Source organism: Epinephelus fuscoguttatus, linkage group LG1 (assembly GCF_011397635.1).
Source record: "Epinephelus fuscoguttatus linkage group LG1, E.fuscoguttatus.final_Chr_v1".
NCBI classification, from domain to species: domain Eukaryota; kingdom Metazoa; phylum Chordata; class Actinopteri; order Perciformes; family Serranidae; genus Epinephelus; species Epinephelus fuscoguttatus.
In genome coordinates, this window is record NC_064752.1 from 37,712,831 (window position 1) to 37,920,097 (window position 207,267).

At 39.9% G+C, this 207,267-nt stretch overlaps 13 protein-coding genes across 20 annotated transcripts; 5 read left to right on the forward strand and 8 right to left on the reverse strand.

Moving 5' to 3' along the window:
* The first annotated feature begins 1,697 nt into the window (after positions 1 to 1,697).
* Positions 1,698 to 11,527, forward strand: stx16 (syntaxin 16). Of its 3 annotated transcripts, none has more exons than XM_049579764.1 (8): positions 1,698 to 2,169; positions 5,424 to 5,531; positions 5,687 to 5,827; positions 6,080 to 6,242; positions 6,408 to 6,496; positions 7,226 to 7,369; positions 9,291 to 9,371; positions 9,736 to 11,527. In XM_049579764.1, the coding sequence occupies exons 1-8, from the start codon at positions 2,044 to 2,046 to the stop codon at positions 9,835 to 9,837; spliced, it is 954 nt and encodes a 317-aa protein (XP_049435721.1). In that variant the 5' UTR covers positions 1,698 to 2,043; the 3' UTR covers positions 9,838 to 11,527. The 3 variants fall into 3 exon arrangements, with proteins under 3 accessions (XP_049435721.1, XP_049435729.1, XP_049435736.1); XM_049579772.1 differs by having other exon boundaries at positions 1,698 to 2,124; XM_049579779.1 differs by lacking the exon at positions 1,698 to 2,169 and adding an exon at positions 2,187 to 5,299.
* Positions 11,528 to 11,641: 114 nt separating this feature from the next.
* LOC125890896 (EEF1A lysine methyltransferase 3-like) lies at positions 11,642 to 15,424 on the forward strand. Its single transcript, XM_049579791.1, has 3 exons — positions 11,642 to 12,886; positions 12,972 to 13,083; positions 13,530 to 15,424. Exons 1-3 carry the CDS (start codon positions 12,725 to 12,727, stop codon positions 13,925 to 13,927), a joined length of 672 nt encoding a protein of 223 aa, XP_049435748.1. The 5' UTR covers positions 11,642 to 12,724; the 3' UTR covers positions 13,928 to 15,424.
* Positions 15,425 to 22,696: 7,272 nt separating this feature from the next.
* On the reverse strand, positions 22,697 to 25,991 carry cnpy2 (canopy FGF signaling regulator 2). The gene is made up of 6 exons (XM_049576326.1): positions 25,852 to 25,991; positions 25,562 to 25,668; positions 25,328 to 25,443; positions 24,532 to 24,729; positions 24,313 to 24,409; positions 22,697 to 24,154 (listed from the first exon to the last, which is right to left on the reverse strand). The coding sequence occupies exons 2-6, from the start codon at positions 25,659 to 25,661 to the stop codon at positions 24,111 to 24,113; spliced, it is 555 nt and encodes a 184-aa protein (XP_049432283.1). The 5' UTR covers positions 25,662 to 25,668; positions 25,852 to 25,991; the 3' UTR covers positions 22,697 to 24,110.
* A 2,181-nt stretch (positions 25,992 to 28,172) lies between these two features.
* LOC125888688 (natural resistance-associated macrophage protein 2-like) lies at positions 28,173 to 53,520 on the reverse strand. 3 transcript variants are annotated; one of them, XR_007449358.1, is made up of 18 exons: positions 53,360 to 53,520; positions 47,115 to 47,199; positions 43,095 to 43,231; positions 42,709 to 42,828; positions 42,044 to 42,163; positions 41,778 to 41,884; positions 41,600 to 41,670; positions 41,448 to 41,515; positions 41,188 to 41,343; positions 40,897 to 41,055; positions 40,642 to 40,728; positions 38,502 to 38,621; positions 38,267 to 38,416; positions 38,014 to 38,087; positions 37,391 to 37,544; positions 35,965 to 36,018; positions 30,774 to 30,908; positions 28,173 to 28,840 (listed from the first exon to the last, which is right to left on the reverse strand). XR_007449358.1 is itself a non-coding variant. In XM_049576202.1 (17 exons), exons 2-17 carry the CDS (start codon positions 47,146 to 47,148, stop codon positions 30,837 to 30,839), a joined length of 1,683 nt encoding a protein of 560 aa, XP_049432159.1. In that variant the 5' UTR covers positions 47,149 to 47,199; positions 53,360 to 53,520; the 3' UTR covers positions 28,173 to 30,836. The 3 variants fall into 3 exon arrangements, 2 of the variants coding, with proteins under 2 accessions (XP_049432159.1, XP_049432167.1); XM_049576202.1 differs by having other exon boundaries at positions 28,173 to 30,908; XM_049576210.1 differs by lacking the exons at positions 47,115 to 47,199; positions 53,360 to 53,520 and adding an exon at positions 45,998 to 46,073 and having other exon boundaries at positions 28,173 to 30,908.
* Positions 53,521 to 54,606: 1,086 nt separating this feature from the next.
* LOC125888654 (serine/threonine-protein phosphatase 6 regulatory ankyrin repeat subunit C-like) lies at positions 54,607 to 72,473 on the forward strand. The gene is made up of 28 exons (XM_049576158.1): positions 54,607 to 54,749; positions 55,556 to 55,639; positions 56,015 to 56,093; positions 56,273 to 56,343; positions 56,450 to 56,650; positions 57,006 to 57,093; positions 57,401 to 57,543; positions 58,625 to 58,837; positions 58,928 to 59,006; positions 59,110 to 59,224; positions 60,469 to 60,551; positions 60,680 to 60,782; positions 61,242 to 61,313; positions 61,402 to 61,542; positions 61,680 to 61,733; positions 62,764 to 62,875; positions 62,974 to 63,045; positions 63,144 to 63,345; positions 63,531 to 63,618; positions 64,992 to 65,109; positions 65,255 to 65,474; positions 65,787 to 65,874; positions 65,985 to 66,068; positions 67,169 to 67,314; positions 67,687 to 67,769; positions 68,149 to 68,231; positions 68,774 to 68,865; positions 69,123 to 72,473. Exons 1-28 carry the CDS (start codon positions 54,723 to 54,725, stop codon positions 69,311 to 69,313), a joined length of 3,132 nt encoding a protein of 1,043 aa, XP_049432115.1. The 5' UTR covers positions 54,607 to 54,722; the 3' UTR covers positions 69,314 to 72,473.
* Positions 72,474 to 83,800: 11,327 nt separating this feature from the next.
* On the forward strand, positions 83,801 to 98,336 carry npepl1 (aminopeptidase like 1). Its single transcript, XM_049576224.1, has 12 exons — positions 83,801 to 84,051; positions 86,269 to 86,454; positions 86,700 to 86,870; positions 87,047 to 87,136; positions 87,232 to 87,313; positions 88,485 to 88,627; positions 89,468 to 89,545; positions 89,652 to 89,752; positions 89,929 to 90,052; positions 90,255 to 90,431; positions 93,225 to 93,335; positions 97,333 to 98,336. The coding sequence occupies exons 1-12, from the start codon at positions 83,902 to 83,904 to the stop codon at positions 97,489 to 97,491; spliced, it is 1,572 nt and encodes a 523-aa protein (XP_049432181.1). The 5' UTR covers positions 83,801 to 83,901; the 3' UTR covers positions 97,492 to 98,336.
* A 2,254-nt stretch (positions 98,337 to 100,590) lies between these two features.
* Positions 100,591 to 106,597, forward strand: ctsz (cathepsin Z). The gene is made up of 6 exons (XM_049576313.1): positions 100,591 to 100,858; positions 102,092 to 102,255; positions 102,480 to 102,659; positions 102,740 to 102,890; positions 104,697 to 104,859; positions 105,819 to 106,597. Exons 1-6 carry the CDS (start codon positions 100,734 to 100,736, stop codon positions 105,942 to 105,944), a joined length of 909 nt encoding a protein of 302 aa, XP_049432270.1. The 5' UTR covers positions 100,591 to 100,733; the 3' UTR covers positions 105,945 to 106,597.
* Positions 106,598 to 107,038: 441 nt separating this feature from the next.
* On the reverse strand, positions 107,039 to 114,223 carry nelfcd (negative elongation factor complex member C/D). Its single transcript, XM_049576189.1, has 15 exons — positions 113,997 to 114,223; positions 113,132 to 113,238; positions 112,823 to 112,932; positions 112,613 to 112,722; positions 112,372 to 112,479; positions 111,678 to 111,830; positions 110,955 to 111,085; positions 110,585 to 110,750; positions 110,367 to 110,501; positions 110,125 to 110,264; positions 108,828 to 108,942; positions 108,448 to 108,543; positions 108,205 to 108,345; positions 107,626 to 107,755; positions 107,039 to 107,379 (listed from the first exon to the last, which is right to left on the reverse strand). The coding sequence occupies exons 1-15, from the start codon at positions 114,054 to 114,056 to the stop codon at positions 107,345 to 107,347; spliced, it is 1,737 nt and encodes a 578-aa protein (XP_049432146.1). The 5' UTR covers positions 114,057 to 114,223; the 3' UTR covers positions 107,039 to 107,344.
* Positions 114,224 to 116,874: 2,651 nt separating this feature from the next.
* kdm5ba (lysine (K)-specific demethylase 5Ba) lies at positions 116,875 to 137,689 on the reverse strand. Its single transcript, XM_049576147.1, has 27 exons — positions 137,202 to 137,689; positions 132,152 to 132,229; positions 131,760 to 131,882; positions 131,441 to 131,611; positions 130,949 to 131,074; positions 130,347 to 130,440; positions 130,162 to 130,268; positions 129,827 to 129,985; positions 129,547 to 129,666; positions 127,781 to 127,939; positions 127,105 to 127,286; positions 126,753 to 126,915; positions 126,341 to 126,460; positions 125,752 to 125,946; positions 125,142 to 125,323; positions 124,666 to 124,790; positions 124,396 to 124,546; positions 123,857 to 123,977; positions 123,267 to 123,622; positions 121,973 to 122,111; positions 121,689 to 121,868; positions 121,437 to 121,595; positions 119,489 to 119,908; positions 119,228 to 119,318; positions 118,503 to 118,690; positions 118,126 to 118,389; positions 116,875 to 118,013 (listed from the first exon to the last, which is right to left on the reverse strand). Exons 1-27 carry the CDS (start codon positions 137,352 to 137,354, stop codon positions 117,876 to 117,878), a joined length of 4,464 nt encoding a protein of 1,487 aa, XP_049432104.1. The 5' UTR covers positions 137,355 to 137,689; the 3' UTR covers positions 116,875 to 117,875.
* Positions 137,690 to 142,488: 4,799 nt separating this feature from the next.
* Positions 142,489 to 145,301, reverse strand: rabif (RAB interacting factor). 3 transcript variants are annotated; one of them, XM_049576360.1, is made up of 3 exons: positions 145,146 to 145,268; positions 144,484 to 144,654; positions 142,489 to 143,082 (listed from the first exon to the last, which is right to left on the reverse strand). In XM_049576360.1, exons 2-3 carry the CDS (start codon positions 144,625 to 144,627, stop codon positions 142,834 to 142,836), a joined length of 393 nt encoding a protein of 130 aa, XP_049432317.1. In that variant the 5' UTR covers positions 144,628 to 144,654; positions 145,146 to 145,268; the 3' UTR covers positions 142,489 to 142,833. The 3 variants fall into 3 exon arrangements, with proteins under 3 accessions (XP_049432317.1, XP_049432308.1, XP_049432297.1); XM_049576340.1 differs by having other exon boundaries at positions 142,490 to 143,082; positions 144,484 to 144,635; positions 145,146 to 145,301; XM_049576351.1 differs by lacking the exon at positions 145,146 to 145,268 and having other exon boundaries at positions 144,484 to 145,132.
* A 2,082-nt stretch (positions 145,302 to 147,383) lies between these two features.
* adipor1a (adiponectin receptor 1a) lies at positions 147,384 to 156,833 on the reverse strand. The gene is made up of 8 exons (XM_049576265.1): positions 156,766 to 156,833; positions 154,883 to 155,098; positions 154,690 to 154,803; positions 152,399 to 152,570; positions 152,026 to 152,212; positions 151,307 to 151,494; positions 151,027 to 151,220; positions 147,384 to 150,293 (listed from the first exon to the last, which is right to left on the reverse strand). The coding sequence occupies exons 2-8, from the start codon at positions 155,027 to 155,029 to the stop codon at positions 150,165 to 150,167; spliced, it is 1,131 nt and encodes a 376-aa protein (XP_049432222.1). The 5' UTR covers positions 155,030 to 155,098; positions 156,766 to 156,833; the 3' UTR covers positions 147,384 to 150,164.
* Positions 156,834 to 158,234: 1,401 nt separating this feature from the next.
* Positions 158,235 to 179,858, reverse strand: inavab (innate immunity activator b). 2 transcript variants are annotated; one of them, XM_049576168.1, is made up of 10 exons: positions 179,585 to 179,858; positions 172,185 to 172,299; positions 166,761 to 166,894; positions 164,531 to 164,653; positions 164,181 to 164,412; positions 164,030 to 164,083; positions 163,366 to 163,672; positions 162,313 to 162,444; positions 161,404 to 162,103; positions 158,235 to 160,023 (listed from the first exon to the last, which is right to left on the reverse strand). In XM_049576168.1, the coding sequence occupies exons 2-10, from the start codon at positions 172,237 to 172,239 to the stop codon at positions 159,931 to 159,933; spliced, it is 1,830 nt and encodes a 609-aa protein (XP_049432125.1). In that variant the 5' UTR covers positions 172,240 to 172,299; positions 179,585 to 179,858; the 3' UTR covers positions 158,235 to 159,930. The 2 variants fall into 2 exon arrangements, with proteins under 2 accessions (XP_049432125.1, XP_049432134.1); XM_049576177.1 differs by lacking the exon at positions 179,585 to 179,858 and adding an exon at positions 174,996 to 175,122.
* Positions 179,859 to 185,930: 6,072 nt separating this feature from the next.
* Positions 185,931 to 187,695, reverse strand: gpr25 (G protein-coupled receptor 25). Its single transcript, XM_049576280.1, has one exon. The coding sequence runs from the start codon at positions 187,481 to 187,483 to the stop codon at positions 186,362 to 186,364; it is 1,122 nt and encodes a 373-aa protein (XP_049432237.1). The 5' UTR covers positions 187,484 to 187,695; the 3' UTR covers positions 185,931 to 186,361.
* Between the last annotated feature and the right edge of the window lie 19,572 nt (positions 187,696 to 207,267).

The window sequence follows — 207,267 nt, forward strand, 5'->3', positions numbered from 1 at the left end:
GTTCAAAATCCACATGTGAAATATGTAAAGTTATTACATATGAAATGCTGTTTGAACTACAATGTAACATGTGACATTAGTGTTTCCATGGCACGACATTTGACATGGGACACATGACACACACAAAGCAAACAAGAGAAACACACAGAGAAACTCTTCCCCTTCCTTCATCAGATGAATGTGAAAATATTCTTCTAGTATCAAACTGCACGGCATTCTGCACAGTGAGGCTTAAATATCACAGTGATGTAACACTAAGCAAAACGCAGTAGGACTTTAACTTTTACATGGACAAAAAGTCTCACAAGTGCTGTGGGTAAATTCAAGCTACAGAGCTCACAGGTCAACAGAACCATCTCCATGGCAACTGAACAAACCCATGTGCTGAAGAAGACAGGTTAAAATGGTTGAAAGCCCTAGGGAAAAAAAACAGTAAGTGGGCCTTGCACCGGAACGGTTTCAAACTGATATCGCAAAAGGTCAAGAATGAAGTTTCATGCCCAAACAAGTGATATTTCATTAAACAATCCTGTCAGTAATCACAGTACTTTATATTGGTCTGTACTGTAACCAGTGGCAGTGGTATAAGGTAGTTACCATGGGCCCCAGTGCACACTATTGTGATGGGCCCTAGTTCACACTGGTTACTAGTTATGAGATGCACACACGCACGCACGCACACACGCACGCACACACACACACACACACACACACACACACACACACACACACACACACACACACACACACACACACACACACACACACACTGCTGGCAGTTGTTTGTAAACAAAAAAAAGCCAAAGGAATCTAATTCAGGGAGCTTAGTTACTTTTCCTCTCCTTGTTTCTCTCTTGTCCTTTCTACTTCCAACTTTATGTTTGAAAGGCATGACTGCTCGCTGGAGTTGCAGATGTGCTCAGCTTGTCAGTCGTGACAGATTTTACACCTAAACTAGCTACTGTATCGTCTTGTCTTGTGACATGATCAAATAGAGACCTGACATTAGGCAGCATCAACATACATGTTACCAAACAATCATCATTGAATACCTGTATATGACAAAATATCAAAGAAATTATTCATTTATTTGAATAGTTTTATGTATATAGTTTATTAATGGTTTTTCTAGTTCATGTAGAATAATCATTGCTTTTGTTGTAGATTGCTACAATTTTACCAAAAGAAAAGAAATTAAAAAGAAGAGAAAAGAAAATCATTACAGATGTGGGTTTGCATTTTTGCGAGCATATAGCCTATAGCAAATGGCACCATTTTAAATTTAATGTGCGCTCTTTTCTGAACACAGTAGTTCTGAGGTGGCAATCTGAATTATTCGCAAGGGCCCCACCCCACCCCACGGGCCCCAGTGCAACTTCACTACCTACACTGTCTGTATTTATGCCCCTGACCAGTGGTGTAGCGGTAGTTGATGAAGTGGGTATACTACTAGGTAGATGTATGGATATATTATACTCTTCTATATATTCCAATGGATTTTTAGCTGATAGGTGGATATACTAGTCTATAAATGACCACAGAAAGATGTGGGGATACCCCGTATACCTGAGTATATCCTCTACTGCACCACTGACTTTAACAAACCGTATTGCTGTCTCTACGCCGAGACAGTGGGTGGCGGTATTGGCCCTCAGTCACACTTTAAAGCCGCAGTATATGAGCAGTAGAAGAAGAAGCGCTCTACGCAGGTGTTTACGTTTCCTCACTTCCGTAGCTGCATACAGCGGAATAACGTTTCTTATCTAACGTTAAATCCCCAAATTTGAGAAGAAACTATCGGTCATGTCTCTGATTTTTAACATAAGTGTTAGAGATGCCTGACAGATAATTATTATTAAGGTCTTCTGCTGTCCACAGTAGGCGCTGTATCGCGAGTTTTCCACATTTTTCATCGCAGGCAAAGCTAAAGCTAAAGCTAGCGGTGTGTTAGCTGCGGGTCAGCGGCAGTGGACCTAATTTAATAAAACGTCGCCTGATCCGCATTTTGTCCAGTGTTAATTTTAGATAGCAAACAAGGCAGTCATGGCCACTAGGCGTCTGACCGATGCCTTCTTGTTAATGCGGAACAATGCAATCCAAAACCGGCAGATATTGGCTGAGCAAGTGAGTACATACGACCCCCGTCTGAGTACACGTAGCAATGCTGCGGTGAGTGGTCTGCATCGTTTTGACATTTTACTGTGTGTGTTTGCATATAGCCAGTCACTGAACTGTGGTAGCTAGATACAGTTGTGTGTTAGTAGCTGCTAGACATTACTGAGGAGTATTTCTACGCCGGTAGCGTTTCACCTCAGGACTGATTGTTTAATGTGACTCAGTGGGGTGATGGAGGAGGATGAAGAGGGGCGTGCAGCCTCATTATTCAGCTCGTGTTAGCTTAATATCTAAAGTAAATGTAAACAATTGAGATAATTAGCTAAATATTAGTTAGCATTTCTTCATTTCTGAGATAAAATATACGTTTGTTGAATAAAATGTGTGGGGTTTTGTTAAAGTTAAAGCATGTTTCTAGTGTCCACATTGTGCTTTTCGCTAGTAAATGGTGTGCAGTGGCTCGTACATTGTAATTTGTTCTAGTCTAGATTAAATTGTGCCTGTAACCTGTAACTGATTGTTCCACTAGAATTTAGCTGGTGTTTTCCTGTACTATTAAATGTGTGACACAAACCAAGGCAAAGGGAATGGCTGTGTAAGATTCCTGAAGACGGCAGCTTATCATTCAAAAATGCTGATAATCATTTGGTTTATCTCCAGTGGAGACATGATGAAGACGACTTTTAGTGGCGTTGATAAATAAACTGTATTATAGTTATCAGTCACATCTGGCCAGATATCCAGTCTGCATGACTAGGTCAGTGTCAGGGCTGATACAGGTCCAGCTGATGGGATGACTGCATCACCCCCATACAAAACCCCCGTCATCATCTACCTGTGCACTGTCAGTTAAAATGTATTGCTGTTTCTATTGCTACACAGCACAAAGTAGTCCACTGTTTCCTCCTGTTCCCTGGCACATTTTAGATGCTTAAGCACAGTTTACAGCTCTCCTGTGTTTACACTGGAGTTCACCATACGTCTCCAGTAGAGGAGGCCAGGTGCAGGATACACATCACAGCAGGCAGGTGCAGGGTGCGTGCGACCAGTCACACTCCATTGTGAACATTTTAACCAGTCATCTGCTCGCTGAGGTAGATTTATTTCTGCCAGCAGCCTGGGCACCCAGAGGCAATGATGATGTACTGATATCCCATCAGCTGAAGATGCATTTCCCAAAATATGCTGCTCATCATTTCTTTCCTCTCATACTGTATTTTCCCTGCTGTTCCTGATGGCTTGGAGAGGCTTTCAATGACACAAATAAATCAGCACAGCCAAACCTACAGAGTGGAGACCTTTTAAATGGTTGCGGCTCCTGGCTGGACACTGCCTGATCGTGCATCACTGTGTATGACACAGTGTAGTGTGTTGGGGTTTACCTCAGCAAGTAGGCTAGGAAACCAATAGTGATGCTGTGGCCTGGTGCTCCAGGGCTGAAAACATTTTGTGAAAAATGATTCATGCCCTGTGTTCAGCAGATAAATTGCTCATACACAGTCTCCACTGAGAGCAAAAAACGTCACCCATTTGTCGCTCAGTCATTCACCTGCATGTTTACAAAGGCGCAATCAGTAAGTGATAGTGATCATGGACAAGTCCAGGAATTTGATTGTGGATAGCTAGACCTTCCTGGCTCATGGATTGTCTGTAAACCCATGGGAGTTGAGTGATAACGTTACAGGACTAGTAAAAAAGAAAAATGTCTCTGCCCCTGCTCTGTAATTTAGGTTTAGTCCCAATAATAAAGGTAAGCCAGCCAATACGGAGGAAGCTGAGTGCAGTCGCACATACTGTCTGTTTCCGACACAACAGCGAGTGTAATCAGATCTTCTAGCAAGAATTTGAGAAGAGCACTTACTTCTTATCTATTCATTGTTTTATGGGCCATAAGTGTTTCAATCCAGCAAGACTCAGAGGTTTATTGCATATTAAACACATGCACAGCATTGTAGGCTAGACAATGACATACATGATGCACACATACAGAAATACAGTCATATACCTCAGTGAAATGTCACAAAGGTATGAAAAATAGATACCGCCCAAGCCTAGTTCCAAGAATATTGTATTAACAGTTATATTCATCGTCTTATATCTCACTTGTCTTGCATGGTATATGTTAAGTGTATGTTTAGTCTCATTGTCCTTGTATCAGACTTCATCTATATATATTTAAAACTGTGTTGATTTAAATGTCTCTGCTCTGTCCATCAATGTCAAAAAGATGATGTTGGTACATTAATTGGTGGTAAAACTCTGTCAGAGTTGAAAAGTAATTACATCAACCACAGTCGAGCTACAGAAAGTAGCTAGACTGTTCTAGCTGTTCAATTATTTGCCTTTACCCACTCATCATAGCCACATTACTGATGTTAGTCAAATATCTCATTGTGTAAATATTTTGTGAAAGCTCCAAAAGTCAACCAATATCGAGGTATTTGGCCAAAAATGTTGTGATATTTGATTTGCAGTTATGATGTTCATATGTGTCCTCAGGCTGAAATATATTTGCACTGACTAGAAGGCAATGACTCAACTAAAGCTACTTTGTTTGCCTTTAGAAGATGCACATTCAGCTCACTGAAGCTGCTGCGCACTTGGGTTTTAAAATAACTGACTTTGCCAGAAGGCTGCAGGGCCTTTGTCAGTTCAAACAAGATAGACACATTCAAGACATAATTATCCAAAACAAGGCACAGTGACTTTTGAATTTTCTGTTACATATTAACTTTCTGCTCTTTAAAATGTCCTTTCTGTATAAATCAGCCTTTTTAGTTTATCTTGAGGCTTTTCTCTCTCTTTATTCTCACTGTTTCCTACATTTAATGATTTGTTTAAAGTTGAATTATTGTGCAGTTAGTGTACAGATAAGTATGATTTATTTTTTGCATTCACACTCTAGTTTTACACTTTTGAATATACACACAAAAACTCAGGACAAATGATCAGATTTCATCTCAGCAGCCAGACCTTTTGTTCGTCTGCTGTACAGTAATTATTATTCGCATTTCAAATTAATTACTCCTTCAGGCGAGTGGATGCTGAAACTTTTTTTTAGTATTCACTGCTGATTTTTTTTCGGGGCTCACTTTCTGTTACTTCTGTCTTTCTCTCCTTTTCCTTGTTCTTTATTGGATGGGACCAATCTGCTATCTGCCAATCACATTAGGAGCTTGATGAGGTATTGTTGTTTCCTTCATGGTAGAATTACCAAAGCTGCATTAAATGCAACACACATAAGCATGTTGAATTATTATATATAATGTTGTACTAGAATAATGTATTTTTTTGTGTGTGTTTTTAAGTTGGCTGATGATCGAATGGCCCTGGTGTCAGGAATTAGTCTGGATCCCGAAGCAGCCATTGGAGTCACCAAGAAACTTCCCCCCAAATGGATAGAGGGGGTTGATGAGGTGAGGCAAACACTTTTGTATTGTAACAAAAATGTAGAGACCTGTATGTAAAAGGCTGACCCAATCCTGAGATCCTAAACTGGTGAAATCTTCCGTATGAGCCCTATAATTTGTGTACAAAGTAACGCCTCGTGGCTTTTAACCATACCTTTCAGATCCAGTATGAAATCACACGTATTCGGCAGAAGATGAAGGATCTGGCCTTACTTCATGACAAGCATATGAATCGGCCCACACTTGATGACAGTAGTGAGGAGGAGCATGCCATAGAAATCACTACTCAAGAGATCACACAGGTACAGTCATTTACCAGTGTAGAAACAGAGATAACAAGTAAATGCTGTAACCTTTTTTTTCTATTAGTAACACTGTCTATTTCTAGTATGTTTTTACTGGAGCACAGAGTCATAAGAGTATTATATAGTATTGATTGTTTATCTTCATTTTGTTTAGGGTGTTGATATGAACACCTCTGACTTTATTACAGGTTAAATCATTTGAAAAGAGATTCCTCTCTGCTTTCCCCACTCATTTTGTGTTATTTGTAGATGTTTCATCGATGCCAGCGAGCTGTAACGGGTCTGCAGTCTCGTTGTGGCCACTGCACCGAGCAGGAGGAGAGGCTATTGAGAAACGTGGTCTCATCCCTGGCACAGAGCCTGCAGGAGCTGTCCACCAATTTCAGGCACACACAGTCCGGCTACCTAAAACGTAAGAACTGCATTAAAGCTGGAATTGGTCTTCCTGAATTTTCATTCCTCATTGTTTCCGCCTCTCACACATGGGCACCATTACCAAGGATACATCATTTCTTTCTTATATGTAGTGTTTGTTTTCCATCTCATCCAAGCATCACATCATTGGTTTATATTCCAGGGATGAAGAATCGTGAGGAGAGATCAAAGCACTTTTTTGACTCTGGACCCCTAATGGAAGAGGATGAAGATTTAGCTGTATATGACAAGGTGACCAGCTTTGTAAAATTTGTTAAAGGGAAACTTTGCCTGTTTTCAACCAGCTCTGTATCATTGCAGTGGGTGCAGATGAACAGTGGCTTGGCTTACAGCCATGCCGTAAGTGCCTGGAAATCCCGCAATGGATACCATACTGGACTCAGTGGATGGGTGGGGAGTTCTGGGTACTCATGGCATGGGGGTTAACCAAATGCCCTTCATCGGCTCACGTTTCCCAACAGTCCGATGATGCAGAGCTGGTTAAAAATCTGTTTCCCTTTTAAGTTATTTAAAAAACATCATTGACAGTTCCACTACCATTTTTCTTTGGCTTAGGTGTCCTGGATACAGGACAGTAACAGAGGAGATACTTCATATTGTTAGTATTAGGACAGATAAGATGAACAAACATGCACACTCATTTATTGATTCATTTAGGCCAAAACACACCGGCGGCGTCATTGACGCGAGTCAAGTGCCGTCTCCAACACACACAAAAAGCGTGGCGTTGCGGGGCGTCAACCAGATTTCTATTGCACACCCCAGTCTGCTAGGCTGGAAGTACAAAATAGCGCTTTTTCAAGGGCGGCAACGCTGGAAAAATAGGACAATAGCTTAAAGTGCCGCTATAATGACGGGCGTCTGTTTTGACGTGCGTCGTACGCCGCCGGTGTGTTTTGGCCTTTTGGAGAAATGATTGTACTATAAAATCACTTAATTTTTTATTTTTGTTTGTTTCAGGGGTTCACAGATGACCAGCTGATGTTGGTGGAACAGAACACAATTATGGTGGAAGAACGAGAGAGGGAGATCCGACAGATAGTGCAGTCCATCTCAGACCTGAATGAGATATTTCGGGACTTGGCTGGAATGGTGGTGGAACAGGTATTTGAAGCAGCCCTGACAAGCTTACACATAATTAATTAGGAGACTTAAAGGGATAATTAACATCTGTTGAAGTGGGGTTGTATGAGGTACTCACCCATACTCAAGTGTATTACCTACAGCTAGTGGCTGTCAGTATGCCCCCAGTTTGGAGAAACAAATAATAGTACCATTACGTAAGCTAAGCAATGTACCCATGTGGAGAGGGTTGTGAGAAAACATATTATTATATTAAGCCACCCAAAAAAATCTATTTCAGTTGAAGTATATGCCATCTGTAGAATATTTTCACCACTCTACCTTGATATTGGCCCTTTATGACGGGGAACTGGAACCGTTATCTATGCTCTCTTCAAGGCCACTAGACCCCAGTAATTTTACCTCACAGAACACAGGAGTTGCTAGTCTACCAACGCCTCGATCGTTCAGTTTGTGTTATTGTCTAACTATTGTGAATCCGAACTAACCCATTAAAAATCACAGGGGAGACACAATAACTCAAACAAACTAACAGATTGAGGCAGTGACAGAATAGCAACTCCCATGTTAAGATAAAATAAAATAACTGTTTCTGTCAGAGGAGTCTGTGGGCTCAGAAGTGAGTATAGGTAACAGCTACAGTTCATTGATGGAAAGGTCTTTCTGACAGCAAGGTAAAGCAATGAAAATATTCTTAATATAGCATACACTTTAACTCAAATTGATTTTTTTTTTGGTGGCTAAAACACATTTTGCCACTGCCCCCATCCACAGCAGTTCATTGCTTAGCTTCTGTGGTGGTACCTCTGTTTGTTTCTCCAAACTGGGGGTGTACCTTCTGCCATCTACTGTAGGTAATATTCTGACTATGGATAAGTACCTATCTCAGCCCAAATTTTAAAATATCCAAACTATCCCTTTTAATTAGTAATCATGGCACAAGTCCAGTGACACAGGTACCAAAGAAAAACATTCCTGTCCTCCATGTACATGTCTGGGGTTATCAGTGAGTTGTTTTAAAGACTTCCAAAAATAGTCGGGTTTCCATCCACCTATTTTTATTCGCATTTTCAACAATTGCGAAAAAAAAACTTGAATGGAAACACCAGAAATTCGAAAAAAGGCCGAAATATTGCAAAAAAGTTTTTAGGCTTGGAGGGGGTGGAAAAGTCAGCGTATCGATATTAGGAATATGCGACTTTTGGCAATGGAAACAGATTTTGCGAATAAACCATGACGTAGGCTACCGAATCCTACTTCTGCTTCACACACACACCTGCGTGAACTTAGAGAGAGGTAACTACTCCAGTGTCAGGTGAGTATATTTCACGACTTACCTGAATAGACTGGATGTGTTGAATACCACTGCATCATGTGCGCTGCCTGGTGTACCAACACAGACATCATGGCATTATGTAGGCTACGCTGACAACGCTGATATGAGTGTGATGAGAACTCTAGCAATAGCCAAGAAGTTCCCAGGGAATCTCTCCATCTCGTCGTAGTCATGGATGTGCCAGTAATTGTTTACATCAGTTGTGGACATGAGACGCTACGTCATCTCACAGCGCCCTCTTCTGCTACGAGTGTTGTTTTGCATTTTTATTTTTCATGAGAAGCGCCACCTTCTGCTCAACCTGTTGACTCCCAATACTCGCAAAACAATAATGAATGGAAACGTACATAAATTCCCATTTTCTTTTGCGCATTTTCACAAAATTCGCTTAAAATTTGCAATACATTTGGATGGAAACCCAGCTAATGTAAAGCATTGTGACATGCATTTTATATTTCATACTTGTATCAAGAGAGCTTGAATGAGAATTGTTTCCATCAGTGTAAGTACCACAACAAACTGTTAATAACACTGCCTTTGTTTAAAGTAAAGAATCAACAACTGAAATCATTTTCCTCTGATAACAAAATTCCCTTTTCCCTGCAGGGCACCGTTCTTGACAGAATTGACTTCAATGTGGAGCAATCTTGTGTGAAAACAGAAGATGGTCTGAAACAGTTACAAAAGGTAAAAGCAAAATACTCATGTCTTAATAAACATTGTGACTTTTTTGGTCAGGTGACCTTTTATTTTTAATAAGAAATTTACTGTTCAGATTGCTGTTAATTTTACATTTATTTCCTAATCAGTAATTTTGTTTGATAATTAATACTGTAGCTTTGAAACTAATGATGAATGTCAAGAACCACAAAGAAAACAAAAAGGAAACTCTTAGCAAAGACACAATTATGATATAATCTACCATATCTATTTCAAACAGGATCCACAAACTAAGTTTCTTGCATGATGATAAGACAGATTGTTGGTCTTGATTAATTAAATTAAAATCAAGTGAAATACAGTGTTTAACATTTGTTTATTTTCTGTGCAGGCGGAACAGTATCAGAAGAAAAACAGAAAGATGCTGGTCATTTTGATCCTCTTTGTGATAGTCATGGTTCTAATTATTATTCTTTTTGGAACAAAGTTTTAATTATGCATTCCTCTGGGTTTTTGTTTTCTGTGTGGGTGTTTGTTGTGCATCTGTGTGGACTTGGACATGGTCTCGGTTCTACTCAAAACAAAGCTGACTGCCTTTCATACCCGCCAGGAAACTTTAAGGAGAATTCCTCGTCCCTTTGCAGGTGCACTTTGGGCTGTCTGGAGATATTTTGTGGTTGATTTTAATGAAAGAAACAATCAACAATCTGTTTGAGTCGTGGCTATTCTATCAAGTCACTCGTACCCTTTGCCAAGACTGTGTGACGGAGGTTTGTCGAATCTGACTACGTTGACATACGATATGTGTCTTAACAAATGAGAACACTTTGTGGTGTATAAAAATGGACTACTAATATTTAAATGCTGAAGCAGAGTGTTCTCTTCTTCAACTCAAAGCACGAATTGTGATGTTTGTTGTGACAATGCATCATTTCTGTCCAGTTTCATAGCAAACATGTAGTTTCTGTGTGGAAGATGTGACAACAACGAATGTTTGTAAAAGAGAAACAAGCATTAGATCTCATTTCACTGCAAATTTATTTTCATTCCAACATTATATTTACGTCCCAGCTCAGTATTTTACCTTGAATGATGAAAAAAGAAAATTGTATAAGGACAGTACCAGATATGATTAGACTAGTCATTCATTACCAAAAATATTCCTTTGGTTTAAGGACCACCTGTTTTGTTTTGTATTTTTAATCCCTTCACCCCCAAATTTAACAATACTGAGACCTGTTGGCCTGAGGAAGACGTAGTCAGACGTGAGCTTCCTCCAACTCATCCTGTAATTTTGAAATCATCCCTGCGTCACACCTGCTGCACTTTTCATGAAGTGCTCATTTTAAAACAATTAACTGTTTATGTTTTCAATGGTCCTTGCTTAAAGTGCTACCTTTTTTAAACTCTTGCAGTTTGCACATACTGAGGCCTGAGGGGAAGGCCAACTTTTATTCCTAGGGTGGTATAGGCATGACCCACCCTACTCTCCCTCTGACTGGCTAGTACTCATTGCCCTCATGGGCTGGATTGCTTGGGTTTAGGAATGTGGAGTGAGATGGACTGGGATAACAACGTCAGTGTTAGCAAATCAAAGAGAGAGTAAGACAGAGTAGAGCAGGTTGTGCCTTTACCACCCTAGGAAAAGAAGAACTTGCGAGGGGGAGGGTGGTTGTGTTATGGATGTAATACTACTGTCATCTGTATGATGAAAAAAATATTTATTTTGTAATAATTTCAAATTATCAAGAGTTTCAGAGGTGTTCTGTCTCAGGCAGAATCACTGTATACCGAGTAAAGTGTATCTGTAGTCTAAACCCAACAGTTATTGTCCACTCCACTGAGAAGACTGTGATGTAGTCCAACACAAGCAGACATATGAAGACAGCATTATGATTTATTTTTTTCTTGTCAGATTGGATACATTAAATTTTAGTTGGCTGTGTTGGAACTTCTTTACGTGTTCTTGTGTTCTATAAAGACTGACAAGCGGAAATGATGAAGAGCTTTATTTAACATATCTGTACTCGGCTCTACACTTTATACACCTGTCGAATCATCTTTGTCATTGATGTGAAGTTATGTGTGAAAAATGGTTGTCTTAGTGGTACTCTACTTAAGTTTTGTTTCCCAGACAAAACAGTGAGGAGACAGCAACTTTTTTTAATAAACCTGGAACATGATGGTGTGCAGTGTGTTTTGAATTGCAGCACTGATGCATAGGTAGTGTCCAAACAACTGATTATAAATTATATCAACTATTTTGATAACTGAATAATAATGTAAACCACTTTTTAAGCAACAATGCCAAACATGTAAATTAAATATGCTTCAGTTTTCAACTGTTGGTTTGGACAAAATAAGCAATTTGAGGACCTGACATTTACACAGTTTCAATGTTTTATTCACCAAATGATTCATCAAGAGAACAATTAGCAGACTGATAAAGAAAATTAAAGGTATCTGCAGGTCTACTCATAAGTTACTATACATGAGATCATGCATTATTTTTGAAAGCAGACACTTGTCTCATTTAAAACTCTGTCTATGAATATAAAGAGAACATCTTGTTTGTTTTGCAATGCAAAATTTGAGGGGAGTAACTGCTGCTGTGATTGTCACTGTTATGAAGGTAGGAAGCACCTGACGTCATGGTAGTTTAATACCCAAATCCCACGGTTAATGGTAGGTTGTTTGTAGTTTTTGCCCTCAAACGACATCAGCGACATGGGATGTACAAAGTTTTAAGTATTAATGTAATTACAGGATTACATTACTCTACATATCGAAGTATTTTAGGTTACATAAGACTACACTGTTCCTCCTTTAGGAGATCATTACTGTTATTTGATAGGTCCCCTAACCCGGAAGTCAAGTGTGTTCTTGTGACATTTCAAATTAAAAGCCTAGTACAAACCTTAATTGAGATAGAGAAGCCTAAGTCAACAACACCCAGTCTCTGTCATTAAAGAAGTAACGTTAATACATTCTAATAAAATATATGGGCAATATAATTCACAGCTTCATTTCTTTCTCAGGCCAAATACTTAAAGTCGAAACAACCCCAGCTAACTCAGCTGTCAATGTTGTTGGCTAACGTTAGCTAGCTAACTCGAAGCAAAGAGTTTCGCTTACAGATACAGAAATAGCGTAAGAGCTAACCGCCTAATAACAGCGGCGAAAATAGCTTCTCAATCTCTACAAATTTCGTGACGACCTCGCAGAAGCTTTTGACATTTCTCATTTAACTTATGGCTACTTTTAGCTGATTGAGACAAGCTATCTTAGCTAATGCTACTTCACGGTCTGGCTGGTATTGGTGCTCGTGCTCGTTTGCGGACTTTATAACAAGTGAACCGCTTTTATTTACAGTCCTAACCATGACTTGTGCAGGACACGAAGACGACCCGTTCCCTGTTGACGACTGTCTGTTTGCGGACACATTTTCTCAAGATACCGTGTACACTTTAGTCGGCCAGGAGCTAAGGATACGACAGGTGTTCGGTGCCAACCTCGGCGTGGCTGCCCCGGTGTGGGAAGCTGTAAGAGCCTGCTTGGTTTATGTTGGAGTCATGAAAATATACCTGCTAAATCAGTGTGTCTAACGATAAGGGTGTGTGTTCACAGGCGTTAAACTTGTGTCGTTACTTGGAGGAGCAGTCGGTGGAGTTGAGAGGGAAGCGCATCATAGAGCTGGGAGCAGGGACTGGTGTGGTTGGTATCTTGGCAGCACGCCTCGGTATGTTGTTCCTGTCGTTGTCTGCACTGCGGAGGAATACATTCTCCTTAATGACTATGAGTGGCATTATACGCTCCTGAAACTCTCCTGGCTGGTTGCTTATGTAGAAAGTAATTTTCGTGTACCAGGCTCTCTACTTATCCATTGGAGAGTCCCTTCAGTAACTCCTAATAACCTCATGTCCAACCACACTTCAGTCTACAGATATGTAACTCACAGGTGCTCCCACCAGAGGCACTGCACACATCCTGCAGCTGCCACAGCAGCTCAGTGTCAGTGTCAGTTTCACTCATTCAGCGTTGTCAAACATCCGGAGTATTTTCTGTATGTATTGACAGCACCTGAATGTGTCCTATGTGGTGCATCATCCATAAATAAGATATAACTGCAGTGTGTAACGCATCTTGAGAGTTTTATTGACAGCACATTTGAATCCAATTTTCCAGGTGCAGGCGTGACCCTCACAGATCTTCCTTTGGCTCTCCCACAACTTCAGGCCAACGTCTCTGCGAACATGCCATCAGATGGTTGGCCTTCTACCCCTCCCGCCGTCCTCCCTCTGTCCTGGGGTGAGGACCACATGAACTTCCCCTCTGACTGGGATCTGGTTCTCTGTGCAGATATAATTTACCTCCCAGAGACTTACCCACTGCTAGTGGATACACTGGCTCATTTGTGCATGAACATAGCAGTGGTGTATCTCTCCTCCAAAATGCGAAAAGAGCACGAGACTCCAAGTTTCTATGAAGTATTTCTACCCAGCAGATTTAATGTGGAGCTTGTGCACCGTGATGACAATCAAAACATTAATATCTATAGGGCATCCCTGAGGAAAGACCAGTGACAGCAGGGGCAACCTGCTGGGACTTGGATTAGTTACTGTACTGGGACCAGTCATGACTCTGGTTTCTTGGGTGCCTTTTTAAAAGATTTAAACCAAACTAACTAAAAACAGTAAAAACATCACTGTGCAAAATGCACATCTGTCAGTGACAACAGCTCCTTGTTGTTTTCAGATAATCTAATGTTGATGTCAACCTTCTATCAAGTGGCTAATTCATCACTTAAAAGTACTGAGTTTTAACTGATTTTGGTTTTTTTTGTTTTTTTTTTACTTTAAGCTGCAATTTTGTGTCTTATAAAGCAATCACAACTTGTTACACTAATTTATATACCCTCATAAACACATTAGAGAGCTTGCTCCTAGTGGTTGGTACTTTTATTTAGATATTTATATGGCTATTATACTGACCATTTTCAGTCACTTAAAAACCTGTAATAGCTATTAATATTTACTTGTTACTTGTTACAAAATAATCATATTTTCTTGTCTTTTTCTTGGGGTTTTGGGCACCCTGTATCACCTCACACAACATATCCAAAATCAGAATTTTAATGGAACTGATTAAATATGGTAGCCTAAATATTTTTTCATTTTCTGTCACCAGCACTAAATTACAAGTTGTGAGCACACATTTTTATATAGTTTGCAACCAGTCATCAAAACATGTACAGGTTCTCTTTGTGGTTTTATAGAAATCAGCCTAAGGTTATGTTAATGACGTGAATGTCAGAGTGACTTGGTTCTCAGCCTCTCATGTCTTGTCATGACTTGTTGTCACTCCCACAGAGATCATCTCCGCCGGTACAGCTTCAGCCTGCGGTGCAGGTTTGCTTGTAATCACGTGACTGGAAAATTCAGGTTTTTTAATTTCTCGGTTTTGATTCCATGTCGTCACTGCCATGCACAGTGGCAATGACGACAATCTCAGGCAACTTCTGCCCTGCTTCTCAAAATTACATCTCACATTTCTTTTCCACATGACTGATCGCCCCCTCAATTAAAACACTTGACCATCTTAATGAGTTAATTTATCAGTACAGATGACACAACGGCCTCTTTGTGCATTCTCAGAGATCCCAGCAAGGATGTTGAGCATGTTTCAAAGAGAGTTGAGCTGCATTACCTTCAGATTACACTGAAAACAAGTCACATTGATCACAGCTGAAAACCAATTTTCTCATTAAACTGTTTACTATAAGTGACTGTGTCCTACATGAATACTCCACTTTGTGCTGAAGTTATAACAGTTTTATTCATTTTATGAGACGTGTGTATGAGTTTTTGTTTGTGGTCCTCTGAATAGTTTGAAGTAGGTGGGGCTCTGTTGGATCCTGCATGCACCAATCAGGGTTAAAGCCATATTTGGATTAAAATCGGATGACATCTTTGGGATCGTTTGCTTTTGTTGCTGTAGGCCACTGCCCATCAAGTGTGATCCAGCCACACCCACACTATCCTGATGAAGCAGATTAATTGAGTTTGAGTGTTAAACTTAAATAAATCATGCCCAAGGATGTTGTTGTTGCTCATTTGGTGCTAACTATTTTATCTCATGCTAAGGTACTTTTCAGTGGGTTTAAATCAAATTAACACCAGTCCTCCCTCCACACAAGGTGATGGAGTCACTTACTAAACATCTTCCTCGTGATTATATCTGGGTCAAAACCTTAATCTACGAGCAGCATCAAAGCACCCAAAGATGCAAAAACTGATCCTTTTTTGGTAATAATGCATACTTTAATGTTGTTGGTGTCATGCGTCTGTGTCTTCAGTGCAGTTTTACACCAGCTCTAGAAAGCTGGGTCCAATATATCAAAATATAATTCTCAAACTTTTGCCACATGGATTTTGTTCTCACCTGAAAATAAAGCAGGACTTAACTGAATATGGGGACATTTCCCTTTCAGTGAATAAGTTGTTCATACCCAAAACAATATTGTTTTTATTGAGACACATAAAATCCAAAACAGAGCTCATCCCATCCCCAACTATTCTGTCAACATCAACAGATTGCCTGCCTCCCTGCAGCCTGCTGTCTGACCGTACTTCATCCCCTCTCTCCTGCTCTCTGCTGATGTACAGACTTTCTGTTCAGAGAAGGAAAGCCTGTTTGTTACGCTGGGGAGTTTCAAAGAAAGGGAGACAACCCGTCCGCTGCCCGTCTCTCCCTCTGCTACAATTCAGCCGACAAAACAACAGATCCCTATCTACCATGCAGAGTCTGCTCGCCATCACGCCCAACACCTCCCACGCGAGTGTCATGCAAAGTGCACATCGCTGATTTTGTTGTCACTCACGATTATTTGGGCAAAGTTATGAAAACTGTGTATTGAGGATTTGGCAGTGTGGATCAGAGTGCCATTTGAGCTGATAGGAAACCATCCACTTAAAAAAACATAGTTAGTAGTTAAAACATACATTTTCCTCTTAAAAAGGATATTAGTGTTTAAAGTATAATCTTAATGATCAGTTTTTCTGTTAAGTAGTATGTGCAGCTGTGTGAGCAGTGACTTACTTGTAATTACGGTGTGAAATTTCATATTCTAATAATCCTAATAATCAGCCTGACAGCAAAATTACCATTAATCCCAATACAATGATGTCAAAGAGCCTTTTCCACCTGAAGCAAGTGTATGCCTAAAAGTCTGGTGGCAACCACGTGAGAGTTGTTTTTATCTAAAAACCTGATTAAAAAATTCCTCAGTGGTATTTGAACAGGGCATGTTGGCTGGATGAGAGGAGGATGGGCTACAGTGACAGGGGAGTGTGTGTGTGTGTTTGTGTGTGTGTGTGTGTGGAGTGGGAGGGGGACTGAAAACCACCGTCCTTTTAAAACAAGTTGGCCTGTTTGGACTTCATTAGACCTCATATCACTTCATGAGCAGCACGGACAATAATCTGATAACAACAATTAAAGGTACGTGTTGTATGTGTGAACTGACCTCTCCATATAACAGTATCTACATTGCAGATGAGACTTTATTTTTATGTTAGTTTTTTTTAATTTAGAAATCAAATGTATGCTCATAATAATGTTTTTAAACCTTCAGATTTTAGCCATTTTGAAATAGTTAAATATATATGATCCTTTTTTCCATATTTCAGATCCGTGTATTAGACCAAACCATGGAGTTCTGGCCTGAGAATCAGGGACAGACGCCTCTATACTCCAAATTTGGTACTGTCCCTGGGAGAAATTGTTCACATAAGTGAGTGCTATGATTGCTGTTTCAATCAGTGTAATCGTTGGGTGATAGTTTGTTGCCATTTTTCTGTTTGACAAACTTTAAACTTGATTTGTACTTAACTTGACTAACTTAAACACTGACTGCACAGTAGTCATGATATGTATAGATTTGCTGTGAAGTGATGATAACAGGTGCCACCTGTCATGGGAAATCTCTCTAAAATACACTTCAAGAAATTAAAAGTGATGTGAAAGATTGCTTTTGCTGAAATTATCTGAATTTACTAACATTTTCCACCATTTCTCCCACAGCTACCATGACAGACATCAGGTTCCCCATTATCCACTGTACTACGGTGAGCAGCAGGATCAAGGCAGGGAGTCCAGTTACTGGACTGTACCAGGATCAAGAACAGGAGGGGCTCCGCAGGAGTACACTAACTGGACGGACCATGAGCTGACCACCCCGTCATCTTCTCACTTCCCTTTTATTCTGGACCGTCACGCTCAGCAGCATCAGGACCTGGGAGACTATCAGCTGCATGAAGCCAGAGACAGAGAGTGGACAGCAGCTCAGCGAGCGGCGAGGGAATATGAGCGAGGACTTCTGAGGGAGGGATGGCAGAGGAGGTGGGAGCCATGTGGTCCTGTCCGCTACAACAGGGAAGTTTCTGCTAAGAGGAGCGACAGCAGCTATAGAGAGCTTGAGGCTTGGGCAGCTCGATACAGCCATTCCCTTCCAAGGAGGAGACGTATAGAGGCAGAGCTGAGGGGTGCCTCTCAGGGACTGTTGGAGAGCAGCAGGGCTCCAGAGAGGGACAGCAGGAGTGGGACAGATCCTCGAGTGGCAGCGCTGCAACAAGTCAGACAATCTGCAAGCATCAGAGAGTCAGGACTGTGGGATAGAGGGGGCAGACAGCAAGCTCCAACCTATTATCCATCACAAACTCCTGCCACTGACACAAGTCACATGCTGGACATAAAAGAAAAGACCGGCTACCAGCGGAGGGTGTTCAGCCAACCTCCTGGCTATATTGCTCCTCCTCCCTATGACAGCCCACATAAAGGTTCACCCATACTGCAACACTGTGACACCAGTTGGGAGCAAGAAGGTAAGAGACAAGCCCGCTGGTCACAGCCCGCACTCAGAAAGCAGGATACCTCTGTAGCTCTAAAGGATCACAGAAAAGAAGAGAAAGAGGAGTTTACAAAGCCAGATGTGAATCAAAAAATCTTCACAGAGCTTGAAGGACTAAAGCAGCGACGACAGGAAACAGATGCTTTATTGGCAAGCAGTCCTTTGAGTATCCAGGACACACATATACAGCATGAGGGTACACTGTCTCTGCAACAGCCACAAGTGTTACAAGCAGTTGAGAATACAAAGATAAATGAGGAACCACTCTCAAAAGTGATTGAAGGAAGGAAGTTCAGATTAAACAAAAAGGCAGGTGGGATGACCATATTCTGCTTGGTGTCTCGAATAGCAGGCACCACAGAAAGTCCATCCTTGCCAATTTGTATGCCGCAAACAAACATTCAAAACAAAGAATTAGGAGGCGTTTCTCAAGGTCTAAAAGACAGTAGTGGCATTAATCAAATACACAAACTTGCAGATGAGGTAGACTTCAGAGCGCCACCACTCACAGACCAGTCAAACACTGCTGATGTTAGAAACATCAAAGCCAAACAGGAGGAGACACCAACTTGTGTAGAAAGTGAGATGCTTGAGGATAATCTATCAAACAAAGCAGATGTTGTTTCCCCAGAAAAAGCAAATACAAACGATGCTGATTCTACATTTGGGAGACAAGTTGCTCAGTCAGTGCAGCCTGTGTCAGTCAAATATCCTTTGTGGAGGGAGCCTAGTATCACAAGCAGGGTTGAAGCTGAGAGTTCAGCCACATGTTTGAAGGAAAACAGCAAGGAAGGAGAATCAGATGTTCTGGACCCTAGTAAAGTTCATCCGACTGATGTTGAAGTTAGGAGACTGGACATCAAGACAGACACAGAATCTGAGGACAGTAAGGGTCTACTGGTTATTGACACAACCTGTGTTGTTGTTAAAATGGAGCTGATTCCATCACCCAAGAAAGAGCATGTTCACTATTTACACACTGAACACAGTCCACTTGATATTCAGTCGACTGACTCTCCAGAATTTGTCCAATCAAACAGTCAGATTAATCAGGATGTGGCAACTGACCATAACGCAGAAGCAAACCCCTTCCATGTGGAAGAAATGCCAGAGACCGAACTAGACTCAGATCTTACCGAGGAAAAGGCACCCGAGGAAGAAAGTGAAATCTCCTCCCTTTGCATGTCCTCATCTCCAGTTTCTGAAAGGGAAACATTGGAGGAGCGTGCTGAAAGGATCCTAGGAATCCCTCTACATGACTGCGTTACTAAGCAACAACCTGAAGACGCAACATCACTTACTGACTCATGTGTGGAGGACCAGGAGGTTGAACTGTCTCAAATTAAAGATAACGACATTGATGATGCAGATGAACAGATCCCAGAGGACACAAGAGAAGAGGGAGAGACACAGAATCAGTTTGAGGCTGGCCAATCTGATGAGTGTTTGCAAGAAAATGATGATGCCAGAGATCAGGCAGCAGATGGAGGCAGTGGGGATTTTGCAGGATTTCAGGATCGGGTGTCTGAAGAGCATTACACTGAGTCCCAACTCCAAATTGACGTCAAACCTTCCCTTGAAATTGAAACGACTGAGGATCCTCAGCTTAACCTTGCAAGTGAAGAGTGGACAACTGAGCAGGAAGAAAATGATATATCCTCTCACCATCCCTCTCAGTGTCACAGTCCAACCACCAACCTCTCAAATCCTTCTTTGCTTTTACCCGACTCAGACTGTGAAGAACCAAACCCTGCTCTTTCTCTCATGCTGTCATCCTCCGATCTTACACCTCTTATGCAAATCCCAGAATCAAACATAGAGGAAAGCCCTGATCCTGAGTTGATTGTCCTCAGTTGCACAGAAAACCTAGCTCCTCACCCTGAAACCTCATCTCTGCCTCACACTCCATCACCTCCTCCCCTTGAATTTACTGACTCCACTTTAATCACAGACGATTCCCCAAGTCCTTCTCCTCTTGGTTTAATTGATCAAACTGCAGAAACAGTGTCCGACATTGAGGACCAGGATGAAGAAGTTGAAACATCACAGCCAATCGACAATGAGATCAGTGCTCCCTTTGAGGAACTTGCCAAAGACATGACAGAGGAGCTGCTGTCAGAGCAACAATATGAAAGTGGCCAACCAGATGATGATGATGCTTGTGTGAAAGAGAACAATGTCACTGATGAGCAGCAAACCAAAGAAGTCGATAAGGATCCTACAGATCATATTACGGAACAGACCCTTAAGATACTCCAGGAGAATGCCATAGAGGTCGACATTTTGCAGCAACAACTTGAATGTGTCCAGGCAGAGGATGTTGCTTGTGTAATAAAGAGTTATATGACTGAAGAGCAGCTACTAAAAGAAGTCAGTGAGGATCCTACATGTCAAGAAAATGTGACTGACATTCAAACTCAAACAAAGGTCACTATTTTGCAGCAACAGTCTGATAACGGCCAAGAAGAGGATATTTGTCTAAAAGAAAGTTCTGTGACTGAGGAGCAATCACAAACAGAAGCTGATGCGGGTCCTACAGGTCTTGTGGAAAAGACACCATCCATAGAAAATGCTACAGACTCTCAAACTCAAATAGAGACCGAACTTTTGCAGGACATTGAACCACAGACTGCACCCTCTGACTCTTCTTCTTTCTTGCCTTTAGTCTGTGAGGTGTCTCAATCACCTTTCGATGTGATCGCACCCTCTGAGCTTTCTTCTCCACCACACGAATCAAATGAGCCAGACGCAGAGGTTGTTTCTCTTTTTGGAAAAGTCTGTCCCTCAGTTTTAAATCCTGATTCTGCTCCTGCTGCTGGCATCTCAGAAGCTGTCCCTCCTCCTCTTCATGTGGACTCTTGTGAATCCCTTCAGTTCTCATCTTCTTCCTGCACTGATTCACCCCCAGTCCTGCCCTCCAGCTCTTCGACTCCTCCTCTGCAAGAGGGAAGTGGAAGAATTGACCCCGACTCACCCCTCAATGAAGAGCCCCAGTACCCCAAGTCCCTGTGGGATGCGGTGAATCGCATTAGGAAACATACAGCACCTGACTCTGAGAATGAGGAGGAGGAAGTGAGTGAGATGTGGGATCCGGAGAGTGTAGGGGAGGACTTGGGTTGCCCAGATGTGGTAGTGGGCATGAATTCTGAGAGGATTGTCCCTGATAGAGCAGGGCAACAGGAGGTTTCAGCTGAAGGAAGTGTTGAGGATGTAGAGGTTGGCCAAATACAGCAGGATCTGTGTCATGAAGAGCCAAGTGGACATGCTGAAGAGGACACACTGTCCTGCAGCAGCACCAGCAGCCACAGCTCTGGGGACACCGTTATTGTAGCAGATGAGGACGAAGTGGAAGAAACGGCACATGATGCCGGAACTGAAAGTAAGACAGGGAATGAAGGGGAGTTTCAGACAGCTGAGGGAGAGCAATGCTGCTCTGCTGAAGTAAAAGTTGAGACTGCAGCTAAGGAGGACAGAGACAATGATGGAGATGAAAGCACCACAAATGAGTCTAGTCAAGGAGAGGAGGTCCCTGCTGAGGCAGCGAATATAACAATTGAGGATGTGGAAATGATGTAAATAGAGCTAACAAAATGAAGAGGTGGTTTTCATGTCCTTGGAGGTCTCAGATGAAGGGATGACATTTTGTACTTTTAATGTATTTTTAGTTTCAGTGTAATCTTAGAGCTTTTATTTTTGACGGATAGGTAATAGTGCATTTACTGTAGCTATAGAAATGTAGGAATTTGACAGTAAGGAAATGTAAAATATCTAAACTATCTCTGTTTGACAATCTATTTTTGTAAAGCAGATCTTCTTCTCAAAATCTATTTACCTGCTGTTTCTGGTAGATGGTAGATAGTTTAAGGTAAATATATAGCTGCGAAAATATAAAAGTGGATGTAATAAGAGATTTGATTATTTGGAGTGACTTCATGGTGTGCTGATATTTCTGGCCCAAATCAATTGTTCTGTATTGTCCGTAAATAAAAGGATTGAGTGCTGTGAAAAGTTCATCTCATATTGTGGTGATAGCGCTTTGTTTGCTTCTGTTTCCAAGGTCAAAAGTGAACTTTCATCATCAACATTTAGGCTAACATGGACACAAAGTCCTTAAGTGAAATGAACATTTAAGAATTAGCAATTTTTCGACAACTGAACAAAGATTGTGATCCAACTAAAAGCTCGAAAAACAGCAACAAAATGTGTCTTGTTGACCAAAAAGGAATCAAAATATGGCAGTTTGTCTTGTGATGATAACATGTTGAGAACATATTTTTTGCACCTCTTATATTTTAGTCCAGTATTTAATTTCCCTTTTAGTGCTCCTGCCTACAGTTTTGTCATCAGTTCATTTTTCTCAGTACAAATATTGTATGAGTGATAGTTGGAAGTTATAATTTAAAGTCGTGTCAAATGTGTTTCCGTCAATTAAAGACAAAACAGATGCAGACAACTTACAAAAAGTTTTATATAAAAAGGAAATGAGCTATGTTCACGAGACAGCAAGCTCATTTTTTCACACACTGAAAAATGAACAATAACAAAAATAGGTTTACATCGACAGTACAGCATGAAGACTTTGTAACTGAGAATGATTTGTAAAATTGGACTCAACGATCAGATTGTGGACTACAGCACACTCTAGTGGGGTTACACTGCACCTCAGTTTTACTAGACTGTACAAAAAACTTTTCTCTTAATGCACAGAACTAAAACTGCTTTAAATATCACATTTCAAGGAGCTATGAGCTGGTTGTTGTAGTGTTTAAAGAAAAGAAGAGGTGTCATTTACCTGAAGCTATAAACTATACTTAATTTGTCTGGTATAAATATATTTTTCTGCTCTGGATCAGAGGGGCAGCATGGAGGACAAGAAGACCACACACAACCACCGTTACTATTAACATGTTTTAACATCAACATTTCAGCCATTTTAAACAAAATATTTTGTTGTCAAACAAATGAAAGTCCTTGGTGTGTGTTTTAAAGTGTATAGAGACTGCAAAACACTATACATTTTAAAACCCTCTATGAGGAGTGTGACATTACATGGGAAAACATTTCTTCAGCAATAAAGGCACATTTTGTCATTTGAAGCAGCAAAACTAATTTCACTCAAATCCCAAATCGTTTCTGATGGAACATAATGTGCTTTGAACTTTTCACTTTATCTGATGGAAATATTCATCTGAAACAAGTTATTCCTGTGATCTTCCCAAAAAAAATCGGTGAGCATAACAATTTTAGTGGATATAAAATAGAATTTGTCATCAAATGATTCTTTGATTGGTGAGCACTGATGTCCATTCACTATGAATAATAAGCACCAATGGTTTCAATGCACTTCTTCCTGGCTTTGGGAGAGAGTTTATCAGAGCAAATGAATACAGACCACTTGACCAAATTTCAGCCTGCTCTCTGTGTACTTGTGTCCTAAATTAGACTGCTTACTGTATATACACAATTAATCCTGTAAGAAATCCTGTACACACCGGGAAGTATAACTTCATTTTTGCAGTTTCACAGTTTGTTTTTTCTGATGAGAACATCTGAAGGCTAGACAAGCCCTCACATGAAATACAGAATATTGAAAAGTATGATAACTTACAGTAAGAAAAGAAGTGACAAGATAGTCAAAAGAGATTCGGCTAAAAATGGAAAACTGGTCCTTAAATTGTCACAGATCACAGGAATAACACTGTAGTTTTCAGGTGGACTTCCTTATCTTACATATAGATTTGTACATGTCTTCCACTGCTGCCTTGGTGTAAACCGGTGATAGGAGACAACTGAAAATGTTACAGCACCTAATGTCTCCGTTTCAGCTGAGAAGAGATGGCAGCCATGGCTAGATGATATCAAAGTTCGTCGTGGGGCATTTTCAGAGCGTGGTCACAGAGATCTGCAGAGCACACAGGACAGGAAAACATTTTTTTTTTTTTTTTATTTAATGATGACATGATGATGATTTTTACTAGAATACAGTGGCTGCAGGGAAACAACACAAGGGTGGACAACTCAGCATTAAAGAAAGCCATATTAAGCGAGCCAAAAACATACCAGTCCTCTTGCTGCAGAGTTTGTCTTTGACATTATCTGTCTCATGAGAGAAGAATTCAATGACTTCATCTTCATGCTGCTCAACAATTGTTTCGCACTGGAGAAACAAGTTAAAAGAAACTGTTACAAACTGCACAATTCACAGTATATATATAATGCAAGTCCACTGAAACATATGATGGTGCATTTAATAATCATTCGGTGCAATTTTGTACTCACTGCAAATTTTAAACTGCTCGTAACTCTTGAATCCAGCGTGGCCTCTGAGAGGTCCATGGCCTCACCGTCCCGAGACTTTATCCTAACGTAGGACTTCCTGTTTGTGGAAGAATCTGTACTCTCCCCGTAGTCAGCCATCCTCTCACACACTATCTCCATCAGCTCAAGGAGGTTTCCCTCTGAGCGAGCCAGAGGAACCTGGTGGCATCAAAGGTCATGAAGGACACAATTTAGTCAGCACTTGAAGTATTGAGCGGCTATAGACAGCCCAAATTGTGGTCACCTTACTGTAAATTATTAGCAACAGTGCTACTACTGGAGATTATTTTCATTACTGATTAATCTGCAGATTATGTTCTCAATTATCGATTAAATGTTAAGTCTATAAAACATAAGAAACAGTGATGGCCATTAAAATGTCCTTGAGCACAGGGGGATGTTATCAGATGTCTTATGTTGTGTGGCCAATTGTCCAAAACCCTGTCAGACTCAGTTTACTATCATGGAGGACAAAGAAATCTGAGAAGCTGTGACCAGAGAATGGTTGACATATTTTCTCTTTTAAAAATCACTTTAACTATTAGTCCTGCATCAAAATAGTTGACCAATTAGTTAGTGGTTAGGTTTGTGGTAGCATCTTAATCCAATAAGAAACAGTTGATAAACCAGCCTCTACTGTAATAAATCACACATGTAGCACTACTCCACTGTGCACTACTAGTAGTGAAGTAGTGCAGCCTCCAGAGTGGGTTGGACACATTACTACGTGGCTGTGCTGCTGCTGCTGCAGTCTCACCTCTCTGATGGACTGGCTGCCGTCCGGGTTGATCCTGAAGGATCCCGTCTGGATCATTTTCTTGGGATCTATCTGAGATATGGCCCACTCCATCTCATCTACCAGAGCCCTGCAAGCTGCGGGGAGCATAGGGAGAGGACACGCAGGCATTACTCCACCTCTGTGTGTGTTGTGTCCTGAACAGAGTGAGGCTTGAGACAGAGAGAGGCTTGAGACAGAGACAGAGACACATACCTCCACATCTGATGTCCTGTCCTTGCCTGGCTGCCTGGCTGAAGCTCAGGAGGAGACACAGAAGCACACACGGTGTGAGCAGCGCGGCCGCTTCCCTCATCTTGCATCTAAACACAGATTACACCACAACACAGGCTGACACATCAACCGGCGAAAGAAACAGTGTAAGAAGGTAGCCGGTAAGCTCACAGCCACCGGCCGCTACAGTAACGTTTCCGTCCGACTAGCACGAACCGTAGACAGGTTGTGACACAAACACACACAGTTTGTCACCTTTTCATTCAACTTACAAGTTCCTGGCAGTGTTTCCTCAGACCACCTTTACGCTCTTACACGCTGTTCCATCGCATTCGGTGGAAATGTGGTGACGTAGCAACGGAGCTGCTGGACAGGATGGAGCCGCGCGCGAGACAGCGCCGTCGCGTGGCCGGGAAGATGCCAACGGCTTCCTGTAGGGTTACCAAGGCAACCTCCCTGCGCAGAGCGGGACTGCTTCATTAGAGGAATGTTGTTGGGTTTATAGCGGGAAAACCTGTTGTCGACTGATATTAACTGAAGACGAGCATGTGTTCAGGATAATAGGTACAGTACTACAGCACTGTAGCTCACGTGACATGAAATTATTTTAATAGTTAACATACTTTAGAAGAGGGCAGCCGCAGTCCAGCTACTACTAGCATACGACCTCTACACCAGGGGTGTCAAACTGAAGTTCATGGGCCTTATTCAGCCATATTTGATGTCAAGTGGGCCGGACCAGTAAAACCATTGTATAATAACCTCAAAATAATAACAACCTTCACATTTTCCTTTCATTTTAGTGTAAAGTACAAGTACATTTTAAAAACATTTATCTATTTAATAACAGATGATGAACAGCCTGAGGTATCTTAAGAAAAAAGTGCATTTTTTAACAATATGTCTCAGTTTTTCCACAATCAGTCTACAACCGAGTTTTGGCCGTACCTTAGCTGCAGGGTTGCACCAAAAGTGTTTTAAAATAGAAGTCTGATACAGATTGTTTTGTACTGAAGCTGCTGGTTGGCAATATTTTGCACAATGCTCAATATCTTTAAGTATGACTACGAGAAGAATTTATTGTTTTTTTTCAGAGAACTGTATTCAGGTCGGGGTGGAAGAGCCTCTGAAGCAGAATTTTACATGAAGTAGGATACTCATTTAACTTGCCCCTGAATGCTGCACCTCTTAGCCTTCACAATTGCTTCAATATTAGGTGTGCAGAGTCATCTAGTAGGCTGGACTGGTGAAAGTGAGTTTTGAAAGTCACCCGATCAAACCTCTGCTATGGACTAAAATGTGCACTGTATTGCTCTTCAGCATTGGAGCTGTCAAATCAGAGACTGATGTAGGTGAATTTCCCAGCACTCACAAAAGTAAAATATAAGGTGCATGGTACCAGGACATAGGCTAACTAAACAGAATTCAACTATTATAAATGTTACTATGTCTAACTTTTATGTTTTATGTCAAAATGTATTTTGTGGAGTGACCTAAATGCATGGCACCAGAATTAATAACCACTATACTGAGAAAACTGATGCTTAGAAGGCATTCAAATGGATCTTGGTTTGGTCCTTTTGAGACAGTGAACCACAAGTGCTGAAGACATAAAACATAAAACTGAAGAACTATAGTGTTTTCTAATTGAAAAATTACAAAAATATATATTTCTCTGTCTTAGAAGAGCAACATTGTGTTTGGTCATCAGAACGAATATTTTCTACATTCAGCAGACTGGACGTTAAGATGTAACCAATAACAACCTCTACAGTGAACTGGATGGTCATATTTTGACAATTAACAGTATGCTATCTAAACTAATTTCTACAAATGAATAAACAGCAACATGAAGATTCATTCAGTGGGAATACGGAGCAGCTGACTGTGATTAATTCCACAGTTTTTTCCCCCGATAAGATTTTTATGAATAAGACCCGAGATACACTCCAGGAATGACTTCCTGTCCTTTCTTTTCCACTAAAGAAGATATAATATAGATACAGAAACAAAGATTTTGTAAGGCACAATATGCAAAGGTACATTTTATTCAACAAGAAAAAATATTTTAACATATAACAAGAGATGGCAGATCATTTAAAACAGATGTGATGACAAAAACATATTTAGAAACCCCCCCTTTTTGTAGGGTCTTAATACTGTATCATACTGTGAAACTGAACCAAATCAGAAATAGCACATTTAATGTAATTTACAGTACAGTACCAATTTCCTGTCTGGTCATGGAAGCAGAAAATGGTCTCTGACAATCCCAACAGGTGTTCCCATATTCAGACACTTAAATACTTTACATTGCAACAAATAATGCCAATTAAAAAATATGGTATGACTGAGGGCATTATCATGTTTTGATAGATTTCATTAGAAGTTGGTTTTTCACACAGCCAGAGGGTCATCTGGAGATGTACGCCTGATTTACATTCTTCGACCAAATGCATATGTCCTGCAGTGAGATATGTCCAGTGAATGTTGAGTCCTACAAACTGCAAAGCATTAACTTTCTGCTGTGATCCCATCAGTGGTCTTCCAACATTTAACAATATTTTAAAGCTTTCAGTTACACCTTGGCCCATTTCATTTGTAATCAAGTGCTTTATTTTTTAAGGATGTTTTTTTATTTATTTATTTATTTTTTTTTTGCAGTGAGTGATATTACTAAAAAGGTCTTTCACACAAAAAGTTGGTGTGTATTTGGCATGACATCATTTCAGACTTGGAATAACAAGTCATATAAGCATCTAGAAATGAAAAAAATATGCATATACATTTCCTAAGAAAGATATCAGTCTTTCAGAAAGGATGGTGGCAAATACAGAACACAATGGCCAAAAGAAAACACTTCTGAAAATATATTAGACTTTCAAAATATCTCTGTCAGCCTCACTATACTTCAACCACACAACTTATATTCTTACAAACTTGTGTTCCACCTACAACAATGTGAGCTTCTTGAATTGGTTTGTAATTGTTTTTGACTGAATAGTGTGCTAGAAATCTTAGAAATGAGGCACAGTGGTGAATGCAGGAGGCACTGTGGTCGTCTGCACAGCTGTAATATAACACAGAGTGCAGCTCAGTATTTGGTCGAGGAAAGGTTATCGTTCATTTATCAGGTCAAACCAGCAGTGCACAATCATAACTGTAAAATGTTTTGCATTACAGATTCTATTGTTGTTTGGAGTTATTATTTCCTATCATTTTCTGTCTTCTCTTGTATCATCTCTGCACTCTTTTTATTTTCTGTAAAAAAAAAAAAAAAATTCTGAGTTTCACAAGAAGTATCTGCTTGTCACAGTTAGAGGCATTTGTCATATTATCATTCTGTTGCTAACCTAACACTTGTCTCCCAAATTTGATACAGTCAAACGTGTTCATGTTTTCTACAATGACAAACTACCATGAAACTCCTGGTACACTGGAGCAGAGGAACCAAAACTATCTTATGTCATGACATGAGCAGACCTGAGGAGGACACGAGGACACCACAGTGCCAATTTCTAACTTTTCCTTTCATTTTCCTTTAAGATATTAAATGCCCCATGTTTATGTAATATAATGCACTTTTGCACACATCACACCAGTGCACAAATTTGGCTTAAAAAAAGGCTTGCTGCTGCTTATAACTCCCAAAAAGCTGAAGCTGAACAAAATAATAACATATATACCAAACTAACCATCCGCTTAAAGTAACATTTATAAAAAATATAAACTACACATAAATGAACAAGTTAATTTTAACTGACAGTGACATTAAGGAGAACTTAGGAGAAAATTAAATAGAAATAATAGAAGATACCAAATTATTATATTCTTATGTACAAGAACTGATAAATGAGATGCCTGGGGACAGATTTCAGCAGATCAGACTCCAAGTACTGCATTCAATTCTAATCACTCATATTAAACTTTTACTCTAAATTTATGACCTTGAATTCCTAAATGAATTAAATGGGAATGTGTGCATGTGCTGAACACATCATGTGGCTTAAATGGACTGCCACGTCTTTTTAGATACAACCACCAAGGACCACTGAAAAAGAATTTTAAATCCTATACACGGTACCTATAATTTATTAATTTGCACTCTTTATTTCCTGTAAATATCATATGGAGATCCATGAGTATGGGATGGGGAAGAAAGGTCGCCACTAGGTTCTGCTTTGTCTTGTTTCGTTTCATGTTGTATTGTTGGTTTTACTGTGTTTTGTTTGTATATATCTGAAGCAAAATAACAAAAAAAAGAAACAATTGAATATTTTTTAACGAAAAAAAAATTACAATCAGCAGAATAATTTATGAACGGTCCTCAAAAGACTTGGAGATACAAAGGCTGTACAGACTTTTATCTCTGAGAGGGGTTAATCTCAGAAACTTAAATAAATGCATAACTGTGTATAAAATGACATAAAACTGTCATAACACAGGGAAAAGTGTGACTAATCACACAGACATGCCTTATATACTTCTCAAGTGTCATGTTCATATTCAATATATTAATTATAACAATGTATTTATTTAATATTAACATCTGGATGAATATTTTAAATCATGTAAGAGTTTAGCTTACATGTGAACATCATGCCACAGCTTTGGTTTTTCCTTTTTATGAATAAATTATCCAGCATTCACATTAGACTTTTTCCTGTTCTCACTCTACGAGGATGTGTGACAGCGGCCAAAATCACATTTTTTTAATATCATGTCAGTTAAACTATGAAGAGGCTAAATTAAATATACAGCATGGTGGCCATATTGAAGGCCCACAGCATCTTTAGTGCAGCAACGACTGAAAACACGGGCAACTGTGTCTCTGAACTCAAAACTCTGGCATCCTAGTGATGTGGAATAGTACGTCATTTACTGTGTGATTTCTGAATGGAAAACTAAATTTCCTAATGGTAGCATCTGGTTGGCAAAACATGACATATTGGACCTTAGAGTGTGATTATTTTGTCTGAAACTTGATGTTATTTACTGTGTCACACTCAAGGAAACTAAATCTTTCAGACATATTTAACCATTATTTATTTGCATAAACATTTTTTAGCTTAAGTTACTGAAACATTTGCGATGGGTAAAAAAATCCATCATTAGATCAGACATCTGTGGGTGTACCACACTGTGCTGTAAGGACACTTTAAAAAGGCACAGGGAGGTGAAGATGAACACATACTGGCCAAGCTGTGGTCCCACGCCTCTGTCCGGTCATCAGTTCATCATCCGTTCACAATGTGTCCTATCTCTCATCCACATTATCAGTGTCCATGTCCGTTAGTAAGTAAATGTCTGTGTGCCGCGACAGCTGCATCTGAAAGAGAGAGAGGAGATGGTTTTATCAGTGAGTGTTGTGTACTAATGGTGAACTCATCACATGAATCACGGCAACCTGAGTTATAAAAGATTAACGATTTTCATATGACTTTGTCATGATTTGTATTGTTCACAACAGATTTTTGAGTTTCCATAGAAAACTAAAGAAGTAAACTTTCAGCTAATAGCTGAGAAAATACTTTGACCCAACTCTACTTGCTTACCTGCTAGCTAAACATTGTGTTTATTATAACCTGTAAAGGCATCTGTGTCGCTACAGCTCATTTTACTCTACATGTGGCTTTTTTGAAGGGAATATAAACCTAGAGACTGCAGATACACACCGAAACAAGTGTCAGTTGTTCACTGTGTTTGTAGGACTTATACAGAATGAAACACATAATATTTAACCATACAAAGAAAAGAATCATGACCAATGCTGCATTTTGATCAGCAGTAAATAGGGTACAATCAGTTCAGAATTTGAATTTGGTTGTTTACAGATTAATTAAGGGTGCTCACCTTGGGTCAAAGTGATACCTTCCAAACTCAATTTTCCTCATTTAATCCTGGACAGTCCTGCAAAAAAGCATTTCTATTGCCTACCATGATGTTCTATCAACCCTGGCTATAAGGAGAAAAAAATGAAATCAATTTTTCCCTTTGACCCTTTAATCTGGGAAAGATAAATATACACATTTTTAATTTTAAACCATGAGTCCAACACATATTTAACATTATTACTGTGTAATTAGCAGGCTGTACAGTAAGCAATTTACTACATTAACATCTTGTCACAAAGCTACAACAAAGCAGATGAGGTTGAGGAAACAGATGAGGTTTGATTGGCTCTTAATATAATGTAATCAATATAATTAATTAATATGATACAATTCAGACAGTTTTTTAATAGACTTACAGTTAAAACATAAAGCATGAGTCCTTCTGTAGATACTGAGACAGAAAACGCCAACAAATGTCTGTATATTCATTACATGTCATTTATTTTGAACACGCTTTCTCCAGTAGTAAGGACAAACACTTGTTCAATCTCAAAGAGCAGAAATGAGTCTATAGCTTCAATCTTTTTCTGTAACAGTTCAGATGTGTGTTTGTCATGTTTTTTATTTATGCCAGTGAGGTATTTATATGACATTGTATGAAGTCACATTTGCCTGAAACCCTTGAGAAACTTTATCAAAGCTTTTGAGAACTCTGAACTGGAGAGCTGCTGCAACTGTGTCTGACCCACCACAGTAACCTGAACGTTAACACAGTAAATTCTGAAAGAACCTGAGATTTTTATCGTGATCACTGTATGAACTGTATGCTAGTTCATTTCTAAAATATTGGTTAAATTGTACGTATATCTGGGGCGTCGGTGGCTTAGTGGTAGAGCAGGCGCCCCATGTACAAGGCTGTTGCTGCAGCGGCCCGGGTTCGACTCCAGCCCGTGGCCCTTTGCTGCATGTCACTCCCTCTCTCTCTCCCCCTTTCACACTTGACTGTCCTATCAATTAAAGGCAAAAATGCCCTAAAAAATATCTTAAAAAAAAAAATTGTATGTATATCTTACTCGGATACTTGGATTGGACCAACAGGACTGCTGCTGTCCGCATCAAACTGCTGCTGTTGCTCAACTTGTGTTTAAACGGACTGATACAAAGCTGGGTGAAGGCAGATTGGGTGTTGACTTTAGTCTCAGATATAATCTAAGGGATCTAAGAGTGGGAATGATGGTACTTGGCTCATACTAAAATTTGAATGATTAGTTTTCCTAAACAAGTCTTAATTCTTTCTGCATTGGTTTATTAAACATGTCGATCATTGTAGTAAAGCAGGCTTTGTCTGGTCTGGATCTGCAGCCCACCAGAGCTGTGTTCAAAATCAAAAGTTAATTTCAATAGTAGTTTTTTTCTTATTAAAAAGAAACAAGACATACACTTAAAAATAAACTAACAATGTTGAAAAGGGAGAACAAACATTTCTGAAGCCAAACAAGAACAAAAACCTTTTCATTCCCATTAGGAAATTAAGAAATGAATCAGTGCAGAGTGCTGGACACACTGTAGCTTAATTAACAGATGCAGTGCACCAAAATTAGCAAAACATTTTTACTTCCTTTGAAGGAATCTTACTTGACTGCGTTTATTCTGAGCTGTGGTAGTTTCACAAAATGACTGCTCTCGAGGATCTAAAAATAGATTGCAGACTGTAAAACCCTCGGAGACAAACTTGTGATTTGGGGCTGTGTTAGTAATCACGACTTCCTCTGTGCTTGTTTTAACTTTTTATACTTTTGTTTCCAGTCGTCCTTTAAACACAGCTTTGTCATGAAAAATACGACAATTACGACTGCGACATTATATTTAAGCTACCGCAGAAGAAATTCTTTTCCTTCTTTGCATAGCAGTATAAATAAGTCACAAAGTTTTCTTTCAGAAATTATAACCACATGCATTGTAATATGACATATCTAAATTACAATACAGTTCTATGAAGCTTTGACCCACAGGAAAACAATACTAATAAAAATGTGGAGCAGAGTTTTGTGCTGGCTTCGCTGCAGAAAAGCAAGCTCACTCTAGTATGTTGATGGACCGGAGTCGCTGGCAGCCTGATTGTTTAGGCACTGAAAGAGGGCGAGGCTGCAGCCATATGATGCTTGTTGAATGGAGTCTGTGAAAGGTGCTGTATGTAACTCTGGGTCAATCCCCAGGTGGTCAAATACCAGCACTGTGGGTTGGCAGTTTGGTTTGTCTACCAACCCAAAGCATTGGTATTTGACGACATATAATGAGACTCAACAATCTAGAGTTACATACAGCACCTTTGACTGTCAACTACTATTTTCAGTTAAAAGTATAATCTGGAATTAATTTCATGAACCAGTTGGGTCTTGATCACATTAACACAAAAGCGTTCATCAGGCAGCACCACAACAGTTTGTAAATGAACAGGTAAACTCTCTAACAGTCCTCCATTCAAGCCAGTTTCGCGATCCAAGGCTCATGTTAATAACAAAAAAAAACAAAAGCAAATAAAAAATCCCTCATTCACAGACTTGGATGTATTGACCAGATGTCCATTGTGAGTTTGTGCGGAACAAAGAGACAACTGAGTATCATGTATTTTCTTGCCACTTTAGTGTCTTAGACACGTTAGAAACGTCAATACCATGTACCAAAACGTTATTCACACAATTAGGGCTGGATATCATTTGGTGATTTTTGGTACAGACTTTCCTCTGAATTATGTAACAATTATAATCTCTTAAAAAATATGAACTGATAATAAATTGTTAGATGCAAAAATCCAGTGAATCAAACTGCTACGGAGACGGTACACCAAAGTGAGATGATGGAGTATGTTGAGGTAGACGGAGTAGAAATCATAACAGAATGAGTGTCACTACCTTTCTCCAGGACACAGGGAGGTTATCAGTGTCAGAGGGCTTACGGAGAGCAGTGTGCATGTCACAGCTAGCAATAGTATGTCTTTGGTAACATGGGAAAGAATCTGGCAAAAAGATGAAAATGATTTCTACTCTGGGTAGACTGTTAGGTCAGTCCTTACTTTATGGAAACAGCTTAACCAGCTATGCTGATATTGGTTTGCTAGTTTGACAATAATCATTTTAACTGTGGTCATTTTTAGGTTATTTAAAGGTGGAGTCAGTGACTCTGGAGGAAGGTTGTTGATATTTGAACTTAACACCCAAACAAATACACCCCTCCCATCATGAGCCAGACTGAACTGTCCCTCTAGCTTCAACTGCCTTTCTCTTCATACATCCATGGCCTTTCCCCCGTCCTGTGCATGAGCATGAACGCTTGTTTGGCTAGAATAGCGTTGTGTGGCTTGGTCCCAGCCACTTTGTTTGTTTCCCATTTACAGAGCCAGGGCTGCGTATGAACCATTGGCTGTATAAAATAACAGAGGTTGCCAATATGTAGACTCTGATTTTGGAGCCTCAAGTTCGGCATTCAAAGCAGCAGTGAAATGTAAACAGGTGAGTTATACATATATCCATCTCCCATATAGTTGTCATGAGTGTTGAAATTAGCTACAGAGACCAAAACTGCTTTTCACACCAGGCTGTAAACATGTTTATTCCTGCTGTCAGGTGGGGCATTTTAACATGAGGGTCTATGGGGATTTACTGGCTTCTGGAACCACCTCAAGTGGGCATGGCTTCATTTTTCAGCTCCGGAGGCTGTAGCTTGGTGTAAACACCAGATTCTTTTTCAGCACACACACAGACCAGACAGCCAGCAGACCGTGAGGAGCTACTCACTGAGTTTGACAAAAAGTGCGTTGGATTAGAAGACTCCACCTTTAGTCCTGATAAAACTGGATTTTATTGCAGCTATGTTGCGTGTCTCCTCTGTGATCTTCTGCTTCTCACAGAGGCAGGAAAACATCAAGTTTGCGCAAACAAACGTGTGGTCTTAAATCTAAAATCTCTTGAGCTTCTGTGCAAAACCTAATTTTTGTTATCCTTTTGGAAACACAGAGACTGCTGGGAATGATTTGCCACAAAGCAATAATACAAGCTGAGCTGCTATCTTTTTAAAGTCTAGATAACATTAATAAAAAAAATAATATGGAAAATCTTGTTTAAAGATAGATAATTGTTAGTTACGTGTTATATAAACCACTCATGTCACACTATGTTGCTTTACAAGCAGAGGTGACTATAGTTGTTGCCTTTGAGAATTGTAACAATTATTGATTTGCCAAACAATGTATATTTATAGTCTTCTCAAGCATCAAACACTGGCCTTGAATTTTCTGTGCTGGTGTACTTTCATTTTGGCCCGGGGGTACCCAAATAGCACCAAATTCTGATACCCAGCCCTACACAAAATTAACATGTGACAGTAGCAGGAAGTGTGCCTTCGAGATCCTACATGATCTAGAAAAGTCTTGGTTGTGTACAGGGCTCAGTGTCTTCAAGAGGAAAGAGGAAATGCTGGTGGTTACTGTCCTGTTCGGCTCTAGGAGTCGTACTCAGACGGCTCCTCTATCAACACAGCAGGTCGATTGCTTACCCTGCTGCCAAAGTCCAGGCAGGAAACCCCCAAGGCAACCAAACAGTGCCATGCCTGCAGACAACAGAGGAGAGAAAAGTCAAGACACAACCAGGCTTCTGCACGCTTGTGCATGAAATGTTTTTTCACTAAAAACAACAAACTGACCAAAGCCTATTTTCAAAATTAAATTTTTTTAAATTACAACATCATCATGCAAACAAATAATATTCAATGGACATGAGTATAGGGAACTGACCAAAATTACAATTAATAAAAACAGCAACAACAACCTTTAACCTTGGATGACTGTTCTTGTTAAAAAAATAATTCATGCCCCAGATGATCATTTGTATCTCAAGTACGTGCCCCGTGTTACATTGAAAGAAAACTTTGTTTTATTCGCATGCATTCACAGTGAGCGAAAAATCCAAAAACTGTTTTGGTTTACAAACTCTCACACAAACTCATGCAGTATAATCCAAGTCTCATTTATCCAGTCGTATGCTCAGTACTTCCCAAACACACAGCCTTTTCCAAAGGGGAACTGGACTAGGTAAAACTTATATATGCTCTTTTCAAAACCAGACTCCATTGACAAGAGCAGTAATTTGATGTAGCTGAACTTGGGAGCTGCTGGTCTACCACTGCCTATATCAGTTTGTTTATTCATGTTATTGTGTGACTTTGGCGTTTTAAAGGGTTAGTTTTGATTCACCAAAATCACACAACAACACAAACAGACTAACTGACTGAAGCCAGCAGCTCCCATGTTCAGCAAAGTAAAATTACTGTTCTTGTCATTGGAGTCTGGCTTTAAGGAGAGCATAAGTAAGTTTCACTTTCCGTCATCTTCCCTGTTGGAAAGGGCTGTCTGTTTCGAAAGTACTGAGCATATGACCGGATAAATGAGACCTGGATTATACTGAATGAGTTGTGTGAGATTCTATAAATGGATGTTTTGATATAGTTTTGCTATTGTTAAATGTGGACCCCTATGACTTCAATTCATCAAGAATTTTCTGTTTTTGGATTCTTCGTTCACTGTGGAGGCATGTGAGAAAAACAGAAATTCAATGTAACACGGGCCAGTAATTGATACAAAATTTGGTCATTTGGAGGGTGAAGTATTCTTTTAAGCATGACCTTCAATTATGATTGACTTGAATTGCTTTTGTTGGTGCTCACACCTGTCTGCACCTCAGTTTTGTGTTTGTCCTCACAGTTACAAATTCACGTATGAATTTCGACATGAATTCATTAAAAAAAAAAAAAAACACTCCAACAAATAAGTTTGAAAACTCTGCTATTTAAAAGTACTTCAGTAGGTAGTATTCTACAAAAAATCTTTCACACTGTACTTTGTCTCAGAATCATTGCCCGCATTAAAAAAGAGGTTACAAAATGTCAAAGAAGGTGAGTGTAACTCTGCAGGAATCAGACTCACCAGGTAGCCTACAAAGCACAAATAGGCTATGGAGAGCAGAGCAGCGATAACGTAGAGCAGCACGCTGTTCAGCGCCGTCACATAAACCACCACAAAGTACATGTTGATTGCACAAACCACCAGGATGACGATGCCTCCAGAAATTTTCCACACCCTTAAAAAAAACAGGCAGTTTATGAAAACCATTGAGAAATAAAGTTTTTTCTCAAATAAACAGTTTACTGGAAATATCTTCCTCTAACAGTTAAACTACTGAGGAAATTCCTAGTTTGTGTAACTCAGTCTGGGCCTGTCTAAAAACAAACATAGAATTTCATAAACAGCATCAAACTAAATTATCGGTTTTTATGTTGTAAAAGTGGAACGTTCGGTAAACATTGTAGTTAGAACTAAACTTGTCTGGAATAGAGTTCCTCAGATGACCTCACACTAACAAGCTGCATTTGATTCGTCAATGAATAACTGAGGACAAACAAATTCACCACCTGGCTGTCAAACAGTAAGATCACACTTTTCACTTCCTCAGTTTTAAGATGAATTGACTTAAATCTTGATCTTAAAACACATTTTGAGAGTTCAGAGTCAGGAATTAATGATTAAAAGAAAGTATACATTACACTTACATTCCGTTTGCAAAGTCATTCATTATGGACGTCAGACTGGTGAAGGTCAGAATTGGGATCAAAGCAAATGGAAGCTGTTGAACAGAAAAAGAAGTCACAGTGAATATTTGTACAGTATTATGGACTACACAATATGAACACTAAAAGAAGAATATGTATAAAACATTGGGTAATTGTGTATGAGTGGTTTAATGTTTAAGGTTTTTTTTGACAGAATGAATTGTGAAGGCCTCTCTAAATGATTCGTCCTGACCTGCATGCTTTGAAGCACGTTGAGGAAGTCGTTCATCCCTGTCAGATGCTGTACGTCCTGAAAAATGGCCACCAGCAGCGTAGGCGTGATGGCAATGGAGCGGGTCAGCAGCACCCGGGCAAAACGTGACCACCGTAGGTTCAGGAAACCCTTCACAAACACAAAAGCAAAAACATGAGCACACACAGTTTTCCTTGTTTTATTTTGTTTTTTTATAACCAACAGGCACTCTTACCTCCATGACAAACTGCCCAGAGTAAGTGCCTGTCATGGTGGAACTCTGCCCAGCTGCCAGGATCCCTATCGCCCAGATGTAGAGGGCTGCAGGGCCAAAGAAACAACCCAGGACCACTCCCTGAACAAACAGACATAATCCACAGAAAAATAACTTATCTGTCATCCATATACAGTACAGGCCAAAAGTTTGGACACACCTTCTCATTCAATGCGTTTTCTTTATTTTCATGACTATTTACATTGTAGATTCTCACTGAAGGCATCAAAACTATGAATGAACACGTGTGGAGTTATGTACTTAACAAAAAAAGGTGAAATAACTGAAAACATGTTTTATATTCTAGTTTCTTCAAAATAGCCACCCTTTGCTCTGATTACTGCTTTGCACACTCTTGGCATTCTCTCCATGAGCTTCAAGAGGTAGTCACCTGAAATGGTTTCCACTTCACAGGTGTGCCTTATCAGGGTTAATTAGTGGAATTTCTTGCTTTATCAATGGGGTTGGGACCATCAGTTGTGTTGTGCAGAAGGCAGGTTAATACACAGCCGACAGCCCTATTGGACAACTGTTAAAATTCATATTATGGCAAGATCCAATCAGCTAACTAAAGAAAAACGAGTGGCCATCATTACTTTAAGAAATGAAGGTCAGTCAGTCCGGAAAATTGCAAAAACTTTAAATGTGTCCCCAAGTGGAGTCGCAAAAACCATCAAGCGCTACAACAAAACTGGCACACATGAGGACCGACCCAGGAAAGGAAGACCAAGAGTCACCTCTGCTTCTGAGGATAAGTTCATCCGAGTCACTAGCCTCAGAAATGGCAAGTTAACAGCAGCTCAGATCAGAGACCAGATGAATGCCACACAGAGTTCTAGCAGCAGACCCATCTCTAGAACAACTGTTAAGAGGAGACTGCGCCAATCAGGCCTTCATGGTCAAATAGCTGCTAGGAAACCACTGCTAAGGAGAGGCAACAAGCAGAAGAGATTTGTTTGGGCTAAGAAACACAAGGAATGGACATTAGACCAGTGGAAATCTGTGCTTTGGTCTGATGAGTCCAAATTTGAGATCTTTGGTTCCAACCGCCGTGTCTTTGTGAGACGCAGAAAAGGTGAACGGGTGGATTCCACATGCCTGGTTCCCACTGTGAAGCATGGAGGAGGAGGTGTGATGGTGTGGGGGTGTTTTGCTGGTGACACTGTTGGGGATTTATTCAAAATTGAAGGCACACTGAACCAGCATGGCTGCCACAGCATCCTGCAGCGACATGCCATCCCATCCGGTTTGCGTTTAGTTGGACGATCATTTATTTTTCAACAGGACAATGACCCCAAACACACCTCCAGGCTGTGTAAGGGCTATTTGACCAAGAAGGAGAGTGATGGAGTGCTGCGGCAGATGACCTGGCCTCCACAGTCACCGGACCTGAACCCAATCGAGATGGTTTGGGGTGAGCTGGACCGCAGAGTGAAGGCAAAGGGGCCAACAAGTGCTAAACACCTCTGGGAACTCCTTCAAGACTGTTGGAAAACCATTTCAGGTGACTACCTCTTGAAGCTCATGGAGAGAATGCCAAGAGTGTGCAAAGCAGTAATCAGAGCAAAGGGTGGCTATTTTGAAGAAACTAGAATATAAAACATGTTTTCAGTTATTTCACCTTTTTTTGTTAAGTACATAACTCCACACGTGTTCATTCATAGTTTTGATGCCTTCAGTGAGAATCTACAATGTAAATAGTCATGAAAATAAAGAAAACGCATTGAATGAGAAGGTGTGTCCAAACTTTTGGCCTGTACTGTATCTATCTCTTAAAACACACAGAGATGGTTATTTAATAATGTAGAGATGTTTGTATAAAATGGTTAAGCAAGTTGATTTATTGTATAATAACCACAAAAACAACAATATAGACATTAGTATATTACATATACAATTATTGGGACACAGCTCAAATGTCTGCCATGAAACAGTCATCAGGTATGTGTGCTGTGTCTCTTTCCCATACTACATAATAAAATTGTAAAAATAGTTTGGAATTTTAACTGTTGTACTAAAATAAATGTTCAGTTTTGTGCTGAAAGGAAGTGATGTCAATACAACTGTGATTTGTTGTTATAATAGTGATGACCAAACACACCCCTTTGTAGATGTCCACCTCCAGTGTGCCATTGTTGAGAGGGAAGAGATCTGTGTGAGGGCTGCCGGTTGCATTGCACTCTTGACTCTGAAACCAGGGACACAAACACACGATAAGGCACAACTTTAAGCTCTGGACATTTTGTGTCAGCAGCACTAACCAGAAGACAGTTAGTCCACTGTGTTACAATATGAACAACACATGTTTCAGCAGTACGCATTAAAGAGGGATTGATTCTTAACACTGTGTACTTACCACTTCCATGTTGGTTTTATTGTAGAAGGCCTGAGCGAAGACCGCTACGACAAACACGTTGATGAGGAAGGAGACGAAGAGAGCGATGGTTGACTCAATGAAGTAGTACTTGTTGGCTTCCTTTACTTCCTTCTTGTTTTTGCGATCAATATCCCGAGACTAAAGCATAAGGAAATAAGCACGATACCAATCAACGTTGATCAAACAGTCAAGATCTGCTTTAAAACGGATTTAACATAGAAATTATACTGCTGAGCTTATGGTATACAAAAAAACCAAAATGCTTCTGACCTTGACCAGCGCTGAGTGTAGATAGATATTGTGGGGCATGATGACAGCGCCTACTATTCCCACTGCCTGCTCCAGTTGCACAGGCCCACAGTCTGCACAGTAAGGTATGAACATCCCCTTCAGCACCTCCCCTTGGTCTGGTTTTACCAGCACATACTACAGACAGGCAAAAGAGAGTCAAACATGTCAAGGTGCCATGAATGTCTTTTCAGCTGTCAGCAAACACTTGGATTATACTGAAAATTAAAGGGGACTATTACCTCATAACCAAAGCTCAGAGCCATTACAGTGATGAGAAAGCCAAAGAAAGCTTCAAGTTTCCTCAGACCTACACAGAAATACAAACTGTATCAAATGGGCTGTGCAGCGTTTTTAGACACTGACTAATAAGTGAGTGATGGCATAACCATACCATATTTATCTAGAAAGAGGAACACAAATGTGTCTGTGATGGTGATGAGGACTCCTGCCCACAGTGGAATCCTGGATGAGACAGAGAAGAACTACTGTAACTCCTCACCACTACAGAAATACTGTCTTTGTAAACCCGTAAAAATGTCTGCGGTCACTTTTCACTGACAAGAAGTTACCTGCCCACAGAGAGAAGGTTGAGAGCTATGGCACAGCCGATGACCTCCTGCATGTCTGAGCCAATAATCGCCAGCTCCACCATCATCCAAAGGATGACCCGAGGAACCTGAGGGGAAAAAAAAAAAAAAATTAAACATATAATTGGAGAGTGGCAGAAATACATAAAATAAAAAATGGTGCACTCTTATGTTAAAAATACAGTCCCATGCATTAAAGTAGAACAAGAAAAGGGAAGTTAAAATGCATAAGAGAAGGGAATGCTCACTGTGGGATATTGGCGGTTGCAGACTTCAGCCAAGTGCATCCCAGTGACGACCCCGAGGCGTGCAGCTAACCTCTGCAACAGCAGCCCAATGATAGTTGCTCCAAGGAGCACCCATAGGAGCTGAGACAGAAAGAGTAAATCAGTATTTCCTGCTATTGTACTACTATCCTACCATGTACTACTTAATAAATGGGAGTTTTACTTAGGCAAAATAAAACAAAAGCTGCCTGTGTAAATTCTTGCTCATGTTAACATTCAAAACTGGTATTTCTTTTTCATAATGCAATGAAAATAATTATGGTGGAAATAACCATAAGCCCTTGTACCAATGACGCAGTAAATGCCTCTGCTTAGAGAAGTCTACTAATGCAGCTCACTACGTGTCACTACCAAAAAAGAGAACATGCTTCATTGAGCAAGAGAGACAAAACATGACCAGGAGTAAAAATATAAATAACGACACTTTAGGAAAAAAGAGAGAACATAAGTATCTGTGTGAAGAAAGCAACAAACGCCTGTGACATCACTTCCTCATATACTCAAGATGAAACTGTATCATGGGTGACATTTTTTCCTAAATCCACACCCCTAACCCAGCAAAGTAAACTGGCAGAACAGCCACATTTTGTTTGGATGTCTACACTGCCATGCTTTTAAAAAATCACCTTAAAGCCAGCTTTAGCTCCAGACTGCAGGTCTGACTCGATGTTCCCTGGATCCAGGTAAGCAATACTCATCAGAAACCCAGGTCCAGTGAAGGCCCAGAGTTTACGGAAACTGAACACCTGAATAGAGGGACAGCAAAATGTTGTCATTATTACTTATGCTGTAATTTAATTAATATTAAATTGTTTCAATTCAAAAATAATAAAGTGTTTCTGGTTCCCAAAATATAACAAATTCTAACAGACTCCAGCAAGGATAAAGCATTCTATCTTTCAATTTGCTAAATGCAGGTAATACGTTCAGTACATGATTAGATATGGAAAAACAATATCAAGTATCAGTTTTGCTGCTAATTTCACATGAAACAGCAGCTGTGAGACTTTACCTGGTTGACATTCTCAGGAATGGGCACCTTCTCTTCAAAGTATGTAGAGAAGGGTACATCCTGGGCCACTGGTGAGGCAGGAGGAGAGATGGAGCTGTACTGGTTTGTCTGGACTCCATTCTCCTGAGGGGAGTCCTCTAACAAAACCACGGAGAGGAAAAATTAGTGATGACAGAGGAGTAAGACTGACACAGACAAAGACAAAAAGTTATCCACTGGAACATTTATACGTCTCCCCATCAGTCGTTAGCATGCTTCCACACTTTCTGTATCTCAGCAACTCAGGTGCCATTACAGAAAATCTGTTGTTTTAAATTACCTGGAGCTCATTTTTGTAGTTCTGAACATTATTCTGATTTGTTATGATAACCTTTCACCAAGTGGCCGGCAATCTTCTGGGTTTAAAAATAAAGCCAATGCAGAGGAGCCAAAAACTGCAATTTCCATTAAAGCTATAGTTGGTAATCCTGTTCAGAAACACTTCTTGTTATACTGGGTGAAATGGTCCTTCCATCCTGAGAGTAGTCAATACATAATGTGTTCAGAAAAAGGAATGAAAAAAATCAGACCTCTGTGGCAACTGCAGGCCTGTAAAAACTCTGACCAATCCCTGCCATTCAGTGCGAATGGAAAGAACCAATGAGATGCCTTCATGTTTCGTCCTGCCCGAGCCCCCCTCCGTCCCTCCCTCCTCCCTGCGTGCACTCATCACGTGTCACCGCCGGAAATATTCAGCACACTCCTCAGCAGAAATACTGAGTTAGCAGGCGTTTGCTGAACAATGGAAGAGAAAATGCAGCCAAAAGTATCACTTCCAGCGTTACTTGTAACGGCTCGCCCCGCGAAACAGGCTGAGAAAGGAAAGTCAGAGAAAAGGCTGCGGCTGCGACGAAAAAGGCTTTGGATAAAGCGAGAGGACCATCCAGACATCAACATCAGTGCAGCTTTTGAACAGTGGAGACAACTGAGGGAGCTGAAGGGCCTGAAAAGTGATGCAGAGGTTTCTGTGTTTCTGTTAGACAGGTAATCATTTGTTTGCTTCAGGGGGATTTGTTATTTTACTCGGCTCTCCTCTGCCCTGCTGACTGCAGGATGCGCGTTCAAGCTTGTGTGGGGCCGTGGCTTTGGACGGAGCACTGATGGGAGGGGGGAAGGGGGCGGAGCTTAGAGGAGGTACCGCTTTCAAATCTTGCTAGCTCTCCAACATTACCAACTATAGCTTTAATGGTCACTTGAAGGTAGCTCCAAGTGACACATGATAAAGGGCATGGACGCTCTGAGTGACAGACTGTCTGTGAAGTGTCACCTAGGACTCCTAGTCTGATCCACTCCCCACTCCTCCACAGCTCCACCCTCTTGTCCAAATATGATCACTTCTGGCTCCAAAAAAAAACAAAAAAACAAACAAGATAGCGAGGGCCAAAATGGTGAACTCGAGCTCAAGTCCACAGACCAATGGGTGACGTCACAGTGACTACGCCCATTATTTGGGGATGAGACACAATCACTACAACAATCTGCAGCTGGCCGATGATATGACTGATCTTATTGTATATTATGGCACCTGCAAAAGTATTGACAGAGAAAACGGAGAGGATCTGAAGTTGCCCGATGCAGAGGCGTAAATATAGACAGTGCGGGCAGTGTGGTTGCACTGGGGCCTGTGGGGTGGAGGGGCCCGATTGCCACATGGAAATAAGATGGTGCTCAAAGAAGAACTCATGTTAAATCAAAAATGGTGCCATTTTCTACATCTGCCCCCAACAGGGCAAACCCATCTCCATCATGGTTTTCTGTTCTTGGAAAATAGTATCAATCTATAACAAAATTACATGTTTATTTTCATAAACTATAAAAAATATAAATTAACTTAAAAAACTATTTAGTTAAACTAGTAATTTCCTAATCCTATTTTCTTTTGTAGTTTTTATCATATACACATATGTAATGATAATTGCAGGGTAATATGTTTGTTGATGTTGTCCAATATCAAGTGTCCATTTATTCACTCAAGACGCACTTGGTAAAATATATATACACACCTAAAACTCTGTGTGTGTGTGTGTGTGTGTGTGTGTGTATAACTAGTAACTAAGGCACACTAGGGCCTGTCATAATAGCGTGCACTGGGGCCGATCTTAACTACCTTACACAGTGGCCTGATGCAAAAAAAAAAAAAAAAAAAAAAGAAATTCTTTGATTTTATGAAAACAAAGAATCATTTCTAGAGATCTGCTGTGCGACAAGACTGATAATTTTGCAACATTTACGCCACTTAATGCTTTTCAACACACTCATCACCAAACTCCACTTTGTATGCAACACAAAAATGTTCTTCCAAGCTAAATTCAAATTTTACAGCAATGTTCAAATTTACCTAAAAACAAAGTGAATGTGGGATCTAGCTAAACAGGCTTAACCAACCAGACATTTCCAGCTTACTTGATAACGTCACAGAGCACACACACAGATTAATCATTCTTTACGGTGGAAAATGTTAAAAAAAAAAAAGTATCTAAGACTTACCTGCAGAACAGGAGCTTTACTGCATACACTTAAAGATTAAGCCATTTGTGCCAGTTTAATGACCAGAAGCGACCATTGTGAAAACCTCACTGCTTACAAGCTAAATCTAATTCAAGATTTCAAAACTGCTACATAAGTGATTTAGTTTAAGACTTAAAGTTACATGTATTTACTTGGTCAGGAAAGACCTGAAATTAAGGCCACATTATTCAAATCTGAAACCAATGTCTCCATTAACATGCTTTATGAAAACACAAAAAGTACAAAAGACCAGTCAATATAAACAAATTAAAATCTCACACAAAAACTATTCTGACACTATTTAATTTATGTATATTTCTGACAAATTGTACTAGTACACAATATACACTACTCACTGAGTTTGGCTTTTTCATTCTTTCCTCCCTTCATCTCCAACTCACTGCTGATCACAAAGTCCACTCTACCCTAACAAGGACTCTGCTTTTATATGACTCAGCCTTTATCATCGCTTTTTTTTTTTCTCTTTGTCATAAGATATCACAACACCATTCTGACATCATGTTCCTTAAAATGACCCGCTAAGAGAGAGAAGTAAGAACGCACCACACTTGTGCACACTTGGTCTTGCAACCTCTAGTGCAAATAAAACACAGAGTGACATGCCCTTTACCCTTTAGTGAATCACACACACATATTCCAGAATCAGGTGTCTCATTTATAAACACTGCGTACGCACTGGCAGCATTATGGAAAGGATCCCTACAGAGACAGATGTTTTTGTTCAAGACTTAAGATCGTTTTTGTTGAACCAGAAACAGCCAAGAAGTGGCCATCACCAAATCCACCAAACTCCATTAAAATAAATTGTAATTTTAGCATGTATGGAGCCAGCATATTTTCACATCTAACTGGGTAAATTCAGGCAGCTCTTGTGAGTTTTGTTTTGTTTCTTTTGACTTTGAATTAAGTGTGTTTTACAGTGATAAAATAACTGTTTATTTAAATGGAGTCTGGTGAGATTGGGGGATGGCGTTTTTGGGGCTGTTTCTAGTTAAACAAAAATAATCTTACTCTTGACAGAAAGGTCTATCTCTGTAGGGATCCCTTCCAGAGATGGACAGACACTTAAAATGATAATCCAAGTCTGTCAGTGACAGAAACAAGCACTTTAGTGGGCATAAACTGATGGTGTGAATATGCCCCACGTGGTTACACTGAAGCCTGTTTCACTGCTGCCAGCTGCAGCCCTCCCTCTCACTTCTGGGCTATTTTCAAAAATTGTTCTCCCCATTGGTCACGAGGACACAAAAATGTGGGAAAACAGGGTCCAAGCTGCCAAATACTGAACTTACCCTTTAAATCACGGTGCTGTGGTTAAGTGCGTACAAAGAGACGCATTACTCGCATATGTGTATTGCAGCCTTAACAAAATGCCCAAAGTGTTTAAGTTGGAGCGCATGGCAGGTGTGTCTGTAATGTGGTGGTCATGTTTCTGTTTTGACAAGGAGTTACCTTCCAGGAGGTCTCCGTCTTGCTCGGCCTTCATCAGGGCAGGCTGAGGGATCCCTGGGAACTTGAGGGGTGAATATCAGCCTCCCTGGAATAAGAAAACAACAGTTACATAACCTGAAGGTGCATGAAAGACACGACTGTTGAGGGTAAAACAGTAATTATCATGTAAGAGACTCTTCGCTCTATAAAAACAAGCTAAAAAGACTGGGTTTTTGTTCCTTTGTTGGACTGCCAAAGACCTTAACCTCAGGCCTTTTAACAACAACAACAAACAACTTGAACACGAGACATGACTGTGCAACATCTTCTTCTCCTTTCCACCCTTTAATAAAAATAAGCATTAAAAAAATCACGAGTCATAAAAATGACTAAGCAACATTAACAGGATGTAAAAGGTCACTGCGTTAATGAGAACCATTACTGGGAAACTTGGGTTGAACACTGGCGCTGGAGTTTCACTTCCACCGCATGCATCCTTCCTCTTACATTCAGCTTCACAGTTAAAGTGGTATTTATTAACTTGGCACCCAAAAGATGAAATACAAAACCTCAGTCCAGGCAGAACTCTGTATTTTATAACACCTTGTTCTATGAGACAGAGAGTGTAGCTCCACTGAGAGCACATGACTGCGGGATCATATGAGGTATAAGACAAGCTGAAGCAGCAGACGGCGCAGCTTTCCCAACAGTCAAAGTTTCCATCAGAGTGCCACTTCCTTTGGTTCAAACAACTGAACATGTGCTCCCACTGACTGGCACTATCAAGGTGATAAGCTTCCTTGGTACTTTGCTCAGTAGCAACGAATATCTAACAGCATTAGAATTTGAGCAATAATATCAGTTACCTGCAAAATGTGAGCAGTTTCTTGTAGTACAACTACAAATACCTCAAAATCATCATGTCAAAATGAATCAACCTGCTCCTTTTCCCACAAGACAGAATGTTTACTGACCTGGAAAATGAATGGCCTTTAACACATAAAAGTAGATTGTTGTTCTCTCCTGTGATTTTTCCATCTATAAATTTAACTACATAACTGTCTTTGCTACTTTTTTAGGTAGAGACAGAAATGTTTTGGTCTCGGGTAAGACAGAATGTTATTTGTCAAAGCTAAAACTCTTGTGGTGAGAAGCTGTGGAGCTACAGCTTGCTTCTATTAAATTTTTACACACTTGACACTTTTTGCTCCAAATACCTCTGCCAAGGGGGTTATATTAGGTGCTCATTTGGATTTAGGTCAGGGGAACAAGAGGGCCAGTCAATGACATCAATGCCTTCGTCATCCAGGCCTACACACTCTGGCCACATAAGGCCGGGCATTGTCATTCACCAGGAGGAACCCAGGGCCCACTGCACCAGCGTAGTCTGTTGGATGATGTTACAGGCAGCACAACGTTCACCACGGCTTCTCCAGACTCTTTCACGCCTGTTACATGTGCTCAATGTGAACCTGCTCTCATCTTTCAAGAGAATGGGGTGCCAATGACCAACCTGCCAATTCTGGTGTTCTTTGGCCACCCTCATGGAGTCTGTTTCTGACAGTTTGGTCAGAAACATGTGCACCAGTAGCCTGCTGGAGGTCATTCTGTAGGGCTCTGGCAGTGCTCCTCCTGTTCCTCCTCACACAAAGGAGCAGATACTGATGCTGCTGCTGGGTTGATGCCCTTCTACAGCCCTGTCCAGCTCTCCTTATCTAACTACCAGTCTCCTGGTATCTCCGGCATGCTCTTGAGACTGTGCTGGGAAACACAGCAAACCTTATGGACATATGGATGTGCCACTCTGGAGGAGCTGGACTACCTGTGCAGCCTGATTGGGCTGCAGGTACCACCTTGTGCTACCAGTAGTGACAAGAACACTAGCAGAACACAAAACTAGAGAAGAATCAGTCAGGAAGGATAAGGAGAGAGCAACCGTCTGTGGCCACCACATGTAAAACCATTTCCTTTTTTGGGAGTTGTCTTGCTTTTGCCTCTACATTGCTCCTGTTGTCACTTTCATTTGAACCAAATCAGGTGAAATTGATTCACAATCACTTGAGCTTCCTGAATGGACAGATTGATATCCCTGAAGTTTAACTGACTTGGTGTTTTACTGTGACAATTAAGTGTTCCTTTCATTTTTCATTGAGCAGTGTTTAATGATCACTCCAGAAAAAAAGCAGATACTGTGGAAAAGTCAAAAGTCAAAAAAGAAATAAAAAAATCTAATAACAATAAAATCTAAAAATAATTCATTAAATAGATCTAACAGTAAATGTTATGCATGTGGGGGGCTTAGGAAATTGCCCAAGGGCTGGATCTGACCTCCAGAATGGCAGTTACATGTTACTTTGCCGCAGGATGCTTCAGTTTTCTGCATCTCTCAAGACGCTCTTATTTGTCATGTGACCTCATGTGGCTGCAGTCAGCGGACACAGCTAAACAAACTAAAAATAAAACGTGATGAGGTTTTAAACACTGTATTACTGTGTTTACCTCATAAAGACATGATCATTAACAAACCAGCTAAGATGCTAAACTAGTATTTTAAATTAGGACTGGGCAATATATCAATATTATATCAATTCTGTGATATGAGACTAGAGACCATTTCAGATTTTGGCTATTCTAATATCACAACTGTTGTCTTTTTAAGGTTTTAAAGGTTGCATTACAGTAAATTGATGTCTTTTTCTGAACTTGCCAGAGTCTTCTTGCTCTTCCATTATTTGCCTTTACACACTTAAAATAAATCCCCTTAGTCCTTATATCCACATTACTGATGATCATTTATCAAAATACCAATATGGTCAAAAATATTGTGATATTTGACATTTTTGCGTCAGTTTGCTCCAATCATTATTCCCAAACTCAATGAAGTCAAAACAACTCTCCTAAATCTCCAAACAACCATGTGTCTCACACACCACCATTACCTAAAGGACTGCCTAATCCCTGTTAAACACCACCCTCTAATTCAGCCAGCCTTGTTGCAGGTTTTACCATAAAGAAGTATTTAATCTTTCCCTGTGAGGCCAGTGGTTTACAGGTTTCCTCCCCCCTAAAATCTCATAACCAGACATGAAAGAAGAAGAACAACATCCTTTTGTGAACGGTGGAAGTGATTTCACTTTGATGTTGTTGGTCAAAAGTCATGTCTCCCACATCTCTCACAGTATGTCTGCCTGGTAAAAATCTGTGTAGCAAACAAAACACCTCACTAGTATTAACACCAATACAAATGTATCAACAGAGGAACAATCCCTTGGCTTTATTTATGTTTAGTTTACTATCATTTTTATCTGCACTACATCAGACATACTGGAACATTTCGTACTGGTCCTACTATGACACGGATTCCAGTCCTGGATTGTGTAACTACCTTTTAATGTGTCAGCACTAATCTTGTCAAACTCCCTGGGTAACCACCACGTGTATGTGGTGATAAAAGAGATTTATGCTCCCACAGTTCCCAATAACTAAGAATTTGGTCAAACTGAATCCACATGATAGTCTAAACTTCTTCAGTGACAGCACCAATATGAAGCTCAGGCACTTACAGTTGTTTCATCAACTTTGTGATTCATTTTGACTTTACCAAATGTTGTAATTTTGGGTTGGCCAAGCTTGTACATACAAATTAAAAAGTAAGAAACTACATCCTTAGTCATCCATTCATCTGACTTCCCCTAAAGGCCTTAGCCTCAATGAACAGCACAGAGGCCTATCTGCACAGAGCACCTTTTACTATCACTAAATCTATGACAACTCCCAAACGGACAAATGTTCCCTAATATTACACCCCTTGCAGGCCCCTTGTTATACCCCATGCAAAATCTAAATAAATACATCTCACTTCAGTAATGCCAAAATAAACATCAAACAAAAAGGATTCTAAAGACTCCTACGAGGCTTTCTTCCTAAATTACTAATGCGGCATCAAATCATTCTCGCTATTTTTAAATGAAGACGCAGTAGCACCAACAAACATCAGACCTTCACATCCAACACCAGCACAGCTCTGTTCAGCACAACAAACATTCAGCTCACACAATTGAGGTTAAAAGGAGATTCATCTCTAGTTCTCTCTAATCAGGAAATCAAATATTCAAATAATTGAATCTTGCTAAAAGTGGTCCAACAAGAACATGCACAGACTTCACACAAGGTACAACTGAATAATTAATTTGTGCCTGCGTTCATGTACAGCCATGAGTTTGATATGTTGCCCATCTTGACTGAAGTAACTGATTTCAAAGGTCCAACCACAAATAATATAAAACCATAATGAGGCTTAAAATCCAATATGTATTTCATGTTGTATCAATCAGGTCCTCGTGGTTAAGACCAACTTTCCTTCACTGATGTAAGTAACAAGAGGATTTTGTCAGTGACAATATTATCACAGCAGTTCTTTTATTTACAGCTGGCTTCACATTAAGAGCTGTGACTAGATATGATTAGAGAGTAAATATGTAGGTGCATTTAAGGTATTCAAGAGGTGGTTGCAAATAAACGTATAACACACAATTTTACATGTTAACTCTGTATGCTTTAGCTCTGAAGGTATATTGTTTTGTTCCCCTGTATACTGACTATTGTATGAGGAGAAAATTACAATAAATTCTACCCTAAATAAAAATAAGTTACGCTATACACTTTGCTAAAATATCACTGTAAAAGCTGACAATAATTTTCCCATGCATCACATTTACTGTATTAAGTTTTCCATGGGGTGTGAATTAATTTTTAGCAACAAACACCTTACACTTCATTGACAAAACGACAGAGGAGGAAATTCAGTTAATTTAGGCTATGCTTGTCAAATGTCCTACTATAGGACAGTGTAGGTTTCCAGCACAATATCATGAAGTAAAGAAAGCAATCTTAACGCGTCAAGTTTCGAGCAACGCTTGTACTATTAAAAGAGCATATTTTCCTTTATAATATAAGAACAACTTCGGGATGCTTTTCATTTCTCACACATTTTGCAAACAGGTAAGCTGGCTGTGGTGAATTTCCATTATTGGAATAATTATGAATATTGTGTTCAGCAGCACCCAAAGAGCCTGTTGGGCAACCAACAATTCAAGAGATTCTGCAAAAACAGGCTGAATATGCAACAATCTAAAAAAAAAAAAAAAAAAACACGCAGAAGAGCTTAAGCTTTGGCATATTTCATATTGACAGATATAATGCCATTACAAATGGTTGAAGCCTGTTTTTTATGTTTGTCTTTTTTGCAAAAATTATGATCACTATAAAAAAAGATGTGCGTACTATCTGTGAAGCAATAAAAATATCTGTTTCTTAACAAATGTAACGTAAAGTGATTCCAGATTGTTTTAGTGTCATTTTAAGGGTTTTAAGCATATTTTGATGATCTGGATAACATCATGAATCACACTTATTTTGGCCAGGATAATCGTGACATGAAATTTTCAAATCATCCCAGGCCTAACTGTGCCAGGAACCCTCACTCTACTTCTTCTCTTTTCTGAGACATACTCACCATGGAGGACCATTACCACTGTGATATGTGAGCCAACATAACTTATCAAGGTCTTATAAATTACAGTAAACCAATTGTTATCCTAAAATTGAAGTAACGTGTAATTTCTGTGATGTTGTACAGCTCAGTTTTTGATGAAGAGTATATAATCAACTATAATAATGATGATGACGTAACCGTCATAGTTAATGGATTGAAGTGTCACCTGATGACTTTATTTATTCAGGATGATGCTATGATTTCCTCCTCTGACATGTGACTCAACACCTTGATTTTACAGCTCACAATTACTAGAGAAAAGTCTGTTTAAGGCTGAATTTTGCAACACACCGGTGTACTGTCACAAAGCAGTTTGGCAGAAACCAAACCCTAGTACAAGTTACTCTTTTAAAGTTGACATAGTGTTGGTTTATTTAGCACACTCCCAGAGTAAACAGTAGTAGGGCAGCTAACCAGAACTTTAACGTCTGACCTCTAGTCCTGATATCTTAGCTGGCATTACATTGTAACGTTAATGTGGCTGCAGTTGAACAGATTACCGCTAAAGGAAACGAAGGCTGTCCGCCGATGAGCCCGGGAGATATGTAAACCAGAGCAACCTTCATCACAGACACCTTTCAACAAACCCTGGTGCGCTAACACTAGCACACTGTTACTGTGTGGGAACGAGCTAACAACTTCCCATAATACGTTAGCTGTCTGGTTGGACCTGCTAACGTTAACCTTATCAAAGTATTTAAAAAGGCCTTACCTGGTTATACTGTCCGGGAGGGAAAAATGTCAGACTATGTTTTGACGATTAAAGCGGCTTTTTAACTGAAATCATATCTGTAAAATTGAAGGTAGCTAAGTAGCACGTTATCAAGCTAAATTGTGGCAAAGTCGTATCTTTCCATGTCAACTGTAAGTTGAACAACCAATACGCATGTGCAGCAGTACCACTGTTCTGATTGGCCAATGGGTGAGCAGTTTGCGGAAGGTATGAGGCCCTGGGTTTAGCCTGTCAGGCGGTGCTGACGGTACTTTAGATTGGAGCCCTTTTAAACTATTCACATCTTTGAGGAGTTCAGTCTAGGCTATAGAAATGCTTCATATCATCATATGTGAGGCCTTTGTAAAAATTTTAATGTGTAAAGTAAGAAGTAGCTAAAGCTGTACAATAAATATATTGGAGTAAAAAGTACAGAATTTCCCTATGAATTAAATCAGAATCAGATATACATTTTTGATCCTCACAGGGAAATTATGGTTGCAAACTGGGTATGGCAGAGATAATTGTAGAAGTAGAAATAGGAAGTAGAAGTATGACATATGTATAACTATAGACATAAAATATGTGCAATGTGCTACAGTGTTAACATTAGCTTGTAAAATATTTAAAGATAAAGAATATGTCTAATGTGTATAATGTGCTAAGTATATAGTGTGTTAGAAATATAAAAAATGTGTGCCTCATGCTACAATACAATGTATAAAACTAGAAGTTGAAGTTAGAAATATAAAAAATGTGTATAATACTACAGTGTACAACACAATATATCTACGTGAGTAGGACTAAGAATAATAGATATATACAATATGTACAATAGGTGCAACATAAATATACATTCAGAGTCGCATACAATGGAAATAGCAAGGTTAAGTAAAATAAATCAAATGTACTGAAATACTGTACAGTATTTAAGAAATTTTATTTTATTTTATTTTATTTCATTTTTTGCCACGACCACAACTTTTCCAACCGAACATATTTTTATGAATTAATACACGACTTGTTGTCTCTGCTAAATTCCCTGTTAAGTTTCCAAGTTTACAGTAATATCTAGATTGATTTAATTAACATATTGCTTAAATAAAACAACGCAAACCCACACTGATACTCAGAAAAGAACACTAACACAATGGCACATATCTGACAAGTTTTTGGTTTTTACTTCTGACGTGCATAAGGAGACTCCAAATCACGTTTCTTCAACTTCTCTCGCGATATTTGGCAACTACACATCACATATCCCAGGAGCTAAGCTAAAGCTAGGCTAACTAGCTGCTACAAAGTGATATGTAGTCAACTTTACAGTCAGTCTCAATGAAGGAGCTTCCACAGTGATTGGGACATGGAGATAAGAAATATCAAGGACCAGGTAGTAAATAAAACTTAACGTTTGATAACTAACAGTGGCTTTCAGAAGCATTGGACACAGCTGGCTAGTCATGTTAGCGACATGTCGAGCAAAGTTTGCTACAAAGCTACTTTCAGTGTAATTAATAATTTGCTATGCAAAACTAGACTTTGTTTCAGTTTGATATCCGATGTCTGAGTTTTGTAATGTACCTAAACCTTATCATTTGGCCAGCTGAGCTCTCTGGTACACGAAGTCCAAACTCTACCAAACAAACATTTTAATCTTTAAATGGATCCAGATTTTCTTTTCTGCATACTCAAGTCTGTTTAATGTTATCTATGGAAGACAAATCTAGGTGAGTTATTCGTAATATGTGTAAATATTTGCTAAAATTAGTAGGAACTTTGCATGATTCAAACAAGTAAGTCCTCTTGTTCTTCAGACAGATTCGCCAAAGCAATAAAAATGTTTTTGAACTGTACGTGATGTCCTTAACGTCACCGAAGCAGATTGCATCATTCCATTTACAATATTTTATTTGTGACAATTTACATTTACAATTTACAACATTAACATTTTTCCTGGAAATGCACAGAAATTTGATTGTTACCAACTCTTTATTTAGACATGTTACAGTTCTATTGGCATCACCACAAAGTCATGGATCTATTTATGATCTCAGTGTGTTGAAACAAGTTTAAAAGAAACCACTTTCCTGTTTCTGGAAAAACCTCATGAACTGTGCCTAATTCTAATGCAGTTTCAACATTTGTTTTTTTTCCTTGGTGTCTTTCATGTGTTTGCATGTCGTATATGTCTTTCAGTCTCCACTGGTCCAGGCTATATTCAGCCGAAACACAGAAGAAGTGACATTTTTGTTAAACCACAATGAAGATGTCAATTCACTGGTAATATTATCTTACATTAACTCTGCTCTTATGTTGTTTTGCATGAATTATACTTTGTACAAACAATTCAGCTATAAATCTCTGGTGTAGGTTACTCACCGTTGATGTCTTGACTTACAACACAGCTTTTCTTTAATAGAAAATTCAGACTTGTGTATGTTTTTGGTTACAGACAGTTTGCTGAGTAGATTTTTGAGACACATTTAATGCGAAATGTCAGTATGCTAAAGTGTTATATGAACATGGAGGGGAACAATGTAAAAAAAAAGTTTAATGTGGACATTAACTGTTGAAACATTTGGAGTCAGAATATAACATGAATATTATATAATATGAGGATAATCTGATAAAATGTATTATATTTTTTTCTCTCAGGACCAAGAACAAAGCACACCACTTCATGCTGCTGCTTATTTGGGCGATGTCCACACTATGGACCTACTTATTACTTCAGGTAGAAAAGCTATTTATCTGTCTTTGAAGTATATCAAGAGTAAATGGAAAGCCTATCATCAACTCCATACACTTGTGTATATTTTTACAAATCACCCTTTATAGTTATTAATACAGTGAGTCAGTGAAGCACAGAAGAACTTAATTAATATCTAACTGCGCTGTTACTTTCTGTCACAGGTGCAAATGTCAACGCTAAGGACCAGGGTTTGCTGACTCCCTTACATCGAGCAGCTGCCTCTCGAAATCAAGTATGTTCCTGTTTCAAAACACAGGGAGACAAAGTTTTTTCTAAGGACTTGACCACCAGATTGTAACGTTTAACTCTGTCTTTGAAATTTTTGTTTTTTTCCTCAGAACTCTGTGGAGCTGCTCCTAAAGCACAGAGCAGAGGTCAACGCAAAGGACAAATACTGGCACACACCTTTACACATGGCAGCTGCAAAGTGGGCCACAGGCTGCGCTGAAGCTCTTTTACCACATGTGTGCAGCCTGGATGTTGCCGACAAGTCGGGAAGGACGCCGCTGCATCATGCAGCACACAGCGGCCATGAAGAGGTAAACTTTAAAGTTGATAGTATTAACCAAAGTCTTTCTCCTGATCTTTTTCCATGTCTAAGGTTAACTACCAGACCTGTATGTTTGATAGTTATCATTTCAATGCTGGAAAGTAGATTTTATCAAGGAAAGTGAATTTGCCTCATAATGTATTGAACTAGTTTTAAACAATATTTGTCTCTCTGTGTAGCCAAATAATAACCAGAGCCCTGTTAGAGCTTGTAACGCCAAGTGTTCAAGTGTTTCATAGACTGTTGTCAAAACAAAACAACACAATCCACTGGACGATAGTTATAGATAGAAATGAGATGAGCTGATAGACACATGGGTTGACCGACGTATTATGTTTCTGCAGATGGTGTACTTGCTCCTGAGCAAAGGTGCCAGTGTGAGTGCCAAAGACAAGAAGGAAAGGCAGGCAATCCACTGGGCCGCATACCTTGGTGAGCAGTGTCATTGATCGGTTAAAAGCTGTGAATTTTGTTATATTGTTAAAGAAAAGGATAAAGAACCTTTATCCTGACTTAAAAACATGAAGTAACACAGACAATTTTTTTAGCATACAGCTGTTGATTTATTGTAACAGCATATGGCTGCCCCGGCTTATCAACACAACCTAACTAAAAGTCTCTTAACAACGTCAATATCTGGGGAATATTTGATCAAACTGGCTTGAATCTTGAGATACGGGTGTGCTGTGATGTGCATGCCTGGCAGAGATGTGTAGTAAATGTTCAGCTCTTCCTTCAGGACATGTGGAGGTTGTGAAGCTGCTGGTGTCTCACAGTGCTGATGTGATGTGCAAGGACAAACGTGGTTACACTCCGCTCCATGCTGCAGCCGCCAGTGGACAGTTAGACGTGGTCAAATACCTGTTGAGACTGGCGGTGGAGGTAAAGTGGCTCAGTCAAAGCACACTTCAACTGAAATCATAATACATTGTTGCCGCTGTTGTGTTTTATGCATTGTATGTTCTGTAAAGAACGTTATTAATAAATGTGCTTAATCTTGTTTAATCGTGCTGTGGAGGGTTTCCAGAGTATTTGTAGAAATTTGTCTTTGCTTTAAAAGGTAGCTTAAAACTTAAGCATTAAGCATGGGTGAATTTAAGCAAAACTTAAATTCACCCAGTTTGATGTGAAAATATGCTGCTCCATACACAAAATTACTGTTGTTTTTTTTTTTAATGGATTCTGGTAGGTTTGCCGATTTTGGGTTATACATAAAGGTCTTTCTCACTAGGGACCTTTCCATCATGTTGTTAGACACTTCTCAATCTGAGCCTGTCAGTGGCAAAAACAAGCACTTGTAGTGGACATAAAGCGACGGTGCCTGGAGTGTTTAGATTGCATCTCTTAGCTGCCAACTGCAGCCCTCTCGCTCAATACTGGACCAATTTCAAAAATCATTGTTCCCCTTAGTCACTGAAACAAAAAAACATGGGAAAATACGTTTGAGGTCAAAAAAAAAATACAGACGTTACCCTTTAAACTAAGAATAAACATGTCAGAAAACATCCTGCTCAACTACTCTACCAGAACACAGCAGTCCATCATTACAAATGGTTTGATGTGAGATTAGGCATCAGTAACATGGCGTGCTGTAGAGCTCCAGGCTTGGTGTCAAGTTGATTCTGGTCTGTGACATTAATCATGTCACTACTTCATTAGTAATCTCTTTTTCAATGATGATACCATCAGGTCACATGATACATGTCTACATTCACAGCTGTAGCTAATATTAGTTTACAAATACATCACATACTTCCCTTTGAACAAGCCAGATCTTTCAAACCAGATTTCCTTTTCATTTAAAAATGCCTCCAGGCTGCATCGGCCGAGTCACTTGACTCTTACACTGATAATAAATTTAACTGTTTATCTGGCTGACAAAACAAGGCTGTCATGCTTTTAAATCACCAGACATGTTTCATTTTATACCATTCATCAATTGTTTTCCTCCTCTGTCTCTCAGGCTGATGAGCCTAACATTTGTGGGAACACAGCGCTCCACATGGCCTGTCACACAGGGCAAGACGCTGTGGCCACTGAGCTGGTGAACAGTGGTGCCAACATCAATCAGCCCAACCACCTTGGCAGCACGCCGCTTCACATGTCTGCCGCCTCCTCCAGCGGGGTGCTGTGTCTTGAGCTGCTAATTAACAATGGTGCTGACGTCAGCGTGCAGGTGAAGATCTTGTTTTTGAATGTACAGTGTACAGATTATAATGAATTATGCCTTTCTTTTAACCAAATGTTTTTTTTTCTGTGCTAACAGAATAAAGAAGGGAAGAGCCCTCTGCATATGGCTGCCATGCACGGCCGCTTCTCAGGCTCACAGATTCTGATCCAAAATGGTAACATACCCTCAGAATATACTCTGACTTCAAATATCCAAGCATGTCCTCAGCTGAAACAACATCATACTTACATCCTGTTTCCCTCTCTCTCTGTACACAGGTGGGGAGATTGACTCTGTCGATATATTTGGAAACACTCCTCTTCACATTGCTGCCAGATACGGTCAGGAGCTGCTGATCAGTACTCTGCTGACAAATGGTGCTGATAAGACCAGGTAAGTCTGTCCAAACCTGAGACCCTCTTTTCACTTTACGTTAAAGGTGTTTTTGGTGATTGGATCAGTCAGATAGTGCTTTACTACACGAATGACAAGTATAAAACCCAAAACATATCGAGGACATATTGTGATCTCCTCCAGAGGTGGTCAGAGACGCATTGTGATCATATCGAGCTCAAGTGTAAATGCAGATACGCTTACCATTCACCTACAACAACTGCGTGGGAAAAATCTAACTTGCACATGACTGTTCCAAACCAGAAAGGCAGCAGCGGCTCTCCCTTACCTGACACTGAAGCTGCCGTGCACACGGTGGTCTCTCTGTTAACTGATGCTAACATAACTGGGGTGTCTCCCTCATCTGCAATGTATTCTTCTGTCAGTCACTGTCTTTACAATCAGGAAGGCCTGTTTCATCCTCGTTGACCTCGCTGTTGGCTTCTAAATTTTGCTGACAGGCTCTGACATATATAACAAAGAAAACTATGGACCAGCAAAGATTATTTTTAATATTTGTTTTATTTTTATGCACATATTGTCTCTGAAAATACAGACAATATCATGATTTGCACCCTTTGTAATTGTAATTTATGAGAAATAAAAGCTTTTTTTCCATTCTTACCATAATAGCTGTTGACAGGCGGGTAGTTGCTGATGGACGGGGGCAGGGCCTTGTACTGCTTGAGCTGTAGAGGGGTATCCTTAACAGGCCAGAGTCAAGACCAAAGTGTCAGACGAAAGTATACAGGCAAAACTTGTCAATTCATATTGCAGCCAAGCCATTCATGAATGGCTAAATAAATGGTGGGGAAAAGCTACAACCACTCAGTTGTTTGAGCAGGACAGAGTGATCAGATCTCAGTGTGAACACTGGAGACACATATTAACACCAGGTGTCACTGTAATCAGGTTAAATCCTATCTAGATAGGTGTACATAAAATGAGATGCAGGTGTAAAGAGGGTCTGAGAGTGTTTGGTGTTTGTGTTATTGATTTATTCTTGTTCCAGTTAAGCTGTAAAATAAAAGCATCATTACACATACGTACAGACTTAATTATTGCAAATAATCTTGTAATATTCTGCTGCCTGACTAAGACGTTTATCTGCACACAAAACATTGAGCTGAAAACTGGCTTTCAATACTAAAACATTCAAATAAGCCAATTCCAATTTCATACAGAAAACCTCTTCCCATCTTAGCACAAACTAAAGTGAATAATCTTTGTTGTGATCTCTGCAGACAGGGGATTCATGGGATGCTTCCACTGCATTTTGCAGCGCTCTACGGATTTCCAGACTGTTGTCGAAAGTTAATATCTAATGGTGAGAATATGTTTGAGTAATTGAGTTGTACTCCTCAGTTTATCCACCAAGATTTAACATTTAAATACCGACACAACTGAATTTTTTTTCACTTAACAAAATGTTATTGTTGGCTGTGTATCGTTCAGGCCAGTTTTACGTGATGCCGTCTAAAACGCCGTCAACTGGGGCTGATATAAACACCTTAGATGATTACGGGAGGACCTGCCTGCACGCAGCTGCCTCTGGAGGGTGAGCTAACACACACACACATGCACATCATTAAAATTATTACTTTTTTTTTTAATATATATACATTCACGATACATACAAAGTTTAACTTACTGATAGAAATCTGCATGTTTGTTTCTCAGCTGATCATAGTTAAAGATATTGGACTGTTTTCCTTCTATTTTTATCTTCATATGATTTTTCATATCTAAAATATTGTAGATACATTAGGAGGATATTTTCTGCTTGTGAATATTACATTTCACCATTTTATTGTCAGATTTTGGCCATCATAAAATCCAGTGCTTAGTTTAAATCTTGTCTTGCTGTCAGTTGGTTTCTGAACTTGTTGATCATTGTAGCCAATTAACATAAAACATAAATGCAATTAAGAGCATGCAGCAATAAATAACACTATAGCTCTGCTCCAAGTGTGGTGTCATTTGTTGAACACTTCTGACCTTTTTCCTCTCGTGACAGAAATGTCGACTGCCTGAACTTGCTGTTGAATAGTGCTGCTGCTGATCTGGATGCAAAAGATCATTTGGGAAGGTAAGTGGTGCTGAATATCTGGAGCTAAGACTTCAGCTCTGCTATGGTGTTACCTGATATCACAGCTGTCCCCTGTTGCACCTCACAGATCTCCTTTGCACTATGCTGCCGCTAACGGGAACAGCCAGTGCACCATCGCCCTGGTGAGGGCAGGCGCTGAGGTCAACGAGCTAGATCTGACGGGCTGCAGCCCTCTGCACTACGCTGCTGCGTCTCACACCTTTAGTGGGTAAGTGAGCATTTACTGTTGTTTTAATGTTTTATTCGTTTTACTTAGTGCAGCGAGGACACCAATCTATGGACAGGTTGATAATCCCAACTTCATTCAGAACACTTAAAAAAGTGTCTGGTTTTTTTTTTCAACAGAGGGGAAATGAGCTCTGAGCCTGACAGTGAGGGAAAACAACATGAAGCCTCTCTGTAAGTGACGTATTTGTAATACATACTGCTAATTTTGTGTTTGTATTATTTTAAATTTTGTGTATTATTTTTTATGTTCAATAAACTGACCTAAGAAAATCATAAAGCAGATAAACGTTATATGTGCTCTGCTGTGCAGAATCCACAATAATTTTGTCTTTCAGTCAGTATATGTTTGTTGACTCGCTGTAACTGAGCCAACCGTCAGTTATTACATAAAGTGATTAATAACAAAATCAGAGATCAGAAAAAAAGTCAAAATCAAATCTGTGAGATCAAATAGAAAGACAAGGTGAAACCATACTTTTATTATTTTAGGTGATGAAAACATTTGTAAGACTTTGAACGCGATACAGACACAGGGTTTAATTCTGATATAAAAATGCATTAAAAATAATTTGTCTTGGGTGCACTTGATATTTAAAAACACATAAAAACCATGTTTCATTTAGTGGAACCTTTAATGCATTTCCCAAAGACACTGAGAAGTGAATGTTTGTGAAACACTTACAAAGTCTGTCTTTGATAACGTTTTGTTACTGGAAAAAGAATTGAACAGAGGGAAAGGGATGGTTCACAAAATACACATTTCTTACTGAAAGTGCTGTTTATTCACTGTATCAATTGTTTTGGTGTGAGTTGCTGAATGTTGAAGATATAGGCCATAGAGATGTCTGATTTCTCTTGAATATAATGGAACTAGACGGCACTTGGCTTGTGGTGCTCAAAGCGCCAAAAATAATACATTTGAAACACTCAACAGCAATGTCTCTTTCCACCACGCAGAAGGAAGCGAGACGTTGAAAGACATTGCTGTTGAGTTTTTCAGATATATTTTTTGGCACTTTGAGCACCAGAAGCTGAGTGCCATCTAGTTCCATTATACTGGAAAGAAGGCAGACAACTCTACAGACGGTATGTCCAACACTCGGCAACTCGCACCAAAACAATCAACACTGATAAATAGCACTACAGGTAAGAGAGATTTCGGGGTGAATTGTCCCTCTAATGTTGTGCTCTGTATGTTCAGGTGTTTAGACTTCCTGCTTGACAATGGGGCTGATCCAACTCTGAAGAACAGTAAGGGTTACAGTGCCGTCCACTATGCAGCAGCTTATGGGAACAAACAGCACCTGGAACTGGTCAGTGGTATCTTTGATTTAGAGGCACATTTTTTCTTGGTAAATAATTATCGACTCGACCTACAGTAGTTGACGTTTTTTGTTTTTTTTTCTTGTAGCTCCTGGAGATTTCTTTCAACTGTCTTGAAGAGGTTGAAAGTAATATTCCAGTCAGTCCGTTGCACTTAGCTGTAAGTAGCACATGATTACAATGATGCACTAGAACAGATGTGACTTACATGAAGACCACATGTTTACAATACTTTCATGATGCATTCTGCTGTTAAAGGCGTACTATGGTCACTGTGAGGCGCTGCGTTTGCTTTGTGAGACATTGGTGAGTCTGGATGTGCGGGACATTGACGGCAGAACTGCCCTCCACCTGGCTGCTCAGAGAGGTTTCGCCCCGTGTGTAGAGGTTCTGCTGAAACATCAAGCCTCTTACACACTGAAAGAGCACAAGCATAAGTGGACGGCTATCCATGCTGCAGGTTTGTGTGTGTGTGTTTGTGTGTGTTTGTGTGCGTGCGTGCTGGGTCATGGGATGTTAAAGGAAATCCCTTTAAGATAGGATATAATGTTTATATCCGTATATATCACATAAGTAGTTAATCTCTGTGAAACTGATATTTTTTTTCCTTAATCTTTTTTTCTTTTTACTCTTCCCCCTGTGCAGCCGCTGATGGCCAAATGGACTGTCTGCTTTTATTGGTCAACAGGGAACAAAGTGCCGACATCATCGACAGTCCAGATACACAGGGACAGTGAGTCACTTTGTTATCATTGGTTGATTCAGTAAATTCTGGACATGCACAGAGATTACATACATTACTGTTAATTCTAATCTTAATAGAATAATTTGTCTTATTATGACATGGCAGAGTGTAAAATATTGTATATATAACCTAATAATATAATATACTGGAAAAACTGTAGCTATAAAAGAATTAGTAAAATGTTTATCACCAGCTGTGACAGTGGGGCTGGTATTGTGAGTCTATGTGTGTCATTATGGCAGAATGTGGTCCAGGTGTACTGTAGCAGGAACTACCACAGAAATGTTTTAGAATATTTTGCCAGGTGTCTGTCTGTCTGTGGACAGATTTTGTCAATGCGGTGGCATCACAGTTCGAAGATGGCTGTGGTCTGAACAAGTCACCGTCATGGATCACAGTTTTGCGGCTAGTGTGATCTCATCAGAAGATGGTGTTTAGTATTTATATTGTATTTTAAAAGTATTATAAAACAATTACTATAGGTGTTACTGATACAGATATAGATGTGTTGGAGGTTTTTTTGAGCTAAATTATATGTCTGTACTGTGATGTTGATATTGACCTTTTCTTAACAAATTTATGAAAATTCCGGGTTGAAAACAGCTCAACATCTACTGTTTAAATCAGCCCTGAACCTTGCAAGGCCTGACACAGAGTCAGTCGGTTGTTGTTGTTGGTATGGTTGTTGTTGTCTTTGTCATAAAATATATTTAAAAAAAAAAAAAGAATGTTAGGCGACTATCAGGCTTAAAAAAAGTTAGTCGCAGAGAGACTGAGCAGAGGAACACTGTCCTGCCAGATGTGCTGCCTGTCATTAACTGACACGGATCAGATGACTGCGTTTTGAATATTTTATCGTAAGAAAAGATTGCATCCAAAACATTACTGTACACAGGCGTCCATAACAAAACAAAACAAAACAGTGATCAAAAGAAACTATCAAAACTTAACAAAGCATAAAGCGGTCAACAAAAATTAGGGCTGTGCCTGTCACCCCCTCTCGTTCCATTCATTCGCAAAACTGACTGACAGTAGTGATATACGTATTCCAATACTATGTGACCCAATTACCGGACGTTGCAAAATAAGGTGTACAAATAATAACAAGAAAGATCATAATCCAGCACCCACAATTCCCTCCTAGCAACTTCTGCCTCACACATTCACGCCCCTCATACCTTCCTTGCCCACTTTTTAGGATTTTTCAAAGTTATGCAGACTCAGAACAAGGGGTGAAGTTACTCTTTAAGGAGGGTGGGTTATTTTACTCATCAAAAATCCAAGGTGTTTTAGCTATTCTGACACAATCAGAGAATTATCCTCACAGCATACTACTTCTTCTGTTTGTTTGTTTTATGCAGGACGGCTCTCATGCTGGCGGCTCTGGGATGCCACACTGACTGTGTCCACATCTTGTTGGAGAAAGGAGCGAAGGCTGATGCTGCAGACAAAAATGGCTTCACTGCATTACACAGAGCTGTAAGCGTATTTGCTGTGTGTTTGTGTGTGTGCATGTCCTATCACTTAATTAAGGCCCTTAATGATGTAAATGTAGGATTTGTGCCTTTACAGAGTCCTGGATGTGCCAGATGTGTTGTTGATAGCTTATGTCCTCTCCTTGCAGGCCGCGTTGGGCAGTGAGGACTGTGTATCTGCTCTGTTGGAACATGGAGCCTCTGCTCTGTGTAGAGACTTTAAGGGAAGGACCCCGCTGCACCTTGTAGCGTCCCGCGGCCACACAGAGCTACTTCAAACTTTGCTAAAGGCTGCTATGAAAGCTGACCCTCTGGACTCCATATTGGACTACAGAGGCTACACGCCCACCCACTGGGCTGCCCACCAGGGTGAGACGTCAGGGCAAGAATTCATATCAGATGCACTTAAGTAATTCTAAAAAAACAAAAACAAAAACAAAAGAGTTTGGATCAGTGCAAATTTAAAAAAAGCTTGACAAACACATGCATGAATGGACATTTTGTGGAGCAGCGCCAGCACCTTCTCTCACCACCAGTTTCTATCTGCAGCATTGTTTTAGCCTTTGGATGATTCTCTCAGTTTTAACACTTGCCGGTCTTGTGAAAGACGTGTATGATGTGGCTTTGTATGACCATTATTTTACAAAGATTTGAATATCTACCTGTGTCCTGTGTCTGTAGGGCGTGAAGGATGTTTACACATTTTACTTGAAAACAAACTCTTTAGCAACCAGGAGGGAAACCAGTTCACTGCATTGCACTGTGCTCTGTGAGTACTGTAAATGTTCATCATACATTATCTTTATTAGATATTACCGGGAATAATATCTTTTTTAGTGTGATTCTTCACAGTGTAACAACTCCCTTCTTCCTACGCAGAGTTAATGGACATGATGTTGCTGCTGGACTATTAGTGAAGACTGTTGGCCCTCAAATTGTAAAAGTTTGCGATGCCAAAGGAAGGTGGGTTCTGCACTGAGCTGAGCTCTTCTAATAATAACCAATCTATTTCATGCAGCACTGCAGGTTGGGATCAGAAGTTTTAGGTTTATTTTCAGTTCAGGTATAAATCTACAATCTATAATGTGTGCAATTAAATCACTCTTATGACAACTCAACATGATTATTGTTGCTGATTTGGTTTTAATTGGTTTGATTTTAAGCAAGTATTAAGAAAAGGTTATGATACTGACTGGTAAAATATAGGTATTAAAACAGATTTTATTAAAATCTGTAAATGTGTTAATGATACGCTGATTTATAATTTTGTTTAAGGGGGCCTACTCTGCTCATTTTCAGATTCGTACTTGTATTTAAGGTTTCTATAAAGACATGTTTTCATGCTTTTTTGGCCAAAATACATTTTTATTCTTCTTACTGTCTGTGCTGGAACACCTATATTCACCCTCTGTCTGAGATGCTCCGTTTTAGTGCCTGTCTCTCTGAGCCCCCCTTCCAAAAAAGCCTAGTTAGCTCTGATTGGTCAGTGTTTCTGGGTCTTGTGCATCTCAGTGTTGTTGCACCTTCATTGCAGCCGCGGAATGACAGAATAGAGCAGAACTTTCTACTATGAAAAATGAAAGCTTCTAAACATAACCAGTCATGTTCCAGCAGAGTTAGGATCCAAAATCTGGGAGAAATTAACATCAGCAACCAAGATTACAAGTTTGCATGTGTAGTGTGTAGTGTGCATGAAGCAGATGACCATACTGTACAAAGACATCTGTCACAATCTGACAATATCTGGTCTCAAAAGTAGAAAAAACAGTTGGAAACACAGTATTAAGACAAAACACTTGAGGTTTTTGCTCACACAAATTACTTTTACATACATTTGCCTCATTATTTAAAACTTTGGCCAGATGTAATATGAACATCTGTCATTTTAACATCATATGACAGAAAGTAAGGAAATGCATAATAGGTCCACTTAAAACCTGCAATATTTTGTTATCCTAAAAGGTACAAGAAAGACCTTTTGTAGCTTTCAGAAAGATGCTAATTAAACAGTATTTTCGTGTTCAGAAGTGGTGAATTTTCATGTGTATGTTGTGTGTGTCCAGGACGCCACTGCATGCGGCTGCTTATTCAGGAAATGTTGCTGGGCTCCAGCTGGTCCTGGCCCAGGGAGCGGACATCAATGCTGTGGACCATTGTGGATGCTCTGCTGTGATGGTTGCTGCTGAATGTGGACAGACTATGGCTGTTGGTATGTGATTGACATTTCTGCTATCAGTGTCTTATAGTGTGTATGCCATTATCCTTATCAACTCCTTGGAAACCTCAAAACACATCAGCACTGTTTTCAGCTCAAGAAGAGCACAAAATACACAATCTCCATTTCCGCCTTTATTATTTATTTTCAAGCACTCAATTATACATGATAACTTAAGAAACATGTCTCCCTTTAGCACATGGGTACTGTTGTTTTGACCCACACAGCCCTCACTTATGGTTCCCTTTAATACACCACATAAATGTGTTTCCCTGTTGGACTGAGTGTAAGTTGCTAAATGTTGAAGTATCTGAATGTCTGAGGTCCGTATTCGTTGTGAAAGCTGTTTTATTTTCTGCATTTCAGAGTTCTTGCTGCACAAAGCGAAGCCCGACCTGACCCTGGTGGATGTCAATAATAACACTGCCCTTCACTTAGCCTGCAGCAAGGTCACATACACATACGCATGCATGTACTGTTTGCATGCATGTAGTGGCACAATAACAAGTTTTGCATGTGTGTAGCAGCAGTAATGTATCTGTCAGATCAGCTGATAACCTGCCAAAATATTATAAAACCCCAGTTTAAAATGAGATTGAAAATGTAATCAAACAAGCTTTCAAAGTTATTTTTATTTCATAGAGTTATGAATGTGAGAATGTGGTGCTATAGCAGTGCACGGTGTGTCATTTACTGAATAATGCAAATTAATTGAAAGCTTTGATTACATTCTCAGATATACTTATGATATTGACAACGATTTTCAGGCAGTTTGTTCAAAGTGATAATTTGTTTTAGCAGTATAGTTCAATGTGTTTTATTCCACAGGGTCATGAGATGTGTGCCCTGCTGATCCTTGGAGAGATCAGTGACTCCTCCCTCATAAATGCAACAAACAGCTCCCTCCAAATGTGAGTTGTATGCTGTTATATATATGTTACAAACTTATCAAAACATGTAAAACTGTGAAATGTTGACAATAATTATCTTGGAATTTATGTTTGGTATTATGACACATCATGCATTGTGTATTTAAAAGTCATATTTCAGTAAGACTGACTGTGTGTGTTGATAGATTATGCAGGTTAATAGTGCAGGGCATGATAATATCACAGTATTTCCACATTTTCTTATAAGATAATGAGTTTAGTTAGTTTTTTAAATAGTATGACTTTATTCTCATAAAATTGAAACTTTTTACTCGAAATCTCAGATTTTTTTCCCTCAGCGTGGCCGTAATACTCTGTCCTAACATTGTGATGTTGCTGGTTAATATTTCCTGTTTACTTTACTACAGTATTTTTCTATTTGATTTGAAGTTTCCGAAGAAAATTTTACAATATCTGCTCTCCTGCCATCAGACCCAGTAATACTGCATGTGAATTCTTTAATGTGGTTGCTTGCATTCCTCCTAAGTGCTCTGTAATCAGACCTGTCTTTCTTTCTCATGCAGGCCTCTTCACATCGCAGCAAGGAAAGGCCTGGCAACTGTAGTGCAGGTGTTATTGAGCAGAGGAGCAGCAGTCATGGCTGTAGATGAGGAAGGTACGCAGGAATAATTATGTTTCTTTGATAAAATACCACTGTGATTATCTGGCAAAATGTCCAGGATGTACTGCCCTTGCCTACTCTCAGCTGGGATAGGCTCTAGGCCCCCTGCAACCCTGTTCCAGGATATGAGTTACAGATGATGGATGGATGAATGAATAAATGATACAGCACCAAAGCAGTCCATGTTTTCAGCCCTAAATTGTTACTGAAGAACACTGTAGGATGATTGTTTGCCTGTTTGCCTTCTGCAGGCCACACGCCAGCTCTGGCCTGTGCCCCAAACAAGAACGTGGCAGACTGTCTGGCCCTGATCCTTTCCACCATGAAGCCTTTTCCTCCCCGAGACGCCGGCCCTGGAACAGCCTCCCACTTCAACCCAATCCTGAAGAACTGCGGCATTGCTACCACCTGTGGATCCAGCGGCAACCTGTGTCACGCCTAAGTCAAGGTGCTGCAGGAGGGCATTGTGGGCCTGGGTGAAATTTTTGTAGCCCAGTGTCGCCATGCACAGCCAAACACAAGGAACATGTGTTCATACATAGCTTCTTCTCTCTTGTGTCATGACATTTTTACATGTCTGCATGCACACTAAGTGCTCGTGCACCAGTAGCATCAATTGCTTCTCTCGAACTTAGTCTTACACAATACTAATAATAGCAGACCTCTTAGATTATCTACCTGTCACATGAGTTGAGTTTAGCACACATATTTGTTATTTTAATGAAGTATTAACCATTAAAAACGAATGGAGGTTTTAAAATGAGCACACTACACAAGCCTCTCCACTTGAATCCCGTCCACTGTCAGTATTGACGTAATTTCCCGTTAACCACCAGAGCCTGAAATCTCCACGTTTGTCTTCAGCTGATACAATTGCAAGACTAATCGGAAGGCTGTGTGTTTACGTGTGTGTGTGTGTGTGTGTGTGTGTGTGTGTGTGTGTGTGTGTGTGTGTGTCTACAAGTGCTACGTTAGACACTGCTTCTTAATATACTTGTTTTGAAATATCTAACAGGTGCTTTAAACCTTATATGCAATTAATAAGACTGTATTTTTCTAACCTGCCTGAAGTTCAGCTGACATTACACTGATATAAAATAACCTCATTAGTCGAATATTATCATGACTTGCATAAGTTACATTTCAGTTTAGTAAAGTCACAAGCATGTGTATAGTATTAGTTATATAGTTTACAGAGTCTAGTGTATATATAGTTATTGAAATGAAGTTAACCTTTTACTTTTATTATCTTGAAAATCCCAAATTATTGAGAATTAACCTCAGGTCGCTCTGTACTGTACTGTGGGTGCAATAAAAAGCACATTTTAAGCAGGATGTTGCGTAACAAACGTGTAACAGAAGTAACAGAATTTCAGTGAAATAAGCCAGAGAATAAAACAAACAAATGAAAGGGTAAAGAAATACGCTATGTGTTAATATTAAACATTTTAAAGCACTAGAAAAAAAGGAATCATCAGTGTCTAAGCATTAAAGTCTTCAACAAATGTGTCATTTCACTGTCTGCAACTAAAGATTCCGTTAATTGTTGATTGTTTTTTTTTTTAATTAATGATTACGTGCACATTATAAGTTGCGAGAGCCTAATGCGACATCTTTTAATTGTTTGTATTTTCTTATCAGCAGTCTAAAACCCAAAGATATTTTATTTACACAGATATCCGACTAAGAAAAAGAGCAAATCCCTCACATTTTAAAGGCTGTAACCAGAGAATAACTGACATCTTTTGCTATGCACTAAATGGTTAAAGGATTTTTTGTGGATCACCTTGTCCATCAATTGTGTCAGCGCCACATTTGACCTTTGTTATCGCTATAATGTGTGCAGTGAAATTAAATGTAAGAAACTGCTCACATTTAACGCCACTAACAATCTGCGAAACACTAGAAACTAAAATAATTGTTTTCTTTTATTTATTGTTTACTGGCCCAGTGGAAAAATCTTCCGTCGTAATTGTTGAGTAATCATTGACATTCAATAAATCTGTTTTTAAGAGATATGTCACATATTTTACAATTAAGAAAATTTGCAGTGCCCACAGAACTATTATTTTTTTTAAATGTTATTCACTTGTTAAAGGAGCTCTGTACGACTTTCAGAGCCCTGTAGCCCTTATTACACAGAGATCGCACTATAGGGTCACTACAAAGTCCCTTCTTTATGCTTCCTTTGTATTTTTACACAGAACCAAACAACAGCAGCATCATGCCGCTCTACTGTGTGATTTTAGATAGCATGCCGGCATCATGGAATCAGAAGAGGTGTGGCGACATGACGTTTAACACAACAGCATTGGCCTCTAGTGTGACACTCGACATACGTGTCTGCAGCGCTTTATAAAGCACAACAATGGCATTAACATGGCAATAACAATCACTTATTGTCCCTGTTTTGTGGCATCTGCTCGGAGGATAAGGAGCTCCCAGACCTCATTATTTTCTCATATTTGGCTGCTGTTCTTCTTCTTCAGTTAGCCAACTGCCATCAGCTACTTTTAAAATCTCCGGTGATGAGTCGCACACATAGCACGTCATCAAAACATCACACTGGGGTCCCCGTGATCCTGTCATGCCAGCTGTCCCATTGTTACTACCTCCGGCAAGACACCTCTGCACCCCATTCTGCAATTGTACCTTTTTATACAGAGCGGCGAGGTGGCACAACAGCATGAAATTCCCATCTTGTTGAAGAGGCCGTGTAAAAGGGGCTCATGATTCAGAGTGCTGTCCTAATATCACCATTAACCGACATATAAGCACAGTGCAGAGTGGCAGCAATTCGCTCGCCAGTGGGGCACACTCATAGGGACTCACATGCACGCGCAGCCGGACCGTCTACCATAACGTAGAACGGAGGAGCTTGGATTACAACACACAGAGCGTTAGCATGACTTCATTTTCTGTTTTACTCCTCTCTATCTTTGCATTGCAAATTAAGGTTTGCTGCCATATTAATGCTCTGAATATCGCGTACAGAACCTTAAAATATATTAGCACAACATACCTGTACTGGTACAAAGATGCCACTGCCTCTCTCTCTTTAAAGATCAAGTTTTATAAATGGAGTTTTTCATTAAATGTTTATCTTTTTTATATTTTGAAAAGCTGTATACACACACAGACTTTGATATTTCTCCTTTTCCTAATTGATGGCTTTTACCCAAGTAATACCCGCTGTGTTATCTTAAAAAGGCTTTAAACGATTTGCACTCTGACATGAAAGTTTACATTTTACAGTGAGGTGTCCTTCTTAGGTGTATGCAAGTATGATATGAAAAGGAAAGTGCATTTTACAAATTAAACTTAAAGATAACAGAAACTAATTCACTTTGAGCTTGTCCTTCCTTGTTTGATTAGAATGAAATTACAGGGACAAAATGGTTTGACATTTCTAAACACCAGTTGCAGTGAAATGTTTGTCTGTCTGTAGGAAGTGCTCTGTTAACAGCTTTTCATGTGAACAAACTGTCCTCTGTGCATTTTACCGAGATTTCAGGGCTTAACTCCCAACTTGAATACTCTGTGTGATTTAGTTGTGGATGGCATTCATATGAGAGATACATAATAAATTACTACCACGAGAATGGTCTCTGCAATGTTTTCTTTCCATTTCAATGTTGTTTAGCTCTGTGAGAATTTGTGCACGTCATTGACCTTAAGCAGCTCTGCACTCTGCCACCTGACATCTGAACAAGGCTGTCCTACACCTGTACAATCAAGATGCTTGAAAAACATTTTGCAGCTGTAAATTTTAACCAGGACAACTGAGTTTGTCTGATAAATGAGACAGATTCCAGTTTTGTTTTGAGTAACACTGTGCTGCAGGCTTAATGGTTTTGTAGCTCACACATATGTTAATCCATCACAGTAGTGATGGTTTAGAATATCTGACAAATTTTGCAATAGGTAGCAGTTTTAACCAAAGGGCATCGCTTATTAAATGAGCTCATAGGTAATGAAGAAGGGTTAGTGTTGATATCAGCAGCTGTTAATAGTATTGGTGTCTGAAAAGAAAAAGTTTACTAATTATCTCAGTATGTGTGGTACTGAAAGAACACACCTGTAGAAACTTTGTGTCAAGAAAGGAACACAAACCAGCTTGCAGGACATGTAAACACATTTTCAAGGTACAAATATGAACAACTGCAAAAAATGTATAACTAAAATCACTCGAGAAATGACCCCTTTCCTTTCTATCTTATGAAAAGTGCAAATACACATGAGATTATTTGCTTGAATTTATATGTCAGCCAATATTCTAAAAGTCTGCATCAGAAAGTTACATTCAAGGATCCCCAGCACCACCAAGTAAAAGCAGTCTTCAGTGCTTTGAGTTGAATATCAGGCCAACAGAAGAACATTTACTCAATTGTATTACATTTCTTTAGGGACTAGAATAGATTTGTGGCTTCTGGGGAAAAAAGATAAGGTCTGGAGCGCCAAACGCCCACTCCTGTTCTGCCCCTTCTTTACTGTGGCTCATAGGCACACTGGAATTAAAAGAAAAATAAGAGATAAAAACAAGTATGTGCATCAATATATCAACACACTGTAAAAATGCTTAGAAATCCAACATGAACAGAGAATATCCACTTGATTGTTTGGGACTCTTGGTTACACTCTGGCCTGTTACAAGCATCATAACAACCATGACCTGAGCATGATCTCATACAGTTGTATTCACTTTGAATCTATGGTCAGAAAGATGGATAGAACCAAACATGATCTAAGCTTTGACGTTTTAATGAAGTATTTTAATTTTTTCAGACACAGAAAATAAGAACAACAAATGTGTGTGTGGGTGATGGAAGGTGGAGAAGGTCAGGGTTAGGGGGGTGTAGGATGGTTTACTGCTGTCCAGCTTGATAAGCTGAACTCTCCACCACTTTATTGTCACTGTGGCTGCTCCTCTCCTTGCGAGCCAAGCTCCAGAAGCCCTGTCTCCTCTCCTTTGCCTCCTTCCCCTCCTCCTCCTGCCCAGCCTCAGCTGAACACACTGCGGCCTCCACCTCCTCCTCCACAATGCTGTGTCTTTGCTTCTTTTTGCTCCAGAAGCTCAGTTTCTTCTCCTCTTTCACCTTTTTCTCTTTTTCTTCAGCCTCAGCTGAACACACTGCAGCCTCCACCTCCTCCTCCACAATGCTGCTTCTCTGCTTCTTTCTGCCCAAGAAGCACTGCTTCTTCTTCGTGTTCTTTTTAAGGGCAAGCTCCTGAACAGAATAAGAACAGTACATATTAGATATAGATCCAGATACATAGACTCACTTCTTCAGGCTAATTCTGACAGAAGCTGTTAGAATCTGTAGGGACGTATTCTACAGAAAAAGCAACATACCTGATGTTGGATTATTTTCAATAATCACAAACTTCAGCTATTCCTCTGCTTTGGTCACATCCCTCATCGGGGCATCCTCTTTCTCCAGCCAAAGCTCCTCCATCTCCTTCTGTCTCCTCTCCCAGCTCTCCTCTCTTGCAGCCAGCTCTCTCTTGAACTTTGGTTCCAGATCATCACACTTCTATGTGCTCTGGTCCAGTTCAATCTGTTTGAGGCAGAGCTGGGATGAAACAATGAAATGCTCCTCTGTGCGAGCCTTAATTTCATCTCTGATGGCCCTGATGACTTTGTCTTTCTTGAAGTGACCACATTGGCACACTCCATCCACAGTCGTTTCACTGCCTTGTTGGCTTTTAACTGGCTGTAGAAGCCTAGGACTTTAAACCTGGGGTCCAGCAATGTTGCCAGCATTGTCACACTCATCGTCTCTAAACCTGCCAGATGTTCTCTGAGCCGACGTATTAGGCTTTCAGCCAACAGTTTGGCAGGGTCAGTATCTAAATGTGAGGCCTCACGCTGCACCGTATGGGGGAGCATCTTCATAAGGGGTATTGTTTTTGAGGCTGACACATGTTTCTCCTCAGACAGTTCCACTGTGGCCTGGTGGAAAGGGCCTAAAACTTTTATAGTTTCCCCAATTATGTCATACTCACGTGAAGTGAGTGGGCGAAGGTCTGTAGATAGAGAGGCCAGGGCTGCACCCACAGCTTCACGCTGTTCATAGAGGTGCTGTAACATGAACAGGGTGCTATTCCACCAGGTTTCTACTTCAATTTGTAATTTGTGTTTGGACCTGCCCATTGAGTCTTACATATGGCTTAAACGGTCTTTTGCTGTGGTGCTGGTACGGAGGTAGGTCATGATCTTTCTCGATTTTGCCCGTATGTTGTTAAGGATGGGGACCTGGTCAAATGACTTTTGCACGATTAAATTCAGAGAGTGGGCAACACAGATGCTGTGCCTGACCTGCAGTGCCCTTGCACAGGCTATCATGTTTGATGCAACATCTGTGACCAAGCACCTCACCTTACCCCTGATCCCCCACTCTTCCATTATGTTATTCTTCGCCACAGCCAAGTTGTCAGCAGTGTGGCTGTGGGGAAAATGTTCCATACCTAGCAAAATCGTGTTTAGGGTGTCTTCCTCTGTGATGAAGTGGCATGTTACGCAAAGGTATGCCTCCATGTTCATGGACGTCCACATGTCTGCTGTCAGACTCACAGCTGCAGCCTTCTGAATCTCTTCCTTTGCCTTCTCCTTTGCGGTTTTATACTTATCCTCCACCATAGCCTTTAGAGCCTAGAAAAGAAAACAAAGGTGCATTATAGTCTATAAAGTAGTAGAATAGCAATCCTAATGTAGCAGTAGTAGTATATTACTAAATATAATATATTACTATAATACTAAATTACTTTAATAGTAACACCAACACTAGCATCATAGATATTTAACACAAACCTGTCTCGTTGGGAGAGTGTAAGCTGGATCAAGGACATGGATGAGGTTCCTGAATCCCTCATCTTCCACCACCGTGAAAGGTTGTGAATCTTTCACTATCATATTGACAAGCGCTTCACATCATGTTTTCTGCTACCTACACAGAAGCAACATTATGTCAGCATAGTAAAGGCTGTTGTGTTTGAGCCACAATGAGGGGTAGTGCGTTTAAAAAGATGAGGGGTATATTACTTGGCCTGGGATGTGGCTGTTCTTCATTCTCATGGAATGCACAGTAGTGTCTCAGCATACAGGTTGTGTTGCTGCTGTAAACTAGCTCTCTCAGGCACAGCTGGCACTTCACCTTCAACAATAACATTGTTAGGAGAATGCACACACATATATAGCTACATATAGACACACACACACACACACACACACACACACACATACAGTGGTGGAAAAAAGTTTTCGGACACCCTTAAAATTTTACACAATCTCAAATATTATCATGAAATAATTGTGGAAAAATCTTTTTTGTGTTTCAAAAGGTGTGGCTGCATTAGACAGATACAAACAAATACAAATTATATTTTTTTGTTTATTGTTTACAAGAAAAACTAACAAAACTAATTTCAATATGTCAGTTCTCAACATTGTCGGTATCAAAGTCAACAAATAACAGAGAATGTGTTTAAAACTGAACAAAAAATAAATAAACCATCACATCATCAAATTAATATTTAGTAGTCCTGCCATTGGCACGTAGTAGAGCTCTAATCCTGGCTGGCATGTTCCCCACGAGCCTTTCACACTGTTGAGGGGTAATCTTGTCCCATTCTTCTTGAATTACTGCTTTTAATTCTTCTAAATTCTTTGGTTTATGCTTTGAAACAAACCTTTTGATAATCCACCACAGATTTTCAATGGGGCTCATGTCCGGGGATTGAGCTGGCCACTCTAAGACCTGGATACTGTGCTCCTGCAGCCAAGTTCTACTGGCCTTGGATGTGTGGCAAGGGGCATTATCTTGTTGAAACATCCAGTTTTTACCTCGACGGAACAGTGCACACACAGAAGGGAGCATGTGGGTTTGGAGAATGGTACAATACTTGGTAGAGTTCAATGTGCCATCACAGACAGTGAGATGACCAACACCAGCAGCACTCATGCATCCCCAAACCATGATACTGCCTCCACCATGCTTGACAGTAGGTACTGTACATGCTGGAGATAATGCTTCGCCTGGCCTTCTGCGTACCCTCACATTAGTAGGAGGAAGATAAAGCTGGAAACTGGACTCATCTGACCAGAAAATCTTCTTCCAGTTCCTGGCTGTCCAGTTCTTGTGTGCCTGGGCCCAACGACGCTGGCTAACCTCTGTCTCTCATTGATCAGGGCTTCTTGATATACTTTTAGGACCTTAAGAAATGAACTAAAAGTCGGACACTCACAGTGTGGGTTGAACAATGGACACAAGTTTTTTTTGACCACTGCTCCTGAAGCTCCTGTGATGTCTTTCGGCGGTTTTGCCTGCACATGCGGATCAGGATGCGGTCATTTCTTGCTGAAGAAACCCTTGACGCGCCCAGATCTTGGTTTGTCTTTCAAGCTGTTGGTTCGTCTGTATTTCTGCAGAGTGTATCCAACTGCTGAAGGACTGCATCTGCACTTCCTGGCTATCTGGCGGCAGCTGTACCCTTCCTGGCTGAGAATCTTTATCTTCAGGCGTGTTTCCTGCGTTAGGTTCCTTGTTTTAGCTATTTTTGTGTCCGAAGAACTTTTAAATGTGCTGGCTTTATGTAGACACGAAGCTTGGCAACAAAAATTGTGTCTTTTAGTAAAAAGAACGACCTTCATCACTGGTACCAAAATGACCCAATACTCAAAATTTCTTATGTATTTTGATGGAACCAATCAATTTTAAGTTTTTAATGTTTTTTTTAGGATTTATTTAGTATTTTAGCTGTGACTGTACTAAAAGAAATTGCACTTGAAGACCTAAGAGTGATTCTTAATACAATATTTCACAAATGCATGGGGTGTCCGAAAACTTTTTTCCACCACTGTATATATGACAACGCCTGAACGCAACACAAGCTCAGCACGAATGCCGTGCTGCGCTGCTGTGCGAGGCTGCGAGCAGCGTGTTTGTCTGTGCATAACAGCAGTCTGTTGATAGTTATTTAGACAGTGTCCATAACAATAACTTTGTCAGCTGACAAACTGCACCGAGCTCAGGGTCAGGTTTGGTCAGGAAAATGCGGCCCCAGCCACTCTAGCGTGCTCACCTGTGTGTGTGGCGGAACTCTGCCGTGCGCGATACAGAGAGCAGAGGAGAATTGTTAACGTGTGACCATGTACAGACAGAAATGACACGATGACATAACACCATAAATAGTATATTGTTATGTTATTATATGAAGCATCCGTCACGCAAAATATCATCAATGGGGGCTGTGGGCAGGACATTGTTACACAGCGTGTGCCTGTGACTTCAGGCAGAGAGACCGCTGCATCAGAGCAGAAGGAGCACGTTTTAAAAAGTTATTAACTTTTACTATTTTTAGCAACTTGCCTGATCGGGCAAGTGAGTTGTTAGTTTACATGCCCGACCTTGAGTTTTACTTGCCCTGGGCAATCGGGCAATCGTTATTGTTGAGCCCTGCACTGACTTTAAGATCAACACAGGAGCAGACGTAACATCTATACCAGAGTAAGTCTTCAAACCAGAGCAAGATGGTAAGCTGAAAAAAACACTCAAACGACTGTATGGACCAGGCCGCAATCTGCTCAATGTAAAAGGCTGCTTCAAGAGCAAAATGATGGCAAATGGGCATGCCACAGATCAACATGTGTATGTGGTAGTCGGACTGACACAACCACTGTTGGGCCTACCAACAATAGAGGCCATGGGACTGGTATACAGGTTGATGAAGCGACTGTGACACAGACCGAGGCAGACTTCAATGCAGCATACCCAGCAGTGTTCCAAGGGCTTGGCAAGCTGAAAGAGCCTTACCACATAATGCAGCAGTACAGAGAGAACGCCACATCCTACCAGCCGTTGACCAAACACTCGCAATGATGTCAGAGGCAAAAGTCTTCACAAAACTAGACGCTTGATGTGGCTTTTGGCAAATCCCATTAACACCAGAGTCACAACCCCTCACAACCTTCATCAGTCCGTTTGGGAGATACTTTTTCAACTGCCCACCTTTTGGTATTGCATCAGCTCCCAAACATTTTCAGAGAAGGATGTCGCAAATGTTTGAGAACTGAGGGTGTGTTGTGTCATGCAGACTATGTGCTCGTGTATGGATGGAACAGAAAGGAACACGACAAGAGACTACATTGTGTGCTGCAGAAAGTGCAGGAGAAAGGCCTCGCCAAGAAGTGCGAGTTTGCTCAGGAGCAGACAGTATTCATTGGTCACAAGGTCTCTGAAAAGGACATCGAGCCAGATCCAAATGAAGCAAAAGCGATCCTACAGATGCCAGAGCCAACATGCGTGGAGGATGTTCGTCGCCTTATAGGCATGGCAAACTATCTGGCAAAGTTTGTACCGCAGCTGGCTACCATCACCGTGCCACTAAAAGACTTACTGAGAGAGAAAAATGAGTGGGTCTGGGGAGAACCAAATGGACGGCTTTTGAAAAGCTGAGAGAAGAACTGAGAGCACCAAAGGCCCTCACTCAGTACTCCAACACAGCGGAGACGAGAGTAGCAGGTCCCAGGAAAAAACCTCATCACTGCAGACAAGTTGTCAAGAGCTCCACTGAGTGACGCACCGTCCTCTTGAGACCTACAACTAGAAAAGGAGGTTCAACTGTTTGTCGATAATGTGGTGTAATCTCTCCCTGCTACGGACACACGGTCGAAAGAAATCAAACAGGCACAGCAAACAGATGAAACATGCAAAACAGTGGCACACTACTGTCTAATAGAATGGCCAGAGAAACATGGATTGCGACCGGAGATCTCACCTTACCGGCAGGTCAGATCAGAGCTGCATCTGGCAGGAGACCTTCTCATGAAAGGGGTAAGAATTGTCATACCTCAGGCCCTCAGAGAGGACGTCATAAATAAACTTCATAAAGGTCATCAAGGAATCTCCATATGCCGTGCAGAGCCCAGGAATCAGTAGGGAGGCCTGGTCTCTTTGCTCAGATCAGAAGAACAGTAGACCAATGCAAAATATGCCAGAGAAACAGAATACAGTACAAAGAACCTCTGATCCAGAACACAGTCCCTGAGCGGCCGTGGCAAAAAGTAGGGATGGACTTATTTGAGTGGACAAAGAAGACATACTTGCTGATTGTGGACTACTTCTCAAGATACATTGAGGTAACAGAGCTCAAGGTGACATCAGCTGATGCAACGATTAGAGCTGTGAAGGAGGCTTTTGCTCATCATTGATATCCGGGGGCTGTAGTGTCTGACAATGGCCCACAGTTCTCATCAGAGGCATTCAAAACCTTTGCACAAGAGAGCAGTTTCACACACATCACGAGCAGTCCCTGGTACCCACAAGTAAATGGCTAGGCTGAACGTGCTGTCCAGACAGTCAAGAATCTGTGGAAGAAGGACACTGACCAAACCAGAGCACTACTGACATATAGAGCCACACCCCTGGCACATGGGTTCTTACCTGCACACTTACTGATGGCGAGAAACCTGCCAACATCACTACCCCAGTCTCAAAGAAAGCTTGATTCTACATGGCAGGCCTTGCAGGCTTTTCGCAGGAAGGATGAGGAAGAGAGGCGTAAGCAGGCTGCAAACTACAATCTCCGCCACCGATCCAGAACACTCCCAGAGCTCACCTCAGGACAGAAAGTGTGGATCACCACAGAGGAAGCTCCAGGAACTGTATTAGGAACAGCAAACACACCAAGGTCTTACTTGGTAGAGACTGAGAGGGGTGTACTAAGGAGAAACAGAATCCACCTTAGGGCCACAGGGAACTCTCCTAGACAGCCAGCCATCACTGCATCAGGCAGGGTTTCAAGGGCTTCAGAGAGACTTGATTTGAAGTGAAAAGTGAATGAGAATTAAGATGTTCCTGAGTGTTTAGATTATCTTGTGTTGTTCAGTGTTATAGAAAACATTCCACACAGAGTTGTTAAGCTGAGCTTTATTTTGCAATAGTAAGTTGCAGTGTTAAATGTATACCTTATTTTAAGAAGGACATTGTTCAGTTAAAAAGAGGAGGTGTAGTGGTGGACTACATTACCCATAATGCCATGTACTGCCTGGCACATTCATTCAGTAAACACACGTTCTACTATGTACCCATGGCGTCCCGTCTCCCTCATTCTACAGGTCTCAAAGGTGGCCTTCATCTTGTCGGATTCCTTCATCCAGAACTCTCTGACTTTCTATGTCTCCTCCTTCTATGCATGGAGACTTTCTTGAAGTGCAGAGATTTGAAGAGTCTCTTCTCTCTTCTTGCTCCAAGTCTTGATGTTTTGTTGAGCCACGTGCAGCTCTCTCCCCAACGTACTGTAGGCTGGCGACCTGATGCTTCAGGTTAGCGTTTTCTGAAGACAACTTTGACTTGACCTTTTCCAGTTCGGTTTCAAAGGTGGCCTTCATCTTGTTGGATTCTTTCATCCAGAACTCTCTGACTTTTTCAGTCTCCTCCTTCTGTGCATGGAGGCTTTCTTAGAGAGTCTCCTCTCTCTTCTTGCACTCATTTTGGTCTGACTTTGTGGCCTCTAAAGCCTTTTCCAAGTCGTCAATGTTTTGTTGGGCCACGTGCAGCTCTCTCCCGAATGTCCTCTGTAGAGTGGCAACCTGATGCCTCAGGTTAGTGTTTTTTGAAGACAGCTTCAGATTGTCTTCTTCAGCGGCCAGAAGAGCGTGTCTGAGCGAATGTATATTCAAGCTGGGACTGAGGTACTGCTGCTGCAGGTGGAGCATACTGCTGCTGTTGCCTGGGATACTGAGTAGGGTTGCGAGGCTACACCCTACCAGATGTCTGAAAGACATAAATACACATTTTAGCTAAAACGAGGTGCGTCCTCAGTGGTAAAAAAAGTACTCAGATCATCTAAAGTAAAGGTAGCAACACCTCAATGTAAGAATAACCTTTTGCAAGTGAATATCCTGCATTCACAATTAGACTTAAGTAAACGTATGGAATTATTATCAGCAAAATATCCTGTGCTATTATTATTATTGGCTCATTGGATTTTAATTATTAACTATTCATTATTCTTATTTACTTTATGTCCTAAGGGGATAGTCCATAACAAATATGTACAAAATGGAAATACAAGTACAAGTAGCTGACACTTTGGTAACACTTTATTTGGACAGTCCACTCACAGAACATGTATAGAGTATTTGTGACATCTCAACAGCTTATTAGTTGAAATTCAACAAGTTAACTGTTTCACTGTGACAATTCATGAACATAGCCACATAAATAATTTAGTGAAACTTGAACTATTCACTCAACCAACCTATGCAGTAGAGGTTGAGTCAAGAGAATATAATGAATTGTCACATACACTCTTTAGATAAACATCTACAGATATAGCAGATCAGTTAAGCTGTTGAAATGTTACAAATACTCTGTAAACTATCTGTGGGTAGACTATCCAAATTAAGTGTTGCACCGAAGTACAGTTCTTGAGTAAATGTACCTGGTTTACGTTCACCATTGTACAAGCGATAGCTGTTGCAATCGCTTGGTTAAACCTTAATGCACTGTATTCTAAATAAAATATATCTAACAGTATTTCTCTGTACAAGTCATAAGCTGTAGCATTTTGCTGTCAGGGTAAAATAAATGTATAAACAATGACATATTGACTCATCAAACTGTTTGAAAATTGAGCCACAAACCGATTGATTGTATTTGTTTAAATGCAATCAGACCTAATATAAAGAAATGAAAGAGCACGCCTCAGTTCTAGCTCAGTGCCAAATGAAATTTGCCCCCCAAAAAGTCTCTTGATTAAATGAGAAAATCTTACCCTTGATCTCAAGTTGTCTCTTCTCTCCATGGTGAATGGATAAAAGAGTTGTGTAGGAGATCAGGATTCAGTTGGTTAAAGAAAACTGTTGACAGATATTCACTTATCGTTCACTGACTGTAGCTCACCGTAGTTCACCGTAGTTGACTGTCTGAGTTGACGTACTGACACATACTTCCCTTGTGTGGTGGTTCTGATGAAAATGTTCTAGAATGTTGCACCAAAGAGATTCTTTGGACCAATCACTGTGTTAGTCTATAGTATGAATAGTGTCCCAGAGGGCCTTTTCACTTTTTTTTTTCCACATCTCAAAATCTCAAGAAAGTTCATCAATGCTTTGAAAATGGATTATCTAGTAATCAATGGGCAAGACATGTAACCTTGGTATAAAAAAAACCACATGAAGTGAAATGCAGTCCATTTTCAATGCTGAACCAAGGAGGTGCCATGACCTTACAATGAAAAAATAAAGTGTCAACACAAACAAGATCAATCAATTAACCTGTTGAAATGATATTGCTTAAAAAATAAATAAATAAAGGTAAATTCAAAATCCACTGAAAGATACTAAGTCTGCGTAAGTGGTAGATATTATTAGTAACTCCTCCTATGCATTTATGAGGTGACTTCACATTTGTTAATGTCTGTGTAAATATGCTTTGCCACATATTTACTGCAACACAACGTAATATATAGGAAAAAATAAATACAATGAACTGAACAAATGTAATTTAGCTTTGGTTGGGCTTTATCGTCCCTGATGTTGTCACAGTCCATAATTTTATTTCAGCATTTGAGAGGGACACATATGAAACGGGGTTTGGGGTCTTCCATTATACAAATCTGAGTATCTGAATTCTGGTAAAATTTTTATGCACCAATTTGTGCCTTTTCTGCATCAATTTAGGATACAAATGTCTCTTATTTTTGTTTTTATTGAGGGCTAAAAATGCACAAGTCCTAACTATAGAGGAGTACGTGTGGATACAGATGTACCAGTGTTGAGCTCAATGAAAATGAATAAATGAATGTACGAATAGCTTCATGTAACGTTAGTTTCTCCTGAGCGCCGGTAGAGGATGATAGAGATAACTTCACAGCCGCTATAAATTCAACCTTTTCGTCCTCTCCCGGCTGCCGTCGCCGGTCCGGGCTGCCCTAGTGAACCATAGATATATCTATGCTAGTGAACGACAGCAGTCCGTCCACTGTAACGTTACCGTCAGCTAGCTGTCTTTCTAGCTAGTCACAAACATGGCGAATGTGGTACTGGAGTTTAAGGCTTCAGCCGGTGACTCCGAGCCACAGAGTCGCCCTGTCCTGTTCATCGGACAGCTGCCCAACCTGCAGAAAGTCGGCTGGAGCCAAATTAAAGGAAAACTGCAGCCGGTCGTTAGCAAAGAGGTAATATTGTGAATGAAATGACAGCTACTGTTAGCGCTATGCTAACCCAAGAAAGCGCTAGCTAACACCGCTAGCTAAATTAATGTAATGTTAACGTTAACGATACTTGAACACCATTAGCTAGCGAGCTAACGTTATCTAGTCTCATAAATATAACACTTATTAATCAGTTTGTTAGGCTAATAAACTAGTATTGATGTAGCTGTAGAAATGAACAAGACGTTAACTGTCTTGTCACCGATAATTATTTTCTGTAAGTTGGTCAGTGGAGACGTGAATTTCAACGTCAGTCTTGTTAATTATAACAAATAATATAACTAGTGTCTAACTTAATTGCTTAATAAACATTAATGCAAGTTGTTGGATCTTAACTAGCACTTTACCAACACCACTTTATTTACTTTTTAATCAAAACATTTTACAATTGTTGAGTTGAGGTTGAATTTTCCATTTCCACGCTTTGAGATAAATTCATTTCCCAGATAATGGCAGCATTGTATGGCCATGAGAGTAATGTTCTTAAACTGGGGGACATTTTGTTCATGTAGTTTTTTCAGGGTGGCACTGAAAGGTCCAGTGATCAGACTCAGACAAAAATACCCTGCTGTCATGGTATCTAATGGAGCTCGAAGCAGACAGTCGTGCAAAGTCCTCACAGGTGCTTGTGCAAAGGTGAGAGCCAGTCTATAAAGAGAGACTTGAGAGAGGGAGTCTGTGAGGTCAAGGAAAGGTCTCCTGTCAGTCCCAGAGCCTCTCAGTATCCTCCGACAATGATTAACCAACATTATTTTCTAATTGTACTGCTCTAATTATTCCTGGGTGGTGAAAGGTCTTTGCCGTACTTGAGCTGGTAATTATGACACTGTTTGGCTGCACCTTCTCATTTTTAAAACGCCTCGTCACATTTTCCATTCACATATTGAATGATTTCCATTTGCTATCGGTCGGTTTAGATGCTGGGAAAAATTAAGCATTCAGCAATCTTTAAAGCGATCAAACTTCGCACACACGTATAGACACATGGATGAGTCTTACAGTCTTACATGGTTCGTGGCAAACAGTTAACAGTTGACTTTCTTGCCCTAAACAGTGATATATAGAAATATTGTCCTGGAAGGTAGTGTAGTGTAGCTGCAGACCAAGCTTTCTCATTTGCCTCATTAAACTTTAACCATGCAAATGACTGTAGAGTCTACATGGATTGTTTATTTCATTATAGATGAATGTGCCAATCATTTTAGATTAGCTGTTTAGCCCTGGAAATTGGTTAAAAAATGCCCCAAACAATTTTCCAAATCCCAAATATATTCAGTTTACAATCTCATACAACAAAGAAAAGCAGCAGTCCACACATTGAGAAGTTGTAACCAGGTAGGCTAATGTTAGAGAGCTTTGCTTGATAAATGATTTAAATGATTAACCAGTTATCAAAATGGTTGCAGATGATTTATCCAATATGATTGATTAAAGCTGCACCTGGTTACTTTTATAAAAAAAAATAACCTCTTGTCATATTTGCTGAAACTGTAACTATATTCACAAAGTAGTCCATGAGACACTTGCCTCCTCCTACTGCTTCTAATGGCAATTGCTAGAATCTACCATGACTGTTGGAAAAAAGAGCAAATTGACTACAACAACATCCAGGCAGCGCTGATCAAATTTGAATCAGGATTCTGTTTATGCATTGCCTATTTCTGGCCTCATATGTCTTCAGAAACATATTTTAGTGTGCTGTTTATCTTTTAAATGGAGAAGGTTTGTTCCATATGGTAGGTGGTGCTCTGTTTGTATTTTCAACATGGCGCCCAGGTCACAAACTTTATCATTTTACAGTCAAACAGTACACAAAAATATGTTTCTGAAACTGTTTTAGATGAGAAATAGGCAATGCAGTAACACAATCATGATTTATATTTGATCAAAGCTGCCTAGTTAGACCAATTGACCACAGTTAACGAGCAGTGACTAGCATGATTGGTTGTTTTCGTTCACGTGCTGTAATGCCATAAAAAGCACTACAAGAAAGCAGAATAGCGTGATTTTTTTTCCCCCACAGATTATCTGTCTCATTTAGTGCTGTGTGAATATAGTAGCAGTTTCAGTAAATATGACAGAAAGTTATTTTTATAAAAGTTACCAACCACAGCTTTAATCCACCAATTGTTTCTGCTCTACTGTTTCAATAGTAAATCTTAAATGTTCGTTTTGCCTCAGATCTGGCAGGCAGCTCTCGGCGCTTTGAACCCGAACCCCACGGACAGCTGCCCTCTGTACCTCAACCATGCTGCAGTGGCTGCCCTTCCTTCACGGGTCAGCAGGCACAACAGCCAGTCCTCTGCTCACTTTGTGTCCCGTCTGGTCCGTTCCTGCCTGCCTGGGGGGAACAACCGCTGCATTGTGGTCAGTGTCTCCAGAATTGTCTGTTGTCTGTTGCATAATAGTTAGTGAGTGTGAAGCGAATTTCTTTCTTTTTCTCACCTCCTTCAGGGAGCAACTTTAGCTACAGAGCAGATCTGCTGTTAATACAGGTTACCATCCTTCTATGACTCCCTCTGGGAGTCCTATGGCACTTAAATCTGGGTCACCCAGTAGAGGGATAGCTTATGTAGCCAAGTGACTGATATGAGTGTTTCTGTCCTCCTCAGATGGTGTGTGAGCGTCCAGATATGTTTGCGTCCGCCTGTGCCATCGCCAGGGCCTTCCCCCAGTTCTCTCGCCGCTCCTCGTCTTCACGCAGGGCAGAGAAGAAACATGTCGCTGTAGAGTTTTTGATTGTTGGGCAAGAGAGCAGTCCTTTGGATGTAGCAGAACTTGAGGTACTTCCTTGTTCTTTTTGGTTGGTTTGGTTTTGCTCTTTGTTTGCTCATCTTTTTCTTTTTTAACATGATCTTTCAGGACCAGTAAGATGCTGCGTAGAAATAATATATTTTTGAACCATTATGGTTTATGTTCACTGCAGTTTGTCATAACTTAAGGCTTTTCTTCTCTTCAGTGTCTCACCAACGCTGCTCACGGAGTGCGAATGGCAGCTCGGATTGTGGACACACCGTGCAATGAGATGAATACAGATCACTTCTTGGATGTAAGTAAAACTCCACCTTTTTGTTGATGTTGTTGACTCCACTACAGGAACATTTTGATGCAGCACCCTGTCACTGACATTCATTTCTGTTTCAGGAGATCAAGGCTGTGGGAACTGACCTTGGAATAACTCCAGTGATCGTTCGTGGAGAGGAGCTGAAACAAAGAGGATTTGGAGGTAACATGCCTGTATACGTCTCTTTATGTCTATGATTAGCTTTTATTTCAACAACTCACCTGCTTGAACAAGGGGTTAACTATATATGACCTTTTTCATTGAATATTTTTTGTTGTTGAAAATGGCAACAGTCACTTGAAACAAAGAATATGGATGCATTAAAGCTAATTTTGCTCTGTTGCTCAATTTTATTTATATATAAACTAGTCCATACCCGGGGATGTGTTATGTATAGAGGAATAAGAAATCAAAAACAGTGTATTAGAGGAGATGCAAAATCAGAGCACTGTAAATGCACTGTGTAATAAATATTAATGTAAGACAAACAATACAGTATTTAGAAACATGGTTTATGGCAAAATACGTGGAGCATAGTTTTGGCTGACGGCACGGAGGCACGTGCGTGCGTGGGGCCGTGCGCGGGTACACACGCAACACGGAGAAAGAATTAAAGAAACAGTGCAAAGTGCACAGCGCAATGTTTAGTTTGTAATGTTTGTAGGCTAATATCAGTAAAGTGAAAATATGTAATGGCTGGCTCGTGCACACAGACACAGACGCACGTTTGTTCAGTTAAATAATTACCTTAGTCTTCAGCAAGTGTTGGTGCTTGCAATTGCATGTCCCAGCCATAAACTGTGGTCCGAGCGCAGGTGTTCTCCGCGCATGCGCTGCTAATGGTGCTCACAGTATGAATGGGTAGTGGGAAAAAAAAAAACGCGAATATAAACAGTAGAAATGTGGGGAAAATGCAAAAACGGCATTGTGGCTGTCTGCACATGACCAAGATGAATATATAAATAAAATGTGGTATTTATTTACCATCTGCTATTTTAGAAATTATTATTCAGCAACTAACAAAAGTTCATTAATCATAAGATAAATTGCCTTTGCATTCATCCAGTCTGAAACTTAATTAACTTTAATTTTATTTTTACTTTGCCTCGACATTTTTATTAAATCCAGTAAAACAACTTCATCCTTCCCAATATATTAAACTCTTATTTGAAAAAGCTTAATTTCAGTATTGGGAAAACAACGTGCCTCTATAGAGCAAAAAGCACATACATCTGTCCTTATCTAAGACATGACAAATCCTCAGATTGATCATTGGTAGTTAGGATTATTTATTCGTCGTCTTTTTTTTTTTTTTTTTTTCTTACCGTGTCAGGCATTTATGGAGTTGGCAAGGCAGCAGAGCATCCTCCTGCATTAGCAGTCCTAAGCCACACACCAGAAGGTGCAACCCAAACCATCGCATGGGTGGGCAAGGGCATCGTGTATGACACTGGAGGACTCAGCATCAAGGGAAAGGTACCCCCATTTTTCCTCTGGAAATGTGTAACTATTTTGCATCATGAGCATCATTAGAATTGTTATGCTAATGCATGGGAACATCACTGCAGTAATTATATAGTGAAATGGTTCAAACCTGCATATTATTATGTTTTACCTCTCTGCATTTATGGTATACCATACAGGAATTTCCTAAAATACGATGTTAAGACTCTAGGGATGAGTCGACATAAAAAAATTTCAAACCAGTTTGAGAATAAGATAAACAGCTCACTGGACCGATACACCGCATTTTATCATGAGGTGTCTCGCTTGACTCAGCCATAGATTGTAAATTAAGATGGACAACATGTTCCTCTATGGGTATAAAACCCTAAATACACACTGCCACTGTATTTAGTGGGGTTTTTTTTAGTAAAATAAGGAGACATGTTGAAGATAATTCCTCATTTGATCATCATGAATCAGCTGTTCATGTTACCATCTTGATGCTTTAAAAGGGAATAACAGGAATAAAAACAAACAGGGTGTCTGACTGAAGTTTAGCTCAAAACAGTGCACTGCATCTCTCACGGACAGTAGGGACCCCTCCAAAATGTCACAGTGTTTTGGCCCATTCACTCAACACCTTTCAGACTGCTGTCTTGAAAAAACCGAACTCTGCAGTCGTCTTGGTGATCCTCGAACCTGCACGCTATGATCTGCTAAGCTTTAAGCCTATTCGCAGTAATCCGTTCACACGTAGTTGCTGTTGCATGCAGCAGTTTATGTAGTAGTGTCATATGCAAACATAAAATTAGAGTGCAGATAAGATCCCATTTCATCACATGTAAATATGTTTTTTGGGGGGTTTTTTAGACCACAATGCCAGGGATGAAGAGAGACTGTGGTGGAGCTGCTGCCATTTTGGGAGCTTTCAGAGCTACTGTCAAACAGGTGAGTTTGTGGATTATCCCTTAGCAGCTGTCACAGCTGTTCTAGCCTTCTCTGTCTCTCTGTAGCAGAGTTATTTTAATCAGACTCTCTCCTCTGTTTGCTCTAGGGCTTTAAAGATAACCTCCATGCAGTGTTCTGCCTGGCAGAGAATGCAGTTGGACCCACGGCCACACGTCCTGATGATATCCACACTCTCTACTCTGGAAAGTGAGACCATCTTTAATGATAATAATATTATAAAACTGCCTGATTTGATTTGTCTGTGCCCTCACAGTATGATTGCACATAAACTGGGCTGTGGTGTATAAAAAAATAATCTGTCATCTGTGTGTGTGTGTGTGTGTGTGTGTTTTTTTTTTGTTTGTTTGTTTTTTTCTCTCAAGGACAGTGGAGATCAATAACACTGATGCAGAGGGCAGGCTGGTGCTGGCAGATGGAGTAGTGTATGCCAGCAAAGACCTGTCAGCTGACATTATTCTGGACATGGCCACACTGACGGGGGCACAGGTGGGTGACTGTATTTCCAACCTCTATTACAAGTCAGTAAATATGGACATATGGACAAAACATTGGCAGCGTTTTATTCTATTTTTTTTAATCAACACAGTCCTCAAAGAGAGCAAAAGCAACAATGAATTTAGCCTCCTAACAACAAGTATTGTTTTTGTATCTAAAACTTCTTTGTGTGTCTTTTTTTTTTTTTCCCCAGGGGATCTCCACAGGGAAGTACCATGCAGCTGTGATGACTAACAGTGAGCAGTGGGAGGTTGCGTGTGTGCGCGCCGGCCGCAGCAGTGGAGATCTCGCTCATCCCCTTGTCTATTGCCCCGAGCTGCACTTCAGCGAGTTCACCTCTGCCATGGCGGACATGAAGAACTCTGTGGCAGTAAGTGACAAACTACTAATTCATCAAAACCAAATCCACAAAGGTCATGGAAATCTGATGTACCGTAAAACTTCAGTTAAACGCCGAGGTACTCGCCAGGTGTGGCTACACGTTTTGACAAATAAACCCAGGTCTCCATTACATGGCTAAAGTGCAACACACACCGCCGCCGTACGCCGCGTGTCAAAACGCCCGCCTCCATTATATTCTATGAACCAACCCACACTGGCGCTTTTCAACGCACAAAGCTCTGCTTCAGCCCACTGCTCTATTTCCAGCGAGGCCGGCGCTCATGGCGGCGCTGCGAGAAAAGCCTTTTATGTGCGTCTCGTCTCGTAGGATCAACTCCGGTTGTTTCAAATTTTTAATGAGACGACTTTGATAAGAAACTCACCCGTGAAATTCATGTTGTTGTTGCCATAGACATATATACATAGACGCCGCATGGAGCGCTGAGCCGTACGTCAACGTCGCCGCCATATTGGATGTGGCAAGGCTGCACTATAAACTAATAGAAGTGAATGGACTTAATTTCATAAAGTGCCTTTCTTCAAAGAAATTTACGTTAATGCCTCTCGTTTATTCATTCACACACACACACACACACACACACACACACACACACACACACACACACACTAATATACTTGGGAAACAGTTAGGCACCAAAAACAATGTATTGTGTATGTGTGAATGAATAAATGAGAGGCATTAACATAAATTTCTTTGTAGAAAGGCGCTTTATGAAATTAAGTCCATTCACTAGTATTAGTTTACAGCGCAGCCTTGCCACATCCAATATGGCGGCGACGTTGACGTATCGCAGCAGCGGGCAAACCCACTCGATGCGGCGTCTACGTATATATGTCTATGGTTGTTGCTTCAAAGTTTTTCCTCTTCTTTTTCCGTTACTAGCAGTTGGCAACCGTTGGCAACTAGTGGAAGTACAGCCACCTAGCGGGGTGGGGTGGGAAATACATGTTGACAGTGCCGCTGCGCGCTGCTGCCAGTGTGTGTTGAGGGCGGCCCTTGACGGCCACAGCGCCGCGCCGGCGGCGGTGTGTGTTGCACTTAACTGTTATATATTAATATTTAACCTCTTGTGAATATGGACATCCATCCCCACCACCATTAGCTTGATTACATTCTCCACAATTTAATCGACCAATTCATTTTACTGAAACCATGAGCACCAGAGTATTGTTGATTCAGATTTATGTGCATGGTAAAGGAGAGACCAAAAAAGTGGTGACTTCCTACCTTCGAAGCAGTCATAGAATCTGAATATGTGTCCATTCCTTAATTATTTTTATTCCTTCTGTCTGTAAGAGTCCACCGAACAAGAGGATCAAAATGTTAATTCATCTGAGTTGTGAATATGGTTTTAAGAGGATAAAGAGGTGTTATTGTGGGTATGCCGTAATACTCCGATGCCCGAAGACGAGTGTTTTAAAATCTGTCTCTGTCTCTGTCCATTTGTCCCAAATATACACAGGTTGAGTTCAGTTATTGAAACAAATGAATGCTCAGGCTATTTAGCAACGTTTTACAGTATCTGACAGTTTGGAGGACTACAAAATTAAATTGTGTACTTTAAAAATACACTAAAAGAAGTACACTAAATAGGCTTACTGGCACTTGTTTTTAGACATTGTCCAGTGTCATTGTAGCTCACTGTTCCTGCATCTCAGTTATCTTTTGCACATTGTGCTAGGGTCAGTACAGGTTTTCACTGCTTGGTTGGTCCAATTTAAAGCTCACAACAACCAAGGCACTTCTTTATGTTCACATCAGAGCCTTGTCGGAATATTTATTGGTGGAGACTCTACCTTGAAGGTGACAAAGTATCTGGAAACTCGAGTTAATCTTGCTCTTTTGACATGGATCGATGTAGATAAACAAGGTAGAGTAGCTGTGCTTGATCATATACAGGTGGTAGGTGATGCTGTGTGAATTGCTAAACATAAAATTTTGATTTTCAGTAAATCTGCATAAATGGTTGGCGTGTGCACCAAAGGCAGAATGTAATTTCAATGACAAGTATTACCTGGGAGGCAGCACTTGAAAACCAGTAACAAATGACTAATTTCCACCGCATGATTCTGCTTGATTTGACTCGCTTTTGGTATATTGGTATCCACTAGGTGTTTTTCTTTATTTCATTTTTCACTGCAGATCTCCTTCAGTGTAGGTGGAATTTTCAGCTGTTTGCTGTTGTGACACTCCTTTTAGTGTACTTCTTTTAGTGTATTTGTAAAGTAAACAATTATTTTTTGTCCTCCAAACTGTGACATCATTCTCAATGATCTGGATCCTTTCATCGGCAATCAAACAGAGGGACATCTGCTCTGCACTTCATCAGTGGTACTGCATAGTGTGTGTAGCTTACGGTGTAGTTTTGCAGGCTAAGTGAATAAAAAAATTATATCTGCTATTTATGATTTAAAAATGGTGGGTTTGTGCACGCAGTCCCATGTCACTCAAGTGATGATTCTCTGCGACCAGTCACTGGTCTGCAGTGTTTCAACTGATCTTCCAGTATCGGCTCAACTTGCTTTAAACCTCAACCAAGGTGGTACCAAAAAACATACCAGGCACTATTTATAACTTTTGACAATGGAAAACTAAAAAAGAACATGTCGAGTTGAATCGAGCCGTGCCGTACCATGCAATGGAAATGTGAAGTTAGTATAGAGATCACAAAGTATTTCAAGTAGGATATTTGTTTGATGACCGACGTTGTTATTTATTTTGAGGAGTTGCTGATGTTTATCATCCTTCTTGTTTTGACAGGACCGAGAGAATGCCCAAAGCTCCTGCGCCGGCCTCTTCATTGGTTCCCACTTGGGCTTTGATTGGCCTGGTGTCTGGGTCCATGTTGATATCGCCTCTCCTGTCCATGCTGTGAGTAACTGGGAGTTGGTGTCAAACAAATATTGTGCAATCAGTTAGTGCTCTGACTTTCACCCTGAAACAAATCAGGTGATAATCATAACTTAGTGAAGTGAAAGTTTTATTGGTTGCATGATATGTCATGGCTTCAGTTGATAAAGACAGATGTGTACATAGAGCTATACAGGATCACATAAATCCAACTTTTGATATCAAACCTCCAGCCAAGGACTAACTGAGCTTAATATTTTTTCACCACAGAGTAATGGAAATACATATTATAATGGTCCAAAGATATTTGTATCTGCGTATGAGTTAGTTTATGTCTTGATGCAATATCAGCTGTGGAAAATATTCTTGTCATTTTATTGACTCAGTAACCTGAAAGAAGAGAGTCAGCAGAATGTGTAAGGAAGTTGGCTGCTGTGACGCATCACATGTCCTCTTGGTTTGACTAAAACTCATGTTGATCATTAAAGAATAGGTCGACAGGTTTTCAGTCAGGTGCTAACATGAACCCTGAAACAGGTTTTTCCTGCTGTAGTCATTCCTCCTGTTCATACTGACAAGGCCTAGGTGCATTTAAGTGGCAGTTTTTTCCTTTATACCTTTCTGGCATTTCAAGTTTTACTGCTTATGACGGTATTTGTGTAATTAAACAACTGTCAGCGTTCATTCAAGCTGGGCAGAAAGAAAATTAAACTCTCTAAAATTGTCTCGGTTAGTCCTTCCACTGTTCCAACTATCACCAGTACTGGTTTGGTCGAAATAAACCATTAATTCAGAGTTAGGTGTGAAAATATGCTGGTTTTACATGCGACCTCCCTTTGGCATTGCTGGCTTTATTGCTGTAACATTATCCCCGCCACTCACAGTCACCAACCGTATTTCTCAGCTCAGCTGCCTGTTCCACCAGTAGAGAGACTGACCTCTGGTGGAGTGTGCTGTGCACTGCAATATATCACCTGAAAACAGGATCTCTACATGAGTTAAACAGAAAAACATGTTTCTGACTGTATTGAAAATCATACTTTTTGGGATTTTTTAATACCCTGATATACCATAATGTTGGGTTCACACTGGACCTGGAAATGCCACAAAATGCACTGACTTTCCATGAAACGCTGCCTACTACTTTTGCCACCCAAGTTTAGCCATTGGGCTGTTTACTGTAGATGTGCCGCAGTGCCAATCACCTTGCCTAGTGCAGTCTGCAGTGATAATTTCGGTGTCTGGTCTCACACACATACACACACACATACACACATAAATACGCAGACCTATGTGTGTTTAGAAAAATGCAGAAAAACACAATTGCTTGCTGAACAGCAAGGCAACTGGGCGCTTCCACTGCAAGTGTGACCAAGCCTGATACTGGCCATTAAAAGATCTGCTCCTAATGCACATTCATTTTATATAATGGGGGACAAAATCTACAGTGGTTGGTCTGTGCAAAAAAAAAAAAAAGTGTTCAAAAGTTTACTTGAAAATCAGTGAACCTGATTATCAGACTGTTTAACTATTGCAGTGACTGTTAAAAATGGGCCTGTTGGGAAAAGGCCGATTGCTTGTCCTCTGATATTGCTGCTTGTAGAGTTGTACCGATGCCAGTATCGGAAATGCCTCCGATGGCTGCACTTTAACCTGTGTCTTGATCTGTGTCAACACTGGATAATAATAATTAAAAAAAAAAGTTTTATGGCATTAACTCTACTAATATGTATTTATTTCTTAATATTTTACATAGAGTTTTAGGAGTCGAGACATACAACAATTCATATCCCATCCATTTTTATTTTACGCGCTGGTATCAGATCGGTACTTGGTATTGGCAGATACCTAAGGTTCAGGGATCGGAATCAGTATCGGGAAGGGAAAAAGTGGTATCGGTACATCTCTAGCTGCTTGCAGCGTTCTTGAGAATCGCTCATCCAAACAACTTCACACTTGACACTGGGCTTCCTTGGATCCTGAGCAATACACCTGCCATGACATAGTTGTAATGCTGAAGTATATGCATCATTTGCTGACAGCTAGCTGTTTGGGACCAAGCTATTTCCAAGAATAAAGGCATTCATTCAGAAGGTTACATTGCTGATGCTTGAAATGTTTGAGTTTGCTACAGTGTAACATCACCAGCCTCTCTTTCTTCTTCTGTTCTTGAATGTACTGTAGCGAGCGACAGAGAATGAGCTGTACCTAGCATGCCCTTCAGCAGTGTAACAGTTAATAGGGACCCTCTCTTTTACACTATACAGTGTGGACGTAATGCACAACTAATAAATATGTCCCACAGATCTCAACAGCTTGCACTCAACACATCACTTCCTCAGGCTCTCAGCAATACACCTGCCATGAATGAAGTCGATTGGATGAATGGTTTTTATGGAAAAAAGAACAGACAGACAGAGACTCCTTCCATTTTGGTTCGATATGGTTTTCATGTGGTACAGAAACTAGTTGCAACACCAACACCTGCAACACCAGCTTCCTCTGCGGATAGGCTGATTTCTGCTGCTCGGGCATTATGAAACTCATAATACAACACTTTTAAAGGAAGTAAAAGCAGCTGATCTCACTGATCGTGACTGGGGCTCTGTTATACCTACTCATTATGTCTTACTTTAATTCAAACATTCCTGCGAGTGTGTCAGGATTGTGCCAGCCTCTCATTTAAAAAAACAAAAACAAAACAAAACCCTGTTCTATCCTGGTCCTGTGATTCAGCTCATAACAATTCGTCTGATAATCACTTATGGCACGGTCACAATGAGCATATGCAGATGAGTGCCTATCACCTGCTGAGGTGATATTCATGTTGAATGTGGGAGGTGCCAGGTATGACGCACAGAAGTTAGTTAAGAGTAAAGTTAGCTTGCTAGTTAATGTAAGCTAGCTAATAACTGGGTTCACGGATTCTTAAAAAGCCTCAACGGCATTGAATTCATTTACCTAAAAATAAGGCCTTAATTAGTATTTAATGTCTTAAATCACTCTTTCAAAACTCTTCAAAAAGCTAAGACATAGGAAGTACGGTTTATAAATCGTTTTTTCTGACATTGCATTGGAAAATCTCAATAATTGGTAACCTACATATATATTTTCTTAAACAATTTACGGCATGTTTCTTGCATTAGCATCACACAGATCAGGATAGCAGAACCAGCAGCACTCATTTTACCCTGGACAACATGGGGAATTTTGAATTTCAATCAAAGATTTAGTGGCATGTCTGAAACCAATACAAGGCAATGCATACCAGGTTCAGTGTACTTTTTGCCAATTCTTTTTTTCAAAACTTATGGTTGGGTTCAAGGCAGTGGAATCCCACATGCAGAGTGAGGAACACAAAATTACCCAAAAACTTGCCAACAAACAGCAGGTATTTCCAAGTTCTGTTTACCCTCATCTCCACCCCGCAATGAAAAAGTCACATTTTATGTTACAGTAAACATTTGGGCAAAATGTTCTCTAACCCTACAGAACTGATCTCAGTTCATGTTTTTTTTTCCCTACTATTTTGCTCATTGTAAAATAGGTCTTAAATGTCATTCTGAGCAGCGTTTAAGTCTTAAAAACCTTGAAAATAATGCTGGGACTTGGCCGGTCGGAGTTCAATAAAGTTGAACTTGACATAATGTGAAGATGCAGACTTGCTTTGCCACCTAGGGGAAGGTTTATTCTTCCTCTGTGCACATTGAAAGGAAGTGGAGTTTACCAGTGTTAATTTTGCTCATGTGTGAGCGTACCTATATAACATACTGAATCCTGCAGTATATATTTATCCCTCACCAGTTCAGTCTTGCCTCAGAAATGATTTTACAACTTCACTGTAACATTTACAGAGAATCGCATTTTAGACCAAACAGTCTCATGTTTCAGTCACAACCACTCTGAATGAAAAAGAGAACTTTACTGGCAATGGAATAAAGATAACTGCAGGGTAAGTTTACGGTAACAGCGCTGGAATCTGACCTTTATTTTTTTGTCTTATGTTCGGTCTCTGCAGGGGGAGCGTGCCACAGGATTTGGTGTTGCTTTGCTAATGGCCCTGTTTGGCCAGGCATCCGATGACTCCATGCTGAACCAAGTGTCTCCTCTGGGTGCAGCCACCAACATGTCTGAAGACCAGATGGAGCGCGACTGCAAGAGACGAAGACTGGTGTAGGACACACGCCACGGTTTACTCCCCAAACCCTGACCGCTCCGCTGCCTCCACACACCGAAACCGTTGAAACAAGTGCTCATCCGGTTAGAATTAAAACATTTTAAACTGTGATCCTGTGTTTGATTAAATTTCACTGAATAAAACAGTTAATCAGAAGTAAATCAGGTGTGTTATACATGATGAAACACAGGCCTTCATTTGTCCTCATGACTTGGAACTTGCTGCACTGATCAACTCCGTAGCTTCTCCATCTTTCAGTTGCTCTTGAGGAAGATGCATTGATTATCATGAAATCTGAAAAAAGCAGGTGGTCTATCTTCATGTCAGATTCATTAACCAATCTTTATTTTGTCCAGCAATTATTCTTTATAAATGTTTATATTTTACGTTGTCAGTACACCTAATGTCAGTTCAAAGTTTTACCTCATAAAACCTTGTTTTTTTAAATATCCACCTCATCTGCAAGCATTGTTGTACGTTGATACTTTGATGCAAATCAAGGATTATTGCATACATGTCGTCTTTGTGAAAAATACTGCTTCAGGATCAGCAAAGCTAAAGTTTTCTGTTTTGGTAACCACTGCACTTTGTACTCACCCTGTGTATAGTTGGATTGTGTGATCTCTGGACCAAACTGAGGAGTGAGTGCGTACTGCGGTTTTTAACAGTTTCACAACGGTGTCAGATGAGTAACTGACAGGCAGTGCCACAATATGCTTTGTCAGCACAAAACACACAAGATGTTAAGTGTAACTTCAAGTATTAGACAAAATCCAGCGAAAGTATGATGTTTTTCCACCCTTGTGACAATCATGTTGTCCTTCAATAAAGGCGGTGCCATCTCACCTCTGTTTGGATGTGAAATAAAATACAGAACGCTGACAAAAATGTCTCATGTCAAAGTACATGTATCAGCTTTTTTGTTTTGGTGGGAGAAATGATCAGGAAAAAGCTGTCAAGTGGACATTGAGTTCAGATTTCTTCCTCAGGCAAGAATCAACTTGCACATTCACCACTTCAAAAGTTTTATCCCACCTAAAATTAACTTCAGTAATTGATAGTGTCACACATCACATGTTGTCTTGAGTTTCTGTTAAAAGGGTTTTTTGTTACACAGCTCTGCTGAAGCCTTACTCTAGACCACCAGTCAACATCAGTCTGTCATTATTTAAAGTTGTTCAGACACCAAAACAGCCAGTCAGCATCAAACTTAAAGGTCCAGTCTGTGGGATTTAGGGGGATACTGTATATTGGCAGAAATTGAAAATAAGTTTGTTTTCTTTAGTGTATAATCACCTGAAAATAAGAATTACTGTGTTTTCATTATCTAAGAATGAGCTGTTGATGTCTACATAGGGAGGTCCTTGTCCACAAAGATCGCATGTCGCATTACCATGTTTCTACAGTAGCCCAGATCGGACAAACCTAACTGGCTCTAGATAGGGGCATTCGAATTTTCACGTTGGCCACTGCAGTTAGAAGCCCATCCATGATGAGTGTCAGAAAAACACAGATTTTTTAAAAGTGAAAGTCCTTTATTCAGTGTTTTTACCAGTTTAAATCACTGGTCTGTTTGTTTTGGAGAGGAACAGAGCTCTGCAGATAATTCAGCTCCCGATAAAAACCTCCTGATTGTCTGGATCTTAAGTAATCAGAGAAAAAGGGTGAGCACACATTGGCAGTAAAGGAGAACTGCTTATTTGTAACATGAAACTACTTCATTCAGTCTTTTTTACCAGTTTTAATCACCTGATCCATTTGTTTTAGGGAGGAAAAGACATCTGAGAATAATTCAGCCCGCAACAATAAACATTTACGTGATTTTAACCGGGAGAAATTTCAGCTGGTTGCAATCTGCAATCCTCATCACTATACCACTAAAACTCCCTAAATCTTACACACTGGACACACACACTAGATAATATGGTTATTCTGAGCACACTGTTGCAGGCAGCCACATGATGATCATTATGGAGTTATAAGACAGTTCAATGTTCAACAGTCAGGAATAAAAACAGTCTTTATTATAGCTCATCACAAACTAAGGGTTTTCACTTAAGCGGATGTCACAGTGATAAGGACAGCAGTTCAGTATTATGACACTTTGGGTTAACAACTCAAGCTGCTGACACTTAGTGCAGTCTCTGGGTTTGTAATTTTTTATTTTTTTTTAATATACTTTATTAATCCCCCTGAGGGGAAATTCAGTTTTTTCACTTGCTGTCAATTACACACAGGTCTGAAAGACACACACATGCACAAACAGGACCTATACATGCACAAAGTAGAGAGATGTCAGAGTGAGGGGGCTGCCTTGGTCAGGCGCCCCGAGCGGTCGGGGGGTTCGGTGCCTTGCTCAGGGGCACCTCGGCAGTGCCTAGGAGGTGAACTAGCCGGTGGTCCGGACAGGGACTCAAACAAGCGACCCTCCAGTTCCCAACCCCAAGCTACTGCCGCCCCAAAAGTTAAAGTTCCACTGATTGAAATTTGTTCTCCACATTTGACCCATCCCCTGAGGGAGCGGTGAGCAGCAGCAGTGCTGCGCTTGGGAATCATGTAGTGCTCTAACCCCCTAATTCCAACCCCTGATGCTGAGTGTCAAGCAGGGAGGCAATGGGTCCCATTTTTATAGTCTGGGTATGACCCGGCAGGGGATCGAACCCACAATCTCCCAGTCTCAGGGTGGACACTCTACCACTAGGCCACAGGGCTGGTAGGAAATCATGAGAATGATGCCATATTTTGCATTACATGAGCTGTTATGTAGAGTTTTACCTTTTTAATTGTGTTAGGTTTTGGTTGTAAATGAGGTAATGGGTTAGGGTTAGGTTAAATTAGGGTTTGGCCTTTCTTAATGCAAAACACTTTATGGGAAAAAGAAACCTAGGGTAACTGTGGTGACATGAACTTGCATTAGTGGAATATATCCATTCTCATCATTTTGTAGTTTAACCCCATGTGTACGTTATTTAACTGCCTTTACAGGATTGTGTATCTGTGTCATGGCTGTATTATGTGTGTCCCGTTGACTTGTGACTTCCTTGTACAACATGTGGGTTGTGATGGTTGTGATTTACTGGTCACATGACAGCAGGCTCAGTACCGGTTTATCAGCGCTGAGCTCACACACTGACACAGCAGTGCTGTTTAGGCTGTAGTCACTGCTGAACACACCAGGCTCCAGGTCCTCCTCTGCTCCTCCCGGTAAGCGGTACTCAGTGTGAAACCCGCCGGTGTCAAACATGGCTCGGACCGTTTTAGTCGTCCTGTTTTCAGTCGTGTTGTCCTGTGTGAGCGCAGGAGTGTTTTACAGCCAGAAGGAGCCGTGTTATGTCCGCACACCCAGGAAAAACGACTTCGGACTGAGGTAAGTTTAACATATCTCTGTGGATTTAAAAGCAAATTTGCTAAAAGTAACGAAGAAGCTAAAAGTAGCCACCGCAAAAAGCTGTTTATCTGACGTTAGCTAGCTAGCTAACAGTAACGTTAGCTTCAGCTGCAGCCGTTGGGTTGTTTATCAGAAGTTCCACACGGCTCAGAGCTGAGATATCTTATCTTATTTTTTACACTCAAATGTGACCTGTATGTTTTAAATATGAAATTATAACCTACTGGGGTGTAGGGGAAACAAACAAAACAGTCAGTGGGTTACATTTACCGTTGTTTTTCTGAGTACTTGTGGTAAAAATGAAACTAAACAGAAAGATTTGATTTTGTCCTTTGCCATGACTTTACCCAAATCACGAGGTTTAGTGAACTCATCACAGGTTGAGGAAGTCAGCAGCTCTGTACACTCCCTTTACTTCATACACTGCAGGTATCAAACCTGAAAGACTCATTGTTTAAACAACTACTGGGGGGGGTTACAGTCATGGAAAACCTGGAGAAGTCATGGAATTTCATAAACTAATTTCCCAGGCCTGGGAAAGTCATGAAATTCTGTTTTTTTGTGATGAAATTGTTACAGTAATCTCCTGTGAATAACCTCCCATATAATGTAATATAACAGAGATTATATGTTCTGTAGCTATTGATGAAACATGTTTGAAAATAGTTTGTTGTGACCCACTACTACTTTCAAATTGTACTGTATTTTTGACACCAAGCAATATTAGTGTTTATACATGTTGAATGGACATGGACATTTTTTTATGGGCCCTGAAAAGTCATGGAAAAGTTTTGAATTTTTGTAATTGAAAATGTGTGGGAACCCTTTAAAACAAAAAGCACAACATTTCACATGTTTTAAAGCCTTCAGTAGTACACATATCATATGTAACATGGTGAAGAATATTATATTAAGTCCCTTTTATATCATTTAAAGTGTTCAAGATAAATATAAAATGTCAGAATTAGTCTTAAAAGCTACAGCTGACCAACATTGGATTGTAATGCCTGTATTTTAGAGTATAGTACAGTAATGTATAGTGTTTAAAATCTGTTCTGAAATGATTAATCTATTAGTGGATTGAAATCTGCATCTATTTTATAATTGATAGTGGAACTGATAGACATTTTTCTTGTGATGTAAATGATTAATCAATTATTGAGTGTGTTGCTGCTGCAGAGCTAATGTATCTAATCGCCTGTCCGTTCACAGGACCGCTCCTCGTCCTCATGAGTACATAAACATTTCTGATCTGCCCAAAGCCTGGGACTGGAGGAACATCAACGGCACCAACTATGTGAGCACGACCCGCAACCAGCACATTCCCCAATACTGTGGCTCCTGCTGGGCCCACGGCAGCACCAGCGCCATGGCAGGTATGACTAGATCTCGTTTCTCTGTTGGGGACTGAAACACACTGAATCATGTGGTTTGGCTGCAGTGTAGAGCAGCATGTCCTCACATGACTCTTCAGATGCATTTTTAAAAAGGGTGGGAGTTCCACTTCCACTTTACGCTGAAGTGATTAACAGGAACTGGTTGTGGTATTTTCTTAGTTGCCATTTATTTTTATAGAGCTCTGTGTTTGCTCTCTCATCAGATCGCATCAACATTAAGAGGAAAGGAGCTTGGCCATCTGCCTATCTCTCTGTCCAGCATGTGATTGACTGTGGTGATGCTGGCAGTTGCCATGGAGGAGATCACAGCGGAGTGTGGGAGTATGCTAACAAACACGGGATCCCAGATGAGACCTGCAACAACTACCAGGCTAAAGACCAGAGTAAGTGTCCTTCAGGGCCCAAAGTAACACTTACCCTGTCTGAGTCTGAGCTGTAACATGTTCTGTGTCCCTCTCTAAAGAGTGCAAACCCTTCAATGAGTGTGGCACCTGCACCACCTTCGGAGTGTGCAACATTGTGAAGAACTACACCCTGTGGAAAGTGGGAGATTTTGGAGATGTCAGTGGGAGGGAGAAGATGATGGCAGAGATCTACGCCAATGGACCAATCAGGTTTGCAGCTGTTCGCCTGTAGATTAGTGTTCACTCCACATGTAGATTTGTAGCACATTTGACTACACGTAAACTCACCTAAAAACTGTAAGGAACCCACATCCACCTTACAGACCAACAACATGCATAGACAAACACAGTAACAGATCAAAAGCCTGAGAAAAGAGAAACATTTTCAACAGGCTTTTTTCATGGAAGACATTTTAACTTGTCACAGAACAGGTGTAAATGATATAATCAATGATGACTGAAGTCCATTTAGCTGCTTCAGTTTCAGGGTCCTGGTACTGTGCATGCTGGCTCACTTCAACACCGTCATGGCTCACTGGGACACTTGAATAGAACGAAGCCATTGTTAGTGTTATTACTAACACCTGAGCTTTTTCTGCTATGACAAGTCACAATGTCTGCTGTGGAAATGACACAGTTGAGACAGGGTAAAGGGTAAAAACTCTTTCACAACCACGTCTTTGCACAAAGGTGCCCAATTTAAAAAAAAAAAAAAAAAAAAAAAAGAGGAATGAAAAGAATTCAGCTGATAATAGCTCTTAGACTGATTCTTGTCTCTCCTTTAAAGGGTTACTGAGATATTTATAACCTGGACGACTATTTTCCCATGTTTATGTGTCTAAGTGACTGATGAGAAAAACAAATTTTGAAACTGGTGCAGTGTGGAGCGAGAGCGCTGCAGCCAGTAGCTGCAAAACGGACTGCTCCAACCATGCGGTGCATGTTTGCACCATCAATTGTGTCCATTAAAAGTGCTTGTGTTCACCACTTACAGTCTTAGATTGGTAATGTGTCTGACAAAATTATGAAAAGGATCCCGCCAGAGACAAACCTTTTTGTGAAAGAGTAACATCCTTTTTGTTCCATCAGAAACAGCCCAGAGATTGCCATCGCAAAACCCACCAGACTCCCATTTAGATAAAAAATAATTTTATTATCATAAAACACACCTCACTCAAAGACAGCAGAACTAAATAAAACTCACAAAAGCTGTCTTGGTTTGTCTTTCCACTGTTCATCGATCCACAACTCTAGTTTGGTTGAAATAAACCCCCAATTCACCCAGTTAGATGTGAAAACATGCTGCTCTAAACACGCTAAAATTACTGTTTATTTAAAATGGAGTCTGGTGGGTTTGGTGATAGTGATTTAAGGGCTGTTTTTTTTATTGAACAAAAAGGATCTTGCTCTTTAACAACAAGGTCTTTCACTGTAGGGATCCTCTCCATAATGTTGTCAGACACTTAGAGTAACAGTCTGAGCCTGTCAGTGGCAAAAACAAGCACTTAAATGATGTAAACTGATGTTGCGAACATGCCTCGAGTGGTAACATTGCAGCCTTAGACACAAAAACTTGAGGAAAAAACGCTGTAAATTAAAAATAGGTGAGGTCACATGACATATCTGTGCAACAAAATTTCCCTGCTCTCATCCTCCAAAAAGGATGTGATGTCATGTTTCTGATTCAGGTAATACATTTTGATCGGAGCCATCACAAACTGAACAGTGTTTGAGTGTGATGATTATTGAGCTGCTTTTTTATTTTCTTTGTTAAATCCACGAACAGAATGTTGAGTGAAGCGTACTGGCCCAAATTAAATGATCTGCAACATCAAATGGCGTCAGTGTTCAGCTGCTCAGCCCCTCCATTGCACACTGTTACACATGGAACTTTGCATTATCATATATTCACATCTTCATTCCAGTGCAGCTCTACTCTGTTTCACATTTCAGCCATTGTTTCATTTGTATCTAAAGGAAGTAAGTAGTCTGTGTTATTTGCTTTTTTCTCTCCAGCTGCGGGATTATGGCCACAGACACGCTGGATGCCTACACAGGAGGTCTCTACTCTGAATATCAGGAGAGTCCTTTCATCAACCACATCGTGTCTGTGGTGGGCTGGGGAGTGGAGGATGGCGTTGAATACTGGGTCGTACGTAACTCCTGGGGAGAGCCATGGGTAAGTCTTCAGACAGAGTACTTGACACAGTGAAAGAAGGAATGATTGTCAGATATGTGGTCAAACTAAAGACCTTGCTGTCTGACAGAGCAGACTTGGAGTAGAATTGTTTTTTATGTGAGTTGTCATATGAGTCTTTTTTTATCTGTTTGCAAAAATGTGTCACTTAAAGCCCCCTGAAGAGGTCTGTTAAATTAAAGAAAACATGCTACGTATTACTTATTAAGAACTTCTTGCCTCATCATGATGGTGCAAATGTTAGGTTTAATCTGATTTGACTGACAGTGGCAACTCCCTGGCAACATCGGCAGTAGCTCAGTCCATAGGGACTTGGGTTGGGAACCGGAGGGTCGCCTGTTCGAGTCCCCGTCCAGAGCAAAACATGGAGCGTGGACTGGTGGCTGGAGAGGGGCCAGTTCACCTCCTGGGCACTGCCGAGGTGCCCTTGAGCAAGGCACCGAACCCCCCAACCGCTTGGGGCGCCTGACCAAAGGGCAGCCCCCTCACTCTGACATCTCTCTATTTTGTGCATGTATAGGTCCTGTTTGTGCATGTGTCTTTCGGACCTGTGTGTAATTGACAAGCAAGAGTGAAAACATTGAATTTCTCCTCAGGGGGATTAATAAAGGAAATAAACTTAAACTTAAACTTAAACATCAGCAACCAGTTCCCTGTCCTGGCATTCAAATATTGTTGAACTGTGTTTGGTCTGAAATATGTGGAAATTGTGATAGTGTCACCTTTGTTTTGTCATTTCCTAAGTTGAAGGTGATTTCTTAAAATGATTGTTCAATAAAGAGTCCAAAACCCGCAACTATCTATCTTGCTATCACTTGAAACAAAGAACACCAGCAAATCCTCACAACTGAGAAGTTGGAGCTCGGACACGTTTGGTATTTTGGCTCGAAAAATAATCAATCATCAAAATAGTTGCTGATTCATCTCCCCCCTCTCCTCAGGGTGAGAAGGGCTGGCTCAGGATCGTGACCAGCGCTTACAAGGGAGGAAGTGGAAGCACCTACAACCTGGCAGTGGAGGAGGACTGCATGTACGGAGATGTGATTGTCCCCAAGGCCTACCTGTAGGGGAGGGCAGCCCTATGGCGTCAAAGGTTGTCACTGCACTGCACTGCACGTCTTCCTATCTCGGGCAGAGGGAAACCTTTTATTTGTAAAATGCTGAAAAGGGAATGAGTTCAGATTTTTTTTAAGAGATCTATTTTTTACACTTCTAATCAGGGGGTCAAATTCCAGTGCCGAGGTCTTCCAGCTGGATGAGACCTGCTTCAATCACTGCTGATTTTTTGATTTGTACCACAGTAAGGTCTGAATTGAGTGGGAGGGTTGAAACACATCAGTACGACTAAAATCTGTAAACGTCATGCCCTGCATGCTGAATAGCCATAAGAGAAAGAAGAAATTGAGTTTACATCATCAAGAGGACGTTGACAGCTTTTTATAGATTATTCAATGCATACTGACTCAGCCAAAGAGCATGGTGTTTATTATTTGTCCTTCACTGCTGCGACACTGAATGTTTTCAGTGTGTGGTGTTAATGTATCGACAATATTGCACTACACCCTGATTAAAAAGGAAAAAAATCAACTTTAAAGTGTGCCTTAAATACACTGGCATTCAAGTATAGATTTATGTAATGTTTTTTTTTTGTTTTCACACTGAACAATCTACACGTCAGAAGTTTTGGAAAAAATGCTTTGTTTTGTTGCTTCAAACTGTGTCAATAAACACAACACTTAAAACAAAATTTGTCCTGTCAGTGTCAACCTCTTTCTATTTTTAGGCTGTAAAAAGCTTTCTATGATGACAATATACATTTTACAACATATGCACAGTTGATACAGTCATCTAATTATATGAATTGCAGATTCTAAGGTTTGCTGTGTGCGCTGTCGGCATTCAACCAGCTCTGTGCTATGCAGAAAATATATCTGATGCTGATCTGTAGATTGTGAGCTTTCAGATCTCTATAAATATTCACTGGTCAGATACCACAGAAAATATCAATAGACATTTGCCCCACAAATGTGTGAAGTCTTGATCCATAAAGGGGAACTACTTTTACTGCTGTTTTACTGTCTGTGTGTGTGTGTGTGTGCACGCGTGATTGCAGGACGCATGACACATTTTCTTACTACATTAAATTCAAAAATGCGAGAAATGACATTCATGTTTTTATTTTAAAAAGGCTTAAACAAACATAAAATATAGAAAATCAAATACACAGATGAAAGAAAACGTTTAGCTGCATCTTCAGAGGCTTCTCCTTCGACCAGTCTGTATTACTGTACTTTTCCATCAACTCGTTGACATTTGCCTGTTTGCTGACTCCAGAAACAAATAGTTCACTTGGTCAAACAGAACAATAAAGTCTCTATGTCTCTGTGTGCTGTGTTTGGGAAAACAGTCTCTGTGAGGTCTTCCTGGTACAGTCTCCAACAAGAACATTTTCATTGTCCTCTCCACATCAGTTTATCATGATGAAGTTTGACTTGCAATGAGCTGAAAAACAGGGAAATAATTACCTACATTTAACCGACTCAAGGAAATTTTAACATGTTATTTTACATTCTGGTTTTACGGTAAATGTTCACATGTGAAAACCATTTCCTTCTTTTTTCTTTTCTTTTTTGTACATGCAAAGCTCTTACTCGCTGTGCAAGGAAGCCCTGACTAAATTGGGATACTTTATTTTCTCTCTCAGTACAGTGTGAGCGTACAGACTTTAAATGTAAGCGTGTGACTTACCAATGAACTCTGCAACAGGGTCGTGTTCTCCCTCTGTGCGGATTGTTCCTGCAATGCTGTCATTCTCCAGGATGGGCAGGAAGAGCTGAACAAAGTCAGATGTGTAGGGAGGAGCAATAACATCCAGCACCTTTAAAGAGACATATTGGAGTATAATTAATTTGTTCACAGGTCTGTTTTATGCACAAACTATAAATGTTTATTTATGGGAGCAGTATTTGTAAATGACAGAACTTCAAGGCTGCATTTCCCAGTTTGGCCACTTGAGGGCAGCAGAAACAAGTTATGAAAATCATCCACAAATTTAAGGTGAATTTATCTCAAATTTATCAACTTAAAATTCATGGACAGGATGGACAATATTCTCTGAAATAAAAGCCTCTTCAATTTATTTAACTATAATCAACAGCCAATTTAGGATCCTGAGTGTATAAAGCATAGAGACGTTAAGGACCTGCTGACAGCCTGCAGCTTCTGTGATGGAGGAAAATACTCAGAGTTCAACATGTGAACCAGAGGTCACTTCCTTTCTCACATTTTATCTCTTTACCACTAATCGAGATCAGAATCAGCCATTACCTCAGTGACAAAATATCTAATGAGCGAGATGTCCGTGTTCAGTTTCTCCAGACACTTGCGAATGTAACCGACCACGGGCAGGACGTAGCCACGGCTCAACAGATGAACCATTCGGTCCAGCAGAGTCTTCTTCAACTCCAGCTAAAGGGGAAATAAAACTGTTAGCTGATGTGTAGTGATGTTACAACAAACCCACTTTTGTTGAAGACTAAAATAAGAAGCATCAGAGCAACACAAACTCACCTGCTCCATGACGTCCAGCTGAGAGTGCTCCGTCTCAAAGAGCTTGATGAGGAGCTGGAGTACCTGCGGGTGGAGCAGCTGGTGACACGTACAGATCTGTGTGGAGGAAACATTTAAATTCAGCTGCTGCCTTAAAGAATAAAAATTTGGGGGGCGCCAGTGGCTTGGTGGTAGAGCAGGCGCCCCATGTACAAGGCTGCTGCCGCAGCGGCCCGGGTTCAAATCCAGCCTGTGGCCCTTTGCTGCATGTCACTCCCCCTCTCTCTCCCCCTTTCACACTTGTCTGTCCTATCAATTAAAGGCTTAAAAATGCCCAAAAAATATCTAAAAAAAAAAAAAAGAATAAAAATTTGACATTTCATCTGATAGTACGGTCATACCTCGTCCAGCAAAGCTAAATGTACTGGAGTGTGGTCTGTCTGCAGCTGGAAGTACCGCGGCTCAGACACTGTCCAGTCCACCCATTTCAAAACCCCCATTGCAACTACTGGAAACCTGAAAACAGAAGTCAGCAGGGATCAGTCAGAAATGAAATCAGTCAATTATTTTGGAATACAACTGAAGTGTCCGTACCAACAATCTGTATTTTCTGATTAATTTTACACTTTCTAGTCACATTATGAATCATTTTTTTGTATTTTATCTAAGCAAAGTTCATGTTCTGATTGTTGCAGTTGCATTTTATTAAATAGAAATATGTTTACACACAGCAGATAATGAAATTGTGTTGTTATGTTGTTAGCCATAATGTCTGAATTACCCAGCCCCTAGTAATGAGTAACCAAAGTCAATGAAAAACATTTGAGTGATCACCACAAAAGTATTCATTCCCTCCCAGGAGTAGAAGTATCAAGTTAGATCAGTCTCTTATTTACAGCTCAGATTCAACTGGTTGTAGCTTGTTTTTTCATGGACTTCAATTTTATAATTCATTTACCACTGTACTGACATTCCCTTCTAACTGCATTAAAGGACGGATCCATCTGCATTCTTCTCTGGGTTATTTCAAATGGAAACATCCGTTCAGCTGTTTGCAAAAAGCAGTTATGTAAGTTCAAGCAGTGATCACCAATTATAAATAAATAAAAGAGATAGTTCGGATTTTTTTGAAGTGGGCTTAAATGAGGTACTTGATCATAGTCCGTGTAATATTTTCACAGCTTTACCTTGCCGTCTGACGGCCCTTTCTGACTGGGAACTGAAACCGTTATATCACTCTCTTTAAAGCCACCAGATTCATTTGACAAAACATTAATTTTCCCTCTCAGAACACAGGAGTTGCTGGTCTACTGCTGCCTTCATCAGCTAGTTTGTGTTAGTGTGTGAATTTGGGATTCCATCTAACATGGTGTCCACGGCAGTACATTGCAGGGAAGTCTTGGCTCAGTCACAAAGAGGCACATTAGGGAGGCTACAGGGTTTATGTCACAATGTCACCATGCAGAAATCTACGTCCGGTCATGTAGGAAAACCATTTTAGAAGGGCTTGGTAAAAAATAATGACATTTTGGCGCTAAAACATACACACTTGGACCAAAATTTGAATGTTTGGATTTGAATCAATGAGTAAACTACTGGTAGGCTACAGAATGATAGATAAACCTTCCAAACTAATGCACCCACCCTTTGAATTAATGTTTCGCCTTTTGAGGAATGAGATCTTCGTTGTCTACTCACCGGATGCACTGGTACAAAGTGCCAAGTTCAGCCACCAGCTCTGTGGCTCCTTTGTTCTCATTGCAGCACAGGTTGTGCACAGTCTCTATGGCCTTGGAGGTCGACTTCAACTCGTCTTTATTGATGTTGACGCGCTTGTTCTGAGGTTAAACAGCGAGAAAGGTGTAAAGCAGCCGAGAAGGTGAAATCAGTGGGATATAAAGGAAACATATGACCTTGGGAATTCTGTAAGTTCTCTCTACCTTTTTCCACGTCTCAACCACACTGGCAGCATACGCCAAGATATGGATGTATTTGTGTTTATGGTCCTGGTTGATCTTTGATCCAGGTTTAAACAGTGACTGCATGAAGAGGTCCAGAAAGGCAGGGACTCGGATCTAAAGATGAAAAAGGTAAATATTTCAGCACCTTAACAAATGTGCAGTGGATACAAACAGGGTCAAATACGCTCTGTCCTCACCAGCTCCACAGGAGGCGGGTCCATGCTGCTGAACATCTTGAACAGAACTGTGATATCTGCAGGATTCAGGGCTCCTTTAGACAACATGGCACCCAGCGCCTGGCAGGCTCGGGGGTAGGCTGCCGCTGTGCCGAGCGCAAGGGTTATCTGACTGGCATCGTGACCTCTGTGATACAATCCACAACCACAGAGTTAATATCATCTAGACAGGATTCCTGGTTGTATTCAGCAAAGTCATCAAACATAACTCAGACATCTTGCTCCTGTGATCATGCACAGTTAACCGAATCCACTTGATCAGTTTTACCCCATGGAACCATAGAAAGCAGCTCGCCATGGTGAGATTTTGCTGAAGAATAGAAAAAATTACCTCTCGTGTGCTGACTTCTGCACCTCCTGGCCGATCCTACGTACAGCTGAACCACCCTGCTCCTCCTGAGACAGGATGGACATCATCGCCTGTGCGAAGAGGTAGGTGTGCTCACCGTGACACACCATTTTCTACAGGAGAGAGGAAGGAACGACTCAGCAAAGAGCAACGCTAGCATTAAAATGAGGAACAGAAAATCACCACATGCACTGACTGACTATTACACAATGTGGTGTTCATATGAAACAGCTTGTTATTTTATTTAGGACCAAACTCTCTCTTCACAAGGCGAGGAGGTAAATAATCACAGGAAATAATAATCCTTTCATCTATAACAGGTCTCAAGAAGAGTGAAAACATCAGTTTCAAGATGATTTCATCTCCCTTGTTTTGTCTGAGTGACCAACAGTACAAAATTCAAAAGTATTACATTTACAATCATATAAAACAGAGAAATAGGAATAAATTAATGTTTGTCTGTTTAGAGATTAATCATTTGATTGTTTCAGGTTTTTGAAATATCAGTCATCTATTAAATAACTTTAAGGTGCTGAGATACAATTGAAATAACTTCATATTTGAAAATATTAGAGATTAAAATGTAACTTACTAAATCCTCGCTGTAAATTAACAGAAGTGCAACTCTAAAAAAATTCTATATGGAGACAGTGCTTATATTTCATTGCACCACGGTTAATGAAACAGAGAAGGTAACAGGCTCACAGCAAATTCTGGCAGGTTCTTCTCCAGGTTTTCTTCTCCTCCGTCCAGCAGCGTGGCCAAAGACGTCCTCAACACCCGGGAGAAAACCTCCAGCTGCTGACACGCTGTAGACACACTGGTGATCTCACCCTGATAACCTGCGTCTGAAATAAGCTAAACACACACACACACACACACAAAACATATGTAACATGACAAAGATGAACACATACAGACTCTTTTGAAAGACTACTCTTCATCTTTTCAGGCCTAAGAATATAAAAACTGAACAGTGCGACCAGCTGCACTGGCAGTTCTATGTATTGATCTGTTTTAGCATTGAACTATGAATTAATTTGATTTACTCTGCAGAATGTCAAACACAATGACCAGCACCTATCTAAACTTACCAGAATATAAATCTTCAAATTGCTATTGTTTTCTGTCAAAAAAGATATATTCATAGTGATATGAATATTAAATACGCGCAAATCGTCACATTCAATTAGTGAAATTCTAGTAGATTTAATTGAAATAATTATAATAAATGCTTCAGCACTACGCACTAACCTATTTTCCATTTATCTGAAGAGGAAATTAATTCTTTGTTGTTGTTTTTTTTGCTTCTAAACACTTAAATTGTCTCCCTTCACTCTAAAGTATGTTTACATATCCATAACATCTGGGTCAGGAACTGCTACCATTACTACTGTACCTTTACAGTGAAGTTGAGCATCAGACAGTCTGGGTGAGCCTCTGCCAGCTTATAGAAAAGATCTCTCCACGTAGTGTGTGCTATCATCTGCTCCAGCCAAGCAGGAGTCTGAAAACACAGGAGACCAGATTGGTTTGGTTATATGTAACCTTAAATAACTAAATCTTTTTGCACAACATGTTCAGGATTTGTGGTGATTTATTTTTTTGTCAAATTAAAGCCGAGTGTGCAGAAATCTCACCTCTCCCTCAACAGTGAAAATGGAATCAGCTTTTTGGGGGTCAAAGTGTTTTATCAGGAGACTCTTGAGGTGATTTTCTACTCGCTCTTGAACCTGAGCGGGCTCAACACCTGCAGTCAAAATAAAGAAATGACAAATTAATGAACAGCCATCAATGAGCAGTCGAAGGAGGAGGGGGAACACTGCAGGATTTTGTATTTTGATTCCTACCCATCTGGATGAGCCACTCTGCCAGCAGATTGACAGTCTGAGCCACAGCAGAGTAGTTTTCAGAGAGAAGCTGGATGACATGTTCTGGGGAGCCGCCTGATTGGAAATACCTGAGAAAAATATGGTTTCAATCATCAAATTCTCTGCAGGTCTTTAGGATTCATGTGTGCTTGCCAAAGCAGTCAACACACTCATCCTGTTCAGTTTTCAGTTATTTTATCATCTTGTTCTCATTTAGAAATGGTTTGTGTGTTTCTCAGTGGAATGAAAGCGATAAAATTATGTTTGCATGAGGAAACAGGTGCTTACGTTTTGAGGGTGTTGAAGATGGCAGGCTCCATGATGTAATCCCTGCTGGAGAATTTCTGCAGACAGTCTTCCTGGATTTTCCCATCATTTTCCCCTTCCACATAATCCTGCCCACAGCAACATCAGTACATGTGTTTATGCTTCTGTAAAGACTCTCCTGTCTTTATTATATTTCCATTCTCTTTATCTCTTTTGCATACAGTCAAATTAAGTAGTAACAACACAGCAGAGATGGCAGAGGGCTGACAAGTGCCACATAACAAACACCATAAACAACATTTTGATAACACTATCACAAGTATATTACTGATTGAGTATCATCAGACTCAAAGCAAACTAAACTGTAGATAACAGCTTTCCATAAGTCACAGTATGAAATCCTTCTTCCTGTCTTTTGTAGATGAATGCATGTGCAACAATAAACACAGCTATGTCTTATTAAGCCAGCACTCAGTCACTTGGCTTCTTCTACAGACCCACAAAGGCTTACCTGAAAAATATATTACTATCTCACGTCACGCACAGTCATTTAAAATGCGGGGACGGAGCTACATCTAACCAACTGGTTTAACTGTACATACAAGTGAGGTGAGTAACGGTTAAGGTGTAACTGTAACTGCCATGTCCACCAGCTGTAACGTTAGTTAGCCTGTAGCTGGCTAATGGAGCCGCTAAACTGTTGTTAGTTCAAACCATGCGAAACATTTTCTCAGTACAGCTGTGTGGACATATTTATCTCTGCACATCACCTCCGTGTTAGCTGTCAATGTAGAGACAGCAGACTTAGTGTAGCTGCAGGTAAGCTAACGCTGCTAAGCCAGCTAACTAACTGTGCACTCTGCACAGCAACAAGTCATCATCTCACCATGGGACCTTCCCCCGTGCCTTCCCAGTCTCCACCGCCGCTGTAATATTCCTCGTCCATGGTGACGGGAGAGAAGTAGCGCTGGGCCAGCTACAGTAGTTCAACTGTATGTTTTAAATCTTGACGTGACTTAGTTTTGCCGCTAAAGATGCTGGCAGCAGCTAGCCTGTTTAGCTAGCAGGCTAACAACAACAGGAGGAAAATGGCGAGTCGGCGGACAGCAGGCCACGCCCCCCCCCCACCTCAATTTGTTTAGCGCTGTTTACCCTGAGTTCAGTCTGTCAGGCTGGTAACTTCCGGGATCCCAAGAATTTATCATTAACTATATTTTAACTGTAAATGGTTACACTTCTAAATCAAGAATAAAACACAGCGAGCAGTTTAACCAAACACTGATTGTATAATAATGATAATGATAATGATAATTACTTAATAATAACTAGAAAAGCACTCAGAGAGTGCAGACCTCAGCCAAGTAGGTGATATTCCCTCTCCCTCTGCATCAGATTTCACAGCCTGCATCACAATTAGGTTATTTGCATCACTATCATTATTAGGTTATATATGCCTTCACCATGAAGACACTGTGGTGTATTTATTTCGTTTTTATTTTGTACCAACACAGAATATAATTTTTTTAAAATATATTTTTCACTTTCTTTTTTCCAACACAGAACATTAATTTCAACTTAAGAATTACAACAATATTTAGCAAGTAGAACAAGACGCGCTTTCCGGCCACCAGGTGGCGCTATTTTCACCGTCTTTAGAAATTGGAATTGCTGCTGAGGCTGTCGGACGATAGACTTTATTTATTTATAATTTCATCAAAATCCGTTCATAACTTTTTGAGTTGTTTTGCAGACAGACAAACAGACCAACACTGGCGAAAACATGGTAATAATAAATTGTGCCATTACTTACATCCTTCATGTGATTACCGAGAAACCTGAAAGTTGTGGTTCTAGTGCAAAATACTTGAGAAACAGTGGTTATTTTTATTTATTTATTTATTTATGAAAGTAAAAATACAATCAGTTGCCAGTTTATTAGAAACACCCAGGTGAAACTACACACAGGTTTCCTTTATTGAGCATACCTCACTGTTTTAAATGGGGTGGACAAAACACAAAAACATCTGTCAGTATAACATTTCATCAGCATTCAACACTTAATTCTGTAAAATATTCAATGAAAACCAAGCATAATAACCTTAAAGAAAGATGAATTTATCTCAGGGTTGATGTATTTGAATGTATTAGTTTTAGCTAGGTTTACCTAATAAACTGACAACTGAGTGTATGACCCGGTCCGTGCATGAAGTATAATTCATCTGCATTGTTCACCTTGTAGGGAGCAGTGAGACCATTAAAAAGTCTCAGGATTAATAAAAGGCCTGGCCACATTGAAATAAGCCATCAAATAAGGAAATAACACGCATAATAAGGAGATCCAGGTGCCATTTCTACTGAGAATGCACATAGAAAAATAGCTCTCTGGCTATATTGACTGCATAAACCTAAAATGAACATCAAAACTTGACAGCTGTACAAAAGCAGCAGGTGTTGAAGCTGCTCAGGATGTGAAATTACAACGTGTCGTTTGGTATTTACATATGTGATGCTGAGTTTTAAGTTGGGCATTTATGCAAAAAGAGTCTATTTGTGCACACATGAGCATTTTGTACCAACAACAAACCGTTAGCAGAAATATATTCAAAATTAGGAAGTAACCGCCATATGGGTGAATAAAGGATACTGGCATTCTGATAATGATTAAAATGTAAATATAACTATTTGTTTACAAGAAAACCTCACAGGGAGGCGCCCTGTAAAGCACGAGTTTACTGGTCCGATGGTCCTGAAAAGCTCAGTGTGAAGTGCTGATCTTTACTGTTCAGAAACTGCAATTATTAATACATTGATTAAAAAATGATCAAGACAGTATAACCTGTTCTCTCTAATCTTCACTAGATGGTAATGTGGCACCATTAAGTATTAATCAGGAGCCATGTTGTATGTATATGTTATTATTAATATCTACATAAGCTGATAGCATGTATTGTTTCCTATTTATTTATGAATTCTTCAACTTAAGAACCAGCTATGGTGCTTTAAAGGTCACAGAAACAAAAATACATCGTCAACATGTTTGCTTTATTTCAGTATTATTGTATCCAGAGTTAAAAGAAAGAAAAGGGTCTGGGGGGGGGTCAGTGGACTTAATGTATTATAAGATAGCTGGCTCACATCATAACGTTGGGTCAAATGTGAGCGGGGTTGGTTGATAAAGTAATAGTTGTTACTGTAACTGAATTCTGAGATTAAAACCTATTCAAAAGATTACACTATTTATATTGTTTGTTATTTTGAATCATCAGTGGCAAAAGTATCAGATATTCCCTCTAATGAACTGCTTAAAAATGTTTGGTTTTAAAACAGGCATATTTTATTAAATGCACATTATTTCTGGTTCCTATTTAAATTAAATTTTGAATATGTTTCTATTGGTTGCTCATTTTTTGTAGTAATAGCATTTTAACACTGTGCCAACCAACTCTGTGATGGGTCTGATTGGCCCAAATGAACAATGCGATTTAAATGACGATTCACCTTATTTCAGGGACCATTTGTGTACATTAAAACATATTCATTTATAGCTGAGACAACACCCCCCCCCCCCCCCCCCAACACCCCTTTCCTGTTGTTGTTCTGAATTCCTGAAATAGACAATTTGAGTAGAACCGTTCCCCTTTTACAGATACTGTAACGGTCAGAGAGGAGTTTGAAGTCAACCTGTCAAAATCCACCGACACAGCTAATGACACATTTTACTTGTATGTCATTCAGCACATAGAGGATTGATGAGTCCAGGCACATGGGAACAAACAGTTTTTATTTTATAATGCAAACTGCAACATATGAATTATATTATTTACCCAAAAGGAGCAGAAAAAGGTCATATACCCGTGGCAAATAAATCACACAGTCTGTGTTAAATCTAAGTCCAACACAATATTATCATCTAAACCATAAAGGGAAAATCCACCCTAAAACAAAATGTACATTCCTTTGATGTCGGACAGTTCATTCTCATTTTGTGAACATTAAAGTCTGACTCGATGCCAGGACTCACCTTTTTCCTCAGCAGACAGCGCAAAAGGGACCAGACTTCATAGCAAAGTCAGTGATTTGTTAAGGGATATGGGCGAATATCAGGTGAAAACCTTTGCACATATTGGATCAACAAGCTCGGACATACAGTCGTTGTTCTGTGGTTTCTGATTTGGGCTCTGTTCACAAATTTAAACTGAACTGTGTAAGATCATAGGACTCATAAAGTGAATTCTTCAGGGTTTTTGCTTCAAGAAGGCATCCTATCAAAGACTTTCTAAGCACAAATATAGCTCAGGTGAAAACTGAACCTCAATTAGTTGGTTCAGTTATTGCTTAGATAAATAATATTTACTCTACAAGAGAAAGATAAGTTTCACATTGTTCAGATGCATGTAAAAAAAAAAGCAGTTCTAAAATGTGGCGTCAAATTGACTCTTTTTTTTTTTTTGGTTGAAAAATCCCTGCGCTGTTGAAACAGTTTGCCATTTTGTACATCTGCATCAAGTCTTGGAAAGTTTCAGAAAAAGGATTAGTTGATTGGCTGAAAAACCAGCCATGTGACAAAAACAGTGACAGAAGTCTTTTGTAACTCTGGAGAGAGAGAAAAAAAACAAACAAAAAACAGTAAATAGCACCATGTTCACTAAGGGCAAGCCAGAAGGTAAAGTGGGAGAAGCCGCAGGAGCACACAGAGTTCAAATGTGCACTTAAGTGCTGCGGCTCGCAACGAAACTGCTGATCCTTCAAAGTCACTTTTTGGTCTTCATTCTCCTCTGTCGTAATCCGGCTGTGTGCAGCTTATGCAAATATAGTCCTCCCTCTCTGCTCGCTCTGCAGACAGTCCTACACAGATCTGGTGGAACCACTGATTGCAGCTGCCGTCACATTGGACCCAATTTACCTGAAAAGCAGCAAGATGAGAAAAGTTAACAAACATGAACATAAATCAGTTTAACTCCTGCCATGAAAACTTCATGTAGCATATTCATTAGGAAGCCTGATATAAAACACACCTCATCGCCCTCTGGCTCTCTGCACCATGGTGCAGCACACAGTGAGTAGTCCTCCTCTGAATCTGAAGCAGCAGGGTCAGACACTGTGTGTGTGGGAGAACAAGTTGGCTTGGCATCTTCGCTCCTCTCTTTGCTCTTCTTAGACTTCTTTTTGCGGCACTTCTTGGCCTTCTCGCTGTGCTGAGAGTCGGAGCTGTCCTTGCGTCGCTTGGTCCTCTTGCTCTGGCCGTTCACCGACTCCTTTTTGAGACTTGAAACTCCGTTCTGTGTTGAGACATAAATATTTCAATAAATAAACCAAAATGTTGTGATTATATATCTCAGTGTGACTGAGAATATGATCCACAAGCAACAGTCTTTGCTGTATTTGTAGTTACCTTGTTGTGGTGGGGGCTCCCTCTCTGAGACTGTTGGTCCTGTTCTGTGTCGTTCCCACAGGGGGAGCTATGTGAAGGCAGGGGGGCCAGTTTGTACAGAAGGTATCTGTACAGCTGCTCAGTTTCAGGCAGAGTGACCTGCAGCAGGAATCCCTCCACCATCAGCTCCTCCAGCTCAGGACCCAGACCTGTGACAAATATGGTGAGCAGTGGAAAATTCAGAGGTAAAATAACAAGCAAACAATGCAAAGTATGTGTAAATGAAAATTTCTTAAAGGAATACTTAATTCACAAAATGATCATTTGAATATCAGTTACTCACCCCGTGTTACACTGAATCAGGAAGAAAACTTTGTTTGTCTAGCATGCCTCCACGGTGAATGAAGAATTCAAAGACAGAAATAATCATTGATGAACTGAAGTCAGGGGGCTACGTTAAGCAACAGCACAACATCTGTTTATAATCTTTCACACAACTCATGCAGTATAATCCAAGTGTCTGGACAAATGAGACTTGAATTATTCTACAGGAGCTGTGTGAGTGTTTGTAAACATGTTTTGATATAGGTTTACTCCTGTTAAACGTCGACCCCTATGACTTCAGACTTTTCTCCGTTTTGTATTTTTTGATGACTGTCAAGGCATGCAAGGAAAACTGTTTTCTTCACTAACTCATTGTAACAGAGTGGGTAATTGATGTACACGTGATAATTTGAGACACTCACCCTGGAGTGGAACAGACTGGTGCTCTATATGAAAAAATGACCCGTTTATTTCCTGAGTCCGATGTGAAGATACTCCGAGTCCAACTCTCCCCTGAAACAATAAACAACCAGCATAAGTGTGCTTGCCAGTGATTGGTGCATCTTCAATGTCACTGATAAAGTAATCAGACCCTATGATGGTGAATTATATCAATAACAAGGTTCAAGACCAACATCTATTCAACTACATTTACGTAAGTGATAACTTGTGTTCCCACTGACCATCTTTGACACTTTCTCCAGCACTCCCTCTGTGCAGGCCTGCTGAACTCTGTGCTGCCATCGCACCGTCCTCTCTATGAGGAAGCGCAGAGCGTCCCCTTCTGGCAGTCGAACCCGAATCCTCTGCAGCGACGCCAACAGAGGCAGGACCTTGTCCAGAGGGGGTTTCCTCGACCGCTGGCAAATTGGGCAAAGCCAGGCTCGGCCGTACTCGAGGTCCGCGGCTGTTGTTACACAGCCGCAGTGGAACACTTCTCGACAGAGCTCGCACTGCACCATGGCACCCGAAGGGGCCTTTTGGCAAACGCAAACACTAAGTGCACAACAGTTTTCAGCAGGAACAAGCTTGGACTCATTTGAAGCGCGCAGAGCCAACAAGATTTCCATCTCCCTCTGGCGGACCTCAGCAAGTGTGGCCATCTGTCAGGGAAGAAAATTAAACTTAATAAATAAAATTAAAGACTCAGTCAACAGTCTGACACCGGATTAGGTCTCATGACCCAGTGTTGTAATTAGGGCTGTCACAGTAACATCACCACACTGTGCTGAAACAGTGTTAATGATTGATAAAAAATCCATTATGTTTCCCTGTTCACTTTACGAGGCATCCATCCGGTCTTTTGTTGCACTGGGGGTAGCAGAGTTTACCTGGGTACTTTAGTGCCCTGCAATAGGCCTGACAGGCAGCACATACTTTTCAGCTGTGAGCTCATTGGGCAGTATATGCTGTCTGAGGCAGCGCTTCTGCATTAAATAAAGGTATACATTTTTAAATACTTGCTCAGATAAAATGTCTAGTATATGCATTGTGTGTGTTTTGAGCCTTTCTATTAAGTCTGAAAGTCCCACTGAAATGTGGTAGGCATTTCAATAAGCAGCTTCAAGGTCACCTGGGCTTTATACAGTTAAAGGCTCTTCTTAGCTGCACTGGCAGGAAAAAAGGAAAACATTGAGTCTTAAAGAAAAAACTGCCACCTTTTTTGTGGATGTTTAAACAGTGTTTGTGTAAATGTAGTCGACTGTGAAATAAATTGTCAGCAAGTGCCATGCTGACAGAGTATGCTGAGTTCACAGCTTCAAAATCTGTTCTTCTTGCATCCAGCGCCGTCATTTGTCATTTGATGTGACAGAGACGTACTTGGAGGCAAGAAAAAACTACTGCCAATTTCAGCTTGGACCTAAAGTCTCTGCCTCTGAGTAGCCAGGGGTCATGCTGTAAATGCCGCTCAAAAACAGAACTTCCTTGTTCTCTTCGCTTGTTTTGCAAACTAGCTACATTTACAACAGGGAAAATGGCATCCCAAACAGAAGTAAGACAAATGTTGACTACAAACAGTACTCAACATCCGTCAAGAGTGCAGTACAAAGTGTACGGCCAAGGAAACACAGCAGAGAGAGGCCAGGGCTGCGGCTGCCGTGCAGAGGATACAGCCAACAGGAACCCTCCAGAACCTGATCTGCAGAGAGCAAACACCGGCTGGTGGTGCCTTTGTTCAAACTGCCCTCTGGTGCCAACAGAAACTGTATCATTCTGCTGCACTGATTTTCAGTGTGGGCAGTTTTTGTTAAATGCTGTCACAAATGCCAACCCTGAGAGAGCCCGTGTGTGTGTGTTACTATGTATGAAAGTTTAACGCCTCACTTAGTCAGAGATGTTTTGACACCTTCTTTGGGATCCCAAAGATAAACTAGAAAACACAACAAAGACTAGCAGGGTTAAGAGGGCAGATGACCACTAATTGAGTATTTCTGTCACCTAATTTTATTTTTTGAGCTCTCGTGCAATACATCCTGGTAGATGTGGGCACTGCCAGCACAGCTCCACAAGCAAGAGGACTCTTTCACAGTCAAAATAGCACACACATGTATTGCTTCATTTGACTACATTTCCTATTTCCCATACATTTGGTTGCTGTGAGAGAGAATAAAATCCAACAGTTACACTCACAGCAGAGGCTGAGTCCTTGCTCTCAGAGAGCGCTCTCTCCACGTCACACACAGACTCCAGTTTTGATGAAGATTTTTTACAGATCTGTGGAACCTCTTTTGCTTTTTTAGATCTTGACTTCTGATGTCCAGTCCCTACATCACACCTTGGGCAAAGCACCTGAAAACATAAAAGCAAACGCACATTATTTATTGGTCCTGACATATTTGGCAAACAGCTTTAAAATGAGCACATCTACTAATATTCTTTTACCTCAAGGAGAGAGAAAGGGGAGTTTTTCAGTAGGAATGTCTTCGCTGCGCTCTCCTTCCAGGTCTGAACATCACAGACGAGGGCCTCCAGTCGACTGAGCGGGTCGAGCCTCACTGGAAGACCCTCTGCTCGGAGAAGCAGCTCAGAGAGGCTGTCCAGCACCGGAATACGCCCCCCGAGCTGCAAGTGTACACACACAAGATTTATAACCAAACTCAATCATCTTTGGTGGAGCGCTAAGTGCTCAGAACATTAAGCATGACTTAAGTTTAAGTATATTTCACCTGAAGTGCTTCTGCTTCATGGAGCCATTTCTTGGCCTTGGTGATGACATCCTTCAGCTGCAGACAGTTGGGCAGATATGCAGGGATGTTTTCTACTTCTTGTAGAGCGGCGTCAAGTGTTTCTACGCTGTGACACGGCCTGTGAAGGGACATACGCTTTGGTAAATAGACTGTACATGTTCTGGTTTTATATAAAGTTGGATGTTGAAGTGGCACTTAATCTTTTGTCTGGTATGTTTCAGTATCAAATCTTAGTTAAAAAAAATGCCTTTTTAATGGACTTGGATCAGATCATATGGCTATGGCAGAGTCTGGTGTTTTATAGTGTGTAGGCTCTGTGGAGCCATCAGTGGGTTAAGCACTGTCACAACACCATGATCCTGTTTATCCACCATGATCCAGCTCTGCAGACTTGGCACATTTCACTCTGCACAGTCTGAAGTTAAAGCGGATTTCAGGTTTTCACTTCACATCTGTCCCCACTATTTATGAAAATTAAAAATGTACAAAACAAAGTTTGAATTCAGTTTAGAAAAACAGACTTTACTGTATTTCAGAAAAGTTACAGAAGAGAACTAGAATTACCACCTCGCAGCTGTATGCCTGTACCAACCAATCAGCACAGTTTCAAGGTGGGCAATACGATTAGTGTCAACAGTATCTTACCAAATGTCTCCCCTTCTGTTCCTGAGTTACTGCGTTGAATAATGGCCAGAAAAGTGTTTTTGCAGAGCATTATGATGTCACAGTGAGCTTTGAGCTTTGGCAACTAAAACTCTCATCAGTTCAACCTCAAGTCCAAGTGGACATTTGTGCCAAATTTGAAGGAATTCTCTCAAGGCATTCCTGAGATATCCCATTTACAAGAGGAGGGCGGACAGACAAACTGAAAACATAATGCCTGAGGCCACAGCTGTCGCCAGTACGGAGGCATGAAAAGCTTTTCAGAGCTTTCAGAGTTTGTCACTTATAACTAGTAGACAGTAAGTGGGGTAGTGTGTTTGTACATTTGTAATGATAGCTCTGTCATTGCTGAAGTTATGATTTATTATGTTTTTCATGGTTAACTGATACAAAAAAAAAAATTACCAAGCTTGACAGTTCTGTTTCTGAAGGCTCTTTTATATAAACAAGTAAAAAATTGTAAGAACAAAAATGAATAAACTTTGAGAGAAAAATAACTGTAGTATTTGAACCTGGTGAATGGATTATAATTACATCACTGACCACTCCTGACACAAAGCCAAAGCTTTTCAAATATGACCTAAGGCCCAGTGCAGCTTGGTGTCCTCACCTGGCATCCATGAGGCTGAGCACCCGCTCCTCCCACTGCTCCGACACCGTCAGCAGCTCCTGCAGACGAGCCATGGCTCTTTCCACAGAGCTGTGAGGAGCCAAGCCCACGCCCTGGTCTATCAGCCTCCTCATGGTGTCCAGACAGAGGCTTTCTGGCCGGCTGCTGGCTTGCTGCACGGCCTCCAGCCAGCGGGCCTGCTCCAGTCTCTCCCTTAGCAGGGGCAGCTGAGGTAGCTCCACGTCCAGGCCCAGGCTCACGTCCAGCAGGTCCTGCAGCTCCAGCGGGCTGGGTGACTCATCAGAGAGGAGACGCTCGCTGCGCTGCTGAAAGTCATCCACCCGAGTCAAAAGGTCCTGGAGGAAACATTCAACAGGCATTTAGGGAATGAAATGTACTACTGGCACAAGACTTCATTCATAAACTCAGCCAAATTCACTCACATAAACCAAACGTTGAGACACTGTTAGACTTAAATGTGAACGTGTGATTTAGTATGGGCTGATTTTTCAAAGTAACCACTTCAGTTTCACTTAAAGATTCAGGTAGACCTGAAAAAAAGTTGATGCATCTAATCCAAGCTTACTAACCTTTAGTAAAGGAGCCTGTCGGATGTTGCATGGCAGATTGTCTAACTGTCGGACAAAAGACCTCAGCTCTTCAACAGTCAACTCATTCTGGTTTTGGGACTTTCCTCCTCCAGAACGATACCTGAAATACAAAAAAAGAGATCTTAACAGATTTTGAAAACAGTTTTCAAAATGACAGAAACTAAAAGCAAAAAAAAAGAAAAGAAAAAAAGGCAATGTTAGCATCTAAAAAAGAAAGTGTATTCTGTCACCTTTGTCTGGCAAGTTGAAAAGAAAGTACTAGCAGTAAAATATCTCCTTTAAAATGATACAATGGAGTCAATAACAATAATAAAGATAACTACAGTCCAGCTCACATCACAGCACACTGGAGATGTGCAATTTCCAGAAAACACAAGACACCTATAAGTAATAACTTAACTGAGTCATCATTATACCAATGTTTAATTGTATAATGATGACTCAGTTCAGTTATTACTTATAGGTGCACACCTCGGGTGTGCTGCATAGGAGAGCAATTTCAAATCATTTTGTCGTACCTCGTCTGCCTCTTTCCATTGAGGAGCTGCTGTGCCATCACAGCAACTTTATCAGCCTCTGATGCAACTGTGCGTAGCTGATCAAGGAGGCTGATGTGTGGGAACGCCTTGGTTTCTGCCTGCTCCACCAGACTGTGAAGCTCTTCCAAACCTGAGCAGAAAGCAGTACAAACTCTTAGAAAGCATAAAATATATGAAGTAACAGAAAACAGAGTGACAAGTGAAAGGTAATATTAATAACTAAAATTTGTAGTACAGAATGTTTCTAACTTCTTTTCTTGTGTCCTTTGTTCTCCAGGATGTCCTGCACACTACAGAGCCAGTCTCTATAGGACTCGGCACGCAGCTTTACTGATGCCATCGTGGAATACAACTCATCCAGTGTAAACTTGTAACTGCAGGGAAAGACAAAACGAGGCAGTAGATTTACGATAATGATGGACGTTTGTCAAGGTTTAATAAAAGTAGTACTTCTTCTTCCTGATGCCAAATGTAAAATCACACTTTTGTCTAAATTTTTTTATCAAGTATTAGCTATGATTTTTTTTGAATGTGTTTTTCCTGAATGACTTTATTCCTAATTAATCCAAAAATACAAGCTCCATTTTAGGGTAAGTCTGATGCACGTAGCCTTTAGCATGCCCATAAGGTAGCTTAATTGATGTAGATGATTTACAATAGTGGTAAAAACACAAGTCAAATTCAGAAGCGAGTATGTTCAGTTGTCGTGGTTACTGAAGACTCACTGGAGTGTAAGGTTGCCATGAGGACAGGAGCAGAGGTCCTGGGTGTGGTACAGACAAACCATCTTGCCAGGACTGCAGGCACAGGTGATGCCAGACAGGTAGCAGGTGGTCCGACACTTGAAGCACTGCCGCTCCTCGTCTGGGAGCACCTCATAATCAACTTGTCGAGATTGCACCACACCCTGGGGAAAATCATTCACAGTCATTAGAGCTGCAGAGGGGTCAGAGGAGCTAAATGAGACAGCTGTGAAGAGAAAAATCGTCTCCTTCAAAAGTTCAAAGTTCTCTCCAATGTATTCTTAATGACATATCATTAATGGTGTACCAACTCTGAAATAACTGCCTCACAGGAGCTAATACAACAAACTGAAAAATATATGGGATTCAGACATTTAATTCCAACAATTTGCAGTGTTCAAATGTTTTGTTTCCATAGTGAAAATCAAGTCATTGTAATGACAATCACCTTTCTATAATACTCACCTTATTTCCTGGATGACTAGAGCATGTGCTGAAATAATAAAACCACATCCTGCCATCACTGAACTTCATTTACCTACTAGATTAATTAAAAAAAGGACAATATGTTCTTGAAACAAGATCTCCTCACCATCTTGCTAATCTTCTCCCTCAGTTCTTCTTCTTCTAGGACCATCGCAGCCACCTCCTTGTACACTGCTTCCGCCAACTCCACATCCATCGTGTCTGCTTTACAGGCCATGTTACAAATCATCTCGTCATGTGAGAAGACGCAGTACCTGCTCAGCTGGCGATAGTGTGCCACACAGTTACGGCCGATGGGCATCTGTCAGAGAATATATCAGTGGGTTTGATTTTAGGAGTGATGCACCAACAGGACCAAGAAAATGAATAATAGTAACAACAGAAAATCTGATTTCTCTACCATAAAATTTGTGTCGAGGGTCTAAAATTTGTTTTCAGTCCAGTTTTGTAAATCACTTTGGGCTGCATCTTGGCATGAAATGTGCTATACAAATAAAGTTGTAATTACGATACAATTTTTTATCACTTTCATTTTCCACAAATTATTAGGATACATTAATATTACTGCGAGTGAAGAATATTTCTCAGTAAAATCAGAGAGCATGAACAGAACTTCTACTGTATGAACACCACAATTATACAGCAAGATGACTACATCTGGTTTGTGTAAACAGACTGCAAACAGATTTTCATACCCAGTCTATGGTGCAAAAGTTGACAGCTTCAGCAAAGTTGAAGCCCTGGTTGAATCCACTGTGGTATGCTCTGGGGAAAGTGATGACAAACTCGCCTGCACATTGGTTGGTGCGATAGATCTAGTTATCAGCAAGAAAAGAAAAAACAGTATAAGATGTAAGTGTTTAATAGTCCATGTTTTTACATCTAGATTTTGATTTTTTTTCACAAAAAGTGCTAAGACACTGCAACATTTTAAAAGACGCATTACATCTGATCTATATTAACTGACCTGCTTTCTGTGCAACTCTGATGTGTGACCATTACATGTAAGGAATTTTGACATCACACTTTGTGGATAAAGATCTTACTTTGTTTCAGACATTCAAATGCGATGATTAATACATGAGTGAAACAGTGAGAGCAGGTTACCGGGACACCGTTGTTCATCAGCGTGTTGGGATTCATGATGGTGACCAGCTGGTGAAGGAGGTCTGGCTGGGCCTCAAACAGCTCAGGTGCCAGGTTCTTCATGACCGACTCAAGGTGCTCTGCAGCGTAACCAGGGGCCCCATACCACGTCTTCGGCTCCCCCCTGCAAACATGGTCAAAACTATTAGTGACACTTTGCAACAACACAAATTTCTTTGACAAATATAGATAGAATGTTTCTGAAATAAAAATCTAATCTGCAAAACATTTCTTTCTAAAGCACCAGCTGTTGCTTTTCTACATTAAAATGACTTTAATAGATTCACGATAGAGTTTAGAGAGAGCACTGTACCAGTGAAGGTAGTTTATGGAGTAGCTCCAGTGGTCCTCGATATGCCAGCAGAAGGAGGAGAAGCACATGCCCACATACAGCCAGGGTAACTTCATCCCACAGATGTCGGCTGTAATGTGAGTCAGTACGGAGGCGTCCAGCACCGGCATGTTGTTCAAGTTCCAGCCGCTGCTCAGGTAATGCTGCAGGTCAAACACAGGTCTCAATACTCAGCTTTACTTCTTAAGCAAGTATAGCCCTCTCCAGCTGGTATAATAGTAGTCATCGCTTGTAAAACTGATCATAACATTATATCAGTGTTGTTAATTTTCCAATAACCAACCAAAAATCAACACTGCTTCAGTAAATACTGAGGGTTGTTTTGAAAAACCCAACATCATCAACTCTTATTGGATTTGAAGATCAATATTTCTGACATACCGTGTGTGGGCATGTTTTTTAGCTATCATTGAAGGTTGTGGAGATAAACTATCATATAAATTCTCCCCTTTACAACCCCATAACAACTTTACTTTCCATGAGGTTTCAGAGACACAAAAGGTACACAAATTTTTTGTATTTCCACCATCATTCAAGTTCAATGAATTAAGTTAAATGCACCAATTTATGAAGACAAACTAATTCTGACTGCAGACAAATATAATACATCATCTCCATAATAGCAGACAGGTTGTACCTCATCCTCAGGAGGGACCTCAAAATGGCCATTACTCAAAGGAAAACCACTCCCAAACTCCTTGGAGGCGATGTCTGCTCCGTACTCCACAGTGACATCCTCCTCAATAGTGCTGACTAGACGCCAGAACTCCTTCTCTACTAGCTCAGTGGGAACCATCTGAAATACACAAAGAGATGGCATGGTGTCAGAATATGTTTGTTGGTACCAATGGCAAGAATGCCATCTTAATTTTCTGTCTCAACTCCTTGCTTATGAGGACTGCTTTTCCCTGCTCCTCAATAAAGCCCCTTTCACATATGCAGTCTATCCATTTCCTACACAGGGTCATGTGTGAATAGAAACAGTGATTGAGAATCAGGGAAATCTGTGGTGCTAATTTCCCACATCAGATGTAGTAAATTTCAGCGTAGTTTCATGGGATCAATTTCACGGGTAGTTATCAAATACAGTTCAACAACATTGGCATCACACAAAAACGGCTCCTTGCCCACCTTAAAATAATGAGACGTCTTTTGCTGCACACATGTACATCTGTCCCTTCCCATCTTCTTCTTCTTATTTTGAGTTTTACGGCGGCTGGCAAGCATAAGTGTTGCATTAACACCATCTGCTGGACTGTCCCTTACCCCATCTATGCCAGCACTGCCGTGGCATGTGTGAAAAGGTGCAAGACGCAAATGTTCCTGAATGTTGTGCATGTGTGAATAACGAGAATCACTAGCCTGAAGGGTCGTCCCAGTAATTCACCAGGAGCTATGTGTGAAAGAGGCTCCAGCCTCTTCACCTCTTTCACTCTCTCCTTGCAGTAAGAGTATGTTCACAGGATGTGAGAGTGTGTTAGAGGGGGGAACACAGAATCTGATAAGACCATCAGGACCCTCTCTCTGGAAGTGTGCTATCAAAGCTTCTCTTTGTAACAGACCAAAGTCATAAAATAGAAGTAACAGGACTGCTACCCTAACAGACCCCAAAAACTCGGCCTCGAGTCTCAGAAAACATCACAAGAATCCTTTTAAATTATTGAAATATTGAGTGCATGATCATTTTACAAGGGGTTTGGTGGAATGAATAAAAACATTTTATACATCAGTAGTGATGTCAACACAACTTCTGTTTCCACTGTGTCAAACATTTTCTGTTTTGTAGTTATTACAGCTTTGGGAAAGCTACTTTAAGAGTATTTGACATACAAAATATGTTCAAATTTAATTATAAAACAGCATCCAATAATAGAGGTGTAACCTAAGACTGCCTATGAATGGACCAGTCCTCCTGTAGTCAGTCTCCTCTGCATGTTACCATATGTACTGTCTATGAAACATATTACGTTAATGGGGATCTCTAAGATGTTAGTAAGAGAAGTAATATAACTCTCACTCCTGTAGGTGGTAGCAACCATGAACAATAAAAAGTTATTATTAGAGCTAGTATAATTAGGTTTTCCCCCCATTTTCAGTAATTGATAACAACCTTGAGCTCATTTAAATCGTCTGTCCTGGCTTAAAAAAGCAACATACCTATGTTAATTCCACTCTTTATTAATAGACATACTCATCCATGTCGACATCCCACGTTTTATCATGTATTCAAATATTCCGAAGCCATTGACCCTTTGACATCAGTAAACAGCGAGAAGTGAGAACAGAATGTAACCCATCGCACTTTACACTGTGATTTAGATACCATGTAATTACCAAGGAAACATGTTGACTAAGTAGAATGGAAACCACTTGGATGTCAATTAACAAGTGATGCAAACTCACATGAACTGGCATGTTGAAATAATCTGACTTGAAGGAATCGGCCATGTCTCCAAAAGCCTGGAGGGTGTAGCTCCTGCTCGCCTGCTCAAAGCCAAAGGCGACAGGAGGTTTGCCACATTCCTGTGAAAAAACAAAATTGGGAAAAAAAATAAAAAGCTGAAATATAAAAGATAAAAACTTGGAGTTGTATTATATTTGTGAATACCAGCCAGATGATCTACTCTTGTTCCTAATTATGGGTGTCTCTGCCAGGATTAAGCTCTCTGGGGGTGCAGCTCACCTGAGCCAGGCACTTGGGACATCTCCAGTCACCTTTGGGAACGTCTGGGAGGGGCGGGATCAGACAGAAGATGTGATAGCTGTCGTCACAGCCATCGCACAACAGCAGGCGGTCCTCCGCAGTCCCATTACCACAAACCAGGCACATGTACTGGTCCACCTAAGGAGACGGGACAACTGTGAGCGCTGCCTTTGTTCTGTGATGTGTAATTTTCTTAGATGTGTGTAATTTAGAGCAGCGTGCAACATTACAGCAAGGCAGATGTTATTTCACTGGTACAATATTGAAACTATAGTGATCTAAACCAACATTTTAACACAAAACAATATACTTACTTTACTTGAGGGAGGTCTGATCATCTTTTCTAATACAGTTTCTTCATATTCTGTTGGATTCTCCTGTTTAATGGGCTCCTGTTTCACCTCAGTGATTGCCATCCTCACTGAAAGACGCAGAGGAAGCTCAATGGAGGCTTTAAGATAATATCACTTATTTTATCTGACACTTGCTTTATTCTTACCAGGTTCTTGTTTGCCAACATAAGTTCCCATCCTCCTCCTGAGATTGGGACGATTCTGACAAATTTCCCCTGGTTCGGTTTTAATGCAGCCTCTCTGTTGGAGTCACAGCGAGAAACACAGACAGAATAAAAAACAGTTCTACATTTTACTGGGTCCTCAATAAGATATGAGGGAACAGTCTTTTAAACCAGACAAGTGGTGTGAAAAACACAAGGCCATATTCACAAAATAGATTAAGACTAAGATTAAGATTAAGTAATCTGCACAAGAATATAAACATTTAGTTAAACATCCATCCAACAAACATTAGCATATCATACACATAATGAATTAAACATGGCACAAGTGGATATGCCAGAGACAGAGACAGAGACAGAGACAGAGACAGAGAGACAGAGACAGAGAGAGAGAGAGAGAGAGAGAGAGAGAGAGAGAGAGAGAGAGAGACAGAGACAGAGAGACAGAGAGAGTGAGAAACAGAGAGAGAGAGAGAGAGAGACAGACAGACACAGACACACACACACAGACAGAGAGAGAGAGAGAGAGACAGACACAGACACACACACACAGACAGAGAGAGAGAGAGACAAATCAGACTCACTTCAGATCTCATGCGTTTCGCTCGGCGAGCAATGCTGCAGGTCTCCTGGGGCTGGACAGACTGCCGCTGCGGCAGGTCGTGAGGGGTGTACTCCTTATCTTTAGTGTCATTGGTCAAGGTGGCTTTCTGCAAAGAGAAGCAGGTGTGTGTGATTAAAGTGAACACTGAATTACCCTGACTAAAAAATGAAGTGAGACAAAACTCTTAAAAGCCTCTACTTTTATTTCTATTGAAGCCAAATGAACAAAATTTGGATTGTGGACAAAACAAGATATTTGAGGATGTCATCTTGGGCTTTGGGATCAACATTTTCCACTATTGTATAGATCAAACAACTGATCGATTAATCGTGAAAATGGTAATAATAAAATGTGTGGCATGAAAATGGCACTTAAATGAACAATGAATTCTTCCAATATCCATTCAATTTCTTACAATTCTATCCACCACTGCTCAGCTGGGAAAAAAATACATGAGGGATAGTGGACGTACAGGCAGATTGTCTCCAGTCTGGAACAGGTTATATGGGTAGAGGATCCTTTCATAGTGTGCCCGCAGATGAGAGCCAATAGCTTTGCCTGGAGCAAAGCCCATCTTGACGGATATCTTCGTCCAGCGGCGCTCCTTGCAGACGGCATCGAAGCCTCCCTCTTCATTCACCAGCTGGGAAAGAGAGAAATTACATATTCAGTCTGTTTGCTTGAAGAGTGGTTTTGCATTCGCATGTAAATAAACATTTTATTGGGAATTTCTTCACACAAATAAACCTTTACAAAGTCCAGATTTCATAACAGCCAGGATTTGTACACACCTTATTCAGCTGGTAAAGATCCAAAATCTTTCTTTCCACGTGAGGGATTTTCAGAGTGCACCCTTGCAGCTCCCAGAATTTTGCTATTTGATCAAGGAAGTTGAGCTTAACCCTGGTCTGAGCCTAAAGCACAGTGAAACCAAAGTCTCATTGTTTATTCTTCAACAATGACAACACAATAACTGAACATCTTATATCATCAGATATTTCGAACCTGTAAATTGTTTTAGAAAAATGGACAAAGACAGAAATATCAGCAATAACTTTAAATGTAGAATGCCAGAATATAATAATTAAAACGACAGGATTTTTTTTTTAATTTATTGAATAATCCACTTACACATATTGCATTTTATGCATCTTAAATAAATAAACATAGTAAGTTAATATACCTCCAACTCATTAAGCCTTTGTATCCGTGGTGTGAATTTCAGTCTGTCAACATCACAGGCAAATGGTGGCTGCCATTCCTGAGAGAATTAGAAAAACAAAACATTTTGTTAAGTAAACTGACACCTGGTTACACTGAAACACAAGCCAGTGAAACCAAATTTTGTTAATCATAAAGAGTTTATCATGTTAAACAAGGCCCTAAGTGAATACCACACAAAACAAGCCTCCTTTGGGGATAAGACTGGCATTACTGTAGATTTTTGGGGGGTTATTTTGCCAAGAAATCCCATGAAAACACCAAAACCTAAAATGTGTTTCTGGCCTCCTCGTCCTGTCTGTGGCTCTCAGCTCCAAATCATTAACTCCAATTGAAGACTTTAAAACAAGCCTCAAAAATATACTTTCAAATTTTTAAAAGGAATTTCCTAAACAAGGTGAGCACTGTGATTTTTACCAAACATTACTCTAATAGAGCAGACTTTGTTGAAGACTATTTCTAGCCACAGATTTGGTGCACTAGTGAGTATGTTCAGCTGCAGGACAGTGTAGGTGGGACGGGCCTTAAACTCTTTCCTTAAACAAATAAAAAAACATTCAGACCGCCAGAGTTTTCCTTGTAATAAAGTTAGGAATATAATCTTAAGGACTCTTTGACCCAAATGAAGGAAAAAAAGGGGAAGAGACCTCTGACTGTTGCTTCTTATCACTTCAGTGTGATATCTCAACATCTATCATTTGATTTTCTTTACAACCACACCAGTAGTCAATAGGGAGGAAAAAATAAAAACACATCCAGACTACACACCCAGTCTGCACATCCGACAGACTACAGTTATTCAAGTGAACCCAAAGACTGTCATTAAAAGCAGAGCTACAGGAAGTCGTAGCATGTCTGTGCAAACATGCACAGTTGCTGTGCACAGGAAAACAAGTTTGTCAATACTGGTGATCTAATAATGGCTCATTAAAAGATTGTTTTTTTCTGCAAACACAAAACTAGATGGGAAATAAGATTTAGGCTACATGATATGCATTCAGCTGCATGGCAATGTTAGGGGTGATCTCAACCTAAACATTAAATGTCATCAAATGTTTATCAGAGCCTTTGAATTGAACTGTCTTATTTATCAAATAACATGCAGTTGTCATCAGGATGTGATTCCACCGAACACACAAAAATATTACAGTGCTGCCTGTCACTATGTGAAGGACTGAATTACACCAACGTAACAGCACCATCTGTCCTACTGACAGACTAAACACTGACATGTCTGATATTAATGCACTTGCACACTGTATTAAAACAAACCTACTCCTGCTAGACCACACAACTTCCTGCCAGACTAGAGAACATGGTGTCAGTGATGGCTCAAGAGTCAGCAAGATAATCTCAGTTTTACATCATTAAATGTGTGATACCACACTCCTGCTGTCACGACTGAGAAGATTTACAAATGAGAGCAAAACAACTTGTGAAACTGTTTCCTTGAGTGTGACAGAAAAGATGCTATCCTGCCCCACGTGAAATTGATACATTGTTAAATTGTTACTTTGGTAGCTAAAGAGCCGTCATAAGTACTAAAAAAAACTCCAAACACGTAGAGTTAAATTGTCCAGCTATGTCTTCAAAGACTTCCAAGATCCCAGAGTCATTTTTGACTCCATGGAACAGACAGAAATGCTTATCTAAGAGACAAGTTTCAGGTTTCAGATTTGAGATTTGCCCTTCAAACAGTATGCAAGAAATGTTCTCAGGCAGCACATTAGCCAGTTTTTACACTGTTTTGATGTGTTCAGAAACAAAGAAATCAATAAACTCTAAATAAATCTATGCATTAAAAGTATGTATACACACACCGGCTCTGACACAACACTGAATGGACGGTTACTTTTTTCTTCAATGGCTCAGATTTTAGGCTCAACATTGTGTTTAGGCTTTAAGAAAAACCAGACCACATCATAAATACCAGTCTAAACTAGATTAACTGAACACGCTTGCAGGAGATTTACAAGCAAGGTACAGATTTGTTTCCAATAGTTTTTACCCCAAACTAAAAAGTAATAAGTACAACCTAAATCTACAATTTGGAAATTTGAGATATTTGCACAAAATTCACTCTTAGTACAGAGTCATTAGTGGAGATATCATATCTCAGCTACGACTTGTTATTACATAACCAAATGAAGCTATTCAATTTTGCTTTAAAAATTCCCAAGTTCACATCTCAGAGCCAAACTTTAACTTACACTAGATTTCGAAGGAAAGTGAAGGTGTTTCATTGGCATGCAAGATGTATAAACATGTGACTTGACTAGGCTAGGCCTGGAAATTTGGCTACAGCTCTGGATCTAATTCAAACTTTTGCTAACTCACAATATTTCTTAATGGGGATACACTAGCATGTTCTTTAGAAAAATACTCAGCATTTTCTTTACAACTGACCACCTGCTGTGTGCAATGTTTCTGTGAGGGTTAAGCACTAAAAAAAATTTTAAACTAGGATGGAAATGCTGGTCAGAGTAGGGACAACAATAGCTGCATTAACACGACCTTATCATCTGTAGACAAAGCTGGATTAGAACCACAAATGTCCTGGCACAAGAGAAAAACAATCACCGAGACATATGGACCTGCACTGGGAACTGTTTTCTTTTTTTAAACACAAATCTTACCACACAAGTTAAGATTACAAGTGCAATTTTGGTCTTAACATGACAGGCCTTCCGCCAAACACAAAATGACAAATACAAGTGGTGAGAAGTTAACCACAAACAGCCTCAGGATGAAAACCATTTGCATATGTGCTCCTAACATCTACAGTCAAAGTGTGACCTGTGCAAAACCTTGGAGGAAATACTGACCGCATACTGTGCACCCAGAATTCACTAATCAAAAACAGGTTTTGGTGCAATGTCTTCTTCTTCCCTTCTAAAAAAAAATCTCTTTTGTTTATACTGGAGAAAACTGAAACAAAGAAGAGGAGATCTTAGGCCAGATCATCATCTAAAAAAACACAGGTTGTTACATTTACACGGTGTGAACCTTTGCCATACAAGCCTCCAGGATACCCAAAGCCCTCTTTACACAAACGCACAAAACAAATACACTTAAAAAAATTCCCTTAGTAGAAATCCACTCTCATGAGCTCGGATCCACATTGCTGAAGGATTCAAGATTGTTTATTGGTTTGTTTGGCCCACACGCCACCCTGGAGCCAAATTTTGGTCTGAATGTTCAGTAGAAACTACTGGTGCATGACACAGAGCCGCAGACAATGGTGCTTACACAGTGTTGAACAAATGCTGGAGTTTGACCTTAAAAAGTGATTTTCGTCTCCTTTTGGTAAAATCAGTCTGTTGTATGTTTATTAGTGAGCAGGCATTGTATTTGAACTTTTTGGAAATACTGCTCCTTACCATATGGTATTTAGTTTAAAAAAATAAATGGCCTGCATTTTAAAGCCCCCCATAAAGATGCCACAGTAAATACAAATGACTTGCAGTAAAAAGAAGCGGTTCAGGCTAGGGTGTAGGCTACAGCTGTGTTTCTGACTATTTCTAAATGATAAAAATCTCTTTTTTCTATACACTGGTCAATCAACAATTCCTTGCTCAAGCTATGACTATCTACATCCAATCTTTGCCCAAAGCTTTTGCCACAGCCTTCTTTTGTTTACATGAGCTGTGCATAGTCAGCCATGCCTTCATATGTAGGTTTCTTTAAGGACGAGCAAATGCCAGGCAGTCCTCCATCCACCCTTTATTTGGTTATACTGGCTCATTCACTCCTACCCGTCCAGTTAAACCGTGCAAAATGGGCTTTAACAGCCTCCTTATTCCTACCAAAGATGAGCCCCATGTTATCTGACGGCATACAGATTGCATAATTTCCACACATGAGCTGAATGTTTTTTTTAACTGACACGTAGATAAATCCCAGAAATTATGTCATCAGTCATGGTAATGTAATTTATTCCAGTAGAATTTGCCTTTTATCTAATTTGCGTGGAGGCTTGGACACACCCTTTGAATAAGCTGTCGTCCCTCTGCCATCATCACAGTGTATCAGAAATAAGGTCAGTGTGAGATTAATTTGAATTCAGTCCATTTTGGGAGGAAATCCATAACTATGGCGTCTTCTTTATGCCCTGAAAATTTAATATTTGACGCATGCGACGTGTTAGGAAGGTGTGGATTAATGGCTGGACTCTCAAATCATAAAAATATATATGTTTAAAAAATATATAAATAGACTATAAAGTCGAAGAGTTGTTTTATAATGGGGACATAACGTTATTCTGCAAGTTAGCCAAGACATTAACGCTGGCGACCATGTGAAACAACCGTATTAAAGTATGTTTTAAAGATGATAAAGTCTGATAAAAACAGAAACACAGTGTCCGTTGGGCTCCGTGTCAAAGCGTCGCTTCTCTCCATAAACAGTTGGTCACCGAGCACGTACGTAACGCTAGCCAACGTTAGATGTCAGACAACTGCAGCTTTAAACGGGCCTTATTAACGTTAACGTTAGCTAGGTCACCTCATACTGGCTAAATACATCAAAATCCTGACGGGAAAGTTGTGTTCTACATTTAGCTAACTATTTAAAAACAGTGCTTAAATTATTAGTTTAAATCTTGGTGAGCTAATTTCCGTGCGCCCCGTCCAGGAAGCATTTCATACTGCGCTAACGTAAACACTTTCCATTATATTTGCATACAGGCAAACTTTAGCGTTTGAATTATTTTTTAAAAATTCTGCCCTTTAGGTTGACGGTTATAAGAAATACACACCCCTCTGTTTGGGGTTAAAAACTTGACCAGGACACACAGATTTATTAGTGTGAGAGAGCTTCACCATCGTTGTTGCAAACACAACACAGTCCAAGCTCTGGCTAGCTGACAATTCAACTCGGAGCCGCAATCCGCCATGTTGAAACCTGTCTAAAAACACAACTTTGCCTGCTAAATTACCAACAGCAGCTGAGGCCGACACGCAACGCCACAAACAAAACATCGCATAACTGTCAAAATGAAGAAGAATACTCACCGGCGGCGGTCGGACCTTGCAGATGCCAGTTTTCTCTGCAATGGGTCGTATTTTGTTGATGTACGCAAAAGGGTCGGCAAATTCCTCCCAGCTGGGCTCAAAAACAGGGCACTCCGGAGGGGGAATGAACTCATTCAGCTGTGGTTGAGTCATCGTTGCATCTTCGGTATGACTGCAGCTGAAATATTTTCTCAAAGAGGCTTCGTCACGCTCGAGGTGAAATTCTTGTCTTTCAGTTCATGTCCACTCTCCACTCATTGAACTCAAAGACGAATTATCTAGTTGGAAGCGAGAGGTGACAGTCAGAGATTGTGTGCCTCCGCTTCAAAAAGTAGGAACTCACACATTATTCATGCTACACTCATTTTTAAAGCCACTTTGCACTTATATTTCACACAGGCGTCCTATTTGACCAGTATTTCACACGCCAAGACTAACTGTGTGTATAACTGTTTTAACTACACTGATTCAGTCCTTACATATGTTTGAAGTAGTGCATGACTGTTAGATTAGAGTAAACGCCTCAACCGTTACTTCACACCATACTTTACTACAACCCTAAATAAAGTACGTAGGAGTCTCCTCGCGCGCAGTAAACAGTTTGTGAGCACCGTGCTCTTTAGTTAAGGATTATATAGTTTATTGGTTCCGTGGTTTCCTATCAGATGATTGCCCCCCTGTTGGATGAGTTTGATTCAAACACCGTGTTGTCACGCGGGTGTACACAGGCGAGCCGGTTGACAAATGAATGACTAGTTGCAACCGGCTCTTCCTCGGCCCGCCCGGCTCAGCCTTAATAATAGACGTATCAGACGGTACGTTGAGTTTTCTAATCGAACACACCCACTAGATCGCTGCGCGCTGACCGGCACTTCGTTTTTAAATGGTCTAGAGGAGCTCGTTGATTGGTAGAGACCACGGTCATATGTTGATACTTCAGCTGTTATGTTTTAATAATAAACATTTTAATTGAATAATTCATTCTTTACTGACCCCTGAACGCCTCTGGCTTAAAGTGCAGCCTTTATGACATAGTAAAATACTATATATATATATATATATATATATATATATATATATATATATATATATATATATATATATATATATATATATATATATATATATATATATATATATACATATATATATACATATATATATATAAAACTGTTAATGAATGATTCAACAAATATATATATATATATATATACATATATATATGTATATATATATATATATATATATTTGTTGAATCATTCATTAACAGTTTTTGCCTTGTGTATGAGGCCACTTGCTAATTAGTACCAATCATATACAGACACACATTTAGGGGGGTGATCATTTAACTGGAAAATGCTTATATAAGGGTCTGTGTTTAAACATACAAGATTTATAGCATTATTTATTTATTTACTATTTGGTGTCATGCACACAAACATGTACCCAACCCTCATGGGTTTACAAGACACCATTTTATCATTGCAGAGATCACTCCAAAGTACATTATTTGACTGCTCAGTCTCCAAACAAAATACTCTGCCTTCTATCCCACGTCCAGAAAATAAATTCTGCCACAAAATGGTTCCTCATTTAAAACATAGCTCAAATTATTCATGGTTATCCAACTAGAAGTAATCAACATAAATGGAGTGCAATGAAAAGTGCATCCCTTATGTCTCCCTATGCAGCTCAGTAAATAAAAAAATGAACCTATGTTACACATCAACAAAATGTGTCCTCCTCTGGAGTGGCACTAAACCTACCAATCTCTAGGTCTAATGGTAATGTTCCTGAGCGTAAATGTGCACATAGGGATCTTTGCCTTTTGTTTGAATTATACTTCGCTCTACACTGAAGCTATTCTTTATGAGACAGTAAACTGGTAATTTTGGCTAATAGTATAAAGAGACCATATTCTCTATACATAAGAAATATTTTACTCCTCATCCACTGTTGTGGAAAATGAATGAAAAGATGTCCCAATTAAATGTCTTTTCAGTGACTGTTCTTTACCTATGAGGGGGGAGGGGTGGTGCAAAAAGGGGGAGGCATGTCAAATAATCCTTTAAGCATGGAGAGGGACTTATGTTTTTTAATTAGGTTTAGGGGAGGGGTATACAAATTTAAGTGGTTGTATTTTGTATTTATCTTACCACTGAGTTTTAAAGACAACATTACTTAATTTCACCCTTTATTATAGCCACAAACATCAAAAACAGAAACTGTCAATTTTGAAATTTCCAAGGGTTTTTGGTCACATCATGTTCAATGAAGGCTTCTGTCAGAAAAAGAAGAAGGAAAAAAATCAAATCTGAACTTAAAATTGTGGTACTTCATCAAAACCACTTAATTCTATGTCTTATTTAAGATTTGGCTAAAAAGAAACTGCAAAGTGGCGTCGGTGACAAGAGTAAAAAACCAAGGCTTTTTTTCCACGCCAGGACATCCTCTTTGACTTTTAACTTGCAAACATCAAAGGGTCCCTTTTTTAATATGTAATCACTAATTTATGGTGGAGGGAGGGTCATGCATTTTCTGGCAGTCACTCAGGGAGGCTCACGGGAAAACAGCTGTAACTTCAAAAATGAAGTCACACCCCGGCCACCCCTCCTCTGATAAGTGAAGAACAGACCCTCAGTGAGTCTCCAACAGAACATCCTCACAAGTCTGCTCCAAAGCTGAAACCTTTGACATTTATGTCTGATGTTTATAGGTTCCCACCCCATATCTCCACTGATGACCAAAACTGAGGAAATAACAGCTGATTTTTTTTTTTTTTTATCTTTGTTCATGTCTGTTTGTTGACATTGGTTTTTGTCTATCTATTGAGTCTATTTTTTGTGTTGACATCTTTTTATTTTAACTCATAACTCTGTCTCAATAATATTGTTTGTAACTCTTACATCATTAATCTCACAATCTTAAACCACCTTTATAAATGAGCAGCAGTTGTATCATCTGCTGATAAAGTACTGCCCATCACTTCACTTGTTTCACTCTGTTCACAAGACTGATTTGAATGTCCCTGTTCTCTGTTTCGATCTTGGTGGATTTTGGACAGTAGACTATAACGGGTACACATGACAGGTGTCTTTCAAAATCAACAGTGGGCTACATATTTAAATTTAAAGGTGCTCAAGACCACGCTCACAAAAAACTTTTGTTAAATCTTAAAGGTCCAGTGTGCATGGTTCAGGGGCATCTATTGGCAAGACTGGTTTCTAATATTCATGACTATGTTTTCATTTGTTTATAATCATCTGAAAATAAGAATAGTTTACTTTTTGGTATCTTTCAATGAGCAGTTTATATCTACACACAGAGCAGGTCCTCTCTGATAGCAAGAGAGATACTAGAGACAAACCAAACACTGGTTCTAGATACAGCCATTTGCATTTTCATGTTGGTCACCGTAGTTCCTCTACATGTTTGGCACAAAGAAGAAGTATTAGTTCTGCAACCTTTCCACTAGGTTCCACTAAACTCTACACACTGGATGTTTAAGTATGTTGCAGAGGGTCATTTACATACATTTTTTTGATGCACAAACTGCTGCAATCCCACATATATTATTTGATGCCCCTTTTCATAATATTCTGAATATAATACTCTACATCTGTAATGGCACATTAATGTTTGAAAGTGCACAAAGGGAAGCAGACAGCTCCACCACCATCACTCACTGTGTAGCATGCTGACTACCACCACTACCACTGATTTGGCAGCTGACAGGGTGGGGGCAGAGCCTTTACTTGATAGGTGCATGGCACACACAAAATAACAATGACTACATCATATAGGAAATCCACTGGCTGCTGTGGAGTAATAAATGTCTTTGTCAAATAATGAAATCTCGACATCTAGTGGCGAAGAATAGACCTACACCTTAAAATAATGACTTTTCACCTTTCACCCAGGCTGTTAAGAGTTTCTGTAAGGGTTATTTCTTCACTGTGTGCAGGTAACAGTGAGGTCTATGAATAATAAGGATAAGAGTAATTAGGACATGGGCTCTGAAAAGGGATGTTGATGATGGATTTTTTTTTTCATTTACAAGTTTACAACTTTATGTGCACAAAAAAAAAAAGTTCCTATCTGCAACCCTAAAACTAAACCAAGGGTTTGGGTGTGTGTCGAGTTGTGACACCATGTGTGTGCTTTAATAACAAATTTATAACTGAAAATATTGAACAAACTGGTTTAGTTACTGGTACACACCTCTTTCTGAAAAAGACAAAGAGCAAGCTGAATGTCAGGCTGTGACAACAAATAACATGGAATTCACATCCTGTATTTTTAGGGCACAACCATGCAAATAAGTGGGGACTAGATTTTTCTCTACAATTAATAACTTTTTTAGGGCTGCAACAAATTTTTATTTCCAGCATTTATTAGTCTATAAAAATGTTTTCAGTGACTCTGTTAAAGGTGTACTATGCAGGGTTTTCCTTACAAACAATTTTTAGACTCATGCAAAAGTTAACTCTCTCAATCACCACCCATGACCCACTGCGAGTATGTGGCCATTCGTGGGTTAAAAGGCCCCTCCACCTTTCCTACAGTGAGACAAAGAGACTTTGTGGCAAAATTTTGTGTCTCTTATAGCCAATTGTGTGTCTCTTCCTGGTCAGTTTGTGTTCATTTGAGTGACACTTTGCAAGTGAAGTCCAGGTGGATCCTTAGGCCTGTGCTCGGTCAGCCTGTTCAGTCATCCATCTGTGTGTGTGGTGGTGTACTTACATAATTATGTACCTTTCCTCTGCCTGTATTTTCTTATTATTTTGCTGTGTTTGGGACATTCATGGGTACAATGTGCAGGTGAGGTCAGGACTTTATAAAAAGGTAGTAGCCAGGTGCCAGGCTGTAGGAAGCAAATCATGGACACAGCACTGAAGAACAGAACAACATTGAGGAGGAACGCTAAGTGGACAAAGCTGGGGCTGGCTTTCACTTCACGTGTGATACTGTTTACAAACACCTTTGACCTATAAAATAAAAAATAGTGACAAATGCCCACCACCAGACAGTTCACACAGCCCCATGTATCATCTTCAAACTGCTTCTGTTTGCTCTTAGTATAAACCCCCAAAGCATTCAATTTACTGATAAAAACACGTAAAGCAATAAATACTCGTATTTGTGAAGTTTAAAGTCAGCTTTTCAATTGACCTCAAAAAAGAATCAGTTATCAAATGTGTTATTTACTCTCAGTTGATTAATCTGATCACTTAAGTACCCAACTATTTTTATAAATAAAGCAAGCACTTGTGTTAGGATGGATACTGACACAATTTCATAAATCTGATTGGAATTTATTTTCCCGTGGATTAAAAGACACTGAGACAAAGGAAGTTACATCATAATATCCAGGAAACAGCTGCAGTATGGTATTCAACATCAGCTTCCCCAAAACATCTTTATTTGAACAGGATGGTCATACTGTTGTCAGTGTGGTAGAGGAGAATGAGAGCGACACAGTCCTGTTTTCATGATCAATATACACATAACAGTATGTGTGCGTGTGTGTGATGGATTAGATTGGGGTTAGCTCTGGGAGGAAATCCATGAAAAGATGCATAGCCTGCCAACACATTTTTTTTAAGTTCATGTGGGCTCATGGGCATTTAGACTATGCATGATTCACCCTTTCCAAAGCGACGTAGAAACTCGTCTTGTCATCCAAACAGTGCCAGCCGATTGGTCCAATCTCACAATCTGCACAGATAAGATACTTGATTCTCCCCACGTCCTTAGTGAAGCCCACATTCTCAAAAGTGAACATGTCCTCCACAAACCAGTGGGCGGTCAGAGTGTCCCCGTCCACTGAGCCCTCTGTATTGCTGAGGCCGCTCTTTTTCCGCATGGATGGTAGGAACAGCTGGTGGGAGAAAACAAGCCTCAGATGACACAGAAACACTTCAGAAAGAGCTCAATATCAGAAGTGCAATATGAGTTTTGGACCTAGCATACACTTGAACAGGTTGCACTGACCTTGCTGTAACATAAAAATGAAAAAAAAAAAAAAATCAGACTACATCACTCTGGTCCCCAGAAACCTCCATAGGCTACCTGTTGCTTTTAAAGATCCTCCTCCTCCTGGTATACAAAGCTTTAGATGGCCTCTGTATATAACATCCTCTAAGAGTATAAACACTGCAGACTTCTCAGGTCAAGGGGCACCGATCTCCTTCATATTCAAGTTTTTTTTAAAAATGTTAAAATGTACAATTCTGCAGTGTTAGAGAAAGTTTTTTTCCCCACAATGCACATTTTTCTTTTTATTTTAAGTTTAAACAAAATCCATCATAAATACCGGTAAGCATCATATATTAACACAAGCTCCCATATATATATATACCAGAGATGAGGGAAAAAGACCAACTACAACCAAAGGAACAACAATACAAACAAATACATACAAATACAAACAAAATAACAACAATAATAATACTGACACATACAGTCACACACTGACATCATCTCCAAGGTTAAACCTAGCCATCCTTCAGTTAAATGGGATTGTTACATTCACCCCTAAGTTGCGTGTAGCCAACCAGTTACAGGGCCCCATGTAGACATATACTGGTTAGAGAAAGTTTTTAGATCCTTTACTAATGTAAAAGTAGAAATAATACAAATTCTCCATTACAAATTAAAATGTATCAATTTAAAACACTGCATAAATAAAAAAACATGACTATTATTAGCATAATAAATGCACTTAAAAGTATCAAAAGTAATAATACTCATTGCATAAACATTGCCTTTGTGAGTGTTTTACCGTCAGATATTATCACAAGATTATTATTGCACACAACATGTAAGTAGGATTTTTCTGTTGTAGTTGGTCAGAATGAAGCTATTGACTATTATTTATACTATTAGGTAGTTTAATCTATAACACCGAATCATATATTTGACATATATATGTTTGGAATGTTACATCTTTGTCTGCAAAATAATTAGTTACTGATTAATTAATCTTTATTACTAATTTATTAACTAATTAATATTGACAATATTAACTATATTTCCCTATGAACAGTCCTGGAGTACAAGTGTACAGTAGCGTAAAATAGAAATACTCAAGTCATATGCCTAACATTTGTACTTCATTAGAGTACTTGAGTAAATGTACACACACTGTACCACTGGTTTTATTGTCATATAAAGCACCTTGGGTGACATGGTGCTGCTGAAAACTATTGATATATACATACTACCTGAGGGCAGACAGGTTAAGCAATGTATCAGCCCACTGATGGGCAGGACAGCGTACCTCTTTCTCTGCCATCACAGCCATCCCCGGGCACAGCACCTTGGATCCGCAGCGCTGACACACGACAGACTTGCTGTTCTTCCCGTCCTCAGACACCAGGTCGGACCGGTCCGTGCTGTCTTTGGACTGCTGACTGTTGTCCATGTCGAGCCCTGACGAACAGCACACTCACTGTGATGTACATGCACCAAACAGGCCTGAGTCTCAGTATCTTCCAACAGGCTGAACCAAGCGACAGTAATTAACTGTAAGGGCTAAGTGGCTAATGGGAAATTACAAGGCTATGTTAACGAAAAGAAAGATGGGGCGCATACAGACAGAGTGGACCGGAAGTACGAGTTTACGGAATCTTTGTAGTGCGGAAGTCCGGGACAAAGAAATACACTAACCTAATATTTACATTCTTCAGTTTCCACAATATATTAACTATGGCAAACTTTACGCCGAGCCACGGTCTGAGGGGTCCATATTAAGAGCTTACCAGAATAAATGTTATTAATATGTTAAACTATAACAGTCAAACTAACTGTACACCCCACCCGCTACATTCATGCTAACATGTGCTAACGCTAAACTCAGCACGCTAAAGACCAGACAAATAACTACATTACGCATCCACACTGTTAGAGACACACAGCTTAGTAAAGTTGAATAACTCGTACCTAGATACTGAAGGAAAGACAAGGTTGAATACGACGATAAAATCGTAAGGGTTAGCTAAAGCCCGGCTAGCATACTAACTATTGTTGAAGTTGACCAACCACTATATACTCTCGTACAGAAACACACGGCGGTGCTTGGGTTCCTCATTAAACAGCCTCTGTAGGTAGTATTGTTAACCAAAATGTAACGACGTTAGAAAATAAATGTAATGTAGAAACTTAATCTTCTTAATAATAGCCTGGTTGCTTTTAACTGTCTCCAAAATAACTGTAACTAAGCTATATGAAATAACAACAGAGGTAGGGCTTTATTATGGATTTTTGACAATATCACTAAAGAAATTTTCAAAACACAAAGCACAAGATTTTTGACAATATTACATTCTCAATATAATATTGGGTTAGGCAATGGTTCAAGAAATGTTTAGATATTTTACTTGTTACTTCTTTTAGATGTTATACCTCAGTGTAAAACACTTAACAAGTAAAACCCCTTCAATTAATTGTTACCTAGTAAAAGTACGTAAGTATTACCAGCAAATGGTACCTAAGAACAAATATTATTTTTCTTATTTCTGGTGCATTTTTCTCTGAGCAGCATTTTAATGCAACTTTAACTACAATCGTCACATAAATGTGAGTAAAAGGCACACTATACCTTTCTAATGTTGTGAAGTAGAAGGAAAAATGAGCATAAAATGACACTAGAAATACTGCCTCACAGTTGTATACCTCTGTGCACCAGTCAAGTTGCACTTACAGTTTGAAATCATGTCTATAAAAACATAGATGCTTCACACACATCTGCCCCCCAGCAACACAGAGGAGCTATACAATCAGCACCGTTTCAAGCTGGACACCCAAGATTAGTGTCACCAATACAGTATTTAACCCAAAGTCTCCCCTTCTGTTCATTAGATATGACTTTAAATACTGGCCAGAATTTTTTGACTGTCACATTATGATGTGACAGTGAGGCTGTTTTGCGAGGTCACAGTGACCTTAACTTTTGACCTTCGACCACCAAGTTCTCATCAGTTCATTCACATTGACATTTGTGCCAAATATGGGGAAACCCCTCGAAGGCCTTCTTGGGATAGTGTGCTCATGAGAATGAGACAAACGCAAGGTCACAGTAACCTTGACCTTTGACTACCCAATTCTCAGTTCATTGTTAAATCTAAGTGAGAGTCTATGTCAAATTTGAAGTGATTCCCTCCAAGTGTTATTGGGATATTGTGTTCACAAGAATGAGATGGATACAAGGTCACAGTGACCTTTGACCACCAAAATCTGATCACTTTATTGTGGAATCCAAGTGGAAGTTTGTGGAAATTTGAAGAAATTCTGTTAAGGTGTTCATGAGATATCGCATTCACGAAAATGGGACAGACGGACAACCTGAAAACGTAATGCCTGCGGCCACAGCTATCGCTGGTGCAGAGGCATATAAATCCTGGCTGCCAGGTGGATGATTTAGGGAAGGCCTATTTAACTCAATCCTGAGGAGACTGGAGATGTAGTCAGACTCTGTGTTGCCCCACATAACATGCTTGCCTAAAATGATGCTGCAGCCAGATACAATCCACCTACAGGGCAGCATCAGGAGAGTTTGTACCAGATAAATGGAGGAGGCTGATCACCTGAGGCAACAACCTATTAAGGCCAGGACTACTAACACTGCAGAGCTGCAACTACAGACCAAAGCAACCTGAAGTTCCTGACACCATAGGGTCTTGTGCCCTGGCAGGAGAGACTGTTTAAACTAGTGATGTATATTTTGTGAAAACAGAGCTGTTGACCAACTCACAAAAAGGTTCACTGCTGGGTTTAATCTATCAGACAATGTTTTGATCGACTGAATAAAATAATTTTTTTAAAATATAAAATGTTCAATGATTGTGAAGCCTTGAAGGAGGCATGCTGTCTCTCAAGTGCTCTCTAGGTATGTCTGACTTAATAACAGCTCTAAGTGTTCTCCAACCAGCATCCAATCCCAGGAAATGAGAGAAATGAGGAGCTGTTGTTTAGCTTTGGTTGATGTGGTTAAAACACAGTAACTGTTGATATATGTAACTCATAGAACACTATTTTAAGTAAACATAATTTTGTATGGTGATAAGATGCATGATAAGGTGTAGAACATGAATCGTCTTATCTTCATCGTCTACTGCTGATGTCGAATATGCAAATGTCATAGGCTTCTACTGTTTATTGTAAGACACGACTGACACCATGTTTGTACATGTGGAAAAAAATTTATTACAATAATTTTCCGAGATTACCATTAATAAATATTTATGTTTACATTTCAGTGAAATGTATGATTTATCACTTTCTACACAGGACATTACACAAAGTCAAGAATACACATTGTTTTAGTCTTTGTAATAAAGCTCGAATAAGTTGATCTAGAAAAAGGAGTCTTAAACAGCAGTTGATACAACCTATCCATGGAGTCGTAAGTTCAATAATGATTCGATTGTATATGGCAAGGAAAACAAGAAAAGTCAACATCTGGAAATCCTTGAAGCTCCCTTGACTGTTAAGATAGGCCGTTTTATTTAAAAACATTTCCATTGGCCTAAGGCACAGGAATACTAAAAGTTTATATCAATCATACATAACACATTTTAAACCCCATACGGTGATTTAAAGTTTTGAATTTAATAGTATACACTTAAGGTGCATTTGATATTTACACCTCTCATTGCATCTGAAATCTAGCACAAAAGAAATATCTCTAGCTGACAAAAACACAATTTGACCAATCCAGATCTGTACATTGTGCGTAGCCCAGGAACTGTTGCTCTAGAAATTAATCAACAATGTGTTGTCTGTCTGAAACATGATGGCGGGGGAGTTCTTTTCACTTCCATATTTTAAGCATTTTAGTCTAACGTCATCTGGGCAGATACATGTTTGCACAGTTGCAGCTTTTCTAGGCCTTTTGGGCGTTTGTCAATTAAAATTGCATCAAATTGCAAAGGAAGTTCATACAAATTTCAGTATAAAGTTCAAAGAAACTCAGGAATCAGTTTAAAGGGATAGTTTGAATCTTTTGAAGCAGGGTTGTATGAGGCACTGATCCACTGTCAGTGTATTACATACAGTAGATGTCAGTCAGCACAGAGGCAGGCAGAAGTACTGCCCCTGAAGCTAAGCGATGTACTGCTGTGAAGCAAATCGTATTTTGGCCACCTAAATAAATCAATATCAGTTTAACTGTACACAATACTTAAAATATTTACACCACTTTGCCTTGCTGTCAGACAGCGGATTCCAAAAGGTAACTGAAGATGTTATATTGCTCTCTCTTTAAAGCCAGCCTCTACTGAGAAAAACAACAATTTAACATGGTCAAAAACAGAAGCTGCTGGTGTACCACTGCCTCGATTAGTTAGTTTGTGTTTTTGTGTGACTTTGGTGTTTTAAACTGTGCCCAGCAAGTAATAGTCGTGATTTAAACGGACTGGCTATATTTAGCTCCGATTTAGTCTAGCTATGTGTAACCCAAATCTAGCCGATTTAATTTTGAAATTGATTAAATGTAAGTTTCGCCGTTGCAGATGGCGCGCGGTATGATATTCAATCACGTATGGAGAGTCAACAGTAATTAAAATATGTTTATCTCCATTTTTTGGACATGGTCTCTACATAGCCATATAATTGATGACGTCTACCAAATTTTCACTGACAGCCCAAATTCAGCCGTGATTTAGCCTAGACGTCAGGTCTTCATGTAGATGGCTATTAGACGTTTTTTAAACCAAAAAATGCTTGCTGGGTGAGTTCAGATTCACCAGAGTCACACAATAACACAAACATACAAACTGACTGTGGTAGCAGTAGACCAGCAGCTCCTGTGTTCAACGATGTTTTTGTCGTGGAGTCTGGTGACATTGACGAGAGTGCAGGCGGGGAACTGAAGCCATGAACTGTTTCTCCAAACTGGGGCCATGCTGACCGCCATCTACTGTAAGTACTACACCGACTTAAGGTAAGTACCTCATACAGCCCCACTTCAAAAGACCATAACTATCCCTTTTATGTATAAATCCCTTTGATTTCCAATCATTCTGGGAAGAACTGTGATGACAATTACACCATGTGTTACTCAGACACATGTATAGATCGAATTTATAGTATCCAAGCTCTATATTTCTTTCATAATATTGTATTGTATTTTGTTTAATTATGATTTAAGGGTACTGACTGGGCCTAAAGAGTACAGCTCATGTTTTATTGCAGAGCGGGCATGGGTGGGTCTGTAGTAGTCCTCTAAGTTTTGACATACAGCTGCTCAATCAGTGTCAGCACAGTTAGAAAGCATCTGGCAGCATCTATACACACTATAGGTGCATACTTTATCCTCTTAATACAAATGTGTGCCTGCCCTCAAGCACCTAAATGGTCCTGGACTGCTCTACACCTCACTCCTGGTGGACAGTACATTCATCCTCTAACCTGCATGGAAAGTGGGAGGGAGGATAGGAATGGTTTACAGTATGTGCCCTCTGCTACAGCACAAATAATACGCTCTGTACCCTTTGTGCAATGGTAACAGACTATGAAGAGGTCGGGGTACTAGTGAGCTTCTAGGAAGTGACCATCAGTTACAGTAATATACGATTTTGGTTAAAATCCCATTTTGACCTTACTTGAAAATGTAGGCTTCAAGTTTCAGAATTATTGAAGAAGTAGTGCCTGTTGAAGATTCCCTCTGTAGTTCAGTGGCTAGTTAATGCTACTTTATCGGAGCAAAAAAGAGCCAAACAGAAAGACCACCAAAACCCAAACAAGATGTTAGCAAATCAGAAGTACAGAAGGAGCAATAAGTGACTATATTGAATTCCAGCAGCATTTAAAGTGATTGTGTGTGCATGTGTTGTGTGTATGTGTATGTATGTGTGTGTGTGTGTGTGTGTGTGTGTGTGTGTGTGTGTGTGTGTGTGTGTGTGTGCGCGAGGTGTTTGTGGGACTATAAAGAAAAGTATGAGTAAGTCACAGTCAGGCCTCTCAGAGTAGAGAGTCATCTGTGCATCCTCCCTCCAGGCCGTAGCGGAACTCCTGCAGGTTGGAAACCCCGTAGAAATGGATGAACGCCGCCGCAACGACCAGAACATGGAAAATCTGATGAGAGTGGAACTAGAAGGAGAGAAAGAGATGTTTTTTTTGTCAGTTTCATTCATTATAATTTGCCTGTGTTTGATCAAACAAAAGAGATAACAGCTGTGTCTGAAACTGCTCCTATTGTTCACTAATTCTTTATTTCATACGGTGAAGAAAATACACACTCAGTCGTGTACTCCTGGAAGATTTTGGTCTGCTGTGAATGATGATGTCTTTTGGGCGCCAAAAAAAATATAATGTGCCACAAGCTGGCATTGAATTTCTGGTCACACTCAAAATCAGGTTGACTTATTTCCGATTAAAGTCCAAATTTTACAAATTTCAGACTGTATATCATAGAGTTAAAAAGCGTGTAACATTTGAGAACGCTGGCTTTTTCATTAAAAGAAGAAACAGTTTTGTAAAAACGTTTTTCAGTTTTTAATATATATATCGTGATAAAAGATTTTGGCCATATCACCTATCCCTATACTTGAGTGGAAAAATTAAAAGCAATACTTCACCATTACTGCCTCATATCAGAAACATTCACATTTGTCATCCAAGTAGCAAAGGAGAAGCACTGCATTATGTTCATTACGTTAACATGTCTAAACATGGCATCTCCTCCATTATGGTAAATATGGTAAAATGTAATTATGAATCAATGTTCTCATTTTTATTGGTGGTGAAACTAAACTGTTTTGCACAACTAATCACCTGACTTTCTTAAGCTCTGGTTTGTAATCTAAGCACATCAAATACTCACCCAGATGTCACACTTTCCAGGAAAATAGCGCTCAGGGATCCTGGCTGCGTACAGACCAGCACCAGTGATATACATGGCACCCATCAGGTAGAACCAACCCATCTGGCCCACTGTGGTAGCCTTAACAAAGCCCTCCTCGATGGTGAAGTGCATGGTGGGGACAATGCCGCTTAATCCAAGACCCATGAACACACCTAAGAGAGGCATGGACTTCAGTTACTTTGCGTTATTTTGAGGACATTATAGGGAAAAGTGCGCAATGTGTTCAACTGCTGAGCACCTGCTCTTGTAGGTCTGTGACGAGGTGTAGAAAACCGGTCCCACTGGGCCACTATGATGGCGGCGATGCCGAGGACACATACAATGGTGAGGTAGATAAGTCGAGGCTGAGGGGAACAATAGAACGAGTAGTACAGCCAGGGCACGAAGGAGCCCATGATCAGGAGGGCAATGCCCGAGTAGTCAAGCCTGAAGAGAGGGGGCGACACAGACACAACAGCTGGGTGTTTGGCTGGAAGATCTGCTGGATGCAAGAGAGCTGATGTGTTTCTCATGTTTCTAAACACATGTATTTTTCCCCAATTTGTTTTTTGCACCATGTCGACCTTATGGTAAAAGTTGGTACATTTCTAAGTCTATTCCAATTGAATAATCACTGCTCGTTTAGACTGTGCATGGACATTATAGCATAGAGAATAATAATTCAACCTAAATTAACTTAAGGCTGCTGTAGTCTACAGGAGTAAATGCACTTATCTAGCAACTTTATCCTCAGATCAGTACAAAGTGCTTCACCATGCCACACAGATCAGTGTTTTTTATGTTAGATCTGACTGAACTTGGGACCATTCTGCCTTGAATAATGATGGTGGGTGTCTCCCTCCTGCCTACTACAAGGGCAGTGAGTCTAAAATAGGAGAACACTTTGACAGCTACAAATGATTTTGTTAAGACACACAAGACAATTATGTGAGAAGCAATGTCTGACAGAGGCCTTACTTGGAGAAGGTGCGAGACACTTTCTCAGAGTGGCAGTAGACAGTATGAAAAAGCCAGGAGAAGCTGAGGCAGAGCACAGCTCCCAGGAAGAACATCCCAAACACCACTTTCTCTTGCAGCGGGGCCATAAAATACATGTTGGGCCGCAGCATGGTTAACGTGCCCAGACAAAGGAATAAGATCAGCCCTGGGGGAGAAATGAGGCCAGTTTTACTTTCAGCCGACAAGAGAGGAGGCCAGAGCTATTCAGAGTTAACCGGTTAAAAATGGGTTAACAAAATAACATGTCAGGTTGTAAACAAACTTTGAATCTGCTGCTAACATATTATTTTCAACAATTTTAGGAATGTTGCATAAGGCGTTGTATTCTGACCTAACAGGTGAGTCCAGATGTTTCCTGTCTCAGTGTGAATTCTGAAGATGCTTCCAAAACAGGCCCGGAAGGAGGGCATAGGAGGCCGATGTCCATGCAGGAGGTAATCGTTGTCCTTTAGCCACTCTGGCAGGACGTGGAAAGGGATGACCCTCCAGCGCCCCTCCCACACCTGAAAAGGAAGAATAACTTTCACTCACCGACGCATACTTTTACAATCCCCAATTGATAAAGCTTATAGTTAGGGCTGGCTCAGGCTTGCCGTGTACCAGCCCCTAGTTAAGGCCAAAAGACACCGGCGGCGTCATATGACAGCGGCGTCATTGACGCGAGTCAAGTGCCGCCTCCAACACACACAAAAAGTGTCGCGCTGCGGGGCGTCAACTGGATTTCTATTGCACACTCCAGTCCGCTACGCTGGGAAGTACAAAATAGCGCTTTTTCAAGGGCAGCGAAGCTGGAAAAATAGGACAATAGCGTAAAGTGCCGCGGTGCGGCACGTTGACGCGTGTCGAGCCGCCACCGGTGTGGGTTTTTGTTGAAGTTTTGAAAGTGAAATTCTTTCCCATATTGCTTGATATATGAGTTCAGATGCTCAGCAGTCTGGGGTCGTATTTTGTGCTTCATAATGTGCCACACATTTTCTAAAAGAGAGGCAGGTCTGTGCTGCAGGCAGGCCAGTCTGGAATCAGCCCTCTTTTACTACGAAGCCACGCTGTTGTAACACGTGCACAATGTGTCTTATTGTCTTGCCGGAATAAGCAGGGTGGTCTGTAAAAAAGACGGCGTTTGGATGGCAGCATATTGTTTCAAAACCTGGATATACCTTTCAGTATTCATGATGCTGAAACACATCAGGATACCATCACAGATACTGGCTTTTGAACTTTGTGCTGGTAACAACCTGGGTGGTCCTTTTCCTTTCCAGCCCAGAGGACATGAAGTCCATGATTTCCAAAAACAGACCACAGCACACTTTTCCACTTTGCATCAGTTCAGCCTGAGCTCTGACCCAGAGAAGTCAGTGGTGTTTCTGGAGGTTGTTGAAATATGACTTTCCCTTTGCATGGTAGAGTCTAAACTTGCATTTGTAGATGTAGGTCAAAAACGATTAGCAAATCATTGCATTCTGTGCGTTCCAACTTTTTTGGAATTGGGGTTGTACAATTACTATATGGCTCTTACACTGAAAGCCAACAAGGATGATGCAGAGATGAACTTTTTGCAACAGACAATTACTTTACATGCAGTTTAAATATCTAGAGTTTAAGTGTTAATAATCTTAATTGAGATTTAAGTAAAATAGACAGTGTATTTGGTGTTATGAGTAGTTGTAAACGTTCTAAAATAACTTTGTATTCTCAAAGTCCTTCAGTAGCAGTAAAATCAACACCCTAAAATTTGTAAAATAAACAGGTATGTATAGGTATATGAATTGAGAAATGTCGGATTTATTGTAACTGACTTTGATCACTCTACATAGCCAGGTATGGCAGACAAAATCATGTTTCTTTTACAAGTGAAGGCAGCATCATCTCCATCTCCAACACACAGTTAGTTGGCGAGATCTTTTTGATCAAGGTTCTTCTCAATATCTAAATGTGTTGTGATGCTATTTTACTGACAAATACATTCTTTGTTGTGAGCTGACACTTGTCTCACATGGTGACTTGTGTGAGTCTTATACAACACACGACATGTCTGACATGAAATAATTAAAAAACAAGACAACAATAAAAACACCACATATGGCTCAGTTGAACTGCACCGCAGTCACAGGTTAATCCCTGTTTGTTGCTGTCCACCCAGATCTGCAACAGTATGTCTATTACCCTGCCTGCTAACCTACAGTATTCTACTACACCATGTATAAACTTTGAGGTGAACACGGTGTTGAATTTCAGCTCATTTTACATGGCTGACGCAATATTTATTGCAGGTGCCTACTTGTGTAATGTTATCAGATCATTCATTCTCCTTATTGCATCACATTTGTTTATCAACCATCATTTACCAGTCACAATAACTTTTGTCAGATTGAGCGGAATCTGTCATTGAAAGAATCAGAAGTAACTGATATATTCATAATGATAGTACCTATATCAATACTTGTCACTGTTGAAATCTGTCTTCATTCTCTCACACTAAAGCAGATTGGATAACACGTGCTGACCTGTTCATACCAACCCCAAAGACATGTTTATTTAGGTCCCTGGAAGTTTAGCCAAATAATATCTGGATTTGGTACCTATACCAGTTGTGCATTAATTAATTCAAGAAGACATTTTTACCTTGTGTACAAACTCCTCCATCTTCTCCATGGCATGATGAGCCTGAAGTGGTAAGGTCAGGACCTCTCCCACCTCATCATCATCCTCTTCCTCATCAGCAAGCATCGCGGCTCCCTTTAAAGAGATCACAAGGGCATACTGAAGCATCTGAGCCCTAAAAACTGCTCTGTGTATTCCTGTGAAACAGTCCTACCTCTGAATGGACGCCTTTAGATGCTGCCGCTCGCCCCCCTCCCTCCTCCAGCAGTGGCCCCAGCTCCATCAGCTCAACATCTGGGACACGGCAGTCCTCAGAGATCCGGCAGTCTGCATCACTTGCAGACCCGTTTCGGCCTGACATAGGGAGACTGCCTGATGACCCACTCACAGCCTCTGTGTTCTGCTTCAGAAGGTACACTTCAGTTTCCTCCTGAGCAACCAGAACCACAATCAGCTCTACTGGCTAAGTATGTTGACATACACATGAAATTTGACTCCAGTTCTCTGAGCTCTTAATATACTCTGCACTGCAGGGAGCAAATTTACAGGAAGATACAATAATAGGCATAGAGCTACGCAAAGACAATAAACCACAGAAAGATGAGTAAAAATGAACACAATCGCTATCATAAACAGCCAAAAAGTGGGAAATAAACAGTATATGCAGGTGAGACTGTTACTATGTTTGTGTATATACAAGGTTGTGTACAAAATTACATGTCAGTACAAAAAAGCTGGAATCGTAATGGTATAGATAATAGGTAGATATGCATGATATGTATGTGGCTGATGTGTTATTGCCCACTAATTGAAAGAATGTAATCATTCCAAAAATTAAAATTTCAGCTATTATTTCATCCAATAATGTGAAGCCTGTTTACAAACACTGCAGACATGAGATTTCACCTGAAAGTGGCTCAGAACCCAAAGTATTTTTGAGGTCCGTTCTTCAAATGATTTTTCTAAAGCCTCTAAATGCTTGTCCGTAGGGCCAGAATGTCTGGCATTAATTAGCCTAAATATTAAAAAATATATTTGTAATAAAATACAATAAAAACTCAGGGTTTCTGAGTTATACTATCACATACATGTTTACAATCGTTCAATATATTCTTTAATTTATCATTAATGAATGTGCTCTAACACAGCAATCAAAAAATAATCTCATCAGTATTTATTGGTATCAGCCAGAATAAACAGGTTGGTCCTGATATTACATATTTAAGCATCACTAATGATACGCTAGTCAATACACACAGATGATTTTATGTGCATATATTGAAGGATACAGTAAATGTACAGCACATACAGTCTGCATCGCCTCACATAAACAACAAAGAAAGGATATTATGCAATGTGTACACTGCAATATAGGATACAGTGCGGTGATTGAGTATTGCAGGGTTACTAAAGATCAATAACTAACATTTAAAGTGCTACACTGTCATCTAGCTGCTGATTTAAAATGGCTGGTGATTAATCTGGGTCTCATTTGAAATCTGTGTTTCATCGATCACAACAAGAGAACAAAGAGGCAGCTCAACTTACTTTGATCTATGTCACCATCCAAAATTACCGGTTGACAATTACAGTAGTGACAATACTTGAGATTATCAGCAAGGATACATATATTTGATAAAAGGCTGAGGCTGACAGCACCAACAAAATGTTTTACCGAGTAACTGCTTAAGCACCAGCCAGCCAGACGGATGTTGATTAGCACAGCGTCAGACGGAACATGGAGTACAAAATGTAAACAACCGCAAGATACCGACGGCTTAACGTAAATCCATCGTGTTTCCACGGATGGGGACACTTCATAGCAAGCGGGTGAATTACAGTGGAAGTTAAAAGCACTGTACCGTTTACAAGTTAGCAGGTCACGGAGCGCTCATATATCAGCTTGCTAATGTTACCTTTAAGCTAGCGCTGAGCTGTCGCTAACGTTAACCAGTCGAGCAGGCGACACTGGTTTGTGGATAAACTTGCTTGCGGTGAGATAAAAGTCTTTACGACGACACCAACGTTTAACGCTATCTAGTAAGCATATTGTACCGACACCTGCTATGGCAATTTAATTAAATGGACATAAGTTACCTGACAAGGTAGCCTTCAAACCAGGAAGGTGAATTATTTATCGAAATGCGAAACACAATTCTTTCCGGAAGTGGAGCGCTCTTCCGTAAAGCTATCCTTTTTTCAAAATAAAAGCACCCATTCAAACGTAGAAAAACAAATATATTTACATATTTTGTTAAGCGAAAGCCTCTCATTGTTTACATTTATATGTCTTTCAAATGGGATTAAAAACAAATTAATGCAGAAATATAAAAAAAAATGTTTGTTTGTTTTCCAAACCGTTTATTTCGAGGATATCAAATACATTTACTACAGTGAGTTTTGGGGAAAATTCTATCAATATCTATTTATGCTTTCAAGTATCTTATATTAAAAATGTATATTATAATTGTATTAAAAAGATTAAACATTTTTTTTCTATTGAGAAGGTAACCGAGACCACGTCAAAATGAAATCTATTTAATACATTTCAGAATGGAAGAGAAGGATGACAATACCCTGTACTTCAAACCTATTTGAAATGCATTGAGGCCAGAAGCACTGTAGGTTTTAACTTTCTGATACAGTTACTAACAGTGAGATGGGCTAACACTTGGATATAATTCACAGTGAAAGTGGGGATCAACAAATGAGGAAATGAGAAAAACATACAGGCTTGGATAAAAGCCTCTGTTCTTGCAGCCTCTAGATACACCCCAGACACTGTCAGAACATATATGGTGATGATTATATTAAGTAAGGTCCATATACTCTGAACCTCTCACATACAAAACATAGGGTGGAATCATGGAAACTAATTTGCTCTGATGTTTTTATGGTGTGTCTCAGAGAGTAAAAATAACTTAAAATACACACTTTATGTCAATGTTTTTAACTTTACACTCAAAGGAACATTTTTTTTTACATAAAAGAGCTAACCATAAATTACTGAATATATAAATATACCATTTCAGTATGTCTGAAGTTTACACAACAGTTTATAGTCCTAATTAGGGTTGCAGCAGTATACTGGGGTGTGAAAATTGATGGTTATTATATGTGTACATTTGCATTTCTATGTTATTGGAAAAGAATATCACTTATATTTTAGTTATTTTCAAAAATACACATATTTACACATACTTGCATTAAAAAATGTTTTCAAAATTCTGTTATACTAATGAAGTGTTAGTTCAATCCTCCAAAAAACCTCCCTTAATTCATTTAAGTGTCATTGTAACTGATAATAATGATAACAAATGTGTAATACTGTGTAAAAAAATGTGTAAAACTTTACATAGTGAAGCCACGATACTTCTTGAGAGGGTTGTTGTACCGTGAAGATCTCATATCGTTGCAACCCTAGTTCTTATATATCAAACATTTCCTCAAGCTGGCAAACAGTTGGCAATTACAAAGTTTCCCCACAACTCATTACATACCTAATTGCCTAATTACAGTTAGGTCCTTGTCAAAATGTCTGCTTTGAAAATAACATACACAAGGAAGTCAGTGAAACTCAACACTATGCAAACATAACTCTTTATTTTCTTCCACAGGGAAAACACTTTCACAGATTTATCAACAGCAATATAACACATCATTATTAGGTCCACTTAAACTACTTTAACTGATAAATAAAAAAGACAGTAAAAAAGAGGCACACAAGGTAACATGATTGTGGTCTGTTTTTTATGTACAGCTAGATGCAGTCTTTACTGCTGCTGGGTTTTGCAAACTCAGGTCCATGTCTGACTTTCCATGGGTTCAATGGTGCACATCACAATAAATAAACACATAAATAGATCACTGTGAGAGACCAGTCAGCGTGTAGTGGATTTGCAATAACTTGCTCTCTTTCTCACACGTTCGAGCATCAAAAGCTTGATTGGGAGATTGTGAATCACATGTTGGCAGTGTTTTAAATACAGTTCACCTCATAGCAGAAATTGTATTGGTCCTAACACAAATGTTAGTGTGTGTTTCTTTTAAAGCTCAGTATATTTTTAATTTCAACTTAACACTTTAATAGCTGCCAAGTATCACAACTCTGCTTTTGTTAAATTTGCTACTGTATAACTCATATGAGGAAGTTAATATCTAGTTTCAACTAGCTGAGTAAGTCCATTAGTAATTCAAGTTAACCGGCAGAGCCACCAACACATGTACGTATTAAAACAAGACAAATTTGCCTCCAAAATAGATGAGAGGAAACATCTTAAATTTAAGCAGCTCAAGTTCATTAACATGGTGACACACACATCAAGGTAACATTATACACAAAGTGGAGTTAAAAAGTAGGTGTTACTCATTTACATTATTTTACAATTAATTCCTTTCCTTCATACAGCTAAGTGAAAAGGAGCACATTTATTATCCATCAACCAAACTGCAAAAAGTAAACATCTCTGTTTTGAACACATCCTCACAAAGCTGCATTATTGGCAGTGGTTTTGTCTACAGATAGACACAGCTAATGCAGCATTTTATGTTGTGTGATTAAGTACCTTAAGCAGGTTACTTGATGGCTTTACATCTGACTATTTTGCAATAAATCATAATTCATCTGAGATTGCAATTGCAAACCCTGCAATCTCCCACCACTTTGCTGTCAATTATCATAATTATCATTTCATTTTTAATTGCTTCATATATCAAAATAATTCCAATGACACACAAACTCTGTGCTGATGAGGATTTTTTTTTGAGAATCTTAACAACCAGATCTGAGCTGGCAGCAGATTTACAGTGCCTTGGACACCTTTTTTGCAAACAACGGTAACAGATTAAAACAGTGACAAGCCTTCAATTAAATGCTTAATGTGTAACCATTAGTACAGAACAACATACAGACAGTGGACAAAAAACAACAGGTACCCTTTACAGTTGTGCTTCAAATCTAATACAACTGGTCTGAAACCACCTGTACTGTGACTGTGCCAAAGAAGTATTGGATATAACTTGACAGAAACTTTGGCTGTAGTTTTGTAGTGTTGCACTTGATCGCATTATCATGTAAGATGTTCCAGCTTTTCATTGTCCCTCTATATATCCAAATACAGGCAGGTGGATCGACAGAAACCATGAAAAAACATATATTTTTAAAATGGGCATAAACAGTTCATTTGACTTGATTTTCTGACCTCTTCACTTTGGTTAACTGGGAATGAATACAGTTGCAGTGTCGAAGTTCACGGCCTCGGTTTAAACTTGACTTACATAGTGAGTGCCATCATCTACAACCCAGTGCCCTTGGGTGTCATCCACAGCTCTTTGAAGAGCCCTTCTTTGGATAACCTTAAAGTGGGCAAAAAAAGAAAGAAACAATATTAGAACCATGATTGAGATAATGAAAATGTAAATAGTGAAATACATTTAATTCAGTACAATGCAAATTACGTTGAAGACTGAAGTTTGGGTGTTTAGACACTGTCTTCTGTAGCATCCTGAGCTTATCAGTCATATTCTGCTGTGACAACTGACTGTTCACAACTTCAGGTCTAAATTCTACCTGACTTACACTTAATGTAAGTGAACAACAACGACCAACACAACCTTCTGCTTTAACTAGGATATTCAGCAGTTTGCTATTATTGTAAAAAAAAAAACCAAAACAACCCACAACCAATAAAAACAACAAAAACATTTCTGCTGCAGTCAATTGATCTTTCCTGATGACTTCCTAGAGATGACCCTGCATTTAAAAAAGTGTCTCATGTGTCTAAATAAACTGAAGCAATAAAAAGGAAACTAGATATGTTTTCTGAACGGTGATAATAAAAAAAAATCATCAACAGCTGCAATAGTTAATGCCTTAAGCATTTTAAAATCACACTGTGCAGAAAAACCCACTGAGTGTATCCTGACTATAAACTTGAAATATTAAATGTCCTTTCACACCTCCTAAAGACTAGTTAAAAACACCAGCGCCTGTCTGATATACACTGGAAAAACTTTGTTTTACCAACAAATGTCCACATGGCAAAAATCTCTTCCTCAACCTATTCTACAATGTCTTGAGATAAGATAAATGAGGGTTGACATTAGGTTGACTCCATTATTGCATCAGAGCAGAGATGTAGAGTTGCTTCAGTGTTACTTTTGTTTAAATATGTCCCTGTTTTAGTGTCTATATTACGTATGAAAACCACTTCTCCACCCAGCTTTGTATTGCAACTTGCTGGAAACATTGATGAGCCCAAACTGGTAGAAGAGATCTCCATACACTTACATCTATGCAGTGACTCCCTTTTTAATAAAGTGAGAGAAAGTGAAACACTGTATAGATGTAGTATGGAGTATAGAGATCTTTTCTACCAGTATCCAGATATAAAAAACTCCTAAATAAAAAAGAACAAACTAACAGAAAACACCCATTCACCAGGTAAATCAATAAGCCCCTAATAACATGAACATAGCAGGTTTCAGTCAAACAGGCCAACTTCAAACATATGACTTAATTTTAAATTTCTTTCCTTTTCCAGCAGATTTGGCATGTGTAACAACTGTATTATTGCATTTATTAAAACAGTCACTTTGAGCAGGTACATTGTGCAAACGTGTTGAGAAAAACTGTCAATAAGTCAATTACTTACTTAACACTACTACGTTGTTGACACACTGTTATAATGTGACTGGCAGATTGTTGGCATATATCAAATACTTAAGTCCACTCACCTGTTCGTGGTACTTCTGGTTTTGGAGGCAGGTCCCCTCCCGAAATGACATGTTTTTAACTCTGACTGCTCCCTGTCTGTCGAGAGAGCGGGACCTGGGAGCTTTGAGCTGACTGCGCCAGTGCCATGACTTGAGCTGCTCACTCACTACATGCTGCGGGAGACCGCCGGTGCGGTAGTGTGGATGGTCCCATTGAGCCGGCGGGGAGATGTGTCTGGTGTCAGGAGGTAAAGGCCTCTGTGCTCTCTGGTGGGGCACAGCTGCATCTTTATAGTAATACTCATATCTGTTGGGAGGATAAGGAGCCTGCTGGGTGTAATAGCTCTGTGCCAAGTCCAGTTCAGGTTGGTAGACCACTTCTTTATTGTGATAGGCTTTGTGGAAATTGGGGCTGGACTGGTGCCTGGGATTATGGTAAAAGCCAGTGTGTGGGAGGGCTTGAGGTCCATAGCTGCCAACTGGGCTAGAGTGCTGGAATGCAGACTGATACTGTTTGGGCAAATCGCATGGCAGCTCCAGAGAAGGTGAGCTGTTGTAAGATGCAGACGAGTGTTCAGAGTTGCTGTCCTCAGAGTTAACATGGTTTCCATAGTTCAACGCAGGGGGAGGAGTCTCTGGTAAAGTTATTGCGTATTCTGTCAGCCGCCTCCTTGCACCTCTGGGGCGACCACGGTCCTTTGACATCTCAGGGTTGGATATCCTGCGCAAATCACACAGGAATTACAATGCTTGCATTAGTATGGCTACTTGAAAAGCAAACCCAACTTTTCAAAACATACACATCACAGCACCTGATTTGATTTAAAATGAAAAAAGCTTTTATGCATGAAGCTAAATAACATGATCACAGGTTCAACATAGGTGTCCTGCCGCCATACAGTACTTGAGATATATTTGATGTGCAGCTACCTGAGGGAGAGCTGTCTGTGCACACGCATCTCTGGTGTGGAAGGCGTGCTGTTCGACTGGGAGCGGCTCAGCTTCAGATGGGAAGCAAAGCAAGCCTCAAATGGTGGCAACACTTCACTTTTGGCTGGACTGCTGAACACACAAAACAGCAGCACAAGAAATATGTTACATTTTGTTTCTTCGCTGGTGTTCTTATATATCAAAACATTTAAAATACAGGAAAAAAAAACAGATTTTGCTCACGAAGACAGGCATCAACAGTAGAAATCTCAAATATTAAAAAAATGAAAAGCTAAGACAACGACTGCAGTTGAGTATAAAGGGTTTTAATGTTTTCATAAAAATAACTGTATTTCCTCTGACATCCTGTGGCTGAGATCATTGATGACTGCAGGTTAATATTAATCCATTACACAGGAAGAATACATATAATCACAAGCTGGAGTTTTTTATTACAGCAATTAACTACTGGACAATAAAAACTGAATTTTATCTCTGCGTCAAGGTGTCATTAAAATCAGTAGGATTTACAGTTGTTGTCCATAGTGACTGTTGTAGCACCAGAGCGAAAGCAGATGGCAGTGTTGCACGTTCATTACCATCACTGACAACTACTTTGTTATACTACAGGGCAGGAGCAAGAAGGTTTGCACTTGAAATGACAGTACTCAATGAGCTTTTGTCCAGCATTAGTGAAAAGATAAAGTGTTCATCTTGTTCTATGATGTCTGCTCTATCATAAAGAAAATACAAAGCAGTACAAGTACACCACTCAGTGACATTGGCTACATAGCAATGACGTTTAACGCAACTTTTAAAAGGGTGCACAGTGTTTCGGTTAAGGCATAAAAAGCATTAACTTCCATGTACTATTTTTGGCAGGCTTTCCAAAGAATCCAACCAGGACCACTTCCCTCACTACTACCAGTAGCCACTTGATCAGCATTTCACACAGTTCTCTACATGGTGATTGTAGAGAACTGTATGAAATGCTGATCAAGTCCTAAAAAGTCAATTAACAAGAAAGGAGTCAAGACGGATGGACTGTGTTACCTCGTCTTGCTGGAGGAGCGCGACTTCTTGCTCTTCTCGTAGGGCTGGTCGAGACTTGACTCTGTCCACGGGGAGTGCTGGATGGGGGGAAGGTCACACACGGGGCTTGAGCTGAAACTCAGTTTAGAATCAAGGCTCGGGTGGGGAGACTGGCATGGGGTCAGTGGCAGGGTCTGGGGAGCCTCTGTTGGAGACATGTAGGAGCCGTTTATGAAGGACTGTGTGGACACAGGGGGAGGCGGAGGAGGATCTGTCTCTCCTGGACAAGGGGGTCCTGAGGACAACTGGGATGATTGACTTGTCACTTCTAGAGGGAAAAATAACAGAGATTATTAAGTGTGTGTGATACCTGCAGAAAGTGATTAAGTGTTGATAAACATTTATCTCATTGAGGAATGCACCAATTTATCGGCCACAAAATGGTATTGTTGTACTGCATCTCTAATCTCTTCCACAGATTCTTAATGTATTCTTTATTTTATTAAGAGAACCCATGACCATTTAAGTATTCAAGATAAATGTTCACTGCTCATATTTCCATATTTTATGGTTAAAGGCTGTGTGGCAAACATTGTCCAGGCTTTAAACAAAATAAATTGGTCTTAGTCCGACTCTCGTCTACACTAGATTTAAAAAAAAAAAACCTTGTAAAAACTGGTCTTACCTTCATCTTGCACTACAGAATCAGACAGAGAGCTGTCATCAGATGTGCCCAGATCTGAAAAACAGAAACAGAATTAACTCCTGGCACAGGTGGTTATAAATAAAGGGATTTGACTACAAACTATCTTGAAGTCTTGCCGGATGCCTCTCACCATGTTGTGCAATATTAAAAGCAGGGAGTGGCGATGATCGGCCGTGCTCCAGTCGCAGCTGAAAGGCCGACTCTTGAAGCCGTTTCAGTTTTTTCTCCTCTCTCTTGCACTGCTGTATTCGGCTCTTTCTAACAGCCTTACTCAGGTGATCTTCGTCGCAGAGCTTGCGCGCTGCCTCGTATATCTTCATTTGAAGCGACAGCTCACTATCCACTAAACTCAGTTCTGACTCCTGTCAAATGGTGGCGTGACAAGAGAGAGACAACAGTGTGACTCCTGAAACATTGAAGTTTACACATTGTTTATAAATGATATTATTCAGTCTTGCAGTCTCCACATGCCGCTTATACCTCTGCTCCTTGTGGGATGCTTTGATCGTCCAGTTTAAACGCAGCTCCAATACGTCTGCGAATCTGTGGAGGCTTCTCTCCTGGCAGCAGAGGGTAATCATCTGACAGCCGGCCTGTCAACTCCTAAACAACAGAGAAAACTTCACAAATCCAAATGTCCACAAAGAAACATCTGAACGTAACATAAAGTTTATTGTCTGGAAACAGATTCTGACTTGGTGAAATCAAAACAAAGACATCTTTTCAAACACTAAATCCTTTCGTTTTCGTTGTTCAAATAAAGATACACATCTCTTCAGAGTTTATTCAACCACTTCTGTGGAAGTTTTGAAATGATGTAACAGTATCTCAATCTGCTCTCTTTACATGTTGAGGCATATAGGTTTGTGGAATCTCTTGCACAATTCTGCGTATGCAGAGATTTCCTTTCACAACACATTCTTTAGGTCTCACTTTCTCACAGCATCGAGTATCCGTGTCAAAGTCAAACCCAGAGCACGGCAACGCACTGTTAACTGATTTCATACTTCATACATTCGTTACTTTGAGTCACTCTTAGACAGCCACCTTTGCAGACAGACAAACACGTAAGCACGGCCAATGAGCTTACTTATTCTTTTGTCACTAAAAGAAGGGAGAGGCGTCATGCCTCCCATTAGTTCACCTGAGCGTGTCCCAACAGGAGTGCCCAGCCCGAGTGTCAACAGGAAAGAATGATCAGTCCTGGGATTTTACCCTGGAGCACCGACGCATGGCAGAGATACTCCCACAGGGATATGTGACCAGTTTCGAAGTGATTCAATGTGCCAATGTTTTGTCTCTACTTGATAATTCACAACGCAGAGAGAGAAAGTACTGCAGAAAGTATTGGAAATGAAGGGGTGATGTGTGACAAAAGTCTCATGCTGGAGCTGGATTGAAATCCAGGCTGTCATGGGAACACTGAAGTCACTTTGACCAACTGAACCACCAGGATACCTCTTCAAAGGCTATGATACATTTAAAGAAAATCTCACAGCAGCCACATTGCATGTTCTAATTCAGTACACAATGTGTCTGAAAGGAAAGGGATGATGTTCGTATTCTGCTTGGTAGTAAGAGCCAAAATAAAAGCGTCACAAAGGACAGGAGGATAGATTAAAAGACCTTTTGTTTCCTCTCAATGGCCTATGACTCAACACAACCACTGTGACATTAAGGCTGGTTTGAAGCTAATGCAGACTAATTTGAGAAAGCATCAAAGTTTTTGGACATCTAAGTCCAGTCCGTGTTTGTGAACAACAGAAATCTGAAATCGCGTGAAAAATGTGTGAATAAACACAAGTGTGGACACAAAACTTGATTTAATTCATCCACATTTGTGCAGACAGGGCTGAACACATCTCAAAAATGTCCCCTCTTGCAGGTTACTTTGTAAACCTGCAGTAAAATGTGTCATCAAACATCCTGCTATAAACTACTCCACCTATTTTTTTGGAATCACATGCAATACAGCAAGTACACTTTGTATCACCTCGCCTAATTACGTAACAACTGTCTTCAGTTTGACTTTGTCTGGGTCTGCTGAAACCTTTCGTAAAATTTTAATAATCTCAGATTATCGTGATTATGTGACTCATTTGTCCTGTGACATGTTTACGGCTGTCGCAAACAGTTCGAAGCACCAAAGCCTCATTCCTAAAGTTGACATTTAAATTTTAAATCAACATTTGAATGCTGTTAAGCCTTCTTTTTTTGCATGTCTATTCATTCTGCTTAAACCTGGTATTTCTGCACAGTTGCAGATAAAGATTAGGCTACACTAATATTGTAAGTACTGTACAATTTGCAGAATTAGATTCCAGTAGCTGCTGAGTATTGTTTCTGCCTCATGTGATCCAAACATCTCCAAGAACTCCAAGAAAACAAAATTTACAACATTTTTTTTTATCAAACTAAATATTCTGCTTCTATCAACACCTGTTGGCATATAGCCTTTCCAAGACAACATTTTCACTGCAGTCAAAAAATGCTTTGCTCCCCTGCTTGCTGTGCACACACCTGTATAAACTTAGTGGTCTAGCAGCAAATCTAACAGTACCATAAATGACATATATTCATTAAAGCAAGTTGATTTGAGAGATGACGTCATAAAACATAACGACAGACATCAGAAGCTTCAATGTAATTCTTATTATGTAGTCAGTTTTTAAACAGTCAGCCTGTTGATTTGTAGATTACTTTTACTTACAGCTTCTCGGATGCAGAGATCCTTCAGGTCCCGCAGGCATTTCTCTAGTCGGTTTTGGAGATCCTGGTGTTTGAGCTTCATGGCCCGCGTGTGCGTGGTTACATCCTTCGTATGCGTCATTGGGCTGTCAGAGCCTGCGTAATGCAACAAGAACGAAGCATAAGGACTCATCTGAGATTATGTGACTGTTAAACATCCGTTATTCAGTACTAAACACATGAGAACATAGGTTCAGTGTCAATCAAAGTTAGAAAAAAGTAAAGTAAAGACCAAAATTGAAGCAGTGGCACATTTCATTCTTAACGGAAACATAAAAATAACCAGTAAAAGCTAACTGAACTTCAACTAATGATTACTTTCAATATCATCTAGTATATAAATGTAAAATGTTTATAGATATTGAACAATTGATTAGTTGACCAAATGTCTGGACTCTAAAGCATATATACAAACACACAGTACAAATACACTGAGTTGTCCGTCTAATGTGAACACCTTGCTGAATTTTATGCAATCCAATTCAGAAGCTGTGCAGTAAACGCTCCCCTTTATGACGCCTATCATGTTCAGTCGTTGTTGACATCGTCACAGAGATGTTGACTCAACACTGTAAATTGGATTGATTATACTGAAACTAGAGGTGGGGGTGGGGTGTGTGTGTGTGTGTGTGTGTGTGTGTGTGTGTGGGGTTGCTCACAGCTGAGTGTGAGCAACTGCAGATGAATATAATCCGAGCGTCAATCCCTGTCTTAAAAGCTAGCGTATGAAATAACTGGCAACCTCCAGGTCTGAAAAATTAACAAACACTGCCAAGTGCCAAAACTGCAGGCTGGCAATTGAGGCTGGCTCTAGAAGCCAGTCAATCCCCATAGACCCCCATGTCAAAATGCCCAGCTTCACAGCATAAATAAACATGTTTACACCCTCGTACAAAAATCAGATTTGGTCTCTATTGCTAATTTCCCCCTTCATGACAACTGTAGGGGAGTGAAGTTTTCTATAACTTGTGTTTACATTAGATCAAGGCGCAAAAGTTATGTATAATTAAGGGCAAGCAGCTTTGAGGGACAGGCTGTCTGCGGATAGTATCTTCAGACTCTCAGTCACATCCAACCCTCGCTCCTCCACAGCTCCATCTTGTTGTTCAAATATAGTCACTTCTGGCTCCAAACAACCAACGTGGTGACCATAAATGCTAAGACTTCAAAACGGGAGTCCACAAACCAATGGGTGATTTCATGGTAGCTACGTCCATTTTTTTAAAAAAAAATACAGTCTATGGTATAAAAGCTTTTTGGCTTATATAAATATGAAGGGTAAAGGGGACTTGGACAAGAGTTACACTGTATGCAAGTTGTGTCCAACTAAGCTAAAATAGTCACAGTGAGAAAAAATAACTCATGTACAGGAATCAAACGTTTTGATGCATCAAGATTCTAATCGTATCGTTGGCCTCTGAATCTCAATTGAATTGTGAGGTGCCTGGAGATTCCCGCCCCCAACTGAAAAGTGGTGTAGTATTGATGGCTGCAAACATATGTGCATAACGTGTGAAAATGAATATGTACTTTCTGCCATAATGAAAACAAAACAAATCAAACATTCAGTAAAATAATAACATTTTAAGTCTATTTATAAATCCATGTTAGTGATATCACAGCTAATGTTGCTACAACTGCATTTATCAGTCACGTCCAATGTCATGTTTGAGCAATAATATAACTTGTAAAAGTTAAAAATGTCCGTTGTAAAACTTAATTTATTCTTATCAAAACAATATTATTATCATTTCCTATTTCATGACCTTCATGTTGATGATGATGCCTGTTCTATTTAATTTTATTTTTACTTTGTCCTCTGTTGCCTTGTTGAGGGTAATCTGGCATGCTAATACTATGCTAACCATGATTTTAATTAGAAAGTGCCCTGTCACTACACTGCTCCAGATAAACTCTCGAGGCCACTACACACACACACAATTGTTGCATTCAACACAACGTACCTTCTGTTTTTATCGTTGTTTTCTTTAGTGGCATGCAGAAAGACTGGCAGGATCTTCGTAACTATTAACAATGTGTTAGTGTTCTGTCTGCTGCTGTCTGCAGCCTTGGTGACTAATGACATTAAGATTAGTCTCAGGGCAGTGGGAGTGGCTTCAGGCAAAATGCATTGACCGCCACATACCTTCAGAGATTATTAACAGAATCCCTGCAGGTACTGACAAACATCTGAGGTGCGACAGGAAAGAAGTGTGACAGCATTACAATAGGGCAAAGAATTCCTCCTCTGCGAGTGACAATCCCCCTATTCTTTGTAGATCGACACTTTCTCATTGTATAGGACAGACATCACGTGGCTTAATTAAGGCGCAAGGAATGTCAGAGAGGCCAGAACTAATCAGTAGACACTGCTGGGCGTAGCAAAAACAGGGCTGCCAAACTTTGCAGCCGATTCTATGTGATTGTTACCATAGAATAATAATTCTAGGTGACCACAATCTGTGACTCCCTTTAATGACTTACAACATACAAAGAGCAACATATTCACTAGAGTTGCACCTGTTAAACTGATTAATCATTGGGTCAGAAAAGAGCCAAAAATGCCTATTGCATTTTTTCAAAACACAAGGTGACATATTCAAAGTGCTTGTTGTGTCTGATCAGCAGTCAAAATGAAAATATATCCAGTTTAATATCACAGACAACTAAAAAACAAGCAACTATTCACCACTGAGAAGCTGCAGCTATAGAAGTTTCTGCGTTGCTGCTTCAAAAAAGACACAAATGGTTTACTGATTGCTAAATTTTGTGCTGGTCAATTTTCTGTTCATCAACTAATGCATTACTAGATCAATTGTTTCAACTTTAGTAGTCACAAAACATGTTAATCCAGCAAAAGGTCAGCAAAAGATCAGACTTGAAATAGGTACTCCACTTAATTTACACACCAAAGTGTAACAGAGATTTCAGGGAGTACACCTGTTTAGGTGGAAAAAAGTTGTATAAAGCCTTTTATGGCTCCACAAGGAGCTGCATGAAGTCGGACTTGAGGCAGCTTCAGTTTGGTCCGAATACTCCAAGTTTAAAAATGACAATAATTTCATAAAGAAGTTCTAAAAAGGTGTGTTCACCAGATCTCTGTAGCCCACTCCTCATCTCTGCTTCAGGCTAGCGGCTCAAGGCTACATTAGCTGGTATTAGCATAACAAACCCAAAGCTTTGACAAAACTGTGGTTGGCCAAGTTGCATTGTGGGTAATGTAGATGTCATGTTTTGACAAGAAAGAAATCAGTGGAGTGCTCTTTTAATCTGGATCATTTGTGTTGCTTTCTTCATCTTGAGCAGGACACAGACAATGGACCAGATGCATTTTGGTCCCTGCCTGAGTTTTGATAATGACCTGTTTTCTTTAAATATGACTTTCACTTTCTTCAATGGACTGGAATTACTACCTAAAACTAATTTAATGTGCTGTGTGCTGACGTAGGGAGTTGCTTCAAGAATGTAGATTATTTTATTGAGAACACATTGACATCACTGCTGCCAAGAAATGTGTAGCAGCGGTTGCTAACGCCATGCAATCTGCTATGATTGAGTTATTCTCTGAAAGGATGCCATTTTGCTAAACATCGGACGAAAGACAAGCTTGACAGATTTGATAATGATGCTGCAATAAAAGAGGTGAACTTGTGTCAGGGGAAGATTTATGTTACCAACTGAATCTAAATGTAACAGCGGTGATGAAGAGAATGAGTAGGTAGAAATAAACTGTGTTTTGGCAAAAGACATCAACATCATAACAGCTCTGTCACATGCCAGATTACTGGACCTGTAAGAGTCAATAAGCCATACCATTGCTTATGACTGCTGATGTAGGAATGTTTCTGTAAGTGTTAAACTTAAGATACTGACATTTTGTTTGACCTGTGAACAATGACTTTGTTTAGTCCTGAACAACACAAATATATTTGTATGTTTTGACTTGACTTTACTTGGGATTTTTTTATTTGTCTTCTGTTTGAGGTCATTTGAAAGCACCTGCTGTGATAAGATTACCATGTGCTGGACTAAGCTACACTGTAAAAAGAAACTATTTGAAAGTTAGTGTCCAGGCTGCCTTAAAATTCTAAAGAATTTGAGAAAATAAGTTTGAACTTTCAACTTGATTTTAATTCTGTTATATGTCTAAATTCCTTATTTATGTAAGTAATGGTTTTATGTACAACTAAATTTAACAGTATGTGTGTACTACATTAATTTGGGTCTCCAGCCATGTCTACTGGCTAAAAGACCACGAAGCAATCCCCACGTAAATCCACTTCCTGTTTTCACATTAATTAATGCAATTCAATAAAGCTGCCCAGTGTCCCTCAGACATATTTGGGCAGCCGACCAAAGACAATCTGCCGTCTAGTTTGTTTTCTACTAATTTTAATCTCACACGGCTGGCTATTGCAGCCCAACAATAAACTTTGCTGCAGCAAACTGCACTGACATAAATGATCACATTTATGATGTTGCACATGTGTACATCTGCAAGTTTTGATATTCTGAGACTAGAAAAATGGAGGAATGTTTTAGAGGGCTGCATTGGGATTGGGTCCCGTGGAACACAAATATCGCCGGAGCAGGCGGTTTGAATTTTGCTGCGGGTGGGAACGGGCGGCTAAAAAAACCACGGCGGGATCACTACGCGCAACAATTACGCACAGCTGCGCGCTCTTTATAACTCACTGTGAACCTATGTTGCATAATAAAGATTTGCCCCCTCTGAATTTTTAACTGCCCCCTCAGTAACTTCATCCTGGTGCCAGGCCTGCCTTAACCTCAATCTGCGTGATTATATAAAGGTAGAAAAATAAATAAAATACAGAGGAGGAGAATACAATATGAAACAGCCTTTATTTCATTGAAAACTAAATGAAAACAACGAAATAGGAGCGCTATTCCTGACCAGTGCATCAAAAGACATGCAGGCCAAGGAAACGAAACAAACAACCCCATGAATCTCTTTATTAATAGCCTATAAAATGACATGTTTTCTCCTGCGGGACGGGAGAAGACACAAAATCAATGCATCTCTATTATTGTGCGGGCATAAATTCTCAGAGTTTTGCGGGTGCTGGTGGGAGTGGACATACACATTGCGGGAGCGGGCGGGAGTGTTGCGGTTCCGGGCGGTAATGGTCAGAAATTCAGCGGGAGCGGGCAGGAGCGGGATGAAGAAAACGGTCCCACACAGGGCTCTAGAACATTTTTTAAAATGTAGCCTTGATGATCAAATGTAATTGTTACGTTGCAGTGGTATTTAACTATGTCTTTAGTGCCTGATTGTGCATTCCTTTATTTATAATAAAAATGTGACTAAGACAGTTACGCTAATCCATATTTCAAAAATGCTATAAGTGATGAACAAAATGTTTACCTGAATGAAGGATGATGCCACTGTCTGTGTCACTGATCTCTCCGTTGCCCTCCATGTCAGTGGATCGACTTCCTGTTGTTATTTTTCAGTGGATAATGTCGACGCTCACCATTTCCTGTAAAGTATTATTTCAATGTTAGTATCCATTACAGTTGTCAAACTTTTCCACAAAAGTCAGGAATCATTTGTGGCAACATTGGACTTAAAAGTGGACACACTTCTGGTACTTTGGGTGTAATGCCCAATACAAAAATGCAAATTCCATCAAGAAAAACTAAAATTGAGTGGGCAAGATTCAACTTTCCTGTCCCCAAGGCATCTTTGTCTTGTGTCTTCAAAAGGCAAAACCAGACCAGATTCAAACTGTGACATTTTAGCTCAAAAAACAGCACAGCATTTAAACCTGCAGCCTTCCAGTCCATTCAGGATGATTACAAGCCACTCAAGCAATAGATGGTTAGATAAAATCTAAAACCAAATCTAAAGCCAAACAGCACTAACACAAGCTCTCCAAAGACTGCACAATCCTTTATCTTGTGACCTGCTAATGAAGTGATTCAAGTGTGACTTTCCTTCATGACCCTACAGTCAGGTATAGTCATAGTCTTCCACAGCATGAGTACACACACATGTTCCCAAGTCTAGGGTGTTTCCTGTGACTGCCTGTTTGATAGTCTCTGATGTCACATGATCACCATTATCTCACTCCTTCAGATAAGAGGCTCAGAACACATGAGCCATATATTCAGCTAGTGTCAAGTAAAAACTGTGAAACTTGTTGGTTTGATTATTAACCAAGATAATACAGGAATGTGCTGCTGGTTGCATACCAACACGCAGGGGAGGTTCACCTCAGCTAGGAAGCTTCCCCGCAGTCATTGTTTTGAGGAACAACTAGATGAGGTGAAGTCATGAGCAACATGCAAGAGTTGTTTCTATCTTATGTTTGTCCAGGCTGGTGACGCCCAGGGATCCATATAAGGGTGTCCCATTATGATCCTGACACATCCTCCAAACAGCTCCCATGACTGTGACTGTGACACTTCACTCCTCCAAATCACAAATAATTGGCTGTTGTGTTTGCAGAATTAAGACGTAACAGCTCATGCACAGGACATTAAATAAAAACAACAACAACCTACAGTGCTGAATTCAAACTCGATTTGGTTTGAAAAATAAATGTAAACATATGCTACTTGTACTTTCGACAAACTACACATTCAGAGCTGATCTATGAGTCTAAAACTGGATTGTCCACACATGGCTCTCAACATGGTGGCGGCTGAACCAGTGGCTAGCAGCTAACTATGCTAACAGCGCAAACAGTGCTAACAATTGCAACAGTGCTGACAGACCTAACAGTGTTGATGTGTCTGGGGAATATAGGGCAGGCACTATGCTTATGGCAATGACGTTGTTCCGCCGTTGTGGGTTGGGACAGCGTCATCAGCAGTAGTCATCATATGAGCACAGTGCAGAGACATGGCGATTAGCTAGCAAGTGGGACAAATTCACAGGGACTACAGGCACGAACATGCACGAACATGCATGTGCAGCCAGTCTACCACAACAAAGAACAGAGAAGCTCAGATTACAACACACGCAGAGGGAGCGTGACCTCATTCTCTGCTCAGGACACCATTACTCTACTATACTTTTACATATCTAATAGTTGCTGCTGTAATAATGTTGTATAAGGCACCTTTAGAGATCACATTGCTGATCAATTTAATAACAGCAAAAATCAAAAAGGTAAAGGAATTAACCCACTGGGGATGCAACGAGAGATAATTTGCATCATTAATCAATACATAATTTTTTTGAATAATCAACTAATCATTTAATAAAAATGTCTAAAATATTGAAAAGTTACCATCACATGTTCCCAGAACCCAAGGTGACGACTTTATAATAGTTCAAAATCCAAAGATTTTTCATTTACAATGATACAACCCAAAGAAAAACAGCAACTCTTCACTTCTGATAGGCTGGAATCATCATATATCAATTTGCCACTTTTGCTGGATACTTATGAAGTTATTTTACTTTCAATCAAGTCGATCAGCTACCTGATGATCAACCCTTTCAGAACTAAAACCAAAATATGATGATCTAATTCAGAACTTAATTTATCAGGTAGGTAACTTAATCCAACAATCCCCACAAAGACAGGCTGTACAAAAAAAAATTGAGTCATACGCCTTGAGAGTGTTTTAAGCTTTTGGATTCCCAGTCACCAGCTCAAGGTGCGCTTATCACTGAAATCCCCTGAAAAACCGGCAGACTCTCATCCCTCCACCGCACAAGGATGGAACCAAAACTACCAAAGTAGTTTGATGCACTGTAGATGTGCAGTAGCTTGCTGTCAACATATATGACATGACCTGTTGATATACTGAACTTTTTTCCAATCAAATGTTTTGTTGGACATATTTTCTCTGTGTGAAATGTTTATATTGTGCGTCATGAATCCCAACATTTTTCTATTTCCAACACAATATTAGATAAACAAGTACAAACTGGGCATTTCTTTAGGGACGGGTTTAGAGAAATCAAACACACATATACAAAAACAGGGAAGGAGTTGTCTCGACCCTGAAGGTGCTAAGAAACTGTAGGAAACAGACAAAACAATCACACCACACTGATGTAGTGTGTAAAATCATCCATGTCTAAATATAAAATATTAACTTAACAATACAAGCAACACAATGACAGTTACCCCACACCGATCAAAAATAAATCACCTAAATGATGTAAAGTACATCAAACACTGCCAGCTGGACAACATATATATACAAATCTACTTACTTTATGAGAAACTTAGAAAAACTGTCAAAATCCAAACAGCAAAAACTTTCTTTCACAACTCCCGACTTGAATGGAAATGCACAAAACCTGAGCTGTGTAGAGTCTGGACAGGAATGAGAGACTCGCCCACTAAGAAAGCGCTGCCTGCTGTAGAGGAGTGGCCACATACAGAGGGCTGAACACTTGAGTCAGTATCATATAACCCAGCACTCCTGCCTGAGTTTGAAACTGTGTCAACAACAATGACAAAGATACTGAGAAATTACACCTCACTTTGCCCTCTTATCAGCATCCTAATAGATGGGTGGTGGCAACCTGTGTGAAACGTGTGCCCCATTACAAAAGCACTACTACTATAAAAAGTAGTCACACGGTATGACAAACATCGAAGACCCAGGTCCAACTTATGAGCAACAGCACTTATGAATATAATGTCCATTTTAAAGCTAAAACGATTTATCAAGTAGTCTATTAGCTGACAAAAAATTACTTACACAATTAATCACTTACCAAACTTGTTGCAATTATGCCAAACTTTGCCGATCCCAGCTTCTAAAACATGGAGATTTTCTGCTTGTCTTTACACTGTATGTTAGTAAATTGAGTATCTTGGTTGTGAACTGTCTTTTTGGACCAAAAAAACAATGTAACAACATCACCCTCCAATCTGAATACTGGTGACTAAACAGTTAATCGATTAATCGAGTATTCTACAGATTAACCAGTATTGAAAATATAAATAAGTTGAAGCCCTAATATGATGTCAGTAATCAACCCATTTTAGCAGTCTACAAGTCTTGTTCAACTCTTTCAATTTTGTTGATGATTTCTTTTTGTCCAGGTACGTGGGACAATATGCAAAGCCAATATTCATGCTTACATCACTGATAATAGATGACTCAATGACTTGATAACTGACTGTTGATGACTTTCACGCTGACTCCTCTCCTCGTCTGTTTTCTTAACAATAAACTGTCGGTGTCACAGTTCAGCTCTGCATACAAAGGTCAAATATCTAGCCAATGCATGTCTACTGCCATCTCCTGGATGTTCAAACAGCCAGTAAAAATGAATAACCAATTATGAACTTACAAATTTACTAGTGTGCAAATAGCTCTCTAAGCTTTGGCACTTCTCTCACTTCCAGGCTACCAGTGCAGAGGCCTTTTTGTAGCCTGACATTTTTGCCTCCACTAAAAAGAGGGAAACACATGTTGGTGGGATAGTCCGCATGATTTACAGAGACCCAGATGCAGCACCTGCTCTCTAACTGCATGGCTCACATTCATTCTGAATCTCAACATTCATTTTGGCTTTCCAGGAATGTTGGTGCTCAGACATGCTGAGAAAAGGTCCAGCAATTCCCAGACACTCAAGAATCAGTTCTCAAATGACATGGCACCGAGAAAGCAGCAGCCATGGTGACAAAAGCGGCAGATATTTGGTTCAGTGACTTCCACATTTAGGTTTCACAGCGGGAAGAGACAGGGTGCATTTCACAGAAGCTTTTACGTTTGGCATTGACAATGTAGTGAAATATTAAATCTGATTTCTTACACTGTTGTATTTACTTTATCTGACCAGTATTATAAGCTGATATTGGCTTATCGCAGATCAATGACAAGTTGACAAAATGTATGTTAGCCCTGCTAGCTTACAGCAAACCACCAGCCACTGTGCACTAGCTCCATTTAAGCTGGAACAATAAATCAGTCGGGCCGACAGATCAAATGGTATTGGCAAATATGTCAGCCGATAAATAACAAGTACAGAAATAACAAGATATGTTTTGATACTAGTCAATGCTCTGTATTCTGTCCATCAGAAAGTCCTGAAAAGTTTGTTCTTTGGCCTTGGTCATTATCTGATGTTTTTTTTTTACCTGATTTTATACCTGCCTAAATAGTCCTGAGTCGGTCGGGCTACAATCTCTATACCAATATCTAATTTTTGTTTCTCATATTTTGTCTGCTGCATTTGTATCAGTAAGGGTGAGCTGACTAACAGAAACATCCCTCTGCATGATGCATTAACCAAACCGCACCCTCCAAAATAACCACAAAGTTGAATCAGCACCTCTCTAGAACAGTTTCAACAAAAAAATACCCTGAATATTCTAACCTTCATGAAGGCAGCATTTATTGCAGATTCTTGTATTAGACTACATTAGTTTTAGCTAGATGTGCCTAATAAACTAGGAAACAACTACAAGCTACCAGCGCCTGTATAGTTAATAGAATAAAAGAGCAGCAGCAGCAGCAGCAGCAGTGCCTTGTGTAAACAGGCAGCATACCAAGCAGTTTGATAACCTAAAATCAGATACAAGGGAAGTGCAATTATATAAATGAACAACAATCTCTTCCGTTCATGGGAACCAGAGTTTAGAGGTTATATCAACACTAATGCTAACAGTATTTTGGAAGCATTTTTTGTCCTTCAATTATGGAATTACAACAACTGTGCAGTTATGTCCATCATGCTCAACATGAAGACTACAACTTCCCTCGACACTGCTGTAAAACAGACACTTGTCCTGTGTTTAAGTAGCCAGTTGGTGGATGTCATGGGTAGTTTATATAAACCAGAGGTCCCCAGGAGACAGAGACAGAGCTTTGTGTAGGCGACCCAGCAGCTGGCATAACAAATTCTTTAAATATTCTTGAGTCCTTTATAAGAGTACAGCTAGACTACCGCTGCCAGTGTGTAGAGCCATCAGCTGCCAGAGGATCACACATTTTCCCCTTAATATTTTGCAACTTGGCTCCTCCGCCAGGTGCTACTATATCATCTCACTGTCATGATGCTTAAATCAAAGATGGGGATGCAAAAAAAGCTGCTACATTACATTACAGTAGTTACACTAATGGAGTACAAATCCTTAAGCTTTAAAAGGCAAACAAAGCAACTCTGGGAGCTGCTGGGTCTCCACCCACCACCTCCCCCTGCCTGCAGCCAGCTCTAAGTTTTATGTTGCCTAAGGGCTCTAATTGACTGTAATAAAGATGTGAAAAAAAAAATAAAATACCACGTGTATCTCAAATGAGCAAGAGTGCAGAAGTGGTGTGTCTGATGTGGATTACTGAATTAGAAGTTTGTGCATACCCATGCAAATCAAGGTCTATTCTAAACTGTGGCCAAGCCCAAGGCCGTGGCTGAGAGTGAACAAGCTTAAACACATCAACACCATTACATACAGAGACAGACGTTTAAAGCTCCTCTTTAGTAGCTTTTAAATAGGAAAAGTATGATTGTTCCACACTGTCTTGATAGTACTAAACTGTATGTGTATTCTGTATAAGCTTGTTCAAGGTCTTTGTTGAAGCTATTTGATGTTTATACTGAGTGATATATTAAAACCAAAGATTCAAAGTTCTTGTAACAATACAGCAAATTGACATATTCTAGACCATTTTTGCATCTGATTTCTCTAATTTTCCAAGTTTATTTCGACATATCTTGAAAATTTGGGCTCTCCATTAGAATTTAAAAAATGAAGTTACATGAGTTTTACTAAAGTTTGGCTGCACAGCTTACGTTTGTAATGACTATCCCAACAGCAGTTCACTGAGGTTTCAGGAGTTAAGCCACTCATGTCCTTTTGCCCCCTGGTCAATGCTCAGGAATGTGTAGACAGCAGAAATGGTTCAATGCACAGAAATCACAAACTAACTAATGAGACTTCTGCTCTAAAAAAAAGCTTTATAGAGAATAAAGTAAAACAATATCATTCGGTTTCAAATATATCAACCATTTTGTAAATTATGTTCAAACTTCATAGGTTAGGTGTACTGTTAAACTGCTGTCATATGATAACCCTGAGTGTGAATGCATGTAAGACAGCATGAAATTCCCCTGTAAGTTGAATTTCATTGTTCACCACCGTTATCTGTTAACTGCTGCGTGTTTCTGCTCAAAGAGGATGTTGCTAATTTATGTACTTCTCTGCTGGTCAGTGCAGTCACATATCTTAACACAGGTTATGGTCCCTTTACACTGTGGTTCTCTTTTACACAGAACTGACAACTTCATGAAAACACCAGGGATTATCCCTGAAACACAGCCTTAACTTTCTATAGGAACAAACAATAAAAGATGGAAGTAAACTCAGTGTCCTATACTATAATTACATATTTTGTGGCTAGGTTTAAACTACTGGGAAAATGTATAATGAATGTTACCAAACAATTATGACATAATAAATATAAAATTATACCTGAATACTGTAGTTCTGTACATGCAAGTACATTTACACAATAAAGCCAAATGGTGCGACAACACTGAAAAGGGCTGGACCAACGTGAAAGTTGAATTACGCGTCAGGTAACGTTATAGAGAAATATAACGTATTTATTCATCCATTTTATCCCCCCGCTAACTCAGCTTCATAAAGCTGCTGGGCCTCGGCTTTGAAGAGTTTCTCAAAGTTTAGAAACTCGCTTTAGATGTGAACTTTTCCCAACATTTAACTATCCACTCCCACGTACTTATTTTCAAAGGAGCAGTGAGTCAAGTTGCATTAGTAACACACTGCGTACATGTACACAACGTTTGTAAAACAAAACTTGTAACTTCATCGCCGTTGCTCTTACCTCAGTAACGTCAGCTAGTTAGCTAGCTAGCATCGTGCCTCAGCTGCATCCATACAAACTGCGCTCCATCGGCTCTCAGTCTCCCAGATTTGAGCTGGAAGTTTATTTATATTTACACTGACAAAAGAGCAGAAGAACCCAACACCAAGTCCTCGAGTTGTGGTCTAACCGAGTGGACCCAATATAACACAAACATTAAATTAACACTTTACTCCCCCAGCCTAACTTTTTTTCTGTTGGAGAGGCTACTTCTAAAGTAAAGCTACGCAGTGCCGCCTTCAGGAACTGTCGGAAGAAATGACCCAGCTAACAACATAAAGTATTTACCATGGCAACCGCATTTCCAACACTCGAAGTAAAAATGGCCATGCGTGTCAAATTTAGTCATCAAAATCAAAAACAACATAGCGAAAGAGATTAATACAATTCAACATTCCAATTTCATTAATTAACAAAGGGTTATTATTCTAAGGTATTGTCGTTGTTGTATTCCTGCTTTCCGTTTCTAATTCTGCCAATGTGTCCCTTGATTGCTTAAATAAAACAATAACCTCCATGTGAAACAATCCGTTATTGTCACTTGGTGGCTACTGAATAGGCTTCAAGTTATATTTACCAACATGTTTTTGGGAATCATGGGCTTTAAATGTGTTTGTGAACGCCGCATGGTTCATCCTCTTCTCTGGTACTGTGTGGGCGGTTTACCCCCAGTAAACACCGTCTCATGGTTATTCAACGGATTTCGACATCAAAACAACTTAAGTAATACTAAACAGTATCATTTTACGGAGGAGGACAACGTGCGTTGAAGGAGACGAATATCAGCATTATATTCTACAATGTTTTAGCCACTAGAGGGCAGCAGTGCGTTACTCAGACCTTTAATCCTGTAAACCACGTGAACAGTCAGCTACCAAAACATCCAATTTTGACTCTTCTGATACGGTCAGCTACTAGTAGATGCTGCATCAGTGGCTAAAATGATAGTGTTTCAAATGAAAGAGTGAATAATAATAATGAAGTCCGCTTTAAGAGAAACACATGAATGAATTGTAGCTTACTTATTTACTAAGTAAATATTTTATGACAGCTAATGACCTTTAGCCATTCACACATCCAGTGGGTCACTGCAAATCAGACCTGATATAGACATTTACCCTAACAAGACCTAATCATTATGAAAGATCATTATTTTTATTTATTTATTTATATAATTTTGCTGTGCATCACAAACCAACAACCTAAAGCCATTAGCTCAAATATACACCTTTGCTACAGCGATCAACATTTCATGGCAAATTTAATGACAGCTAGTGGCTGAATGTGTCTTTGTTCATGGACAATAATGAAACTGATCATCACTATTTTCTATTCACAACAAAAGTATGTCTTCTGTTTTATAAACACATAACTTTTGCTGTTTAACCAAATGTTCTTTTTCACATTTCACATAATTTAAGTCCAAATTCTAGCTGTGCCATTTGTTGCACAAATAGAGATTATTATATACTTTGGAAAATTCTGGTATATAAATATGTTTTAACTTGTGTAAAGCAATGAATTGTAGTGTTTTTTTTCTCCAAAAAGTAAAACACATTATTGGCACTGCTTCAGTGATAAACAAAGTCTGTTTTTTTATTTTTTATCAGCACTTCCTTTTCTCTCGTCAGACACAAAAACATTTTCCACATCTGTCTCAGTAGTTTTATTTGCCAGGCAGTTAATTGTTGTAAATAAATCTGAAACCATGGCTCTTTGATATTAATCCTTGATCTTAATTCTTGTAGGAAGAACTGTTATTTGGAAAAAATAATACATATTTTTGAGTATTCACCTATGAATGACATTTGTGTCCAGATGGGGAAGTTTCACTTAAAATAAAAAAAGTGATGACTCCTCCCCTGTCATCAGATGTCAGCAAGTAACCTGACATCTGATGACACTGGAATGGAGGACTTCTTGTTTCACAGGACAATCAGAAATGAAGCATAAATGCGCTTTTCTCAGTGAGCGGACTCTGTACAGATCAAACAATGTAGACATGAGCTTACTTTTAAGGAACAAGGAAACCACAGTCAATCACCTGACCTGAATGCTGCAGCTCTGGCATAATCTCTGTGTAAAGGTTCTGCATGTTGGTGGTTAAACAGTGAAGTTAATACACACCCCCCACATAGTTTACGTCTACATTCACTGCAGTTGCACTTACAGCAGGGCAACACTGAAACAAACTAGATATCACTAATGTGACAGTATTTAGAGTGTGCCTTTATTCATACTGTTCACTCCAGGTAAGGTCCGTCTGTACAGAGAAAAGTGCTGATAATATGAACATGCAAGAAATAGGTTTTCACAAAAATATTTTTTACTTAACAAAAAGGTTACAAAGTTGAAAAGATACATACAAAAATGATATCAACTAGGTGTAGTGCAACTTCACAATAAAACTATAAACAGCAAAATAAGTGACAATAACAGGATAAAAATAAAAGCTAAAACATAATTTAACAGTAGCACGAGTGAGAGTGAGAGAGTTAGCAAACTGTCTGAATAATTTTGGTCATAAAGTTAGCTAAGGTTAGTTAGCATCAGCCTGTAGCAGCAAAACCCCTCAGTTGAATATGGGTGTTTATTGGTTATAGATTCAACTTTATATATGTAACAGGAATAATGTGTCATTTCTTTTCCTTAGCAGAAGATACATAGTCAAAGACTGAAATATTATCAACATCAAAATATTAGACCAACTGATAGTAGTAGTGTTAGTGTGTCAATGAAACATCCGCATCTCCCTGCTCCAACATCCAAGCTTGTACTTTTATTGTTATTTTAACAATTATAATTTTATAGTGATTTTACAGTTAATCATTTGTCAAGTTGAAGATAAGTTCACACATCAAGGAGCATGACAGATCTGGTTTTTGAAAATATGAGTTCCGTAATGAGAGGCTGCCGACATGAAAGAGCTGCAGCAGAGCTGTGAGAACATTACCAGTTTGTCGTCTCACCATTAAGAGTAACAGAAGCTGACTTACTGGAAAAGACTGATAAGACTCAGTGCCAAGGTCACACCTTTCATTATGTGTGTACCAGACTGGCACAATACGTTATGCAGTTCATTAAAGGGTTTTTATTCAGAACAGCTGACATCTCTTACAACTAGTTTGCTATTACTTCAGAAATGTAGATTTTCCCTTTGTAATATATATAGAAATGTAAAGTACTTTTATATTTAAACATGTTAAATAAAATGCCACAAAGGGACTGATACTATGTTAACTTTGAAGAAAATATTTGCCACGAGAAACTTGAGCCACAACAGCTCAGCTTAACTTCTGAACTCACAGATTGAAACACTTTCAATGATTCATACATAAAACAAAAACTTTTCAGTTAACAGAAACGAGCAACTGTCATTCATTACTGTTGGTGAGCTGGTTGTTTGTACCCTGGCTCCTCACGTCTGCATGACTATGGGTCCTTAAGCAATTCAGTAAACCTCAAAGCCGTTGGCACCTAGCACTGCTGTGTGTCTGTGTGTGTGAATGTGAAGCTTGTGGACTGCTCTGTTCTCAAGTTAAAGGTGCCATACAACATTGATCCGTAACACTGTACAATAAACACACACACAAAACCTTAACAAAGAGGATAATGTACATGTTTGTTATGAAGTTAAACAAAGCTATAGATTCATGCAACTTATTGTTACTTAAAGTTATGCAACTTGTAAAAAACTAAAAAAAAAAAAAAAAAAAAGGAAAGCCACACATGCAGAACTGTGATACATTTATTTTAACTTGTAAAGATAGACACATCTCCATCCTGAGGGGGGCTGTTTTCTGAGATGTCAAACTTTAAAAGTATAAACATATGCATCACGGGGTGTCGGTGGCTTAGTGGAAGCAGGCACCCCATGTACATGTACAGCGGCCTGGGTCCAAGTCCAGCCAGCATGTGGCCTTTTGCTGCTCTCTCTCTCTCTCTCTCTCTTTCTCTCTGTCTCTCTCTGTCTCTCTCTGTCTCTCTCTCCCCCTTTCACACTTGGCTGTCCTGTCCATTAAAGGCAAAATGCCCCCCCCCACACACACACACACAAAAAGCATCACAGTTATGAGGGTGCAGCAGTTTACCGTTTAAAAAAAATCATCAAAATGCAAAGCACTGCTCTACTATGCAAGAATACTAAGTTCTGTAACTGTTGTCACTGTCAATGCACACATATGGGTTCTTTAAAGAGACATGATGTTGCCTGTTGGTTTAACAACAATAAACTACAATAATCTAAACTTCTAATGTTCATCTTTTACTTGATACCAAACCGATGGTAGTTTTTTGTGACGTTGTTATAACTGTCTTACAAGAGAAGCTGGTCAGTGCGTCTCTGAGATGACTTTTTTTTTTCAAGCAGGGCAGGGGAAATTCCTGACCCTTTGCACCCATAGCCTGGCACCCTAACTGGTTTTCATGTCTGAAACTACTCATATACAACTGAAACACAAGTGGGCACGCATGAACATTTGAACTTTCATATGTGCTTCCAACACTCATGTGAAAACCTTTAATTTCTCAGAACTTCCATTTAGCAGTGCCTCATGCCTAAGTGACTCTGCTTTGTTGTCAGACAGTAAAGACGTTTTATAGACCAGGGAGAAGTTTGTTCACATACAAATGTTTTGCATAGTCTTCCTCTCAGTAGACAACGCAAGTATCAGATCTGAGTTGCCTGTTGTTTTGCTATATGCTGGCCGAGGAGCCTTTTGTGTTTTGTTTTTTTTAGACAAACTTCATCTAGAATTACTGCCATTGGGCCCCTTTTCATATTTTAAAGCACTTTTTGATTACACGTGAGAATTTCTACCATCTTCCACACAATTAGCTTTTGTTTCCTGTTTTTAGGTTGCCAGTTCTCCTTGTATGAATAAGTGTGACTTGCTTCTCACAGTCCTATTAGTGTTCTTGTTCACTTGTGTAAAACTCACCCATGAAAGTGAAAAATCATAAATGACCTCATATTTCACACCTCTGTTTGAGTTTTTTTTTTCTTTTTAAATTTAGTGTTCTCTGTTTGCACTCTTTCATACCAAGAGGACAACGCACAAAACGTCTCTCAAACCACACACAAAGTGCACAAAGCGAAACAGCTACTGGTACGCCTAAAACGAGATAAAATCTGAGAGGTCGAGTGGATTATTTCATTTTGTTAACCAGAATTACGATAAGCAGAGGCAGCCAGTGTAACATGATAAAATGAGTAAATGACAAAGAACAAACATTTCCTGTATTTCTTCAACATAACACACAGACAGACACAGCTTAATTATTGTATTGTCTCTACTTAATTCCAGTCAATCAAGAAAAGAAATATCCTTTGACCAGCCAATGCTGATATTATTTTGATGTATTATTGCATTAATACACCAAACACTGCTTTCATGTTGAGCACTTTTCCAAAACTTATCACTTATGGATAAAACTGTGCACTTATACCTCAGCAATGGGCAGTGCTACATTGGGGAACAACATGAAATGCTACAAGTCCCTGCATTTTATTATTTGTAATTGCACAAGTATATCCTAAAAGTTCATTTTCTTTACAACAGACAACATAGAAAATAATTTCACCTCTTTAAACGCCAGGATTGTCACTGACAAGCAGCTACAACTGAGGATGATAACAAAACTAACTTTAATAATGCTGCCAAACATTAACATCTTTATAATGATAGGTTTTTTTTATGAATCTTCCTAAACTTAACTAAAATGACCTCATCTTTTTGTAGCATTATTGTCTTCGCTGCAAGTCACAGTTTGGAGCTGCAGCACTTGTTGTGTAAGTTCATTGAAATCAAATGTAATTTACTATTATAAGTCTTTGGTTTCTGAATTCTGTTTATGGAAAGGGTTGTTATAAAATTTGATGTGTGATTTCTTTTTTATATTGTGATGCAATAAAATCAGTTATGAAAACAAATGGGCCAAAGGTTTGGTGAGCAGTCCTTGAAAGCCCAGTGTATTAATATATTATAGCACAATTAAGTCATCAACTTAAATTCATATTATCCTTAATTAATTAACAAGTGTTTTCTTTTTTTTTACCATTGAATTCTAAGGTCATATCTCATCATCATCATCATCATCATGAGTTAATTTCATTGATTTATTGTAGTGGAATGACTAATTAAACACAATTCTGTCATGGGTTTGTAAATTTCAAATTACAAATAATACACAAAAATATATTTTTCAGCTTTTATTTTTTAAATGCAATTTTATCACAACAGTATTTGTATTTCATGAAACATTAATCATGAACACCTTATAAAAACAGCATCACTGAATTCTTGCCTTCAATACATCAAAAACATTAACAAAAAAAAAGGTAATTATGAGTTATGCTACACATTTGTAAATTATATATTTTTATACTTGTTAATTGACATAATTGCTCTTTACTAATGCTACAAAAATATTAAAGGAATTCATACAAAGAAAAGGTAATAGTAGATAATCATATATCAACACTACTGAACTATATGGTACAAAATAAACATCTATAAAAAGCATGTTCAATATTTGTAGAAAATTAGAATAAAGGACATATATGACAAAAGAAAATCATATTTTTTTTCTTGCCATGTATCTGGTTTTACTTCATATAAACATCCAGAGAGAGACATATACTCAGAGTCTCTCATTATCAACATGACAAGCTTTCACATATTAATAAGAGAACAAAAACGTTACTCCCCTCACAGTTAAAGGACAGTGTCATGCCTCCTACTCCATCGTCTGCAGCTGAGTTCTCCCACCAGTTGTTCCAAAGCTCTCTGAAGTGCCAACGTTGGTGAATGAAGCTGAAGAGTTGTAGCTCTGCAGCAACTTTGGCTTCCCTGTGCAGGTCTTGTACAGACCCTCAGCTCGTCTCCTGAAGTGGTTGTCCAGGAAAAAGTAAATGGCTGGATTCACACAGCTGTTGAGGAAGGCCAGGCAGCACGAAATTTGGAGCCCGTTTGTTTGCCACGTCAGAGCATCACAACTCACCTCAGCGTTTGAGAGCTGCGAGCCGATGATGATGACTTTGAAGATGTTGAAGGGGAGCCAGGAGACCACGAAGGCTATTATGATGGACAGGACCATTTTGAGAGAGTGTCTGCGGCGGGCCTCAGCCCGAGGGTTTGCAGCACAGTGCTGGTTGAGATGCACGACGATGGTACCATAGCAGAGCACGATGATTAACACTGGGAGGACAAAGGTGAGAAGCGCCATGGTGAGGCTGAGGCCGAGGAAGAAAGGTGAGTTGTTGTCTTCCAAGCAGGAGAGTCCAACACTGGACAGCCCCACCCTGCGGTACACCAGGGATGGGATGCCAAGCAACAGGGAGCTCATCCACACTCCAACACAGGTGACACGGATGCACCTACTGCTCCTCAGGTACCTCGAGTCCATCAGCTTCACCACAGCCAGGTAGCGATCGACACTCATGCAGGTGAGAAAAAAGATGTTGGAGAAGCGGTTCACAGCTATGATGTAGCTGCTCAGTTTACACAGTAGGTCCCCGCCGTAACCAAAGTCCCAGACACCACCCTGGCTGGTAGAGATGGCCCACAGAGGCAGCGTGAGGACGAAGACGAGGTCAGCCATGGCCAGGTTGACAACAAATGTGTCCACCAGACGCCCACCTTTCCTACCTTTGCTGCCCACCACTATGATCACAAAGAGGTTCCCCAAAATGCCTATGAAAAATATGAGGTAGTACAGTATGGGCAGGAAGATGTGGGAGCCACGCAGGTGTGAGACAATGCAGTCCCCTGGGACACTAAAATTGAATAACCCATCGTCAGAAACGTAGCCAGTATAATTGTAGTCATCATAAGATAGATAATCAGTGAAGGCGCCCATCCTGAGAGATCACAGAGAGCCTCTGCAGTGCAGCTGTTGTCTTGTGGCAGGGTGGTTAGACTAACCACGTCAACATGCTGCTACTCGATATTCAACGTGAAAACCACAGAGAAAAATAGATCCTATTTCAGCTCTCTTCCTCTCACAGAGCTGTCTTCCTTTGACTGTCTGTGGCAGCTTCCTCTCAGTGTTCTATCGCATGTGTGATTTAAGTGGGCCAAAAAGAAAAGTTTAATGGTAAACAAGAAAGTCTGGTATCAGTCTGAGTCAGTCTCCTGCACTACTTCATTAAAGCCTCTAAGCTTTTGAGTTTACAATTGCAGTTACTTGACCTGTTCATTTATTCCAATTTGCAAGACTTTAATGGTGAACTCTACCAGTTTTCAAAATTCATGTTATTTCTATGGTCTAAGACAACCAAAAAATATTTGTCAACATGACCAACTCTCTTCCAAACCATAAATAAGAGTGCTGAAACTAAAATTTGTCATCTCATCAAGCAGGCTGTTCTCATGCATTACATTTCATGTATAACCTGTCTCATGGTAAGGCTGCATTCATGTGACCAATGCACTGAACGCAGTAATATTAGTAAGTAGTGTAAAGGGCAAAAGTCTGTGTATGGAGGGATGTTAGGTTTACTTGGCTAAAACTAACCTTCATAATTTTACTTGCTTAAAGCTAACATTTGTAACTTTTCTTGCCCAAACCTAGCCTCCGTAACTTAAACCTAACCTTTGTAACTTTATTTGCCAAAACCCAACCTATGAAATTTTATTTGCCTAAACCTAACCTTCGTAACTTTACTTGACTAAAACTAACCTTTGTTACTTTACTTGTCTAAACCTAATCTACATAACTTTACTTTCCTAAAGCAAACCTTTGTAACTTTACTTGCCTATCCCTAACCTATGAAATTATATTTGCCTAAACCTAAACTTCATAACTTTATTTGACTAAACCTAACCTTTGTAACTTTACGTATCTAAACCTAATCTACATAACTTAACTTGCCTAAAGCTAATGTTCCTAACTTTACTTGCCTAAACCTAACCTTTTTAACTTTATTTGCCTAAACCTAATTTACGTCACTTTACTTGCCCAAAGCTAACCTTTATAACTTTACTTGCCTATCCCTAACCTATGACATTTTATTTTTGCATAAAACCCAACCCATGAAATTTTATTTGCCTAAACCAAACCTTCATAACTTAACTTGCCTAACCCTAATGTACATAACTTTATTTTCCTAAAGCTAACCTTTGTAACTTTACTTGCCTAAACCTAATATATAACGTTACTTGGCTAAATCTAACCTACCAATGTTGTAAGGCCCCAGTACATGCTACGTACTAGCTGTGTAGCACATGTACACACCATTAGGCCTGAGTAGCTCTTGAAATTTATACGTAACACAAAAGCCCAACTAACATTACAGTTATCTTGGACTAACATTACATTTAGCTTGCTATCCCAATTGCATGGTTGTTGACACGCCACTGAGGGCAGCGTCAGTGCTGATGCCAGCCAAACTGCAGTATTGCTGCTAGGAGGCCATGGATTGGCGACTGTTCGTAAGTAAGCCAAAAAATATAATAAAGGAGTTTTGATACCTTCTTCTCCTTTTCTAATCTTTTAATCTTTCTTGCTGAAAGGCATGACTTTGAAAGGCATGAATGCTCGCTCAGCTTGCAGATGTGCTCAGCTCAGATTTTGCATCCGAACTAGCTACCATATATTGTGTTGTCTCGTCACATGATCAAATAGATATCTGACAGTCTGTTTGACTTCCAAAGGCATGTTCTCCGTCAGACATATTGTTAGACTGCCTAGTCTCTGTATGGGCCCCTCCATCCCATGGGCCCCAGTGCAACTGCCCTGCATGCACTGTCTATATTTATGCTCCTGTAACCTAAGTAACTTTATGTGAAAGTAACGTTACAACTTAATTCGTGGAGTGCTAGTTTGCAAAATATCATATGAACCTTTGAATGAGGATAGGTTGCATCAAATATAAAGTCTGCAGCTGCTCCAAGACAATGTATTAGGTAATATGTTATAGATGACACCAAGAGCATCCAGGGGACTGTTCTGAGTATATGGGTGCATTTTCTGTTTCAGAGCTGAGAACATTTCAATAGATTAAAACTCATTTGGGTATAAAAAAGAAAAACATTGTGTGGGCACACAAAATCAGTTTCCCATTCATTGTCTACAGAGCAGCTCCAGACTTTATACGTGATGACATCACAGGCGAGACTTACTTCTCTGTTTTCTGGCTCTGAGGGAGAGACTAGCTCGTGTTCACAATCACAAATATTGATTGAACCTTCCTAGACCATGGAAATAACATACTGGAACTCTTGATTTGGTGGTGTTGCCCTTTGAATTCTATATTTCCAAAGACAAACTGTGTGTGTGCGCATCTCTAGACCACATGAACTGTCACATCTGCTTATAAATTTAGAAAAAGACCCTATATTTGTGTGATGATCCACCAAAGACAGTTTTTCTCTTTTATCATTGTGTATTAGATGTGTGTGACCAGTAGGGGGCAGGTGAGATTTACTTGTGTTTTACATGTGGCGACCTCCTGCCTGCCTCACTGTTGTTGTGGAGCAAATGTCACTGACCTTCCTGCAGAAGAAAATGTTTGCTTCGCTGAGAATTTCCCTCTCATTGGTGTGAGCATGCTTACGGTTAAAGCTGTGAAGGAGCAGGCAGAGATTCACGAGTATTTCTGCTGCCCATCATAATCTCTTTCCGAACCACAGCTTTTGAATAGCTTTATACTCATTAATTCAAGATATACGGCATATACTGTAATCAGCAGTCTCTGTTTTCTGTCAGTATTTATATGGCTCAACTTTTGTATGACATGCAGTTATGTTTGTTTAATTTTGAAGCTGCAGTATTTATATACATTCATCTTGACAAGTTCGTGCTGTTGAAAGAACATCTTTATATAACATTTTATTATCATTTTATTTTATTAGTAAGAGTCCTTGTAGAACATTAGAGGTACATTTTATCATTTGATGTTTTTGTACCAGAGTTTAAAGGCAATTGTCATCTGCGGTCACTGGGCAGGTCATACTTCAAATAGACACGCGGTGACAGAGCAGCACTAAAACAATACTTAAGATTTCAAATGTGCAAATATCTGCCAGGGTCCATGCATTTTCAGCAGCATAAACTCGACATTGACCCCATGAGAGCTTTCACTTTCACCAGTCAGTTTCTTGATTTGAACTGGCTTGTTTACATATCCACTTTTCACGATTCTGCTCTCAGCATTATCTCAGCAGTGTATCTTTGTATAGAGGAAGTGCAACTGTAATCAGTAATTTGACAGCATACTGCTTTCTGTTGTGCACTTTCAGTGAGACAAAGTTATTTATCGACCCTGATGTGGTCAGTTTGTTTCTCTATAGTCACTGGTGCCACCAAGGGATGACCAGCGGGGACCACAGTCAACCTAATGTAATCACTGGCCCCCAAACTGCCCCCCTCTCCTCCGTGAAAATAATCAAAAAATAATTTGTGCCTTCTTTTTGTGTTTTTAAACTTTAGTAGGCTTGTTGCCAGTAAATATTTTGTAACTTACAATCAATGTGCTCCTTTAAATCAAAGGCACACATTTGTCTTTTTAAGGAAAAGGACAACCAGCCTCTTTAAAGAAAAATAAGTTAGCACATTGTTATTGAGCTCAAAATGTTATCTTATTACTCTATGCACATCAGAAATTTAGTAATATTGACTGCAAGATAAGAAACCAAGTATATCAGTATGTGATTCTTCAGCTGTCATATACAGACATAGTTTTCAGCTGGCCTATGTACCTCAACAGCATAACAGAATCCCTGAAATTCAGTCATGGCTTTTGGTTTTAGTGTGCAACCCCAAGATTTTCAGTGGCCCCGTCTGGCCACCCCTATGAAAAATTTCTGGGGGCGCCACTGTCTGTGGTTTCAATTTGTTATTTTTGTGTATTCTGTACACATGACATGTTTGTCTCTCAGTCCTGGAAGAGAGACTCCTCTTCTTTTGGTTTTCATCCCTCTTCTTCCTTTTTTCCTGTTAAAAGTTTTATATTAAAATTCTGAACCAAGGGTCAAAGAACAGAAGTTGTCATATCCTGTGCAGATTCTAAAGCCCTTTGCGACAAATTTGCAATGGTGGAAAAAGTACTCAGATCCTTTCAAAGTAGAAATAACATAGAAAAATACCCCATTACAAGTACAAGTCCTGTATTCAAGTGAAAGTACACACGTGTTATCAGCAAAATGTACTTAAGTGCAGGACGTAAGTGAATGTAATTAGTTACGTGCACCACTGCAAAACTGTGGTATGTGTTTTTGGGCTATGTAAATAGAACAGGCTTTGCTGTCAACTCACTACCAGGTAGCTAACACCTAAAAAGCACAAAGACAGCAAAAATATGTTTCATGCACAGCGGACACACTGTAGCTTGATCTTGTCTGCTGATGCAGCAGATGGAGATAATGTGACGTACGGATAAAGCTGCCGGGCATGCACTGTAAAAACCCATCACTACCATGAAAACCCAAGATGAGTCGACCTGAAACTGCTCAGCACTGCTGCACTGTTCATCAGCAGCTCATCTTTACCAAATACAGCACTGATGTCAGTCTAGATGGTACGATTCAACCTCCAGCTCATTGCATTTGTCCTAGAAGACTCACACTGGTGAAAGATAACAGAGATTGACAGGACAGAGAAGGCTTTGGCAGCCACGGCCATTGTTACAGAGAAGGAAACTGTCATTACGGCTGCCTACTCAAGACAGAATAGACCTCAGGAGAAATGAACTCCGTGGTCCAGCTTGCAGCTATTGTGCTGTGGCTGGGAGGAGTGAGGTTGGAGGACAGGCCACATCTTAGAAGAGGCCGGAGAAGCTTCATTGTTCCACGGGAGAGCTTCAGTTAAGAAAGCACGGTGAATGAATGACCTCCTTATAGGATCCCTGCTCCACTTTCTAGCATTATTCAAACACTCCTTTTACTTTGTAGTGTCAAGGTGATGTGTGGATATACTCATCACGGCAGAAAATCCTGCATTGTTCGGTTTGACGTCGTTCTCCCTCACGCTCAGCTGTACCTTTTTCCTTTAAAAAGTTTTAATTATTTCTTCTGCATTCTTGCTGCTCCGTCAGTGGAACGCTACATTCCTCTCCTCGAATAAGTGCTGTCTCACTCCAATTGAGCAGAGTAAATGTGAGAGCCAGTGAATGGAGCAGCCTCAATGGGAGAAAATAAACAATTGCATTGGTCCATGGGTGCAGCGGGGGAGAGCGGATGAGAGGAAGGGAGAAAGGCCTCCCTAACGTGCTAAGATTCCCATGGATACTTAGTCCTTTTTCTGTTGAGAGGAGGATCTCGTAAAGTACTTCAACAGTGGATGATTTCTCTTTTCCTTTTACCCTGTTTTTATTTGAGGAGAGAAAGGGTGGTATGCGTCAGGGTGATTGTTAGACATAGGGGGGTCACATGCACACACGTGCGCACTCGTATACACACACACACACACGTACAATTTGCTCCTCACTTGTCGAGTGCTAAGTTTCAGAAAAGGAGTCCATTGTTTGGGTGTGAAAGGTTCTTGTTTTAGCTGTTTAACTAAATCAAAAGTTCCTTCAACACAAAGGATTGCATGGCCTCAGTCCACTTCTCGTGTCATTTTAAGTGATGAGGGGCTTTTAACTGTTCCCCTTTGTTAAAAAATGTCACAATTTTAACCCACTGTCCTCGTGCTCCACATGATTTCTCCTCCATTTACATACAAACCACATGATGCAATAAATTTGAGTAACACTTTATTGCCCATAGCACATAGTAAGAGATATATACAGGATTGCAGCTGGTTAAAGAAAGAAAACGAATTGGTCACAGTCACAGTTTGCACATATAAAACAATGCCAATTAATTGATTAAAAACATCACTTTGAAATGCCATAAAACTGCCATGGGGCCACAATTTTCAGGTGTTTGGACCTCTGTTACCACTGTTAGTTTGGGTTTACTACACTCTCTAAAAAATATTGTTGAGCAAAACTGAAAAGCTTTGATTTTCAAGGTGGTTAGTTACATTTTCAAGGTGTTGCTACACTGATATTAAGATACTGCTTGTTTATGACCACGTTACTAAGTGGTTGCCGGGAGTTTTGTAGAAGCTGTTAAACGGTTGCTAAGATGTTTGGTCTGGTTGCGAGGGTTTCACTAGGTGGTTACCAAGAGTGCATTCCATTGAAAGTGAAGTCCGAATTTCTGAGATCCCAGTCAGAAATTTCAACTGGAACCCTACCTGAAGTTGTATTTGCAACTTGGAAAGTTGGAAGACCCTCATCAACCCTGACCTCAACATCCAAGATGGCTGCTCTGTGCATTAAGAAAAGTGAAATCTGTGGTAATACTGTTTAGTAGTACTTCTGTCTTACTTGTGTCTATTAAAATAGTTGTGCACGCAATACTGTCGAACCTCTATCTGTGGACACGTTGCTACGGTGTTTGTATGAGCATAATACAGCTTAATGCGCTGATATCAGCTGCTATTGCTAACAATAGACAGAAGTTACTAACCAGGTGTTGGGAATAGAATGATTTTATGTGTTTTACTATCAGTTGCGTTTCACTATATAAGTTTTAGATATGTGAACAATGAGAATACTGAGATGATTTCAGCTGATCTGAATGTGTTTGCTTTGCAGAAGTGGAGAAGTACAGGAGAGGAAGAGACATGAAGTCTGAGGAGCACATATCGCAATGCTTAGATAATTAGCTTCATATATGGTAAAAAGAATAGAAAGTGATGTACAGATAGTAAGGTACAGCACGTGTAGGGAGTTGTGTTGTTCTCTTGTCTTTCAAAACAGGAACCACGCCCCCACCGCCAGCGGTAAGGAGTCAGATTAACACGAGGCAGGGGCGTGGTGTGGTGAAGGAGGAAGTGGAACTGCCAATGAGAAGAGGACAACGCCTTGCGTGCACAATGACACTCAAATATACTGGGTCAGGGAAAGGACAGGAGGTCAGACTTCGTGAACTGACACACCTTTGTTGTTCGTCAGGGACGTGAAGTTGAGACCCAGAGCTCTGTAATTTTATTCCTTTACTGCTTAATAAACTACATTAACTGAGACCGAATATCTTCTCCTATTGCTTCATTAAAGAACACACAGGACTGAGCTCACACATAGCACATTAGAGAGTAGGATGAGACTCTTAGTCCAACACAGGCTAGAACAGTCCCCCAGAATGTGCGCTCGACTTCAAAGCCAATTGCACATAGTGGCCAAATTGTGTAACTGCAATCTCTGGGGCCGTCACATCATGCCATTGGGCCCAAAAAGTCTCACAAACCTTGCAAAATGACTTCTTTTACTGTCAAGATTTGATTCATTTGGTTGGATAACATTTTGAAAGTCTAGAAGAGCCGCACGATTAAATCACATAATCCCCATTAAAGTTAGCAGAGTTTTAACTGGAAGTCAGCTGTTTGACCTGTGAAAGTGTGTGCCTGCTCTATGAGCCTCATGATACAGAAGATCTGGGTTATTTATATCTCGGAAGTCAAACTTTTTTGGCTTCAAGCACCACTGAGCAACTTTCTTAGGAATGAACGTGGCCCCACCTCCAAAGCTCTATCCAGTTCTTTGCATCCATGGACTAGAACTGGTATTGAACTTGCGTCTATCTTGGTTTTCCTACTTCTTGAATAGGAACATGGTCAACTCAAGTGTTACGTCATTCTCAACACAACTCCAACTACCAACTTCAGAAGTAAATGGAATGCAGGCTGTGTCCGAAATCACTTCTTTGTTCACTCTTCTCTCTATATAACAGTGGATGAGTAAATTGAGGTTTTGCACTCTTTCTTATCATTTCTTGGATCATTCATAACAGCTGTTGAGTCACACAACTGTATATAAAATATGATGCACTTTTTTCTTCAACTGAGGAATTTTTAAAGGCACAACACAATGGATACTTTTACACACTCAGAATTTTGCAAGGGCATTACCAGTTTTTTGCTATGGTGTGTGGTGGGGATGGAGGGATTTTGGGGGGATTCTGGGTGGTTGCAAGGTGCAAGTGTTCTGTGGTTGTTAGGGTTGACTACATGCTTGCAGTGGTTGCAGAGGCGGTACAGGTAGCGCTAGTGGTAGCAACAGTAGCACTGGTGACTAATAGTTTTAGTCAGTTTGCCACTGAGAGGGAAATGGGTGTGTATGCAGGGCTTCAGCTTTTTGTGTGTTTGTGTTACCAAAATGATTGAATCACAGTTTTAAAGCAGCTAAAGACACTTCAGTCCTGAATGCTTTACAGGTTTACAGTTTCAGTGGTGGTAGCAAAAAAGTGCATGACCATTTGCAGCCATTTTGAAATTTGTGTAAAAAGTATTTGTTTGTATTAACAGTGAAAATGGCGGGCCTGGGTACTGAATGTAAGAGAGTTGGTTTATTGAATAATATTTTTAATAGTAAACCTGCAACTACTTAACTTTATGTTTCACAATATTTGGAAGATTTTCTTTTTTTAATTCATCAATTTATTTGTTATTATTCATATTTAAAGTAGACATTATCACAAGCTGAACAGTTTTTATGTGATGTTTCTATTGTCTTGTCCCTATGAACATTTTGCCCTGCTCTACTGAGGCCCCTCTGCAAATCAACATGTTGGCAGGACATCTCCTTTGGTCCAGTGCATGCACCACTGCTTTCTGAGTGTAGGTGTCATTTGTCTAATGTTGGATATCACATTCACAAATGAATTTCAATGTTAAGCTTTACATCGATGCAAGATGAACTTCCAAAACAGGATGTTATTCTGTAACAGTTTCTCAACAGTAAAAACACTTTGAAGACAACAAGATCATCACTGTGAAAGTGAAAGCATGCTTCAAATGCTTAAAGTGTGTTTGATCAGCTTGTTTTTAAGACACTGGCCTCTGAAGCTGTGCTGTGAGGGCAGTGACACATTATGGGACTTGCACAGAAATCAGTGATGCTAAAGACAAACAAGGTTTGACTGACATGTAGTCAGTCCTCATAAGTTTTAAACAACAGAGCAGGACAAACATTTAATTCTTCACTTTTCTATATAATTTAAGATAAATTTATCCCGTGTTTCCCTACATATATCACATTTTCCTGAGTTTCTGTTTGAATCTGATGCATTTGCGAATGCAAATGCAAAAAAACCCCTATAGACTCAACATAAACCAACAAACTCAACATAAACCGGACGCTTTCAGTCAGACACGTATCACTCCGAGTGCAGGTTATATGTCAGAACATTTAGTGAACACACCACCCAGCTACTCAGAGAGGACTCATGTTTCATCTGCTGCCGAGAACTTAATGAGCCGCTTTGAGAGAAGACAGGAGAAGCCTGTTGCACCTGTGGCTGGATCAGGTTTGTGTTGAGGGGGACTGTGATGGTTAAATCATTAGGTAGGAAAATCATTATTGCTGAAGCACTGCTGGCAGCTGGTGGCAGGAGTGTGAAAGACCAGGAAACAGAAACTTATGCATGAAAGAGTTTGATGAACTGAAAATGCATTGTATGATTCATACTGTCACATGATACTTTCCAGCATACATTAAAAATACAGAAAATAAATTTAAATCTTTAGTTTTTCACACTGCACATATTGTTATATGGCTTATAGGATTATGTAGCAGCGATAATGTCTTTAGGGATCTTTTTCAAATGAAGGAACAATTCCCTTCAAAATCAAAAACACATATTTTTCCTCTCATGAGTGGTGCTATTTATCAGGTTAGATTGTTTAAGTGTGAGCTGCTGAGTGTTAGAGATATCAGCCATCCACCTACCAAACATATCACTGCGCAGAAGGAAAAGTACATCTAGTTATAGAGGAGAGGTTTGTGCTCATGATAGCACGAGGTGTAAATATTCATGGCATCCTCCTCGGCTGAGCTGTAACTTTAGCTAGCTCAGTGGTGCTAGTTGAGCTAGCAGGAGATTCAAGCTTCCTTCTACACGGTCCTATAGTGGTGGGTGTAGTTTGTAGACAGAAAATAGTTTCTACATCTAACTGCTCACAGCAATGCCTGTGAATTATATTGAGTAACCAGGTCATGATTTTTTGAAAGAGACTTTACTGTTGAGTTTTTCAAAAATATTTTTGGTGCTTTGGTGCACCACAAGCCGAGTGCCATCTTGTTCTAATATACTGGAGAAAGGGCAGACATCTCTGTGGCCGATATCTCCAACACTCTGCAACTCACACCAAAACAATCAAGACTGATGTATAGAAAAAATGTGAATTTTTGATTTGAGGGTGAACTGTCCCTTTAAGTCTTGCATTCTGAAGCACCTATTGAACAGGAACTTGTTGAAGGCCTCTTAAAGGACAGTTACACTCATAGCCACAGCACAGTCACTCATATCAATATGGGTATTTCACCTGAACACATTTTAATAATCAAGTATTTTTTGGCCTCCAGTCACATGTCCTCATCAAATCTATAGATTCAGTTGTCAAAAACATGTGCCACTCTTTGAAACTATGCTTTCATGCATGCTTTTTGCCAGGAAATTAGCTAGCAACATGCACGCTCACATATGCTCACTATAAAACTCGTTAAGGTTTAACCAGTTTGGTCCAATTCAGTCTTAAAACTGAACTCCTATCGCATGCAGTGTATTCCCTAATCCAGACTCTCTGTGTTTCAAACACCACAACATTCAATAGTGTAATAAATGCTAGATTGTCTTAATTATCTTTACAACTACCTACTTAAATCTGGACACAAATGAGGCACCAGAGACCTTTGCTTTGCTACATTAACGTTATGGGTGTTGGGTCGTAACATCTTACAGTTTTATTACTTTTCATTAACACTTTGCATGAACTCTGGTTTATGACCCTGAGCTTCATTAAACACATATTGTAAATGCAGTAATAAATATTATCATTACCTTGTATCTTATGATGTGAACATACATGTTCTTACTGCTTTATTGCAAAGATAAAAAAGTGTGTGACTTTGGTAACCCGACCCAATGATGCGATGCCTTATAGATAAGCATTAAAGTGAGTGTGATGAATTATAACACCGTGGCAAAGCTCCATGAAGATAGTTGATAGTTCGAGTAATAAATAGTGACATCCTCATTTTACATGATAATAAGGATGAGATTATGGGCATTTGTAGAGGCTCAAGACTAGACCAGTCAGTTGACGGGAATACTGGTCTTACTGGACTGCCCTTGTCTCCCAGGGGAAAGTTTTTGGAGCAGATGGCCACCTCAGTGGGCAGAGTTGAGTGTCAGCTGACAGTAAATGATCTTCTCAGCAAGGGGCCACCATGTTACAGCTTGTCCTTGTAAAGCGAAGGACAAGGTTGTTCCAAACTGTAATGAAGGATGGTGACAACACCTTTGATTATCGATCGACAAATTGGGCTGGGATTGGCTGTTGACATTGATCCTTCCTCATTTGAATCGAGAAGAGCATCTGCGGGGCTGAGCTGATTATAGGCAGGAGGGGATCTCGTCCCGGGGTGATCCCAGGAAGGTGGAAGTCTCAGCTGTGGTCACAATGAAGGAGCTGATCTCCAGGGGAAGAAGAGCATTCAGGTTTAATCATCATCATAATAGTTTTATGTGTGTTGTGAGGAGTGTGATCAAGATCATAACATTTTTACCTTTCTTTACACGGTATCTAGATGATCCGTTTGCTCTGCCTGTGCTACCAAAGGTGAAGATAAACATGTTTCACCTCCTGCTATGAGTAAGCAGTCTGCTCCTGTCGCTCCTTTTTGTGGGGCAGGTCACACAGATTTCATTCTCAGGTTCGTTATTAGCTGTGAGGACCTGTTCACATTAGGAGTGTTTTGGGTCAGTAGGTCAGAGGACAGGCTTACCAACACCTGGGGGACACAGAGTTCATCGCTCTGAGAGCCATTAGGAGCAGAAGGCTGGAGCCCCGACCAATGACAGGCAGGCCTATCACGTCTAGCTGCAATAAGAGGTCATCAGCGAGAACACGCAAGTGTGTGTAAGGTGTTTAGAGGTATGATTATGTGCAAATGTGTGTGTGTTTAGGGAGTTGGAGGGAGGGGCGCATCATGCAAAGCACAAGCAAGGAATTAGTGCTGATTTTTGGAGAGGGATTTATTATTTATTTTAAGAGAAAGAAGAAAAAGGGCGGATTCAGAGGTAGGGTTGATGAATGTGTTGATGGTGGCATTTTGATAGGGGTAATTTTGACCTGACAGGGCCCAGGCTCTCTCATGAATCAAAATGTGTCAGCCAGGCGCTGGAGATGGAGGGCCACTCATTGTGACTCTGACACCCATGTGAGGGGCTGAGGCTGCTGGGGGTCAAGTGTGACACCTCATTAGGACGATGTTGATTTAGTGTGGCCGCAGCGCAACAGACCTCCTCCCATGGGGTATGGGGAGGCGTTTGAGTGAGGGGGGTGGGGAGCCACGAGGACCGGACAGAGAATGGGGGCCTACTGCTCTTCATCCGCAAGGCCGTCATCTGACAGCTTGCAAATCACACACCTACACCTAACACACCACATTACCCCCTTTTTAAATTTCAGCCTGTCTGTAGTTTTTAAATACGCATTTCTTTAAAAACAAAGGAGCCATGTTTAATTGTATTTTTTAAATGTAAATCTAGCTTTTCTTCCTCTTCTTCTTCTTTTTTTTTTTTTTAAAGATGGGGGCTCTGTTTTGGTCGGTTTTCCACATCAGTGAACCCGACACCCCTGACAGAATAATTTCGACCTTTAACCTTTGATCTTTCGATTTGAAATTGTTTTCTGTAATGTCAAGATTACTTCTGACAAGCTGCAGTTGTGCTCTCAGCTCAAGAGCAAATTGTTATTTGCTGATTTTAGGAGCGAGAGTTTTGAGATTTAAAAGTACGTTTTTAAAATACACCCTGAGGTATCTCCTAGCTGTAGTAAATGTCATGTATACGAGGGCACTTTGTTCCACTTTCTATGGTCATGCCCCAAAAATTCATCCATTGTCGAAGAATATATTTTAATTTTTGTCAGAGGCTTATGCTGCCACAATGAAGTAAGATCCATTGACAGGTACTCAGTGTGTTACGTCGCATAAAGCTGATAAATGCCTATCACAGGCTGTTTCACTGTGTTTGGTTTAAGTGGGAAAAAAATGTACTTCAGAAGTGGAAAGTGTGGCTTAGGGAACTGAGCAATATATTACACTTGGAAGCATTGAAATATTATTTGAACAACAACAACAACAACAAAAGACGTGTTAAAGTTTAGCATCTTGCTAAAACATTTATGGACAATATTGGCTGTTGATCTTAATATTCACCAAGTTTTGTCATAATGTGCAAACTTTTTTATTTTTCATCTATTCTTCCTTCCTAGGTTGTTTGTCATGTATTATCTGACAAGACATTATATGTGACATCTGATGTTGAAAGCACGTGTCCTAACAGAAAGCCCTTTTAGCCCTTTTAACAGTTCTACAGGGAGTTAACGTCCCCATTCAGAGGGGTAGCAGATAGTTTTGCTTTTGTGTCTGTCTCTTCGTCCTCTTTACTGTTCTGTGCAGTTAAAAGTGTGCTTGAATTGGAATCATTAGGACATTAGGTACATTGCATCTGTATTGTTAATACAAATGTATGTTTTGTTTTAAAGACTTTTATATCATAAATTGGTGCAGAAAATGAACACATTAGTGCATAAAAATTCAATTCACCAAATTGCAGGTGTGTTTGTGTTTGATGCTCCAAAATTTCTTGCAGAGGATCCCCAAACCTCCTGTCATATTATAACACACTTATTTTAAAACTATCCTTTATTTTCAAATTGTTGATGGGTGGGTGATATTTACAGAAATTATTAACTTAAACTTTAAAAAATGACTTTCCCCCTGTCTTGATTAACTTGTGAAATTGATAATTATTTATGCCAAACTACAAGTTTGATTAAAAGTCCTAATTTCTTAAATGATTTATTGCCTTCTGTACTTGCACTAGTGTCTCAAAACCAGCTCTGTCATGTTGTTATTATTATTATTATTATTTATTGCTGCTGGGTTTTTTTTTTTATTTTTTTTTTATTTTTTAAGTTTTTAAATATTGAAATCTTTAATCTGACTTTTTCCCCTTGACTGCTGTAACACTGGAATTTCTGGAATTGTGGGATCAATAAAGGTGTACCTTATCTTATCTTATCTTATCTTATCTTATCTTATCTTGTTGCTGGTTGCTGGTTAATACCATAGAGAGTACTGTAATTACACACTGAATCTTTTTCTTTACACATTTTTAAAGTCAGAAATCACACACAATGATTTTTGATTCCCTGGTAATATGTCTTAAATTTTACATTTTCAGTAAGTGTATTCCTGCACACAAACTTATTCCAACAGCGATCAATGTTGACATTTCAATGCACATTTGTAGCTACTTTTGGGCTAAGATGGATTTTTATCGAGGTTTTGTTGCTGTTATCTCTGAAGCATCAGTCCACAAATATTTTTTATATTATTATTAATAAAAAGTTCAACCTTTAGTACCTGATGGCAGAGGGATGGCAGATTATAGTGTTTGGGACTAATTTAAACTTTGACCTTTAGTTGTAGTGCCCCCATCTGGCCAACGTGTTACACTGCATTTAAAGTTGTACAAAGTTCCTGCAAATGACAAAGTTTTATCTCTGGACATTTAGAACAACTGTGATAAATCAAAACAACTTTTACTTGAAGTATCACAGATGCTTTATGGAAATCTAATCTTTAAAATCAGCTTTTAAATAGGCTAATGATGTGCAAAGGTTACAAAACATGATTGATCGTGTCCATTATTCTTTGATGCTTTTCTTTTTATTCAGGTAGCAGGAGTGATCCATTCACATCAACTGATCTGCTGTCCCCTAATTTCTCCTCTGTTATTACATCTCATTTTAATTACACCACAAAGCCTCACACTGCTGGACTGTCACAGCGCCTCATTGCCTGGGAATTCATTGGGAAAATGAATGTCTGTCTTAATGTCTGCGACTGCTTGAATTTGATTAAAGAGACACAGAGGCGTCCACCAAACGTCAATTTGTCACTGTGCAGTTTCCCCCTTGTTCTGCACCACACAAAAGACATTAAGTGACCCTTTTTTGCATTAACTCATCATGCATACTTAAATCTGAAATGATGGAAAGCACTGGACTAAATGAGCGTTTCAGAAAATGCGTGAATAATGAATGATTGTGAATTCACAGATATATGTCAGTTATCGTTCAGTAATTGAAGGCAATTATTTATTTTTGGGGATTGTGTTATTTATTTAGAATTAAGGCAAAAATATCATTCAAATGAAGAATGATATTGCCAATAAACCTGACCTTCTTCACTCCCTTGGTCTCTGAGACGTGTATGCGCATGCACACACACACACACACACACACACACACACACACACACACACACAAACAAAAGTGCAGTGGGCCATCTGTCTTTTCTGATGGTACAGATCTGGGAAAACAATGAAGGCTTCCTGACATTTCACAGATTTCCCTCTTAAGACTTCACACTTCACACACACACACACACACACACACACACACACACACACACACACACACACACACACACACACACACACACACACACACACACAGATGTGCTGTTTTAGTTCCCGCTGTTGTGTTCGGTTCATTAAAAACTTATAAGTTGCAGAAATTATATTTGTCACCCACTTATTAATAAATCCCTCTTGCCAAGAATGAATGATTTATGAATGCTGTTATAGCCGATGTCACAGTCCACTTTTGTTGCCTTTGAGATTTTACTCATTAGTCTGAATAATAACTGTCACTAATTCAAGCTGTTCTCGAATGGCTTTTTGAATAGAAAGAGAGGGAGAGAGTACGAGTGAGAGAGAGGCAGCAATAGAGAGGAGAGAGGCCTGAGAGATTAACTCCAGTGAGCTCACTCTGAGAGGCCCAGGAACGGCTGAATATTGTTCTAGTGGTGGGGAGATGGGGAGATGGAGGAGAGGGAGGGTGTGTGTGTGTGTGTGTGTGTGTGTGTGTGTGTGTGGGGTGGGGGTGGGGGGGTGGGGTGGGGGGGGCGCGAAAGGAAAAAAATCCCTATGCAGCCAGAGAAATGAACTTGATGATCTCAGGGGGGCGGGGGGAGGATCACCATCCCTTGCTCCTGACAATCAAAATTAGATTGGCCAGCACTGTGTCAACACTAGCCTCAGTTAAGGCATGACAGGGGAGGGAGGGAGGGCAACCCCCCCGTGGGTGTTTGAGAGTTTGCCATGTGAACTATGGAGACCCCACAGTGCCTTTCACTGACTGCTCAGGCCTCAAAGAAATTCACAACCCCTTTTTATTGGCCAGCACTGTAACCGACGGCATCTCTGCCCCGAGTTCTATATTTTGGCAACTCGTTATTGCTGTTTTTGCTGCCATGTTTCATTAAACCCCCAAAATCTGCCATGCTGGCATTACTATCTGCGAGGCTTGTGAAAGAACAAAATCTTAACTTCATTTGTGAGCAATGGAGTGTTACTTCTCCATCTTTCATTTATCCTTTTTCGGTCATCCTCCCTTCTTCCTAATAATGTGAAATTTAATTATGTAGCACACAATTCATATACTTTAGACAATTTCAAAGTGCCTCAAATGACTTATTAGACTTTAAGACAATGAATCCAAAAGAAAATACTAACATACATCACTGCTACATGAAAAACTGAAACTTTGAAATTTATGAAGGCCTTTTGCAATTACTTTTAAACTGTAAATATTACAAACATTTTGGCTCCAAATATGCGAAAAAAGAAGCAACAAAAAAGCAATTCATTTACACACATGTATATTAAGAAAAAAAAGCATAATAAGATGAGACTGCCATGCTTTAATCCCTCAAGATGTCTGTTGGGAGATGAGGAACAAGTGTATTAATCACAAAAGACACAGAACATTGTTCCTACTTGTGTGTTACGTCATTTCTTGCACATCAGATACGGATGTGTGTGAATTGGGGGGCTTAAGGCTGACTTGATCGAGGGTTGTGTTTTTGGAGGTTTGATCAGTGACCTGGAATATTTCAGTGTGTCCAGCCCTACCACATCAGAGAGGGAGTGCAGCTGTGTCCTCGTATAACCTCCCCCTTTTTTAAAAAAAAAAAACAAAAAAAAAAACAAAATCATTATATCATCCCAATGAATTTGATCTGAGGCAACTTAAGAGAAGAACCAACAGCTTTGCTGATATTTCACATTATATTAGCTTCTCTAACACTGCATGTGGTGTTTCTGTGTTTTAATGTGCCATTATAGAGGTGCTACAGATGGAACTGTTGTTCCAAAAACAAGGCAGATTTAGGATTATTACCAGGACTGCAGGACGACAGCGTGGGACAAAAGGTTTTGTTTTTCACTCTCGGGCTGATTCCTGTTGTTGCCAACAGAGAGATGTCCGACTGACTTTCAAGTAATCACACACTGCTGTGAGGAGCATTCAAAATAAGTGGATGGAATGTGCAGACTGTACTGGCAAAGGAGAGGCTGGTGTTGCATGTTTTCAGTCGTCATTAGGATGTTGTACCTGAGAGAGATCATTCATTTCTCATATTTAACACTCCTGCATGAAAGATGTATGTTTTGCTCATTGATATAAATTCTTCAAACTTCTGTGGTCAGATTTTTTTTCTCATTGCAACATGATGCCCTTTGACTTCCCTGGGTTTTGCAATTCACGCATTGTAAGACTTGTATTTTCTTAAGAGTATGTTTTGTCTTAAGAATATCTATATAAACTTAACATCTGGATATAAATAAGATCACTGTATGCAACCTTTAAATACAGGCAAAATAAGAATGCTACAAAAATGGGGAGGAAATCCTGAGACTTTTCTGTTGCTTTTTAATACCACTTCAGAACTTTTATTATTATTTGCATGTTTTCATTATGAAGTTATTTCAGGAATAGATAGAGTCAATATTAAGTGCTGTTAATTATTATGTACTTAAATTAATAAAAAATAAACAGCTTTTATTCTCACATTAAAACACTGAACATCAAAATGATGCACAGATGCATAGGTATACATCTGTGGATTTGAGGTGGTGGTGGAGGGGTGCACTTGTCTCCCCCAGTAAAAATATGAAAGTACCAGAGGACCTTTATTTTGACAAATGTTCAAGCACAGCACCATAAACTGATGAAAAAAAGACACAAATTGGTGCAAACAAATTCACCAGAATGCAGCTAATTTAGTGTTTGATGCCCAAAAATGTTCACACAGAGGAAACAAAACCTACGCCCTTGTACAAATGTGACTATAATTATGACCTTTGCAGCTTCCTTTCTGATCCTGACTGTTAGAAAGGAAATCCTCCAGGGTAGGGGTGGTCATCCTGTCCCCAGGTATGCTGTCAGATCTGTGGGACAGTGCAGCAACATGCCCCTGGAAGGCAGCCAGGAGTGTCAGCCAGGCCCACCGGACTGCACCTCACCATCATCTATGACTTCAAACCAGATGGTGCGCTGGGAGCACAAAAGAGTGACAGCTGTCATTCACAGAGGAGCTTAACCACTGGCGTGAACTGAACCTAAACTGATTTAATAGTTACAAGTTCCACAAGAGGTGAAACATGAAAATGAATAAACATACATAAAATTTCCTCAAAGTACCCTCAAGATAAAATTTACAGTTTTGAAACAATAAAATTTCAGATCATTTTTGGCAGAAGAGACATAGCACTTTTAATTCTTCACATTATGCTGAAGCTGTTAATACTAATGATAATAGCATTTAGCTCCCCCCAACCCCTTGACAAATTGATGGAACTGACAAATTAAATTTCACTGAAATTTCCGTCCTGCTGGTCTTTCACTGAATTTAATTGAGTTTAGTTCAACTAATAGCATTTAGTTCAATCCAACTAAAAATTGCATTTCGTGCCATGAAATTGACAAAAGCTGACTGCTTATAGCTGCTGCTATGACAACAATGATGTAACTGAAATGTGTTTTCAGTGTTTTCTGTGACAAAAGTCATAACAGGCAAAAAAAAAAAAGCCTGACTTTTTTCCCACTTGGAATTTTACTTTTAATGACAACCACAATATTACTGAATACATATCACTGGAGTCACCTGGAAAGCTACACAATACTATAGGATTTTGTTATGGCTGTCGCTTATACATGTTTCAAAAACTGATTAAGAACCATAAGTGAAGTGGGTCAAACTGGACCACATTAGCCATGGCCCCTTAGGAACCTACTAAAGCCCAAGGCTAACACCAAAATCAGGGTCTGGCTGGTGAAGGACCTCTTATCCCTCTCAATGAACAAGAAACCACTCCACCACTGAAATAGTAGAAGCTGTAGCAGTAATGGTCCCAAATGTTAAGAGAAGCTTTATAGAAACTGGAAGTGAAATCTGTGAATGGTTTGAAACAGTTATCTTCTCAAATAGTTGCTTCAGAAATTATTGCAAAATACTTGTCCTGCTGGATCTGCAATATAAAAGTAAGTTACTTGTAAATAAATTTTTATATACAAAAAAAAAAAAGTAGTTTACACAAAGACTTGTTTTGCTTGATCCTAATGATAATCTGATGCAAAAAGTTGCATTGATGTTTTTTGAAGTATATCAGTTAAATGAAGCAGAACTTAAGTTGCACTTAAAATATTTGTTGGAGATTAGAGTGACAACTTGTTTAAGGAGGGATGATATATAAGTGAGTGAAATTTATTTATTAAAAATAAGTCATCCAGTT

Excerpts from the sequence above, each read along its gene's own strand:
- stx16 (XM_049579764.1), top strand. The coding sequence starts at position 2,044 with ATGGCCACTAGGCGTCTGACCGATGCCTTCTTGTTAATGCGGAACAAT. Across the intron at positions 5,532-5,686 it reads GGATAGAGGGGGTTGATGAG|ATCCAGTATGAAATCACACG; the intron begins GTGAGGCAAACA and ends CATACCTTTCAG. Across the intron at positions 5,828-6,079 it reads CTACTCAAGAGATCACACAG|ATGTTTCATCGATGCCAGCG; the intron begins GTACAGTCATTT and ends TGTTATTTGTAG.
- LOC125890896 (XM_049579791.1), top strand. The coding sequence starts at position 12,725 with ATGACTTGTGCAGGACACGAAGACGACCCGTTCCCTGTTGACGACTGT. Across the intron at positions 12,887-12,971 it reads CTGCCCCGGTGTGGGAAGCT|GCGTTAAACTTGTGTCGTTA; the intron begins GTAAGAGCCTGC and ends GTGTGTTCACAG. Across the intron at positions 13,084-13,529 it reads TATCTTGGCAGCACGCCTCG|GTGCAGGCGTGACCCTCACA; the intron begins GTATGTTGTTCC and ends CCAATTTTCCAG.
- cnpy2 (XM_049576326.1), bottom strand. The coding sequence starts at position 25,661 with ATGAGGGAAGCGGCCGCGCTGCTCACACCGTGTGTGCTTCTGTGTCTC. Across the intron at positions 24,730-25,327 it reads GCAGCCAGTCCATCAGAGAG|GTTCCTCTGGCTCGCTCAGA; the intron begins GTGAGACTGCAG and ends TGATGCCACCAG. Across the intron at positions 24,155-24,312 it reads ACTCTGCAGCAAGAGGACTG|ATCTCTGTGACCACGCTCTG; the intron begins GTATGTTTTTGG and ends TGTGCTCTGCAG.
- LOC125888688 (XM_049576202.1), bottom strand. The coding sequence starts at position 47,148 with ATGAAGGCCGAGCAAGACGGAGACCTCCTGGAAG. Across the intron at positions 38,417-38,501 it reads CTGGGCAGTTTGTCATGGAG|GGTTTCCTGAACCTACGGTG; the intron begins GTAAGAGTGCCT and ends GTGTTTGTGAAG. Across the intron at positions 38,088-38,266 it reads ACGTGCTTCAAAGCATGCAG|CTTCCATTTGCTTTGATCCC; the intron begins GTCAGGACGAAT and ends TCTGTTCAACAG.
- LOC125888654 (XM_049576158.1), top strand. The coding sequence starts at position 54,723 with ATGGAGATAAGAAATATCAAGGACCAG. Across the intron at positions 56,651-57,005 it reads CACACAGCGGCCATGAAGAG|ATGGTGTACTTGCTCCTGAG; the intron begins GTAAACTTTAAA and ends ATGTTTCTGCAG. Across the intron at positions 61,314-61,401 it reads GCAAAAGATCATTTGGGAAG|ATCTCCTTTGCACTATGCTG; the intron begins GTAAGTGGTGCT and ends TGCACCTCACAG.
- npepl1 (XM_049576224.1), top strand. The coding sequence starts at position 83,902 with ATGGCGAATGTGGTACTGGAGTTTAAGGCTTCAGCCGGTGACTCCGAG. Across the intron at positions 86,871-87,046 it reads TGGATGTAGCAGAACTTGAG|TGTCTCACCAACGCTGCTCA; the intron begins GTACTTCCTTGT and ends TCTTCTCTTCAG. Across the intron at positions 90,053-90,254 it reads CCACACTGACGGGGGCACAG|GGGATCTCCACAGGGAAGTA; the intron begins GTGGGTGACTGT and ends TTTTTTCCCCAG.
- ctsz (XM_049576313.1), top strand. The coding sequence starts at position 100,734 with ATGGCTCGGACCGTTTTAGTCGTCCTGTTTTCAGTCGTGTTGTCCTGT. Across the intron at positions 100,859-102,091 it reads AAAAACGACTTCGGACTGAG|GACCGCTCCTCGTCCTCATG; the intron begins GTAAGTTTAACA and ends GTCCGTTCACAG. Across the intron at positions 102,256-102,479 it reads CAGCACCAGCGCCATGGCAG|ATCGCATCAACATTAAGAGG; the intron begins GTATGACTAGAT and ends CTCTCTCATCAG.
- nelfcd (XM_049576189.1), bottom strand. The coding sequence starts at position 114,056 with ATGGACGAGGAATATTACAGCGGCGGTGGAGACTGGGAAGGCACGGGG. Across the intron at positions 112,723-112,822 it reads AGAGTGGCTCATCCAGATGG|GTGTTGAGCCCGCTCAGGTT; the intron begins GTAGGAATCAAA and ends TTTTGACTGCAG. Across the intron at positions 110,265-110,366 it reads TGGTTGAGACGTGGAAAAAG|AACAAGCGCGTCAACATCAA; the intron begins GTAGAGAGAACT and ends GTTTAACCTCAG.
- kdm5ba (XM_049576147.1), bottom strand. The coding sequence starts at position 137,354 with ATGACTCAACCACAGCTGAATGAGTTCATTCCCCCTCCGGAGTGCCCT. Across the intron at positions 131,883-132,151 it reads AAAGGCTTAATGAGTTGGAG|GCTCAGACCAGGGTTAAGCT; the intron begins GTATATTAACTT and ends ACTGTGCTTTAG. Across the intron at positions 126,461-126,752 it reads TGATGAACAACGGTGTCCCG|ATCTATCGCACCAACCAATG; the intron begins GTAACCTGCTCT and ends GCTGATAACTAG.
- rabif (XM_049576360.1), bottom strand. The coding sequence starts at position 144,627 with ATGGACAACAGTCAGCAGTCCAAAGACAGCACGGACCGGTCCGACCTG. Across the intron at positions 143,083-144,483 it reads CTGTGATGGCAGAGAAAGAG|CTGTTCCTACCATCCATGCG; the intron begins GTACGCTGTCCT and ends TTCTCCCACCAG.
- adipor1a (XM_049576265.1), bottom strand. The coding sequence starts at position 155,029 with ATGTCAGGCCGAAACGGGTCTGCAAGTGATGCAGACTGCCGGATCTCT. Across the intron at positions 152,571-154,689 it reads TGGAGGAGTTTGTACACAAG|GTGTGGGAGGGGCGCTGGAG; the intron begins GTAAAAATGTCT and ends CTTCCTTTTCAG. Across the intron at positions 152,213-152,398 it reads CATCTGGACTCACCTGTTAG|GGCTGATCTTATTCCTTTGT; the intron begins GTCAGAATACAA and ends TTTCTCCCCCAG.
- inavab (XM_049576168.1), bottom strand. The coding sequence starts at position 172,239 with ATGGAGGGCAACGGAGAGATCAGTGACACAGACAGTGGCATCATCCTT. Across the intron at positions 163,673-164,029 it reads TTCTGTAGTGCAAGATGAAG|AAGTGACAAGTCAATCATCC; the intron begins GTAAGACCAGTT and ends TTTTCCCTCTAG. Across the intron at positions 160,024-161,403 it reads ACCAGAAGTACCACGAACAG|GTTATCCAAAGAAGGGCTCT; the intron begins GTGAGTGGACTT and ends GCCCACTTTAAG.
- gpr25 (XM_049576280.1), bottom strand. The coding sequence starts at position 187,483 with ATGGGCGCCTTCACTGATTATCTATCTTATGATGACTACAATTATACT.